The sequence below is a fragment of the Dermochelys coriacea genome, chromosome 2 (genome assembly GCF_009764565.3).
Source record: "Dermochelys coriacea isolate rDerCor1 chromosome 2, rDerCor1.pri.v4, whole genome shotgun sequence".
NCBI lineage: Eukaryota > Metazoa > Chordata > Testudines > Dermochelyidae > Dermochelys > Dermochelys coriacea.
Genome location: NC_050069.1, coordinates 230,219,086 through 230,440,890, shown reverse-complemented (window position 1 = coordinate 230,440,890; position 221,805 = coordinate 230,219,086). Strand labels below are relative to the sequence as shown.

Below are 221,805 nucleotides of genomic sequence, written 5' to 3'. Positions count from 1 at the left end.
AAATACTCCGAACTAATGGGAAAGTTTCTTGCCACGCGGCTCTGGAACAGCTGTTTAGAAGTTTACTCAAACCGATGGCTGTGCGGCGAGCACCAAGCGACACAGGAGACGCAGCTTGCCACGGGGCTCCAGCCAGGCAGCAGGCCTCAGAGCCTACTTTGCCCCTTCCCATTGCCCCCGACGCCCCATTGCTGCGCTGGGGGCGGATGCCGAGCGGGCTCTGGGCAAAGGGGCAGGGCGCAGCCTTGCAGCAGCCGCCTCCGCTACACATCCCCCCGCCCCAAGCGCGGAGCTCGCGCCGAACAGGCTGGGAAACTCCCTTCCCGCGGCTACCCAGCACACCGCCTTCCGCGCGCACCCCGGGCCCGGCCATTGGCTGGCTGGCGGGATGCGCGGCCCTGATTGGCCAGCCGGGAGCTGCGCATTCCAAGGGCGGGTAGAGCCAGTCCCCGGAGCGATTCGCCTTATATGGGGCTGGGAGCGTTCTACGGCCCGGGCCGGCCGGGGCCTAATGCGCATGCGCGCACGGAGCGTGCGCTGGGGAGTGGGCGGTATCTTAACAGGGTGTGTCCCGGCCAGTGAGTGTCCCTGCGGGCCCCGCGTTGTCCTGCACGGCCCCGCCCGCAGCACCCACCGGTGAGTGGTCTCGGGGGTCCCGGAGCGGCTCCGGGGAGGGCGTACCTCAGGGCGCAGGTGTCCCGCTCCCCTGCCGCGCCGGGCCGCCCTGGGCAGGGTCCCCCCGCTGCCCCGGGCACTGGCAGCTTTGGCGGCCGGTCAACCCCTCGCCCCGCACACGCTGCCTTGGCTGAAGCCAGGTCCGCGGCCGGGGCGCCCTCATCGTCGCATCTCGGCGGGTCTCTGCGCCCCCCACCCCCTCCGACCCCCTCGACGGTGGGTGTGTGGGCGCAGCCCCGTCACGTGCGGCTGTTTGTGTTTTGACCCAGGCCATGTCCAAGTCCCTGAAGAAGATCGTGGAGGAGAGTAGGGAGAAGAGCCAGCCGGAGGTGGACATGTGTGACCGGGGCATCTCTAACATGCTGGACGTCTCTGGCTTGTGTAGGTATCTCGAGGGTTTCCGCCAAGACCCCCCTGTCGCCCTCCCAGCCACCTGCAGCCTCTGAAATCTGTGATAGAAGCAGGAGGCTGGCTTTTAACGAGGCCCTTTCAGTAGGAGGAACAGTCAAACAACTTCCTTATCTGTCTCTGTTAGGATGAACTTGGCCTTTTGCTGTTCAGACTTTACCTTTCAGCTTGAAGAAAAGGAGTACTTGTGGCACCTTAGAGACTAACAAATTTATTAGAGCATAAGCTTTCGTGAGCTACAGCTTCACAGAATCTCATGCACCCACTCCTGCGAAAAACCTCACCTATGTCTGAGCTACTGAAGTCCTCAAATCGTGGTTTAAAGACTTCAAGGTGCAGAGAATCCTCCAGCAAGTGACCCGTGCCGCATGCTACAGAGGAAGGCGAAAAACCTCCAGGGCTTCTTCCAATCTGCCCTGGAGCAAAATTCCTTCCCGACCCCAAATATGGCAATCAGCTAAACCCTGAGCATATGGGCAAGTTTCACCAGCCACATACCCAAAAAAGAATTCTCTGTAGTAACTCAGATCCCACCCCATCAAAGGCCATTGGGCCTACTTACTATGAATATTTAAAGATCAATTAATTGCCAAAATCATGTTATCCCATCATACCCTCTCCTCCATAAACTTATCGAGTTTAATCTTCAAGCCAGATAGGTCTTTTGCCCCCACTGCTTCCCTTGAAAGACTATTCCAGAACTTCACTCCTCTGATGATTCCAAACCTTCCTCTAATTTCATGTCTAAATATATCCTAAAAATAGCTAATAAGATCAAAATGGCTGTTGCATCATGTCGTATGTGTATTTGGCAAAAAACAGATCAAAATTATTTACATGAAGGGCAAATCCTTTAAAATTATTCCTTCCCCAAAAGTAAATGGACATTTCTGAGTGGCTCTTCAATCAGTTTGATTAAAAGCTAGAAAGTATTGTGCGGAAATTTGGTGCTGGTCCGTCCCTAAACACATCTTCCCTCACTTGTTTCATCCTTCTCTTATTTTAAAGTCGGACGTAAATAAACCAAATACTCCGAACTAATGGGAAAGTTTCTTGCCACGCGGCTCTGGAACAGCTGTTTAGAAGTTTACTCAAACCGATGGCTGTGCGGCGAGCACCAAGCGACACAGGAGACGCAGCTTGCCACGGGGCTCCAGCCAGGCAGCAGGCCTCAGAGCCTACTTTGCCCCTTCCCATTGCCCCCGACGCCCCATTGCTGCGCTGGGGGCGGATGCCGAGCGGGCTCTGGGCAAAGGGGCAGGGCGCAGCCTTGCAGCAGCCGCCTCCGCTACACATCCCCCCGCCCCAAGCGCGGAGCTCGCGCCGAACAGGCTGGGAAACTCCCTTCCCGCGGCTACCCAGCACACCGCCTTCCGCGCGCACCCCGGGCCCGGCCATTGGCTGGCTGGCGGGATGCGCGGCCCTGATTGGCCAGCCGGGAGCTGCGCATTCCAAGGGCGGGTAGAGCCAGTCCCCGGAGCGATTCGCCTTATATGGGGCTGGGAGCGTTCTACGGCCCGGGCCGGCCGGGGCCTAATGCGCATGCGCGCACGGAGCGTGCGCTGGGGAGTGGGCGGTATCTTAACAGGGTGTGTCCCGGCCAGTGAGTGTCCCTGCGGGCCCCGCGTTGTCCTGCACGGCCCCGCCCGCAGCACCCACCGGTGAGTGGTCTCGGGGGTCCCGGAGCGGCTCCGGGGAGGGCGTACCTCAGGGCGCAGGTGTCCCGCTCCCCTGCCGCGCCGGGCCGCCCTGGGCAGGGTCCCCCCGCTGCCCCGGGCACTGGCAGCTTTGGCGGCCGGTCAACCCCTCGCCCCGCACACGCTGCCTTGGCTGAAGCCAGGTCCGCGGCCGGGGCGCCCTCATCGTCGCATCTCGGTGGGTCTCTGCGCCCCCCACCCCCTCCGACCCCCTCGACGGTGGGTGTGTGGGCGCAGCCCCGTCACGTGCGGCTGTTTGTGTTTTGACCCAGGCCATGTCCAAGTCCCTGAAGAAGATCGTGGAGGAGAGTAGGGAGAAGAGCCAGCCGGAGGTGGACATGTGTGACCGGGGCATCTCTAACATGCTGGACGTCTCTGGCTTGTGTAGGTATCTCGAGGGTTTCCGCCAAGACCCCCCTGTCGCCCTCCCAGCCACCTGCAGCCTCTGAAATCTGTGATAGAAGCAGGAGGCTGGCTTTTAACGAGGCCCTTTCAGTAGGAGGAACAGTCAAACAACTTCCTTATCTGTCTCTGTTAGGATGAACTTGGCCTTTTGCTGTTCAGACTTTACCTTTCAGCTTGAAGAAAAGGAGTACTTGTGGCACCTTCGAGACTAACAAATTTATTAGAGCATTTCAGCTTGGACACTGAAAATCAGTTATCAGTTTCACTGTAGCTCTCAGTCTGTTTGTTTGTTTCATTTTCTCAGCATTGTGCTAATTGGGTTCCAAACCAATAAATATATATAAATATATCTGACTACTTTTGTATGATAATACCACAGTACATCAACTGACTGGGGCTTCATTGTGACTGCTGTAAAGCTTCTGGTGAAGATGCTCTAAGCCAAATGGGAGCGCGCGCTCTCATCTTTCGTCCATATAGATCGTGGCTGTGGCAGCGGGAGATCTCCCACCAACATAGTGCTGTCATAAGAACGGCCATACTGGGTCAGACCAAAGGTCCATCTAGCCCAATATCCTGTCCTTTCATAGTGGCCAAAACCAGGTGCCCCACAGGGAATGGTAAATTTTCAGAATGGAGTAACTAGTGGTGTTCCCCAAGGGTCAGTCCTAAGATCAGTCCTATTCAACTTAATCATAAATGATCCGGAGAAAGGGGTAATCAGTGAGGTGGCAAAGTTTGCAGATGTAAACTGCTCAAGATTGTTAAGACCAAAGCAGACTGTGAAGAACTTCAAAAAGATCTCACAAAACTAAGTGATTGGGCAACAAAATGGCAAATGAAATTTAATGTGGATAAATAACCCCAACTATACATACAATATGATGCAGGCTAATTTAGCTACAACTAATCAGGAAAGAGATCTTGGAGTCATTGTGGATAGTTCTCTGAAGACGTCCACACCATGTTCAGTGGCAGTCAAAAAAGCAAACAGGATGTTGGGAATCTTTGCGGGGGGAGGGAGAGAATAAAACAGAATATTTTATTGCCCTTATATCCATGGTATGCCCACATCTTGAATACTGCATACAGATGTGGTCCCGTCATCTCAGAGAATATATACTATCATTAGAAAAGGTTCAGAGAAGGGCAACTAAAATGATTAGGAGCTTGGAATGGGTTCCATATGAGGAGAGATTAGAGGTTAGGACTTTTCACCTTGGAAAAGAGGAGACTAAGGGGGGATATGACATGAGTGGTGTGGAGAAAGTGAATAAGGAAAAGTTATTTATTTGTTCCCATAATATAAGAACTAGGGGCCACCAAATGAAATTAATGGGCAGCAGGTTTAAAACAAAAAAAAGTTCTTTACACAGCGCACAGTCAACCTGTGGAACTTCTTGCCTGAGGAGGTTGTGAAGGCTAGGACTATAACAGGGTTTAAAGGAGAACTAGATACTTATGTGGAGGTTCGCAAAAAGAAAAGGAGTACTTGTGGCACCTTAGAGACTAACAAATTTGTTAGTCTCTAAGGTGCCACAAGTACTCCTTTTCTTTTTGCGAATACAGACTAACACGGCTGCTACTCTGAAATATGTGGCGGTTAAGTCTATTAATGGCTATTACCCAGGATGGGTAAGGAATGGTGTCCCTAGCCTCTGTTTGTCAGAGCATGGAGATGGATGGCAGGAGAGAAATCACTTGATCGTTACCTGTTAGGTTCACTCCCTCTGGGGCACCTGACATTGGCCACTGTAGGCAGACAGGATACTGGGGTGGCTGGACCTTTGGTCTGACCCAGTATGGCCATTTTTATGTTCTTATGAATGAATAGGTAATCATCAAGTGATCCATTCCCTGTCACTTATTCTCAGTTTCTGGCAAACAGAGGCTAGGGACACCATCCCTGCCCATCCTGGCTAATAGCCATAGATGGACCTATCCTCCAAGAATTTATCTAGTTCTTTTTTTAACCCTGTTATAGTCTTGGCCTTCACAACATCAGAGTTTCCACAGGTTGACTGTGTGCACTTATTTACAGGAGCCACTTTCTGCTCATGTGAGACCATTGATTTCAGGGGGCTAGTTGAGTTGCGGCCTGATTGTGCATCTTATAAATTTATAAACTCATCAGTAGGTTAAACTGCAATGTAAAAACGACCATGCATTTTCTGTGTTACTTAAAACTACTGCTATTATAAAAAGTGAATTGTTCATGATTTGTCACTACTATGTTCTGTAAAGTCACTTTTTCTGCATATGAATTTTTCTGATTGGTCTAATTAAAGGGGTATTTCTGAGCTTTGTTAATGGACTACCATATAAATGAAAAATAACAACCTGTAACACTACCAGTGTTAACAAAATATCAGTAGTAGCAAACAAAGCTGGGATTCTGCAAATGGATTTGCATAGATAAATCCCAGTTGACTGCAGGGAGGGCTCCATGGAGGGATTTCCCCACCTATCTTTTGGTTGTAGGACTACTGCTTGGAAATCAAACACTTCTAGTGAACATTGTAATATTAATCTTAAAAATAATGAGTTGTAGTTTGCCCTAGCTGCTTGGGTAAATGCTCCTATGAATGGCTCTATGGCTCTTCTGTGATTGCTGGTGATCAGCACTTTGGCTTTACATTTAATCTAAAATGCATATTAAATTCTAGCATGAAAATTTATTGAATTGATCTTGTTTATGCCAGGGCTGAGTTTGGTCTGGCATCTCCAACAACGTACTACTCACTATTGCTGTGGTCTGTTAAATACTCAGAAATTTACTGAATTGTCAGCAGTGCTTCCTGTAACATCTACTATAGGTAATGGTAGGGTTGAGAATTAAGATCTGGGAAGTAAGAAATTCAGTGGTTTCTAAAGTATTAATAACTGCCAACCTGTCAACTGGAGTTTTATCATTGAAATCAGTGGGAGCAGAGTGAAGCATATGTGTGCTAGAAACACTGCAGCTGTACTAATGTAATGTAGAGGCTTATTACAGTGATGGAAGGAGTTCTTTCATTGCTGTAGTAAATGTGTTCAAGAGGCAGAAGCTAGGTTGATGGAAGAATTCTTTCATAGACTTGGCACTGGCTTAGGTTGGCCTAACTCTTGTCTCACAGGGTGAAACTTTTCACTGCCCTGAGCGATGTTAAGCCATCCTAAATTTGTAGATTAGACTAGCTTTACATGTTTTTAAAATCCTCAGATACTTGAATTATGCTGGAGGCTGTGTGAACAATAATGTATGATTACTTGATCTACACAAATGTGTGTATGAAATCATACAGAAAATAAGATGAAACAAAAGGGTGTCAAACAAGAGGAAAAAGGAGAGGTTCTATTCCAAATGATGCATATAATACATAATTCTCCAGAATTGAGAGGCACTGTCTGGTCTAGATCTGTGTAAATAAATTATAAAATAGCTTCTCTTTTATATGCTGACATATACCATTTTGGGCTAAAGAGCTGGAAACTTGGAATTTTCATATCTGAAAGTCGTACAATAAATTTAATATTTCAGTACTAATTAAATCTGATTATCCATTGGGATAAAATATTCCCTTTAACTTCAGTTCTTCCAAAAAATATTAAACCAGTGTGGAACTTTGGAAAGCGATTTTAAGAATTTAACACAAACTGTACCATGGATAGACTTTGGCTCCTAAGTTTTTGGCTACGCTACGTGTGTGACTTACTGCAGTTTTATGTGTCTCATACTCGCCTATATAGAAGGTCAGTTACATTCTTTCTCTTACATGTGTTCTGGCTCAGACTCATGTTTGGACAAAACAAGAAGAAACAGTTCTGTCTAGGAGGCAAATCTTAATCCCATGGACTACAGACAAATGTGAAATCTGTGTGCAATTCCATGTGGTAGCTATCCATGGCAGCATGTTGTGCCAATGGGCAGGCATATGGGGCTTCAATCAAATTATTCTGTAGATAACTTTGTACATTAACTGTATGCTCTTGATAAGGTGGTGTGGTTTTTTTGTTTGTTTTGCTTTCTTGGGCTGGGAAATCTAAGCGCATTTCTTAATCTAGAATAAAATCTTTCTTTATACATTTACACTGAAAATGCATGATGCCTTACAAGTCTTGTGGATGAGACCAAAACACACACCTAAAATGCAACTGTTGTCATTTATTAAATTAGACCTTTTAATAAAGCTTCCATTTGTACTTGGGAACAGGAACAATTATCTTCCCCAAGAAAGAAATACCAGGATTTTGATTTTTCTCATGGCAACAGGAAAACTAAGGATTAGAGAAGTGAGAAAAGATTGTGATCCACTGAGACCTTTTCTTAATTTTCTCTTAAAATGTTTTTTCAGAATTAAACATAAATTAGTAATTGTTTCAGCAAAGGAATCTGAAGCAAGTAAAGAAGAAGACGAACTAAAGTTCTATTGAGGGTTCAAGATCAGTACTGTGAGGCAAATTGAGGACCTGAATGTTAATTATCTCCTACAGTAGAACCTCAGAGTTAACATCTTTGGAATGGAGGTTGTTCATAACCTGATTTGTTTGTAATTCTGAACAAAACATTATGGCTGTACTTTCAAAAGTTTACAACTGAACATTGACTTAATACAACTTTGAAACTTTACTATGCAGAAGAAAAATGCTGCTTTCCCTTTATTTTATTTTTTTAGTAGTTTACATTTAACACAGTTCTGTACTGGATTAGCATTCCCTCCCCTCCCCTCGCTGCTGCATGATTGTGTACTTCCGGTTGCAAATGAGGTTTGATCAGTTTGTAATTCTGGCGTTCGTAACTCTGAAGTTGTAGTGTAATTAATTCAAATATAATGGAACAGGAACTCTCTTTTTTCACAATGTGATATTATGCAGAGATTGCTCTCTTCTGAGATCTCTTTAGATAATGTAATGGTTCATGCAATCAAAACCATCATTACTTAATAATATTAAGGAAATTTAAGTTATTTATTGGTTTATACTTAGGCAGATTACTAGTCAGCTGTCATGTTTCAGCACCCATTGTGTCATCTGTTTAGTTATAGTATTTTCTATTTATGAAAAACTGTTTTCTGAAAAAATTAACTTCGAAGTCTATCTTTATTGTTGTAAGAAAATAATTACCACGTATTAATTAAAAATCCTGAGTTGTAATATGTTAAACTATTTTTGCCAAAAGCAATTATTCTTCGGTTGCTACATATCTATGGTTTGAAGTAAATAGCATATATTTCAACTTATAAAACGTTTTCGCAGGTGTTGTCATGTGGTGAAGACAGTGTTGCATGTTTTTTCTTAGAATGCAAGCAAATGTTAAGTCTTGGGAAGACGTGCAGTGGTGTTTTGTTTTGTGAGTTTCTGTATAGATGTGTTGTAGCAGGAGACTTTGGTCTTTAAGTAGCATCAATTTTTGAAGCAGTTGTCTCTGAAAACTGGCCAGTGTTGTTGGGCAGTCTCCTCAATCAAGGGATTTCTTGTGTGCTGTCTGAACTCCTTTGTTGCAGTACTGCATTAGATGTGTAAATAAAATAAGTTATACTTCACATATACCTATGTCAGAAGAAAGGGCAACAATGTTGATAGTACAGTAAAAGTTCTATCTGGCATGTTGGAGGAATGTGGGGTGCCAGGTAGTGAAAAATGCAGATTAACTAAGAGGGAGGGAGCTTGGGAGTGGGGTTGGGGCACAGAATTGGGTACAGGGCGTGGGCTGTGGGAGGGAGTTTGGATGCAGGAGGGGGCTCGGGGCAGCGGGTTGGGGCATGGGAGGGGGGTTGGGTGCCGGATCCCGGGGGGCACTCACCTCAGGTGGCTCCCCACAAGTGGCAGCCTCTCCTGGCCACTCCTAGGCAGAGGTGCAGCAGGCGGCTCCATGCTCTGCCCTCACTCCAAGCGCTAGCTCTGCAGCTCCCATTGGCTGGGAACTGCAGCCAATGGGACCTGAGGGGGTGGTACCTATGGGAGGAGGCAGCATGCAGAGCTGCCTGCTGCACCTCTGCCTCGGAGCAGCCAGGATAGGCCACCGCATGTGGGGAGCCACCTGAGGTGAGCGCCCCACAGATTTGGCACCCTGCACCCCCTTCTGTGCCCTAACCCCCTGCCAGCCCCACGTCAACCAGACTATAAACCGGAATTTCAATGAAGATCAGAAATGCTGGGTTATAGAACTTTCTTGTTGGTGAAGTGCCAGATAAAACAGCTTTACTGTAATTTGTTTTACTCTTAAATGTTAATTTTTGCTAGGTAGCACGCAGGTATTAAGGTTCTCTTGTTTTGTTCATGTTACATCCTTCACAGGGAGTTCACATAGTAACTTTGGCATAGTTGTCCTGTCTAGTGTAAGTATAGACAGATAAAATTGAATGGCCTTGCGGTATTACAACAATATGGTGTCTTCCAAGAGTTGCTGAGAATCTTTGGCCCTGTAGTGGCATTGTTATTATGCCCACTATGTCTTCCTTAGTTATTTCCTTCATGTTGGTATTCGGACCAGCAGTATTTTATCTTGGCTCCACACATCTGTGTGGAGCTTGCCTGTTTTCCTTTTTTAAAGGAAAATCACTTTTTCTTCAGAGTTAGCTGTTGTGTTATACTAAGAATGAAGGGGAAAGCAAGGCTGGAGGGATGGAATAAAAAATTGACTTTCCAGGATATTGGGAACTGAGGCATAATGGGCACAGCTTCAGTATGCTCTCCCTGCCCCCCAGGGGAGGGGGAGGGTTTGTTTTTTGAGTGTGGAGAGGAGGTGAGACTACTTGTAGGGCAGAGTAGTAGTTCTTGCAAGTGCTAGTGCTGTGACCCTCCCAAGCCTGCAGTTTGAATTGAAAGGAGCCCGATTTAGCCTCTAGCATAGGTATTATGCGAACCTGGCAGATTTCCATTATAACAAATATTTTATCCACAGTTATTGCAAGTCAACAAGTCTTTTAAATCTGTGTCTCTGAAAGACTTGTTTCTAGATGGTGCTTGTGTCAAGGATAACCCATCTGTTCATTGGGGTGGGACTCCTTCCATATGACCTTCAGCAATGACTCTGCCTTTGATTTAAGGTCCTACTTTATGATTTAAGGTCCTACTTTTCACCTCTGCTTGTGGCCTTAAGATCCTAGAACAATATAAATGTTAACATTTACTAGAGCTCCATAGCAGAGTGTTCTCTCTCCTCCTTTGCATTAGCCCCCTCTCCATTGTATGGCTGTAACTTAAAAGAGAGGTTTCATTATGTTTAGCTGCTGAAACTTAGCTCTTCCCCTTGGATGCTTGCAATTACAGTAGGCTCTTCAGTGGCAGAAATAACTGCAGTTTTATAAATCACTAAAGGTGCACATCTGAGGTAACAGCAAAGCTTAAAGAGATTTTAAAAGTACAAAATTCAGTCCTGTGGATCTGGCCTATGGCATCTGAACATTTAAATAATTAGTAACAGGGTAACCATCAGAGCCCCCCAAATCCCTTCTGCTATAGGTGTCAAACTTCAACAAGTAAAAGAAGAACCATGGCTCTCATCAGCAATCTAGTGAAGTACAACCTAGATGGAGCATTTTAAGTGGCTGTGGTTGAGTGTATAGGGAGTTATTGAAGGGAAATAAAATTGAAAGAGTGAATTTTGTATTTAGTTCTGAATTCTGTGAGGTCCATGGCTGCTTGAAGTGAGTCCAGTGATGCAGCTCAGCTACTGTGACAAATCTGTGTCTCCAACTTGTCTGTTGGTTGATGGTTTGATAGTTCCAGTGGAACATAGCTGCCAAGGGAGGCTATAGTCATGGAAGAAGCAGTGATCTCTCAGGTTGATTGGGACAATCACATGAGCTTAGAATCATAGAAGTGTAGGACTGGAAGGGACCTTGTGAGGTTGTCTTCTCCAGTCCCCTGCACTCGGGCAGGACGAAGTATTCTGTAAACTGTACTTGATGGGTGTTTTTTTTTTTTTTTTTTAACTTGCTCTTTAAAAACCTCCAGTGAGGAAGATTTTACAGCCTCCCTAGGCAATTCATTCCAGTGTTTTAACTACCTTGACAGGAAGTTTTTCCTAATGTCCAACTTAAATATCTCTTGCTGCAGTTTAACCCCATGACTGCTTGCTCTATCCTCAGAGGTTAACAATTTTTTTTCACCCTCCTCTATGATGAGCAGAAAAATGGCTGCTCATCATATAGCCTCTTGGAAGCAGGATAAGAGAACTTGGTGATAATTATATAAAGAGGGCCGGGAGGGTGAGCGTGGGTGTAGTTCTTGTGTCTATGGACTGGAGAAGACCATCCGCCGGAGCAATGAAGGCTGCATCTGCACCTTGTCCTGGTCTTTGAACCTGACTAATCTAGACTACTGTAAAATGAAAGGTAGCATTGGGGTTATTTGCTAGCTTGCCAGAAAAGAGGATGGATACTAAGTGACCAATTTATAAGAAGAGCAATATGGGAAAACAGCTTCTTTCTGATGTCATTGTATTTCCTGAATGCTGTTATGCTGTCTAGTGTTGTGGCTGCATATCAAAAGACCTTAGTTGGAGAAATGAACACACACAATTTGACAGGGTTGTGGTGTTAGAACTCTTCTTTCTCAATTTCCTGACTCTTGTGTAATTAAAATCTCAATCTTAGTACAGAAATAAGAGCTTTTTGGTATTTCTTTTCCTTGGCCTAAAAGGAAAAGACAAATGTTCCTCAAAGAATAGGCATTGGTTAATACAGTGCTTGAACCTCAAACAGCAAATAGAAAGATTTCTCTTCACCTCTGGGATGAAAACAAGAAATTTCAACCCAAAAGATACTTTAAGAATACAGGTTTCAGAGTAGCAGCCGTGTTAGTCTGTATTCCTTAAAAAGAAAAAGGAGTACTTGTGGCACCTTAGAGACTAACAAATTTATTCGAGCATAAGCTTTCGTGAGCTACAGCTCACTTCATCGGATGCATTTGGTGGAAAAAGCAGAGGAGAGATTGTTTTTCTGTTTTTTTTCCACCAAATGCATCCAATGAAGTGAGCTGTAGCTCACGAAAGCTTATGCTCAAATAAATTTCTTAGTCTCTAAGGTGCCACAAGGAAAGAAGTGGTAATGCTGAGCACTGAGGATGGGGTGGAGATGAAAGATAATCTAGTTGTGATCTAACACCTAAATGAATACTGGTAATAGCTCATCTTAAGTGATCACTCTCCTTATAGTGTGTATGATAACACCCATTGTTTCATGTTCTGTGTATATAAATCTCCCTCTGTATTTTCAACTGAATGCATCCGATGAAGTGAGCTGTAGCTCACGAAAGCTTATGCTCAAATAAATTTGTTAGTCTCTAAGGTGCCACAAGTACTCCGTCTCTTTTTGCGAATACAGACTAACATGCCTGCTACTCTGAAACCTAAATGAATACTTGCCTCTTCTTAAAAACTTAGGCAATAAAGAGTTATGGCAATGGCAGGGTGGCTAATGGAACAAGGATATGGAAGTAGAAATTACCACATCTGAAGTAGAAGCCAAACTCAGACAGTGTAATTAAATTGGGGGTGGAGGGCTGGATAATCTCCCTCAAGAATATTGAAGGAACTATTGTATGAAATTGCAAGCCCAATAGCCTTTTTAATAATCTGTAAACTCAGAGGTTGTACCTATATTTTAAAAAAGGGGTGGGGAAAAATGTGATTTGGGAAACAGACCCATTAGTTCGACCTCATTTGTATGCAAGGTTCTAGAACAAATTTTGAAAGAGTGGTTAATGAGATACAGTAGAACTTCAGAGTTACGAATACCAGAGTTACGAACTGACCAGTCAACCACACATCTCATTTGGAACCAAAAGTATGCAATCAGGTAGCAGCAGAGACCAAAAGAAAAAAGCAAGTACAGTACTGTGGTAAACATAAACTATTAAAAAAAAAAATGGGAAGCAGGATTTTTTTTGTGTGTAGTAAACTTTCAAAGCTGTATTAAGTCATTGTTCAGTTGTAAACTTTTGAAAGAACAACCATAACATTTTGTTCAGGGTTACAAACATTTCAGAGTTGTGAACAACCTCCGTTCCCGAGGTTTTCATAACCGATCACCATGTGTGGGGTCAGGAAGGAATTTTCCCTGAGGTCATATTGATGTAGACCCTGGGTTGTGTTTGGTTTTGTTTTTGTTTTTTTGCATTCCTCTGCACTGTGGGGCATGCATCGCTTGCTGGTTTGAGCTAGAGTAAATAGTGGATTTCTCTGTAACTTGAATTCTTTAACCCATCATTTTGAGGACTTCAGTAACTCAGCCAGAGGTAATGGGCCTATTACAGGAGTGGGTGGGTGAGGTTCTGTGACTTATGCCATACAAGAGGTCAAACAAGATGATCATGATGGTCCCTTCTGACTTCGAAGTCTGAGATTAAAGCTAGTTTCGGTATGTCTTCATGTGCTGCAGTCAGACCTCTGGCTGCAGTGTAGACATGCCACGAGTTCAGCATTTCCCAAACTGTAGGTTGCAACCCCAGATGGGGTCATGTCATCAGCAGATAAGGTTGCGGCGATTTCAAGTGTGTGAAGGATGCCATTTTGCTTTACGCAGCATGATCTTGGATGTACAGTGCATGGAAGGTCACACTGCATGGCGGAAGCCATTTTGCTCTACAAAATGGCATCCTCCACATAGCGTGACCTTGCACGCACCATACATACGATGTCGCGCTGTGCAGAGGATACCATTTCGCTCTTCCAAATGGCATCCTCAATGCTATCTGGGAGGAAATAATTAAAATGGGGTAGTGCCAGCAAAAAGTTTAAGAACCCCTACCTTTGTCCCTTATCTACATTTACTTTCCAAGTGTGTACTTAAGCATGCTTCATTTATCACAACAAGTAAAATTTAAGCATATGGATATGTTTTCAGGATTGGGGCCTTAGTTCTCTGTGCCTCAGTTTCTATTTGTGAAATGGGGGAAATACCAAATGTCTGTGATTATGAAGCCCTCAGGGCAGGGACCATCTCTCACAATGTTTGTGCATTAACTAGTGCAGTGGGTCCTCTAGGTGCCACTGGCATACAAATAATTATTAAAATATATTTTAGTTGCTGATTTCTTGTAGACCTCACAGTAAGCTTTTGGGTATTGTATTAGTTCTTTTCTGTGTATTAAATGACCTTCTTGAGTAAGCCAAAATATATCAGAACATTATTTCATTCTGTTTGTCACTCTGAAACATGTCTACTTTTTAAATCCGTGCCTATAATTTATTCCAGCATCTGGACAAGAAAGATCTGCTTCCATGACCGCTCTTACGCTGGCTTTTAAGTTAATAAGTCATAGGCGCCAACTCCATGCGTGGTCTGGGGCTGGAGCACCCACGGGGAAATACCACAGCCCTCCAGTGCCTCCCACCCACTGGCAGGCCCTGCAGATCAGCGCGCCCCCTCACCCTCCTTCCCCACACCTGCCTCCTGCTCGCCACAATCAGCTGTTTTGTGGCATGCAGGAGGCCGTGGGGGAGGGTGGAGAAGCAAGGATGCAATACACTGGGAGGAGGGGGCAGAACTGGGCAGGAAGAGGCGGAGTAGGGGTGGAAAGAGATGGGGTGGGGCCTTGGAGGAAGGGGCAGAGCTGGTGGTCAAGCACCTGCTGGCACTTTGAAAAAAGTCAGTGCTTGTGATACCAGTGTCCTGTGTGCAGCGTTAGTAGTAACAAAATGATTGTTTATATACTCTACTCTTGTGATTCATAGTCAGAAAATAGCATTGCAAAAGACCTGTTGGGTCATCTAGTCCATCCCCTTTCCTGTATAGGATTGTTCCCTAGGATGTATTTTTCCAGTGCTTTGTCTAGCCTACTTTTCAAATGATTCATGATGGAGCATGTTGTTTTTTCCATACATCGACAGCCAATATTAATTTAATACAATGTGACTTGACATTTATTCAAAACAGACAGCAGTTGAGTAAACTGCTTGTGGACTATATTTATGAACCGCTGGTGTAAAGATACTAGAACTGTATGCAAAAGTAGCTAGGCACAATGGAAGCAGAGGCCAGGCATAATCTAATTAGGCAGCATTAACTTAAGCCTTCCATTTTAATTTACCCATTTTGATGGAGTTAATATAAAGAAAAATAAGAATAGTACAAGAACCCTGTTACAATCAAGAGATTAATGGTTTGTCTTCTGGTAAGTGCACTTGTAAGGTACATGTTTTGTAACTTTGCTAAAGCAGATGTAAAGAACCTCACTCACTATTAACACAAGAACAAAAAATACTGCCATTAATGGGGTATTTGCAATTCCACTCTGAATTTGAGAGTAGTGATAACTGCTCCATAGGTTTCAGAGTAGCAGCCATGTTAGTTTGTATTCGCAAAAAAGAAAAGGAGTACTTGTGGCATCTTAGAGACTAACGAATTTATTTGAGCATAAGCTTTCGTGAGCTACAGCTCACTTCATCGGATGCTCCATAGTTAAGATAGCCATTAACTCACCTTTGTAAACCCAACTTTTTATCCTTCCCCATCCCTCATTTTCTCCACCAAAGAAACCCGTTTCCCTGAAATTTCCTGAACCACATCTCATCCCTAGGTAGACTTTTTCTGAGGCTTGACCAACCTTTCTATTGTCTTGACAATTCTATTGTCTCTCTCTTGCTAGGGCATGTCAAGTATGTTTGGGGGTTTAACTGTGTGCATGTGTGTGCTATATACTGTATATACATCTATTTTATATACACATTCCTTGTAAATAACTTTATACTAAGATTAGCAGGAAAGTGCTATCTAGGGACTCATTAGAGGGGACTGTAAAAAGTAGGCCTAGGAATGCTGGGGGGAAGGGACTTGGAAAGAGCAAGGTGTTTTGTTTTTTTTTCTTCTTTTTCCAAATACATATATACCAAATTGTGTATTATGCTTAAAGTAAATAAACTGGCTTATATAAATGGAGGGGAGGGGAAGTGACTTATCTATCTTCAGGGGCTACATGACCTCTTAAAAAGTCAGCCCAAATTGCTTTGAATGTTTTGGGCATTCCCTTTGTGTGGAATGTCAGTCGTTCGTTAGCTGCAAAATCAGCCATATCACTGAGCCAGGCATCAATATTTGGTGGGAATCAACTTTTCCATTTTAGCAGGATTCATTTCTTTAGCAACCAAAGCTCTGTGTTGGAACCACGCTGCCTTATTACCAGGTAATCTTCAGGGATCAGGAGGAATAGATCCCAGAATGAAACTTAAGGGGGCAGGACTCCAACTTAGCATAGAGTGTCAGATTGGTCCTTTGACCCACCTCATACCAGCAATTTTTGATACAGGGGTCTCCCAAAATATATGAGGTAAGGTGGCACTAAGGGTTTTAGATTTCCAATAGCAGGCAGCATTTGAGGCCCATCACTGTTAGCCTGTATGGGGAAGAACAAGCGTGCTATGTCTTATCCAGCCTGGTAGCAGGGTTAGGAAGCTCACAGGTCCAGACCAGAAAGCAAAGGTTTGTTGGAAAACCAAGTTTGTAGCCCTCATAGTTGCAGAGAAAAGCTTGAAAATGTGAATCCTAGAGATTCTAAAACCAGAAGGCAAACTTTAAAAAAATCAAAAAAACCCAAAATACATTGTTTAGCTTAAATTCTGTGAAATCTTCAGATTCATGCATGGGAATGCATGAAAGGCAATTATGGCTGGGTCTGGGAAGGTCTGAGATAAGTGAAGGCGGATTTTTTTTTTTATCCACACCAAAAACTTAAATGTATCACACTTTCTAGGTGTTAAATGTTAAGGTCAAGATAGCAGTCTAACAGTTTCCTGGTTTTCACTAACGCCAAATTTAGGCTTCTAAATAAGTGGCCTGATTTTTCAAAGATGCTGGGTTCCTGTATAGGCTCCTCACCTGCAGTCCTCTGCTCTGATTATCTTAAGGCCCACTGAAAGCAGGGCTCTCCTCCATGGGGAGGGAGTGGCTTGATGGGCTATAGAAGTGAAAGACACTATAGGTTAGTGGTTTGAATCCAGGCTAAGATTAAAGTAACTGAAAGCTACCATCTTTTGACCTCTGGTCATTGTTCTATATGTAGAGCCCTACCAAATTCACAGTTCATTTTGGTCAATTTCATGGTCATAGGATTTTAAATTTCAAGATTTCAGCTATTTAAATCACAAATTTCATCGTGTTTTAACTGTAGGGGGGTCCTGATGCAAAAAGGAGTTGTAGGGGGGCTGCAGTACTGCTACCCTTATTTCTGTGCTGCTGTTGGAGAGTGGCGGCTGCTGGTTGGGATCCCAGCTCTGAAGGCAGAGCTGTCGCCAGCAACAGCGCAGAAGTAAGGGTGTCAATACCATACCATGCCATCCTTATTTCTGCGCTGCCTTCAGAGCTGGGCAGCCAAAGAGTGGCAGCTGTTGGCCGGGCATCCAGCTCTGAAGGCAGTGCAAAAGTAAGGGTGGCAATACTGTAACACCCCCCCCCCCCCCGAAATAACCTCGTGACCCCCTTGCAACTCCTTTTGTGGTCAGGATCCCCAATTTGAGAACCGCTGATCTCCCCAATGAAATCTGTATAGTAGAGGGTAAAAGCACACAAGACCAGATTTCACGGAAGGAGACCAGATTTCACAGTTCAGGGCGCATTTTTTTCATGGCCTTGAATTTTGTAAGGCCCTGTCTATATGGAATGACTTTCTAATGGACAAGTATACGCACTGCAGAACCACAGTCACTGCAATATAGATCCTTGCTGGTAGACTGAGCTTGGAAAGTGGACTGCTCCTGGTGGTAGAGCTGATTGCCATTGGTCAGGGTTGAGTCATTGGTGGGGGAGTATTGGTGGAGAAGCTGATGGCGGGAGTATACCTGCTTTGTGAATATAGGACTTCAGTCTCCCTTTGTGGCTTCTTAATCAGGCACCTTTCAAGTGGTGAGCTGACTAAACTATATATCAAACATGAAGACTTTTCCTTTTCAGCACACCTGATATCTTGGATTAGAATGATAAAAGTTAAGAAATTAGGAATGAGGTATGCATAAGTAACCTCTATAAACAGGTATTGATTTAATTCTGGGATGTCTCAACCCAGGAGTGCGTTCACTAGATTTTAGTGAAATAGCCATTTTGGTTTTAAAATAAAAAGAAGCGAAAGTTGAAATACTGTGATTTTTATTTTTATATGAAACGCTTTCCATTCTAAAATTTGAAAATATTTGTCATGTTCAGAACAAAATGCTTTTTGTTCAAAAATGGTTGTTCCCTTCCATGAAAATAGTACTTACAAAACAAGATCCTTTTTTGAAAAACTAATAAAAATGCTAAATTTTTAGTGTTCTGTGTTTCTCTACTTAGTTTTTATTGTATTGTACAGCTGCTTTGAAAATACAGTTTAAGTGACGTCAATGTGTTGTCTGGCTTTAGAATACTTCAAAAATGAAGCTAGAATGCCATCTTGTGGCTCTAGCTTGATGTTCCTAGAATAGTTACAAAGGCGTTGACTGCTTCAGAAGGTATGTGAAGGACACAGCAGAGGGCGTTTTTGTGGCAGTATGAAGTTTTTTCTGTCCTTTTATTTTCAGATTTCTTAATATATTTGCAGCCTGATACAATATTATCTGAATTGGTCAGGGCCTTGGTCTATAGTTTATTAAAGATAATTTCAGGCAGCGGTTGAATAGATGCACAAAGTACGTGGTTAGCTTTCCTTATATTAGTAGAGAGGGTGAATGAAATGGCATCATTTGCCCCTTCTCTCTGTGGCAGCTCATTACAGGGACTGCTGCAGCAAATGTTTCTGCTACTGTGTTGCAGAGGAAATCCTTAGAACCAGGTTGTCCCAGATTTTAAAGCAGGGTGCTCTGGAATGATCCTCTTCCTCATGTGATAGGAAAAAACTGCATCTTATAATTGTAATTCATGTTAGTTTTAAAATGCTTGTCATAATATTAAGTTAAGTATTAGCCATTCTGTACAGTAAGGCTGTGTATGATGGTTAATGTTCTTGTCTGCCCTTTTTTTTCCTCACCAGTTATCTGATCCTAATATTCATAGCAATTGCCTTTGCAGAACCTTTCTTTGTTCTCCTATTCTTGGTGAATTACTGAAGAGAGATCTTTGTTTTAAGGGTCTCTGAGAATAATTTAGGGTGAGTGTCCTGTGTTTCCTTCCTGCTCCTCTTCCTCCCAAGCCCATTAAATGGTTGAGTGAACTATTGCATGTCCAGGTCTTAGAAATGAAATTTTCATGATGCTTCTTTTAGGCACCCATTTCTCTGGTTGGTTCCTGGGTTTGAAAATTCAACTTGGCAGAAATAAGCTTTCACGGGTTAGGGCAGTCTTATACAAAATCACGTTCTCATAAGTGGTGACCACCCCTCCCCTCCCCTCCCTTCCCCCCTCCCCACCACCACATTTATAGCCTTTATACTTAAGATAATTTTCCAGACATGAACATATGTAAATCTATGCAGTGCTGTGCTTCTAAAGATATATGTACACAAAACTGGAGGTATAAATTCCAGCTTGAGGAGACATACCCACATTAGCTATGAGGGCAAGTCTGCACTACAGCACTAAATCGGTGTAGCTGCACTGCTGTAGCTCATCAGGTGAAGACAAGTTGTGCCAAGGGAAGAGCATCTCCCACCAACATAGCACTGGTGTGGACAGTGCTTAGGTTGCTGTAACTTGCGTTGCTCCGGGGGGGGTGTCTTTTTCACACCCCTGAGCGATGCAAGTTGCATCAGTTTAAGTGATAGTGTAGACCAACTCTGAGTGAGCTAGCACACTAAGACATCAGTGTAGCTTTCGTGATGGGAGGAGCCACTTCTACCAGTGGTTCTCAACCAGGGTATGCGTACTCCTTGGGGTACACAGAGATCTTCTGGAGTTATGTCCACTCATTTAGATACAGTATTTGCATGGTTTTACAACAGGCTACAGGAATAGACTCAATGTGGAGAAAAACATAATTGTTGCTGTTGCTTCACTGCCTCCCAGAATGACCAGCCTCAACTGAAAAAACAGGCTCAAGAATTACACTGAAATGCAAGTACAATATTTATATTCCAATTGATTTATTTTAGAACTGTATAGTAAAAAAAGGAGAAAGTAAGTAATTTTTTCAGTAATAGGACTGATACTTTTTTGGCTTTTTTTTTTTTTTTTTTTTTGGTTTGATTTTTGTAAGCAATCACTTTTTAAGTGAAGTGGAAGTTGGAGTATGCAAGAAAATCAGATTCCTGAAAGCAGTACCATAGTCTGGAAAGGTAGAGAACTACTGACTGACAGCATAAGCATGTACTCAGGTTGGCTAGCCCTTCCTGCCACTTGTGCTGGTACAGATGCGCTTGATGAGAAGTAGCACAGGTGTATCTTCTTGAACAGGAATTTATTTCCCATTGTAGTGTAAACATACCCTTAATCTGCAGACAGCTCCAGTGCTGCTGCTCAAAGCTTTCCCAAGCTGCAGCATTCTGAAAACTGTCCAGTACTGTAAGTTTTCATTGCTGCTCCTCATAACTCTCTAGGTGAGGTTTTGGGACAGTAGAAGAACAGACAGAAATCGGGCTAATTTCATAGCTTTCTCAAGCAACAGCACTCTGAGCAGCAGCAGGCACTGGAGCTATCCACTATGAAGAAGATTGCGTGACTGGGGTCGATGTATAGCAGACAGTTGTTCTGCTGCCTCGTGGTTAAGGGAGGAACAGAGTATTGGAGATTCATCCTCATAGTAACGAGGAGGCTCTTGGATGGGAAGAGGGAATGGTCCTTTTTTTCTAGCAGCCAGAATAGCAATGGGTGGGAATGAGCACTGTTCAAATTTACTGGAAACCTATTAACCAGAACCTAATACAAAAGACAGGAGCAGTACTTAAGATTTTAGCAGCCTTTCTTTTCTCGTTGGCTAAGGAGAAGGGATGTGTCAGTAGCCTTTTTCAAACTGTACTTTGGTGAGGAGGATAATTCTTAAACAGTTGGGTTTCTGGTAAATTTCTTTTAAATCTTGCAAGTGGATTGGTGTGAAGAATGTGTATATAGAGTGGGAATGGGGTTAATAATGGGGGTTGGAGGGAAAGATTTCTGGTGATAAACTAGAAAAAAGTACAGTATGGAGGAAGATGGGGTGAGGAAAGACAAAGTATGGGGAAGTCGGTAGATAAAACATAGATAAAGAAATAGAGGTTAGAAAAGGGGAAAAGAAGACTGAAAATAATTGAGGCCTGGTCTACGCTACAAAGTGAGATCAATGTAAGTTGTTGCGTCAACTTATTTGTGTTTGTGCCTGCAGTCAGATGTCTTCTAATGAGGTAAAAGTCCCATTATGGTGACACAGTAATGCCACTTCCCCAAACGACATTGAGCCATGTGGTTGACGCAGTGCAAATGTAAACACTGTGTGACCTATGTTGACCTTAACAGTCCTCCAGCAGCTGTCCCACAATGCCCAACAGCGACTGCTCTTGTCTCAGTTATGAACTCCATTACCAGAGGGCACAGAGCCCAGAAGCCAGCCACCCTGCCCAATGCCCCTGAATATTTTTGAATTGCCCTTTCCCGATTGCCCAGTTTGGTGAGCATACCCAGCAGCGCTCGCTTGTGTGCAACTGCCCAACTGACCATGCCAGCTAGACACGTACCTGCCTGGAGTAGACTGGAGATACTGGATCTCTTGGGCCTGTGAGGAGGAGAGGCTGTGCAGGTGCAGCTATGGACTAGTCATAGAAATAGGGACATCTGCGAAAAGATTGCACAGAGGATGCAGGCAAGGGGTGCAACAGGAATTGGCAGCAGTGCTGTGTGAAGGCAAAGGAACTGCAGGAGGCATGCCACAAGGCCAGGGAGGCCAACACTTGATCTCGTGTCAAGATCACGCTTACAATGAGCTTCATTCCATACTTGGCAGAGACCCAACCAGCACCTCACTGTGGGTGCCTCAGTGGAACCCAGGACAGACCTCCGCTGTGAACAGCGAGGAGGAGAAACACCTGCGGGTGGCTAGCTATGCCACAAGCCAGGATCTGTTTGAGACTCCATCACATCTAGTCAGTCCTGCCAACTGAGCATGGAAGAGCCAGAAGAAAGGAAAGAAACCTCAGGTAAGTGTGTGCACGCATTCTTCCTTAAAAGGGGCACGTTTCAAGATGACGCCCAACCCAACATCAAGTTAGCAGGAAACGGGTGTCTATATTGTTTCTCTCCTATGAGAAAGGGTAGAGGTACATCAGAGATAGCTATCTGCTTTTCATTATCCTGTGGGATTAGGTGAGGGGAAGGCATGTGGAGCAGTTTATGTACATAGGGATGTCGTTTGTGTCCTCCAGAGAGATCTTGATGAAACTTCCATGGAGGTCCTCTGCAATACTCTCTCTGAGGTTTCTAGGGATGGTTTGTCTTTGTTTTTCCTTTGCGGTAGGACACTTTGCCATCCATTCTGTGATAACTTTGGCAATCACCATTTCAGGAAACAGGCTGGTGGCATATGGGATTGGGGCTTTGGGATGCTAGCAGCAGCTGTGCTTTCTGTACCTTTGTGACCCTTGAGTGAGACACCAGCTAAAATCACCACCGCCTAAGGAAAAATGTCAGCACTCAGTGCCACTGTTTTGGTCCTGTAACCATGGAAACAGGGCCAAAAATTTATTTTATGTGACCAAACAATTCCCTCCTCATTTTGTCACCTTGCTCCCTGGTGAGCCATACTCACCATGGCTGCAGTATGAGAGCTGTGCTGTGCAGAGGCACTCCAAAGCTGAAGTGTCAGTAAGCATGTCTTATTTAAATTCCTATGGGAATAAGGGAAGAGTTCTAAAACTGAATTTCAGTTTCCATTGTGACTGTAAATACAATGATACATTTGTCTGGTTTATCAGTAGCTTCTGCCATTGCAGCTTTGAGAGGTCCCCACTCTGGAACATCTGACCCTGATGAAGAGAGAGAAGCTGACTAGAGAGCGCATATTCAAGATCCTGCAAGCCAGGGATGCGTCGCTGTCAAGGGCTGGGGAAGGGGTTTGTAAATATAGGAGGCAGCCTGGAAAAAAGTCCCAGCAGGAAAACAAGGTCATGAACCAGGACATAATGGGGCTTCTGAGGCAGCAAACACAAGTGCTGCAGATCCGTGTTGACCAAGACGTCCGGTAGTCACATGCTTGCCTTTCTTTGCAGTCAATGGAGAACTTCATTGCAGCAGCTCCCTTTACCCTCCAACATTTCACAGAGCCTCTTGGGCTACATCCCTACCACCAGATGCAGTTCTTCTAGGCCACCGCTGAGCCTAGTTAGCAGGCATTCATTGACAATGTGTATCATCGTCTGCGTTGTGCCGCAGTTGCACAAAGGGCTGTCACAAAGGCCCCAGCAATACTGGTTGGCTGCATAGAGACCTTGCATGGTCTGGAACCTGTTCAACAGAGACAATTGGCAATGGGGCAGGTCAAAACCAGGCAGGCAAATTGTGGGGTCAGTGACAAGGGATTGGTTGGGGATTATAACAGATATCCAGTCCTCTCACCAGAGTGTTTCCGCCCTAACATCCTGGCATGGTGGATGAGACCATAATGGACTACGTGATGGCAAACATGCAGATGGTGGTTTAAAAAGGTCATTGTGCAGTGGCAGGCTTGAGTTGGCGCGTACTTTCTCCAGTAACATGCCAGTGGCAACCTGAGGAAATGAGGAGGAGCAATATTGCTCAGAACTGGAAGCCATGGGAATGGAGAGTCATGCAGGGTGCCAGAGATGATGAGCATGGTGGCATGTAAGTGCATATCCACCAGTTTGGTGTGTGACGATCGACTCCAAACTGGTAGGTAGTACTCTGCCACTGAATGTGAGGTGGCAAGAGCTGATGTCCACAAAGTTGGAGCATGAGCACCCCATGACGAATCTGCCAGTTTGCTAAATTGTTGCGCATCTTAACTTAAGCTCCTGTCTTCTTCAGGTGGGCATCTGTGTGCGATCTAAGGTCACACCTGGATAGACGGGTTCTACTTCATGCTTCACCTTCTGACCATTCACATATGGCTTAATGAGCCATAGGGACAGGCTGGGTCTCCCTGGATAGCTGTTGACATTTCAGCATTGCAAGTGTTAATTTTGCTAGTCGGAGGGAAAACATGAAGCTTCCTGTACAGTCCTGTGTCCTTAAAGATGCGAGTGTCGCACTCTTTCCTTGACCAGCCGATGTTTGTCAGTGAAGCATCGCCTGTGATCCACCAACCCTTGCATAATCATAGAAAAGTATGTCCTTTCTGTTGATGTACTCTGCGTGGTAGGATATGGGTGCCATCAATTGCCTCAACACACTTTGGGATCCCCATAGCTGCAAATCCATTCAGTGTCCATTCAGTGACATTGCTACTGGTCAGTGGGAAATGATTTTGGAGTTGAAATATTAACAGTGGGGGCTGCTGTCATAGACGTGTACAGGGACATTAATTGTATCCTGCTATGCAGGACTGTGACTCTAGGCAATCTGTTGCTGCAAGCTTCTCTAGTGTGATTGCCTCTTGCTTCTTAGCTGTCAATGTAGCTGTCATTCTGGTGTGCCTGCTCTGGAGGGCTGTCTTGAGCTCAGCACACAGATCTGGAAATTATGACCTTTTGCATGTGAAAGTTCTGCAGGTACTGTTCATCCCAAACCTGTGTTATGATGCAATCTTGCCAGTCGGTTTAGTTTCTTGGGCCCAGAAGCAGTGCTATACCACCTGCAGCTTCTTTGTGCAAACTGACAACAACCTTGAATTGCTTTTTGCCGTGTCCCTTAATGGTCTGTCCTTAAAGAAATTGTCATGTTCCCCCATTGTTCCAGTACTTCCTGCAACTCTGCAAATATCAAATGACTGTCTGCAGTGTTTGACAATAGCGCAGAGCTGTGTGGGCTTCATGCTTTTGTAAGAAAAGGCAGAAAGCGACAAGTGCCATATGGATTTGTGGGATTTTAAAAACAGGCATGAAAATTATGGTATGTGCATGGTATTATGTGATAAGTTTGCATAATGGGAAATTGACTCCTTGCTCCCAGCTTTCTTGCACGACTTGTGTGTGCTCCCGAACAGATTGCCTTTTGGGGAATTTTCACATTGCGCTGGAGGGTTGGATGTGGCCCTCTGGGATACCAACCCATAGTTAAGGCTACAATTTTGGCACAAGTATTTTTTTTAAGTCATGGACAGGACATGCGCATAAACAATAAATCATGAATTTGCTGAAGCCCAAGCCCCGCTGGCTGGGGCTGAATTACTAGAATTTTCATAAAGTTAGATCTCATAAAATCATGGAATCGGTGACCTCTATGACAGATTAGTAGCCTTACTCATAGTACACGGCACCTTGTGTGGACACAAGCACTCCTGGTGAGTATGTGCAGCACCGAAGTGAGCACCAAGTATGTGCATATGGATGGGTAATATACTAACCATGGCAACTTGTGTTGACCAAAGTTTATAGTCTAGATATGGCCTCAGTAAAATATATGCCATGATGTCTTATAGGACAAAGAGGAAAGAAATCCAAAAGGGGGGGGGAAAGTAATAATGAGAGCTGTAGAAAGATCAGTAAAGATGTTTTCAAAAATTTGACAAGTTGCATTCTGCTAGCCAGCAAGCAATAACTGTTTTTAGTCCCTTGGAATTGTGGGTGTGTAAAGGTATAAACACCTCTTGGATTTTCTCATGAGGGATTTAAAGTGCAGTGGGTTGGAATTTAAAGTGCAGGTAGAACAGGAGTGGGCTAACTTTTTGGCCTGAGGGCCACGTCAGGGAATAGAAATTGTATGGCGGGTTATGAATGCTCACAAAATTGGGGTTGGGGTGTGGGCTCTGGGGTGGGGCTGGGGATGAGGAGTTTGGGGTGCAGGAGGGTGCTCTGGGTTGGGAACGAGGGGTTCAGAGGGCAGGAGGAGGATCAGGGTTGGGGCATGGGGAGAGGCTCAGAGCTACACGTTGCCTCAAGCGGCTCCTGGAAGCAGTGGCATGTCCCTTCTCCAGTTCCTATGCGGAGGCGAGGCCAGGCGGCTCTGCTCACTGCTCCATCTGCAGGCACCAACCCTGGACACCGGCCGGGGTGGGGCCGAGCGATGTGGTGTGGCCCCCGGCCAGAGCGCCAGAATGGGGCCAAGCCACTGGTGTGGCTCCCGGGCCAGCGTCCCAGATGGAGCAGGGCCGAGCTGCTGGTGCGGCTTGCAGGCTAGCTTAAAATGTCTAATGTGCTGGATCCGGCCCATGGGCCGTAGTTTGCCCACCTCTGATGCAGAACAACACGGGATTCCTGTGTAAAGTGTACTACACTTACTGTGGCCATTCTCCTCTGCCAGTTGCCTCTACTGGGTAAAGAATAATCTTGTTGAAGAATAAGGTTCTGCTCGCCTTTGGTATGTAGCACAATACTAATAACTGACTGAACAAAAAGGCAACAGATGAATTTCTTATAGACTCCTTGGTATGTAAAGTTTACCTGTGGAATTAGGTTCCACGTTATTGTCCTCTTGGCACAAAGTAAAAGAAGAATCTGCTATATTAGTGTGTGTGTGGGGGGGGAAGTTTTTCAAAGTTAGCTCTTTAGAGATGTTGCAGAGACAGTCTACTCTTTTTTTTTTTTTTTTTAAATAGTATTGTCTTTTTTATATTGTCGGAGCTTTTGACTTCGACAGGTTATAAAATGGTGGTGTTGCATAATTCTATTGGAGTTTCTGTGAAGCGAGCTGAATTTGGAAAAATATACAAGGTGTAAGTCACTTATTTACCTGTTTGTACTTTTTTGTTTCTTTATGAAAATCTGTAAAAATTTTCTCAAAACATTGAGAACATGTCCTGCATTGTTCGTTCTTCAAATTATCTATCTTTTTTTAGTGAAATGGTAGTTATATGAAGGCAGATCCATACTGCAATGTGCAGGGGGTGAGAGAGATGTTTTGGTATCTTAGTAATTGTAATTGGGTTAGTATGGGAACCATACGGGTTCAGATCTATCAAAGCATGGAGGAATTGGCTTGTGTTGCTCAGTTTAATCTCTGCCAGTGTATGGTTTTTTGTTTTTGTTTTTTTTTTTTTGGCTGGCTGAAATTGAACTTGCATTTGAGTTGTTAGTTCATTCACTTACGGTCTTTCTTCTGCTCTCTTACAGTCACTCTGTCCCACATCACACAGCTGGTTCTCAGCCACAACAAGCTCACAAGTAAGTACACTTCTTGGTGGCTAACACTATATTTTTCTAGTTGATAGAAGCCTCATTGCTACCACTTGAACAACAGTCAAACTTGCCATTGGTGGTGTTCCATTTTATTTAGCATCAATTAGGCTATGCTGCTTAGAGATGGTGGCAAGGCCTTTGTCCTAAATAGATCATTTAAATAGTTGCATTACAGGAAATGGATGGGAAATGTAATTTAGCAGTGATGTTCAGCAGGTCTCCTTAGTTTTGTATTTCATCCTCCATTTGTGAGGATAAGATCCTTAACTGTGATCTTATTTCCAATCCATCCATTTAAAATTTCTTCCTGTTCGTTCTGCCCTGTCTGTAAGCTTCCTACATCTCCAGAAATCTTTTTTTTAAAGTATATTTGCTTTGTTTGATTAAATGTGAAATACTACAGTGACCATGCATGTGCAGTGTTAAATATGTTTAACTTCTGTAGATTTTGTGTGGGCTTTAAAACAAGAAATGAACTAAGTCTAACTTTGTCAATGTATAAAAGACCTGTCGTGTTGTAAACTTTTGAGGGAAGGGACCGCATCTTTGTCTGTACAGCACCTAGCACAATCGGTCCTTGATCCTTGGGATGTTTCAGTCAAATAGTAAATCGGTACTGCAGTAGGGGTCAAATGACATAGAAAAATCATGATAGTAACTTAGCCTTCTTAAACACGTATTTTCCTGTCGTGGGCGGGGAATGCCAGACTATTTCAGGGGTCATTGTAGGGTAGAGGAAAGCGTTGTGTGTAGAAGAAAAGCTGTGGGACCCCAGACTCATGCCGACCTCGCACTCCATAAATGTTCTGCCTTATCTGCCATTAAAATTAGGTGGCTGCTTGGAAGTCACCCTAATTCCATACTGTTGTGACCCCGATGTAACTTTCTCTGGGAGCAGCTCACATGTACAGGAGTGCAGGTTCAGATGTCCTCTTGTCAATCCAGTGAAGTTTTCTTTACTCCTTTGGTACTCAGCTGGGCATTTGAAGGCACTATTGTGCATCCCTTCCGCTCCCAGGTAAATGCACTCCATGGAGTGTGGAAATGAGGCATTCAAAGCTACTATGTGATGGAGGAAGGTGGAGTCCCTGCAAATAGGGTGGACGGGAAAACACAATTGCCAGGGAAGGAGGACAAGAGAAACTGGATGGGGGGGAAGGGAAGATAGTTACTGTGCCCACACTTGGATGGGGGGTGAAGTGGTGTGTTAGTCCATTGCAAGGGGATGCTCTAGCATAGTGGTTCTCAACCAGGGATACGCGTAGTCTTCCAGGGGGTACATCAACTCATCTAGATATTTGCCTGTTTTTACAACAGGCTATATAAAAAGCACTAGCAAGTCAGTACAAACTAAAATTTTGTACAGACAAAATGAGAAAGTAAACAATTTTTCAGTAATAGTGCACTGTGACACTCTCTTCTGATTTTGTAAGCAAGTAGTTTTTAAGTGAAGTGAATCTTGGCGTATGGAAGACAGATCAGACTCCTGAAAGGGGTACAGGAGTCTGGAAAGGTTGAGAGCCACTGCTCTAGCAAAAAGAGGCTGGAAATCACTGTCACAAACCCTTTAAATTGTCTAGCTCTTGAATTTCAGGAAAGTATAAATTCTTCAAAATCTCTTAAGAGTTTTATATTTTTAATACCTAGGACTTGCCTAAAGGAAAGTTCTTTTTCAGATGAAAAGGGGATTATGAGTTAAGGGCTGTGAGGATGATGTAATCAGTTGTGTGTTATCCTAGCATGTAGAGGATAAATATATTTTGAATGAGAGAACAATTATATTGTATTTTTTAAGATGTGGCATTAAGGGCTGTAAAAGAATAGCTGTGAATATGCGTGCCAATAGGCAAGTGTATAGTTGCTATAAATTTTTAGTAGGCCATTTTCCTCATAGCTAGTATATTAGGAGAATCACGGAAACTTGAGTCTTGGTTGTATCTTCTCCTCCATATCTGCCTGCTGCTTTTGTCCCTCTTCTCTCCTTTCCCACCTGGATCCTAAGGAGACTTCAATATCCTTATATAACCTTGACCAGAGTTTTCATGCCCACTGACATGTGAAGACAACAAAGGACCTTTCCTCAGATCCCTGTTTCAAGAAAGGTACCGTGCCTCATGGTCGAATTTGCCCCTTATGCCATAGATAGCTGATGAGTAAGGCTGCGAGTTATAACGGAGGTCATGGAAGTCACGGATTTCATGACTTTTGCAGCGACTGGTGCACCTCGCTCAGGGGCAACTCGAGCAGCCCCAGGTGCACCAGCCGCTGCTAGGGCAGTCTCAGGACCCTGCAGCACGCAAACCCCTTCCTCCACATTCAGCAGCAGGGTTTGGGTCTGGGAGGGGGCACCAGGTGGGATGAGGCAGGCTCTGGGTGGTGCTTCCCTGGGGGCCTCCCTGGGAGTGGTAACATCCCCCTTGCTCAGCTACTAGGCGGCGGCATAGCCAGGCAGGTCTGTGGGCTGCCTCCGCCCAGAGCACTGGCTTCGTAGCTCCCATTGACTGGAAGATACCAATAAAATGGGGTAGAAAGAGTAGATTGTCTTCTACCAACTCTGACCTTTTAAATCAAAAGATTGTATGAATATTAAGGGGTGAGTGTTCATTCTTCCATTTAAAGGATGCTGTTGACCTGTCAGACCCTAAAATGTTGCTTAGAGGAAGATAAAGGCCAAGAATCTTCCCCAGTGGGGTATAACTAATATTCTCCAACGTTGGAAGTTACCGCTGTTCTTTTTTTTTTAAAGAAAAATAAATGTTGAGTTGAAATAGTCTTTCCCTTTAAAAAAAGGCCAAATTTCAAATTCATATTTTTTTATCTGACACTCTTGACCTAATCCTTTAAGCAATTATAATTAATTGTCTTAGTAAATTGTTCTTAAAATGACTTGGGAAAACAGTGGCAATGACACTTGATATGTTCCACTAAGGTCATATTAGCATCTTTTACTAGTTTTCTGTCATATAAATGAATGTGCTTGCTTCTGTTTTCTACTGCCTGTAGTAAATATGTCCGTTTGATAGAGGTAAATACATATAAAAGGTAAGTGGATGTGCATATCCTTCTGCAACCACTATCTTATTTTGCCAGTCAACACTACTAAAATTAAGCCAAGCTTCATTAAGGTAAATAACGCCATTAAATCCCATTATGCTTATTACACTGCTCTGAATATTTTTACTCCCAGCATGTTGTCCTTTTGCAGTTAACTTTAGTGTGCCATTCACATTGCTATTAAGTTTGCACTTATTTTCCTGTAAATCATTCTTTATCAAAGGTACGCAAATCTGCATTCCATTGATTGAATAGAGTTGGTTGGTTGAATCATTTAGGGTTTGTCTGCATGGCCAGTTAATGTGTAATAAGCCAGGGTGTGAATGCACAGCGCACTAGCGTGCTGGGCACTAACTGGTTGGACCCTGCTACTGCACGCTAAAAGTTCAAATAACCAGTAGAGATCTATGTGGCCATTGAGTGCATGGCAGGCTAGTGCGCTGTTCATTCACACCCTGGGTTACCGTGTACTAACTGGCTGTGTAGATGTTCCTCAGTAAGTGTACACAGATTTGGGACAATTGCCATTCCAGTTTCAACTTGCACTGCCACAAACTTTAGTAGAAGGGGAGAAAAAGGAGGTATCTGGCCCTCCTCTCACTGTATATCTGTTGGGCCAAATGCCTTTCAGGTGTAACTCATGCCTTCATTGGTGTTACACTAGCGATTCATTTAGCTAACTGTTGTAACATCTGAAAACACTGAAGTAAAACCCATCTTGTTTCTGCTGTATTGTCCTTTTTTTTTTTCTAGTCATAAACCTTGTCCCTTACTGTACAACATTCACTTTAATTGGGTCTCTAGTCCACTAATCCTATACAACTTGACTTATCCAGACTTCTGCTTGAAGCTGTTCTAAAGCTGTCTGTAAATGTTCACTAATAGGTCAAATTGAGAAGCAGGTTTAACATGGGCATGACTCTCTAGGTATAGGATTAAAGGGAAATAACCTAAGCTACTTAGCCCTGGTTTACACTATGAGTTTAGGTTGGATTTAGCAGAGTTGGATCAATTTAATCCTGCATCTGTCCACACGACAGTCGTTTGTCGACTTAAAGGGCTCTTAAAATCGATTTCTGTACTCCTCCCCGAGGGGATTAGTGCTGAAATGGACATCGCCGGGTTGAATTTGGGGTAGTGTAGATGCAATTTGACGGTATTGCACTCCAGGAGTTAGCCCAGAGTGCTCCATTGTGACTGCTCTGGACAGCACTCTCAACTCGGGTGCACTAGCCAGGTACATAGGAAAAGCACCGGGAACTTTCGAATTTCATTTCCTGTTTAGCCAGCGTGGCGTGACAATGCAGAGCTCATCAGCAGAATCGCAAAAGAGCTCCAGCATGGACTGAACAGGAGGTACTGGATCTGTCACTGTATGGGGAGACTAATCCATGCTATCAGAACTCTATTCCAAAAGATAAAATGCCAAAATATTTGTAAAAATCTCCAAGTACATGAAGGACAGAGGCTATAATGGGGGCCCTGCAGCAGTGCTGCATGAAAATTAAGGAGCTCAGGCAAGGTTACCAAACGGCCACTCTGGGTTAGAACCCCAGGCGTGCCACTTCTATGATAAGCTGGAGGCAATTCTAGGTGGTGCCCCTATCACTACCCCACCCCTGTACGTGGACTCCTGCAAGGGGGGAGTCTCACAAAACGGGGATGAGGAGGAGGATGAAACCGTTCTGCCTGACAGCCAGGAACTGTTTATCACCCTGGAGCCAATACCCTCCCAAGGCAGGCTTCTGGACCATGAAGGCGGAGAAGGCACCTCTGGTGAGTGTACATTTGTAAATATAATACATGATTTAAAAGCAAGTGTGTTTAATGATTAATTTGCCCTGAAGATTTGGGATGCTACTGGAAAAGTCTGTTAACTTGTCTGGGAATGGAATGGAAATCCTCCAGGAACATCTCAATGAAGCTCTCCTGGATGTGCTCCCAAAGCCTTTGCAAAAGGTTTCTGGGGAAGGCAGCCTTATTCCGTCCTCCATGGTAGGACACTTTACCCCACCAGGCCAGTAGCATGTAGTCTGGAATCATTGCATAAGAAAGCATGGTAGCGTATGGTCCCGGTGTTTGCTGGCATTCAGGCAACATCTGTTCTTTATCTCTGTGTTATCCTCAGGAAAGTGATATCATTCATGGTAACCTGGTTGAAATAGGGGAATTTTATTAAGGGGACATTCAGAGGTGGCCGTTCCTGCTGGGCTGTTTGCTGTAGCTGAAAAGAAATCATCCCCACTTTTAGCCATGCGGTGGGAGTGGGCCCATTCATGCTGAGCTGTTCGAATTTGGCTGGCCGGGATCTTCCCTGATACTAGTCATGCGGTGGGAGGAGGGGTGAAGTGATCATCCCAGAGAATTGGTTGGGAGCGGTTTAGTTGGGTTTGTGCTGCATATTAACCCGAAAACCACAGCTCCTCCTTTTAAATGGCCAACCCAACGGGTGCTTGGTATGGGAAAGGAGGGCACTGCTGTTTGAAACCATTCACTGTGAAAGAGTTTACCCATTGTTCTCTAAAATGTCTTTTTAAATATTACTCTCCCTTTTTGCTTCCCGCAGCTGCAAATGGTTCAACACTTCCCCTATCATCTCCATCCCAGAGGCTAGCACAGATAAGAAGGCAAAAAAAAAACGCACTCACGATGAAATGTTCTGAGCTCATGCAGTCCTCCTGCACTAAAAGAGCTCAGCAGAGTGCAGACAGTGGATGTGGAGGCAGACAGTTGCGGAGTCCAGGAAACAAGAAAATGAACGCAAGGAGAGGTGATGAGGAGGCAATACTGAGGCTACTGGAGGATCAAACTGATATGCTCTGGCATACGGTTGAGCTGCAGGAAAGGCAGCATGAGCTGTGACCGCCGCTGTGTAACCGCCTGCCCTCCTCCCCAGGTTCCATAGCCTCCTCACCCAGACACCCAAGAACACGGGGGGGCCTTCCAGGCACCCAGCCACTCCACCCCAGAGAACTGTCCAAGCAACAGAAGGCTGGCATTCAATAAGTTTTGAAGTTCAGTGTGGCCTTGTCCTTCCCTTCTCCCTCTCCCCTCCTGGGCTACCTTGGCAGTTAGCCCCCTATTTGTGTGATGAATTAATAAAGAATGCATGAATTTGAAACAATGACTTTATTGCCTCTGCAAGTGGTGGTCGAAGGGGATAGGGCAGTTGGCTTACAGGGAAGTAGAGTGAACCAAGGGGGTGGGTTTTCATCAAGGACAAACAAATAGAACAGTCACACAGTCTGGCCAGTCACAAAACTGGTTTTCAAAGCTTCTCTGATGCTCAGCATGCCCTGCTGTGCTCTTCTAACCACCCTGATGTCTGGCTGCACATAATCAGTGGCCAGGCGATTTGCCTCAACCTCCCACTCTGCCTTAAGTCTCCCCCTTACTCTCACAGATATTGTGGAGCACACAGCAAGCAGTAATAACGGTGGGATTATTGGTTTTGCTGAGGTCTAAGCAAGTCAGTAAACTGTGCCAGCACGCTTTTAAACATCCAAATGCACATTCTACCACTATTCTGCACTTGCTCAGCCTATAGTTGAACAGCTCCTGACTACTGTCCAGGGTGCCTGTGTATGGCTTCATGAGCCATGGCATTAAGGGGTAGGCTGGGTCCCCAAGGATAACTATAGGCTTTTCAACATCCCCCCAATGGTTATTTTCTGGTCTGGAAAGGAAGTCCCTTCCTGCAGCTGTTCAAACAGACCAGAGTTCTGAAGATGCAAGCATCATGTACCTTTCACAGCCATCCCACGCTGATGTTGGTGAAACATCCCTTGTGATACACCAGTGGTTGCAGCACCATTGAAAAGTACCCCTTTCGGTTTATGTCCTGGCTGCCTTGGTTGTCCGGTCCCAAGATAGGGATATGCGTTCCGTCTATGGCCCCACCACAGTTCGGGAATCCCATTGCAGAAAAGCTATCCACTATGACCTGCACATTTTCCAGAGTCACTACCCTTGATAGCAGCAGCTCAGTGATTGCGTTGGCTACTTGGATCACAGCCGCCCCCACAGTAGATTTTCCTACTACAAATTGATTCCCAACTGACCGGTAGCTGTTCGGCATTGCAAGCTTCCAGAGGGCTATCGCCACGAGCTTTTGAACTGGGAGTGCTGCTCTCATCTTGGTGGTATTGCGCTTCAGGGCAGGGGAAGGCAAGTCACAAAGTTCCATGAAAGTGCCCTTATGCATGCGAAAGTTTCACAGCCACTGGGAATCATCCCAAACCCACAACACTATGCGGTCCCACCAGTCTGTGCTTGTTTCTCGGGCCCAGAATTGCCATTCCAGTACATGAGCCTGCCCCATTGCCACAAGGATGTCCAAATTGCCGAGGCCCATACTTAGAGAGAAGTCTGTGTCCATGTCCTCATTGATCTAGTCCACTGCACTACCATCTCCTCGCCTGCTTTTGCAGGTTCTGGTTCTGCATATACTACAGGATAATGCATGAGGGTTTACAATGCTCATAACTGCCACGGTGATTTGAACGGGCTCCAGGCTTGCCATGGTATGGTGTCTGCAGGAGAGCAGTGTTGCAGCAGAAGTGGTGGATGACTATGGTTAGCAGACCTACTGCACTGTCTGCTGCCAGCAGCACCAGGACACAACAGCGGCTGTGTCAGTGAGCTGAGCGGGTTGCACGCTTGCCATGGTATGGTATCTGTAGGAAAGTAGAGTTGAAGCAGGAGCCCATGACAGCCAACATGGAGAAATTGGCTATCGAGACAAGCAGAGTTGCAGTGGAAGCGGTGGTTTGATGATGACGGTTAGCAGTCCTACTGCACCATCTGCTGAAAGCAATATGGTGCCTGCATGGGGAAAAAAAGTGCAAAACGATTGTCTGCCCTTGCTTTCACGGAGGGAGGGGCAACTGACAACATGTACCCAAAACTACTTGCGACAGTATTTTTGCCCCATCAAGCTTTGGGAGCTTAACCCAGAATTCCAATGGGTGGCGGGAACTGTGGGATAGCTCCGTGAGTGGATGCTAGCTGCGGTACTGTGGACACATTCCACTGACTTAATGTGCTTAGTGGGGGGACACACAATCGACTGTATAAAATCGCTTCCTAAAAAATGGACTTCTATAAATTCGACCTAATTTCATAGTGCAGACATACCCTTAGTTAAATGTTTCTTCTATCTAGTAATGTGTAAATGAGGAGAGTCAAAACTTGAGTAACTCTGTAAAGATTGCAAGTGTCGTCGTAGTATCTCTAAAACCTACTTGGAAGAGACCAGTGTTAGCAGCAGTTCAGTCAGTGCTCTCCCACCTAAATTGATCATGCAGGGTGGATGTACCACATCCGTGCTCCGTGTATCACATGCGTGCTCCATGCTTGGGATGCAGTCTACCCCATTAAGTGCCCAGCAGCCTAGAACAACCTGAAGCTTCTGCAGGGCAGTGGAGGTCAGTTCCAAAGGAAAGCTTGAATATTTGCCTCTAGGAGTTTGGAAATTAACCTAAATTCACACCTCCACAGCAGCTTTGAGACAGCATGGTCGTGACCTGGGGAAGAATGAATGAAATTTGGGATATCCAGGAGGTAAATTTGGGTGGAGAGAGGAAATGCTGTGGGCTGATAGACTTTTAAATGCTAGGCTTCAGCAGGAAATGGGAAAAGAAGGGGCCATCATCAGAGGTGATTTACAGGGAGGACACGGGTTAGGTAGCTCTAATAAATTTATTTCATTTGGGTTACTAGTTTTATTTCTGAGGGAAGAGCTTCAAAAGACGGGGGCCTAAAACAGCTGCATCATGGTAGACTGGAGAACGGGGTACCTTTTCTGGGCCTCAACTGTAGTCAGTGGGTCAGATAAAAAGATGTATTGGCCCCTTTATGCCATTTGGACATCATAAAGGGGCTGCTAATCTAGTGGAACCTAGCACCTGCGGAATACTTCTGGCATAAAGTTGTTCTTTGAGTGGCACAGAGCTGGCAGAATGGCTCTGTGCCATCTCCTTTCATAGCCCGTGTTGGTTGTATGTCAGAAAGGTGAGGGCGTGGTTAGTGCCCGGTGCTCTGTTTTGCAGTGGAGAATAACCAGGTTCTGGGGACTATTGCCACCAAGTGTAAGGGAGTGCAGCCCTGGAGCTCCAGTCTTTGGAGGGAGAGGGTCAATCAGAATCTGGTCATTGATAGGTAAAGGAAATAGATAGATAGATAAACCACTGGTTTTCAAAATGTGGGTCTCAACCGAGTATTGGGTCGCGAAATATAAGGCAGTGGGTCGCGTCCGCTCTTGTCAGCACTGCTGACAGGCCCGTTAAAAGTCCCAGCGGCGGTGCTGTCTGGCTAGTCCTACCTGTTTTGACACTGTGCTGCGCCCCAGAAGTAGCCAACAGCAGGTCTGGTTCCTAGGTTTGGGGGGGCAATGGGGCTCTCTGCGCTGCCCCTGCTCCTAATACTGGCTCCCCTCCTGGCCAATGGGAACTGTGGGGGGTGGTGCCTGCGGGTGAGAGCTGCGCGGAGCCGCTTGCATACCTCCGTCTAGGAGCCAGACCTGCTGCTGGCTGCTTCTGGGGCGCAGCAAAGTCTGCAGTGCTAAGAAAACATGCCTTAGCACCCTCACTGCGCCACTGACCGGGAGCCACCCCAGCCCTGAGCCCCCCAGAACCCCTTCCTGCACTCCAAGCACCCATCCCTGATCCTACCCCAGAGCCTGCACCCTTAGCTCTGAGCCCTCTCCTGTCCCCTAACCTCCTGCCCCAGCCCAGAGCCTGCATCCCTAGCCCAGAGCCCTCTGATCCCTAGCCCACAATCTGAACCCCTCATTCCTGGCCCCACCCACAGCCTGCACCCCAACCCTCTGCCTCAGCCCAGAGCTCCCTCCCACACCTTGAACTCCTCATTTCCAACCCCACCCCACAGCCCTTATGCCTGCACCCCAACCCTCTGCCCCAGCCCCTCCCACAGCCCAAATCCCTCATCTGCAGCTCCGTTGGGTCGCGGGCATCAGCAATTTTCTTTAACTGGGTCACCAGGAAAAAAGTTTGAAAACCCCTGGCCTATACAGAATTCTTTATTAACATCCTAATATAGACATTCATTGTTAACATTCATTTTTCTTAAGGCATAAGTGATTTTAGTGAATCAAAAACACTTCATCAGTGCAGTTGGAGGGAAAGTATGGTGAAAGGTTTCCAGAGCCCTGTAATCATTAATTAACCCCAAACCTCAAAGTTCCATAATTGGGGTAAAATCCACCTTTAAAACAGGTTTGAGTGTTAAGTGTCTTCTCAGTTAGTAGTAATGAAGTTAAAAAACATGACATGGACAGTATCTCTTCAATACGTGCAAGCTGTCTATAATGAACATATGTTTTTCACATGAGGAAGATCTTCTATTTTAGGGATATAGGGTAGGTAGCAGTTAAGTTACCTGCATGCTAACAGATGTATTAGTTATCACCTTATTGTAAGTAGCTATTTTATATCAAATTTGGGTCAAATTTTGGACCCAGTCTACTTGAAGTTTCTGCCTTAGACACACAGGCTCTTCTAGAGCCTGTTTAAAGGTAAATCCAGTTGGTACCTCAATAATACTGCAACTGTCTTGGTTTGCTTTTCTATTTTGTGCTATTTCTGTTTTCTTTTGGAATCTCTGAATCTTTCTTCCCTTTAAATAGAAGTGCTGCTTTAAATAGATGTCTGATTTGCCATTAGAGGTCACTGTTGAGATACCTATTTCTTCAGTTTTCTCTTGAAAGAGAAGCAAACTGTGTGGACAGTAGGAATGTTACAGAATATTTGCTTGTGGATCCTCAGACAAATGGAGGTGCTGATTCCTTGGAAATCTTAGACATAGTCTGTAGACCACAGCTTGAAAACCACTGCTGTACATGAGTGACAGCCTCACCTTATCCCCTGGTGACCTCACCTTGGATTCCCAAATAAAATCCACAAGGGATTTTTCTAGTCCAATCACAACAGCCCTCCTTGGGGTCTGTCTTATTCGCTTTAAGTTCAAAACTAAACCCAGAAGCCTTCCCTTCCCTCCCCCTTGAGGTGGGTACAGCCCAAACTTCCCTCCTCTGGACAGAGTCCTTCCTGCCTTAGCAGGCTGCTCCTAGCCCTTCCTAGTTGGAGCAATTCCCCTGCGCTCATGGTCTTCTTTGCAGGAGCCTCTCTGCAGCCCTGTAGTTTCACAACACACTCCTAAGCTTCCCCCACCTCTACCCCATTACAGCCACCTTCTGGTCTTTATAGGAAACTTCTTGTTTCCCCTCATGTGGGGCTCAGGATTGGCTTGGCCCTGGGCGCTCCAGCCCAGAGGGCAAGCCACCTTGTTGCAATTAACCTGTTGCATCGTGACCTGCTCCTGCACTTGAATTTTCAGTGACTAGTCATCTGAAACTTCTCTGTTGCCTTCTTTCCTTTTTATCTGTTCTCCGACTTTCTTGCTGAGTCCCTCCACTACGGTCTTTCTGCATTTCTTGTCTTATAATCCCCTCCTCTTCCCTTGTCACCATTGAAAAGTCTTCTGTCTTGTATGCTGTCTGTAATCCCTCCACCTGTCTCCTTGATTCCACTCCCTCCTGAATACTAAGATCCCTTAATCACTTTCATCTTCTTCCTAGTCCTCCTCAATCTCTCTCTCTCTCACCTCTGGTTCCTTCCTTTCATAGTACAAGCAAGCTCTCTGGCCTCGATACTAGGGCCATCCCTTGACCCCACTTGCCTTTCCTGTTGCTGCCCACTTCTGAACTAATAAAATGTGCCATTCACAACTACTTTCTTGAGATGCACTCAAATTTAATCTTGGCTCCCTTCTGCCTGCTCTACTCCTTTGAGACGGCTCTTGTCAAGCTCTCTCTCATTCCTGTTGTGTTTGACGCGATCATTCCTGCCTTCTCAGTATTTTGTTGTGCTAGTCTTCTGTGACATTCTTCTCCCCAAGCTTAACCTCTGTGGACATTTCTTTGTCGTCTTCAAGTGAATCTTTCCATGAAGTTTCACTGATGATAATTTCCTGTCCTTGCCTAATGGTACTAGGGGTTGGCTCCAGTGCTGCTACACTGATGGCAGAAATTGAGGCCAATTCTAAAAGTAGGCAAGGACTTTGCCAGCATGTACCAAGCACTGTGGGACGTCTGTCCAGTTTGGTCCTTTGGGGTGGCACCACAATATAATTTATAAACATTGGTGAATGCAGTTGTATTTGTGACACAAGGCTCCATCAAAAGGAACTGTGTTTTTATGAATGCAGTGGGATGCTTTGTGGGGGTAGCGACTAAATTCATATGCTAAACTTTAAGTGTGTGATGTCTCAGTTTTCTTGAAAATTGCAGGTTAAATACCATATTGGCTTTTGTGTTCATTGCACTAAAAGAAAAACTTGACCCTGTGATGTGGTACAGATGGCAGAACTTTCACTTTTATTTATTTATTTTGACATGAAGCAGGAGCTTGTAGAAAGAAACAGATGAATGGCATACATGTGAAAGAGTATTGAGTTCCAAGGACATAAAATTACCCAAATTTTTACGTGTATAAATTAGACACAAAATACAATATGTCAGTAAATTTTCATGCACATGGTATTGAACCTCAGCTGATTCTACATCACTGGGAAAAAGGTGTATGATGATATTTCCTATGTATTTACTATTATACTTCGACTTTTCAGAAAAATTTAGTTTGATATTCTTGTTGCAGGTACCCTTTCTAAAAATCAAAACTTCAGACACATTAGTTCAATCCTTCTTTTTGTAAGTCAGTATAAAATCTAAATATTTTCCTGATTCTGTATTCAAGTACACCTAAAGATGAATAGCTATAGTTTCACAGGCAGCTTTTTAGAATCGGCGTATAGTATGATAAATACATTAACGATAAAAAAGAGCTTTCTCTCCATCTCCATGTGTTTGTCCAGGTTATAGAAAAAGTAAACCATTGAAAATCCTAATATTGTCAAGTACAGACTACTTTTGAGTTTTCCCACTTCAAAATTAGTGGGAGTTCTGTATGAGTAATGTGTTCCAGGATTGAGCCTTTTAAAATTAATTTCATGTAAATAATTGTAGAGGTACATGAGAATCCTACTCACAACCTGTTTAAAAAAATATTAACTATGGGCTGGATCAGTGCCTTGACTTTTCTACAAAAGGAGGAGCTGAATTGCAGAGATAGCGTATGTGTGGAGAAATATACCGACTTGTGCTATTTTCTCCGTTCACTCTTCATTTCCTATGGTTACCCCTTTGAGAGCACACTGCAATAGTTAGGCTCTGTGAGGGTGGATAACAGGAAAGGCCATATCAGATTAGTTCCATTGGTCCATTTTGTCTGTATTGTGTCTCCAACAATGTCCTTTCTTAGTACTGGAAGCTCAGATACCCTATAAAGTATAATTACACAATAACCTGTCTCTTCCTAACCACAGGTAGTGAGTGAGGGATTGTGGGAGGATCACTCTCCATAGCATGGTTTCCCATGCCCATGTAGAATATTTACCTAATGTAGTGAAAACCCTTCTCCACCCTCTAAACAGGGGTGGTGTCAGTAGTATGCTGGGAGCCATTGACAGTATGTCTTATGAAAAACTGTACTGCCATGGAGGTAAGGAGAAGTAGTTTGAGGCACAGGCCATACTTGAAGAGCCTGTGATATGTGGGGTTGGAAGCTTAATTCCCTTTGTGTGTGGGTGCTGAGGGGACATTCGGGCTCTATGTTCTGTAACCATGGCAAACTATGTCAAATTGTGCTAAATAGAAAAGATGTGAGCTGTTTTTTTTACAGCGTACAGGTAAACCAAACTGTAGTGCAAAGCAAGTATAACAACAGAGATTCTTCACAAAGGTTATAGCCCTGATCATAAGTAATGAAAAATTACAAGAAATGTATGCAGAAAAACAGACTAAATATTATGAACCATGTATTCTGGTGTCTCATAGTTTTGCTTTCTTCATATTCCAAGGTTCAAAATTTTACAGTGACCAAATTCTGTATGAAAGCATAACAACTATGTAGCTTCCTTTTTAGATGTGGATGTAGTAGCTGAAATGCAAACAACCTTGACTTGCAAGGAATGACCTTCGCCATTTACTCGGGCCCTGGCACTCCTGAGTTTCTAGTTATTCCCTCTTCTGTGGACTATTTGTCATTCCTTGTGCTAAAGGTTTTGTATATGGCATATAGAAAATTAAAATATGGGGGAAATATGCTAAATAAGTAGTGGCATGAAACATTGGAATTCAGTGTAAATGTATTTATAACAAGGAGGGTTGATTTATAGCTTTTTTTTCAAGACCATTTGTCAGTTTACTGTGCAGTCACATGAAACATTGTCTCCTAAAAGGTCATATTTAAACTATTTTTGAGATCTGACAGATATCAGTTAAACAATATGTAGTCTGATGGTACTAGTGGTTAGTGATGTGAGCTAAATTAGTTGCTTCTGGTGGAGTCTTAATAATAAATCCCAATTTAACAGGATTCCATGATTCCTTAAATAACATGACTCCTGTGGGACCTTCCCCACACACTTAGTCCCATCCCATGCTCCTGAAATGTAAAGGCACAGTGCTGATTGGAATGAGAAGACTTTTTTGTGTGTGGTACATTTGTAATGTAGGTTTCCTTGTTACGTATAAGTAAGCTGGTAAATTGCTTCAGTTGAAATGAGTAATTTTCACAAAACATTTAATGCATTTTCTAGCATAAAGGTGGAAATATTTCTATCCTATACTATAGAAGCGGTTGGGGAATAGAGCAGAAACACCTTTTATTTCTCCACTAACTTAAATGTTAGTTTTCAGAATAATATAGAATAGAATAAAACAGCAATCCCCCCCCCCCCCCAAGTTGTATAATCTTGTCAACAAAAACACACAGCTGCCACAAACCACTTGCTGTTAGGTAATGTACTTTTCACACTAATTTCTTTTTGCAGTGTCCCTAGTACACAGTTATTCTCTTCAAACTCCTAACAACTTTTTAAGCATTCTTTTCAGAGCCCAGTATGTTTTTGTCCTTTCTTCTGCCCTTCACTAGATGGCACGTTATCCCCAGGCTCTTACATGCCTTTCCTATGTTCTCAGCACTTCTCAGACCCCAGCTGCTAAATTAAAACTTACTGATCTATTGCTTTGTTAACACAGTAGCACATCATTGAACTATAGGATAATTTAGAAAATGTTCCTAAAAGCATTCTGGAAACTGCAGTGTTTCTGTGGAAAATTGCATAAACAGTTCAGCTGGTTTCTGTAAAGAGCTGAAGATTAGGGAATCAGGAAGTACTTTGTTTTAATTTGTTCAATACAATTCATCTTTTTTGGGGAGTATAAATTACATAGTGGAATCTGCATTTGTATTTCATGTTAGTTAGCAAACTTCTTGGGACAGGGACTCTTTCTTCCTCTCTTCTGTAATGCACCAAGCATGTTGTCAGTGCTCAATGAATATTTTAAGAATAAAACTGCATTCTCCCTTTGCTAACTCCCCTCTCATTTCTGTGAAGTAGATTTTCTCTCTCAGTAACTGAGAAGTAACCTTGTTCAATGAAGCAAACAAAATTCCAGCTCTTTAAATGCTGTTCTTTGGGGTGCACAGAATTAATTATCAATTGTTTAGAACTTGAGATTTCAAAGTGGTGAAGTGGGGTAAGGTGGTATTGAGGAGCTAGGAGACGGAACTCTTCAGGTCCGATGCTGTGAATCTTTACTCACATGAGTAGTTCCACTGAAGCTAAGGGACTGGCAATGGTTTTGCAGGATCAAGCCCCCTTAATTGTGTGACCCAGGAGTTTAATTACTGTAGAAGAGATGGGAATAATAAGTGGTTTCAAAAGTCTCATATTGAGCTATCTTTTAAATTGTATGTAGCAATGTATAAGTAAAGCAATTTAATGAGAAACTGACGTATAACCTTATAAATCTTAGTGCTATTTGTTTTCAAAAAATAATCCTCATAGCTCTTATGGAAAAATATTCTCAATCTTAAAAGGTTTGGAGTATTACTGAACTTCAAGTTCTTAAGTACCACATAATTAGTTAGTTAACTAATTATCCATGTTCTCAAACAAAACTGAGTCACTGTGAAAAAACTGATGACCCTTCTTTGCATGTAAAGATTCTAAAAACTATGAATGTGGCAGTGAAAAGACTAATCTTAGTTTTATATACTTAAAATTCTTAATTCACTTATGGCCTGATTCAAAGTTCTTTGAAGCCAATGGGAAGAATTTGAATCAGTTCCATATGTGTCGACACCTAAATAATCATCTTATTCATGCACTGTGTTATGAATAGATGGATGTTATATATAGTACTTTTCATGCAGCAAAAGGGCAATATTTTGTATTTTAACCTGGAATAAATAATTTTTTATCTGGAATGTTTGTCTTGTTCTTAGTTTACATAACAAGAGAAGGGTTTTTCTTGTTGAGAGGTTTATATATTTACTAAATCCCTTCAACTGTACAGACTGCCTTAAAGATGGGTATTGATTTTAGTCTAAGCTCTCTGAAAAAAATCCGTATTTTTAGTTTAACAAATGTAAGATGTTTTGACATGGGTATTGTACTAAGATCAGCTTTCATCCTTAGTGAGTATAAAAAAAGATTTGTTTGAAACTTCTGTAACTTGTATAAACATTTAAAATATTTTATATATGTAGAAGAATGAGACTTGTCAATGTGAGAACCTAATTAAAGCCCCAATCTTGCAAACACTTGGTCAAGCTTCATTTTAAACATGTGAGGACAAATTGGAAGATTGGGCCAAAAGAAATCTAATGAGGTTCAATAAGGATAAGTGCAGGGTCCTGCACTTAGGATGGAAGAATCCAATGCACCGCTACAGACTAGGGACCGAATGGCTCGGCAGCAGTTCTGCGGAAAAGGACCTAGGGGTGACAGTGGACGAGAAGCTGGATATGAGTCAGCAGTGTGCCCTTGTTGCCAAGAAGGCCAATGGCATTTTGGGATGTATAAGTAGGGGACATAGCGAGCAGATCGAGGGACGTGATCGTTCCCCTCTATTCGACACTGGTGAGGCCTCATCTGGAGTACTGTGTCCAGTTTTGGGCCCCACACTACAAGAAGGATGTGGATAAATTGGAAAGAGTACAGCGAAGGGCAACAAAAATGATTAGGGGTCTAGAGCACATGACTTATGAGGAGAGGCTGAGGGAGCTGGGATTGTTTAGTCTGCAGAAGAGAAGAATGAGGGGGGATTTGATAGCTGCTTTCAACTACCTGAAAGGGGGTTTCAAAGAGGATGGCTCTAGACTGTTCTCAATGGTAGCAGATGACAGAAAGAGGAGTAATGGTCTCAAGTTGCAATGGGGGAGGTTTAGATTGGATATTAGGAAAAACTTTTTCACTAAGAGGGTGGTGAAACACTGGAATGCGTTACCTAGGGAGGTGGTAGAATCTCCTTCCTTAGAGGTTTTTAAGGTCAGGCTTGACAAAGCCCTGGCTAGGATGATTTAACTGGGACTTGGTCCTGCTTTGAGCAGGGGGTTGGACTAGATGACCTTCTGGGGTCCCTTCCAACCCTGATATTCTATGATTCTATGATTCTAAGTCCTCTATAGTTCGTTTGGATTCCTCAAAAGTTTAAGTGAAGCACTTGAGTAAATGTCAGCAGGAATAGATACATGATATACAAAGATCATATGGATTTTTTTTCACTCCTGTAAGTCATCAAGTGCTGCAGTACTGCCACGATCACCATATAAAACAATAGATATCCATTGAAGCGAGCCCACAATCAGAGTTGGGATTATTGAAAAATAAAGGAATCTGAGAATATTGTTCACCTCAATCTCTGCACATGCTATCCAGACACATGTTCTCTTGTTCCCCATTTTTCTACTTCTCTCTCTCTCTCTCCTGGGCAGTCCTTACCTGCCTGGGGTTCTGATCTCAGTGGCATCTCCTGACTCCTCTCCTGTTAGTGGCTCTTGCAGCTACCACCTTAGCCTACAGCCTTAGCCTACATCTTAAGTCGTAGTGATGCTGGCTCTTGATCTCTAAGACAGAGGTTTCATTTATTTCCCTTCAGTAGTAGTTTCCTAATAGAGGCACTTATATTGGTTCCTTCTGTGGTCTCTTCCTCATTGTATATTGGAGGTTGAACACCTCCAGAAGCAGCTGGAAATGAGCAGCTAGTCCCATGTGACAGGTGATCTCTGTGCAGGCCACAGTTTGAGAGCCAATAGGCTATATCATTTCATTAGAAGAGATTATGCAATGTCTATGTGGAGAAGCCATATCAGAACCCTAGAAAAATCACTTTCCCAAATAAACTCATAAGTTTAGCAATTGTTTGCAAACCCCAAAAATACATCTTAAATCTTGGAAGACTGACTGTTCTATGATACTAAAATACGCTATGCTTGAAAATATGCCAAAGCATGCTCCTGTAAAGTTGTCATTGACTATAGTGGGAACAGGAGCAAGCCCATTGGGTCTTACTTTCTTTCAGTGGCCTTTGTTGAACTTCAAAGCCAACGTTATTAGCTGGACAAAGTGTCTTTGAAGGTCTGTGCAACATCTTAAGTCTTGGCTAGAAGGAGGGATTTAGCTCATGTTATAAAGAACCTCTTATGGCTCGCTTGTGCGGACAATTCCTTATTTCACCATTTTTTTTTTTTTCAGAGGATGGTAATTTATTTTGTAGTGCCCACAAATGTGTGTGGCCTTTACAGAAACATAGAAGGTAGATTCCTCCTGTTCCAGAATGGTGGACTTGTCAGTACAATCTGACCAGCCACCTCTCTTCAGGCTGCTCTTGATCCAGGGACCATAGCTTGTAAATCCCTGTTCTAGGCCACTTCTGCTCTCCTGGAGTGAGGCCAGTTTGGGTATTGACAAGTTAAAACCATGTGGCTACTTGCATGTCTGCCAAAGGGGATATGCCTTCATATTTTTTGGAAGTCTTTGGGAGCAGTCGAAGCTGCGTAATGCTGGTCATTGTGGGAGAGTTTTCTCTCTCCAAATTAGGCTAGGCATGGGCTTAACCCCCAAAGCCTTTTGAGCTGTTGAGCCAGCTGCCATAGAAATAGCATGTCAGCTGAATCAGTTGGTAGGATATATTTCCTTTTTTCCCCATGTACTTATCCATACAAGCTTTCAGAATGGCAGGTGAGGAAAGTAAAATGCTGGAAAATAAAAATGATCTCAATGTGAAATCAGTAGGCGGTAGATATCCTAATATCTCAGAAGCTCAGCTTATGTCTACGCTGCAATAAAAAAAAACAAACCCTGTGGCTGATCTGTGCTAGCTGAGTTGGGCAGGGACTGTAAAATTGCAGGGGAGACGTTTGGACTTGTGTGGGCCTTGTGTGACCCTTCCCCCTTGCAGAGTCCCAGAGCCCAGGCTTGAGCCCAAATATCTACATTACCATTTTATAACCCCACAGTCTGAGCCCCACAAGCCTGAGACAAGGCCAGCTGTGAGTTTGTGGTTTATTTTATTTTCTTTCTACTCTTTGGAATAAAGATTTTAACTGTATTGAATTGTGAAATTCTTCAGCTGGTGCTCTTAAATGGTCTCGGTAAAATCATTGCTTCTAGACTTTAAGTCATTTGGGCAAAAGTTTTGCAAGGAAGAGATCCATTTGCACCTTCAGCAATGGTACATATGTGTATGAATTGGTGGCTTAAGCAAACTGCATGTCGTCTTGCTCAAGGAATAAATCCTAATGCTCTTTTCCAAAATAGCATCAGCATCTTATTTCCTTGTGTGCTTGCTCTTTGGAGTCTGACAGGCCTCTGTGAAGGGTGTCTATACCATCCTTCAGTGGGATGTATAGAGCTGCATAGGGGCTGGAAAGGGAGCTTTTCTTTAGAATTTCCCTGTTCCTCAGAGGCACCCTGTGACCCTGCTGAGAGGTCTGGCTGGAGAGGTTGTGAGTGAGTTGGGAAGATGGTGCTCCCTTGTGCCGCTCCATAATGATAGACTGGCTTATATAGTGATTCATTAAATACATTTCATGTGATTGTGCTGTGAGCTATGTTGTTGGGTATTGTCTGTTTGTCCATTATGCCATTTACAGGAGACTGTAAGAAATACTCTGCACACGATAATACAAATGGTCAGCAACAAACTTACTAACTCAGGAGGCTAAGATATATGCACAGTTAGTTCTTCTTCGAGTGATTGGACATTTCCATTCCACAATAGATGCGTATGTGCCATGTGCAGTTCTTGGAGATTTTTCCCTCCGCAGCACCTGTCAGGGCAGTGTGAGCCTTGTGCTACTGCATGCAGGTATAAATGGCTGTGCTGTTCCTGATCCCTCTTCCCAGTTTTTCTACTGCCAACGATGGTTGTTGGAGCTCTGATCTTTGTGTCGGCAAGTCTTCCCTCTTGTAGTGTGTATATAGTACCTGTAGAGTGTTGGGGACTGGGATGTAAGTGGTCTGGTGTAGTAGTCAGAGCAGGAATCCGGTCTTGTGAGCGGAGCAGGCCTCCAGGTTTGGGAACAAAGCCCAGGGTCAGCGCCACAGTCAACTGCCAGTTACCAGAGCCAAGGGGCAAGCCAGACTCAGAACCAGGAATCGAAGTTGAGGTCAGAACGGAGGTCAGCTGCCAGAGCCAAGGGTCAAACCTGAGTCAGGGTCAGAAGTCGGAGGCCGGGGTTGGAGCCAGGACTGGTCACTGAGGATTGGAGGCGAGTCAAGGATCGAGCACTGAGCGGGAGGATGGTGGAAACAGGAGTGAAGGCAGAGGTGAGACAGGAGCTGAGCAGGAATCGGGAACGGGGCTGGGTGCAGGCATAAGCGGGGTGCAATGCAGCCACAGCAGGAAACCAGCTTGTTGCTCGGACAAATTTCCTGTGCTGCCTCCTGGCTTAAATAGCATGGTTGGACCAATTATGGAGCCAGGCAACCCTCCAGTCAGAGCTCCTGTGGGTGGTGCCTTGGCTAGGGCTATAGTCCTAACAGCTTCTCAGCCCGCTGGGTGGAGACCAGTATGCGTCTGCTGTCTGGAGGATTCCTCAGTTCAGGTCATCATATCAAGCTGGAGTTTAGCAGTGTGTTTGTACATATGTAGATATAGGATTAAATTTAGGATAATTTTATAGATTAGGGGTCTCAGGTGGATACCAGGTATGGTACCAGACTAATGCCTTATTCTCCTGGCTTCAAGGCTTGTTGCTCACGTAACAAAACTATGCCAGTGAGTGACTCTTACTGCAGCTGCCTTAAGTATCCAGGAGAGGCACATATGAGTGGTAAATGCCACATTTGTAGAGGTTTCAAACCCAGATTGAAAAAGGACAAGGCTGCCTGACTCAAGTACTTGCTCATGGAGTCTGCACTTTGCCTGTCATCAGAACCTTCCCTCTAAGAATGGATATTGGCACATGTGAGTTGGTTTGGAGTGCTCCCACTGTTCTGACAGAATCCAGAGGCAGATTCTCATCACGGTACGTAGGAAGAGACAACATAAGTCTCCCCAAGACACGGTACTGCAGCCTTTGAAAACTACCGTGAAGGTACCGAGCAGAGACGAGAGCACTCAAAAAGAGGCAGATGCAGTCCGGAAACCAGGAAGGATTGCTGATTTCAGATCCCTGGAAAGTCTGACACCAATCCCTGAGTGATTGGTGCACCTTTTGGTACTACAGACTCAGGAGTCCTTTCCAGTGCTGTTTATACCCAAAGTTTTCAAGGCAGCCAGAGTGTTGCTTAACCTGTTGGTGCTGGCTTCCTCTAGTGTTCAGGAATCTCTCCTGGTACTGGGACTGGAAGTGCATGCTTCTATGGTTCCAGCTCCAGCCCCAGAGCAGTGTTTGCTACTGGTGGCTTCTAAATTTGCAGCTCCTCTCCATAGATTTCTATCTAAGGAGAACCCAGTAGTGATCTTGCTGGTAACCCCATCTCCAGACTCTGAGTCAGATCTCCCATTGCCGACGGGGTCAGTTCCACCGTGGTGTGAGGAAGTGGACTCTTCAGTAGACTCCAAGGTTGGATCATATGCGTCTTGACCCGAGCATGCCGCAGTGGGGTGCCGCCCTCGCTGGTACCAGCCACAGCCTCCACACTCTGACCAATGGTCTATATGTATCTGGGTCCTGCCTCCATGTCAATGGCCATTTTGGATGCCTTGGGGCTTTCCTCCACATTTTAGAGCCTCTCCTATTCTTTCCTGCCCTTCTACATTGGCTAGCTGCTGGAAGCATCTGCAGCAAGGTCAGTCTTCTCTCCAGTGGGACCAGTACCGTGCAGGGGAACCGCGTGCTTGGGACTCTCCTGTAGAGGATCTGGCTGCAGGGACTCTGCAGGACCCTCTAGGGTAGCTCTCCCTATTAATGAGGCTCTCCTGAAACCTGTCAGGTTTTTATGGCAAACCCCATCTTCCCTGCTCTCCACTCCTTTATCAGTGGGAGGAAAATATGTCCCTTCACAGGGATTTGAGTACTTCTATAACAACCCTCCTCCAGGCTCCCTGGTAGTCTTTGCTGCTGATAGAAAAGAGAAAGGGACACCAGGCCTCTAGACTGAAAGGAAAAGAAGCAAAAAAGCTAAACCTTTCTGTAGAAAGCTTCATTCCACAGGAGGTTTATATCTTATGAAGCAGCAGTGTTTGCTGGGTCTTTACAATTTCACCCTGTGGGGTAATATCCTGAAGTTCAAAGACAAGCTCCCTGATGAGACAAAGCAGGAGTCACTGCTATGGTGGAGGAGAGCAAATTAGTTGCCAAAATAGCATTGCAAACAAGCATGGATGCGGCAGACACTCCAGCTTGAATTATGGCTTCCGCCATCATTATGCAGCATTCGTCTTGGCTGCAGGTGTCATGTCTCCCCCTGTGGTGCAACAAACCATTCAAGACCTCCTAGTTGAAGAACCCTTGCTCTTTTCTATTAAAACAGATGAGAGGCTTCATACCTTGAAAGATTCAAGAGTGACCCTTAAGGGGATTTATACACTGGTGACAAAAAGAAAACCAATCTGCCCACATCTATCCCAGTGGTTTCAGCCCTTCTTGCCGCATACCCAGGACCTGTCCAAAAAGAGAAGCAGAAGTTACAAGAGGCATCCTTCTCAGTCTTCTGCTGCTCCCAGTTCCTCCAGGCAAACTGGATTCTTTGAACAGTCATTTTGATCTAGAGCGGTCTACCAGAGTGCTATCTATCCCCACCCCAGTTTTTGCCAACTGCCTATCCCACTTCCTAATTGCTTGGACCTGCATCACCACAGATCTGTTGGTTTTAAGCACAGTGGGGTCATTCCCTTCAATTTATGTAGCATGTGTTATCCGTTCCTTAGATCCCAGGGACCGCTATGCTGCTCTCAACTTAAAGGACACTTATTTTCATGTGGCAATTCATCAGAATCACAAAAAGTTTCTCAGCTTCTCAGTCAATACCAATTTGCAGTACTGCTTTTCGGCCTGTCAGCACCTTCTCTCATATTCACAAAATGCGTGGCTGTGGTAGCAGCATTCTTGTAAAGTTGGAAGTCTCACGTGTTCCCCCCACTTGGACAACTGGCTGGTCCAGGTCTCAAATGCTATCCAGCGTAGCAACTATTCATCTTAGATCAATAGAAGTCATCTTTGCATAGGCATCAGCATAAAATAGAATTCATTGATGCAGCTCTGGACTCGACAAAAGCCAAACAATGCAGGTCATTCCTCTAAATCTAACCGCAAACCCTGTCACTATGGTTCAGAATTGCCTCAGCCTTCTAGGACACATGGTGGCATGCACCTACGTGGTGCAGCATGCCAGGCTACACCTCAACCAACTCCAGGGTTGGTTGTAATTACTGCCCAATCATCCTATGGGCATAGTGATTCAAGTAACTGCTCTGGTCTTGTCCTTCCTGAACTGGCGAGTAGAACTGCAAATCTTTGCAAGGGAGTTCTTTTTCCCCTCCACAACTCCAATCAGATGCACATCTAGGTTGGGGAGCTCACTTAAGTCCCCTTCAGACTTGGACCTTTTGTCTCCATATTGTAGCTCTTGGGGCTAGCTTAGTCTTTTTATTTTACTCAGCAGTAACAAGAAACCTGCAGGCCAGTATCTTGTAAGACGGGTGGCCAACATGTGGCTCTGGAGCCACATGCGGCTCTTCAGAAGTCAATATGCGGCTCCTTGTATAGGCACCGACTCCAGGGCTGGACCTACAGGCACCAACTTTCCAGTGTGCCAGGGGGTGCTCACTGCTCAACCCCTGGCTCTGCCACAGGCCCTGCCCCCACTCCACCCCTTCCCACCCCCTCTCCTGAGCCTGCAGTGCCCTCACTCCTCCCCCCTTCCGAGCCTCCTGCACTCCATGAAACACCTGATCAGGAGGTGTGGGGAGGGAGAGGGAGGTGCTGATCGGCAGGGCTGGGAGGTGCTGGGAGCGGGATGGAAGAGCTGATGGTGGGGATGCTGATTTATTACTGTGGCTCTTTGGCAATGTACATTGGTAAATTCTGGCTCCTTCTCAGGCTCAGGTTGGCCACCTCTGCTGTAAGACATTAGCTGAAGCAAGTTTGCATAAGTATGGTAGGCCTGTGATTCTTCGCATAGATAAAATGGCCCAACAGTTACCCCAAATTCGGGGGAATTGGGAATAGCTTGCTCAGTAAAGGGAGTTGAACATAATGGTACCAGGCAACCACAGGAACACTGAACTGATATTTTAGGATAGAGTCGTTGGCAGATGTCTAACCCAAACTTGCTTGAGCAATAGGTGATATATGATATTTTAATGCCATTTAATTCATTGTTAACCTACAGGATAAGTGCTCCCCAATATTCTGAGGGTGAGGACGTTCGATTTGGACACTGAAGGCTGGGCAGCAGAATGAATATTCATGATAGTGCCAAGCCCTATAATAGGCTAAGCCACTATGTAGTGGGGGCTAGCTTTCCATTGTTGACCTTTCAGCTCTTCATTGTGATCTACCACCAATCTTTGGGCATTGGGGAACCTGGACCATTGGACTCACTTGGCATGCCCGAGACTCCTCTCTCACCAGCAGGTCCTCAAGGAAGGATGTGAGTATATAAGGATATGAGCATATGCAGGGGATGACGCCAAAGATATCGCTAATACTGCATTACTGCGATCTGGTTATGAGGTTTGAAGCTTTCCTGTCTTTACTGATCGTTTTAATAAAAATAGCCAAGGCTTTGCTTTGCCCTCAATGTGAGTGTCTTTGCCATTCATCCCGCGGTTCCCTACAAGATATTGAACTTGTCAGTTTTAATTCTGTGGAGCCTGATTCTGGGATGAAAACCCTATTATCCCTAGCTCATTAATTAATATCAGTTGGTAATCCGTATAATTATTATTAAGCATTAAAAGGATCAGGCTACAATATAAATATCAGGGAGCTTTGGGCTATCCATTTAGCTTGTGTGGTATTCCTTCCATATCAAGCTTCCATATCAAGTGGCGGAATTTGTTGGTGCCATCTCTCATCTATTTAGAGACAATGCCAGATTTAGATGGATGGTCCTACAATTTGTTGGTGCTCACAGACAACACAGCCACAGTGTTCTATGTGAACAAATAAGGGGGGAGCATTTGACAGGTATTGCCACGAGGTAATGCTCCTTTGGAATTTCTGCATGACCAGTTCTATCAACCTGAGAGCTGCTTGCCTTCTGGGAGTTCAAAACGCTCTGGCAGGCCACCTGAGTAGGTTGTTTGCAGGTCTCTCTGCTTTGATGTGTCCAGGTCTGTTTTATTTAGCAGTGTGATAACATCCTAAGTGGACCTGTTTGAAATAAGAGCAAACAAAAAATGTCATCTTTTTGTTCCCGAGCGGATCACAGCCCAGGTTGACTGACAGATGCTTTCTTCCTACCCTGGTCCAAAGGCCTGCTGTCTGCCTTCCCTCCTCCTCCACTCCAGCTCAGTCTTGTCCAAAGTCAAGCAAGATTCTGCTCACCTTGCTCTAATAACCCCAGTGTGGCCCCATCAGCGTTAGGTTTTGACTGTACTAGCCCTATCTGTCAGACCTCCGATGCCAGTCTTGAGGGATGTGGATGTGATCTCACTGACTACCGCAGCTTGCTTCATCACAACTTTCAACCCTTCCATCTGACAGTGTGGATGCTTCATGGCTGACAACTTCGGAAGGAGTTTGCTCTAAGGGGGTACAGGAAGTTCTGCTAAATAGTAGGAAGCCTTCAGCTAAGTCTACGTACCTTGTTAAATAGGAGAGATTCTCCGTTTGGTCAGTACAAAGAGACATGCCCCCAGCTCAAGTTCTGATTTTCTTTATCTTGGACTTTCTTTTGTTTCTGAAACAAAAAGTTTAGCTGATATTCCATACGAGTCCATCTGGCAGTTATTTTCGCTTTGCACCTTCCTGTGGATAATCGATCAGTTTTTTCAAACCCTGTGTCCATCAGATTTCTAAAAGGTTTGCTCGGATTATAACAGGGTCACAGCTTGGCTCCACATTGGAGTTTAAATTTTAGTTCTAGCAAAATTGATGGGTCTCCTGCCCTTCATCTCCCCCTTTGAGATGCTAGTGATCTATTTTCTGTTGTACCTGTGTGTGAAGGTGGTTTTCTTGGTTGCTGTAACCTTGCTCAAGAGAGCTAGGGAACTGCGAGTTTTAGTATTAGAGACTTCCTATACAATTTTCTTTAGGGACAGGGTTTTCTTTCACTCTCGCCCAAAATCCTATCTAAAGTGGTTTCTGATTCTCATATTAATCAAGTAATATATTTACTGACTTTCTTTCAAAAACCTCATGTTAGCAGAGCTTTGACTCATTACCTGGATTGGACTAGGTCTTTCAGGTCTTCGTCTTGGCTCCTTATTGTGGTTTCAGACGGAGTAGAGGGCCACCCAGTATCCACCCAGAGGATCTCTTCCTGGATTTCCATCTGTGTTTGTTTATGCAACCAACTTGGCTGATATTGCCCCTCCAAAAAAAGTTGTCAGGTCGCAGCCAACTTCCGCTACCTTTCTGGCTCGTCTACCTGTACTGAATGGTTGCTAGACAGCAACCTGGTCATCAGTCCATACGTTTGCCTCTCTCTATGCTTTCTCTGATCAATCTAGAGACAATGCCAGATTTGGGCGGGTGGTCCTACAATCCCTGTTCAAGTAGACTCCGAGCCTACTTCCAGTTCACACTGCTTGTGAGTCACCTGCTGTGGAATGGACATGTGTAATCACTCGAAGAAAAGACAGTTACAGAAAGTTTGGTAAACTCTTGGGTTTGGACATGTGCAACACATGTCCATTGCGCAACCCCTCTTCCTTTCCTTCCATATTGGAGCCTTTCCAATATAAAGGGACTGAGGGTGGCTGGGAGCAGTGTGGCCCTGTGTACCTGCGTGCAGTGGTGTGAGGTGTCAGAGTTGCTCACGCTGGCCCGATGGGTACGGCTGAGGGAAAAATCTCCAACTATGCACAAAGTGCATGCGCACCTTTTGTGGAATGGATGTATGGAACACATCTCCAAGAACAACAGTTACAGAAAGATAAGTAATTGGTATTTAAAAAACAAACAAAAAAAAACCCCACGCTTTAGGGAATCTGTAGAGTGATCTGGAAAATAGTTTCTTTGGGAGCATTGGGTGGTTACATCAGTGATACCTTTTCAGTGTTAACTAGTTTGTAGTATAGAATTGATGTCATACAGCTCCACCGGCTGTTAGAAGTTTAGTATCCTGTGTGGCATTACTGTTTCTGTGTCCATATAACCTAGCCCTATATCACATTTTAGCATAATTTGTGGTGTTAAATTGAACTGATTTATGTAGGAGAGTGAAGTAATCTCTTATCCTGTCAAAAAGGTCAGTACTTTCAGACCAAGATTTAATTGCATCAGCAGTGCAGGGGGTTGCATTCTGTCTGCATTATTCTTGGTTTGTGGCTAAATTGGGAAGCAGAAAATAATGGTTTCAATCTGTAAGCATTAATACCGCTGGTTACAAAAAGCAATGTGCTTGCCAACCTATCATAACTTAGTACATGTAATAGTAAGAAATCTGTGATAGCAAGAGATATTAACTGTAATAATGCCTATGATGCAATATTCTGAGGCTTAAAACACCTGTATTATAAAATACCTAAAAATTTAAGTAATCTGTTATGTGGAAAATTGTCATATGCTTTCAAAGTATAGACAGGCAAATACCTGTTGTACTTAAACACACGCATAATTCCCATTGATTTCAACAGCTGGGGTAAGTGGTGTGTGTGTGTGTGTGTGTGTGTGTGTGTGTGTGTGTGTGCACGTGTATGCACGCTATTCCTGAGGATATTCTGTGCCAAAACATTTAAAAATTCTGCACACATTTTAAAATTCTTCAAATTTTAATTGTTAAATAAATGTGGAGGCTCCACCATGGCATTGGGGAGCACAGGCTACTGGCTGCAGAGAGGTGGGAGAACACTTTGCAGCTCTTCCTCTCTTCCCATCCCCCCTACCCCCCTGGGACAGACTCAGTGGTGAGGCTGAACCCAACCTTGACACAGTACAAGGACCGGGCCAGCCCCTCGGTGCCAGCTGCACCAGGTATGGGCAGACAGGCTCAACAAGGCAGGGTCCAAGGGTGGAGGGGTTTAGTGTGGGGGGGATCCAGGTGTGAGTTGAGATGGGTCTGTCTGGGGCAATCTGAGTCCGGGAAGCTCAGCAGGGGATCTGGGTGCAGAGGGAGATCTGGATGCACAGGGGCTGGGGGGGGGGTTCTGGGTGCAACAGTAATGGGACTCTGAAGAAAAGGAGTACTTGTGGCACCTTAGAGACTAACAAATTTATTAGAGCATAAGCTTTCGTGAGCTACAGCTCACTTCATCGGATGCATTTGGTGGAAAAAAGTTTTTCCCACCAAATGCTTCCGATAAAGTGAGCTGTAGCTCACGAAAGCTTATGCTCTAATAAATTTGTTAGTCTCTAAGGTGCCACAAGTACTCCTTTTCTTTTTGCGAATACAGACTAACACGGCTGCTACTCCGGGACTCTGAAGGGGGGTCCAGATGGTTGGGGCTCAGGGGGTGAGGTTCTGGGTGTGGTGGGGCACAGAATTCGGCAGGAAGGTCTGGTTGTGGGGGACTTAGTGGGGTGGGGATCCAGGTGCAGCTGGTTGGGGCTCAGTGGGGTGGGGATCTGGGTCCGGGTGGCTCATCAGGGTGGTCCAGGTGAAGGGGGAATGGGGCTCATTGGGAGGAGGTTCTGAGTCAGGGGCGGGGGTGAGGCTCGGCAGGAGGGTGTGGGTATGCGGGGGGGGGATCTGAAAGTACAGGGCTTGGACAGATGGGGAAACCCTCCCCTTGAAGCTGAGGAGTGACGGGCGCACGAAGCGGGGAGAGGGGGTGGAGGGAGAAGTTTGCAGAGCTTCCTGCAGCTGGGGGAGAAAACTGGGGATGGGTCTGACCCAACCCCAGATGCCATGCAGGGGAAGAGGCAGTCCCGTCCTCCCCAGCCCAGCCAGAACAACAGCTGAGCCCAGTGCAAGGATAGGAGCCACCAGCCGGGTTTTCCCCAGTCCTGTCCCCTGCCCCACTGTGATTTACCTCTCTGCCGGCTGCCCTGGGCACCCAAAACATATTGCTGGGAAGGGTCATATGACGGCTCTTGTGGCTTCCCTTTCTGACAGGGAAGCGAAGTTATTTTTCTGCAGGGAAGCAAAGAAATCTGTGGGGGACATAAATTGTGCACATGCACGGTAGCGCAGAATTCCCCCAGGAGTCGTGTGCACGCAGCTATTGTAGAACATATGACAATGTGAGATTTTTTTTTAATATTCAGATTTGTCGTAATTTCTTCTATTCAGTTTGCTAAATGTATCCTCCCATGAACACAGCCATGAGCAGTGAGTAATATTTATGCAGAGCAATTAGGATATTTGTTAGAGATTACATTGTTGTGAACAATGTAACTATGTTTAAAGTCTAGTAAATGACCTACTGTAATGTTCTACTGTGTAAATATTGTGGGCTTGTTTTTAAGGCAGGGGTGTATTGCCTCATTCCATCAAATTCACGAGGCCATGATTTTCTTTTAAGCTCATAAGTACTTAAACCTTCCATCTACTTTTCCTGCTGTTGTCAAAGTTAACATTATGCACCAAGGTGAATAGTGTGGGTACAGTTGCAAGCTTCAGTGCAAATGATTTGTCATTTTTTCCCCAGCTCTAATGTAAACTTTAACTGCATGCTTAAGTTTCTCATTGTCTTTAAGTTTCTCTTTGTCTGTGGGAAAAGAGATTTAAATCTGTACATCTTTTTAACCTTTTATCTGCAAAGGCGTATTCATATCGTGCTGCTGGGTTGGTTTTTCATATTTCTAGATAACCATGCATTGATCTGTTGCTAATCTGATGTAACCTTTTTTTGTATGTATTGATCATAGTGCTTTACTCATGGGAGGCAAATCAAAAACTGTCTTGGCTGAACAGTTCATCATTTAAGGCTGAACTTAAATTGTTGTGATTTTAGTTGAATGTTAAATGGACACCTACTCAGGTATTAGATTATTAAAACAGCAGGCTGAAATGGACCATCACTCAGAATGGATTTTTGTTTCAATTTTACTAGAGAAGACTTTAAATAAAACTGTCATTTAGGTCTGGATGGCTGAACCATCTATTTTTCTGATGTATATTAATGTAACCATCCAAAAGTTTAGATTATGTTTGTGAGCCTTGTTTGTGTGCTTGGTGCTGTGCAAACTGAATGGAAGGCATGGTTCCTTATTATTCTGCTTACAGAACAGTATGTACATGGTGTTTTTGCCCCCACCGTAATAATGGCGTTGTTTCAGTATTTTAAAATGCTAATGGCATTTTTTAAGAGGACAGAGTGCTGCCAGCAATGGCTTTGAAAATGGACACCAGATAGAGCCCTACTGGCCATCAACGTTTCTTGTGGGGTAGAAATTATTTCATTTGTATTGTGGTAGCACCTAGGATCCCCCAGTCCTGGACTAGGACTATTTTGTGCTAGCTGCAGACAAACAGAACAAAAAGATGGTTCCTTCCCTAAGGGTTTACAATCCAAGTAAGCTGTTGCTCTGAGAATCTTTCATTTTGCAATGCATTTTTTTCCTTACAGCTGTGCCACCAAACATTGCAGATCTGAAGAATTTAGAAGTGCTTAACTTTTTCAACAACCAGATTGAGGAGCTGCCTACGCAGATTAGCAGCCTTCAGAAGCTCAAACACCTGAACCTTGGGTGCGTAGCAAAAATGACAAAAAAAAAAAAAATTGCAAAAACTGTTTGTGGTTAACAGTAATTGAATCTTGCACTTAAAGCTTTCATGTTTTGTAAATAAGATCAATTTTTATGGCACTTGGGATAGCTCTGAAGTTATGGTTTCATTATAGTTGAACTAAAAATTAAGCGTCTTAGAAAAACACCAGTTGTGTGTGTATTTAATTTGAAACAGTTTGAGGAAGAGATACTTGTGTATGGTCTCTTTCGCATTACATTGATCTCTCGTTTGTGTCAGTAGCTATCCATAATGATCCACTTATTAAATTCAGTTTTAAATCTGTTACATACTATTTCATGCATGTGCAAAATTGTTCCCTTAACTGCTATCTTTATTAAATCTGAGAGTTCTGTGGTCACTATATGATAAAAGATCCAAGATCTGCTTCATGCTTTACTTATTTAGCATAGATTGTCTTCTGAAAGATTGAGTTTCATTTAGGATTTCCATCTGGGTCGTTGGAAACTGGGATTTGTATCCATTGAGTAATGGAGGAATTGTGGCTCCGGTTAAGAGTGGCTTAATACAACAAGGATTTCTGTTGAAAGCCTAAAAGGATAAGCATTGATAGAATGGAAGCATCCTTTAGTGGTCACCCCCTTTAACAGTTCTCAAACATATTTCTATTTAATACAGTTGGTGGTTCCTTTCTGCTTAACCATCATTACCACTACTGGTTTTTTTTAATGGAGTTTCTGCAAGAAATATGATTATAAAACTAAACTTACAGTAGGGGGATGGACCTTTTTCTGAAACCATACTGTAGTTGTATTTGGTATGTTTTCTATTTTGTGGGTGCAATTTTATATTGTTTACAGCTTTCTCCCTGTACGAATGAATTTTTATATTACAAACTCAGACCATTAAACAATTTAAGTCAGAGGGAAAGGATGTGTACGCGCTGTTACTTAAACCCAAATAGACTTCAGCTAACTAGGCTCCATATTCTCTAATGAGTTAGATAACTCTGTAAGAGATTGATAATTGAACTGCGTTGTTGGCTGCAGTGATATAAATTTTTTGGTATTGTCTCCTCGATAAAGACACTTTTGGTTCTTATTTTGTCTCTGGTTGTCTAGCACAGTGGAATATGCTTTGATTCTTGGCAGCCTCTATTGGCTTGGATTTAACAATGAGACTGGATAATTAATATGTTTACGTGGGAAAGTAACACTCCAACATTCCATGCGCGTGCGTGCACACACACACACTAGGATACACCTCAAGGTGTAATGCTTCATCATTAGTGGGGGAAATAGTTGAATGCTTTCTGCATCTGATGAAACCAGTAACAAGTTGATTGTGCTTAATTGTAACCAATATACTACTTCCCTGCATTTCTTCCATTAGTACTGTTTTTAGGGGTAGGAGTGAAGGAGTGTTGTGAATTGGCATTCTTGCTGAGGAGTATCCTTAGTCTTGCAAATGGTAAACCAAAGGCTCCCTTCTATGTTAACTTTGTTGTGTAACTTTCTACTTCTAGTATACATCTTAAGGGAGTCCACTGCCATGTCATCTGGGTGCCTCACATATTTTAAATATTACAACATAACTAACGTCCCCTTAAAACTGGTAAATTCCTTCAAGGTCCATTTCCCATTAAAGCCACTGGAAAGGTTTTGATCTCAGGAGTTGGATCAGGCCATTAATGGCTGCTGCTGAGAGAGATTTAAAAAAAACACATCAAAAGAAGACCCCACCTTGGGAATGTGATTTATTCCTTTATAGCTAAACTTTTTTGTAGCAGCCCACAGGGCAGCTGAACAATTCATACTCTACACTTCTCCAGAAAATACTCGGATCACTTTGGGTAAAGTACTCCAGCTTCCCAGGTCAACTTTCATTCTTCTGAGATCTTCTGTATATTTTCCCACCTGCTTTTCTTTGCCAAGTGGTTTTTAAAAAAAAAAATCTGAACCCAATGACACAACATCCTAGTGGTCCTTGTGTTGCTATTTTCTCTTGGGGATGGGTTTTTTGTGATCTTCAAAGCCTGGCCATGTCAGGTCAACTGTCACTCGTGGGCCACACCCACAGTCAAAAATATTCACTCACACAGGAATAAAATTGGCAAATTAACTTTGTATATCCACTGCCTCTGCTTGCTGTTTGTTTACAAATATTTGGCTGCACAAGGCTATATTCATTGCATGAAAAATATCAGCCACTGGCCACTTTTCAACATCTATGTGGAATGGCAGTGGAGGTAGAGAACAAACATAAGAATGGCCTTACTGGGTCAGACCAAAGGTCCATCTAGTCCAGTATCCTGTCTTCTGACAGTTGCCAGTGCCACGTGCCCCAGGGGGAATGAACAGAACAGGTAATCATCAAGTGATCCATCCCGTGTCGCTCATTCCCAGCTTCTGGCAAACAGAGGCTACGGACACCATTCCTGCCCATCCTGGCTAATAGCCATTGATGGACCTATCCTCCATGAATTTATCTAGTTCTTTTTTTAACCCTGTTATGATCTTGGTCTTCACAACATCCTCTGGCAAGGAGTTGCACAGGTTGACTGTGCATTGTGTGAAGAAATACTTTTATTTGTTTTAAACCTGCTGCCTATTAATTTCATTTGGTGACCCCTAGTTTTTGTGTTATGAGAAGTAGTAAACAACATTTCCTTATCCACTTTCTCTACACCAGTCATGATTTTATAGACCTCAATCATATCTCCCCTCAGCTGTCTCTTTTCCAAGCTGGAAAGTCCCAGTATTATTCATCTCTCCTCCTGTGGAAGCCGTTCCATATCCCTAATCATTATTGTTGCTCTTTTCTGAACCTTTTTCAATTCCAATACATCTTTTTTTGAGCTGGGGCAACCACATCTTCACACAGTATTCAAGATGTTGGCATACAGTATTCAAGATGTGGGTGTCAGAGGAAGTCTTGATCAGGAAGAAACTATTTTTTGGGGAAGAAAGGGGGCAAGAGGGGTAAGAATGAGTAACTGCTGGGCTAGAGTGGTAAGTTTACCCGTCCTCCCCCTATATAATTTGGAACAATGCGGCCCAGGCGTGCACCTGGAATCCAGCCTGGTACCTGGATTTGTGCTGGATAAAAGCGTGTCTAAGAAGATAATCACCACCTGAGATCACCAGCCCAAAGCATGTGTTCCAGTGTGCCTGGATGGACCCCCTCCTGCAGAGGACAGAGGGCATCTGGAACCCTCAGGCTTGTGGAGGCAGGGAGCAACAGTACTTGTTTGAGGGAGAGGCTGCCATCAGTGGTGCTAGTGAGGTGGGAAGGGCACAGCAGCGGGCAATAGTGGTTGTGAAGGAACTGTAATGCTCCCTCAGCACTGGGCGGGTTATTTGATGTGCTAGTGATTTCTATAACTTTTTAGATCAAGAACAGAAATAGCAGTGTTCGTGGTGCTACAGAGGCTCCATTACCCAAACAATCCAGGAGCGTTAAACCTGTATTACAGCAACCTCCCACAGCTACAGCGAAGAATACTCCTTCTCTGCTCCTAACTAGTAGAATTACAGTAGCATCTAGAGGGCCTTCTCTTAGCTCAGTGACCCATTGTACTATGTGGTGTCACTACTTACAGTTAACACTATGATTTAATCATGGGTATTTTTAGTAAAAGTCATGGACAGGTCATGGGCAAGAAACAAAAAATCACAGCCCGTGACCTGTCCATGACTTATACCACAAATACCCCTGATGGAATCTTAGGGTGGATAGGAAGGCCCAGGGCCAGCTGCTGCCCCCGGGACTGCTGCTCGGGCGGTCCCTGGGGCCAGCCGAGTTGGCTGCTGCTCGGGCGGTCCCTGGGGCCAGCCGAGTTGGCTGCTGCTCGGGCGGTCCCTGGGGCCAGCCGAGTTGGCTGCTGCTCGGGCGGTCCGTGGGGCCAGCCACAGTGGCCACTGGAGAAGTCAGAGGTCACAGGAAGTCACAGACTCTATGACTTCTGCAATCTCCATGACAGAATAGAACCCTACTTATAGTACACCACTATCTCTGTTGCAAAGAACTTAGTTGAAGTAAACAAGACAAAGGGTGGGAGAGGAAGTATTCTCATTTCATAGATGGGGAAGTGAGGCACAGTGAGATCAAGGCCTTGATTCTGGAGAGAGTTCTACTGGAGCGTAACTTTAAGCACTTGCGTAGTGCCAGTGGGTCAGCCTGTTCTTGTGTTTAAAATTAAGCATGTAAATCTTTGTAGAATTGAGACATAAGTGATTTGCCCGTGGTCACACAGGAATTCTGGTGCTACAGCAGCACTATCTCACACATAATGTGAGTGAACTATAATACTGAAATAAAGAGAACTGTAAACTACATTTTAAGCAACTCTTGCTGCTGCTGCTAGCTAATCCTGTGTACTGGATTCATAGCTGCCTGTGTCCTTGAATAGCATTCCACATGGGGCCTACTCTGCTAAATTACACAAACATGGTGTATTCTCCCCCACCCCCACTGCTTTATTCAAGGGAATAAAACAGAACTCTGATCAATTCATACATGCATCGGAACAAATATGTAAATAACTTGGGCATAGAGCTGCTTCTTTATCCATGTGCACATTAATACAGCTGTGCAACTGGATGCCAACAAAAGAGAAAAGACTTTTCAAAAAGAGGGAAATACAAACTTCTCTGGCATGTTGACTGGTGTCCCTGCTAGGTTGAATGCTATGTGTTTCCAAGTACCAACTCCAAGGCTGATATGCCTACTCTTGTTCTCTGTGGCCCTTGATCATGAACTGAAATAATCTCCAGGAAAAAAAAAAGTGCTCCAACAATTACTGGCAGCTTTTCAGCTAGCTATAAAATGAGATGACGATGCTTACCTACCTAACAGGAGTGCTCTAAGAAAAAACACTCATTGAGGTTTGAATAACTTGATTGCTGGTGATGCGGCGGGGGACGGTCTTGAAGCAAGTCTAGTTGTGACTTCTTCCAGGGATCTTGACAGGATTACTCAGTCTTAGTATATCATGTGTCACTGTACACTTTACAGGTGTATTGGGTGTCACTTATGCGGAGGGGGACTCACTTTGCATGCACTGCAAGGCAGCTTTTGATAGGTCTGCTGCTCATCAGAAGATTTCACCACTTTATTCAATGGAACATCTAAAAGTTCAGTCCTAATTCTTAGAAAGTCTCCTACAAATAACTGTAGCTTGAGCTACATCGTTTAATACAGTTTTTTGTATAATTGAGTCAAATAGGCCTCCAGACATGCCTTTTTACAAAAACTCACTCTGACCCTGAGGATTTGAGTAGCCCCAATTTGATACCACATGATCCGATCTCTACTCTATTTCAGGTTGCTTTGTTTCATTTTGATGTGAGAGCAGCTTTAGCTCCTTCTGTAATGAACTCTATGAATACTCTCAAACCCTAACCTCATACTTTGGAGTTTTCTCCTTGATCTGTTGCATTAAACAGTCCTCCCCCCCCCCTTTTTTTTTAATAATATTATTCCAGACCCTCCTTGTTTTGGTTCTTTTGGTTAGCTGTCCAGCATGGATGCTTTCTTTCTTTTTTTTTTTTTTTTTTTTTAAAGGCAGGACAATTAGCACTGTTATTCATAAGGTTGTGTGATACTTCCTATTACAAGACCCTGTTTTCAGTTCTTTAACTTTGCCATACTTTATGACATTTTCAGGGTGGGTGTTGGCCAAAACAGTCCAGTCACTTCTGAGAATAAGGTTAAGGAAAAATACATTTTTGCCAATGTTAAAATCTGGCAGTCCTTTCTTTTGAAAAGCTCTAATGATCTGATGCTGGAAGTTGAAATTAGGCAGGGACTGGCCTTTGTGTCAAATGTGCTTTTGTCTTTTCCTGTGAAAATCCACCCACATTTGGCCAAGTTAAAAATGTTTTGAAAAATCTGACTTTTTACATGTTCCATAGTTACTTCATAGAGCTTAGCTGCTACAAGGTTCCATGCACATCGGGTATGCTGCAGCCCTACAGCTCCTGGATGTGACCAGACTGTGGATAAGCCATCTCTACACATTCTCCAGAACGGAGAGCCCAGAAACCTCTCTCTCCTGTGCTCTGTGACACACTGCTAATGCACAGGCAGCATGGAGGAGGAAGCAGAGTGACTCAGATGCAGAGAGGACGAGAGTTGGACCAGGGAGAAGGAGAAGGAAATAGATGGGGATTGAGAGCAGGGGAGAATGACACTGGTACTGTTAGATCAAATGTGAGAGGTCTGTGTGGTAGCTCTAAAGGTTCTAACCCAGCTAATGACCCGTGTGAATGTCAATGTGATGCCACATACTGGAATTTTTTTTTCCAGTTTGCTTTTTGTGTGTGTTTTTAATAAAGAACATTTATTAAGGTTGCAAAGTCAAGCATTTAAAAAAAATTAGGAAATGCAAGACTTAAAGTTGCTTGTGCAACCTTAATTCAGCACCCTCATGTGTATGCGTTAGGATAGTCTTTAATTTTATGATCATACTATTTTTTTCCGCAGGACCTCCCCTCCCTCATACAGGGGTGGATCTTCTTTGGGGATGAATCAGGGTTCTCTAGTGAAGGAGGTTGTTGTAGAAGTCGGAATGTGTATTGTGAATGAGGTAGGGTTTTGCAGGAAGAGAAAGGATAGTCTGATGGTTAAGGAAGTAGAATGCTATTCTGAAAAATTCGATTTTGTTCCTTTCTGTACCACAGAGTTCCTATGTGATGCTTAGCAAGTCACTTCATCAAACTTTTCTCAGCATCTGTTCCTCATTTTTGGGTGTCAAACTTAAGCCCCTGGGGTCTGATTACAGCTGTGAGTGCTCAGTATTTCTGACAGTTAAACTCCATGGGAGCTGTGCTTTGAACATATTAAGTGCTATATAATGCTAAGTACTTTGAAAACTTAGATGCTAGTTGTCTCAACTTGAGCATCCGAATTAACGCACACCTTTGATCTTATTCTCTCTGTGCTTCAGCTCCCTTTCCATAGAATGGGGTAATACCCACTCCTCTCCCAGGGGTGTTATGAAAATAATTTCATTAATGTTTGTGAAGCACTCAGGTATTATAATGATGAGCTTTGTAGAAAAGGAAATGAATAATTCTGTCTTCAGAGCAGTGTTTGAATAGCATGCAGTAAATAAAGCCTGGGGCCACACATTGACCAATGAGGAGAAAACAAAGTATTGACTCGCTGATTACTAACTGGGCACTGTCTATTCTGGGCACTGAATAAGGAACAGGTGGAAAAAGTAGTATGTGATCATGTGGAAAAAGTAGAATGTAATTAAGTGATCATGTAATTAAAGACTATTGCACAGATTACTTTAATTCTGGCATTTCCTAGCTTTTGAGTGGTTGAATTTTTAACCTTGATGATGATGTAATGTATTTTTGTGTGTGTGAGAGAGAGAGAGACATTAAATACATTGTCATTTTCCACTACTGTAATGAGAGCTGATTGGAAGATCTTGTTGACTGAAGATTCAGTGTCTCTCCCGCATCCCCCCCCTTTATGACTTCTCTGCCACACCACCCCCATTTTCTCCATTGTTTAACCAGTTCTGTTTGAAATTCTCATCCATAAGTAACCCTTCTCAACCCCCTGTTCATGGTCATTCCTTGCTGTATTGTGTTGAATGTATTCACTCCATCCCGCCACCCCCAAGCTTTACTGAAGAGTGGTAAAATCTGCTTGTTCCTCCTTCCTCAGTGGCTCTATGGCTATCTTAGATCAATAGGTCTTGGGTCTGCTGTGCTCCTTGGATTAACTGTAGGTCTCTGCCTTTAGTTTACTGATCTTGCCGGACTGTACAGCTTAAGGTATGGTGCCTTGACCTGGTAATTAGATAACTCAATGAATATGCAACCCTTGTGACCCGAATAATTATACCTTAATGCAATAAAAAATTAATTGATTGTGAGAAGAAACTAACTTTATTAAGGAAAATGATAGGATGAAATTAAGGGATAGGTAGGGTAGGAGATAGAAACGAAAAGTCATGGGAATTTGGGAAATAATGGTCTGTGGGCCTCAATCCTATGACGTGCTGAGCACCCTCAGCTCCCATCCCATTAACCAGTGGGAGTTGAGGGCTTTGGCACTATGCCTTAAAAGGATTGACCCAGAAGTTATTGTGGCCGCCTCTTTTTTGGAAAGCTTAATGCCTTCATTCTTTTTGCTCATGATTAGCTGGTGAAATGAATATAAATATATGTTCTGTGTGTCTTGTTTTTCCACCATCAACAGCATGAACAGGTTAAATACCTTGCCTAGAGGATTTGGATCTTTACCAGCTCTGGAGGTTCTTGACTTGACTTATAACAACTTAAATGAAAATTCCCTGTCTGGAAACTTTTTCTATCTGAGTAAGAAACATTTTTTAAAAAAATCTATAAATCTTCCTAACATGGTGGTTTGCTTTTTGCTGGTGAAATTTATTTGATAGAGACCAAACTCCAATAGAATTTTTTAGATGTATGTTTTTCTTCCTGGGGCCCTCTTGAATATTTCTACATAGCTCAGCTCAGCAATACGTAGCATTGATATACCGTCACCTGACGCTATTGGGCATGCAAGGACTTGGTTAGTAATGGCATATTTAGCTTTCTTGAGGGTAATATTTTCTTGAGCCACATACTTACTAAAACTTAATAGAAGCTAATAAGCCTCATGGGACAATAAAGAATGTCACCTTGAGGCATGTTGACGATCTGAAAGTAACCACAACCAAGTTTCCAGAAGTGTATGTGTGTATAGTTTGTATATATGTTAAAAGCATGTTAAGGTTACAAAGTCAAACACTCAAAAGTTATGAAATCTCAGAATTCCGATTGCTTTTGCAGCTTTAATTGAGCCGCCTTGTGCATATCCATTGTGCTAGTATTTAATTATGTTATCACATACTGTTTTTTCCATATGATTCCAGCCTTTTAAGTGAATTCAATATTACTTTTTATTCTCATTCAGTGTGTGGCCCCAGGCCTTATTTACTGCACACCCCAAACTGCATTGAATACAGTACTGTTGATTTCCTCCACAGCATTTCTTTGGTGCTCTCATCATACTCTGAGTGCTTAATCAAACATTTAATGAATTTAGCTTAGAATATTCTTCTGAGATAGGGACGTGGTGTTATCCCCATTTTATAGCTGTGGATCTGAGGCACTGAGAAACTAAGGCAAAAACAGTCCCAAGTGTCTACTGATTTTTGGGTGTCTGACTTGAGATATCTAAGGCCTGATTTTTTCAGAGTCCCTAGCATTTTTACAGCACCTTATATGTTCAAAACACAGTGCCCCTCCCACCCCCCCCCCTTGACGTCAGTTACAGTTGTGAACACATGGCCTTTTTCAAATCTGGCCCTAAGTATCTGTAGTAGGGCTCCCAGAAAATGCGGAACACAGAATTAATTAGTGGCCAACTGTGAACACTTTGGTTTATGTGACTTGCCCAGCTACAGATAGGAACTCTATGGTGGAGGCAGGGATAGAATCTAGTTCCCCAGGGCAGCATTCAACTTTTTTCTCTTTTTGCAATCCCTTACCTCATTCACTAGACACCTTCCAACTTCTGCAACAAATGAGGCCAGGGTCCTACAGACAGCAGCTTCTTTCACTACATAACCCTGATTCGTTCCTAGAGTTCCATCCTTTGTGTGCACTGAATGAGGCAAGGTAGAAGCAATAGTATGTGATCATGTAATTAAAGACTGAATCATTAATGCATGCACAGAAAGAGGCTCAATTACGGTTACCCAGGCAATCTTTATTCTGGCGTTCCTAACTTTTGAGTGTTTGACTTTGCAACCTTAATTTTCTTTTTAACATATTTTTTATTGGAAGCGTGATCAGAGCCTTAAGCAGAAAAAGCGGCAAAGAGGTTAGAGGAGGCCATGCTGCTTGCTGAGAAGGACCTGCTGATTATGATCCAATAGAAGGAAAATTTTAAATTATCAAAAAGTTAAAAATGATGACTACAATGCAACTAACAAGAAACCTGCAAAACAGACATGCAACCTGCTCTCGGAGGGGGTGAGAGGTCATAGTCCTCCTCCCAGCATTCATTGTTATCTTCCTTTGGTTTAATTTTCCTGAAAAGTACCATGCACAGCCACAGTGCTGTATAAATAGTAATAAGCTAAATGGATGGATTGGGTTTTTCGTTTTTGAATTTTATCATTCTGTCCTCTGCTGCAGAGAGAGAGAGACTACCTATGAAAATATAAATGATTTGATTTGAACTCAGTTGTGTTTGTGTTCTACTATCCTGTTTTAAGATCTTTCCACAGAGCTGCATGTAGTTAAATATAGGTATAAATTCATTCCAAACACAGCTTTTTTTATGTACATTAAGCAATAACTAGGAATCAGACGTAATAAAGAGTAATTGCTCCTTCTGACAGCTGAGCATTGAAACTATGTGCCAGAACCTGCCAGAGTCTATTGTAGAAATTGTTAATTGTGTCAGTCCTTTTGGAAATAGATGTTTTCCTGAACACACCAACAATACAATAAGGCAGTAAATCTAAGTTTGACCTGCTTGTTATTATTGTGAGCCCTGAGTATGTCAAAGGCTTTTCACCAAGTCAGGGTTATTAATCAAACCTGACTCTCTTATTGATCTGACCTCAAATGGTTGGGCTATACGCCACCCTGTTTATATATTGCTGTTTAATTTGCAGCCACCCTGCGTGCACTCTATCTAAGTGACAACGATTTTGAAATCCTGCCGCCAGATATTGGGAAGCTCACAAAGTTGCAGATAGTAAGTAATTTATCTAAATTCTTGGAAAATCAATTCACTTTCGCAGCCCTTGTAGCAGTAGAATCTAGTCAATTTGAGAAGTAGTAAGGTTTGTTTTTCAGGAATAACCACTACACCTGGTACTGTTTCTTGTTTATCTTGTAAATAAATTGGAAGAATTGAGTGTTGGGGGGCAAGGGGTGGGCAGAGAGTAAGTGTTCTCTTTTAGGCTGCTTTATTTTAACTGAACATTGTTCTGACAACTTTATATTTTCTTTTAGCTGAGCCTTAGGGACAATGACCTGATATCACTGCCTAAAGAAATTGGTGAACTCACTCAGCTTAAGGAACTTCATATCCAGGGAAACCGTCTTACTGTGCTGCCCCCAGAACTAGGTAAGATTGTAGATGGTTCTTTGTTGTTTTGAGTAATAATGATTATGACACAATGTGCTTCCTGTTGATAACCTAAACCATCCGTTGATCTCCAGGAAATAGTCTTTGGTGAGGTTATCATTGCTGCTGTTATCTGTTTGTTCCCCCAGATACACACACTCACTTTCTCTCTTGTTGGGATTGTGTGTGTGTGTGTGTGTGTGTGTGTGTTTGGGAGAGGAAGGGCTCGTGTTTGTCATGTTGCACATTTGGCTGCATTACTTGTTCCCATATTATATATGACCTGTGTATTAGTCAGATTGCAAAATTTGCATGCCGCATTCTGCTTCCATAATTTCTTTTAAAGACGTATTTTAATTGTCTGGAGCTGGTTGTGTTGAAATCATTGCTATAGTCAGCAAAAAAGAAATTTTGACTTTTCAATGCTCATATAGAAGTGGCTTTCTTGAGCCTGTTTCTGTAGAAATGGAAGTTTGATCAGCAAAAGTAAGATAAGGCTAAGTTAGTTGGTTTTTTTGTTTGTCTATATTTTGATGTAGTTGTCTTATTTTTTTGCTGATCTGACAACTTCTCTCTAAACAATTGAACCAGCAGATGAAATATGGATTTGTGATTTCTGCCATTATCACTAGTAACTTAATTTTCTTTAACCAAAAGGTAATGGTCTTCGTTAGAAACTAAAAACTCTGGGTGTGGGTGGCACATTTGCATTGCACTAGTGCATTTTGTGTTCTGGGCATTGACTTCAGTAGAGTTGTGCCTGTTTTCGCAAAATCTCCATTTGGGTTAATGTGTTTTATGACACCCTTTAAAAATGTCTTTTGGTATAAATATGCAGCTGGATCAGTTATCGTTTGCTCTTCTTCTGAATTTTGTGTCCTTGTCTCTACCAACTCCTATCCAACTAATTGCTGTTGATACACACGCGTGCGCACAAACACTCTCGTGTGTATACACATTCTCTCACTCCACACGTGTGTGTGTGTGTGTGTGTGTGTGTGTATATCTACATAATAGATGTATTAAAAAAATATGGTATTCTAATCTAAATCCACATTTCTTAGTTTATACATGTCACTAAGCTTTGTCTTAAAGCCATAGGAAAAGTGTCTGGTCGTCATCTTTGAGTGCTTGCTCATGTAGATTCCATTCTAGGTGTGCATGCACCCACATACACAGTTCTCAGAGACTTTTGACTTAGCGGTTTCTGGAAGGCACCCCCTTGAGTTCCGCACTAATGCGTAGTTATATCGGGCACCGCCGGCCCTGTACCCTCTCAGTTCCTTCTTACTGCCCATGGTGGTTGGTCAGAGCACCTCTCTCCCTTACTTTGCAAGTGGTGAGCATTTTCTTTACTCTTCGAACTTTGGTGATTCAGCTGTAAATAGTTTGTTTTTATTGCAGATTAGTTAGCAAGTAGCTGTTAAGTACTGTAGTTAGTCAGTTAGTGTCCCAACAGGGACTTTGCCCAGGCAGAGCATGCCCTGGTCTCCTAGCTGACTGTAATGGGCCTTTGCCTGTTAGCGGGACCCGCATGGTAGCTATCTGAAGTGCCTGGGGGAATCCCACATTAAAGAAAATGTCTTTGTCTTTGTCAGCAGCATCTGTAAGACCTTTGGTCCCAGGACACAGAAAGAACATGACATTAATTTGAGGGCCCTCCTCCTGGAGGACGCTCTTCACACAGCCGGACACAACACCCAGCACTTCGGCCTCAGTGCATAGTGCACCCCCGGCACTGGATTCTACCCGGCACCGATCCCCTTTGCTGGTGCCCAAGATGAGGGACCCAGCACTGAGCAAGTCAGACCAAGGGGCATAGGGTAAAGAACTCGGCTCAGGCTGCCTGCCCACGCCAGAGCTGCAAGGGGGAATGTCCCCAAGGGGACCTCCTACCCCCCTAAGGGATCCTCCACCGACTCTAGGGAGCAGTAGGGACCCAGACTAATGGCACAGTTAACACCATCTCAGCTCCCAGTGCCCAGAGAGCAAAGGACTCTCCCACTGCAGCCGGCACCGCATGCAGCGATGGACCCGCCGAAGCCTCCCGATGAGGGCAAGCTAGCTATGAGGGCCTCCTAGAAGGCAAGTGAGCACCACCGGTCTATGGAGCTGAAGCAGAGTCCTTTCTTGCCATGCCCCTGGTCTCTGCATCAGTTCAGGTCACCGGTTCAGCCACCACAGATCACTAGTAATGCACTCCCAGTCTCCGCCCTCGTGCTGAGTCTCACCCAGAGGGAAGTGCAGGTTGCCATACACTCGGCACTGGTCATATTTGCTCCAACAAGCACCGTCACAGAGACTTCAGGGATGCTCCCCAACACGGCACTGTTCCCCCTACTCCCAGCACTGGTCTGACTATTCAAGGCACTGGTCACCCACAGCGACAGTAAGCTACAGGAGTCAGGTGTCGACGGTCCCACTCTGGTCACCAGAGGAGGATTTCTTCAGCACGGAGAGGGAGTTCAGCCTTTTGCTGAGACAGCACAGTTGCGACTGGGCTCCTGAGGTTGCATCCACCTCAGCGATGCCAGTCTGGCAGCAGGGCCAGTGGCCAGTGCAATGGCCTTACTGGAATGCTGGGAACATGCTGGTTATACTGATGCCCGCATCTCACCAATTGTCAGTCGCCACATCAGACAAGTTCCAATCGGCACTGGCAGCACTGGGCTTGGCGCATGAAGCCTTGGTGGGCGCTGAGATGGAGGAACAGGTGCCCACCTCGAGGCCCCCTTCCCCTGCCGGGGATGATGCCTTGGGTCATTCTCCTCCTCTCCAGAGAAGGCAGTGGCGGAGCCCTCCCATGCTAGCCCACCAGACGACTTTAAGGAGCACCAAGCCCTGCTCCAAAGGGTGGAGACTAACTTAGGCCAAGAGGCAGAAGAGACGGCGGAGCAATCAGATACTTCATTCAATGTGCTCTCTGCATCCACCCCAGCACGTGTTGCGCTCCTGGTGCATGAAGGGATCCTGAACATTGCCAAAGCCATGTGGCAAACCCCATCCTCCATCCCATCCATTTCCAAGAAGGCCGAGGAAAAAGTGTGTGTGTGTGTATTTATTTGTCCCTGCCACGGCGTTTGAATACTTATACACCCACCCACCCCCCAGGGTTGTTGGTTTTGTCAGCAGCCAATGAAAAGTACAAGCAAGGGCATGCTAGTTCCACCCTCAAAAATAAGGAAGCCAAGAGACTGGACCTTTTTCAGGAGCAAAATTTATTCCACAGCCAGTCTCCCAATTTCGAGTCATGAACTATCAGGCTCCACAAGTTTAAGGACTCCATGCCCAAAGAGTTCAGGACCCTTGTTGAGGAGGGTACTGCAGCGGCTCGGTGCTCCCTCCAGATGGCCTGGGATAAGGCTGATTCTGCGGCCAGGGTGGTCATGAGGCACAGTTCCTGGCTTCAGACCTCAGTCCTATCCCAGGAGATGATATTCTTCTTAATACAAGAGCTCCCGTTTGGTGAAGTTGGGCTGTTTTTGGAACAGACAGACATGAGGCTGCACAGTCTGAAGGACACTCGGACCACCCTCTCCTCTCCTGAGGATGCATACTCCTCAGTCAGCAAGGAAGCAATTCCGGCTGCCCCCACTGCCAAGGCCGTGGCAGGGCTCTACGAGAAGGATTTTAGTTGCCACCACCCTTCCTCCTCTTGTTCACCTGCACAACTTGGCCCGGTGAAACACCACTGGGCAAGAAGCAGGTGTTTTGGGTTCACACTCGAGCGGCACCCCAGTCACCTCCTTGGATCCGCCCCATCTTTTCCTCAATTGTCTCCATCCCTACCCTTTGGCTGGTCGAGAGTCACCTCGGACCACTGGGAGCTAGAGATTGTCCTGGGGACACGCCCTTCAGTTCTTCCCCTCCCCTCTCCTCCCTGTCCCTCTTTAGGGACCCTTCTCACAAGCGACTCCTCGTTCAGGAGGTAGACAGTCTCCTACAACTGTGGGAGGTGGAGGAGGCCCCTTAGGAAATGAGGGGGAAAAGTTTCTGCTCCCTCTATTTCCTGATTCCAAAAGTAAAAGAGAGCCTAAGACCCATTCTGGACCTGAACGACTCAAGAAGTACCTCAAGAAGTTGAAGTTTCGCATGGTTTCACTGGCCTCTATCATCCCCTCCTTCGATCCGGGAAACTGGTACGTCTACTTGAAAGAGGCTCATTTCCATATCTCTATTTTACAAGGACACAGACGGTTCCTCCATTTTATGGTGGGCCAGCACCATTTCCAGTTCACTGCGCTTTCCTTTGGCCTCTCCCCAGCCCCGCGGTATGTACAAAATGTATGGCCCCAGTAGCCACTTACCTGAGGCATCAGGGAGTCCAGGTCTATCCTTATCATGACGATTGGCTCATCAAAGGCAGATTGCGGAATCAAGTCCAAAGCAGCCTCAGTCTGGTGCGTTCTACATGTCCTGACCTGGGCCTGTTAGTGAATGAAAAGGAAATCTACCCTCATACCAGTGGAATGGAAAAGTTCATCGGGGTGAGCCTTGATTCCTCATGGGCCAGGGCATTCCTTCTGGAGGCTTGTTTCCAAGCCACGGTGGGCGTAATGTCCCATGTAAGGGGCCACCGCCTGCACTTGCCGAAGGTAGCTAGGTCACATGGCTGCCTGTATTTACATGGTCCATCACCTCTGGCCGCTGCAGGCATGATTGGAATCTGTCTACATCCCCAACAAGTAGGACCTGGACCTGGTAGTCAGGATACTAGACCACATCCAGTCATAACTGGTGTGGTGGTTGGACCCCACATTGGTGTTGCAGGGAGTCCCCTTCTTGCCCCCATCCCTATCACTAACTCTGGTGTCAGAAGCTTCAGACCTGGTCTGGGGACCCCACCTGGGCAAGCTCAGTACACAAGGGTGCTGGTCGGGGTTAACCGCTCCCTCCACATAAATGTCAGGAGCTCAGGTTGGTTTGTCTGGCCTGTCAGAGTTTTCAGTCCCAAGTGGTTCAAGTCCTGATGGACATCACCACAATGTTTCATATCAGGAATTCTTGACCTTTTTCTTTGAGTCCTCCCACCCCCCAATATGCTATAAAAACTCCACAGCCCACCTGTACCGCAACTGTTTTTTTCACATATAAAAGCCAGGGCCAGCATTAGGTGGTAGCAAGCAGGCAATTGCCCGGGGCCCTACACCACTGAGGGCTCAGTGTAGCTAAGTTGCTAAGTACCACCCTGAAAACTCTGGGCCTGTATGTCCCAGGCCTGTCATGTAAGCAGTTCAAACCGCAGCAGCCTCAGGGACAAGGGAGTCAGCCGCGGCATGACCCACCTCACAAGAAGGGCAAGGGCTACAAGTGCCGCCTAAGTCATCCTCCTCCTCCTCCACCCCCTTCTCAGTCAGGTTCTACCTGGAATAAGTAAGGGCCAAGTGACAGTTTTGAGGGTGCACCCGAAGGCGACCTACCAGACTATTCCCCAGATCCATCTTCCCTGTTTTTTTTCCAGCTACCTTTCTTTTTTTTTTTCCCTGCATGGACCACAATAACCTCGGACCGCTGGGTCCTGAGCACAGTGGTGCAGGGCTATATCCTCCAGTTTTTCTCTTGCCCCCCTCCCCCATTCCCCACTTCCCTTCCCTGCCCCTCTTCAGGGACCCTTTTTACAAGAGTCTCCTCGTGCAGGAGGTTCACACTGGGAGCGGTGGAGGAAGTTCCTTTAGAGTACAGGAACAAGGGGTTTTATTCCCGATACTTTTTAATCCCAAAGGCAGTCTACGTCCCATTTTAGACCTGTGAGACCTCAAGAAGTACCTAAAGAAGCTGAAGTTCCGCATGGTCTCCCTGGCCTCTATCATCCCCTCCCTGGATCCGGAAGACTGGTGTGCCTTCCTCGACCTAAAGGACGAATACTTCCGCATAGTGATCTTCCAAGAGCACAGACGTTTTCTCTGATTCACGGTGGAACCTGGCCACTACCTATTTACGATCCTCCTGTTTGGCCTGGCGACAGTGTTTACTGTTTAATGGCGAGGGTGCTTACCAAGTGTATGTTGGTGGTGCCGGGATATCCAGATCTACTCATACCTCGACGACTGGTCAAGGGCAGCTCCAGGTCTCAGGTCCAAAAGGATGTTGTGGTACTGCAAGCCATGTGCCGCTCCCTGGGCCTACCGGTGAATGACAAAAAGTCTGTTAGTTCCAATGCAAAAGATAGAATTCATTGGAGCAGTGCTCAACTAGACCTGCGCAAGAGCGTTCCTGCCGCTAGAAAGGGTTTGGACATAGATGGACCTTCTCACAGAGCTGTCCGCGTTCCCCCTGACTACAGCCAGGTTCTGCCTGCGTCTGCTGGGCCACCTGGCAGCTTGCACATACCTTGTCCACCATGTCAGGCTCCGGATGCAGTCCCTGCAACAAAGTCTGACGATGGTCTATTCCTAGTCCAGGGATCACCTGGAAAAGATCATTACTATCCCCCCAGCAATACTCACCTCACTGCAATGGTGGACCGATCGCAAGAAGGTCCTAAAGGGAGTTCCATTCGACAACCCCCATCACTCCATTGATTTGGTGTTGGATGCCTTGGACCTTGGAAATCCCCAGACCCAAGGTATGTGGTTCCCGGAGAAGATGGCACTCCATAGAAATGTCAAAGAACTCAGAGCGGTCTGATTGGCATATAGCATCTTCCTACTTCATCTGTCGGGCAAAGTGGTGAGAGTCGGACAACACAGCCGCGATGTTCTACCTCAACAGGCAAGGGGAGCGTGCTCATCGGCTCTCTGCCAAGAGGCAGTCCATCTCTGGAGCTTCTGCATTGACCAGGAGATCCACCTGGAAGCTGGTCGCCTCCCTGGCATCAAAAACACGCTAGCGGATCACCTCAGCAGGGCCTTCTCCTCTCACCACGAGTGGTCACTCCACATGGTCTTCCAGAGGTCTTCCAGAGGTGGGGAACTCCCTAAGTGAACCTGTTCACCACCAGGCAGAACATGTCATCGGATTTGTTCTCGGCAAGGACTCCCTCTCTGATGCTGTCATAAATATAAAGGGAAGGGTAACCACCTTTCTGTATACAGTGCTATAAAATCTCTCCTTGCCAGAGGCAAAACCCTTTCACCCGTAAAGGGTTAAGAAGCTAAGGTAACCTCGCTGGCACCTGACCCAAAATGACCATTGAGGGGACAAGATACTTTCAAATCTGAAGGAGGGTGGAACAAAGGGTTCTGTCTGTCTGTCTGTGTGATGCTTTTGCCGGGAACAGATCAGAAATGCAAGCCTTCCAACTCCTGTTAAGTTAGTAAGTAATCTAGCTAGAAAATGCGTTAGATTTTCTTTTATTTAATGGCTTGTAAAATAAGCGCTGCTGGAGGGAATGTATATTCCTGGTTTTGTGTCTTTTTGTAACTTAAGGTTTTGCCTAGAGGGATTCTCTGTTTTGAATCTGATTACCCTGTAAGGTATTTACCATCCTGATTTTACAGAGGTGATTCTTTTACCTTTTCTTTAATTAAAATTCTTCTTTTAAGAACCTGATTGATTTTTCATTGTTCTTAAGATCCAAGGGTTTGGGTCTGTATTCACCTGTACCAATTGGTGAGGATTATTATCAAGCCTTTCCCAGGAAAGGGGGTGTAGGGCTTGGGGGGATATTTGGGGGGAAGACGTCTCCAAGTGGTCTCTTTCCCTGTTCTTTGTTTAAAGCTCTTGGTGGTGGTAGCATACTGTTCAAGGCCAAGGCAAAGTTTGTACTTTGGGGAAGTTTTTAACCTAAGCTGGTAAGAATAAGCTTAGGGGGTCTTTCATGCAGGTCCCCACATCTGTACCCTAGAGTTCAGAGTGGGGAAGGAACCTTGACAGATGCCTTCCTCCTGTCATGGTTGGGGAGGCATTCCCTCCAATCCCACTCATCCTGCAAAGATCGAGAGACAGGGCGCAGGTTATCATGATTGTCCCAGTGTGGCCTCACTAGCACTGGTTCGGCACAATCATGAACTTGTTAGCAGCCCTTCCTTGGCCCCTGCCCAATCAACCAAACATTCTGTCACAGGACCCTGGTCGGCTGTTGCACTCCAACCTTGCCTCCCTTCACTTCTCTGCATGGATACTGTGTGGCTGAACCTGGAGGAGCGGACCTGTTCGGAGGAGGTCCAACAGGTCCTCCTGGAAAGTAGGACACCCTCAACTAGACTGATTTACCTGGCCAAGTGGACAAGGTTTTCCCCGCTGGGTGTCCGAGCATAGTATATCTCCCTCGTGCTCTTTCATACAGGATGTCCTGGACTACTTGCTCCATTTGAGGAACCAGGGCCTGGCACGCTCTTCCATTAGAGTGCATCTTGTGGCCATCTCCACTTTTCATCTGCCGATCCTAGGACAGGCTGTGTTCTTCCATGACATGACTGTCAGATTCTTGAGAGGGCTCGAGAGACTCTTCCCACAGGTATGGGCTCCTGTCTCACAGTGGGATCTTAACTTGGTCCTCTCTAGGCTCATAGGCCTTCCCTTTGAGCCACTGGGCTCCTGCTCCCTTTTCTACAAATACAAAGTAAATCAACTCAGCTCCTCGTCGCTGCAGCGGATACGATGAAGGGCCTCCGATGTCCTTGCAGAGAATTTCCAATTGGATCACTTTGTGCATAAAGACCTGTTGCGAACTGGCGGGAGTTTCACTGCCGTCAATTGTCAGAGCCCACTCAACTAGAGCTCAGTCGTCTTCGGCAGCCTTCCTGCCATACATCCCTATCCAGGACATCTGTAGAGCCACAACGTGGTCCTCTGTCCACATGTTCATGGCTCATTATGCCATCACTCAGCAGGCCAGGGATGACGCTGGATTTGGCAGAGCTGTGTTGCAATTTACACATCCGTGAACTCCTACCCACCTCCAAGGGTACTGCTTTGGAGTCACGTAATATGGAATGGACATGAGCAAGCACTCGAAGAAGAAAAGACAGTCACCTTTTTCCATAACTGGTGTTCTTCGAGATGTGTTGCTCACATACATTCAGTGACCACCTTCCTTCTCCACTGTCAGAGTTTCTGGCAAAAAGGAACTGAGGGTGGGGGGAGCCGGCAGTGCCCCTTTACTGTGCCATGAGAGTGCCACTCCAGAGGGCACCAGAACCGGTCCCCTACAGATACTGTTGAGGGGAAATCTTCCGGCATTGATGCATGTGGCGACCACACACACCTAATACGGAATGGACATGAGTAACACATTTCGAAGAACAACAGTTATGAAAGGTAGGTAATCATTTTTTCTTTTGGTGTGGAGGGACAGGGTTTGTTTGGATTTTGTTTAGTCACCATGTCTCTGTCTTCATCAATGTAGCAACTGTAGTATGCTGACAACTCTTTTTGTCTCACCACTGATGGATGAAAGCTGTTCTTCTGCTTCCTTAATTTTAGGTGTTTGTTTTAAAATATCATGACACTGGTATACTTTAGCCTTTTTTCAAAGCTATGTTCAATCTCATTCATTTAAAAGACGCTATTTGTATAAATGTAATGTTTTATAGCTTTCTTATTTTAGAGTCCTGGAATTCTCCAGAAAGTGGAAGATGTGTCTTGTAATGAGTCTATCTAGTTTCTGTGGCTAACTAAGGGTTCTAAACATACTGTTGCCACAGACGTGTAATTGCAAATTAATATTAAGTAATTTTACCATAAATATGTACATCAAGGGAAATACGGGTACAAAATTCTTCTTGAAATTTATCCAGGGATGACCTGCCAAATACACAATATCTGACTGAAACATTTGTTTAAAACCTGGTTTTGGTTCCTGTTTGTCTGCATTATAAAATATGGACATAGCTTGGTGTAAAAGAGGTGGTGCTGCTGATCACGTCAGAACTACTGCTTATTAGACAACCTTTTTCTTTAATACATGCATTACAAGGTATAACTTATGAATCTTCCAGTATTTCATGTTATGTTCTTATATTGGATTCTCGCTTATGATGTAATGAAATAGCCCATTTCTGTTAGATTCTGTGCCATGCATAATGTCAGAAATATATTAAATATTTAAAGAATGTCAGACTTTTGGGTTAATTTCTGAAAAGTCACATCTCGGAATCTAGATTTGTAATTTAGGCTTTCTGTAACCACATTTACTATGAGAAAAGGATTATGCTTTCTGTATATATTCACTGGTTAAAATAATGAAGCATGGTGGTAGCCCTGTAATATATTAGCATCTTTTGTCCTCCTTTTTCCTGTTTTTCCTTCCACACTGCCTCTTTACTCTCACTGATTGCATAATGTCTCAAATTAGATTAGTTTCAGAGTAGCAGCCGTGTTAGTCTGTATTTGCAAAAAGAAAAGGAGTACTTGTGGCACCTTAGAGACTAACAAATTTATTTGAGCATAAGCTTTCGTGAGCTACAGCTCACTTCATCGGATGCATTCCAAAAGCTTATGCTCAAAAAAAACCTCACGAAAGCTTATGCTCAAATAAATTTGTTAGTCTCTAAGGTGCCACAAGTACTCCTTCCAATTAGATTGTAAACTTCTCATTGCAGAGGCCAGTCTTATTTGTTCTGGTCAGTACTTTTAGTGCTGTGTTCAATCTAGTGGATAGAGCACTAGAGGGAGACTCAGGAAATCTAGGCTCTGTTTCTGGCTCTGCCACTGGCTTGCTGGGTAACCTGGGGCAAGTCACTCTACCTCCCTGTGCCTCTGTTTCTTCTTCTGTAAAGTGGGAATGATAATAATGACCACCTTGGTAAGGTGTTATATAAGAGGTAGGTATTATGAAATACTTCACCATTTATTGTAATAACTTACTTAGCATCTTTCAGCCAACTTCTGGCTTCTTAAACTCATAAACAAAATCGTAAAGTAAAGAAGAGAACTGTTCAAACCACTTTGTGCAGTATGTATTGAACAAATGGCTTTTTAACTAGCAGATGTTGTTTGCATGAAATGGCAGTAGGGCTGTTTGATAAAAATAAATAATCTTCACACACACTCTCTTTCTCTGAATTTCAGGTGGAGAAGGCATTTGATTTATGAGGATTAGTGGTCTGGGGCCTTGCAGAAAAAATGAGTCTTTAGATACTCAGATATTAATAGATGGGCACAGTATAAATACTAGAAGAGGACAGAATCTATTTAAATGATGAGAGGGAGAGGGGGCTTGGTGAATTGGGGTAAGGTGCTCATTCAAACAGGAAGTGTGGAAGAAGGCATGCACAAATGAGTGGGAGAAGGAAAGGACGGCAATAGGATAGGAATCACTGGTGAAGTGAAGGGAGTAAAATGTTGACTTGGAAGAGAGACAATTGTTAACAAATTCAACTTTTCAGAATATCAATAAAGATTCCATCCGGCATTGTTGAGTATGGCATTATTCAATGTGTTAGTCAGTGAAGAGTAGAACCAGCCTGTGTTTGTATTTAGCAGGGACTACCTGTCATTAATGTAAGAAAGAAACAAGGAATGAACAAATGTATTCTTGTCCAAGAGGGAACAAAAACGCACCTAATACCGCGCATTGGTTCTCTTGATTAGGAGGCTTGTCTGTAAATACAGTATGTGTGACTGATGAATGCAGGAAATGGCTGGGGGTGGATGGGTGGAATTCACAGCTTGTTTTTATCATTTGTCTCTTCAAACCCAGCTCATGAGGAATGGTGGTGGGCAGTCATATATAAACTTTAAAGAGGTGTTGGCATTTTTTCCTAGCATTTAAAAGGTTATGTGCGGCAGTGTGAGACAAATAAATCATGATTCACTGCAACAACAGAGTTGCAGTCAGTTATATAAATTGCCAAGGAAGCACTAAATCTGTCACTTTGTGTATTCTGACCATTTAACAATTGGAATGATGCTTGGAAAGAAAGCTGAATAGAAACAAGGAACCAAAGCAAAGTGGCAGATGAAATTAGTAAGATCAATGGTTGGTGTTTTGAAGTTCGTTGTTTGGTCATCTCAGTGGACCACTATAAGTGTGATGCTATCTAAAAGATTACAGTAATGGGGGAGAAGGATACCAAGCAAAAGACTAGTGTGTAGCACAAAATCATTGATAAAGCTGCAGTCATTTGTGACTGAAGAATGAGAATACGTGGTTTGACCAGTTCCACAACTTCACTGAAAATGTAACCTGTCATTTTAGTTTCACTTGTTTCAGATCTAGCAAATATAATTTAAAAAAAAATAAAAATCTTATCCTAATGATATCCTCTTGTTAGTCTGAAGCCTCCACAATTGGCTTGCTTACAAGCATGGGAGAAACAATGGATTTTCTACAGGAGCACATTTAATTACGTTATCAACTTTTTCTAATCTGGTTATCAAAAACAGTTAGATTTTAGAAATGGCATTGAGTGTTATATTAACCTATCAAATCATTTCCCCATACTAAGGAAAATACTAAGCTTGTGACTATGAACTTTAATTCATATTTGCAAATCTGGGCATTTCTTTTCCAATTAAAGTCTTTTCAACAGCTCTGTTTGTGAAGCTGGCCCTTTTTTTTTTAATCTTTATTGGGATGTAGCGTTCATGTAACTAAATATGCTATCCTCTAATAACTATCTTTTTCCCTTACAGTGGAGGAAAACTGAAAAATCTTCAAAGTAATGCTCCCATCACTTCTAAATTTTAAATAGCTAAATTATTTCCTTTGAGTAAAGGATCAAAGTTCAGGGATTTAGCACAAGGAATCTTATTGAAAATCATCTATTACCGTGTGTATCTGCCATATGAAAGAACTTTAAAGAGCCCCTGGTCTGAAATCTGTAATTTAAAATTGTGTGCAAAATAGTGTAGTTACTACAGTTCTGTATGCACATGGGGCTTTTCACATGCAAACAGAGATTCATTAAGCAAATGCCCATGCACATATAAGTGCTCAGTGTTTCAGACACACCTTTGGCTTCATTCCTTTCAGAATTTACCCCCTAAAGTCAATAATTTTAGACAATTCCTAGAACTAAGCTTTCTCTCATAGAATCATAGAATATCAGGGTTGGAAGGGACCTCACGAGGTCTTCTAGTCCAACCCCCCTGCTCAAAGCGGGACCAATCCCCAACTAAATCATGCATACATTGCTACAGTCTTGCTTCACATACATTGTGTGATCACTTGGTGGTTAAGTTAGAATATATCCACAGTTGAGCGTAAAGCATAATATACCTAGAGCTCTATATGTACTTGCATTCAGGTCTCATACATCATAATGTCAGATAGTGAATTTCCTTTAGATTTCACAAAATAAGCGTAGGTAGGTTTGGTTAATACTTGGATAGGAGGTCTCCAGGGGAAACCAGTGTGCTCCAGTGGTGATTCAGAAGAAAATATTTATCCCTGTGAATACACACTGTGCTAATGCCTCAGCATGGTGTCGAATTTTTTTATCCAAACAAAATGAAGGCAAAAATTGTATAGATCTCTAAATGGGGACAGGAGTGGTATGGAGAGTTAAACTGTAGAATGTCAGGAGCTATTCCATATCAGTCATGTGGCCACTATCTCACACTCTTGTTTATCCACAAGAGTGTCATCAGTGGATGAGTGGGAGTTGGGAGAAAAGAAAAGTGGGCATTCTACCAAGGTTGAAGCCCAGAGAAGGGATTGTTGCAGAAATCTTTCAGTCCTTAGTTTATACATCTTGGTAGAGCTGGCCAAAAAGTTACGTGAGAAATGTTATGATTTAAAACAAATAGAAAGCAAAAAAAAAATTCCTTTAAATTTTGAAATTTAAAAAACTTTGGTCAGCTCTATGCATTAGTTTAAATACTGCTATTTTTTTCTCTTCAGAAAAGCAAACTAAACAAAACAAGTTTCCCTTTTTAAAAAAGTGTGTGTGAAACAGAACTCAAACTCCTCAGCTATCTGTATAAAAGCACCACTATATCCCCATCAGCATCACAGCACTGTTCTGCTCGGTACTACACTTATGCCAACGCAGTTACTTGGTAATAGTGAGAAGCCCGGGTATCCTGGGAACATTGGGATACCAGCTTCTAAGTCATTACTTTGGAGTGGCTGTTTGGTAACCTAATATTTAAAAAGTCACCCTAGAGATGTGCCCTGGATTTGGAGTTAAGGTGTAGATGGGAGTACAGCACGAAAAGCTTCACTGAATTTCATAATGATGTCCCTGACTTGTGGATGAATGACAGAATTTATCTTCCGAGGCCCTCAACCTGATACTTATTAGTTAAAATATAATAGAAAAATTGGATTTAATGGTTTGGACTGGAATTAGTGTTAATTTTGAGAAAACATTTTTAGATATGTTTGAGTAATACAGTTGTGTTGCTTGATAAGAAATGTTGGCATGTTTTTCATTTCGAGGCAAGTGTAGTAGCTGAGACAACTTTGAACACCTATTTTGAAATTGATTAGCTTTCAGGCTGATAGCATTCTCCCATTGAAGGGACACTGTGCAGGAGTCTCGGGTAATTGGGAATCCTGTAGGGTAGTGGTTTTAGATGTTGGTAAAATATGTAAGCCATTTCAAGGTAAATTGGGTTGCTGATCCTGTAAGTCCATAATACTGGATGTTTTGTTAAAACTTCTTGATATTAAACTCCTTTGACATTTCATTAATTCATTTTCTTCAAAGAAAAGATGGTCACCACAATGGGCCTGTGATACAACATTCTTCTTTGATTCTTGCTGATGTCATGGATGCATTTTGCAAGGCCATCAGTTTACTAGATGGGATCCCAATAAGCCACTAAACTTGTGAAAATGTCAATCTGTACTGAATAAGATATTGAAATGCACAACAAAATGTTACTAAGACAGTTAAAATCTTCCAGCATAGTATTTGACCATTCAGAGAGATCACTGAAACTATTTTGTACATCTGCATTTGATAAAAAATCTGTTTCACTTGCACCGTGAATGGCAGATAACAGAATTTACCAAGACTTCAGTTTTCTTTAGATCGCTTTAAAAAGAAAAAAAAAATTCAGATTAATCTCTTGGATTCTTGTCAGAATGCTGTTTCTTCTCCAGTTCCCCTTATCTACCCACACAGTGGCATCAGCATGGTTGCCTTGGTACCTGCTCCTGAAGGATGTGTGCGGTGGAGTTTGGCTGTTTAAATAGCATGATTTGTCATCTAAAAGTACAAGTGATTAGCACGATGTTTGTCTAGTGCTACCTTGTGTACTACATTGAAGTTCTCATTTCATGGCTTTTATCTATGAATGCTAATAAGTTTACTGATTCTCTAATCATTCCTCTAAGGTCGGATTTGTTGTATATATCTGGTGGTAGAAATTGACTAGGGTTCTCCCCTTTATCTTAAGCATAACAGAAATGAGTCACCAATTTTCCAGTGACTTGAAGTACAGAACCCTGAGTTTGTCTAATTGGCTCAGTTACATTTTTCTCCTGTGCTTATTGCCTAAAATTTTGTATACTGGAGAAGTTCAGCTCATTTTATGCATTCTGTTTTTTCTAAGGCTCATATTCAAACTTGACACATTTTTCAGTCAAGTCCCCTAATGCCTGACTTTCCATTATGCTTTGGTATAATTTCAGCTGACCTTTATTATGATGTTTGAATTTCATATAAATATTTGAAAGAGGATTAAATTCACTGTGTTTTTAACACCTATGAAAAATTCAGGTGGAACAGTGCTGGAGACTCAAGTCTTCTATCCACAGAACTGAAACAACACTAGCAAGAGTACCAGTTTGCTGCACATCACTTCAGGATACAAAGGTTGAAATTGCAGTCTATTGACATGCATATTCCTTCCTTGGTCTTTTTGGCTGAGTTTTTCCACAGACAATAGGTGTTACAAGTGCAGATAGAATAGTTAAATAGGCTAGATTTAAGCAGAATAAACTTAGAGCTCAGTCTGTTTAGCTTATGAAAAAGAAGATTGAGAAGTGACTTGATCACAGTATATAAGTAAAAAGAAAAGGAGTACTTGTGGCACCTTAGAGACTAACTAACAAATTTATTTGAGCATAAGCTTTCGTGAGCTACAGCTCACTTCATCGGATGTATTCCACTGAATGCATCCGATGAAGTGAGCTGTAGCTCACGAAAGCTTATGCTCAAATAAATGTTTTAGTCTCTAAGGTGCCACAAGTACTCCTTTTCTTTTTGCGAATACAGACTAACACGGCTGCTACTCTGAAACCTGTCATTATGCAAGGCAGTATATAAGTACTTTCACGGGGAGAAAATGCCAGGTAGTAAAGGTCTCTTTAATTTAACAGAGAGGCCAGAACAAAAAACATTGTTTGGAAGCTAAAACCAGACAAATTCAAATTAGAAATTAGGCACATATTTTTAACAGGGAGGGAAATGGTGGATGTCTTCAGATCCAGACTGGATTATTTTTCTGTTAGATATGCTTCATTCAAGACAAGTTATTGTGCTCAATACAGCGGTAGCTGGGTGAAATTGAATGGCTTGTGATATACAGGGTGACAAACTAGATGATCTTCTGTAGTTAATCTATGAACCTGTTAGTTTCAGGTTCTCAAACTGTGGGTCAGGATTCCAAAGTGGGTTGCAACCCCATTTTAATGGAGTTACCAAGGCTGGTGTTGGCTCTGGGCCCCAGCAAGTCTCAAGCTCAAGCCCAAGCCCATTGCCCAGGGTAGAAGCCCTTGGGCTTCAGCTTTTTTCCCCCCCAACCCCCGTGTGGGCAACGGGCCTCAGGCAAGCTCAGTCTTCAGTCTTGGAGTTGTCGTAATTTTTGTTGTCAGAACGGAGTCACAATGCAATGAAGTTTGAGAACCGCTGAATTAGTTCATTGAAACGGTTCTCTCATTTAAGCCTGGAAAGTTGTCAGAATGCCTATACAATTTCGTAAACTTTTTGCTTGTGTTGCTCTAGTTGGTGGTAACTGGAAAATGCAGTTTAGTTTCAGGTTTTAGAATCTGAATATCAATAGATCATTTAGACTTCTCTTTCCCAAGGATGTCTTCCAGTCTTGCTGTCCTGAATAGGGCCTCAAGAACCTGCCCTCCATAATCAACTCCTCTGCTAACTGTCCTGCCTCTTTGCAGGAGAAGAGGCAGATAGGTATGCTTTATCTCTTCCCTTTTTCCAACAGCTAGCAATGTGAAGTGTTTGGTTTGTCAGGGATGTGATTTCTGTTTTTTGTGTGTGTTTTTTTGTTTTGTTTTGTTTTTTTTTTTTTTTTAAGTTTGAACCATTTTCCATAAACATATTTATTTTTTCCTTATTTCAGGTCAGTTTGAGGAAATTTCAGGGTAAGCAAAAATTATGCCCACTACTACTCCAAAATGTTGGTGAATCCAAATGATAGTTACTTCTGCAGTAAAAGATCTTTGGAGCAAAATAACAAAAGCATAACAATACTATGTAGTCTCGCCACATCTGCGTTTTTGGGGGTGCTTCAGTCTAACTCCATTTTTAGTAGGTGGTATTTTCTTTTAATAAATAGAAGTTCATTAACGAGCAATGTAAATTTTAGATACGTCATGGAGTTATAGGTTTTTTATCGTATTGAATATTTTGATTGTTTTTAATCTAATGCCAGAAAAGACCAAGTCACACACAGTTTATGTAGAATGAATCTTTCCATGGTGCTGTCTTATTACTTCTTTATAATAACCTTTCTCCATCTCTTCTGTTACTAGCCCTTCAAAACGGGAGAGCTTCAAATCAGAGATGCTCTTACCTTTCATAGAGCATCATGTAAATTACTAATCCACAGCCTGCAAATGTTCAGGCTTGCTTAAAAATTAGTCTTGCTTGATAAAACTTTCTGAAATACAAACTAGTTGTTACATTCCATTTAAACAAACATCATAATCATATTATTCATGGTTAATTATCTTAGTACCTATTTTATGACATAGTATTCATGATACTTCTTCCACCCCGCACTTATGCCAGTTCCTCTCTTGCTATTGAAAGAAAAGAACATGGCACTGAAGTAATAAAAATTATAAAGCCTAGAGTGTAAAGCAAAGCTAAAACAAACCAAGATAGATACATTTTTACATATATCCGAAGTTTAGGTTTTGTGTAGTAGGTTGATCCCTTACTTAGCCTTTAATAAAATTGGATTCAGGGGTATTTATATCTAAATAAAAAAATAAAATTAATTTCTTTCCTCACATTTGTGTGTGTGTGTCTCTCCTCAGAGTTGTAATGGAAAAGAACATTTAAATTTCAGTCTCAATGCCACCTGTAAGAAAAATTTGCATGATAACACATAAGGACTAATTTTGAGGACAGTAGAGTAGCATATTGCAGAAAAGGGGGGAAAGAGTGGTGAGGGGAAGGAGCAAACAGAAAAAAGTTAGGGAGATTATGCTATAGAGCCAAAAATTATCCCTGGTATAACTCCGTTATTCTTAATGGTGCTTCACTAGGGATAATTTTAGCCCATTAAGCAGAATTGTTGTGCTGGCATTTCAGTCAGGATATATTTCTAGGCTGAATGCCAGCTTTCATTTCTAAAATGTCACAATTGTTTAATTATTTTAATACAGCTATTATTTTTAAAGTAGTACAAATGCGCCTTAGAGTTTGTGGAGTAGGAAGTGCGTGCTGCTCTTGTTCTTCATCTTGTTTGTATTGAGAGTGCCTGGAAGTCCCAATCATGACTTGGGGCTCCACTGTACTAGTCACTGTACAAACACAGAACTGAAAGAGTTCTTGCCCTGAGGAGTTTAAGGTAAAAGACAACTGCTGGATATAACCAACAGAAGGAGCAGAAGAAAGCAATGAGACAATACTGATCAGCATGATAGTTAGCAATCACATTGTCTTCTGCTTTATTTTCTGAAATCAAGATTTGATTGTGTAGTAATCCATTCTCTGTTTTGGTGAGATTTTGCAGATACTTGAGCAGTCTGTGAATGTTCACCCAATGTCAATTTATGCCATCAGAATTAAGGAAAAAGAAAAATATTGCCTAATACTTTTAAGGGTGGTTAACGGTATGAATGTGAATGTTGAAAAATAATCAGTTGAGTCATTGCAGTGTTTTGTTTTGTCGCAAAATAAACTTTGAATATTTAAACAAGTCCATTTACTATTGCTTCAGATGGCACTTAGTAAGCCAGAGGATTGTATAGCTCCGTGGGGTATGTTCAGGGTAGCGGAATATGCTAGGCATAGCAGTAAGCTATTTTGGAGTTTTGCTGAGGGTTAAAGCTCAAGCCCCCTGCTCAAGCCAAACTTTGTGGCTCCAGTTCATATTTAGGTACCATAAATGTCCTCTACCCTACTGAGGGTTCAAGGCGTGACCTGATCAATTTAGGCACCTCCACCCTTTTCCTTCCAAGGGCTTGGGACATACGGCACATACTCTTACCCACAGGGCTCAGGGCTGTACGGGTCTGCGGAACCTTTTCCCAATGAAAGAACACAGCTGTGTTCTAAACATCTATTTATTAGCACACACACAGAATACATATGCCAAGCAAATCTATTATGTTCACCACTCCCAATATACAGGCAAACTTTACCCAGTGGCCAGTCAAGATCCACTGATCTGGGGTTTCCTGGCGATGCCTCTGCACGTCACGGTCCTGCAGAGGGATAAGAGTTATAGCAGCTTGATGTTGAACTGCAGTCTGGAGACGGTTCCCAGGGAGCATTGTTTTTCATTTACATTATAGAAATAAAACTAGTTACCTCCTTTAACTCTTCAAAACCTATCACATTATCCAATACCCCCAAGTAACAAAATTTAACCAATCATGCGCTGGTACCCATGTTTCCTCCTCCCTGCTCAAGTTGTCTTTACATTTTATCTCTAATGCCCAAATTGTAACTTATTTATGACCTCCTTTGTACAGATAGTCAGCATGAATTCCATGATCAAAGCTTATCTTGTCTATATTACCATTTGTTGGGTCTTTCTGTATCCTTCTTAAAACTTTCCAGTGCCCAGGGTGTCTCTACTTTACAACCCTTGGTATTATAACTCTTTTTAGGGGCATTCCTAAGGTGGAGATGCCTTAGCAGCAGAGCATTTTTGTTAATTTCAGTGGTGAAATCCCTGAGTTTCACCCAAGGCTGGTCAAGACACTAGTTTAGCATGGGGGTAAATTAAGTCCCAGACCTACAAAAAGGCCACTTATTGTAAATTATGCCACAAAGTGTATTCTTCTTAGCAAGGAAGTTTCCTTTTGCTGATCCTGCATGCAGTCTAATAAAGCAGCTGCCTATTTCACCTTCAGCTCCACTCCTTGACTTTGCTGAGCCTGAATTTTCACCCTCCCTCCTCCTGTCATCCTCGTGGATTTGAACCCCATAGCCCTGAAACACTGACTCTGAGGTCGCCAGCCCTAAAAAATGGTGGAGGAGGAGGAGCAGAAGCGGAGGAAGGGGACCCTTCTCCTTCCCACAGAGTTCAGGGATGGCATCTGGAGCTCTGTCTATTGGCACTCTCATGCTGCTTAGATTTGTGCTGGCCTGATAGCCAAGCATCAGTGGTAATTCATTGATCCTTTAAAATAATTGAAGTTACTTTTGATTTACACCATTGTAAGCAAGATCAGAATCAGAGACCTGATTCTCCTCAAATTTTGTGTAGTATTTTACACCTCTGTAAAGGGACGTCAAATGTCATTGTCCTAATTTGATAGCATTTTACATCCACTTTGCACTTGTTTTAAAAAGCTGTAAATGGCAAATGGAGAATCAGGCCTCATGCCTTTCCTGGTTGGCAGCAAAGTGAATTGGGCTGTAAAATGGGGTAGTTAAGTATAGTTTAGCAAAAAAAAATTTTCAAGTGTTCAGATGTCATAATTTGAAAAGCATTTGAGGGGGAGGTCCAACAGTTGCATTATTGTATTTTAAAAATAGATTTGACCTCATTGTCCTCTCAGACTAGATGTACTTGAGGGTGTCTATACTTAAAACACTGCAACTGTGACACTGTGTCACTTCAGTGTAGACCCTACCTACGCCGAAGGGACGGCTTCTCCCATCAGTGTAGGTAATCCACCTCGCCAAGAGGCGGTAGCTAGGTCGACGGAAGAATACTTCCATTGACCAAGTGCCGGACTACACTGGTTATATAGATATCTCTCAGGAGTATGGATTTTTCATACACCTTGGAGACATAGCTATATTGAAGTAAATTGCTAGTGTAGACTAGGCCCAAGCGTGACATCATTGACTAGTTACTTCTGATTTGCACTCATAACTGAGAAGAGAATCACAGGCCTATTGTATTACACCATAATACCAGTGTATTAGAAATACTAAATTTTCTCTGATAAAGTATAGGTATTTTTAAATGGATTGAGGTAGTTGGAAAGAACAAAACAAAAATAAGTGCAATCTCCAACACACTTACATTTTATGATTCATTCTTCAGCACTGGATTTTTACCAGAAGCAATTTTGTGTTTAACTTGCTAAAAATATCAGAGGGATTTGGTGTAATCTTCTTAGTATAGCAGTATCAAAACTTCCTAAAATCTTTGGGATAGTATGTACAGTACGGTTTGAAAATGCACATAGAACTGCCATGACCCTTTTCCCCTGCCTGTGCCCCCTGTCCGGGGGGGCGAAGGGGGTGGCATAAGAGCTGCTGAGTCAACACTAACACTTGAGGAATCCTCCTTTAGGTAGGGGGAATGTTCAGGGGACCAAATCTCCCAGCTTTCCAGCTGCTTTGTGCTGCTAGAGCAGGGCCCAGAGTCAGGGCCATTCTTTCTAGTCATTTTCAGTGTCACTTTTGAACTCCACTTGGTACATACCCTTGCCCTGGGAAGTAAGATGTCACAATGAATATTGTAGCTGTGAACATAACTTGTATAAAAACATTTATGGCTGCAACATTGTCCATGTGCATATTTGTAGGCTGGGCAGAATTTGATTTTTGTGTTTTATACTTTTGACAGATACTGATCCTTTTTAAGTATATTTTAGATCTTCTATCTATATTTTAAATTTTCACTGTTGTGGGAAATTGTGCAGGGGAGGTGGTGTCAGACATTTATTTAAGAACAATAGACACTGAGATTCAAAAAGTAAAGCTTTATAAATCATTAAAACACAAATTGTCAACAGTCCATGTCAAAATATACAAAGTAAATATCCTTAAATTGACAAATAGTACATGTTTTTACTATTCATTCGCTAGTCCATTTGTAACCAACCTAATTCAGAAGTCTAAATCACTGGAATGCCTTACTTTGGAATGCCTTATTTTGCCTGTCTATAAATTTCAATTGCTGTCTTTGGAAATACTGTTTTGGTCAGTTTGTGTGTGTCTGTGGTGAAATAGACGTTTTCCAAATGTACTGATAAAAAAATCTAATCATTCCAAGGCTACCTATATGATACGTTTGTAAGAGTGACTTTTGTAGTGCTACCAGAAGTCCAATTTTGCATCTGTAAAACTGCTTCTTCCTTGCTAACTTGTATGCCCTTTTTGGTGAAAGTGTTCTCTGCATTGCCTTCATTCCTTCTACCTCCATTTCAGAAAGGGAGGAGGGACTGGGATGGATCTAGTCAAACCCCCTGTGTCTGCTTGTGGTGCTTTATGTGCTAGCTGTGGCTCCCCTCCTTGTCTGGTGGCTGTATTGTTTTGGGGTAGGGATTTTAAAGTTCAGTGCCCCATCCTTTCTCCTCCACTCACAGACAGACAGACCTTGACTCACTCACTGTTTTTCAAAACACCTGGTCTCTTGCTGTTCAATGCCCTGAGCATGGGAGGGTTACTAGTTCCCATTCGACAGCAGCATAGTTGGTTCCTGGATCCTTTTCGTAGAAAATCTGTGACGTTTGAACTCCCACTGCCCCTGCCCAGCAGTAGCTGCCCTGTTTCTGCCAGGAGCGAACCCAAGGGAAATGCCTCCTCAACTATCATACTAAGGGGTGGAATTTATTCCTGGTTTGGAGCTATAGACTTGTGAGTTTACTAAATCTCCCAAATAAGTTTGTGCCCAACCTCCATAACGTGAAATAACTAGATGTGGCTTATCCTTTTTTCTTCCCCCCCCCCCATCTCCCCCAAGTGAGAGGAAGAAGAAAATTGAGTGATGCCCTTTTTCACATATGCATCAAAAGTTAATTTTGTTTAGGAAACCTCCTTTTTCTATAAGACCTCTTTGGTTTCAGGAGAATGTCATTCCTTTGAATTGTTTACATGTAAATTATCTGTATGGTATTAAGAATCTACAGCGGGAACACAACAGTGAGGAGGTGAGAGTTTCAGGCAGAATTCCCCTGGTTATTTAGTATGGACAGTAATTTACTGAACCAACTCGGGATTGGAGTGCTCAGCTAAGGACCTTTCTGGTGAGATTTTTGGAAAAGTATAGTCCATTTCCATAAGCAAAATCGCATTTGCCCTATAATGGAGCCAAATTTATCTTTCTGAATTTAACTGTTTATAGAAGTTGTACACAGATTGATCATTTTATTTTGATGTACTGCTTACAGAATTATAATTGTAAGTGAGCACTTACTGTGTTGATGGCTTTGGAGACAAATGTATGTGGTTCTTTTGCAGGTAATAAAATGGGAAAATCCAATTTGCAATTGCAGAATAAGCCTCTGAGTGATGTATGATCTTCATAGTAGCATTGGTCAGAGGGTTACTGGTAATCACAGTGCTGGCTTCCTTCCCTAGTGGCCTATGCCTTAAACTGAATAGTGAACAGTGTGAATCTGTGTCTTTGAGCCAGCCAGCATAGATTCTATCTTATTAGATCCTCTTTGTCACAGTGCTTAATCCTGCTGCCTCATCCTTGTTAGAACACAAATGCTGCCGAGTCCTCTAATAAAGGAGATGGGTGTGAGGCTCCTCACTAGAAGCACTGAAGCATAAGGCAGTTAGGGCAATTGCTGTCTGACTGACAGAGGGGTGAAATGCTTCCTGCATGTTGTTACTTAAAAACAGAACAGACCTCAGACAACCTGACAGATGATTTTTGCTGAGGTAATGGTAACTTGTTGATAGGCCAATATGAGACAAGTGTCATCTTTTCGCACAGTATAATGGTCTAGCTATACTCTAATTATGATAACCCTTTTTCACAGAGAGAGCTGTATTAAGGCTTAAATATAATGCAGAGAATGGTGAGGTTTTAACTGAGCCAGCCAAGAGACCGCTTGCAGATGCTATTATATCCATACGAACGCATTCACTCTATATGTACGAATGGCATTAATTTGAAAAATAAGCACATATTTACTCCATATAGAGGTAACAGCTTGGTTAGGCTTGCCTTCCAGACTTGATGCTTTAATTTTAAGCTACATAGTTTGATTATGTGAAAAATGCTATTTTTATTTTCCCACTTCATCTACAACAGTTTTTTACTTTCTCACAGCTGTTGTTATATTCCCTGATCATGACATCCATAATGTTACAAAATGTTACAATTTTAAATATATGTGTGAACAGTTAATTTAGAGAATGCAGATAATTATTTGTATAGCTAGGACAATGACTCTGTATAAAACTGGAGTATAGCATAATGTCTCCTTATGAGGAATTTCAGTTGGGAATGTACTTCTCTACCTTTCTGGAGGGAGAATTTAGGAAAAGAAAAATCAATGACACTTCAAATAAATCTCTCAAGTCTTGTTGAAATAATAGCTATATTGGCAGGTTATAGGTATACATTTCTGTATTCTGGACTGATAGCTATAACCAACATAAGCTGTAGGCTGTTGCACAAGCTAAACATTTGGTACTGGAAAAACACCAGCTGGGGATTTTTCATTAGACTTGGGCTTGTGGTAGTGATATTGGAAATAAACTGCAACATTGGGCTGTACCTATGGAAAAAAGTGTTGCCATTGTTCATTCCTGCTAAGCAATGTGACCAAGAATACTACTGTGGAGTTGTCCTTCAAGGTCAAGGTTATTTTTAATGGTATAAATTAGCATAAACCTTTTATGCCCCCAAATAGCTAGTGTCATCTAAAAAAAATAAGTACTAAATTGGGAATCAGGAAACCTCAAGTTCTAAACTCACATCTGTTGTAGTAGTAGTAGTGCTAAATGATTGAAATGTATCTCGTGTGCAGAAGGCCAGCTCGGAGCCTATGCATCAAGTCCCATTTTTAAGACTTATTTTGATGAATAAATGTGAAGAAATATAGTAGGATTACATTTAAAATTCATTGGGCCTAATTCATCCTGGCTGTGAGTACTGCAACACCAATGAAGTAAATAGGGTGAAGTTTGGCTCTACATCCATATTATATAGCATGGAAGGAGCTAATATGCCCACCTCTTCCTCATATTAAGCCTGAAAATATTGGCATTTGCTTTGAATGGGTACTCAGACTCTTTCAAACAATGAAAATAATTGTATACAGTGATTAATTTGTTTAGGATAAGAGATTTCCTTTTCACATGCCCTTTTGTTTAATCCCTTTTAGGTAATTTGGATTTGACTGGACAAAAGCAAGTCTTCAAAGCAGAGAATAATCCCTGGGTTACCCCTATAGCAGATCAGTTCCAGCTGGGAGTGTCTCATGTTTTTGAATATATTCGTTCAGAAACGTATAAGTAGTAAGTATAGATCTTTATTGTATTATGTTATAGCTTTTTCTGTGGAGCATTTAACAAAGTCCTTGCAGCTTGATAGTGCACTAAGCATGAAAACCAAGAAAACAGAAAACTTTTGCAATGTTACTTACTAAATAATCTCCTGTTAAGGTAAGTGCATGGAATAAATGTGTATAACCAATAATGGTTTTTAGCACAGTTTCACAACCTACACAATAGCTTGATTTTAAATAAAAATATGCAACTTTGTACACATTTTACTGTAAATTGCTGAATTTTTATTCAGAAAATTGATCCACAAGAAAGCAAACAGGTGTGGCTTAGCCATATTAGGAAAATACAATACCCATATGACACTGTCCCTGCTTTTGGTGTTCAATTTATAAACTTCACTGAGGAAGCATGGGAGGCTTACAAGATCAGAGCTTGGCAAGTCATGTTAGGAGTAATACTTTTAGGGATGTGCAGGAGCCGTTTACAAATTGAAACAGGTATTTGGTTGCAATAAAGGGAGAATTCAGAGAAACAATGATATTAGAAGTGTGTAGACATGAAACTGCTCCTGCACTGATATGAAACCCTTCTTAATGTAACCAAAATACATAACAGCAAAATGTATGCACATGCAAATAAACAGAAAAAATGTTTCTTTAAACTTTGAGTGTATAAATGATTGATTTTTGGACCATGTGTTGAAAATATTGGCTATACTTTTGTTCAACATCTGCAATAATGAGACTGTGCCCCGGACTCATGGGGCAGGTGGGGGGGAGAGAGAGAGATTGTGATTGATTCTGGTTTACCCTCACCCCCACCCCCGCCAACCTGTTTCCTTTAGATTTGACCTGCTGCGGACATATTTTTCCACTTGCATTTGATTTTGTGTGGTGTAATTTGTAAGAGGTGGCACAGTCAGGTTAACAGGTCGTGACATTTTATATCCTAAAGCAAACTAACTATGAATGTAAAAGATGTCAGAACTAATCTCCGCCTGATGAGATTTTCATCTTTTCTGTCTAATCGTAGGCTTTTGCTTCTCCTCCTCCAACCCTTTTTTCCTTTCACAGCATATTTCAAGGTATTGTATCTTTTTTCTCATTAAGGAAATCACTAGGCTGAGAAGTGGGTGTAGTAGTTTCCTCCGTAAGATGTCTGTAACCTTATGCAAAATTGAACTCTGATTCCACTGGATCATTCAACCAAGAGAAAACTTTAAAAATTACCTTACAGTATTTGATAGACCCATACAGTTTAACTTTTACGCTGATACAAAGTATCATTGTTAAATGGGTGATTGGTACAAAAGTAGTTATTCTGTTTAGATAATGTCACTCATAAGTTTGAGGAAGGAGAAGAAATTGTGTGTATTAACAGCCTGAAATCTGTATTAGATTGGGGATCTGGCATTTTCTGGCCCTGGTTCTGTCTGAGTCTGTTGTGGGGGACACATCACGGCAAGATGGCTGGGTCCCTCACAATATAGATAACGCGTAAAGCTCAGGGTTGATGCTTCTCTGAGTCAGAGAGGTGCGGGTGAATCTGGTCGGCCTGCATGAGCTCTGATGCCAAGGAAGACCAATGTGCATGGGGTGTCAAAGGCCTGGGGGGAGTGGCAGCTTCTGGAAATTTGAGGTACGCTCAGGGCGCCGCTCTGAAAGGTGATCCAGGATTTAGATGCACAGTTCAATCCGGCTGTCCAAACTAGATGGAAGCTCCACCCAGGAAAGCTCCTTCTTCATCTGATTTAACCCTAGGTGGAAATGGTGGTGCTGTGCCACATCATTCCACCTCGTGTGAGAAACCTAACAATGAAATTCACCTGTGTACTTGGCTACAGGCCGGCCCCCTGCCGTAATGCCTAAAGGGTTATTTTGTTGGTCCACACCCACTTGGGGTCACCAAAGATGATGGACATAGCTTGAATGAATTCCTCTAAGTTTTGCAAGAGGGGGTTGGACTTCTTCCAGGAGTGGGGAAGACCAGGCCAAGGCTCCCCCAGTCAACAAATTTAAGATGAGCCCCACACAGGCCTGGTCTGAGGTGAATGATTGGGGGCATAGGAGGAACAGGAGCTGACATTAGTGCAGAAATCCCCAAAACTTGTCCCAATCTCCATTAAATTTGTTGGGCAGTGGAATCTTCAGCTCTGGGAGAGGTGGAGCAGGAGAAGCCAGCAGAGCAATCTGTGCCTAAAGGGCCGCAGTCTGCGATTACAGGATGGTTACTTGCAACTGCAGGTTCCAGATAGCATCCGCCAGTTCCGCTGGGGCCTTAGTAGGGTCAGTGCTAACGCTGAGAGCCGCTGGCCCCAATTCGAGGGCTTCTCAATGTGTCAGCTGACCAGAATGAGGGCAGTCTAGCCTAGTGACCTGAAGCGGACAGAAGGCCTAGTGGTCAGAGTCGGTCAGTCATTGGGAGCCAAAGCCAAGGGTCAAACCAGAAGGCAAAAACTGGATACTGGAACCAGGTATGGACAGGACGGAGGCAAGGCTGGGTGCAAGGCTGGTGCAGCAGGAACAAGGTAATGCAGGAGCAGGCACAGTGGCTTGTATGAGCTATGAGAAGGCAGTGAGCTGCTGCTGGCTTAAGAGCGGGCCTCTGCAGCCAGTCAGGTTGCATGGCTAATGAGGCAGCCTGCTGCAGGCCCTTTGTGTTGATGAGTCTTCCTGGAGACTAGTCTGCTGCAGACCCTGATTCCTTACGGCTACCAGCCATTTTAAAGCAAACTTTTTTTAAAGTTAGTTCCATTTTTCATCCTTTCCATAGTGTTCCTGCCCTAGTTACTACCTGATGCGTAAGGCTAATACTTCTGAAGAATGTATGTGCCTATGGTAAAAATGTCTATCCACATACCTACCTATATGCACATTTTTAATACTTACAGTAACTCTTCACTTAAAGTCATCCCAGTTAATGTTGTTTCGTTGTTACGTTGCTGATCAATTAGGGAGCATGCTTGTTTAAAGTTGTGCAATGCTCCCTTATAATGTTGTTTGGCAGTTGCCTGCTTTGTCCACTGCTTGCAGGAAGAGCAGCCCGTTGCAGCCAGCTGGTGTGGGCTTGGAACCAGGATGGACCAGCAGCCCCCCATCAGCTCCCCGCTCCCCTAAGTTCCCTGTGTGGCAGCTTCCCAGCAGGCTATCAATTGCTGGCAGTTCAGCTGACCCTCCCCTCACTGTCTTGTGCTGCTCCTGCCCTCTGCCTTGGAGCTGCTCCCAGGAGCTTCCTGCTTGCTGTGCGGGGTGGGAGGGGGAGAAGGGAAAGGGGTGACTTAAGTCAGGGTGTCCCACTGCTCCTGCGCCCTGCTTACCCCATCTCCATAGAGCAGTGGGGCACACGACAGGGCTCAGGACGGAGGGAGCTTGTAGGCAGCAGCTGCTGTCTCAACTTCCTGATCTACTTAAAAGGCAATAAGAAAAGGAGTACTTGTGGCTAACAAATTTATTTGAGCATAAGCTTTCGTGAGCTATAGCTCACTTCATCGGATGCATTTGGTGGAAAATACAGAGGGGAGATTTATATACACACACAGAGAACATGAAACAATGGGTTTTATCATACACACTGTAAGGAGAGCGATCACTTAAGATGACAAGTTTCAGAGTAGCAGCCGTGTTAGTCTGTATTCGCAAAAAGAAAAGGAGTAATTGTGGCACCTTAGAGACTAACAAATTTATTTGAGCATAAGCTTTCGTGAGCTACAGCTCACTTCATCGGATGCATCCGATGAAGTGAGCTGTAGCTCACGAAAGCTTATGCTCAAATAAATTTGTTAGTCTCTAAGGTGCCACAAGTACTCCTTTTCAAATAAATTTGTTAGTCTCTAAGGTGTCACTTAAGATGAGCCATCACCAGCAACAGGGGGATGGGGGGGAAGGAGGAAAACCTTTCATGGTGACAAGCAAGGTAGGCTATTTCCAGCAGTTAACAAGAACATCTGAGGAACAGTGGGGGGGTGGGGTGGGGGGAGAAATAACATGGTTGAAATAGTTTTACTTTGTGTAATGACTCATCCATTCCCAGTCTCTATTCAAGCCTAAGTTAATTGTATCTGGTTTGCAAATTAATTCCAATTCAGCAGTCTCTCCTTGGAGTCTGTTTTTTGAAGTTTTTTTGTTGAAGGATAGCCACCCTCAGGTCTGTAATCGAGTGACTGGAGAGATTGAAGCGTTCTCCGACTGGTTTTAGAATGTTATAATTCTTGACGTCTGATTTGTGTCCATTTATTCTTTTACGTAGAGACTGCCCAGTTTGACCAGTGTACATGGCAGAGGGGCATTGCTGGCACATGATGGCATATATCACATGCGTAGATGCGCAGGTGAACGAGCCTCTGATAGTGTGGCTGATGTGATTAGGCCTTATGATGGTGTCCCCTGAATAGATATGTGGACAGAGTTGGCAACGGGCTTTGTTGCAAGGATAGGTTCCTGGGTTAGTGGTTCTGTTGTGTGGTGTGTGGTTGCTGGTGAGTGTTTGCTTCAAATTGGGGGGCTGTCTGTAAGCAAGGACTGGTCTGTCTCCCAAGATCTGTGAGAGTGATGGGTCGTCCTTCAGGATAGGTTGTAGATCCTTGATGATGCATTGGAGAGGTTTTAGTTGGGGACTGAAGGTGATGGCTAGTGGCGTTCTGTTATTTTCTTTGTTGGACCTTGTCCTGTAGTAGGTGACTTCTGGGTACTCTTGTGGCTCTGTCAATCTGTTTCTTCACTTCAGCAGGTGGGTATTGTAGTTGTAAGAATGCATGATAGAGATCTTGTAGGTGTTTGTCTCTGTCTGAGGGGTTGGAGCAAATGCAGTTATATCGTAGAGCTTGGCTGTAGACAATGGATCGTGTGGTGTGATCTGGATGAAAGCTAGAGGCATGTAGGTAGGAATAGCCGTCATAGGTTTCCGATATAGGGTGGTGTTTATGTGACCATCGCGTATTAGCACTGTAATGTCCAGGAAGTGGATCTCTTTGTGTACTGGTCCAGGCTGAGGTTGATGGTGGGATGGAAATTGTTGAAATCCTGGTGGGAATTCCTCAAGGGCTTCTTTTCCATGGGTCCAGATGATGATGATGTCATCAATGTAGCGCAAGTAGAGTAGGGGCATAAGGGGACGAGAGCTGAGGAAGCGTTGTTCTAAGTCAGCCATAAAAATGTTGGCATACTGTGGGGCCATGCGGGTACCCATCGCAGTGCCGCTGATTTGAAGGTATACATTGTCCCCAAATGTGAAATAGTTATGAGTGAGGACAAAGTCACAAAGTTCAGCCACCAGGTTAGCTGTGACATTATCGGGGATACTGTTCCTGATGGCTTGTAGTCCATCTTTGTGTGGAATGTTGGTGTAGAGGGCTTCTACATCCATAGTGACTAGGATGGTGTTTTTAGGAAGATCACCAATGGATTGTAGTTTCCTCAGGAAGTCAGTGGTGTCTCGAAGATAGCTGGGAGTGCTGGTAATGTAGGGCCTGAGGAGGGAGTCTACATAGCCAGACAATCCTGCTGTCAGCCAATGCCTGAGATGATGGGGCGTCCAGGATTTCCAGGTTTATGGATCTTGGGTAGCAGATAGAATACCCCAGGTCGGGGTTCTAGGGGTTATTTCTCCCCCCCACCCCACCCCCCACTGTTCCTCAGATGTTCTTGTTAACTGCTGGAAATAGCCTACCTTGCTTGTCACCAGGAAAGGTTTTTCTCCTCCTCCCCCCCCCCCTCCCCCCCGCTGCTGGTGATGGCTCATCTTAAGTGATCGCTCTCCTTACAGTGTGTATGATAAAACCCATTGTTTCATGTTCTCTGTGTGTGTGTATATAAATCTCCCCTCTGTATTTTCCACCCAATGCATCCGATGAAGTGAGCTATAGCTCACGAAAGCTTATGCTCAAATAAATTTGTTAGTCTCTAAGGTGCCACAAGTACTCAGTCTCTTTTTGCGAATACAGACTAAGACAGCTGCTACTCTGAAACCTGTTAAAAAGCAATGTACTTAGAGTGGGGTCAGCGTACTGAAAGGGGCAATGCGCATATCTCTCTCTGTCTGCCATGCTGGCTCCCCTCCCTCCATTTGTGCTGCCTTGGAGAGTATGAGGCTACATTAACAACAATGTGTTAACCCTTGAGGGCTCAGCTCAGTGCTGGTTCATCATTTAGCAGTAAAGCATTCCCTGGGAAATACCCCACCCTCTTCCACCCTCTGATTTCACCATCTCAACCAAGCTTCACAATCATCATTGCTGTGTACAGTATTAAATTGTTTAAACTTACACGGTGTATACATATATATATATATATATATATATATATATATATATATATATATATATATATATATATAGTCCTTGTTGGGTGAAAAAAATTTCCCTGGAACCTAACCTAACCTCCCCTATTTACATTAATTCTTATGGGGAAATTGGATTAGCTGAACATCGTTTCGCTTAGTCACATTTTTCAGGAACATAACTACAATGCTAAGTGAGGAGTTACTGTACTTCAAGATGGCATCTAGGCACCAAATACAAAATTAAGAATCGTATTATTCATGTCCAAATATGACCCTGTTAGCCACCACGACTCAACTCAGCTGCTGTTTTTAGTAGCGTCTTTCATCTCCTTTAATTTTTTCTTGCCCTTCATGAGAAATGATACCAGGTAATTCTTCAGCCCTCATTATTGAGGGAAGACTTGTGCTAACAGGTGGGTAGTATGTCATGATCTGGTCATCTATCATATGCAGTGGGCCCATTGAGCACAGATCTCTTTGTAGGTCACAGATGGAAATATGGTCACTAAGCCAAGCCGACAGCCTTGTAAGGGCTATAAAGAATATGGACCAGGCAAAAGATCGTTTTTGAAAGTATGGGTAATGGCTGAATTTGGGCACTGATTCTGTTTGTCCTGTGCTTGCAATTAAACTACCACGTGTGGTCTCCTGTGAGTACCTGAGAAGTAGCTGAAAAACTTTCTAAGCTCTAATGGGTAATGGCAGCCTTGTGGCTTTGAAGGATTTAACTAAATGTTTTATTTTTTTATTCATGTCTCTAGTCAACGTTCAAAGTGACCTTTGTGTTGTAAGCATATTCTCACAGGATTTTATGTCTAGAATAGTGACAAAGACATGATGTATTTTATGATTTAGTAGTTATAATATACTCGGGCAAGTACAGACGGTCATAAATGTTTGAAACAAAACAGTGAATGAAACTCTTATGAAGAATTAAAAGCCTCTGATGCAAGTCAGTAGTAGATTAAAATAATTAGTGACTTGATGAAGAAGTGGTAAAGTCCAAATAAGCAAAAGATGGAGGCTTGGGGATGGGTTTAGATGCTAGCATTCTTCATGTAGTTTCTTCCGGAGGTTGTTCTTTGAGTACATTTTGGGCATTAAACATGATCACTTGATCGCTTCATATATGGAAATTGCTCTTTGTTCATTTATACTTGCTTCAGAAAGGGGAATGATTTTCCTTATGTCATTGTGGCGTCTATTACAGTCATTGCCTGATGGCATAATCTCAGTTAAAGCTAAATAATTTGCTAGAGCTGACTGCTTAGAGTAGCATTCAGGAGTAGTTCCAGCATTTTTCAAGCTGTTGTTGAGCCAAACAGTTACCTTTTAACACTTGCTCTAATGGTGATTTTTGCCTTGTTTGACCTCTTTAGTTTAGAGAAGCAGAATTGTGATAGAACTGACACTTTTTGTTAAGTTTCTAGAAGGTAGGTAGGTTTTCCCTATGGGCCAGTCAACTTAGAGTCAAGTACTTCGACAAGACACTTTGTGAAGGAGAGCAAGTCATACTCCTTGCATTCCCATCAAGAAAGGTGGTTGGAGAGCAAGCCATTTTAAAAGTGGATTTAGTAACTCTTAACAGAGAAAGAGGCTTGACAAATGTCATGCTGAGACTATATCACTTAGAGGCATTTGGAACATGCCATCCCCATGCAGACTGCGTCTTGCTCAGTCTTATGTTCTAAGACCTCATTTCTAATAGCAATAACAAAATGATCCACATTAAAACAGTTCAGCACCTAAAGAAAAGCGCCTTTCTAGATGCTTTTAGAATGAACCACTCCCCAGATCGCCCAGCTGTTTTGTGACTGAAGCAAATCCAAGCTGCCTTTGGTTCGGTGGACATAGTTCATTAAATATTATTTTTATTGCTTGTATTAGACAATAATATTTCACTAATTTATTTTCAGCAGCTAGAAAGAAGCTGTCAAGATGTTCAAAGTAATGCACTAAATAAAAACATCATTGAATTATCCTTAATCAGAGTCTGTTGTTGTTCTGTTGTAAATTTGTTTAATGCTAACACAGACTCTGCCTCAAAGAGTTTATGGTGTAAAACTCTTGTATGCTTGGAAATCCAGATGAGGATAAGAATTTAACGATATTAATGGAGTTTAATAGGAATTACACTTGTAAAATTAGGGGAGAAGAAACTCTATAGTAAGTTAAATAAAGTAGGTGTCAGAATAGCAGCCGTGTTAGTCTGTATTCGCAAAAAGAAAAGCATTACTTGTGGAACCTTAGAGACTAACAAATTTATTAGAGCATAAGCTTTCGTGAGCTACAGCTCAATGAAGTGAGCTGTAGCTCATGAAAGCTTATGCTCTAATAAATTTGTTAGTCTCTAAGGTGCCACAAGTACTGCTTTTCTTTTTAAATAAAGTAAAAACTCAATTTGCATACTCATAGTTGTAATAGATTTTGTACAATAGTTAACTACTATGGCCTTTCATGAGAAATTTGGCTTAGATACAAATGGTTACTGGGTTGTATGTTTCTTGGGAAACAGTAATACTTATTGAATATAATTGATCTCCAAATTATTCTTCACAATATTCCTTAAATCTGTTTATGTTGAAAATGTGAAAAGAATGAATGCTACTACGACAAGGTTAGAATATTTGGTTGGTGGTCTTGCCTGCAAAAATTAAGTATTTTTGTCAGTTGAATGTCTGACGTAGCAATAACAGAGCAAAATCAATTTTTACACCAATATGATATGAGAAATAGTTGCTGATGGTGAGGTCATATCCTAGCAGCTAATAACCATCTGGAGGAGTTGAGAGCCCAATTGGTTTTGTATTGCTAGAAAAAGCTCAGCATAATGGGTTGGTTTGTTTTTTGTTTCTGAAGTAACTAGAGCTCTATTTTAGGGCTGTCAAGCACTTAAAAAATTAATCTTGATTAATCATGCTCTTAATAATAGAATACCATTTAATTAAATAATTTTGGATGTTTTCTACGTTTTCAAATATATTTATTTCAATTGAAATGCAGAATAAAAAATGTACAGTGCCCACTTTATATTATTTTTTTATTACAAATATTTGCACTGTAAAAAAGAAAAGAGATAGTATTTTTCAGTTCACCTAATACAAGTAGTGGAGTGCAGTCTCTTTATCATGAAAGTTGAACATACAAATGTAGCATTATTTAAAAAAAAAAACCTGCATTCAAAAATAAAATAATGTAAAACTCTAGAGCCTACAAGTCCACTCAGTCCTATTTCTTCTTCAGCCAATTGCTCAGACAAACAAGTTTCTTTACCTTTATGGGAGATAATGCTGCCTGCTTCTTATTCACAATGTCACCTGAAAGTGAGAACAAGCATTCGCATGGCACTGTTCTAGCCGGCATCGCAAGATATTTACATGTCAGATGCGCTAAAGATTCATATGTCCCTTCGTGCTTCAACCACCATTCCAGAGGACATGCATCCATGCTGATGATAGGTTCTTTTCAATGACAATCCAAAGCAATGCAGACCAATGCATATTCATTTTCATTCTCTGAGTCAGATGCCACCAGCAGCAGGTTGGTTTTCTTTTTTGGTGGTTCGGGTTCTGTAGTTTCTGCATTGGAGTGTTGCTCTTTTAAGACTTCTGAAAGCATGCTGCACACCTTGTCCCTCACAAATTTTGGAAGGCACTTCAGATTCTTAAACCTTGGGTCGAGTGTTGTAGCTATCTTTAGAAATCTCACTTTGGTACCTTCTTTGCTTTTTGTCAGATCTGCAGCGAAAGTGTTCTTAAAATGAACAACGTGCTGAATCGTCATCCAAGACTACTATAAGATGAAATATGTGGCAGAATGCGGGTAAAATAGAACAGGGGACATGTAATTCTCCCCCAAGGAGTTCAGTCACAAATGTATTTAATGCATTATTTTTTTAAATGAGCGTCATCAGCATGGAAGCATGTCCTCTGGAATGGTGGCCGAAGCATGAAGGGGCATATGAATGTTTAGCATATCTGGCACATAAATACCTTGCAGTGCCGGCTACAGAAGTTCCATGCGAACGCCTGTTCTTACTTTCTGGTGACATTGTGAATAAGAAGTGGGCAGCATTATCTCCCATAAATGTAAAGAAACTTGTTTGTCTTAGCGATTGGCTGAACAAGAAGTAGGACTGAGTGGACTTGTAGGCTCTAAAGTTTTGCATTGTTTTACTTTTGAGTGCAGTTATGTAACAAAAAATGACATTTGTAAGTTCAACTTTCATAATAGAGATTGCACTACAATACTTATGAGGTGAATTGAAAAATACTATTTCTTTTGTTTTTTTACAATGCAAATATTTGTAATCAGAAATAAATATAAAGTGAGCACTGTACGCTTTGTAGTCTGTGTTGTAATAGAAATCAATATATTTGAAAATGTAGAAAAATATCCAAAATATTTATTAAATTGCAATTGGTATTCTGTTTAACGGTGTGATTTTAAAACTGCAATTAATCACGATTAATTTTTTAATTTCAATTTTTGAGTTAATCGCATGAGATAACTGCAATTAATCGACAGCCCTACTCTATTTGCTAACACTGACCTTTTTTTGGTAGATTATTAAAAAGGGTTCATGTAACATATAGGCACGTATTTAACTTTAGGAATGCAATTAGTTTCATTGTCTTTAGTGGATCTGCTCATATGGATAAAATTAAGCACGTGTCTACCACCTGATCATGCTCCCCCTCTAAAACAATTGCAAAACTTTACTAACTTCAGTTGTGTATGTTGGACCCTCAGTGACTTATGTAGGGCCAGATTCTCTGAAGTGCTGCAATTCCTGCAAGCTGAAATCAATGCAGGTTAAAGTTGCTCAACATGTGCAGGGTCAAGGCACTTTATACAAGCAGGACTTTATTCTTAAGGAGTTTGTTTTGTACATTTCGGTCCTACCAGTAAAGATCTTAAAGTAAGCAACAAACTGTTCTTTTTTAACGTATGCAGTAAGCAGCTTGAGATGGAGGGAATCACTTTCATTCTCTAAAAATGTCATTCTCTCATATTCTGCTGTATCAAAAGCACAGCACTGTATATTTTATTTGAATACATTGCATCATATTTTGATTGTTTTTATTCATTGGCTATATTTTCAAAATTTATAAATATTAGTACATTATTTCCAGCAGAGACAATAGATGATTCAGACTCCTGACATCTTGAGACAACATTTACATGCTAATGTGTAACTCTCCCCTGACACAGCTTGGAACCCATTCTAAAAGATAAACAGGAAGTATGTGTGTGTATATTTGAATTTATACACAAAGATCTATACCTAATAAAAATTGAGCTATCATTGATATAGATGACAGATATAGATATTACACATATAAATATTGGTCATGTTATTGATGCTGCCATTATCTTTTTTATGAAATATAAATTCATTTTGAAACTGAGAATATTATGCAATACTACAGATTGACTAGGACATAATCAGAGCTGAATTAGGTCAACCCAGAGACCTAGACGTGGTACAAATGTGTGTCTCCTACCTGCAAAGCAGACTCTTTAGTCCCCTAGTTAGTAGTCCTGTCTGTTTTCCAGTCCACCTATATCTGTTCCTCAAGCAAGGGTCTCAAAGGTCAGTTTAGACAGACAAAATGTAAATGAAAATTGGGAGCTCGTAAGGAAAGTTTATTAGATGGTCTGAAAGCCACAGTTCCACAGTCAAGAGGACAACTTTGCCACTAAACCAGAATAGTCTTTTAGGCAAAATGAAGAGAGCGATTAGAAATAAAAAGGTAATATATAACAAATGTGAGGGGGAAAAGGGGGAACAGATAGCAATCAATATAATTTAGACATTATGAAGTGTAGCAAATTGATAAGGGAGGCTAAAGACCTCAGGGGAAAGTCCATGGCTGGCAGGGCAAAGAAAAATGAGTATTTTATGTGTATTAGGAACAAAAGAAATCCTAGCAATGGTATAGGCACATTTTTAGATGCAGATGATAAAATCTGTATAAGATTTCAGGATTGTCACTCTAGTCTGTGTGTCACTCTAAAGCCTAGAATGTGTGTTGTCAGTGTGAAGCAATGGAAACAGCTACAAACATGGTTGAGAACTACTTATCTGTGATATTACCAGGTTCAGTCATCAGTGGGATTCATGGTCTATAACTGTCCAGTTTTTAAATTCTCAGCCATTTACCTTTACGAATTATACCTATGCAGTGTACACTTACAGTTAAAGCAGGTATCTTGTGTGCCATGCAAGAAATTAGACCATTGTGATATAGGAAGTAACTCAACCAATCGCTACCTTTACTATACTAGCTAATTTGCATGCAACAGTTGCAGTAGTTATATGAGGTAGACTGCACAGATGGATTATTTGGCCCAACTGTCACACCCGTGCAATAGCATGGGTTTTCAGCTAATAGTTACTAATGCTGTGGAAAAGGTAGGCTTGTTCAATAATAAATATTTGTTCTGTATTTGGAAAGTAGTAGGATGATGTATTCAGATCTTATGAAGATGATTTATAGATTGCAAGGTCGGAAGGAACCATTGTAATCATCTAGACTGACCTCTTGTATAACACAGCCGTAGAACTTCCTCTCCACCCCTTCCGCCCCCCCCAAAAAAAATTCCTATAATCAATGTTTTAGAAAAACATTGAACTGGTTGGAGAATCCACCATGAACCTTGGTCAATTGTTCCAATGGTTAATTACCCTCACTGTTTTTTTTGTTTGTTTTTTAAACAAAGAGCCTTATTTCTACTCTGAATTTGTCTAGCTTCAACTTCCAGCCTTTGGATTGTTATACCTCTCTGCTAGATTGAAGACCCTATTATTAAATATTTGTTCTCCAAATAGATACTTAGACTATAATCAACTTGCCCCTTAACCTTTGCTTCATTAAGCTAAATAAATTAAACTCTTCGAGTCTATTGCTGTATGACATGTTTTCTAATTCTTTAATCATTCTTGTGGCTCTTCTTTGAACCCTTTCTGTTACCCAGGGTTCTTTCAACCCAAAGCTCTTGGTAACTTTTACTCTGTGTGAGATTGTGTCAGGAAATAAATCGGGGAGACACGGCCGTCCAACCGATAGATGGCTGGCACAAACAGGACAACACAAGAGTGCTTTCACTTAAAGCTAAACTTTACTTAGTTTCAAGCACTTACACACATCCGCAACAGGTTAGTAAAACACCCCCAACCCCTGATAATTACCAAAGCTGAGTGTGGCTCTCAAGTGACCAGTGGGGAACATAAGATGCATCCAGAGCGGGAGTCCAGTCCCGAAGAGTCCCACTACCTCAAACTTTTCCCCCTTCTATATACATTAGTAATAGAATGACATGTCCCTTAAAGAAAACTTGTTAAGCAAGCAGTTCCAATGGGAAAGCAAGAGGCTCCTTCTGATTATTGATTAACAAGGGTTTTTCCAGAGTTTGCAGCCTTGAGGCCCCAATATACATTCCTGGGGCACATCCTGCTCTTCTAAAACGCATGTATCAGCAACTTCAACACAATTCTTATCAGAAAGGATGCGGAGTCAAGCTGCCCTTTCTGTGGCACCCAAAACCCTCTCCCCTCCTTCCTTGGATAAGCTAAGCCTGCTGACTTGGCTGCTTTTAGCAATAAGCCATCATGGTTTCAGGCCCTTTACTGGTTTGCTGACATCTCCCTGTACATTTCCAACATCCTTCTTGAACTGTGGGCACCAGAACCAGGTACAACATTGCAGCAGTGGTCACAGCAGTGCCAAATATAGAGATAAAATAACCTCACTGCTCCTACTTGAGATTCCCCTATTAGTGCATTCCAGAATCTTCTGGTCACAGCAGTCACACTGGGAGAAGCTTAGGTGGGAATGATCTCAGTGTAATTTGTTGGTCTCACTTCCAGTTCAACCTTTGATTCCACTTACAAAAAGTCCTAATTTTTTATTTTAGCCAATATCTCGGAAGTCAGTTTTATGTTATTTACAGTCCTTTATAATATCAAAGGCACAATGCTGAAAATGGCTGTGACCAGAAACATTATACTACAATTTAAATTTTATGGTATATATTTGATAATCTTACAAAGATTCAGTTTTTCAAGAAAAAAAGTTTAACTTCACAAGATGCTACCATATAAGACACGTTTCCTTCTCCACCACCCACTCACATTCTTACTGCTTCCTCCAGCTAAACAATAAACATCTTACCGTTCAGAACTGGTATAGTTCCTGGTCAGTCAAATCCTTTTGAGTCTAGCCATGAAATACCATTTTTTCCCCCTTGATGCTTTGTCACATGGATATTTTAACCCTGCAGGTCTCGTGTACTGAAAGCCAATTAATTTCAAACAACCCTGGAAGAAAATATCCAACAGTTCTCCTCTTTGTTACATTTGGTTGATTATTTGACTAGGGAAATTATAGTCTGAGTAGACTTATTTAGTAGTAGAAGTAGAATTATTTAGAGCACTGACCATTTCAGTTGCTTCAAATATACCAAAACAATAATACATGGAAAAATATTAGTCATCTTAAAACTGCTGGCAAAAAACATGAAGTTTAACTTCAGTGTTAGATGTGAACAGCAACATACTTTGCACTGAACTGGGAACAGTGATGTCATGAATTCTTTTATTGTCTATAAACTCAGTACATGAATGGATAGGTAGATACACATTTCTAGGATTGAAAATCTATCTCTGGACGAAACTCTGTAACACAGTATGCTGTAAGGAAGGCACAGGAAAATAAGAATTGATAAACCTATGCAAAAGTAATGGGAGCAAATACTACCTTCGCCTCATGGCACTACTGGTGCAGTTTCACTTTGTAGACGGAGGATTTCCAGAACCCATTCCCTTACACCCAAATCTATATTCCTTGCATGCCATTAAGCATAGTTCTGCAGGGCTTGCTACAACCAAACACAGAGGGAGAGGGTAAGGCCAATGAATCTATAACTGCATGGTGCCCCAGCCAGTCTCGACCCCCCCCCACCCCCCGGCCATGTGTTTGGTGACAGGTCACATGCAAGGGCTAACAGATGCAAATTGTCTTCAGAGAGGGGGATTGGATGTGGTATAGGATTAGGATTGTAGTACACAAGATTGGTTTTAAATATGAAAACTGAAATGCTGCAAAGGCAATTTTCTTAATCTCCTGAAGTGAACTTGATTTCCAAACTAAATTCTGAATGTGAGCTTTAATTATTGCATTTAATATTTTTTCTTCTCTTCACTCACTGTGTGTCCCAAATCAAGATTTACTCTGTTGATTTTAAAAAGGAAAGATATGCAAAGGGTTGACAGTGATGATTCTGAATATAAATTATATCAAGTAAATTTGATGCAAGATTAAATTACCAAATCAACCTTTTATATTCTGTATTTTATGGAATATCTAATATATGTTGGCAGTAATTTACTCTTCCACATGAATTCCTGACAGTTTCGATTCTTCAGACTTATTAATCAATGTATGTTAGCACCAGAGCCATTTTAGGAGACTTACTAGTCATCAAATATTTATTATCAGATAAATCAAAGAAACAACTAGCATCTTAATAGCATGAACAAAGTGGCATGCAAAGGATCATTCAAGACTACATGCTTTTGTCTTGTAGCTAATGCTACTATCGGGCTTTGTAACTCCATGAAAATAGTCGTCATATTGACAAAACTATTTCCTTTGTACAGGGTCTTGTTTTTAATCTTTTCTTTTTTGGGAACTGGATATCGTCGTTTGTGTGTGTGTATATTTCATGTCATCTTAATTCTGTAAATCCTGTAAAATCTGATGTAGAATTTTAACAATTTAATCTGACTTTCAGAGTTAGCTGCAATAGATATTCTGCACTTCAGTAATGTGAAAGGGAGAAAGGTGTATTGTGACAGAAATCATCATGTTATTAATATGTTTCATTCTGTGCTCTGACGACCTGAGAAATAGCAATGTCCATTGCTACACTGCTTGGAGTATCTTATTACAGTAACAGTAAGTGTTCTTTACTAAACTACATTCTGTGTGAGATTTTCAAAAGTGCTCAGCCTGGGCCTAACTCTGCTCCCATTGAAGTTAATTATAGACTTCAGTGCAAGCAGAGTTAAACTTAAGATTGAGTGCTGTGGTTAGATGTTTGGCTGTGTGTGTGTGTTTTTCCTGCGTGCTGCCCCAGTTCTGTGCAGACAGCCGGCACTGCAGACTTTGAGTGAACCATCCAATGACTACAAACTTCATTGAGGGACAGACACCAGGCCAGGTTTATTGTCGACAAAGCATGGTAATAGCACCTGGCAAACTCTACAAGGATACTAAGACATGGTGGGACTTTCCATTCCCCTGTCAGCTGGACAAAGATACTTCTTTTGAGATACATCTTTATACCCTGATACAAACAAGTTTGGTACTGCCTCTGACGTAGTTAGTTAGTGCCTTCTGACATGGCTAGTTATTACCCATCACCTTGTATATGTTGGTTTGATTAAAACATCTTTATTGCGTACTGTTATCCTAACCTTATCTCTTAGGAGGGGTCAGTGTGTTCTTGTTATTCTTGGGGAATGTTTTTGTACCATCCTTGATATTGGGATGGTCTGGTACCACTTGATATCAAAATGTTTGTGTAAGTACTTTTTGCTTAGCACTTCTTAAAAATGTGTATTTTTGCAATATCAGCCCTGTTTTTGCCAAATTCTGTGAGCAAGTCCTGCCTCATATCAGACCTCTAATGCAAGGGCTTATGTCTCAGGCGCTTTCCCTACTACAAGTGCTTTTGAAAATCCCATCCTTTGACTTTTTATTAACACAATATAAATTAAAATAATTTACTATTCCTATTAGGTTTAGTACAAGAATATTTGTATATGTATTGGTTGGGTCTTGCTCACTCTCTGCTTATGTGCAATACTTTACAGATACAGCACAGTATTATTTCACATACTTAATAGTTGGGAGTTTCTTTGAGAATGTCTCAAACTTTCCTGATCCCCAGTTCCTGGATTTGTGATTCCAAGCATTTCATTCTTCATTCTTGTACATTGTCTCCTAATCCTTGGAATACATTCTGTTTGGTAATTTCTTGATTCCTTTGGCTGTTGTGTATTATACATCGTTCTTGTGGATATTTATCTTTGGCTTTGGTAACCTGTAAAATGTAGACAACGGTTTTAGCTTTGTTTTTAAATGTCCTACTAATTTGTTGTATGATTTGTCTTAACAATTGATCTACTGCCTCGATGTTAATTAACTGATGCAGAGGAAATAAGAGGAAGTACAATGTGTGCTTGTATGTACACATGTATTTATATAAAATGCTTTACACTCACTTTGAAAAGAAGAAAGTTTAAAAATAAAAAGAGGAAACTGTATAGCTCAGGTATGCATTTAACTAGACTTTAATATAGTGTTATGGTTGTACATATGTATCAGTTAGTTCAGGTGGGCTTTTTTTAATGGAACATTGTATTTATAAACACACCAACTACGAAAAACTTACAGGAAGTCATAGTTTATGTTCCACCAACGTCTGCTCCATCTATCCTTCAAAAACCTATTTACCCCACTTCATCTTTACCCCACTTACCATCACTTCAGTTCCTTCCTATACCTCTTACATATATGGACCATGGACAGTCATGTCTCATATTGTAAATATAGACCTACAAATTGCCTCCACTGTGGGCCTTAGCCAGAGACATTAAACTTTCCTACTTCAACTCTCTAAAGTACATAAAGTAAAATTGCAAAAAGTGCCCAGATCCCATTTTCAAAAGAGACATAGGGTATGTCAACACTGCAGGGTTGTTTTCACCAGTCTGCATCGGGTATGTTAAAACATTCGTGACTGGCCTGTGTCAGTTGATCTAAAGTCTACTGAAGTCAATGGCAGTCTTTAAATGGGCTTCTAAGGACTTTGGCTCAGGCCCATAAATATTTGAGATTAGAAATGGGTCATGTGTGTCCATAACAGTTTAAAGATCCCAACTGTACTGTACATTCACATTGTAATGCGTGGTGAGTAACTGACATAAATCCATGACAATCAAGGTGAGCGCACACCCTTCAGTTTTTTCCAGCATCAGAAAGGTTAATGAATAAACATTTCTATCCACCTTACGTTGTTCCAAATGAAGATTAGAAGGTGGGAATTGCTTTTTACATTACTTCAGTGTTTTGTTTGGGTCGGGGGGAGGATTTTTCCATAGATTTTTATATAGCTCTTTCCTAAAAATTTATGAAAGATTATACTTCAAATCTATATCTAGTAATCTGAATTATTTGCTAATAGCACATTTGGATGTGGTGATCTCCCCTCCCCCCCAAAAAAGAGGTACCAAATGGTGGTCTGTAAGAGCAGATTCAACTAGATAGATATATAAAACTGATTTCTCCCACTCCCCACCCTCTCCACACACACACCCCAAAGTATACTGATCCAAAATGAATGAAGGCTTAAAGTGAAAGCAAAATTGTCATCCTTTTAAAATTCAATCTGGTAAAACCTGTAGTCTTACAAACTCAGGCATAGATGAGAATATGACTCATGTATTTTAATAAAGATTGTACCAAAGTTTGTGGAATATTTTTCTTCCTACAAATCCAGAAAAACTCCTTAATCCAGACATAAAAGATGATAAACTGATTGTACTGGAGCCTGACAAATATTGGTTCTATTGCTTATAGTATTTATTTCTACAAAGAATTCTAAATTGCTAGTATGTCCTATACCTTTATTATTGACATTTATTATAAAATTAAAAATAGAAAGCAAATATTTAGTTTTTAACTTTTTCTACAATTTATGGGCTCTAGATTATGAAGACAGCCTTATTTATTGACCTGATACTTAACATTTTGTTTTTATCCACAGAACATAAAAGTATAGGCACTGGTAATACAACCTACTACACTGTACCTCATGAGATCCTGTAGGGATCGCTGCCAAGGGGTACTTGTCTAGGTTAATTCAGTCTTCACTACCATTCAAAGCTTGGTCCTCTGTTGAGGATGCGAGCAAGGATGATAATGAAGGCCTATATTCTTCTGGCTGCTCTTTGCAGGCACACCCCTCTAACAATGCAAAGTAGGTTTCAGGATTAGGGTCTATGATCCTAAACATGATTTTTAAACATAAAAAAGAAGCTTACAAGAAGTGGAAGGTTGGACATATGACCAGGGAAGAGTATAAAAATATTGCTCGGGCATGTAGGAAAGATATCAGGAGGGCCAAATCGCACCTGGAGCTGCAGCTAGCAAGAGATGTCAAGAGTAACAAGAAGGGTTTCTTCAGGTATGTTGGCAACAAGAAGAAAGCCAAGGAAAGTGTGGGCCCCTTACTGAATGAGGGAGGCAAGCTAGTGACAGAGGATGTGGAAAAAGCTAATGTACTCAATGCTTTTTTTGCCTCTGTTTTCACTAACAAGGTCAGCTCCCAGACTGCTGTGCTGGGCAACACAAAATGGGGAAGAGATGGCCAGCCCTCTGTAGAGATAGAGGTGGTTAGGGACTATTTAGAAAAGCTGGACGTGCACAAGTCCATGGGGCCGGACGAATTGCATCCGAGAGTGCTGAAGGAATTGGCGGCTGTGATTGCAGAGCCCTTGGCCATTATCTTTGAAAACTCGTGGCGAACGGGGGAAGTCCCGGATGACTGGAAAAAGGCTAATGTAGTGCCCATCTTTAAAAAAGGGAAGAAGGAGGATCCTGGGAACTACAGACCGGTCAGCCTCACCTCAGTCCCTGGAAAAATCATGGAGCAGGTCCTCAAAGAATCAATCCTGAAGCACTTAGAGGAGAGGAAAGTGATCAGGAACAGTCAGCATGGATTCACCAAGGGAAGGTCATGCCTGACTAATCTAATCGCCTTTTATGATGAGATTACTGGTTCTGTGGATGAAGGGAAAGCAGTGGATGTATTGTTTCTTGACTTTAGCAAAGCTTTTGACACGGTCTCCCACAGCATTCTTGTCAGCAAGTTAAGGAAGTATGGGCTGGATGAATGCACTATAAGGTGGGTAGAAAGCTGGCTAGATTGTCGGGCTCAACGGGTAGTGATCAATGGCTCCATGTCTAGTTGGCAGCCGGTGTCAAGTGGAGTGCCCCAGGGGTCGGTCCTGGGGCCCGTTTTGTTCAATATCTTCATAAATGATCTGGAGGATGGTGTGGATTGCACTCTCAGCAAATTTGCAGATGATACTAAACTGGGAGGAGTGGTAGATACGCTGGAGGGGAGGGATAGGATACAGAAGGACCTAGACAAATTGGAGGATTGGGCCAAAAGAAATCTAATGAGGTTCAATAAGGATAAGTGCAGGGTCCTGCACTTAGGATGGAAGAATCCAATGCACCGCTACAGACTAGGGACCGAATGGCTCGGCAGCAGTTCTGCGGAAAAGGACCTAGGGGTGACAGTGGACGAGAAGCTGGATATGAGTCAGCAGTGTGCCCTTGTTGCCAAGAAGGCCAATGGCATTTTGGGATGTATAAGTAGGGGCATAGCGAGCAGATCGAGGGACGTGATCGTTCCCCTCTATTCGACACTGGTGAGGCCTCATCTGGAGTACTGTGTCCAGTTTTGGGCCCCACACTACAGGAAGGATGTGGATAAATTGGAAAGAGTACAACGAAGGGCAACAAAAATGATTAGGGGTCTAGAGCACATGACTTATGAGGAGAGGCTGAGGGAGCTGGGATTGTTTAGTCTGCAGAAGAGAAGAATGAGGGGGGATTTGATAGCTGCTTTCAACTACCTGAAAGGGGGTTTCAAAGAGGATGGCTCTAGACTGTTCTCAATGGTAGCAGATGACAGAACGAGGAGTAATGGTCTCAAGTTGCAATGGGGGAGGTTTAGATTGGATATTAGGAAAAACTTTTTCACTAAGAGGGTGGTGAAACACTGGAATGCGTTACATAGGGAGGTGGTAGAATCTCCTTCCTTAGAGGTTTTTAAGGTCAGGCTTGACAAAGCCCTGGCTGGGATGATTTAACTGGGACTTGGTCCTGCTTTGAGCAGGGGGTTGGACTAGATGACCTTCTGGGGTCCCTTCCAACCCTGATATTCTATGATTCTATGATTCTATGATCATGTTTTTGTGAAGGAAACTAAAAAATTAGTAACCGTTTCAAAAGGTTCTCATATCCAGGTCAAAGTCATTTTATATAAACTACTGAGTGAGCAACCAGTGATTTTCAGCCAAAACTGACTTGGAGTTGGAGTCAGATGAGGGAATTAAGTGTAAAACACTTCATGTCCCAACCATCTTCCCCTGAGCCATTAATTCCTCAGGCACTTTCGTTGACTATTGTATTTAAGGCAATAACAGTATATACAGGGTAAAGCCATTCTGAACATCAAATGCAACATTTTCCCATGTATGCAATACATTGGAAGGAAGTGTGAACAATGGTGTTTCTTTTTTATAATATTTTATACTTCTGAAGTGCATCAATGTTGTGCCATCACTCACCATCCAAGAAATACTATTTCTTTGTATGTAACAACACCAATCCAAAATCAGGTTCCACTTTTCTCTCGATGCAGACTGGTGAAAACATGTAATTAGTTTTGCTGCCAGAACTCTGCTAATAAGATAGCTTATACCTTTATCAATGCTTAACTGACTGATATGAAATAGAGAATACATCTTTTTTTTTAATATGCCTAACCAAACAGCTTCTGACACTTTCTATTAGTCTGTAAATGTTGATATAAAGCCAATGCTTATTTGTAAATTATTTAATAAATATAAAATATTCCCATAAAATGCCACTAACAGAGACTGGATTCATTGTTAATAGATGCTTGTTTAAATACATTCAAAGCTGATCTTCTACCTTCTACTCTAAGTTAGTGGTTTCTGCTATTCTGATCAAGTGACATCTTCAAGTAAAGGAAGTACAGAATTAGTTTCCACAGTGTAATACATCTCCTGTATTAATGTTTAAAACCCATTCCCCCACCTTTCCATCACTACCACCTTTTACATTAATTAGTGCCGCAAAATTCAACATAGTTAAGATGTAAAAGATACACCAATAGTGTACAGTTTGTTTTAGCAAATACCCTGCAGAAAAACTGATTTATAATAGCTAACTAACAAACAAAAATTCAGAATTTCACAACCAGTTTAAAAAGGTGGGAATTACATATTTTAACTTGAAAGTTACAGGAACTCTACACTAAATAACATTACAAAGACAACAGCCAGTAAATCTGACAGGTTTAATTAATTTTTGGTTTCATATTCATTTATGCATCTAGAGACTTTTCATTGCTGGGGCAGACCATCTGGCCTCACTTGCCAGTTTGTACTAAATGCTCTTTTGTCATGCCAAAGCGGAGAGTTGGATCAGCAGGTCATTATGGGATTAACAGCTACCCTTCCTCTACTCATTCTGTCCCTCTTCTGCCTCTCCTCCACACTCCTTTTTAGATCTAAACACTTTTCAAGAACTATCAGGTGACATTCAAATTGTGATTCTACTCCCCCTCCCCACACTTTTAAAGCATATCCATGATACACCCAAGCCCCCTTTCATGCCAGCATCTTGAAGTCAGCCCTGTACTTATTACTTACATAAATGGTAGAATGAACTCTCTTCCATTTCAAAAAAAAGATAGGTTTAAGTACCTACAGAGCAAGGCCCGGTTTGAATTAAGGAGAATGCAGGATGAGTGGTGGGAGAGGAAAGCTGCAGAAATCCAGCATTACGCAGATACAAACAATGCAAGGATGTTCTTTGACTCTTTCAAAGCAGTCTAAGGACCATCTAAATCTGGCACAGCCACGTTGAAGTCGGCAGATGGCACAGCCCTCATCAAAGACAGAGGGATTCATACAGACATGGGCTGAACACTTCAGTAATCTACTCAATAGACCATCCATTGTTGAGCGGCATGTCCTTGACGATTTACCTGAGAAACCTATTAAAGAGGATCTCAATGTTATAAAAGACATCAAACAACTGAACTCTGGCAAAGCATCTGGAAAGAATGGTATCCCAGCAGAATTGTATAAAGGAGCAGGCCCAAAGTTTATTGAGGTGTTTCATGACATCCTGAGTAGCATTTGCGAGGAAGAAGAAATGCCACAAGATTTCAAAGATGCTATTATTGCATCACTGTTCAAAAACAAAGGCAGCAAAGCTGACTGCAGAAATTACAGAGGCATTGCTGTCCTCTGTACAGCAAGCAAATACTAGCTTGCATTTTACTGAACAGACTCACTGCAAACATAGCTGAGGAGAATCTACCAGAAGCGCAGTGTGGTTTTAGACCAGGTCGTAGCACTAGGGACATGATCTTTGTTGTAAAGCCAGGTCCAGGTAAAATGTTAAGAGTAGAACATGAACCTATATGCAGTTTTCATGATCTGACCAAAGCTTTTGATATGATCAACAGAGAGGTTCTGTGGGCTATTCTTCATAAACTGGGCTGCCCAAGAAAATTCATACAAATCATCCGTCTGTTTCATGACCGCATGACAGTGCAAGTACTCACCAGTGGTGACTTTTCAGATGCGTTTGAAATCTCTAATGGAGTGAAGCAAGGCTGCGTACTTGCTCCAGTGTTGTTCAACTTGTCCTTTGCTTTTGTTCTCAACCATGCAACAAAGTATTTGGATCAGGGGATATACATCCCACTACCCACTCGATGGCTCCCTTTTCGATCTTCGAAGACTCAGTGCTAAGACCAAGACACTGAAAAGGCTTCTCGTCGAGGCACTTTTTGCAGATGACTGCGCTTTGATGGCTCACAGACAAGATGACCTTCAGGTCATCGTTGATGGATTTTCTGAAGCATCCCAGCTCTTTGGCCTCACCATCTGTCTCAGGAAGACAGAGGCCTTGTTCCAACCACCACCTCATTCCAATGCCCCAGCGCCAGCCATCTTCATCCAATGGACACAGTTGAAAAATGTGGATCAGTTCAAGTATCTGGGCAGCACCATCTCAAGTGACTGTTCCATTGATGAGGAAATTTCCTCCAGAATTAATAAAACCAGCCAGGCCCTTGGCCGACTTCTAACAAGAGTTCTTAACCAACACGACATCCAAATTGAAGATCTACAGTGCAGTGGTTCTAACATCTCTCCTGTATGGATCTGAGATGGGGACTCTTTATAGCTGTCACATTAAACTGCTTGAGCAATTTCACATGCGATCCCTCTGCTCAATAATGAGCATTCGCTGGTAGGACAGAGTGACCAATATTAAGATCCTTGAGAGAGAAAACGCAACCACCATTGAGGAAATGTTATTAAGAGCACAACTTAGGTGGATATCATGGGCATATCATGAGCATGGAAGACAACCATCTCCCAAAACAGATCTTGCATGGGGAGCTGAGTCAGGGCAAAAGAAAGAAGTGTCGTCTGTATAAACACTTCAAAGATAATCTGAAGAGCAGTCTCCAGTGGGCTAGCATCAGTCCCAAAGAACTTGAGCAAATGGCTCAGAACAGGACTTACTGGTGGTCTCTGAGAAGATCAGTATGTGATAAATTTGAGCAGGATTGACTAAATTATCTCCAGCTGCCCATGAAAGGTGCCACAGAGCTGCATCATCAAACATCATAGATACAGACTTCCCATGCTCTCAGTGCAGCCGACTTTGTGCATCAATGATTCGGACTGCGGAGTCATACGTGTAGCCATATATGAGAATTGCGACAATATTGTTGTGACGGGTTTGGTCACAGATACCCCCTTGGGACTGCCACCTGATGTGCTGAAATTACCTCTGAGCCCATTTTCTCTGATGGCTTGTGTCATAAATATAAAGGGAAGGGTAACAACCTTTATGTATGTAGTAAAATAAAATCCCTCTTGGCCAGAGGTACAGAATCCCCTTACCTGTAAGGGGTTAATCAGTTCAATTAACCTGGTTGGCACCTGACCAGAAAGACTAATAGGAAAAGAAGATATTTTCAAATCTGGCGGGGGAGGCTTTGTTTTTGTGCTCTGTGTGTGTTCTCGCCAAGACAGAGAGAGACCAAGCAAGTAATCCAGCTCCTACTGAAATGATGCATCAAATACTACAGAAATAGTAAGTAATAGCTAGGAATGCATTAGATTATCTTTTGTTTTAACTTGTAAATTTTCCCTGTGCTAAGAGGGAGGTTTATCTCTGTTTTTTGTAACTTTTTGAAGTTTTGCCTAGGGGGAAATCCTCTGTGTGTTAAGTTTTATTACCCTGTAAAATTACCTTCCATCCTGATTTTACAGAGGTGCTTCTTTTATTTTACTTTTTTCTTTATAATAAAGTTCTGTTTTTTAAGAAGCTGATTGGGTTTTAGTGTCCTAAAAACCCAAGGGCCTGGTCTGTGCTCACCTTGTTTACCTCTCTGGTTGGTAGATTATTCTCAAGCCTCCCCAAGAAAGGGGGTGAAGGGGCTTGGAGGAATATTTTGGGGGAAACGGGAACTCCAAGTGGTCCTTTTCCTGAATCTTTATCTAACTCACTTGGTGGTGGCAGCAGTACTCATCCAAGGACAATGAAGGATTTGTGCCTTGGAAGTTTTTAACCTAAGGTGGTAGAAATAAGCTTAGGGGGTCTTTCATACTGGTCCCCACAATTGTACCCTAGAGTTCAGAGTGGGGAGGGAATCCTGACAGCTTGGGACTCCCGAACCCTGCCTTGTTGAGCCAGACACGCTAGTCTTCTGCAACATAGACTCCGGTCTGAACCACCCCCCCAAAGCTGTAGGCTTTAACTGAAAACCACTCAGCAGGTTACTTATCTCCAGCACCCAGACACCCAGTTCCCAATGGGATCCAAACCCCAAATAAATCAGTTTCACGCTGTATAAAGCTTATACAAGGTAAACTCATGAATTGGCCGCCCTCTATAACAGATAGAGACATATGCACAGCTGTTTGCTCCCCCGGTTATTAATCACTTACTCTGGGTTTGTTAAAAAACAAAAGTGATTTTATTAAGTATAAAAAGTAGGATTCAAGTGATTTACTTTGGTCAGTCTGTTAACTTAAAGTTACCAAGCAAAATAAAACACACCACGCAAGTCTAAGCCTAATACATTTAAGAAACTGAATACAGGTAAATCTCACCCTCAGAGATGTTCCAATAAGCTTCTTTCACAGACTAGATTCCTTCTTTGTCTGTGCCCAATCCTTTCCCCTGGTACAGTCCTTTTTCCAGTTCAGGTCGTAACTAGGGGATTTCTCATGAATGGCAGCCCCCTTTGTTTTGTTCCACCCCTTTTTATAGCTTTGGCACAAGGTGGGAATCTTTGGTCTCTTTGGGTCCCCACCCCTCCTCCTAAATGGAAAAGCACCAGGTTTAAGATGGATTCCGGTACCGGGTGACATGATTACATATCCTGTGAGACCCCAAACCACCATTCTTTCTGGCCTGACTCACATGAACACAAGAAGACTTACAAGTAAACAGAGCCATTTACAACCAATTGTCCTTCCAAAAACATGAAAACCTTACTTAATACTTCATATTTTTAGAAGGAAAAAAACCTCTTGTTTGACAGTCTCTTAGATGGTGTTAAAGATGGCTATTACTGTCCTTACTGGGGAAATGAGAAAACATAGGTTTTGATGGGCTGGAGCTGCTGCTGCTGCTGTTCAAGTCCCATTCTGTTTCCTGGAAAATAAGACAAACACAGAAAAGAGGAAAGAAAAGAACAGCAAAGATAGAAAATGCAGCTTCTCTTGCTGGTGTTGACTTTCACTTGCAATCTAACTGCTGAAAAAAACAGACACGGCACATGGTACTGTCAGCCACTCCAAAACCTGGCAACAGTGTCAGGCTGTTTAGGGCATTGCTTTTAGCTGCCTCTCAGATCACAGGTGCACAAGGTTCTAAACTCTAAGCGAGAGTTCTAATCCCAATCTTCTGATTTAGTGTATGGCTTTAATAATTTGCACTTTTAGGTAGTCCCCTATATCCCAAGAATTTCAGAGCTCTGAATAACTATAATTTGAGCTTCACAACAGCCTTGTGATGTGGGAATACTGTCTTATCCCCTCTTTTCAGATTGGGATGTTGTGGTTCATGGATGCCAAGTAGCATGTCCAAGATCACACAGCAAGTTGTTTTCAGTTCCGTGTTAGATCGCAAGTCTTCTGACTTCCAGTTTGTCTAAACCATGAAAATACACAGACTCTCAGACCAATCACTCCATCCCTACCTGGGAAAGAACTGAGCACAGATGCTTTCCAAACCAGATGAGTTTCTGCATGATCAAACTGCCATTAATAGCATTTCATAATTTATAGATTACTTTTTAGCTTTTTGCTCCTCTTTTGAGAGCATATTGCAGATAAATACGAAAGGTCAGATTTTAATCTCCCATGTCACCATGTGCCACCATGTCCCCCACGTAAATCCACTACTGTGCATGTGGCTGCAAACACAGGACTAGATATTCCTAGAAATATGGAGATGAGATTCTGTAAGTAGAAGCGGGCTCTTGATGTATGTGTGACAAATTATTTATCATGTGGGTTCTCAACCTGGGGTTTGCTAACAGGTGTCCAGGAGGTCCTGATCATTTGGCATTTCCCATATTGCTAAATGGGAAGGAGATTGTGGAGGAGTGGTTCCCAGTATGGACCTGGTTAGAACCACGGTTCTCTTTTATGAGGTCTGGTGAGATTAACTATGACACTTTTTATAGTTTCCAAAAGTGATGCTCTTCCTTTGCATGTGTTCTGTGAGTAGGCACATGTTGGGTTTCGGTTTGGTTTTAGCAGTGTTGATGTTTAACCCTCAAATTGTGGTTTTATTCTGAGGATTTCATAAGGTGCCTTTATGTATTATACTGTTTTATTGCGATGAAGTTTGTGAGTGTCACTTGAACTCCGATTATGTTAACAAGTGGTGTACAGATAGGGTTCTTAATACATTGTAGTATTGAGTGGTGGTTATAATTGTTCGTTGTCTCTTCTTTTTTTAACTGGTGCATCCAATTTAATGTAATCTACATAGCTATGCTTAACCATTGATGAGGTATTTAATTGTAGTCCTCCAAAGTCATATCCTCTCCAGAGTCACCTTTACTCATTTCCCCCTGATGACATGGGATGAGTCCCTTTCATTAACTTACTTATCTGAAGATGTCATAACCTTTTCTGTGTAAAAGAACAAGACCTCAGGAACAAAACTCCAAGGTTAGTCATTTCTCTCTCTGTATAAAAGATTCATGTGTGTTCTTAAAATAACAATAGGAGGAATTGGTTCATGAGAAATATTTTTTTTAACAGCTCATTTTCACTTTATGGACAACATGGTTTGATATGAGAAAGGGCACTTTTACTCAGTCATTAGCACACAGACTATATGGGAATATATAATAAAAATATGGAAAGATGAACATTTCTGGGATAATGTAGCCTAACATCTACTAGGTGTGGTTCTCCCACAAATAGATAGATGGCCTTTTAACAGGTGGTGGGTTTATACTTCAGAATGTCATCTGTCTGTGCACACACACCTATTCATAAACTTTCTCCCATACATACACATGTATATTTGTTTTGTTTGGTGCTTAGATAATGTATGTATTGTTCAGTTCCATTTTATTCTCTCCTGGGACTAAGGACAAATTTAGAAAACAATAGGCAATATGTTCTAGCATTATAGAATTCTGTTGCTATGAAATAGACACAAATAATGTTACAAAATAAATGTGTAAAAAAACAAAATAACAAAAGTCATGGATTAAAATATTGAGATGAATTTTGATCATAGTGCAGATTCAAAATTGTTATAATCATAAGGATGGTAATTATTTATTTAATTCTAGAGATTAGATGTATAGCAAAAAATGTATAGCAAGTTTACAACTGACTAGCCATTTTATGTGGCAGAATATCATCTTTGCATATTTATTAAAATTACTCATAACTGGTTGCTGCCTCGATGAACTGCTCAGTTCTTGTGTTTTGAGCCAATATATGTTGTCTTGGCCATTTTATCATGGTATTGTAATGGAAATTTTAGAATGATCCATGGAATGTCTTCCAAAAGCAGCATCTCTTAAAAATAGATATTCTTACTATTTTCATTTAAAATATTATTTGGAAGAGTTTAGTAGTAATATATGTGCTCTACATATATTAATCAGATCTGGGTTTTTAAGAAAAGGTTTATTAATGATGAAGAGAGATATTTGGATATTAAAAAAGGTATAGAATGTATGATATTCTTCTGCCATTTTCTGTTCCCAAACTTACTGACTGTAAATTTGTATCTGTTAAGTAAGTGAAATCGTAGGACAGTGTAATATGTACCATAAGTCATTTTATCAGACTTGCGCACTGGACTCCCAGCGAAATTATAAAAGGCTGTTATGTAACAGTGGTGGGAAAATATCTGGTGCAACTAGGTGTCTTGGTTCTCCTGAACTTGTCAAGGGAGCACTGCTCCTACACTGGACGTTGGAAGGCTTTCTGCAAACCTGATGTGTGGTTACAGTGACTAGGACATAGTCACTATTGTGTGGGCATCTGTATTTGGATGTGGTGGCTACTTGGAGGTCCATTGCCTAATCTGGGTGCACAGTAGATGCATGCCTACATATTTAGTAGAGCTTAAATAAAGACGTCTGACTGAGCAGGCATACAGAGACTACCAGTGAATTATGTGGGTTTTTTTTCCATACAAGTAATATTCAGTCCAAAGGGAAAAAAGTTCTTAACTTTCTCTTTTTTTAAACTAAAAAAAATCTAATATTTTTATTTAACTTGGCACCTTTCTGAGTATGTCAGGATGCCTTTCCAAATATTATTTAGCAGTATTTATGTGGCCATTTTACATATGAATAAATGGAGGCACAGAATTGACATTATTTGTTCAGGATCACTCGGTGAGTAATTCACCATCACTCTCACACAGATTATCCTATCTAAAAGGAAAAGGCATCATTTTAACTTAAGAAATTTACAGCATTACAAGATGAATGGGACTTGCTGTATAAATGTTAGGGAATCTAATACTGTGGACTATGTTGTGCTTTATGACAAATAGCCTAGAAATGGGCTGCTGTAGTATCATTTGCATGGTAATGCAGCATTATTTCAAAAAGTTGTCAAAAACAATTAGAGGCTAATAAAATTTTATGCAAACCACCAGATGGTCACTATCTTTTTGATTAAATACATTTTGTGGGGGAGAAAGGGACAAATACTTTTATTTATTGCAAATTGGAATTCAGGTAAACGCTAACTGGAGAAGAAATGAGAAGATAACAGAAAACAACCTGAGAGAAAAACACTTTTATATCCAAGATTAGCCCCAATTGGTCTACAGGAGGAAACACATTGTATTGTTGCTACTGCTGCTGTTATGATTACGATTTGTTTAGGCGGTGGCGAAATCGTGCTTAGTGCTTTACAGACAAAAGGTGTAGCCTCAGCCATGCAAACCTCCCGAAATAAAGACCTTTCTCGCATGCCAAGGAATCCCACTGAAGTTGATGGGACACTAGGTGGGAGGTCTGCACAAGGGGATCCCAATGCAAGATCAAGAACTACAATTGGGCCTAACGCAACAAGTAAAATAATAGATGGAAGGGGACAGCAAGGGAGAAAGAAGCTTTAAAAAATAAGAAAGGGTGCCTGTCTTTAATTGGCTGGAGATACTTAAAGTAGTAGCTGGAGTTACAGGAGAGAGAGGAAGGGGAATTTAGGCTGAAAGGACAGTTGATCAGGTCATGATGTTCATGGGAGAAAACTGAAGCATCCTGCCTTATTTTAAGTAAGCTACTTGCGTGCTCTCTGATTCAGTGTGCCCATCTGTATATTGAGAATAAAAACATCTCTCAGTAGTCGTGTATGACATTCTAGAGTGCAGTCCAGACCAGCGAGGGGCTGTGTCACCCCTGCAACCTTGGGTTGCCTCACAATGTTTTGCTGCTGTAGCTCCCTCCTGGGCTGCTCCCAAACAGCCTTCCAGCCTGCAAGTGATATCCTGAATGTTTGTACAGCTGCAACCTGCCAGCCACACACTGGTCAAAGATTGATTTCCACTTGCAGGGTGATCCCAACGTGTGTGAGATTTCACCCAAAATGCATATGCTGCATTGTCCAGCCCTCTCCTGGATAGTTCTGATATTTTAGATCCGTTGTCCTTGTTAGGGGGTCAGTATCCAACAGTTGGCTACTTTAAATGGAGATACCCAAACAATTCACAACACTGGATTAGTTTTGATTAAAGAATAAAACAAGTTTATTTAGCTACAAAGAGAGAGATTTTAAGCAGGGGGATTTGATATAAATCATGATTTTAAATCACTAGTCAGGAAGACTCAATTTAATCATGGATTTTTACATAAAAGTGCATTCTTGTTGGTTGTTATAACCTTAATACATATTCACAACTCAGAGAGAGATGTAGTTTTCATTTTTAGAAGCGACACACTATACATTTTTAAAGTGATTTATTTTGAAAATTTTTCAGATTAGTTTTACAGGTATATCAGAAAACGAATGCTTAGTTATTTCATTTACCAAAGGTAATTGAAGCAGATATTTATGAAGTCACTGGGAGGTAAACAATCTCCAATTCAACAAGTTAATCATTAATATTTGGGGGATTTTCTTGCCATGCTGTAATAGGAGGAGAACATCACCAGACAGACATTTAAATTGTTTTATTTAACTAAAACAACAATGTTTTGTATTCTGGATTTTTTTATTCAACAGCAAACATATAATATTTTAACAAGCATATGAATTTTTGAATTTAGTTAAACATTCAAGTTTTTTAAAATCAGGTTTGTTTTTTTTAAAATTGTTTAACTAAAATAGTTAAATGAAATTAAAAAAAAATGAAATCAACTATGTCAGCCAGGTCAACATGAGAAACTTAAAATATTGGCTTCTTCAGCTAACTCAGTTGTCTTCACCTTCATTTTTCTGTTTGTTCATAATCTGGAAAAGAAAAGCAAGCTTTCCTGCTTTTTCAGGTCCCAAATGATTTCTCAATTTGGAATGAATTAGTCCAAAGGAAGAAAATATTCTTTCTATAGTGGCAGAAGAAGCTACTGCTGTTAAGTGAGATTATCACTTCAACAGTCTCTGAATCCAAGTGCTTAAATGGCTTCCACCAGTTCACTGATGTGACTTTCTTTAAAACATCATCAGCAAACGTATATTTCTTGAATGGTTCTTATTCCCAAACTGGGTCTCTCTTATAGCCTGCTGCCATTATAAGTTTTCCCTTCTAGTGAGAGAATGGTATGGTAGATCTCAAATCAATGAAGGCAACACTCAGAAAGACCTCAAGACTCCTGGAATATGCTGCTCAAACAGTTTCACTTCTGTTTCTACTGCCTGTCCCTCCCTTCTCAAATTTATCTCCAGACTACTTCTCCTTGTCCAGATCTATTCCGCCCCCAACAATCTTCTATTCATTGATCTTTCTGAAACTTTGCACTTTTAGAGAGGGGTAAGGGATTGACTCTGTGTACACAAATTTGCAAAGGGCCAATAGGGTTGAGGTCTGTTACTTCTCACTTCTATATATTATTTATTTTAAAACAACATGCTTGTTAACAGCAAAAATATCTCTGGAGACACAAATCGACAATTTGAGAACTGCAAAACTAAGCATCTCTGATGGTATCTTCTAGACTGAGCACTGAGTTCCATTGAGTAGATAGAAAGATTAACCTAAATAATCGATACAGAAGCCCCTGGAATCCCATAAAATTGGGTCCCTAATCCATGAACTATTGGAACTCCATTTACAAAACTTTTCTTAAACATTACATGAATATATTCTCATACTATAGAATTAGAATTTATAATCCATATTCCATGATGAGATATCTTTGAGCTATAATGCATCTTTATCTTTAGATAAAATGCTTTTTGAGGAAAAAGTCTATAAAAAAAAATCCAATTTTTTTAAAATCATTGATTTTTATCCACCCTGATTTTTTAAGTGAGTATAAAAGACATTAAAGTCATAAATAGTTACAAGACAAATAGATACGTTTTATTACTAAAAGTGGCAAAGAGTCCTATGACACCTCATAGACTAACAGACGTATTGGAGCATAAGCTTTCATGGGTGAATACCCACTTCTTCAGATGCATGTAGTGGAAATTTCCAGAGGCAGGTATAAATGAACAAGCAAGAATCAGGCTAGGAAGTGTTTTAACAAACTTGACTTGACCCTAAAATTCGTACCACCTGTTCCCGGCAACATGGCTGACCAAATTGCAGGTCAGGATATTGCTCAAAATCAAATGGCTTCTTCTTTTGTCATCTTAGATGGAAAAGAAAGAGATAGGTAGGGCGAGATCTTGCTCCTCACTTTATAGTCCAGTGCCCCTTTTAAAATGCGTTTTCCTGTAGGCTGCCCCTAGATAAAGTTAATTCCAGCTGTGAGGTTGGAGTCATAGTCTCTTGGTGAAGGAAGTTTTATGCTCTTGTTTGGTAAGATGCAGATCTGTTTGTTCCTGCCCTCCCCTCCTCCCCCCAAGAATGGCCACTTGGTAGGTGATTGCCCATTAACTTTGATGAGACCTACCTAGAAGTGTCAGCTTGCCCTTTGTCTTTGAGAAACAGGTTTATCCCCTCCCCAGACTTGTCTGGTAAACACACTTCAGTCTTGATTTCAGTTTGTTCCTAACTTTACATATAATGTTGCTAGACCTACTTTATCATAAGATTGACCAGTTAGTTACTTGAAGTGAGCTGTAGCTCACGGAAGCTTATGCGCTAATAAATTTGTTAGTCTCTAAGGTGCCACAAGTACTCCTTTTTTTTTTTTGTGAATACAGATTAACACGGCTGCTACTCTGAAACCTAGTTTTCAAATGATACCTTACAGGGCATATTTTATACAAAGATTATTACAGTAGTGTGTACTGTGTGAATACAGGGGTGCATTCCGTCACATGGTGTTAGCTCAGTTGTTTTCAGTACTTCAAACTCTTACATTGATGGAGCTCCAAGTGTGTTTTATAGAGAACAGAGGGGTTGCATGTAATTCAATATGAAAACATACATCGTAAGCAAGAGTAAAATGCGTTTACTTAATATTTCTTTATTTTGAAAATCCCATAAAGACCCCAAGGATGTTTTTCTACATTTTCAAATATATTGATTTCAATTACAACACAGAATACCAAGTATAGGGTGCTCACTTTATATTATTTTTGATTACAAATATTTGCATTGTAAAAATGATAAAAGAAATAGTATTTTTCAGTTCACCTTGAACAAGTACTGTAGTGCAATCTCTTTATCGTGAAAGTGCAACTTACAAATAGATTTTTTTCGGTTATGTAAATGCACTCAAAAACAGAACAATCTAAAACTTTAGAGTCTACAGCTCCACTCAGTCCTACTTTTTGTTCAGCCAGTCGCTCAGACAAACAAGTTTGTTTACATTTACGGATGATAATGCTGCCCGCTTCTTATTTACAATGTCACCGGAAAGTGAGAACGGGTGTTCACGTGGCACTTTTGTAGCCAGCATTGCAAGGTATTTACAGGCCAGATATGCTGAACATTCATATGTCCCTTCATGCTTTGGCCACCATTCCAGAGGACATGCTTCCATGTTGATGATGCTTGTTAAAAAAAAAAAAAAAAGTGTTCATTAAATTTGTGACTGTACTCCTTGCGGGAGTATTGTATGTCTCCTGCTCTGTTTTAGCCGCATTTTGCCATATATTTCATGTTATAGCAATCTTGGATGATGGCCCAGCATATGTTGTTTGTTTTAAGAACACTTTCATTGATGATTTGACAAAATGCAAAGAAGGTACCGATGTGAGATTTCTAAAGATAGCTACACCCTCGACCCAAGGTTTAAGAATCTGAAGTGCCTTCCAAAATCTGAGCAGGACGAGGTGCGGAGCATGCTTTCAGAAATCTTAGAAGAGCAGTAAATGGCCTCTTGTGCCTAATTTTTTTTTCTTTTTACCTAATATGGCCAGCAAAAATGACCTCACATTTTTCCTTTAATAAAAATGAGACTTAGTGAATTAGTGAGTGAAAATCACTGTATGGTCCGCTAATTGCTGTTTAGGCAACTGTTCCACTAAACTCTATCAGAGAGGCTTTTAAACAACCATTTGGTTATTTTGATGTAAATGACCTTTCGTGGTCAAGTACATCAGTTTACCAGGTTAAAACCCTCACAATCACCCATTCATTTGTGGTTGGTCATGGCTGCAGTTGGGCAGCTCCAAGCCCCCGTTTTCCAGGAGCCATGGTGGAGCTGGGATTTGAAGCAGCGCAAAATGCAACCAGGGCTACCGTATGCAAAGCTGAGGTGGGTGTCAAGCCACATAGGCTAATTGGTCAAAGGATACTGTCAACGTCAAAAATCACACTTCTATGTGAAAACATTCTGTCTTTTGTTCTTACCAGGGTGGATAAAAATCAATGATTTTTTTTAAATTAAAAAATTGGATTATTTTATTTAAATATATTTTTTCTAAAATTATGACATCCAATGTTAAGCCTTAACTTTAAGGCTTAAACCTACTGACCGCTATTCCTACCTACATGCCTCTAGCTTTCATCCAGATCACACCACACGATCCATTGTCTACAGCCAAGCTCTCCGATATAACCACATTTGCTCCAACCCCTCAGACAGAGACAAACACCTACAAGATCTCTATCATGCATTCCTACAACTACAATACCCACCTGCTGAAGTGAAGAAACAGATTGACAAAGCCAGAAGAGTATCCAGAAGTCACCTACTACAAGACAGGCCCAACAAAGAAAATAACAGAACGCCACTAGCCATCACCTTCAGCCCCCAACTAAAACCTCTCCAATGCATCATCAAGGATCTACAACGTATCCTGAAGGACGACCCATCACTCTCACAGATCTTGGGAGACAGGCCAGTCCTTGCTTACAGACAGCCCCCCTACCTGAAGCAAATACTCACCAGCAACCACACACCAGAACCACTAACCCAGGAAACTATCCTTGCAACAAAGCCCGTTGCCAACTCTGTCCACATATCTATTCAGGGGACACCATCATAAGGCCTAATCACATCAGCCACACTATCAGAGGCTCCTTCACCTGCGCATCTACACATGTGATATATGCCATCATGTGCCAGCAATGCCCCTCTGCCATGTACACTGGTCAAACTGGACAGTCTCTACGTAAAAGAATAAATGGACACAAATCAGACGTCAAGAATTATAACATTCAAAAACCAGTCGGAGAACGCTTCAATCTCTCCGGTCACTCGATTACAGACCTGAGAGTGGCTATCCTTCAACAAAAAAAACTTCAAAAACAGACTCCAAGGAGAGACTGCTGAATTGGAATTAATTTGCAAACTGGATACAATTAACTTAAGCTTGAATAGAGACTGGGAATGGATGAGTCATTACACAAAGTAAAACTATTTCCCCATGTTATTTCTCCCCCCCCACCCCACCCCCCACTGTTCCTCAGATGTTCTTGTTAACTGCTGGAAATAGCCTACCTTGCTTGTCACCATGAAAGGTTTTCCTCCTTCTCCCCTCCCTCCCTTGCCCCCCCGCTGCTGGTGATGGCTCATCTTAAGTGATCATTCTCCTTACAGTGTGTATGATAAAACCCATTGTTTCATGTTCTCTGTGTGTGTATATAAATCTCCCCACTGTATTTTCCACCAAATGCATCCAATGAAATGAGCTGTAGCTCATGAAAGCTTATGCTAAAATAAATTTGTTAGTCTCTAAGGTGCCACAAGTACTCCTTTTCTTAACTTTACTATAATCTGTTAAAATAATTTAAATTACATTTTAAAATAATTAGGTAATACATGTTTGCTGCCAACATTTGAAAGAAAATTAAGCCACTGAACTAGTGGAAGTCTCTGGGTACGCACCAAAGTTTGTGCGAAGTGCTTAACCAGCTTTTGTCAGCAGCAGCCTTTTCTGCAGGTATTGTGAAAATATTGTTTCAGTTTATACTTCTAGTTCAGTTCAATTACTAGTTCATTTGTTGAAAAAAGAAAAGGAGGACTTGTGGCACCTTAGAGACTAACAAATTTATTTGAGCATAAGCTTTCGTGAGCTACAGCTCACTTCATCGGATGCATTCTCAACTCATTGTTGAGAAACCAATTGAAAGTTGAAAAAGCTGGAAAGCTAGTTTTCCTCTTCCAATCTATGAATGAAAATGAGGTGTGAGAAGTCTTCTAGTTCTGAAATGTTGAAGGAAGTGTTGATTAGATACAAGCAGTTAAACTCAATAACTACTTATTAAATAAATCAGTTTTAAATGAAAAACATGTTTTGATAAACTTTTCTTGTATATACAGCACATGTAGTGGAGTTTTAATAAAAACAATTAAAATGCTGTCCCTGTGCATTTTTAATTAAATTCCAGTTTCTATCCAAGTACAGCTTGATGCTAATCACAATCAAAAAAATTAATCCTCATCTAATAAATAAGAAATACATCATTCACCATTTTCTAACATAAAGTTAAAATTAAGAATCTGAATAAATGTATGTTAAAGCTATATGATTATTTAAATAGATATAGCTTTATCCGCCTGCTTAGCAAAAAGTACCAAATTTAGTTGCAACTCTACGTGTTTTAATTTATACCAACCAACAAGAATCGATCTTTCATCAGGAACATAGCTCAAAAGTACAAATGCAAAACAAGATTAACATTGATTATTTAAATCAAGGTTTCCTGCTTCCCAATTTAAATAATGATTAAAATCACTTTGGTTTAAATCACTCCACCCAGATTGCTACCAGTAACTGGAACAGAATAGAAGTGATTATTGGTGTGTTTTCTTTATTCATTTGGCAGCACTTCATGTAGAGTCGGTCAGAAAGTCTCTTCTGTTCTTTGTGTTGGTCTTTCTCACAGTAACAGGAGAGAGAAAAACCACAAAATCTGGCAGAAAGACCCAGTCAGCCATAGTACTTAAAACTATTTTTAATTAAATTTATCATTGAAATTGGCTAATTTCAATTTGATGGTGTCCCTGTAACGGTAAGAAGGATAGCAAAAGTGAACAGAGACATCTGAATAATGAATACTGATGCATAAAAGCCAGAATTTGTTGTTTAAGCAAGACTGACAAATGGCAGTTTAAGTTAATTTAAAAACAATAAAATCTGAGCCAACATATTGTCATTGGCATCATTTCTAAGTCCTTGGTCTTCAGTTATGTGTTCACAAACCAAGTGTTAGTCAGAAGACTGTCAAACCTTATCGAAAGTAGCACAGAATTTTAATAAAGTTAGTGGTTTAAGTGAAAAAGTCTAGGTGTCCTTATAAGAAAAAGGCAAATACTAAAGGTTGCCATTTTGGAAGAAAACCCTCCAGCATAGATTTTGAACACTGATTATCAATCCACTTGCAGTAGACTAAATCAAAATCAATATTTCTGCCTGGAACTCTCACATCCTCTTAGAGAGAAGAGATTAATATGGTTACTGTTGGATCCTGTGTTCTCAATCAGCTAAGTCTGTGCACTTGTCATTCATATTTTGTTTTTAGCTTGTTATACTGACACAAAAATCTGAGGAATGAAAGGGGAGCCAGTTTGGAGAATGCAGCTATGTAACATTTACATATTTTCACACTGTGAGGGAGGTAGGTTTTTAGACTTTGAATATTATTTATTCATTTGATGCTATTTGTTACAGACCTCTGAAATTTGTTACTGACAGAAACTAAACCATCCGTCTCGCTTTTTGGTTTCTACTGATTGCTAATTTTGTTGACTAAATTCAGAAGGTGTTATTCCTAAAAAGACAGTTTTATTATTTTATTTTTTTTAAAAACCCTGCTCTTTCAGTGCATTGAAAGATACTTATTTCTGACATTGGCATATTAGTTTAAAAAGCCATGATGTAGGCCTTAAAAATCAGATTATAATACGTCATGCAGATCATTTTAGTTTGTGCTTTTGTGTTCTAAGATCATGCAAATGAGCCGTATCACATGGTTCTTTACTCAGTCAGTAGAAATATAACCATAATTTTAAAAGGGGGTGAACCAACCAACTCTAAAAGCAATTACTGGCTACATTGATTTTTCCATTAATTGACTGAACCTTTTGGAATGTGAAATCTTTAAAGATGATAATGCCTGAAGTACGTTGTTGTTTTTATTCCTGTTTTTGATTATTTATTATTTAGATTGTGGTAATATCTATAATTTGCTAGGCAGTCTCCAAATCTAAAATAAAGTTCTTGTTCCTAAGAAGTCAGTCTGAATGACAAAAATGGCAAAGAGGAGAAACTCTTCCCAACTGTCTTTCTACTTCGTTATTATTATCTGGTTAGCTTCATATAAGCTTTGCATAATAAGTGCATTTTGAAGAAGGATTTAAATGATCGGAGGATAATAGCCTAGCATACTAGCTGAGGAAAGGGCCATCTATATACTGGCCAGTGTGGAAATAAATACAGAGACTGTTCTATAGGCAACAGATAAATGGAACAATAGAGCTGGTGCCACTGATGGAATGGAAGGAAAAGGGCACTGTGAAGAGAGAGAAGGTTGGGTAAATAGGCAGGGGTAAAACTTTACAGGCTGTGGAACGAGATTACTAGAAACTTGATCTTAAAACAGTGGAGGAGGAAGAGCTGATGGAGGTGACCTAATTAGATCCAGGGGCAAGGAATATGATCTTGGCAGCTGCATTTTGGGAGTGATGTGTTTGTCAAAGAGGAGTTGGTGTAATCAAGGCAGGAGATAAGGGCCAGATGAGGGGTTTTGCTGTCTGGACAGAGAAAAGGTCAGATCTTAGAAATGTTGTGGAGGAAGAAGTGGCAAGATTTGGACGCTATTTGTTCCTGTTTGTTTCCAGATGAGAGAATGTACTTACCCCAGACTTTGTACCAAGTTTAACACCTCCCCTCCATTCATGTTAACCAATCTGTGATTAGCCTTTTAAATACCTAGACTATAAGCTGTCTGGGGGAGCATTTGTCAATACTGTGCCTAGTGCAATAGGCCCTGGTTCTCAATTCAGGATGCTATTGTGATATGAATAATTAATAATAACCCAGGCTCCTCCATTGACAAGCGGCTACATTTTCTGAATATTAGTTTTACATTTTTGTTAGGATAGAGCAAAGACATTCATGTGTTTCAAACCTTGTCTTCACTATGGCCAGTGGATGTTTGAGAATCCTTCCAAGACTTCTGTCTCTCATTGGATCAGGGTTTGTGTAAAGAAAACTACATCAGGACCGGACAAAGGCTGGCCTCACCAGAATATTTTATGACATTCTGTTTGAGTATGTCTGTTGTAGGGAGTCTGAAACCTTAATTGAAGATCTCTGTAATGCAGTTACCTGGCAGTCTCATCATACTCCCCTCTCATGTTACAAGTTGAATTTCCTTTCCCTTGCTCATGCTCCTTTGGCAGATGTGTGCTTTAAAGGTCTGTCTACTCTGTGATTAAAAAACCTGCAGCACTCAGTCTCAGAGCCCGGGGTCAGCACATTCAGGTTCACAGGACTCGTGCTGTTGGGCTAAAAATAGTAGTGTTGACGTTCAGACTCCAGCTGGAGTCTGGATGTCTACATTGCAATTTTATAGTCCTCCAGCCCAAAGTCAGCTGACCTGGGCCAGCCATGGTCAATGTAGACATACCTTAAGTGATTCTGCAGAGGTGAGCCCACCTCCTTGGCACGCTTGGCAACGTGTATAATGTAACTTGTTGCTGGATGAAGAGGAATTGGGAAGGAGGAGTGATGTGCGGAGGGGACAAGCTATGTCAGTAATTCAGTTTGTGGTGGTCTGTTTTTCTTGCCCCTGTCCAATTTATCTTTCTTCTCTCCTGCTGTCCTGTTTTTTAAATAGGATGGTTACATTGCTGAATATGGCAGAGGAAATGTTAAACTGATGGGGAAGGTCTGAAGTTGATCCTTGTATATCCCATAATAACAGACAAATCTTTTTAATTCCTGTTTTCTTCTATAGGTGAGATGGCATAGTGTTAGGGAGGAGGTAGAAAAGAGATTAACAGGCAGACTGGCCATAAAAATATTTCCATGTTGATGTCAGAATCCACTTTTCTGGGGGTAGTACTACTTGCCTGTCACAGATCAGGTGCACTTTCTGTTAGGAGAACTTTCTCTGCCTTTTTTCCTGTGACTCTGTCTTTCTGTTTTGTGTTCTACACCTTTGCTGCCAGTCATGTCTGACCTCTTGTTTTTCTTTACCATCCATTCCACCCACTTGCCTCTCTTTAACTTAACGCTAGTGTGACAAGCTCCGGGGTACAACCTGGACTGTGGAATTGCTGTGCTCCCTTAACTCTCTAGCCCAGGATACCTCTCTCACTGCTCTGCTAGTGACAAGCAGCCCCTTCAGGCTTTGCACTCACGCAGCCATTAGCATGTGAAGGCATACCCAAAGTTACATGATGGCTCTCACAGCCACTCATGAACTGTATACAGGGAAGTTCATTCCACACAAAGATGGACTACAAGCCGTTAGGAACAGTATCCCCGATACCGTCACGGCTAACCTGGTGGCTGAACTTTGTGACTTTGTCCTCACCCATAACTATTTCACATTTGGTGACAATGTATACCTTCAAATCAGCAGCACTGCGATGGGTACCCGCATGGCCCCACAGTATGCCAACATTTTTATGGCTGACTTAGAACAACGCTTCCTCAGCTCTCGTCCCCTAATGCCCCTACTCTACTTGCGCTACATTGATGACATCTTCATCATCTGGACCCATGGAAAAGAAGCTCTTGAGGAATTCCACCATGATTTCAACAATTTCCATCCCACCATCAACCTCAGCCTGGACCAGTCCACACAAGAGATCCACTTCCTGGACACTACGGTGCTAATAAGCGATGGTCACATAAACACCACCCTATATCGGAAACCTACTGACCGCTATTCCTACCTACATGCCTCTAGCTTTCATCCAGATCATACCACTCGATCCATTGTCTACAGCCAAGCGCTACGATATAACCGCATTTGCTCCAACCCCTCAGACAGAGACAAACACCTACAAGATCTCTATCATGCATTCCTACAACTACAATACCCACCTGCTGAAGTGAAGAAACAGATTAACAGAGCCAGAAGAGTACCCAGAAGTCACCTACTACAGGACAGGCCCAACAAAGAAAACAACAGAACGCCACTAGCCATCACCTTCAGCCCCCAACTAAAACCTCTCCAACGCATCATCAAGTATCTACAACCTATCCTGAAAGACGACCCATCACTCTCACAGATCTTGGGAGACAGGCCAGTCCTTGCTTACAGACAGCCCCCCAATCTGAAGCAAATACTCACCAGCAACCACACACCACACAACAGAACCACTAACCCAGGAACCTATCCTTGCAACAAAGCCCGTTGCCAACTCTGTCCACATATCTATTCAGGGGATACCATCATAGGGCCTAATCACATCAGCCATACTATCAGAGGCTTGTTCACCTGCGCATCTACCAATGTGATATATGCCATCATGTGCCAGCAATGCCCCTCTGCCATGTACATTGGCCAAACTGGACAGTCTCTACGTAAAAGAATGAATGGACACAAATCAGACGTCAAGAATTATAACATTCAAAAACCAGTTGGAGAACACTTCAATCTCTCTGGTCACTCTATCACAGACCTAAGAGTGGCTATCCTTCAACAAAAAAGCTTCAAAAACAGACTCCAACGAGAGACTGCAGAATTGGAATTAATTTGCAAACTGGATACAATTAACTTAAGCTTGAATAGAGACTGGGAATGGATGAGTCATTACACAAAGTAAAACTATTTCCCCATGGTATTTCTCCCCCCCACCCCACCCCTCACTGTTCCTCTGATATTCTTGTTAACTGCTGGAATTAGCCTACCTTGCTTGTCACCATGAAAGGTTTTCCTCCTTTCCCCCCCCCTGCTGCTGGTGATGGCTTATCTTAAGTGATCACTCTCCTTACAGTGTGTATGATAAACCCATTGTTTCATGTTCTCTGTGTGTATATAAATCTCTCCTCTGTTTTTTCCACCAAATGCATCCGATGAAGTGAGCTGTAGCTCACGAAAGCTTATGCTCTAATAAATTTGTTAGTCTCTAAGGTGCCGCAAGTACTCCTTTTCTTTTTGTGTATACAGGGAGACACCCGCAAATTCCCCCAGCTTTGCGCCCCAGAAATGTGCATCTTGCACTGCTCGAAACCCTCTTGATCAGAGTAAGCTCACTAATTAGTTCATCATATCAACAAAGCATATGCATATGAATATGCACCAGACTTTGTAACCTGAGTAGATTCCCAAACTTCAATCAAAAACACACTGGCTTAGATAAAACATTACAATAAGTTTATTAACTAAAGAAAGATAGGTTTTAAGTGATTGTAAATAGTATAATCATAAATCAGAGTTGGTTACGAAAAGAAATAAAAGATAAAATCTCAGTTTAATTCCTAAATGTTGTTAGGCGAAGTCAGATTTGAAATAATCAGGTTTCTCGTACTCAAAAACCTACAGCCATCTGTGCTAACTGGAAAGCTTTTCCACTCCCCCGAATTTAAATGTTTCTCTGTCTTCCAAATAATCTTGTTGCCTTCGTTGTATGTGGGGAAGGAGATGTGAAATGGTGATGTCTTTGTTTCTTCTTTTATACTCTCCTCCAGGTGCTAGAAAGATCCTTGCTGTGTTATGGGTGTTAAACAGCCCCACGATGTAAATGCTCAAGCAACTGTCTTTCATGTGAATTGTAAATCTCTTGTTTACAACTCGCTGGTGGTGAATGTCCAGTGATGATCACTTAACAGCTGGGTGGGTGTTGGCCACCCCTTTGTTGCCACTGTTGAGCTAGTCTGTGAGTGTTTCCCAGACTCGTACATGTTTCAGTAACAAATGTATAGCAGAATCTCATAACTCCATATACAGTGATGATAGATGCATTTCAACAGGACGGCAATGGTCAACAGATTATGACTTTTCCAATGATACCTCACAAGACATACTTTGCACAAGATTTATCATAATTTTGTAAAAGTGGTGATCATAAAAGAGTAGACTGTCCAAACCAGTAACTGAACCCAGATGCTGCATTCAAAACTAACAATTAGACATCTAATAACAGAAATGGGTTCTTTTGCACTTAACATTGGTACCGTTAGCAGTCCCAAAACAGAGAGTACCATGTTGGCCTAGGCCAGTAATCAGAGGGTCAGCTCATGTCTGCACAAACAGGTCCTGAAACGAATCTTGCACTTTGCAGAAAAGTGATTTAAAATAAAATTATTTGGTATGATGATTGCGAAGATTAATTTCAACCTTTTTTGTTGAATAACTTCAATAATCATTGCTGCATTTATTTTCATCTCTGTATTGGCGGACGCATAATATTTATAATGACTAAAGAATACAGTGAGTGAGACGGTAGAAGCAAATAAATCATATTCCATTATAAAGCAACACTACTGGTTGAATGAAATAAGTATTGGTGGTCTGCTGCAGAGCCAAACATTTTAAGAGCTACATCAAACTACATGTCGATTTTTATCTCTAGTACAAATATCTTGTATCCTTTTTGTGTTTCCATTCACTTAGGTTTATGGTAGCTGTTGGAGTGTGTGGTTTTTTTTTTTTGTTTTTTTGTGTGTGTTTTTATATAAACTATATTTTAACAGATCTGTGATAAGAATAAGCCATTATGTTGTTGGATACACATGAGAGAGAGTGTTACTCTTTATCAACATTACTCAGCAGAATGGCTCAAAGAACTATCGAAGTGTTTTGCTGCCACCTTTCCTATGTATTTACACTTCCTAGAGTTTAGTTTATGAACAGCAAAAGCAAACTGTCACTATTTGCTGTAAATTGAAGCTTTTAATAACTGTCTGTTCTACAACATTTGTCAGCTTTGAATATTCTGTCAGTAGAAAATAAAAATATCAGGAAAACTCAGCAATAGTGACACTGAGAATTTATCTGCTTATGCTCAAGTAAGGTATAAAATACAGGCTTGAAGAATGAGTATTTGGAGTTGTACATTTAAATACAGTAAATTTGCACTTGCTATTGCTAAGAATAATCTCTAGATGCAAAGTTTCCAAAATAAATAAATGGAGGTATTAAGTTATAATGTATTTTTGTAAAAAAAAAAAAAAATAATACTATTAAACTATTAAGCAATAAGAGTTGATGAGCTCTGTATTGTTTCCCACTGTGTCAGAGTTAGGTGGTTTGCTAGACTTGAAGCTGAAGATCAAGTTCTTGTAAATGCATTTAGGAATATATTTTTGTTCAATATCTCAGATGTGGAATTATTTTACAATTTGTAGGATGTGGGTTATCTTTCAGGGATTTTTGTAGTAAGAAAATGATTTTTCAGATGTAAAAATTTAAATATATAATTTATGAAAAAAATCTTCAGTAAAGTTGGCTAAAATGTATAAAAATCAAATAAAAATTCACACTTTACATTTTATTTTTATAGTAAAATGTACACTGCTGTAAAATGCTATTGTGGCCTGTAAAATCACATGGTTCTTCCAATTTTTAGATGTAGCTGAGTGCAGTAGCTTTTTGATAGTCACTTCATTTCATTGATTTCCAGATTTTTCTTTTAACCTAAATCTCTTATCATTGCCTTGATTAGCCATTTTCTATTTATCAGTACTTTCTTTTCCTTCGCTCTAGTTATGTACTGGTTAGGTCAAGCATATTTAAAGATGCAGTACAAACTTAAAGTACAAAATATTTTATTCTGCACTGGTTCTCTGGGCCAGGAAAGGAATATTCATGGCTATTCCTGTCCATTTTCTATCAGATCTTAAATTAATTGTCTTGTTTTCTCAATAGGACTAATTCACCACTTTGTGAAGGGAAAAAATTCACAAGTTTTGCTCACCAACTGAATATCCATCAGCATGGACTAACATACAGTAGTTTGCCAGGTTCTTCTTCTTCCTGGGTGGGGAGAGGAGGGTTCTTTACCTTCCCAGTGACAGTAAAAACAGCCAGAGAAGTATACAAAGACCAACATATAATCAAACCATTAGCCCTTTATGGACTAAGGTGAAAGGTTGGCTGTCCAAAGGTGCAAAGGATCCTTCTACATATAGTAAACCTGACATGGTGGATTTCCATGGTTGTTCTGCATCTCAAGTGCTTGAAGTTTCTCAAATGGAGCATTGGTAAGTGTTCACTTCTTGGGTTTAATCACTTGCAGTTTCTGGCTAAAACATTATTCCTCTTTCCTTGTAAATAGCCCCATAGGGAATACTTTTATAAGGTCTGAGCAAGAGCTTAGCTACATAAAAATTGCATAGTGATTGGATTAGTGGTCTTTCTGACCCAGTGCCCTGTCTCTGACAGTGGCGAGTACCAGCTGCTTCAAAGGAAGAACTAGGTTATAGGAAATCCTGCCCCCCCGGGGAAAGTTTCATTCTAACCCCTGATAGCTAAACATTGACTTATGTGCCCCAAACCTTGAGAGTTTATAATCCTTCCAAAGCTCTTTGTGTGTGTATGTGTTTTAATATTTACTATTATAACTCTCTAAATGTTGCTTTTATATTTATATGGATAACTTTCATGGATTCAGGTCTCCGCTCTTGTCTTGTGCGATGCAACCTATGCTCTTTGGCTGCAGCGTTTGGGCACCTCCCTGCTCCTATTTCCTGCTCCTTTGATGCTCATGATCTACTCATGTGATGTTTCCAGCCTTCATTAAAGTTTTATTTTAATCAGCCTCTGTAATATATCTCTCAATTTTTCTAATTTTCTAGATCTTCTTTCTCATGTTTGTTTTTTTTTTTTTTGCTTCAGAGGGAAGGTTCAGCAAGCTGAGATTCTCTAATTTTATTTCCAGATGCTTTTTTCATGTCAAGAGATAAAATGATTTGCAGATTACACCTACATTGCATACAACTTAAAAAACTGATCTCTGCCTCCAGCGGTTTTCCTTTTAAGTTTTGTTGTTATAAACTTTTTAACTACTTAGAAATACATTTTTGAGCCCGGCAAGTGATAAGGACAATAGGTTTTGTCTAAACCATTCTGATCAGAAGAGAATATTTTCTTTGGCAGTCATGAATCAAATGATTCTATTTTCCAGATCAAGGAATCTCTTTCAAAATTTTAGGGCTCATTCTGCCAGAGAAATGCACTGAATTAGGTAAAGAAACACCATCCCTCATAGGAGGAAATCTGCAAGCCTTTATCTGCTCGGCAAGAAGATCATTTCTAAGGGTATGTCTGGATTGACGGGCAGAGATTGATCCAGTGGGGATCGATTTATTGTGTCTAATCTAAATCGACCCCCGAGCGCTCTCCCGTCGACTCCTGTACTCCAGCGCTGCGAGAGGCGCAGGCAGAGTTGCAGGAGTGGGAGCAGTCAACTCACCGCATTGAAGACACCATGGTAAATTGATCTAAATACGTTGATTTCAGTTACTTTATTCACGTAGCTGAAGTTGGGTAACTTAGATCGATCCCCGCCCGTGTAGATCAGGACTAATTGTTATGCAAATTGAGTTGCTGATCTCCTCAGATGCAATTTTCATTTGACAGATCTTTCTGTTTGCTCTCATTGTCTTTCACAGATTCCAAGGCCAGTAGGAACCATTTGATTATGTACTGTGACCTCCTATGTAACACAGCTATAGAACTTCTCCAAAATAATTCCTATACAACATCTTTTGGAATAACAATCTTGATTAAAAAATTGTCAGTGATCAAGAATCCACCACGATTCTTGGTAAATTGTTCCAGTGGTTAATTATTCTCGCTGTTATAAATTTAGGCGAATAAATAAATCCTGTCTGAATTTGTCTTGCTTGCAGACATTTGATCTTCTTATACCTTTCTCTGCTCAACTGGAGAGCCCATTATTAAATATTTGTTCCACATGTAGATACTTATAAACTATAATCAAGTCACCCCCAACCTTTGCTTTGTTAAGCTAAATAGATTGAGCTCTTTGAGTCTATCACTATAGAGCATATATTTTAATCCTCTAATCATTCTTGTGCTTCTTCTCTGGACCCTCTCCAATTCATCAACCTCATGTTTGCATTGTTGGCACCAGAACTGGACACAGTATTCCAGCAGTAGTTACAGTGGTGCCAAATAGAGAAGTGAAATAACATGTCTATTCCTACTGAGGATGTTTATACGTTCCAAGATTGTATTAGCTCTTTTGGCCGCTGAGTCACACTGGAAGCTCATGTTCAACTGATTATCCACCACATCTGCAAACATCTTTTTCAGTCACTGCTTCCAAGGAGAGAGTCCCCATTCTTTAACTATGGCCTACATTCTTTGTTCCTAGAAGTATACATATTGTTTCCTTGCTCCCAGTTTACCAAGTGATCTAAATCGCTCTGAATCAGTAACCTGTCCTTTTCATTATTCACCACTCTCCCAATCTGTGTCATATGCAGACTTTATCAGGGATTGTTTTATGTTTTCTTTGAGGTCATTAATAAAAAGGTTAAATAGCACAGGGCCAAAAACCAATCACTGCAAGTCTGCATTGATGATTTCCCACTTAGCTACATTAGGCAGCAGTTCTGCAGAAAAGGATCTAGCAGTTACAGTGGACAAGAAGCTGGATAAGAGTCAACAGTGCACCCTTGTTGCCAAGAAGGCTAACAGCATTTTGGGCGGTATAAGTAGGAGCATTGCCAGCAGATCACGGGACGTGATCATTTCCCTCTATTCAACATTGGTGAGGCCTCATCTGGAGTACTGTGTCCAGTTTTGGGCCCCACACTACAAGAAGGATGTGAAAAAATTGGAAAGCGTCCAGCGGAGGGCAACAAAAATGATTAGGGGGCTGGAGCACATGATTTATGAGGAGAGGCTGAGGGAACTGGGAATATTTAGTCTGTGGAAGAGAAGAATGAGGGGGGATTTGATAGCTGCTTTCAACTACCTGAAAGGGGGTTCCAAAGAGGATGGCTCTAGACTGTTCTCAGTGGTAGCAGATGACAGAACAAGGAGTAATGGTCTCAAGTTGCAGTGGGGGAGGTTTAGGTTGGATATTAGGAAACACTTTTTCACTAGGAGGGTGGTAAAGCACTGGAATGAGTTACCTAGGGAGGTGATGGAATCTCTTTCTTTAGAGGTTTTTAAGGTCAGGCTTGACGAAGTCTTGGCTGGGATGATTTAGTTGGGGATTGGTCCTGCTTTGAGATGACCTACTGAAGTCCCTTCCAACTCTGATATTCTATGATTTTGAGACCTATCAGTTAGCCAGTTTTTAATCCATTTAATGTGTGCCATTTAATTTTATATTATTTTATTTTTTTAATCAAAATATTATGTTGTTCCAAGTTAAACACCTTAATAATCTATATTATGTCAACGGTATTATTACCTTTATCAACCAAACTTGTAATCTCGTTTAAAAGAAGATATCATATTAATTTGACAGGATCTATTTTCCATAAAGCTATGTTGATTTTCATTAATCTCACTGTTTCACTAATTCTTTATTAATTGAGTTCAGTATCACCCACCCCATTATTGTGCCTAGGGTCAGTGTCCAGCTGACAGGCCTATAATTACCCAGGTCATTCCATTTACACTTTTAAAATACTGGCACAACATTAACTTTCTTCCTGTCTTCTGGAACTTTCCCAGTCCAAGACTTACTGAAAATTAACAACGGTCCAGTGAGCTCATCAGCCAGCTCTTTTAAATCTCTTGGATGCAATTTATCTGGACCTGCCTGCTGGCCTTAAAATGTCTTTAGTAGCTCAGATACTTGTGGAATTGAAAGGGTATTATGACCATATGATGAGTCTGTCATTTGGGGTTTTTTCCCCTGAATACAGAACAGAAATATTTATTGAACACTTCTGAAGTTTCTGCTTTATTATTGATAATTCTACCATTTCCATGTAGAAAAGAACAAATATCGTTGTCAGGATTCCTTTTGTTCCTAATATATTTAAAAAAACCTCTTCTTATTGTCCATAAGTTTACTGGTGATAGATTTCTCCCTGTGTCCCTTTCTTTGCCTTATCAATTTTCTACAATTCCTGACTTCTGATTTATATTCATTACTGTCAATATCCCCATTATCTGTCGGGACATTGACCCACAACCATTCAAGATCATTTTTTTCTGAGTTATCAGTGACTCTGAAAGAGGAAATGGGTTGGTTTTTTTGACATAGTGCCACTAGCTCTCCCCTTTTGCCCACTCAGTCCTTTCCCAAATGGTTTATAACCACTGATTTTAACATTCTAGTTGTGCAAATCATCCCACCAGGTTTCAGTAATACCAGCTAGATTGAATTTGTACTCCTAAACGACCAATACTTATTTGTTACCAAGGCTTCTAGGATTATACTATATAGACAGTTAAGAATTTCTTCTCTTTGTATCCTTTGGTTCGTTGATTAATTTTGTTCTCAATATCTTGATTTTTGTGCCGAGTTCTCATACCTTCCCTTCTTTACCCTCCCCTTTTGATCTTAGTTTAATGCCTTCCTGATTAAGTAAGTAAGTAAGATATGTATTAACAGGGGAAGAAGTCATATCTAGAAAGTGATGTGGGGAGTAACGTTTTATTTCAAAACAAAGGACTAGATCTATTCTCAAGTAAAGGGTAGAGTGTTGAGCAGTCCAGTGGGGGAGATTGTGACTTGGAAAGCTTTTGGTTTCACCAAAAATATAAGAGGCAATTCTCCTTCATTCAGCTGAATTGGGGTTGTACAGAAAAATTCCATGAATTACAATTTCAATTCATGGATCCATTCTAGGAGAGACGAAATTGCAAGTTAGAAAACTAGTTTTGCCATAAAAGGGGTCACACTGGTAGAGATTGTAGAGAGTTAAGATTGGTTGTTAAGGTTGGTCATATTTGTAGAGTCCACTGTAGTTGTTATCCCATAATTTTTCAAAACCTTTATCATTAAGGCTAAAAATGTCCATATTTGGATTGAGTGGTGTATGCTCAAAATTTGAAGAAAGTCTGTTCAGTTTTCTTTACAATATGGAGGAGGAGAACAATAAATACTTTTTTCCCTCCATTGTTTAAAAACAGAAAGGATATCATACCTATAGAAAAATGGTTGAGGTTTATAATTTATCATAGACTCTCATCTTATGGATTGTGTCATAGATCCCAGTTAAGCACCCCTCCTCAGCCATTCATTAGACTGCTGTGAGGAAACCCAGTCACTGGTTGCATCAAGCTTCTGGAGGTTGAACAGAGCTCAGTTACTGTCCCAGTCTTTGGGGTGCTTAGGCACACTCTCAATGCCTCTCTTGGGCACTCTCTCCTGAGAGCTGGAACCCACTGTCCAACTGCCTAGCTCTTTGGCTTGGTGGTGACCCTTCAGACTCCACCATTACTTAAACACACCTTTCCATATTGTTTAAACACAGCCTTTGGGTTACCATTTGCCTCTCTCAGGAGTCATGTGCTATTGTAAAGCATATAACACACGCACAACCCAGATTCTAACACCATTTCTGTTTTACTTTAAAAATAAAACACAAGCGATTATAGAACAATTAGAAAGCAACCAACATCCCACATGCAATGCCCCTCGCTGGACTATGGAGAGTCCGGGGCGGGAACATCTACTGTCTCTGTTCAGAAAGGTAGGCTGGGTTTTGTGCCTCATCTGGCTTCTACACGCTGGGTTGCTTCTCCCTTCTCTTGAGCTGGGTCAGCAATGGTCCCCAATAGATTAACTTCTCCTTTTTATAACCTTTCAGTGTCCTCTGTAAAACGATTCCCTTGTTATCTCCAACAGGTGACCAGAGACCTCTACTAGATGACTTCATTACTAGGCGACCTTCCCTGCTAAACCAGTTTCCCTGGTTGGGAGCCAACCTATTGTCTAGAAGACCAGTTACATTTCAGTGGTCAACCAATTAAGTTAAACGACCCTCTAGTGTTAGGCCTTTGCTCCTGCCCTTTTGGGATTTCATTGCAATGTGGAGTTGAAAGGACAACAAAAACTACTAGCCCCACATTCAAGATGAGTTTCCAGCTTGGAACAAATTTGTTCAGAGTTCATAGTCTCTCACAAAATTCATAAATTGCATAGATTTCCCAAGTCATCAAAGATGGCAAGAACTTTTCTTAATTGGGAAGGTGAAGGCTTTTCAGTTAAAGAAGATATAACTATTGGAAAATTGCATATAGAACATGCACAGAGGAAAACTTTAGGGGAGGAAGTGAGTGTTTGTGTGTTGCACAGCTTGTTAAATGCTCTGCTCCTTAAGGGTGGAATTTACTTGTGCATGAAGAATTTTTGCAGCATTCTTTGTTTGTCTTAAGTCCCATGGTAAGGAAATAGGCGTGTGGAGAGGGATAGTGTCAGGGATAGTGATGGGTTACTATATTAAGTAGATCCAATGGCACAGAAATCCTGCATGCAAATTGCAATAGTGGCCATTGATACTTTACACCAATGACTTGGATTAGGGACTGGGAGTGGCTGCATTGTAGCCCCACAGACTGATTGTTTGTTATGGGGAGGGATCCCCTGCACAAAGCTTGAGTATTCATATTTTGTGTGGAATGGAATGAATTACACCCTGAGGCAAATGTAGTCCTATCCTCCATGCATGCAGAAGTTCCCTAGGCAGAGGAAATGCTGTGGTTCTGCTGTGTGGGGTTAGTGGGGGTCTGGATAAGGAGATGTTGTGCCTGGAATATGTACCCTTGGGTGACAGAGGAAGAGAGGATGAAGCATCTGTTGCATGGGACTGGTGCTAGGTCTTTAGACTGAGAATCCTCCGTTGTATAGATTTTTCTTTTTCCCTGTGTTGGGGCCACATAATTCCCCTTGGATGATATTTGTCACATAATGCCTTGAATGATACTTCAGCCTTTGATCTGGAATTGTTTACATGCAACCACTCATGGGTCTGAGAGTAAAAGATTCCTCCAGTGGCCAGCCCAGTTATTCAGGCTGGGTGCTGTGTTCAGAATTTGGGCCTTTAAAGCCCAGCTAATATGAGTTTGTCCCTGCATACCAACCTTCTGCATTGACACTAATTTGACCCATATTCTACATTTAATCTTAGTGTCTCTTCTTTATCTTTCATGTTTAAATGTGTTCAGTACATTGTTTTGTTCAAGAAGTTTGAAGCACCTAGAACTTAAGGAAAGAAATAGCTTTCCTGCATCCATAAAACCACTCTTCTCCATTCTGACAGTTACAGAAGTTCAGATAACTGTATAAAGATATAAAAGTTTACTTTAACAACACGTAGTGGCCCTACTGCTTATTTATGTTTCCTACATTTGTAATTTCAACATAATATTTTAAAAAGTCAAATAAAATGCTTATATCCACTGGTTATATTTTTTGATGGTTTGGGAGACGTATAGTTTTTAAGTTGGAAAATGCCATGCTATTTTAGGACCTGCTGAAAAAGTGTGAGAAGAAGAGCTATCACAAAGCAAGGCTTTGGGAGATCATGGGTATTCAAAATTAAGAGGCAGTTTTTCAAACTGAGTTTCCTATAAATATAATTAGATCTGAAGTTAGTGAACAAAGAACGATGGACTGTTAGAGATATCAGTAATTATAAAAGCCTCAATCCTGCAAATATTTATGCACATGCTAACTTTATGTGGGACTACTTAGTGTATAAAGTTAATCATGTGCATAAATATTTGCAGGATTGGTGCTTAATTTGGTATACTGAGTCCTGCACTGGTTTTTGCTTATGTGTTTCTTTAGAATATTCTCGCCTAATGTGTTGAACTTGATGGAACATTCCTGCTTTGATCATTTCTATGCTTTTTAGGGAGCCTCTTGTCTTCCCTTCACCCTTCATGCCGCCTTCCCTTTCCAACATATATAAACTAACACTTAGAGTAAATACTATTTTCCTTCTTCCTAACTTCATCTTGGCTGCTGATGACTCAAAACAGCTCCGCTATATGAAACCTAACTTCAGTTCAGTGACAAATATATCTCCAAGTTGTTTCCCTCAGATCTGTAGAGAAACATTTTGATGTGATTTGTGGATCTTGACTTTAAAAACAAGAACGCTGAATGTAAGTGTTGAATTTTATCCAGACTTGTGTGACAATGGTTTCTTACTTTCCTGGTTCATATATTATTCTGTGTGTCTCTGTAGAAAGTATATTATAGAACCCAAACCATTTATAAAACATGTTCATGCTTCTTAGGGAAGGAGCAGAGTAGTGAGGCAAAAGGACAGGAGACCATTGATGAATATACTGTTCGGAATTCTAATGTCAGAGAGTTTAAAAAAAATGTTTTGGATAACTGGATTTTTATTTTAAAAGACGACAAATAGAAGTGTTTTCTTACCTTTGCCTGGGTCAAGTGATATAGTGAAATGCCTTTGATATAGTATTTGAGCTGCATCTGAAAGCTGTAAATATTTTTCATACTTATCTCAGATATTCATATGTCTAGCAGAAATTCTCACTCTACCTGAAGCATATCCATCACCCTTAAGGGTATCCATCATCACGCTTCCCTATTCAATAAGAGATGATATCTTCTTATCCTCTCAGTGAGTCACCATATTTATGTGTTTAGCTGACATTGTCCAGATGTATCTTCTTTGATTCAGACTGCTGGGGATTGTGGGATTAGTTCCCAGTACTCCACGTACCTCAGATTGCAGCTCTGTGTAGTTATGCCATACGGGAGACCATTTTTATCTGTGAGTGCTATCTTGCAATAACAATTGAGTTTTTGACAGAGCACAGTTTATACATTTCAGTTTTATTAAAATGATGAAGTCTTCATTTAGTCTAGTGATTGTACATTAATTAATAAAAGATCTAATCTGAATTTGCTAGTTAATTAAGGGGGGGTTGTTTTTTCAACAAACAAGCATATAATAAATATAGGCTTATCCTTATCTCATTATAATTATTCTTTGGTATTTCACTATTGAACAGTTGTTTAAGAAATAGATACAAATATATAGATTCTGTATAGGGTGGAATATTGGCATAAAGCAAATTCAGATTTAAACTTTTACTAGAAATGTTTAATTGTAATTGTAGGAGGACTGTCTATCATAGTTACTGAGGTTTTCAGTTAATGAAGTATTCTCTGGACAAAAAATGCATCTTCATATTCTCTTGCATTGTATAAAATCAAAGATTTCTTCACCCATTTTTATTAATTATGAAATATTGGTTGGGAGTTATTTTCATTTCTTTTGTGTTTTTAAATATTGTAAAGTGCCTTTGTTACAGTCTTTTGTAAGAAACAATAAAGAACACATGACCAAATGTTTGCTAAATATGATATAAAATACATATTCCACAAGGCTCGAGGTCAGAAACATCTTTTCCTAATATTGTATTTTTATTAAATTTGCTGATGTAAAAGAATATGGTTTTGTAAATATATATATATAAAATAATGTGCAGAAAAAGCTACCTTTATTATAAGCATCTGTGTATCAAAAAAAAAATCGGCCCTTTCCACTTTCTCCCTTGATCTGAGAGACGCTTTTGCAAATCTGGCCCCTTCACATACAATTTAATGACATTTTCCTCGGGCAGGAAGAATGTCTTCCTTTCAGATGAATTGTTCAAATGTTATGGCATACCATGAGGGCAGAAGCTGAAGATTCAGAGCAGAGTTACAGAAATGATCAGAAGGGCTAGAATAATTGGTTTGCTGGGGAAATATTTTAGAAATCTAAATATGTATAGGTTGGCTGAGTAATAACAAAGGGGGTCATAACAGTCTACGGGTATTTGAAGGGTGTGAACTCCATTAAGACAGAGGAATTACTTAGCCTCCTACAAGTAGATATGTTAGCAAGGGACAGTTTAAGTCCAGTATATCAGGACAAACTTCTGACAGGAAAATATTAGACTATGGAATAGCTTTCCAAAGGAAGTGATTGGATGTACCATAACTTGGAATACTTAAAACAAAATGTAGTAATGTACAATAGAGAAGACTTATACTGGTAGGGAGATGGACTAGATTTCATAATCGGTCTTCGCAGTCTCTGGCTGCTGTGAGGCTTGAAGTAGTCCTTGTGGGACCAAATCAGTTACAGCAATCTATAACCTCTTTGGAGGAGGAAACTGAAACCATCTCCAGAAAGATGAATGAGATGGACCTGAGGGAAGACATTTCACAGAACAGACTTCTGATTAAAATTGTTTCATTCTTAAGTGCCAACTGGGAATTTTGGAGAACCAGATAAGAACCTGAAATACAAGAATTCTATGATCTCCTGCAGGGTAAAAAAGGTCCCATACAGGTTAGGTTTGGCTTGAAAATGTTGGATTTTAGAGCAGTCCTCTGGGTGGAGAAAAGCTAGAGAATTCCCCTAAAAGGAAGGGAATTTGCAGGACAATGACTGGTTTCTGTTGCAGACATTCATGACAGTGGCAACCAGGCCTAAGAAGGAGTTATTCCTGGAAGTGGGAAAGATGCTTATTTTCAAACACTGTGTTCAAAACAAAACACCAGAGGTGTAAATGCAAGTTTTAAACATTTTTATTAATCATTTAATGTGATTCCAAACATGTAACAAATTAAAGGAGGTGAGAAGGATTTAAAAAGAGAACTGATGAAAAGGGTAGAAGATAAAATCCTTGTCAGACAAACTCCAAGTACATTATAGGAACAGCAAATAGGGAGAAAACATGCATATTTGTTAGCCACAAAGGCATACAGGAGAAAGTGCAAAATGTAGCATGTGTAGGCCAAAATCCTCAACAAAGCATTCAGCCTGAATAGCTTGGCCAGGCACTAGACGGACGCATTGTTAGGAAGGAATCCTCATCCCATTGTGTGTGGCTGTTGGTCCACAGAGGCTACTTAAACCTGTTGGCTGCATTGGTCTTCCACGTGCTTTAGTCACTCATACTGCATAGCACAGGTCCCAGAGCAGCAACAAATCATCTTGCCCTGGTCTGGCCTATCCCTACATCCCCACTTGCCCTCTTCAGACAGGTGAGTGAGTTCTTCTGTTCTGGGAGGGCAAAGCCAATAAAAACTTGTTACCCAATTGAATCACAATGTGTTAGTGATGTCTACAATATCCAAAGTCAGCCTTGTCCATTAGGGCCAGCACTCATTTTTACCAGTAACACTCCGAACTCCTAAAAAAAAGTAGCTAATCCCTCTTTAGTACAGTTAGGTAAAACTGAATTTAGTCATTCATTCATATTTTCCTAGATTTACCCAAGCCTCTTCTAACTCTGCTTTCTGCAAAAATGTAATAGCTTCTGTGTTTTGAAAAGTGAATCCCTTCCTGTTCTTGATCCCATCAAGTTGGAAGATAGTCAGCTTTTCCACTTTAGAGAATAGTGATTTTGTTTGTTTGTTACCTGTAATATTTCCCCAGCAGATACTTCTGTGATGATTCTGCCCTTTTAGCTGTTAATATTTGCTAAATTACTTTGCACTGCTTGTCTGCTGTGTCACTGTCCCTACTCCTGAAATATATCGTCCATCCAGACTAACAGTTTTCTATGTACTCTGAATTTGTCTTTGTGCTTTTAGATGCTTCTTGCTTGTTCACTAGTTTGAATCGGAGAGGGAAGGCTTTTTCTTTTGTTCACCTCTCTATTCCTGCCAGAAGCCCATCCCCTCCTGGCCTGTAAAGGGTGTTAATGCTATGGCACTCATAATTTGGATGTTGCCAAGAGGCTTCAATTCACCTAGGTTGGCACGCCCAAAATTCTGCAGTTCTATTTGATTGGTTGTGCCTCTTCTAGAACAATGTAAGTTCACGTTAGAGACTGGTCTTACCCATGGGAGAAATATCGCTTACAGGTAAGAAACATTGTCTGTCCCTTCAGAGGGAGGAGTAAAAGGGAATTGGAAAAAGTTATGAATGCTATTTTTGTCTCTAAGGTGTTCATTGTTTCTTTAGTTTTGTGTGGTAGGAGAAAGGATGGAGGGGCTGTTTTGGGGGTTTTTTTTCCTTTTTTAAAAATTGATATTCCATTTCCAGTGCTTCATGTTTAGGGCCTGCACCTAGTTTTCAAATGCTGGTCTACATGAGTGCTGCCTGGCAAGTTTAATATATTTTAATGATTTTACATCTCATTGCAGACATTCCATAATACTGTAGTTTAATCTAATTTTCTGATGTCTTTCCCTACTGTATATTATCAATGTAATTTGTGCTTCAGCTAACTATCTGAATCATCAAGAAATTGTGAGCTTCCCTGTTTTTTCTGTGCCATTTACTGTATGAGGTGAATACTTGCGGATTCTCCAGTTCGTTGATATCAGGGGCTGTATCTTCTACTCTCCCCTCCCCCCAATTTATTAGATTATAAGAATTTTGATGCTGTAGATTCACTAACCTTTAACAGCATCTGGTCCTTTCTGTCTCTCAGGGTAAGATCTTCAGCTGGTATAAATTGTCATAGCTCCACTGTACTATGACAGTTTGCACCAGTTAAGCATATTCCCAGGAGTCTGTGTAGAGAACAATTGAGACTTAGAACCTGATTCTCCTTTCACGCCAGCATGACCTCAATGGAGTTATTCCTGTTCTATGCAAGATTTATTGAGAGGAGAATCAGCCTTGTAATCTTGGAAAGAATTGCTTTAAATTTGATCTCATGAATAAGTACTGAGTTCTAATTTCATACTATTTCTGGTGTTCAGCTGGAAATCACAATATATCAAGCATTAAATAACAGGTTTGAAGTAGGATTGAAAATACATGTGCAGTCATCTAAGTATAATCTTTAATTCCATTAATGCTCCCAGTGCTGCTGCTGTGATGGGGGTGTTGCACTAATTATGCTTGTTAATTTCTTTTGGATTTTCATCATTGTTGTCATCTGCAGCTGTGGAGCTCCTATGTCTAATAATTTTTCTTTTCTTTTAAAATGCATCTTAATGCTAGACTAGTTATTAAAAAAAGAGACTATATAATGAATGATAATTATTAAATTGTTTTAAAGGATTATTTGGTGAATAATCCAAATAAATTGATGATTTCTATCCTTTTCACTTTAAAAACATTTTAGATGAAAAACATATTGGCACCTAGTATGTGTGCCCTAAGGTTAATTACCTACGGTCCAGTTAAAGTCTTCAGGCTGGCCCTGTTCTGAAGAGCTGTGGTACAATTTAATAAAGTGGAAGAATATTAGCATAATTCTCTAAAACAGTATCTTCCCTCTTCAGAGTCTGTATAGGCTGGTCCAAAGAAGCAGTATCATGACCGTTATTTAAGCTGTATTCTGGAACACAAAAACACGTGGTGTTAATGTGTTTTCTTTGACTTTTTTAAACAAAAGATATTTTGACTTTAACTATTCTAGGCTATTAATAAAGATGAAAATTCTTTAAGATAGCTTTCAACTTTCATAGTATGTTGCAGTATTTCCACTTGATTTATAAGTTTTTTTTTTAAAAAAATCAAAGAATTATTTATATGTGGGTAAGTTAGCTGTAAGTAATTATATGTTGTCTTTTGGAATAATAGTAGTGAGGGTAATGAAATTGACGATGGTGGCTGCTGCTGCTGTTTAGACTGAGTGGACTGGAACTTCTAGGGTTGAACCTAAACTGGAAAGCCAACCCACTTATTACTGAAATTCTGTTTTGGTGGCTTCCATTATAACTGTTAAATTTAATGATTAAGCTGAGAAGGTTGGTAGAGACTCGTGAAATTTCCACACCTGTCTTCAGTACACAAGAGCAGGAAAATCAGCTAACTGAAGATATAAGAAGGTATAGTGGAACATCACAAGCTAGAAAACTGGAAGAGGTCTGAGGGAAGCAACTCCTTGTACATGAAAGCAAGGAGTCTGGGCAATAAAGTGGAGGAACTGGAAAAAACTGTGCAGGAAGTCAAACCACATATTGTAGCTATTACAGAAACATGGTGGAATAGCACTCATGACTGGAAAACAGTCATTGAAGGGTATAAAGGAGTAAAGGTAATAGTGTTGGTGTAATGTACATCAACGAAGCAGTAACCTGTAAGGAAAATATGAAGTGATAGTATGGACAAAACAGAATCTGTTTGGGTCAAAATCACTTTAGGACATTTTTGTCAAAGAAATTATACTAGGCTAGTCTTCGGGGTCTGCTGTAGATCCCAGGTCAGACTTGGGATAGGCATAGTGATCTCTTGAATATTATTAGAGAGAGAAGTACTTTTGAGAACTGTCATAATGGGAGCTTTCAACTTCCTGGATATAGACTGGAGAATAAATACCACTAATGTGTGTGGGGCCCACTTATCCTGGATGTGACAGATGACAGTTTTCTACATCAAATGGTCACTGAGCAAACAAGAAGTGATGCAGTTTTGGACATAGTTTTAGAAAGTACTCAGGCCATGATAGAAGAGCTGGTCATATAAAATAACCTTGGATTGAGTAATCACAAATTAATTTAGTTTAAATTATATTGAAAGATAGTTTTGATTATGTCATCAACTATTATTTTTTTATTTTAAAAGGCCAGACTTTGGGAAATCAAGGGAATTAGTTCAGCTGCACTAAAGAGCTCAAGGACTTAAATGTAGAGGAGGCTTGGAATTTCTTCAAATCAGCTATCAAAAAACTGCCTGACATTTGCATCCCAAGAAAGGGGAAAAAACTGAAAGGGAAAAGGCCTTCTGGATGAATAACCACCCACCTGGATGAATACCACCTCAAAAAAGGCTATTGAGAATAAGGGGACTGGAAAAGGAGGTTAACGAACAAAGAAAGCTACATCATGAAAATTGTAGGAATGAAGTGAGAATCACTAAAAGTCAAGCTGAAATTTCTTGCCAAGGAAAATAAAATAAATAAGAAGAGGGTTTTCAGTCATATAAATAAAAAGAGAATAGGGAATTCTGAGGGTGGGCTGCTATGCAGTGTGGTTGGGAAGGAGACTAAAGATAATTTAGGTATGCCCAAAAACTAAATGAATATTTTTTTCTCTGGTTTTCAGTAAGGATGATAATATGGAACATGTAAGTAAAGGCAGTACAGCTGATGGAAATAAGAGTCTGGAAATGGAAATCACCACATCTGAGGTGAAAGAAAAACTTGGAAAGAGCTTAATGCACTTTATCCGGTCCCCCAGATTTATTTCCATCCCAAAATACTGAAACTGGCTCATGAGATTGCTAGTCAGGTAGCAAGGATTTTTAATCTATCCATTCAGAAGTATGACTGGAGAATAGCTAATGTTCAACCGATTTTTTAAGGAAGTGGGGTGGGGGAAGTGATCTGGACAATTTCAGGGCTTTTAGTCTGACCTCAATAGTATGCAAGGATTTAGAACAAATAGTGAAAGAGACAGTATTAAGTTTATAGAGGTAAATGGTAAAGGGGGTGTAATGCAACATGGGTTTACCAAAAGTGCATCATGCCAGACTAACCTGATTTCCTTCTTTGAAAAAGTAACTTTCCTTTTTTGGTAAAGAAATTACAGTAGATCGAACATACTTGGACTTCAGTGAAGCATTTGACACAGTACAACATGGGAAATTATTAGTTAAATTCAGGAAGCTGGGGATCAGTGCAAGCATTGTCAGGTGGATAAGAAACTGGCTAAAGAGGGGGGAAGGCAATGGGTGGTGCTGAAAGGTGAGTTAGCAGATTGGATTGAGGTTACTAATGGAGCTCCTCAAGCATTGGTCTTGGGACCAATCTTCAATATTTTTATTAATCACCTTGATAGAATAAGTAGGAATGTGGTAATGAAATTTGCTGCTGTTACAAAGTTGGAAGGCATCATCAGAGCAGAGGAGGACTGGACTATTATACAGGAAGACCTGGATGACCTTGAAGAGTGGAGTAACAGAAATAGGATGAAATTCAATAGGACAAAGTGCAAGGTCAGGTACTTAAGGTCAAATCATAATTTCTGCTACAAACTGAGGGATTATCACCTGGAATTGACAGCGAGGAGAGACTTGTATGTGTAGGTCAATCACAGGATGATTGTGTGCCACCAGTGTGATGCGGCTCTGAAAAAGCAAATGCAATCCTAGGATGTATTAGGCAAGGTATTTCCAGTAGAGATGGAGAAGTATTAATGCTATTGTACAATGCACTGGTAAGACCTCATTTGGAATACTGTGTACAATTCTGGTTGCCCATGTTTAAAAGGATGAATTTAAACTGAAACTGGTGGAGAGAAGAGCAACTAGGATGATCACAGGAATGGAGGGCCTATCTTATGACAGGGGACTGGAAGAGCTTGGCTCACTTAATGTAGCGGAAAGAAGGCTGAAAAATACATTAGGGAGTAAATACAAGGAAGAGTAAAGAATTTTTAAGCTAAAAGACAGTGTTGGTGCAAGAACATCTGAATATAAACTGGCCATGAACAAACTCAAGCTTCAAATTAGACAGTAGTTTCTAACCATCAGAGGTGTGAGGTTCTGGAATAGCCTCCCAATAAGAGTCGTAGGGGAAAACAATTTAATTTAGTTTTGAGAGAGAGCACGACAAATTTGAGCACATTTGTATGGCAGGGTTACTTGTGATATGGGACAGGGCGCAACAGTCCTGGGGCTCACTTCCAGTTTGTGTTTTATGTTCATAAAGCTCATAGTTCATGGTCTTAGTAAGCTGCTGGCCAGTGTCAGAATTGGAAGGGATTTTTCCTCCAAGTGTATTCTGGGAGAGTTTATCAGGAATGGAGGAGAGACACTGAGTGGGATAGGCCAGGACTCTCAGTTGGCACCAAGCGTTCTCTCTCTCTCTCTCTCTGAGGTACATGTCTGGCTGTTCTTGCTCACATGCTTAGGGTCTAACTGATCACCTTATGTGGGATCAGGACCTTGGGCGTTTTCAGCTTTCCTTTGCAACATGCGGGTACTGGTCACTTGCCAGGATTATCTGGCTATAACTCATTTAGTCATTTCCCAGCCATTTCGGAGGCCTGCAGCTCTGGTGCACCTCAGTTCCTACTATTCTCTGCCTGTCATAGAATAGTCTAGTATTCTGTGGGACTGTAATACTTTGATCCCACTTTGGTTGTTGGGTTTAGTGTGTGGGTGCTGGGTAGTATTATTGGCCTCTGATATACAAGAGGTCAGACTAAATAATATAATGGTCCCTTCTGGCCTTAAACTCTGACTCTTATCTGGTTGGGTTTTTTAATCTTTTTTTTTTTTTTAAGGTTAGCATGTCCCAAGCAAAGAAATTACTAAATGATTTTTTGTGTTCTGTAGATGTGCAGTTACCTACTGGCATTAATAGTAGAGCTAACTTAGGGGTTTTCGTACCAGTTTTCACTGATGATCACTCATAGTTGTGGTATATGTAGAGCAAACAGAGACAGTGGATGTTCGTGAGAAATTTTCTTTCTTTTGTAGTCTGTTAATATGTTAAGTGCAGCAGCTCAGCTACCTCTATCCCATGTCTGGCTGAGTGACAAGGAAACAGGTGGGGCGAGGCTTAAATCAAAAATTCCACCACAGTGACGGGAATGGATTCACAACACATCAGGGTCATTCCTCAGGCACTATACATACTAGGAACAGGCATTATGCCATAGTGTGGTCTGAAAAGGGTCAGCACACTGGAAAGCAAAACTTTGCAGATAACCTGGTTGCCTCAAACCACAGGGATTCCTGGTGGAGCTAGCCTGTTTTGGACACTCCGTGGTCTGCAAAGTGATATTCCCACATGCCATTCCCCCAATATTCCAGTAAGTGGGCCCTGGAGGCAGCAGAGTTGAAAGATTATTAGTGCTAAGCAAGCCAAGGCATTGTACACTTGTCATCCCAACACAGTAGCTACTATCTCAAACTGTATTCATACATTTTGGTGGAAGAGAAAAATAAAGTCATAATCCAACTGTGAGACCTGAGGGCCACTGAAGCTGGCCACGTGCCATATACCTTCTGGGGTGTGAAGAACATTGCAATGCTTGCAACGGGAGAAAATGAGAATATGGTAACAAAGTGGGGATCAACAAAACCAAAGACCATAAAGGACAGATCCAGGAAAAGTGATTAGCAGACTGTCGTAACACTACATACTAGAGCAACAAAGCAGCACAAGGCTGGAAATCCCTTACACAGGAGCACAACAGGGGAATCAGGAAAAGTCTATTCCATCTACAGCCCTCTACCTGTCATCACTAAAATGTAATAGGCAGAAAAGCAGTGGCAGCACTACTCAGCTGGGTACTATTGCAGTGTCAAGAAGTACTGACCTACATCACAGTTCATACCACTGTTATAATACTAGATTAAATATAGCAGATGTTCTTTGAGAGTAAACAACATAACCCAGTCCGGGCCCCTAGTAGTCTTTATCTATTTCAGAGTTTTCTATAACACCAATCACAGTAGTTTCTAAATGCTGCTCTACAAAATTACATCTGTATGGAAAAATCCATAGTGGACTTGATGGAATTAACTGCTTTTTTTCCCTTTGTCAGGTTCTAGGGATCTCTGTTTGGAGTATATCTACGGTATCACTTCTTTTTTCATTCTTCTATTTATGTTGGAGTAGCTTTTTCTGAAAGACACTCTCTGAAACTGTAGGTTTCAGAGTAGCAGATGCGTCCGATGAAGTGAGCTATAGCTCACAAAAGCTTATATTTTAAATTTATACTTGTATTTAAAAGCTGTAATAAATTTGTTAGTCTCTAAGGTGCCACAAGTACTCCTTTTCTTTTTTCTGAAACTGTAGTAAGTCTTGAATGGGCATTTGGGTATGTTGGTGCTCAAAACTGCATTCAAACAAACTTTAAAAATAAACATTTAAAAAAATAATTTTAGTTGTACTTGGCAGTTCAGCTGGACTGCTGAAAACAACGCTACATTTTTTGCATGCAAAATTTTCTGCACCTTAGTGTCCAACTGCTTAAAATGTTAATCTGACTACTGAGTTTTGGAGGAGAATTTGTGTCTTAATTTATGCTTAGGTTTAATCAGCCAGATTCCATCCTCCAAACTTAATGTTCAGGCAGCACAAAGGAGCTAGAATCTGTCCATAGCAGGCTAGCTGACAGTTCTCCAGGGAAGGATAGACGCTCTCAGCTGATGTAAGAACTGGATCCTGCACTAGCCACTCCATGATTACCATAGAGCTAGGAGAATGTCAAAGACAGATCAGAGCACAGCTCTTTTCTGACAGCCGTCGTATCTGCATATCTCTTCTCCCAGTCAGTCCCTGTGCTGTTCTAACTCTCCAGTACTGAAGCCAGCACAGTGTGGCCAGTAACAGACTCCTGGATGCCCACCCCCCATTCTCATTTGCTGAGCAGGTATCTGCGCAAGAAAGAATCTGGCCCAGAATTATTATTATTATTTATTTCATTAATTTATTATTCAGGTTAAAAAAATCAGTTGAAAATAATAGCAATTAGAGGGTTTAGATTAAAAATCTTGGGCCAAATCTTTGTCTGCACTCCCATAGAAAACTGTGGGAGATTTGTCTGAGTAAGGATTCTCTTCAGGATTTGGCATGAGATTTTGACTTTTAGAATTAGAGGGAGAAATTTTGGGAAGGGTTTCCTGTAAAATTTGACAGTATTATGTAGATGTTAATTTTTTCCAATGAGCTAAAATATTTAGATATACACCTATACCCCGATATAATGTGACCCGATATAACACTAATTCAGATACAATGCGCTAAAGTAGCGCTCCGGATGGGTGAGGCTGCACACTCTGGTGGAGCAAAGCAAGTTCGATATAACGTAGTTTCATCTATCATGCGGTAAGATTTTTTGTCTCCCGAGGACAGCATTATATCAGGATAGAGATGTATTTCTAACTCAGACAAGTAGATGAGTGCCATTGTTGCATCTTCAGGGCATGTTCTAGTGTGTTACTTTGTTCAGAGACTACATTCAGTTTTCTAAGCAAAAATATTTACATATTGCACAGGAGTGTGGGTGAGAAGACTGGCAACAGGAGGGGCTTGAGGGAATTCTGTGCTGTTGACAATGGTGGCAGTGGATGCACAGTGGCAAGCTGATGCAGACCTTTTTATTTGCAAGCTGACTGGCAGCTAGCATTAGGCATTAGATCCTCTGTCTTTAAATTGGCCAGTGGAGCAATGCAATTGGTGAATGGCCAAGGTAAAATAGTGATGGTACCTAGAGAAGCTTTTTTTTGAAAATGGATCTTTCAGTTTTAACCCCACCTTTGAAATTTGCATTCTGTGTTACAAATGGTGCTTGGAGGATTTAACCCTAAAACTACAGGGAGGTATTCTAATCCTATTGAATTCAGTGGGAATTGAGTTTTGCCATTGACTTCCGTGAGTCCAAGATTTCACCAAATATGTTGAATATGCACTTGCACCTGTAAAAAGATGTCAGCATCCCTCAGGCCTGCCAACTAGTCTTTGATGTCTTGTTAGAACATGCCTTAGGCACACAAAACCTAAGTGTTACCAAATCAGAATGGAATTGTATGTGCAGTTGTATAAGCACTTACCTATTTTATGTGCATATCTTCATATTTTGGATATTCAAATTTGTCCCATTATGTAGAGCTTAGCTTCACTTTTGACAACATGCAGTGCATATTGCTACTGCTGGGGGAATTTTGTTTAAAGAATTGTTGGTCGCCTTTAAGAGCCAATACCACTGCAGTAAAAATCAGGAAAATTAATACCGAAAATAATTAGAAGATTTAAGGCAATCAGCAGGACTAAAATTTATCAATAATTCCAAGAGCAACGAAAGGATAGCAGACTCTGTCATTAACCCATTTGTACCTCAGTGGAAACTCAAATTGTTCCCTAGCTGTCAGTGTTAACATACAGAAAGGGTTGTATGTAGTCTTTTCTAAGACCCAGCCATCCCTCTCTCCTAGCCAGGACCAAATGCTAATACCAAGATGGAGCTCTTGTAAGCAAGTAGCAGTTTGTAGCCTTGCAGCTGCTCAAATATCCGATCAGTTGCTGTTAGGAAGCACGGGGGATTGGTATTAAACTCTGCCAACAATATATTGTATCATTTATATAAAATATATAACTTGTGAGCATTTATTTTTAACTTACTGTTGCAATACAACATGAACTATTTCAGTTATTCATGGGTGTTAAGATGGACATCTGCATGAATTGCAGTTCTACTGTAAATATTTCTGAGCATAGACAGGTAGATGCAATAGAAAAAAACAGAAAAATCTTAAATTGCCGATATTGTCAGAGTTGCCATGCAGAATGAAGTTGTTTGACAAAGTGTTTCCCTAGTGATTTGGCTGCGGATGAAAATGTCTTCAGCAATAAAATTTCATGCTTGGGTCTCAGCTCTGTGTACTCATCAATCAGTAAATGGCATATCAAGGATCTTTTTGCTGGATTAGTTAATCTGGTGGCAGAAATATGTGAAACATTGATATTCCTTGGAATTTTTTTTACTCTTAAACACATTCAGTTTAAGAAAATATATTTTGTCATCTACAACTTACTTTACTAATCAACAGTGTAGCATTATGACAGGTATAAAACTTTTTTATGTACAAAGATTTTCATAGTTACCAATAGTAAAACACTGCAAGTAGTTTTCAGTCAAGAGAAAAAGACATTGGTGCTTTCAGTGACAACGCGTGTAAGAATCATAATAATGGGGTACATCGTTTTCAGGGCTTTACAATATTCTCTAACGAACAAATATCTTCTATAATTTTAGTCACTACTTTTTGTTTTAACCACAATTTATTAGAATTAATCATGTTCCATAACTGCTGATACTTAAAATATCATTAATAGGTTTAGAAATTTCAATTACATGGTAGCAAAGGAATAAATCACCTGTTCCTTTAATTACCTCTGGTACACCATATGAGCAAAGAAGATCTTCAGGGAAACTGCCTTCTGTGTTACTGAATGACTGTCAGTGAAGAAGTTGCTTTCCTTAAAGGATGCTCTATTAAAGACATTTCACACTCTTTTATGCAACATCTGTTGCTGCCAGTACCACGTCTTACACAGTAATTTCAAATATGACAGATGCTAGTAATAACTGTAATTTCATACCTACTTATTAAGCTCAGGTTAGATTTTATTGGGAGCCATATAAAGATTTTGTATAAAATACAGAAATCAGTATATATTTGAAAAATATCCCTGCGTTTTATTTCAGGCAACTGCAGTGAAATACACTAAAACATATTATACCAAAACCCTTCTGTTTGGAGTACCACGTCCATCTGGTGGCAAATATTCCAGGAGAACAGTTATTCTTGCAGCATTTTCCAATTGCATCTGGTTCAAAAGGAGTTGTTCCTGTAATATTCTCAAGACCAACCACTGGGGGGTGGGAGGGAAGCAGGAGGAATCATTGGGAAAGAGAAGGATCTGAAAGGAGAGAGACTAAGGGCTAGTCTACACTGGCAACGCTAAAGAGGCAGCGCTTTAACGTGCCTTGTGTGGTCGCGGTGCAGTGTTGGGAGAGAGCTCTCCCAGCGCTCTAAAAAAACCACCTCAATGAGGAGCATGGCTCCCAGGGCTGGAGCACTGTTTACACTGATGCTTTACAGCGCTGCAACTTGCTGCACTTGGAGGGTATTTTTTCACACCCCGAGCTAGAAAGTTGCAATGCTGTTAATTGCCAGTGTAGACAAGCCCTAAGAAAGAGGGTGGTGAATTTATAAGAGAAACAGGAAAAGGATGACGGAAGAGATAAGTGTGGGGGTGAGGGGAGACCAGGAAGTTGAGGGAAACAGGGAGAGGGAGGAAGGCAAGAAAAATGGGAAGAGCTAGTGAAAATACATGAAGACAACCAGCTGATTAGGCAAGGGGGAGCGTGAAGAAATAACAGAAGAACAGAGAAAGTTATGTAAAAGTAGAAATCTAGGATACAGAATAAGCAGGGAATAGAGGGCACAAACTTCACTGATAAGGGACATTGTCTGCAAGAGACAAAAATGGGGAGAAAGGGAGACAAAAAGGAGACAGCCACAAGCACAACAAAATTTCTTTTAAAAAGCATGAGTGGGTGTTCCTTTTGAACAGCAAAGAAAATTGTAATGTACTTATTGCTGCCATATTGGCAATAGAATCATTTGGGACAAATTGAGATCATAGTTTTAACTCAAGGCCTGGAAATAAGTCAGAGCAGTTTTAGGTTGTCTCCCTTCCTGATGGTGATAGGGAGCAACCAATTTCTTGATGTTTGTAATGTGCCAATTTTGTGCCTTTTTTTTCCCCCAGCCCAAACCAGCAAACCCTTAATTGTGACTACTCAAACAAATAAGGGCTGCAGGATTGGGCCTATAGTATGTCAGACGTGGGGGATAAACACACAACTGCTTCATTCTGTTAAATTAAATTGTGGCTTAGACTTACCCACTTGTGCAAGGGAGTAAAAAAATCTTCAGAGTCTACACAGACCTGGGATCCAGGAGCAAGCAGGGCTAAACTCAGAACGACTGTGCAAGGGTGGTGGGGAATGGTCAGAGCATTGACCCCATCCCTTTATTTGCTGGCCAGCACAGTTGAGACACTATGGGAGGGGGACAGGACATAATTTTTGGCTGGCATAAGCAGTAAATTACTGTCTTATGAAAATGGGTGAGGGGGCGGGAGAAATGTGGCTACAGGAGAGGGAGTGCTGCCTCTTACTATAGGCTCTGTTCTTGTGACAAAGATTAGCTCATTATTATCACTTCACAGGATAATTGACAGTCAATAAGTTATTAACTAATAGGTCTTTCCCATCTCTAACTTTTAGTATTTTATGGAAATAAGAGTAAAATTCCACTCAAGAATTTTGTAAAAGAAAAATAGTGGTGGGTTTTTTCTTAGTTAATGATGTGGGAGTCGGGCAGCATTTAATGTATTGAAGGCAGTGAGAAAAAAATTGAGCATAAGGTACAGAGACATGTAGGTTGGCTTTGGATGACCACATTTGTGTGTGAAAATTGCATATCATCTCCAAGAAAATGACTTTTTTCCCCTGTGTACTGAAAGGTGTTGTAAAGTTCTAATTGCAGCATGTGCACTTCTTTATTCTCACACACACACACCAAATTGCAGTAATTCTAAACTAATTATTTAATGGTTTTTTTCTTCCCTTACTAAAAATTATATATATTTTTAAACTTAATTTTTATGCAGAAGAACTACATGAAAATCTGCTGTAAAACTGTTCCTGCCTGGAAATAAGATGGAGTTAAGAACCAAGTTAAATGAGACCATGTGCCCCATTCCAGTATTGGAGTAATGTAGATTCAGTGTAGGTACAATGTGAGCTGTAATAACAAATAGTCATGGCCCAACGAGAGTGGAAAAGCAAATAGGGGTTTAGGTAGTAAATCTTCCCTAGAAAAGCCTAAAAATAAGTAAATTAGGATTACTTTGTCTTTTAGCTTGTTTAAATTATTTCCTCCTTCTGTAGCCATAGTAAGTCCAAAGAGGAAAAGTGAAGACTACTCGTATGTTGCAGGATCAGATCCCAAGTCTGTGCACAGTAAAGAGAGAACAGGTGAGCATTTAAAAATAAACTAAGGTGGTATTTTCTAAACTTTTTTTTCCTCCCTGATTCCTCACTGGCGTAAATTAGTGTAGCTCCATTGTCTTGAGTGGAGCGACACTGATTTTACAGCAGTGGGGAATACAGAGTATTATTGTTTTTAATGGGTACTACAGTGGTACCTAGGGCATGCAGTCAGGAATCATGGCCCCATTGTGCCTTTCTGATATTGTCCCTACATGCTCGTGCTATTCTTTTTGCACTAATCCTTAGCAATTTTCCATGTTTCCACCTTTTATAGGATTCTTTTTTTATTTTCAGGTCATTAAAGAGCTCTTGATAGAGACGTATTGGCCTCTTGCTATTCTTCCCATCTCTCTTTGTATCAGGATAGTTTGCTGTTATGATTTTCACATTGTCTTCTTGAAAAACTGCCAGCTCTCCTGAACTCATTTTTCCCTTAGCTTTTCTTCCCATGGGACCTTACCTACCAGTTTTCTGAATTTGTTGGGGTATGTCTCTGCTGCAGCTGGAAGCAAGCCTCCTAGGCCAGGTAGACAGACTTGTGGTAGCAAAGCTTGAGCCATCACACTAAAAATAGCTGTATGGACGTTGCAGCGCTGGCAGAGGCTGGGACTTGCCACCTGAGTCAGACCCAGGGGATAGGGTAAGCTTGAGCTCAAATGGCTAGCCCAGCCTTCTCTGGTGCCGCAACATTCAGACAGATATTTTTAGCGTGCTAGCGCAAGCCCGACTAGAACAAATCTTGGAGACTCGCTCCCAGCTGCAGTGTAGACAACCTTAATGTCTGTTTTTAAAAAATCTGTTCTCATTATTCTGCTGCTCTCACTCCTTCACTTGTGTAGAATTAAGAAATCTACCTTTTCATGATCACTTTCACCCAAATTGCTTTCAACTTTTAGATTTCCAACCAATTCCTCCTTGTTAATCAGAATCAGGTCTAAAATTGCTGTCCCTCTGGTTACTTCATCCACCTTCTGAAACAAGAAGTTGTCCCCAATACAGTCGAAGAACTTATTGGACACTTTGTGTTTTGCTGTATTGCTTTTCCAACAGATTTCTGGGTAGTTAAAGTCCCCCGTTACTATCAGGTCTTGTGTTTTGGAAATTTCTGTTGTTTGTTCTAGAAATGTCTCATCCTCCTGATAAGGTGGTCTACGGTAGACCATGCCATGATGTATAACCTGAGTTTTCCCAGGTTATCTTTACTCAGAGACTTTCCTTTGGTCTGGCTCTCACTTCTTTCTGGAACTCAGAGCAAGTGAATACATTCTTGATGTACAATGCAAGAGCTCCTCCTTTTTTCCCTGCCTGTTTTTCCTGAACTAGCTGTTCCCCTCTATACCAGTATTCCAGTCATGAGATTTATCCCACCAAGTCTCTGTGATCCTGAGCAAGTCATAATTAAGGTTAAGATTTTGTCATGATTATTTCTAGAAAAGTCATGGATAGGTTGCTGGCAATAAACAAAGATCCATAGGAGCCTGTGACCTGTCTGTGACTTTACTAAAAACCCCACCACCATGGGGGAGTGCACAGTCCTGGCCCTAGCTTCAGCCTCTGACAGCTGAAGCAGTCACAGAGGTCCAGTAAAGTCACGGAATTCATGACCACCATGACTAAATTGTATCCTTAGTGATAATTTAGCTTGTGTATTGATACCTCTAGTTCTTCCTGTTTTCCCCCCATACTCCTCCACTTGTGTACAGACATCTAAAATGTTGAGCACTCCAGAATCCCTCACTGTTTTCCCTTTTGTTGCTCCTATGACCCTATTGTAATTAGCTATTCCGCTCCCCCAACATTTAGCACTCTGAGATCACCTTTTTTTATACCTATTGGCAGGTTTTTGTCACCTTCTCCCTTCAAACCTAGTTTGAAACCCTACTCACCTAGGGTTACCAATCCTCCTGGTTTTGCCAGGAGTCTCCCGGAATCGGGCTGTCTTCCAGAGGCTACTTCAGCCAAACCGAGAGATTTTAGGTGCGAACAGTCTGCGGCACAGCAGGGCTAAGGCAGGCTCCGTACCTGCCCTGGCTCCATACTGCTCCCAGAAGTAGCCGGCACATCCCTGCGGCCTCTAGGGGTGGGCAGGAGGTCTCCCCCGCCCCGAGCACTGACTCCAAAGTTCTCATTGGCCAGGAAACACGACCAGTGGGAGATGTGGGGGCGGTGCCTGCGTTTAGGGACAGCATGTGGAGACCCCCCTGCATTCCCCAGAGGCCGCTGCCAGAAAGATGTGCTGGTCGCTTCCAGGAGCTACCAGAAGTAAGCGCCTCACCCCCTCCCGCATCCCAACCTCCAGCCCAGAGCCTGCACCCAAACTGCCTCCCAGAGCCCAATCCCTTACCCCCTTCCGCACCCAAACTCCCTTCCAAAGACCACACTCCCTCCCAGAGCCCGCACCTCCTCCTGCATCCCAAACGCCTGCCCAGCCTGTTGAAAGTGAGTGAGGATGGGGGAGAGCGAGCAATGGAGGGAGGGGGGATGGAGTGAGCATGGGATGGGGCCTTGGAAAAGGAGTGGAGCAGGGGTGGAGCCTCAGGGCAAGGGTGTTTGGATTTGTGCAATCAGATGACAATCCTATCCTCACTGTTGCTACCACAGGTTAGTTATCTCACTGTAAAAAAAAAAAACAAAAAAAAAACGAAACAAAAAAAAAACAACCACACACACACCTCACCTTGTTGGGAGTGAAGACCTATCCAAAGAGATGAATAATACCTATTCTCGGAGCCATATTTTATATTTATAGTTAAGACCTAACACACAAATGCCAGAACATCAAGAATCCAAGCACAATCCGTACAAAAGGGGCAGGATTTCCACCCTGCACTGGAGCAGTTGTTTTGGGTCCTGAACCTTATGGAACAGCACCTTATGAGATCCCTTCTCTTCTAGCCGTTTTCTGATTCAGGTGGCACCCAGTGGACCAGCTGCTCAGATACTATTCATAAGCCTATATTTTCCAGATGATAGAGCTCAGCTGGGACTGCATCTCCTCATTCCCCGATGTGGACATGTGCTCTGACATCTTCCTTGGGCCAGCTTGAGACATATGAGCATGTTAGTACTGAAATACCTAGCCAATCAAATCTGTAAAAGAACTGTGATCTTGCAGAAGTGGGTGCTGGTGAAAAGGGTCTGCAATGAGATCTAGATCTGGTTCACCCCGATTTGTAAAGGTGAGCAGCTTCCAGAAAAGCTAACCCCAGGACAATATAGTAAAATAAACTAGAGAGTCCACTTTTAAAGTGACTGGTTCAGTATGGGATGGTCATGGAAGTACTATTTGTACTAATGCAGCTGTGTGGTAGTGCTGGTTGTCTACCCGAAGACTGGACTGCACAGATAGATAGTATGGTAGATTGTTTTGCTCAGACTAGAAGCTGGATTTTCTCATCAGATCCAACTCCAGGCACGAAGGGGCTGTAAGTGGCCAGCAGAGAATACACCCTCAGAAAGAAGGAAACTCCCTGCTGGTTATGTATGCCACCTCTGGGCCTTGCATCTGCCAGCACTCCCAGACTTAGTGTAGGCTGCAGGAACAGAGTGAGGCTGACCACTGATTTGCTGCACCTATTCTCTACTGGTATTGGGTCCATTAAAGACTGTGTCAGTGGCCCAAGTTAGAGCTGTCTGGGAGCAGCTTCCATTAGTCCTTCCCAGTGGTACCCAAAACCTAATGTAAGAGAATCTGGTATGGTGAAGTTACGGGAATTGCTGTTATCATCTGATTAGAGCAACTGGTCAGTTTTTGGCGCTTTTAAATCACCAAAAACTTTGAGTGGTAGGTCTGAAAAGTTTGTTAGAAATGAGAGCAAACTGGGGTTTAGTAGGACCATTAAGTCTCTACGGAACTAATGGCCATGTGAGTCTGCATGCTAATTGCATAGAAAGAACTTTATATAGAACTGAATCAATTGCCAGTGAGTTGTCAATAAATTATCTCCTGAGCCCCATGCTACCGACAGACTAAGGAAGTATCTTCTGAGACACAGAGCCATTGGCAAATCTTTCTCTAGTTTCCTTGTCTCCCTCGCAGCTGCTAGGACTTCTTTTTAACACTAGCTTTATGTTGCAAGTGCTGGGGCAGGGGCTGCTTCAGCTGCTAGTGGTAACCAGCTGTTTGCCACCCAATGTGCATAGCGTGGACCATAGCAAACAGATCAGAGTGCTCTTGTATGTTTCAGGATGCCAGTCTCGCATGCTGAAAGTTAACAAACATTTTAGAGGAAACACTAGATTCAGAGGCCCACATATTTCACCTCTGCAACATGTTCAATAAATCCATGCAACTGGAGTCTTGCAGTTCTTCACCTGGGACTGCAGCAATGCAGCTGGATCTCCATTATTAGTCTTCCTACCTTCATAGTTAGATGATACAATGTAAGCTATTGTTTCAAATCTATGTTCCCTTTCCGCTCCCCCAAGATCAAAAAGCAACATTAGATCATTTTGTATTAATCTTTGAAACTTTCAGAATACACAGAGGAGTGTTATGATTGAAAAAGCTAGTTCCTATCTTCTACATTCCACATCTTCCCCTATTACCCGAGTGTGCATAGGTACCAACAATGTAGGATGTGAACGCTGCTTCCTTTAATGGAAACGATGCTCAGCAAGAGCAGACTGCATTGATACACATTAGCTGACCTTGTAACAGCAACTACTTTGGTTAATGAATACAGTGAGTTTACTGGTGTATCACTGTTTCTGGTAATGGCTATAAAAAGGGGATGCAGTCTATTTGTAACCCCCAAGAAAATTTACATAGATTTCTGGGACCCTGTCTGCTGGCAGCTCAGGGAGAGGCATGCTGTCCCTGGTAAGGAGGAGGAGCCAAGGCAGACTCAGAGTCTGCCCAGCAACCAATAGGGAATGAGAGGCCCTCCCAGGGAGTTGAGAAAAGGGGATAAGCCATTTTGGAGTCAAACTGGAGTCAGCCAGGAAAAGAGCAGGACTGGGTGTGTGCGGAGCTGGTGAGTCCCTGGCCTGCATGCAGGGTTCCCCCTGAGAAGAAGCCTCTAGGGACCTGACAGCAGATCTCTCAGCTTCCCCACTGATGATTCCCAATTTGTAGAGTTTTCTGGGAAACTTCCCCAGCCAGTCTGAGTTCACCCTCCAGCTCCCTTGGTGAGACCAGTCACCACATGGTCAGCTCTGCTGGCTGCTAGTCCAGGAAAGCTGCCTGCGGAGCGTGTGTCTGGAGGCTGGGCTAGGAGGCTACACTTTGGATGTTAGCATAGTTGTGTAACCTACACCTTGAGCCCTGCACCCCATTGTGGTGAGGGGAAATCCTGGGACTGACGCAGCCTGATTCCTGCCTGAAGAGGACCCCTGCCAGCAGAGGGCAGCCCCTCTGCAGTGACTGTGGAGTCCAGAGTCGTTTTCAAACCTGAGGATCATTCATGGAGTTTGTGAGTGCACCATGTTTTAGTTAGGTAATTTGTTTTGGGGATCCCCTATTCCCTGAACTATGTCTTCAAGTCAGGGAATAAGGGTTTGAGGATTTTATAACCTGTTGCATACTATACCTGTGCAGGGATTTACCACCTTCTCCCACTTGTGAGTCCTTTGGGCTGTACTGAACCCAGTCAGCCACACTGCTAAACCACTGCAAAGAAGAATTCTGTGGTTATAGGTCATCAAGGGCCCCAGCAAAGTATGCGTTCCAACGGGATACTAATCTTATATTTGCTACATCAAGTCATGGGTATTTTCAGTGTTGGTACCTGTGACCCTAAAAATAGTGTTTTAACCTGTTATGTTGTATTTGTCTCCTGTTTAATATAATTATTATGTTGAATATATTGTATGTGTTTGTGTTATTTCTTGGAAGTCTCCAACTATCTGGCAAGTAAGTGGGGATTACCCTGTAGTTAGAATTTTCCCCCCAAGCTGCTCTGGTGACCCTGCCAGGAAGGAGCGAGGTGGGTGGAGGCATTGCCAAATAATGTCATAGGAAAAAAGAAAGAAGATACATCCTGCTGAGTGGGTGGCGGGCTCCAAAAGAACCCAGACTTGTAAGTGGATTGGCATTTAAAGGAGGTAACTAAGTGGAGAGGGGGCGCTACATATCCATGTTTCAAATTTGCATTCCACAGCACATTTAACTAAACCCTGGCTACATGTCAGTATCCTACAATATTTTTTTTAATGTTTTGTGGACTTTTATAGCCAATATACCTATTTTTCTGCATGGAAACTGCATATCAGTGACTTTGCCTAGACAATTTAAATAATGATGAGCGTGGTACTTGGTTGGTATCATAAAGAGGTGCTTGTTTTTCTAGTTTTCAAAAAATGCCTGAGTTGCTAATACTAATTACAAAACAGTTTATTATGAAATATGTATGTTGTTAACTAGAACAATCTAGAAAATACTATCTTTGCACTTCCTGGGCCATTTTATTCAGTAGTTAAGTGAAATACAAATTCTCAGTGATTTTCAGGAAAATTATACTGAGATACTATCTCTGTTAAATGTTTTCCTTTTATATAATGTGCAGCCTGCATTTTCTTCCTTCAAGTATAGTGTTGCTCTTCCATTATATGCCAAGTCCTGAACTCTCTGAAGTCAATGGCAGAACTTCTATTGATTTTATTGGAAGCAGAGTCAAGCCTTTAGTTCACCATCACTGCATCTAAATGAAAGCTTGGTAAGGAGAGCCGCCCATTGAGAATATTAATACAGTCTCTGTCGCAGGCCTTGAAACCAGGGTGATAGAGACCCAAGAAGTCAGAAGTATCAGATGGTGCCAGAGTTTTGTTCCACTGTAGCCTTCTCCATAGCCATCCACAAAGCGTGAAGGTTTTAAAATTGAGCAAGGTCTTTAATGTTAAATGAGCAAAGGTTTAACCAGTGCTTGTTAGAGGGTAGTCAGCATCTTGTTCTTATGGAGTGGGACATATTTAACAATTCACATCAGAATTGGACCAAAGTCTTCTCGGCTGGCTTTCACCAGCTGTAAGGGTTATGGGCTCATCTTGCCAGGTCATGCTCTTCACCTCCTCAAATTCATCTAGGACTGTTGAAAATGAAATCAGGTGAAATGCTGCCAGCAAAGCCTCTTACTAATTATTTGTTACGATTTGTAGCTCAAAGGGAGCACAGTCCTTTTCTCAAAATGCTGACTATCTATAAATATTGTATGTCTGTCTCCTCGTGCTCTGATACTGTTCCCATTTGTGGCCAAGTTTGTTTTGAGAATCGTGCTGTAAAGAAAGGATGATGTAAACAGGAAAAGGTAAATATCAGAACAGTGTGTTGTGCTATCTCAATAACTGGTGCAGTTTGCTGATTGCTCAATTACATTTTAACAATATGATATCAGTAATGAAGAGCTGACTAGTAAGTATAGTTCAGTATAATTCCCCAAGTACTCTTGAAATATAACACAGCAAGAAAGAGTATAATGAAAAATTATGGAGAGGTAGCTGGGGGCTTACCTTATGATCTGTGTTCATTACAATAAATGACATTTTCACTGCAGTGTTACCATAAAGATTATTGGCTGCTGTGTAACGTGGGTCTCTCCTGAATAGAACAGCTTTGTCTGCATAGTGTTAGCCATGAAAAAAACACTAAAGATCTGCTTAATTTATTAATTATTTTCCATATATTAATGGTGTACTGCTCTGGTCAAAATTGACAGGAAAACGGAGATGCACTTCCCTTATAGCCAGTTGTTTCATGATACAGTGGTAATCGCTATGTGTGTCACGATCTCTGATGCCCCATAACTCCAAATATGCATCTCGAAGGTCCATAGACTAGTAATTAGCTCTCCATGAACAAGGAGTCACTGACCTCTGTCTTGCAGGACTGTAGGGTTTTCGATTTGAGGAAATGTGTGCAGATTTTACTTTGAGATGAGAATTACCAAGGGACTAAATCCTAAATCTAACTATACTTATTTTTATTTCAGTATATTTAAAAAAAAAAAAGCCTATTCCGCTATCTAGGTACTATGCCATCAGTTAAGAATACATTTAAAAAACAGCAGTAAATTCCATGCAGCACCCAGTTAGTAAACACCTCTCACCAATCCTCTGTCCCCACATAGCCCATAAACCTTAAAAGCAAACAAACAAAATCCTCACCATGAGGTGGATGAGGCTTTCTTCCGGCAACTCACGGAAGCTACTAGATCGCATGCCCTGATTCTCATGGGTGACTTTAATTTTCCTGATATCTGCTGGGAGAGCAATACAGCGGTGCATAGACAATCCAGGAAGTTTTTGGAAAGCGTAGGGGACAATTTCCTGGTGCAAGTGCTAGGGGAGCCAACTAGGGGGAGCGCTTTTCTTGACCTGCTGCTCACAAACCGGGTAGAATTAGTGGGGGAAGCAAAAGTGGATGGGAATCTGGGAGGCAGTGACCATGAGTTGGTTGAGTTCAGGATCCTGACGCAGGGAAGAAAGGTAAGCAGCAGGATACGGACCCTGGACTTCAGGAAAGCAGACTTTGACTCCCTCAGGGAACAGATGGCCAGGATCCCCTGGGGGACTAACATGAAAGGGAAGGGAGTCCAGGAGAGCTGGCTGTATTTCAAGGAATCCCTGTTGAGGTTACAGGGACAAACCATCCCGATGAGTCGAAAGAATAGTAAATATGGCAGGCGACCAGCTTGGCTTAATGGTGAAATCCTAGCGGATCTTAAACATAAAAAAGAAGCTTACAAGAAGTGGAAGCTTGGACATATGACCAGGGAAGAGTATAAAAATATTGCTCGGGCATGTAGGAAAGATATCAGGAGGGCCAAATCGCACCTGGAGCTGCAGCTAGCAAGAGATGTCAAGAGTAACAAGAAGGGTTTCTTCAGGTATGTTGGCAACAAGAAGAAAGCCAAGGAAAGTGTGGGCCCCTTACTGAATGAGGGAGGCAAGCTAGTGACAGAGGATGTGGAAAAAGCTAATGTACTCAATGCTTTTTTTGCCTCTGTTTTCACTAACAAGGTCAGCTCCCAGACTGCTGTGCTGGGCAACACAAAATGGGGAAGAGATGGCCAGCCCTCTGTAGAGATAGAGGTGGTTAGGGACTATTTAGAAAAGCTGGACGTGCACAGTCCATGGGGCCGGACGAATTGCATCCGAGAGTGCTGAAGGAATTGGCGGCTGTGATTGCAGAGCCCTTGGCCATTATCTTTGAAAACTCGTGGCGAACGGGGGAAGTCCCGGATGACTGGAAAAAGGCTAATGTAGTGCCCATCTTTAAAAAAGGGAAGAAGGAGGATCCTGGGAACTACAGGCCGGTCAGCCTAACCTCAGTCCCTGGAAAAATCATGGAGCAGGTCCTCAAAGAATCAATCCTGAAGCACTTAGAGGAGAGGAAAGTGATCAGGAACAGTCAGCATGGATTCACCAAGGGAAGGTCATGCCTGACTAATCTAATCGCCTTTTATGATGAGATTACTGGTTCTGTGGATGAAGGGAAAGCAGTGGATGTATTGTTTCTTGACTTTAGCAAAGCTTTTGACACGGTCTCCCACAGCATTCTTGTCAGCAAGTTAAGGAAGTATGGGCTGGATGAATGCACTATAAGGTGGGTAGAAAGCTGGCTAGATTGTCTGGCTCAACGGGTAGTGATCAATGGCTCCATGTCTAGTTGGCAGCCGGTGTCAAGTGGAGTGCCCCAGGGGTCGGTCCTGGGGCCCGTTTTGTTCAATATCTTCATAAATGATCTGGAGGATGGTGTGGATTGCACTCTCAGCAAATTTGCGGATGATACTAAACTGGGAGGAGTGGTAGATACGCTGGAGGGGAGGGATAGGATACAGAAGGACCTAGACAAATTGGAGGATTGGGCCAAAAGAAATCTAATGAGGTTCAATAAGGATAAGTGCAGGGTCCTGCACTTAGGATGGAAGAATCCAATGCACCGCTACAGACTAGGGACCGAATGGCTCGGCAGCAGTTCTGCGGAAAAGGACCTAGGGGTGACAGTGGACGAGAAGCTGGATATGAGTCAGCAGTGTGCCCTTGTTGCCAAGACGGCCAATGGCATTTTGGGTTGTATAAGTAGGGGCATAGCGAGCAGATCGAGGGACGTGATCGTTCCCCTCTATTCGACACTGGTGAGGCCTCATCTGGAGTACTGTGTCCAGTTTTGGGCCCCACACTACAGGAAGGATGTGGATAAATTGGAAAGAGTACAACGAAGGGCAACGAAAATGATTAGGGGTCTAGAGCACATGACTTATGAGGAGAGGCTGAGGGAGCTGGGATTGTTTAGTCTGCAGAAGAGAAGAATGAGGGGGGATTTGATAGCTGCTTTCAACTACCTGAAAGGGGGTTTCAAAGAGGATGGCTCTAGACTGTTCTCAATGGTAGCAGATGACAGAACGAGGAGTAATGGTCTCAAGTTGCAATGGGGGAGGTTTAGATTGGATATTAGGAAAAACTTTTTCACTAAGAGGGTGGTGAAACACTGGAATGCGTTACCTAGGGAGGTGGTAGAATCTCCTTCCTTAGAGGTTTTTAAGGTCAGGCTTGACAAAGCCCTAGCTGGGATGATTTAACTGGGACTTGGTCCTGCTTTGAGCAGGGGGTTGGACTAGATGACCTTCTGGGGTCCCTTCCAACCCTGATATTCTATGATTCTATGATTCTATGATTCTCACACTGATCCGCCTCACTCTCCCCAAGCTCCGCTTCACAAAGATGGGTTTCGCCATCTGTCCCGGAGGTCAACGCAGTTGAGCTGTTTTGGACCAATGGCATGGAGTTAATATAGTTGAAAGGGTCACTGCTGGGAACCTGAAGAAGGATTTCATATGAGATACAACAAAGTCCATTTTTGCATTGCTAAAGCAGACTGGTTGCAAAAAAAACAGGAAAAAAAGGAAAACTCTCCAATTTCCCCATTCTTCCTTCTCCCATGAAATTGGAGGAGGAAGTGTGGCGGTGAGAAATTGGTTGCCTTTCTGAAAGATGAGCTTTAGCTAGACACAAGTTGTTGGGCTAAATCGGGCAACTGTGTGAAATGTAATGTCCTGTGACATACCTGGGATCAGCGTAGATGATCTCTTAGTCCCTTCTAGCCTTAAACTCTATGAATCTGTGAACCCTTCACCTCTGCCAGCAAGGTCACAGGGAAGTGTGATCCCTAATTCCACCCACTAACATGAAACCCCTTAACTGTGATTAGATGGTCCTGACAGAAGACTTACAGTGTTTGCCCCACATTCCCCTGGGGGAAGGAGTTTGAGGCAGCTCGGCAGAGGAGGGGCTCATGGACAGTAAAACCAGTATGTCTTCTAGGAAGCCTATATAAACCTGCACAACCCTGGCCTTTGCCACAGTCATTCATTCCCAACATGTGCATCAGTGGGGCCACTACCTTCTGCATAAGAATGGGCATACTGGGTCCAAAGGTTCATCCAGCCCAGTATCCTGTCTTCCGACAGTGGCCAATGCCAGGTGCCCCAAAGGGAATGAACAGAACAGGTTATCATCAAGTGATCCATCCCCTGTCATCCATTCTCAGCTTCTGGCAAACAGAGGCTAGGGACACCATCCCTGCCCATCCTGGCCAATAGCCATTGAGGGATCTATCCTCCATGAACTTATCTAGTTATGTTTTGAACCCTGTTATAGTCTTGGCCTACCAGCATGGCTTCATTCTTCCATAGATTTGTGGGCTTTCTGCTTCATTTTATTCCCTTGCATACTCCTTAGTGAAGAAAAGGAGCTAGGGATCACTCAGGAGTAGTAGAAAACAAACCATGCCCCCTGCACTGGTGGCCAGAAGAGAGATTGCATAGGAGCAACTATGACAACTTTATGCTATTCAAAGTTTCTTTTCCTCCAGTAGCGTAGCTGTCCCAACACCCAGAGGATTGTGAGTTTTCCCTCTTCTACAAGCAACGAGATCCACCAATCCCAACATAATGGATCGCTGCCACAGGTTAATTCCAGGAGACTTTATTTTTTGTAAAAAATCACGTTCATTTATTAGAATATCCCTGGAGTTTCTGTTGTCTTTTTTTAATCGGTAAACTAATTGTAGTTAGAGGGAAAGAAATGCATAACTGCTATCTATAGAATAACGTAAAGAAAACCACTCAGTTAGTACTTAGCCATTTTTACCAAAAACTATATGAAGAACCTTGAAATCAGTTCCTGTAACATTTAAGAAAAAAAACCCCATAAGTATTGGTTTTAAATTGAAAGGGCTTAACGTGAACAGCAGCATTAATGTAAGGGGGGGATTAAAGAAGACTTTTTTTTTTTTTACTAGGACAGGGAAGGTCTGAACATGTTTTATGCATTTTTGCTCAGTGTTCGTCCAGCGTTAGTTTGAGAGCAGGCAGGTGTTTCTGATCTCAAGTCAGTGTCCTAGACTATAGTCCCAATCAAATAAATCAGTGTAACAGTGCAGTGTGCAGATTTATATACTGCATGCTCATACAGTAAGGCACACACAAGATACGGGTGTGATGATACAGATCATTTTGAGTAAACAAATCGCACACACACTAGAGTGGTCACCAGCACCGTTTCCTGTAAATGCATTTTGCTCCACAGCCTGCACTGTCTCTTGCTAGAGTGGCTGACCCTGCTGGCTCCGCTCATCCTCATTCATCAGATTGGAGGATGCCACTTGTCCAAAAGGACATCTCGGCCCCTTTGGGTCTGTAGAGTTGGGGGGGATACCGGTGCCTAAAGCCTTCTCCTGCTCAAACATGTCAATGGAAAAATACATTTTAAGCTGTGAAGGGGGGCGGGAAGCATCTTTTAAGATTCCCACTGACGTCAATGGATATTCTCAGGAGTAAAGGCTTAGAGAAAAACCTAATTGAGTTTCTCCATTATTTGAATATTCTAAAATGCATGCAAGCATTCTACTAAGGAAGAGAGCAGGAAATGGAAGGGATGGAGGACACTTATAATCTACCTGAAAATGAATGTACCCAAAGTAAGATATTCACAGATTGGGAGACTATCACTTGCCCCATGCAGAGACATAATGAGATGTAAAGTGTTCCCTTATTCCACTGCATAGGCAACCTGCTTCGCCATCTTATACATGGACAGCGGAGCAGGCTTCACTGGGCCTCTTCTCCCTGTGCAGAGCGGGATGGTGGCTGGCCAGCAGATGTGAACTGTCACAGATTGAGAAGTACCCTGGTGTTGGCCAGTAGCAGATTGCTTCCCTCATGAAGCATGGGCGAGTGAGTGAGTTGTCATTCTGAATGTCACAATTCTTTTCTTGGGCTACTGCAGCTACCTCTCCTCACTTGGAGATAGGCGCTGTCTAGCCCATTGTTGCATATGTCTAAAGGATCTAAGCAAAATTTCCTATAAAAATATTCCATGCTTTGAGAAAGATCTAAGATCCCGGGTCCAGTAATCAGGATTGTATAAGCAGCCCCTTGTGCCAGAATGGGATACTCAGTGGGACTCGGTATGAGCAATGAGGTCCACCATTGTGGATCCACTTGCAAACCTAGGGTCTAAATGAGTAATATTTTCTAGTTATGATTCTTGCTTGTTCAAAATTGAGCTAGTTTGGGTCAGGCTACCTTACGTGGAGAAAGATGACTCTCTGCCCACAATCCCTTGTGGCATCCTTTTGACTATTCTGGATTTGTTTGGGGACATCTTGTCAGTGTCACAGACTTTCTAAATGAAATCTTAATTTAGGTTTCTGTTCACAGAACAAGAAGAGGAGCATTTTTAAAGTTATAAGTGAATTCTGCTTCTTCATTTGATTGTTTTATAAAGATCCCCTTCATGGCTTCTGTTTTGCTGTACACACTGTCCAAGATTTTCAAGTGACTGAATTTTTGGGTGCCCAACCCATTACATCTTAAAGATGCCTGATTTTTTAAAGGATGGGTGCTCAGCAGTTTCAGAAAATTTCAGGGTTTGCTGAGCACCCATCTGCTGCAAATCAGGCCTCTTTAATGTGTATTGAGTGGGACACACAAAATATCTACTCATTTTTGCAACTGTTGGTCTGTTTCTTTTTCTTTAAAGGGATTTTTTATAAGCTTCCAACAGTGCTCCTCTATCAAGGTGCCTATCTAAGGTACAAAATTCAAAAAGATGTTATGCTCAGAGGGTATTAAAAGATGGGTTTTTTTATTATAAAAGAATTGCAAAGTATCCTCTTGGAATTCTTTAACAAAAACGTTTAACATTCATTAACACAGAAAGATCAACTTGAGGAACTGTGGATAAAATCAGTCTTTCTCGAAGCTTCTGTTTCTAATTTACTTAAAATCACAGTCAGATTAAACGTCACAAGCCAGTAAAAGTTTCCTTACCTACTTTACTAATGACGCCTTATTAACTTACCAATGGTTATGGTGGATTCTCCATCACTGGAAAATTTTAGATCCAGTTTGGCTCATTTCTAAAATATATTGTGATGGGGCAAGGCCAGATGGCTATGGTAAAGTAGTGAGGAACAGGTATGTTAGCCCCAGACTAAACAAATCCCTGGTACCAGGGTAACCAAATGGCAGTTGCTCCAGGTTAATCAAGACACCTGGGGCCAATTAAGATCCTTCTAGAAAGCAGTGGAGATAGGTTGATTGAGACACCTGAAACCAATCAAGGGCTGGCTGGAACTAGTTAAAAGTCTCCCAGTTAGTCAATGAGGTGCGTGTGTCAGGAGCTGTAAGAGGAAGCCGTGCTGTTGGAGGAACTAAGCAGTATAAATCCATATCAGCGCAAGGAAGCAGGCCCCGAGGTAAGGGTGAAGGAGATACTGAGTGAGGGCTGCTGTGGGGAAGTGGCCCAGGGAATTGTACACGTCCTATTTCTAAAAAGTTAGCTACCATAGCTGCTACTATTAGGGTCCTTGGGCTGGAGCCCGGAGTAGAGGGCGGGCCCAGGCTCTCCCCTCCCTTCCCCGATTCCCTGAGACTGGGAGACAACAGAGACTGTGCGAGGGAGGGTTGCTTCTCCTCACCTCGCTTGCTGGTTTATGATGAAAATGTCTCAGTAAGATGTGACCGTTTCCTCTAGAGAGAGAAGGGCTACGTGGAGGGTCTCAGTGAGCTCCTGAGGCTAGCGAAATCTGCCAGGAAACGCGGGACCCACAGAGACAAGGACAGAGCTTTGTCACAATATGCTGTAGTTCAACCACAGCTATTGAATTTAAAGCAGAAATTAATTCATGAAAGTCCAATGTTCTGAGTTACCAGAAAGCTCAAACTAGAGGATCACAATAGTCTCTCCTGGCCTTAAAGTATATTATTAAAAATTAACATTTTAGAAACCTTGTTTACTTTTTTTTTATTTACTTTATGCCTTTTGGTTTAGCTTGGAGTGTGTAAATAGGCTAGTCAATTTCACTTTTGTTTGTAGTTTTCAGTCAGCGGAAACTTGTCTACCTCAAAACCTAAATGAGACCCATCATTTTGTAGAACCCGTAATCAGCATGTGCGTAATGTGCCCAGCCATTTGATGACCTCGTCATCAGCCAGGTGGAGAGCTGGTAGCTCGCCGTCGAAATAAGCCAGTGGGCACTCATCAAGGATGTGCAACGTAGACTGAAGTTGACCTCAGCTGCTTCGCAGGTCATTAGAAAAGCCTCATTTAAAGAGAGTGACTGCACAGTTGTCCTATCCTGTTCGAAACCAGTATAGGGATGACCACAGGTGACTTGCAAATCAAATCCTGGTAGACAAATGGTTGAGTTAGTGACGAGAGTGATTAATGACTATAGTCGCTGACCACTTATTGCACCAAGCAGATTCCACTGTCATGTCCTGTGGGGGCATAAATGACCATAAAGGGCATCTAGAAGAAAGGTAACCTGGCAGGTGCTTGAAGGGGCCTGTGTACAAAAGCAGGTCGCTGTTCTCATTAATCTTAGCCAGCAGCATGACAGAGGCCTTCTCTCAGCGAATACGGGGTCATGCTAAGTTACTAAGTAGTGGTAGCCATGGCAACACAGTTTCCTGTAAAGCCCTAGTAGCAATACTCCTAGCTTTGTTAAGCTCTACAGCAACCAGCCTCATGTGAGATGAGCGACAACAGACAAGAGCACAGTACTCTGCTGTTGAATAGACAGGTTCTAAGGATAGATGTTCTAAGGATGCGGGCGCTCCACCCCAGGTCGAACCAGTCAATTTTCTGAGCACGTTTGTTCAAGTGCTGACTTTGGCTGCCATCTTCTCTCAAGTGGTTGCAGTTTATTAATGACCTATCCAATATCACATTGCGGTAAAGTGGGTTTAGATCATGCTGCAAGCGTTGGCCGTTGAGGAAAATTTTAAACTCGTGGCTTGCATTAGCAGATTAAATGCACTAAAAACAGTCTTGGAAAAGCTTGGCTGTGGGTGCCATCAACTACAGTAGTCTTCCATGAGCTTCATATCATCACTCAAGACCATGTCAATTTCTGAGAAGGACTGAGCTAGGTAGCTGCAGCAGATGTCAGCATAGATTAAACTTGTGTGAGAATGTAGCTAGCAGATCAGTGATGTGCACATTGAACAGTATCAGTGAAAGAACTGAGCCTTGAGGAAGGCCGTTGATCTGACACTTTGAAGAGCTACAACAGTTGCCCATGTGTACTCTAAACCGCATATAGAACCATGGTTTGACAGCTCCCCACTATAGGCGATCTACCTGTTCCTTACTTGACAACCAAGCCGCTGCCAGAAGGTGCAGGACAAGGCATCTGCTACTACCAGTTGAGGTTGCAGGATACCTTCCTGCCATCACTAGTGCTTCAGTGAAGTACAGCTGCTAGGAGAAGGAGCCACATGGAGCAGCTACCATCAGGTGTTGGGAAATGGGAAAGAGTGATGGAGTGGAAAGTCTGATGGATTTGGAGAAGGGAAGAGTATGGAATTGATGGACGCATTTTGGTGGGGAAATTATTTTACCCAGGAAACATCATGTGTATCTGACTGAGATGAAACGTTTTTGTGGAAGCCCTTTGTTACAATGTTGGCAGCACTTCATTGTTGCTTAGTGATATTAGCCAACCAATATGAAAGCAGAAACACTACCACAAGACTTGTTTAACCAGCACAGCCTGAGCTTTGAATATGCGCAGTGAACTGTTCTTTAACAAGCTGCATACCAAGAATTATTTGCTGAAGAAATTCACAAATAATTTCAAATAATGAATACATCTGACAATTCTGCCATCTGTTCTCCAAGCATTTGCAAACATGGGGGTGAAGCTAAATTAATTGAATAAGTGAATCATTTTTAATTATTTGAAGTGCCCTACTTAGAACACAGGAAATGCAGTTCACTTTGGAATGTGTGAGGAAACCAGATTTTCATATTACTTGTTTGTTTTATTGTTAATTTAGCAATTAATAACTAATGATTAATTAATGAACATACATTATTGGTAAATTAACAAATTTTAAGATTTTTTCAAAGTAGTTAAAAATCCCATCCTTCACACACTGCAAAGGTGAACTGCATTCCCTGGATTTGTCTCCTTCCCAGTACAAGAGCTACCTTGAGGAAGCATTGGCAATGTAGCAGCTCCCACAGAGGGGAACACCAGCCCCATTTGCAGCATGGAGATACTGAAACAGTGACAGGCAGGGCAAAAACCTGCTTGGGGGCTGGGGGAGATAAACTGTGTGTGTGTGTGTGTGTGTGTGTGTGTGTTCTTTTGAAGTAAATATTTAGCTATAATATCTAAGGTATTAATTATAATAATCAGGGCATACAAACTACAGTAGCTAGCAGTGTATTTACAGCAAGCAGCAGCATTTTGAATCTTTCATGTTTTTCTCACCTTTTATGGTACCTTACCAGATGATGGAATTTCATCCAGGATTGTGTCTAACTGTGCATGTATATAGCACTCTACATAAAAACCCCTATAGTTATGCCTTAGCCAGACAGTGACAAAGCAATGCATTTTCCCATGGCTGTATTTTGAAATCTCTTTGAAAATGCTCAGGGCCCCAAATCTTTTTACCTTAAGGTGCTGTCCTCTAATGCCACATTTTTAGCCTTGAAAAAAACAATCTGCAACGAACACCGATCTACACACATTGTTTTGGGGGATCCAAGTCAGAATCTGATCCTTACTCTGAAATCAGCTGAGACTGGTATCAAACTATTTAGATATTTCCTCTGCATGTTTAATACATTTTTGCTATGACTGTACTTGTTCATTGTTCCTCTCTCTGCCTTTAGATGTAGCTTTTAGTATTGAGTGAAGTAACGTAGACTAGAAAGGGCATGCGGGAAATTATTTTGATGTTGATTTTTTAAAAAATATTTTACAGTATATTCTAACTTTAATTTTAAACAGTAATTCTTTTTTAAAGTTACAGATGTTAATAAGATTCAGTGTTTTCACATTACATGCCTGTTAGTTCCTTTCAATTCATGCCTGTTAACACTGTAAATTGCAACATTTAGCAATTTGTAGTTTAATTTAGAAGGATCACCTACTTTCTTAAACGCTTAAGTAATGTAGCAAGCTGCAGTTATTGATTCTCTCTGAATTTATTACAAGAAAGCTGTATTCAGTATTTCCTCTTGGGAATGCACCTCCTCAACTGCATGCTTGCTAGTGACAGCTTAGACCCCTGATACATAACCAAAGACCTCGCCTAATATCCTTGCAACTGCTTAAGGAATTTTTATTAAGTAAAGGCATCATTAAAGAGGACAGAATGATGAAGTTTAATGAGCATCTTTCTCACATGATATTTTTAGTTTTGCTGTAGTAGCTACAGTGTTCTTATTTATTACTTCCAGTCACACAAATAGAAAATGCAGTGGGGTTTTGTGATATTTGTATACGTGCAAACAGTTGTGTTCACCAGAGATTTTTTTTAAAAATATTATAGTTGCTGTATGGGATAATTACAGATGTCTGAAGTGTGTATTTGCAATCCAGATTTCATGCTTTAGTTTTTGCTTGATAAAGATTTAGACGTAGATTTCCTCATAGAAATATAACATCCATGTAAACATATGATATTACAGATTACCAGATGTAAAGCTGTGTGCCATGCCTTTGGCATCTGCACCTAGATTACTGATCAATTCCCATAGATAGTGGGCACCATTAAATTAAACATTCCAAACTCCAGGTGCTCACAGTATCTTTATAATAGGTACCACAAATCACTGCATGGGTTGATTAAATGGAGCCCAGATCCATTCTAACCAAATGGAGTTTAATTTTCTTTTAATTCATATAGGTAGGCCCTCTGAATAGCCCAGTTCAGTAGCTTTGAGTGGGAAGCCAGGAGTGACTTCTGGTAGTATTACTTAAACCCACTAAAATTAAGAACATTTGGGGCCCAGTTCTACCTTCACTGACTTCAGTGGAGTTTCCCTAGTATAAGAGAAGGCAAAATTGTGTCCCAATTGTATTGTTAGGTTGAGGCGTACCCATTATTCTTCTTGCATGTTATTGTTACACCAGGGATACGGGCCTCCTTGTATTGGGTATTGTACAAACACAGAAGAGAGACGGTCCCTGCCCTGGAGAGTTGATACAATCTGAAGATGTCTGATCCTGATTCTCCCTTTGCATAGCGGACTAGTTAGTTTGATAGATTTCAAGGTGTATATCTTGAACTGAGATAGCAATGCACAACTGAAACTTACTTAAAACTTCTCCAAGGAACCCAACAACTGAGTAATTTAACTCTGCGAAGGAAACTTTAGGTTCACACAAGAAAGGGCACAAGGAATGTCCGATGAAAGGGAAAACTTACAAGTTAAGCCAAGGTCCTACTACTAATTTAATATTCCCACACATGGTGGAAGGGAGAAGAAATGTTAGAACCCTAAATACATTGCTTACCATTTATACACAATTCTTTTTTAAGAAAAAACTGTACCACTGTTGCTGTTTTTTTTAAAGTACAACTGAATGGGTTTTTTTGTTTAACATTTTTGTGACAAGTGATCAAAAAGAGTGTTGCCCAATTAGACCTTTGAGAAAATTCCATTGTTTATACTAACACTGTCAGAATCCAGCTTCTCCATAGCAGAAACATGCATGAAACAGGCAAAACACACACATACACACCCTCAGGGGAACCCCCACTAATCCCCACATTATGCCAATCTGCAATCTTCAAAATTTGTGCCAAAAAGGCAATCTTTCCCCACTTTTCAGCAACTAGTTTATAGCCAACAAGCTGTACTACAGGACATTACATAGTGTTATGAGATATTGTCAGTTCTCAAAAGAGAGAAAATACATGTTGTGATAAACAATAAAAAAATATGACTAATATATGTTCATTTACTTCTGTTGCCAAATGCATAATTTGCAGTGTCTCCCCCAGTCATTAGTGAGTTTCTTCTGTGCAACGTGCCAGAACTCAGTTCAGATACTTAGGAATCTGTATACACTTTTTGTTAACGCTACAGCCTTACCACCGTACAAGAAAAAGGAAAAAAGTGAAATAACTCCAGCAGTGCCATTCAGAAAAGAAAAATACACATCATACATTCCCAAAGTACAGAAAATGTGGATTCCAATATCCACCCCCACAAAAATCCACATGCAACACTTGAAAATACCACACTGACTTCCCCTCCAGAAACCCCATCTGGGAAACGAATGGAAAACTTACTTCAGCAGTCTCCCAACTTTCCTCTCCCTTCTCCAAGCCCTAAGAGTCCTCCTTCCTCCTCTTCTGATCCCACAGCTCTAAAGCCCTTCCTCCACCCAACCTTGAGCCAATGTCAGTTGATGGGAAGAAGCTGTGAGGGCAGGATAGGGTGAAGAGAAAGCTGTGCAGTGATGCTCCTAGACCCCTGTATCTCCTTCTGCTTCTTAGTGCCTATTGTGAGAAAAGCACTTTATGGTTGTTTTGGGGCTCAGATCCAGGGATTCTGTTTAAATTCAACCTGCGAGGGCCCAGTGTTGAGTTTCTCCATATTCAGATTATATGCTCTTTGGGTTTGTACAGCACCTAGCGCAGTCGGACCCCTTTCTTGGTTAGTCCTTAGGCACTACTATAGTAAACAGGATTAATAGTAATGTATGAAAAATGTTCATATTTCACTCTAAGCTCATGTTAAAGTTTCTTTAGCGTCAGAAATCAATCTTAAATAGTAAAACATAGTATATGTTTGCAGATTTGAGCATGTATTTCCATTTGTCAGCTAGTAACTTTTAAACATCATAAAATTTTTATTAATGATGCTTCAAATGATTAGTTGCATGTAGCCACAAAAGAATCAGCTCTTTCATTTTTATCTTGAAGTGTCTTTTGACAAGAGTTTTCTCCTTCCATTCAAACTTGAATTCAAACACAGCACTGGATAGGTTTAGATTAAAAGTAAAACAAGTTTCTTAACAAAAGGAGAGAGTATTTTAAGTGAGTTCAAGTATGAGGGATAAAATTAGAAATGGTTACAAGCAAATAAAAATGAAAATTGCTTTCTAGAGACCAAGACTTAACAAAACTACAGCCTTGCTTCAAGGTAAGATTTTTACCTACTACCTTCCAGCAAGAAGCTGGCCACCCTCTGGTCAGGAGCTCCCACAAAGTCCAGCGTGCTCAGTTCCTTTGTCATCTTAGATGAAAGACAACTTGGGATTCTTTGCCCTTCTCTTTTATGGTCAGTGAACCTTTGAAATGGATTCATCTGAAGGCAAGCCCCAGAGTAAAGTTAATTCAAGCTGTGAGGAAGTAAAACATGGAGACTGCTGGTAAAAGAAATTCCATGTTGCTTTATTTCCCCCAGTGCTGCTTGCTGAAATGCAAATGAACTGCTGTGACATATGATTGCTAATTGACTCTGATGACACCTGGCTGGAGGTGTCAGCCTGTCCTTTGACTGGGAGAAACCGGTTTACCTACTCTCTGGACTAGTGTAGTAAACACAGTTCAGTTCTACATTTTCTTCATATTTTTATGATCCCTTGGCCATTTACCATGCATACACCCACAAGAATATTAATGATCAGTGTGTTTTTAGTTTTCCTGTGATACCTTCTATGACACGTATCCGATACAGTGTAGGACATGAATGAATTGGGGGTGTATTGAACTGGTCAGGCCAGCTGAAACCAGTGAACATCTTGCATTATGATGCTCTTAGCTTCATTCTGGGAATACGTGACCCTATCACTTAATATAATGCCATTCATTCTGTTCGTGGGAAATGTCACTGAAGGTAACTGAGTTAAGGAGCACATGTTAATTTCAAAAAGTGTCAAACTTGGTTGGCAATCTGATAACATGGGATAGCCACTGAGACAGCAGAATGATACTGAGGTATTATGAGAGGACACCTTTCAGAGGGATTTCAGTAGTGTCATTCTTCCATGTGTTTGTACAACTAAAACTATAATCTTATTTACTGTGTCTATACTACAATCTTAATTACTGTGGTGGCTGAGGAGGCTGATGTGCATGCTATCCTCTTTCTGTCGGTGGTGCACATCCTCACAAGGAGCACTTCCACCAACTGAAAAGGGGCAGTGTGGGGGGGCTGAGCGCCAGGGCTCAGCCCCCCATAGTTGGAAGTCCAGCTGCCCCCCTGGACTTCTCACCTTCCCACTCCCACAAAGTCTGGTCAGCTGCTGTGCTCCAGGCAGGGAGCGGGGTCTGGGGGGAAGGGGTAGCAGGGCTCCGAGCAGGGAGTCGGTGGCAGCCCAGCTTTGAGCAGAGACCCAGCAGCAGCCCAGGTGGGGAGTCAGGAGCTGGCTTTCTTGTCAATTTCACGGCTCCAGTGGAGACTTAAAATTGACAAGAATGACAGCCAACAGCCGATGTAAGGAACGCGGTTTCTACACAGAGGTTGCGTGTCCCTAACTACACCAACAGAAGCCCTATGCCTCTTGTGGAGGTGGAGTTATGTCAGTGTAGTAGGGCACTTACATTGGCAGGAGCAAGGCTGCAGTGTAGATACTGACATATTTAGGTCAATATAAGCTGCCTTATGTCAACCTAACTCTGTAGGGTAGACCAAGCCTTAAAGAAAGCAAAGCTCAGGATCCTTTCTCCTCTAGACACATTGACATCCCCTCAGAAAATGTCTCTAAAAAGCAGTTTGTGTCAATAAGGGAAATTAAATTTGAGCTGTATATATTTTGAGTAGGCTTTCAATGTAGTTTAATCAGGATTATTCATTAATTTTCTGATGTTTCGTTAAATCTTCTCAGCCATATAGTCTATTTAGCTTTGCTGTGAATGCTAGCCATCTTAATTGTTGGATACTTTGTCAACATTTAATCAGTGGTACTTATTAATGTGGCATTGATGTGTTGGTATCTATCCCACTACTATCAATCATGTGTGAACAGACAGAGAAGACTCTGACACCATTGCTCTCTGTCACATTATCAAGCCCTTGGGTTTTCTGGTTAGGCATGATGCTCACTGTGCTGTAAATGGGTTTAACCCAGTTTTTGTCATTGTTGACTTAAATACACATACTCTGAGCCTTTATTCCATAACAGTGCTGAATAAAGGTTGCCAGTTTCTGAAGGCAAAACTGATTTCCTCCTTTACGGTTTTTAAATCCCGTTTTTCCTAGTGTTAACCTCCTTATGAGTCAAAGAAAACTAATACTATGTACTTCTACTTAAAGTCTAATATGAATTTCAAGCATATACAGATAAAATAAACTAATGACCCTCTGCTTTCTTGAGATTCAGTAACTAAATGCATTGCATAATGTGCAGTTGGTTGAAAGCCCATATGTTAGTGTTGGTATCACAAATGTTTTTGTCTCATTTCTTTGCAGTCTCTATGGTAGACATATGCAGGCAAATCCCGAACCTCCAAAGAAGAACAATGACAAGTCAAAGAAGATCAGTCGTAAACCTCTGGCAGCGAAGAACAAATAAGGCACTGGCATGTGCCAGCGTTTTTAAGGCTTTTTTTCTTCTTTTTTTCCTGCATGTGCCTCAAATATTTCTAAATGTTTACTGAAGAAATGCTGTTACTTGTTTTATAAAAAAGCATAGACTCTCTTCAATCAACAGCAATCTGCCAAATGCACTGCTTTTAAGACCTTGCTTAAGGAATACAATATTATACATTCTGCTAATTACTACTAAGACCATGTAGCCAGTTAGTATATCACTGTCAGACACCATTTTTAACTTTTATATTTATATGTATATGAAAAACAATATGAAATATTTTCTGTTCACATATATCACATGTCCTGTTATGCTTTATAATTTTTCTGACACAAGTACATAAATTAAATATAAATCATATAATATTACATGTGATTTTAATAAAATCTTTATTTGTATTGTGTTGCATTCTTCAATAGAATTTGAAAAAATAAGGTAATGTTCTTGGTGAATATACATAGCCTAGTTTCCTGTTACTTATTTTCATTTTTAGTTGTACTATGGCATTTTGTCTGTGATACAAGTTAGTTAAAATATAATACCTTCTGTCTAAGAAGTGATATATTTTCATCAGTTTCATGTTTTTCTCATATCGGTGTGTCACACTTTTTTCCCTTGAAGATTGTTTTAAAATTGGGGAGAGGGGAGACAAAAAAAACGTCTGTGAAGGGCTGCCAAACACTATATTTGGAAGAAAACGTTCTCATTTGAAGAAATTGTTGTTTCTCCAGTGGTTAGTTTAAATACATTTTTTTTGGAGTTTTCAGTGTAAAAAAATTTTTTTTTAAATCTCTGCATTGAAATTGCTTAGATTGAAGGACTGTTGTAAATAGCTTTTGAATATGTCATAGGAATTATATTTATCTGTACAAAACCTGCATCACACACAAGGCCAGAAGCTGCAGTTGTGCAGTGATTAAGCAACCCATTGTTTAACATCAGGAGTAGTGTGAGAACTCATGGGGGGCGGGGGAGGAACCTTACACACACTGATTTCAAAATAACTTATAGCAGGGCAAAAGCTAAATGGAAGGTGAATGGGGAGGAACGTATCTTCATAACAGGTTTACTGGTGTCAGGACCTTCCTTACCCCTAGGTTTCCTCTCTCCTGAATTTCAGACCTAAGCAACCAATTGCAGCCTTTGTCATGTCATCCAGACAGCAAGCAGAAAATCATGCCCAGACTCCTGAGATGTGGGATTTGCATTAAATAAGAAAAATAAACGGTTCAAATGTCTTACATTATAAATTATTTACTATATAAAAGTCTATATCTGATCACTGCATATCAACACCACTGTACTAAAGGCCTGTTCTTGGGCCTTTTGGGGAATAAATTTGGCATATTTTATCTCCTAAAATCTATTCTTAACTGGTAAGTTTTGGGGGGGTGTATATACAGAACTTTTACATTTTTGTCCCTTTCTCCCATAGACAGTTGTTAAAAAGTTTAGGCTCAAATTTTCATAGATTACAAGGCCAGAACCCCATAGATGACAGGGAGCATTGTGGTCATCTAATCAGACGACCTGGATAACACAGGCAATAGGACTTCCCAAAATTAAATCCTATTTGAACTAGACAATATATTTTAGAAATATCCAATCTTGATTTAAAAATTGCCCATGATGGAAAATCCACCACCCGCTGTGGTAAATTGTTCCAATGGTTAGTTAACCTCTCTGTTAAAAAATGCCTTATCCCATGTGAATTTTCTAGCTTCAGCTTTCAGCCATTAGCTCTGGTTAAACCTTTGTCTGCTAGACTGAGGAGACCACTTATCACATTTCTCTTTTCCTGTCAGTACTTAGAGAGTGTGGTTGTCACCCAATCACATTTCTCTTTGGTAAGGTAAGCAGATTGAGCTCCATTGAGTCTTCAATGTGGAGTCTTACAAATGTGGATGCCAAAGTTCAGCACCTAAATCCTCACTCAGGTGTCTACAAAGGTGGCCTGATTTTTCAGGAACCTGAAAAATTTAGTGGGGCAGAAGGAGGATGAGGAGAAACAGAGATTTTGGTGAGGAAAAGGGGGAGTGAAGGGTCCAGGGATCAAGTCTTGTACAGACCAATTTCTGCATCAGTGTTGTCTAGGCCGGAGATCAGGACTGGAGAGGGCAGCTCAACACTTAATAGAGCCCAGAATGCTGTCTCCCAAGTAGCACCTAAGAGAGTTTCAGACAAGTGCTGTCAGCAGGAACATTGACACTGCTGCCAAATTTATTGGTGCTGGCCCTGCCACAGTAGGAGTGGCTGGTTCTGGTGCTGGTATTGGAACCGTCTTTAGGAGTCTAATCATTGGTTTATGCCAGAAATCCTTCTCTGAAGCAGCAGCTGTTTTCATATGCTATCCTGGGATTAGCCCTGTCTGAAGCTATGGGTCTCTTTTGTCTGAGTGTTGCTTTTTCTTTCTTTGCATGTTTCGTTTTATTTGTTTAGCAAACAGACCAAAGCAGATTACTATCTTTAACTATTTAAAATCTGCCTTTTGTAGTTAATAAAATTTGTTTTGTTTATTATTCAACCTAGTTTATGTAATTTCTAACTGGGGGGGCAAGAAGTCATGCATATCTCTCTTCGCCATGAAGATGATGACATTTTGAGTTTGTGCTGTGCAGATTTTTCTGTGCAGGCCAAAACAATATACTTTGGGGTTTAATCTCTCAAAAAGGGTGGGCATGGGAGTGCTGGGTAAGCCTTTATACACACACACACACACACACCCTGATTTCTGTGTGTGTGTGTGTGCGCGCTGCAAGAAACCAGAGAGCCTAATTCAGAGAATCCAGGTGGGTGGAGCAGGAGAGGCTCAGTTAAACCCCAGTACATCAGGTGGCATCCTGGACAGGGGGCTCCAGCCAGTCACACCCAGAACTGGACACACTGCTCCAGCTGAGGTCTTATCATTAAGGCTACATTTATTCATGGCTATTTTTAGTAAAAATCAAGGGCAGAAAACAAAATTTCACGGCCCGTGAGCTGTCCATGACTTTTACTAAGAAGTAGTGAATAATACTGGGGGGGGCTGCCCAGGGGTGCTGATGGAGGGTGACCCTCAGCTGCTAAGCAGAGGCATAGCCAGGCAGCTCTGCGCGTTGCCTCCTCCCAGAGCGCTGGCTTCACAGCTCTCATTGGCCGGGAACCCTGGCCGATGGGAGCTGCGGGGGGTGGTGCCTGCAGGCTGCTGTAGAGGTCACGGAATCCGTGACTTCTGTGACCAACCCGCAGCCTTACTTATCATTGCTGAGTAGCGTGAAAGAATTACTTCTCGTATCTTGCTTCTAACAGTCCTGCTAATATATCCCAGAACAATGTTTGCTTTTTTATTTATTTTTAATTTTGCAACAGTATCGCATTGTTGACTTCTCTTTAGTTTGTGATCTACTGCAGCCCCCAGATTCTTTTCTGCAGTACTCCTTCCCAAGCAGTCATTTCCCATTTTGCCTGTGTGCAGTTGGTTTTTGTGCACTTGTTGCTGTTGTCAGTCCTCTCTTCAAATGTATGCTCTTGTTTTTTATATCAGTATTTTGTGACCCTATAAAAGTGTCCCAGTTTTTTTGATTTTGAACATATGGTTGCCCTTACACTTATTGGATGCACATGAGTCTTTATTTTGGTTTTTCCCAGATCTTGCATATTAAGGAAATGTAGCTGTAGCATCTGTTCCTCAATTAGCTGCCAGTCTTGCAGCTGGCAAGTTGTACCAACAACACAAGCATCTTGCTCAAACTGCAAATTAGTCAGTGGCTTACATAGTGAGGTAGTTGAAGGTTAACAGAATTTACCCACTTCTCATGTGGGGAATACAGAGTTTAGTTTAGGTAAGTTTGCCCATTTCTTTTCTTTTTTTTTAACCACTACAACACTGGGCTTAAACAAAGGCACTGCTGGTCCGACCCCTCTTGGAACATTAGAGGCAATATTACATTGTACACCCTCCACGTGCACCTTCTTCAAGCCCCCTGACACAATGTACCCCATAAGGTGAAGGAGAAAGAGACTAAGACCCTCCGGATCCCTGCTGCTCCCTTGCAAGGAACAGAGTGGCTGGACAGCTGGAAGGGCAAGCGCTGCGACCTACAGGAGTTTTCAGGGAGCAGCAGCGTAAGGAGGCTGGGCCTCTCTATTGTTCTCCCTGGGGAGGAGAGCCCCCCCCTTCATTTATCACAGCCATACAGTCAGGATTTGTGCTATGTATTCACTTTTTTACTGAGGTTGGCAGATACTCTGAGACGAAACTATTATAATATCCCAAAATTGGATTTTTTTCCCCCATTTCAGATTTTGTTACTCTGGATCCGAAGGAGAGTTGACTGTTGAGCAAAATGATTTATAAATACCTTTGGTGCCTGTCAAATGCTATAGATGAAAACGCTAACTTTCAAAATGCTGAACACCTGCCTCTTTCCTTCTACATGCCTGTTTCTGTCGGATCTGCTCCAACTACATAGTTCCCTTGTATCAGGAACTAAATTACAGAGAGGAACAATTCCCCTGGTATCAGGAAAAATCCAGGGCTCTCAGTATTTATATTTTAAAATTGACGCTCAAAAACATTTTTTACCATATTTTTAGATCAAGAGATACAAAGATCACAAGAATGCACGTATCTGCCCAGCTGACAGTCACCCATGTGCTTTAATAGTCACATTCTGAGCCATTTTAGCAGCCGAATACAGGAGATCTGCAGGGGAAGCCCCTGGGAGGGCAGCTCACCCTCGTCTCCTGAAAGCAAAGGCAGAGCTCCCACTCTCACCAGCCTTATTATTACCCAAGAGATCCCCCTCCTTACTGCCCCTCCCACCCCAGCCAGTAGTCTCTCCTAGTAGCTTGCATCACTGTGAAGAAGTGCAAGACTCCCACTCAGGGCTGAGCGCCTACTCCTTCTTCTACATGCTGAAGAAGCAGAGGTGGGAGTGCTCAGGATCCCTGTCTCCCATTTCCCTGTTACTTCAGAGTGTTTTTTCTCCTGTGCCTTGATCAGAGCTAAGTGCACAGTTTGTGCTCAACAGATCCTGCCAATCTGTGCTTAGTTCAAGACTTTCTGCCACCCCATCAATCCAGGCCAATGATAAAAATGATTCTATTTGTCACCCATGCCAGAGAGGTGACATGGATGCAGCTGCTTCTGGTAGACCAAAGGCTGAGCTACCTGTGCTGGTGGGGAGACAGTCCTGGGAACTGTGTAAAAACAAAGGCTCTGCATGTGTCAGGCTAAGATCTTCAGGGTTTGGGCAACTCATGTCCATGGCTGGCCTCACATGTTTTGGATGGCATGTGCCCTATAGCTTTAGTGCTCTGGCACGTTAGGTCAGCTAAGCAGCCGTGATTGGATGCTCTTTCAAGGAGTCTCAGCCTGCAGTTTCCCACTCCCATCTGCATGATTTGGGGGTTTCCTATTTTTGTTTCCCTTTTATTTTGCTGATCTGACAATTGCAGGCTCTTTGGTAGCAAAGTGTTCTGCTGGTTAGAGCAGTTCCCTAACTGGATTGCTAGCATCCATGGGGTTTCAAGAGCTGGGTCCAACTTCCTGCCTCCAGTTTGTCCACTGAAGCAGATTTGCCCAGTCACTTGCCCCCAGGTGTCCTCGGAGGCCAGAACCACCCAAACACCATTGTGCCAGTTCCTACAGCCCCTCCTTCAGTGCAACGCCACAGGAACAGAAGAGGTGAGAGAAAGGATTTATGAGGCATCTACAAAGAAGCATTTGTGTGTGAACAAAGTGGTGTCATGGTACAAAAAAAGGCTGAGAAATCTCCCTGCATTAGAAGGTTGCGGGTGGGGTGGCGGGTTGACCAAGGACAAGAACACATTATGTAAACATGTAGGAGACCTGTGCCCAGAGCAGCAATCAGATAGACTGATAAGGACCAAATATATTACCAATATTGTGCACCTTTGACCTGATTCAAAGCCCCTTGAAGTGAAGTCAAGGGAAGTCTTCTGTTTAACCTCAATGGACTTTGTATTAGGCCCTTTGTGGGGTGTCCCAGGAACCCACAACTCTCATGTTTGCCTGCAAACAAAAATAGGATCTAACGATGCGTATTTATTCACTGTACAGATTATAAAACAAGCAGCATCACATGGAGTACCCCAGCCAACCCATATTCTCTTCTGATCTCCTGCAGCACACATTCAAAACCTACAGTTTGCAAATGTCTCTAGAAAGTCAGCAACATTGAGCCCCATGAGTCTCCAGCAGGTAAATCACAGTTTAACACCTGCACTTACACACAGCAGCACCAAACTCTGGGCAAAAAGTGGTTCATTACCAAATAGCAGCTAAAAAGATGAATGGGAACAAAATGAATATTCTCTTAACTACTTCTCATTCTAATAACATCCTACATCCGCGGCACATTTAAACAAATGCATGCACTGTGAAGTGTTTGATCCATGCTGTAATGAGGATGGGTAGTAGAGTACAGGGGAGAATGACTTTTTAAAACTATAAATGCTACATTCATAGCTAAATGAATAGGGTGATTGCTCCTTTAGTCCTATCCCTTAGATTCTGAAGCTGTACCTGTAGTCCAGAGTATTGTCTATCAAGCATGAGTTTGTAATGATCAGGGCATTTGAATGAAAAAACAAACCACTTGTTCATACAACACATACACTATGCTGCATAGGTAACACCAGTGTGAAATTGTAAAAATAACACCCCTTAAGAATAATACTTAGCACTTTTCCCCTCCATAAAGAGTGTTTTGAAAAAGTCAGAGTGTTATTTTCCCTACATTATAGATGAGGAAAGTGAGATTCCTCAGAAAGGTTAAGGCCAAAATGTTCAAACTTGGTTGCCTAAACTTAGGCATCTAAATCCATATTTAGGCACCCGTGTAAAGATGGGCTAGTTTTGGTCTGAGTCCCACAGCTTCCACTGCCTTGTTTATATATTAATTCAGATGCCTCACGGTCAGTAACAAATTTGAACGTTTCTGACTCGAGTGACTTGGCCAAGATCGCACAGCAAGTCAGCACAAGCATTGGGAATAAAATGTAGGTCTCCTGACTCCTAGGTGCCTATGCACAGACAACTAGAATTTGTAAAGGTCTGTCAAAAAGTGGGTGCAGCAGTACACTGAGAGGTGATACAACTTATTTCTGTCTTTACTCTTCCCATGCCTGGCCATCTTAAGCTGTACCTACGTTCCTGCTTCATTTCTGGTATCTAACGGCTTATTATGTAGCCTACAGATAAGGAATTCACTACTACTCGGTTCTGAGACAAGACACACAAATCGAAATTTTGACAACTGAGCTTTCATCCTATACATTATTTGTAAAGTGCCTGAATTTAAATCAGAGGGTCTAAATATTCTGTAAAAGCGGCAGAGTCCTGTGGCACCTTATAGACTAACGGATGTATTGGAGCACTGTTAGTCTATAAGGTGCCACGGGACTCTTTGCCATTCTAATTGTACCTACTGGCAGGGGCTGAATACTGTCTTTTAACATCTCTGATTGCTCTTTCCAATGACACAGAATATTTACGCTTCAGAGGGGTAGCCGTGTTAGTCTGGATCTGTAAAAGCAGCAAAGAAAAGAAATACCGCAGGTGTTAAGACCTGAAATTCTTTTAATTCCAATTAATTTAGTGGTGGCACAAAAGTGCTTGGAGACAGAGTTCACATGGAGCAAGCCTGTCACCCAAAGACTTGACAAGTATGTCCTCAGGGTTTCTGGGGGATTGCCTCTCCCCTCGCCTTGCTTGCACACGAATTCCTCCAGTTAAAACGCCATATAATTCAGAGGCAGCCATGCAGCACCAATTGTTGTAGGAAGTTCTAAAAATAGTATATGAAACCCTTTGCAAACCAGAGCTCAGCTTCCACAATGAGCAGAGGCTCTGTTCTGCTGTATGTACTGTAAGATCTCAGTGTTCCAGTTCACTCCTCCTGGGACACATGCACAAAACTAGCTGACTGTGCCATCGTCTACCTGCCTGTTTCATTGATTTAGCTTATGAGTGAACAGCTCCTTTGCATGGAGACAGGTTGAATGTCAGCAGGGAAGGACTCATGGACACTGGAACAGAGGCTGGGAATTGCTGGGGAGGAAGTGGAGGGTGGTGAATTGTGAAGGGAGGAAATTTAGAAATGGGCAGTTTAAACATCAACACCAAGCCCCTGTGATAATAAGACGCGTGCCGACTGTCTCTGCTCCCTTCCCTTTGTCATTTTTAGATGGTCAGACACTTCAGAACAGGAACTGTCTTTTGCTATATTTTTGTACAGCTTCCAGTGGGACTCCAGTCCTGACTGGGGCCTCTAAGCCTAATGTTATACAAATATATAATAATAGTCCTTGAGGGTTTGTGGCGGTGACTAGCCGGGGTGGATAGAGTTACTTTTATGGCACTCTGCTCATTCCTTTCTGGATGATCATAAAGTGGGGTATGGGGGAGGAAGGCAATTACTCTTCTGCCCCCCCAAGGTTCTCCTACATGGGTTAGTGCAAGCATTGATTTGCCCACCCCTTTTGTACAGTGTGGATATGAAGCCCCCAGCGGAGTTAGTGAGGAAGCATGGGGGGAGTGTATGCTGCTAATTTCCAACTCTGAATTTGCATCACACCTAACCCAGCAGATACAGCCAAATGAATAACCCTTGCTCAGTTTCTCTTGGAAGCTGGAGAATGGATGTAGTTGAGCTGGCTACAGCTTAATCCAGATGAGCCCCCTGTAATGTTGTGCAATCAGATGCATTGACTAGAGTGTTCTCTGCATCCAGGCCAAGTCTGCCATGCATGACTCAGGTTCACAATATTAAAGAGTCATGAGCCATAGGCCTACTTCTGGAGGATCGAATGACAACTGTAGCGAAAGTGTTATTTTGTCAGTTTCATCTGGCTAAAAGAAAGTGGCCCTTTTCTTTCCATTTAGACCTTCTTACCAGCATCTGTAATAATAATAAATAGGACTGAAGCACATGCTTCTGTGCTTTGATGAACTGCAGCCTTTAAGGCGGTTCAAGTTTTACAGGTGGAAGGGCTGGAGATTTCAGGTGGAGTCTTACAATAGAGTTGATATGGTTGGAGAGTTTTTGTTGTTGGAGTCTGTTTGTAATTAAACGTTTGATAAATAAAGTTCTACTGTTAAATTTTAACTTTTCTAATCATGTCTTTCCAATTTTGAGAGAGTCTTAGAACTCGGAATGGGTACCTGAGAAATCAGAATAAATAAAATTAAATCTATGTACACTTTGTGAGATTTAAAAGCCTTCTGTTTTGCTCTTTAGTGTAGCTATTTTTAGCTTAGTTTTCTCATGCAGCTCTGACTTGAAAGTCAGTGTGATTTGTTTACAGATAGTGGACTACACACAATAACATACAATCTTAGCGCATTGGCACTGGGAACAGTAGTCTAGACTTAGTGGCATCAAAACCTGTACTGGTCAGATGCCACCAGTATCCAACTAATCTTTTCAGCAAGAAGCATTGCTCAAGAGTCTTTTGCAGAGCTGTGTGAGCAGAAAGCAGAGGATTTGTATACAGCACCCCAGAAACTAAACTTTCATTTTCAGTTACAAATAATGAAAACAGATCTTCAAGAAAACTTTTACCAGCACTGTCTCACTTGGTTGATTAAAGCAGGGTGAACTCTTAACAGGGGCTACAGTCCAAAATTAAGGGTAAGCTAAAGATTATTATTAAAAATAACATTCCACTGTTGTAGCATGGCATGCTAGAGCCAGATCTGCCCTTGCCTACTTCTTAGATAATTTACACATATGCCTTTTATTACCCACTCAGACAAAGGAAATTCAGTAGCTGCAAAACCTAAATCTGTGGAGTCCTTCGTTGAATATTTGAGACAGTGAGGTGCAAAGTACACCAGACCTCTGAAATAGCCAATAAACTAAAGGCTGTGTGAAAACTAAGTTTTTGTGTTACATTAATCTATTATTAATTTTTATTATTATAATTTTTATTATTATTATTATTATAAAATCTATTATTTAGGATTTTAAAAACAATAAAGCTCATAAAAAGTGGCTTGCTCTGAACCAGACAAACTCATGTGTATCGCTGTTCAACTCGTATGTATTCTGTCCCATTATTTTGTGTTATCCAATTGCTGCTATGCCCATCCGTATCTGACACAAACATTAGATGGGTGCTATCTGCGACTGGTGTTTTAGTTTTAAATATGCATTTTAAAACCACTACGTAATAATTCCATATGAGGCTAAAAGATGTAGTAGAAAGAGTATGGATTTGCTAAACAAGCTTTTGCAACTTTCCTGCCTTTATTTAGATTTGAGCTCACTCCATAAAAGAGGCTATTTGATGTGGGCATGAGTCTCTCTAACATTTCTCACTTGCCCAGCTTTTATTTTTACTACATCCAGCTTCTAGAAAGTGGAGGAAAATTCATGAATCTGCACAGTGAGCTTAAATATAGTGTTATGAAAGTGCTAAGCAGCATCCCCTCAAGCTTTCCTGCTGACCCATTATCCTCCAGGGTGGGAGAGCAGATCCAGCCCCTGCTCCTGGCCAAGACAGAGAGAAGGGGAAAGCTCTTTGAAAAGGCAGGACCCAGGTAGTGACCTCCCTCTCGGGGAAAGCAGCAGTTGAGCAGGATGGTCTGTGGAGCCACATGGCAAGCAAGATGCTGAGCAGGGAAGCAGGTACTGGAGGCATGTCTTCACTGCAGAGGGAGCTTGGGCTCTTACCCAGGTGTTGCCCCTAACTCCCATCCACACACAAAACTCTCTCATCTGAGTTTGGGCCTTTCAACACAGGCTTGCTGGCCCAACAGGGGGCATAGGCGAGTTGCCTCTCCTAGAGGAATGGACTGGAGAGGGCCCCCTTGGTGCTAGGCCTGGAGAGCCTTAGCCAGCTGTTGGACTGCCCCCAGAGCCCAAGCTAGGAATCACTATGTTTTACCTTGAAATATAATGGCTAAGCCACAGTACCTACAGTGTTTCCATCAGCCCTGTCACTTTAGCCAAGTAGATGAGTGCTTGTTGGGACCCACCAGAGCTAGAGACTATTAAGTTTTCAGTGCTGGCCTCTCAGTCATGGTGCACCTTACCAGGTTTGGTGTATCACGGCACGGAGCAGCTGTATTGATTACAATATGCACCTAATTGATCATAAACATATTGAATTCCATGCATACTGATTAGTTGCATACCTTTTTCTTTTCCTCTCCTTGTACCTATTTAACCAGTGAGAAAAGCACAGTTAAACTTAGCTTCTGGTCTTTTTCAGAATGGCCAATTGCTGATGTATGGGCTCCCAACGACACACAAAAAACAATCTCTCTAGGGTCCCTGGAAAGGAAAGCAAGGGTACAAAGGACTTTCAGGCCAACACAGGACTCTCACTGGACAAAGAGGGCAGGGATAAGGAAAGCCCAGTGGTCTAATATGGCTTGCAAATTGTACATGCTTCTGGAATTGTGGGGTGTGGACACTGGTCAATAATGCAGGGTGCCAATAGGAATGGAACTTCTCTGTTTCAGCAAACCAAATGAAATTAATCATTATGTTTACCTGTTCTGTAAAAAAATCAAGCTGTTCTGTAAAAAATCAAGATGTTCTAGTGCTGCAAAACAATCAAAATACGACAAAGCAGTTAAATGTTGCCAAATCAAGCCAATCAATTATATCATTTTAGAAAACAGATATTTTTATGCAGGTACTTTACTCCTCAAGGCTCACAACATAAGCTTGATCTAAGCTCATTGATTTTTATGTTATGATTGCCAGTTGAAAGAGATTAGAGATCATTGGCTTTATAAGGCAAAGCGCATATTGTATTTAACTTACCGGTATTATTTATAAGTATCCCTAGTTTCTGTCATTGTGGCCTGTATGCATTTATAAACCTGATTCATGAATTCACACTTCTCTGATGGTCAGCAGATGTTCCTTTATGTTGTTATACTCATCATTCATCTGGTTTCTCCAACATTTCCAGTGCTTTAGGAAACAGTCAGATGGGTTCCCTGCCTCGCATTCAGACTGGGATTTCCAAAGTCGCACGAGGCAGTTATGCAATGAACACACATTGTTTCAATTGGATTTGGGTGCCTAACTCCCTTAGGTTCCTTTGAAAACCGCAGTCTTGCCATCTAAGGGCCTGATCCAACTCCTGTTGAAGTCAGTGGAAAACTTAATGAGAGGTGGATTTTTGGCAATAAGAAAGACCTAAACTGAGCCAAAGCATGGGACAACAAAGAGTTTGGGGAGCAGGGGGAGCAGAAGGGCAGACAGTGTTAACAGGATGAATTGAAAGGAGGGACTAGGGTGCTTGTCAGACAGCCTGCTTGGATTTTCCTACAGCTTGCAAGCAAATGATAGCAAAAAGTCTAAGCAAAAAGCAGCTGAGGGAAAGCAGGCTGAAAAGCCCTGGCCTGCGCAACATGTTTGTATTAAAAACAAGTGTGAGGGAGGTAGTAAAACCAGGCTGCTGACATGGCAGCAGCGAACTCTGACTTATCTCCTCCACTTGGCTGCGAGTTTCAGAGAATGCACGCTCTGTTCTATTTATGATGTCGCGAGGAACAGGCCATGTAAAACCGGTGCCGTTTGATTACTTGGGTGGCCTCCAGGTGACTAGGCCAGCAGCTGTATTATTAACATGCTACAATCAATTAACATGGGAGTGCAACAGTTAAATGAAGTCTGTAATTTTGCACCAACAAGCCACGTGCCCAGACCAGGCCTTGGCTTATGGCAATGTGTTCAGCTATGAAAGCTGTCAGCACTAGAGATGTTATATATTAATCATGACCTCCTGCATAGCCAGTTTGCCCTGAGCTGAAAAGTCAAGTGTTAAATGTGCCTGGGAGATGAAAAAAACCCAAGAGCCAAGACTTGGCACCAATGCAGTTAATTTAAACAGAATTAGGTGCAAGTCAGAACGGAACATTGGAAATTTGGTTGTGGATAAAGCGGATGTTAGGTAGTGAGTGGTATTGTTATTTCTCAGTAGATAGCTCTTCATAGACTCGCATGCTGCCCAAGCAATCCAAGAGTACTGTTTATTTTTTCAAGAAAGGTTTCAGAGCAGCAGCCGTGTTAGTCTGCATTCGCAAAAAGAAAAGGAGTACTTGTGGCACCTTAGAGACTAATAAATTTATTTGAGCATAAGCTTTCGTGCGCTACAGCTCACTTCATCGGATGCAGTCCACTGAATGCATCTGATGAAGTGAGCTGTAGCTCATGAAAGCTTATGCTCAAATAAATGTGTTAGTCTCTAAGGTGCCACAAGTACTCCTTTTCTTTTTTCAAGAAAGGTCAGCTTTCTACAAGACATTAAAGAATCCCTGGTCCCCGCCTCAAACAGTTTACAAACTAGATATACAGGCACTGGTAGACTCTGAAGGTGATGCTGTTTTAGAGAGAATTTATATTTTTAGTTATGTTCGTGGGGGTTAGAGTCAATGTGTTAGGCACTGACAGCATTTTAACCAGCAAGAGAGAGTATTTGTGGGCCTTTAATAAATGAAGATGGGATCATTGAAGTGAAACATTCAGAATTTCCTTTTCACTTAACCCACTATAAAATATACCCCAGGGGACACCTGAGAGACAGTGCTGAAAAGCTAGCATGTAATATACAAGTAGCACTTGTTAAAATTGCCCAGGGAGAAGAGAGGCCATAATTAAACTATGTCGGTGCAAGTCACTTTTTACACCAGTGCATCATGTCTGTACATGGGGTTTATATGGCTATAGCTGTATAGGCAGATGCTAAAAAACCCAGTATAGACAAGCTCTTATACTCTTAACAGTGAAGTATCACCAAACAAGAAAATATCTAAAAATCTGAATCCCTTCATTTGGGGAAAAGAAAGCTGCAGTTCAGGAAAGTGCTTCATGTAATATCACTATTCAGGTCCTCCAAGGATCTTGAGAGGGTCCTCTTGGAAAAATACAGAAGTGAGGACCCAAAATTTCAAATGTACAGAACAAGCAGGGGAAAAAAAGTAGTTTTTGGTTTGGTTTGGTTTGGTTTGGTTTGGTTTAAGTACGAATCTGTCTTTGTACATCACAAAGGAGCAGCAAAGGACACAAAAAAAGATTGTACTTGTTTTGCAATTCACCTTTAGAATTGTAATAGTGAGCTTTGCACTTATGTGGTACTTTGCACTCAAAGATCGCAAAGCACTTTACAAAGATGAGTAATCTTCATTTACAGTTATAGTAATTGAGACATGGGGCTTACAAATACATGCTCAAAGTTATACATAAAATCAGTAGAAGCATAAAGAATAAAAATCAAATCTCCTGACTCCCAGACTTATGCTAACTAGACCACAACTCCTCCTGTCCTGTTAGGGCGCTGGAGTAAATCTGATGCTCCATGTTTGGAGCTGACAATGCACCAGTGCTAAATCCGGGCTGTGGAGAGAAGCCTCTGTAAAGTTTAATTGTCTGTCAGAACAGCCATGTTAGCTAAAGCATATTTGCTCGACCTTTATTCCACAGAAAGGAGAACATAAATATAGTGAAAAAAGAAAAGCAGTACTTGTGGCACTCTAAGGTGCCACAAGTACTGCTTTTCTTTTTGCGAATACAGACTAACACGGCTGCTACTCTGAAACCTGTCATAAATATAGTGGTAGCACCTTACTATGGTAGCCATTTGCAGCATGTTGCAACACAAAAGAGATGGCCCACCCCTGCAGGTTTGAATCAAAAGCAGCAAAACAGATTAGAAGGATTACATAGGAAAGATGGTTTCAGTTCTTGAGCTGCTCCTTCCTCCTTTTTCAGCATGTTAGAACACTGGGAGGAGATATAACAGTGTGGATAACTGGCTGAATCTCAAGAAAAAAATGTGACAGTCTTAAAATCAGTCAGGTTAATAAGAAGTCATCAAATCAATAAAGGTGGGGGGAGGCAGCAGTAACAAGAAAGCAAGAAAGGGAATCAGAACGCACCAGAGGGAGGCCAGCCAGAATCAAGAGGAAATGAAATAGAATCAACAGCTTTCTACAAATATTGAGGCTTGCCTGGAGCAGAGGAATTCATTTCTAAGTAAAATTAAGTGTGAGCACACATAATAGAGACTTACATTCTGGCAGCTGGTCTCTCTAGGCCAATTTATGAATGATGAGCCTGCTTTTCTTCAGAAGACACTCAAACCATCTCATTCAGGCCTCACGGTCTGCAAATGTGAGAGTAAATGCAGCAAAAGGAACTGGTGAGATAAAAGGTGATAATTAGGCCAAGGGTAATAGGATTGTGAAACAGAAGTGATATCTAGTGCACAACAGCTGTGGCTGAGAAGCAAGAAAACATCTGGATCAAAGGGAATAGATTCAGATCAAAAGTGACTTTCCTTCCTTTGCTCTGCTGCAGGGATGCTTTCAAAGTCTTACCTCCAGGGGAGGTTAGCCACAGAGATGACCCAGTCCCTTCCCAGGCACTCCTTTGCCTCAGAGGTTCTTGGCCTTCCCATCACTGGATTATGTGGGTGAGGAGAACACATCCTTCCCAAACAAGTCCTTGAAAATGCTGAGAGGTTCACCACGCTGTTTTCTGATTTCTCTTCTCCAGTACATTTTTACAAGACAGGCAGTGATCTGGGACCTAGAAAGCATGGCTAGCCATAGAAATTGGAGGAAGCCAGATATATTACCTACCTGCAAATGTTTAGCTTCTTCCTTGCCCTCTCCTCCTGCAGTCACGTGACTTTCTTTTGTTCATTCTTTTGGAGAGAGGCTCTTAAACTATGGGGGAGATTTTCAAAGGCACTCAATTCCTATTGAAAGGCAACGGGAATGGGATGTCTTTGTGCCTGTGAAAATCCTTTGCCAAATCAACCCGTATTAACCACAGTTTCAATGGGAGTTGGCTCAGGCCATAACTACAGCACTCAGTCATCAGTAACTTGCAGTGTGTTCTCTCTAAGGGGGGCGGGGTGTGGTGAATAAACCCAGGGAAAGCAACCACACTTTTGCCCAGCCGCTGAACCCTGAACCCCTGTGGAAAGTCATCTGTGGAGTAAGGGAGAATGCGGCAATAATGCTTGCACTCCTTCCATCCACAATTTGCCAGCTTTTCTTGCTCGCAACTGCTATTAGTGGAGAGAATGATTTAGCCCATGCTTTTTAATTACCAGCAATTTGACCAGGCCCTCAGCTGGCGTAAAATGGTGTAGTGCCACTGGAGCTCTACACCAACTGACACCATGTGAGGATCTAGCCTATTACTTTTAGACACTAACTAATGGGGACACAATTAACCTGTTTCACAGGAACCTGAAGGAAGCCACGAAAACACCAGCTTCTACAGTGGAAAGTCCAGATCATAGACTGGTTTGCAGATTCTAACCAGTATCAGGCCATGTTCCAAGCAGACATAACTCCATGTGGATTAACACCCCACCACGACTTGGGAAAGGGCCATGGGGTCTCAGGTAACTGTAGTCCACATTATTATGCTGCAACCACCACTCATCTAGCTAAACAATTCTTGTTCCTGCAGAGCGACTGTAGCTTATATTTGTCATGAAAACACAATGGCAAGAAATTCCATACAAGAGTGAGTGATAGTAATTGGAAGTAATTTCAGCAGTGCAGACATACAAAAAAAGGTAGACTTTAGTAATTCACTGCTTTTTATAATATAAATAATTTCCTGTAAAACAATGATTATAATTGCAGCCCAGTGATTTTTTTTAATGTTGCCTTAAATCAGTTGTAAACTGAGATAATCAGTTTCTATGGGATTATAATGAAAATTACATTTCTATTATCCCTTTAGAATCAGATTTTTTTCAACCTTCTCTTCCACAAAAGTCTCTTTTTTAACAAAAGTCCTGGGTTATTAAGTACAGGCTAAATTCTGCTTGCCTTAATTGCCCACTGGGATGGGGCATAGGAGGAAGGCAAAGAGAATTTCGCCCAAGTTCTAAAACCAACGGCACAAATATTATGACTAGTATCTTTTAGGTGGTACAAGATTTTGATTTGTCTGAGGCATTAAAAAGAGATTAGCAGATGCGAGATGCCAGTGCAGGAGCTTGATGTGTTCCCAGGGCTTGCCTAGCATTTTTGACATTGTATAGATTGAGGAATGATTGATAACAACAGTAAAAAGTGTGACCATGTAAAAGTTACTTTAAAGGGACATTGCCAAGTGGTTTAGCTGAGATTTTGCGCCTCCCTCACAATTGTTACAATATGGCTGCTGGAGAATACTTTCCAAATTCAAAGGGACCTACCTATTTATCTCGGTACTTACACGGCCCCCTCCATGACCGCATGACCTGAATGCCTGATTGTGGTCTGTGTGGGAAATTCCCATGGAAGTAACTGGAATTATGCAGACACAACGTATCTTGGGCCCTAATTTACCAACCTCTCCTCCTCTCTGATTCCCACATTGCCCTCTCCCCTTCTCCAGAATCTCCCAAATGGAGCCGCCAAAGTCTTTTCCTTACCCAGCAATCTGAGCGCATTGCCCCCACTCCTGGCATCCCTTTGATAGATGCTGTATTAATTTTAAATGCCTCATCTTCACGACTCTCCACACCTTGGCCACAGCCAGCAGCACCTCCTGTTTTACCTCCTCTCTCTGCTCTGTAAAAGCACCAGCCTCAACACTCCATTCATCTCTTTCTCCTGTTCCTATCTCTAGGTATTTTGCCATGATGTGCCTACGTATATGCAAAAAGAATAGGAGTACTTGTGGGACCTTAGAGACTAACAAATTTATTAAAGCATAAGCTTTCGTGGGCTACAGCCCACTTCATCGGATGTATATGGTGACTTACAACCCCAGTTTGTCAAACTACCACTGTCTCGTTTAAATCCCTCCGCAAAACCTATTTCTTCCATGCCCATAAAAAGTGTTTATGGATGGAAAAACCCCATCATAAGCCAAAGTCTCCCCTGTCTTTATGTTGCATGCAGCTTCTCCATTTACATCTTCTAGATTGTAAGGTCTTCCAGGCAGAGGATGTGTCTGTGTATATTTTATAGTACCAGTGCTCAAACAATCTCTGAAAATTCACATCTGACTGCGATCTGAGTGTGTGTGCAGGTGCATGAGTTATTTATTGTTCATACCATCCTACCATCTTACCCTACCATCTTGTTATGTTTCGCTTGCAGTTTGGCCAGCCAGTCAGCAGAAGGAGCACAAGTTAACGTCAAAACCTTATTCATAGAGCTATACTGGCTTCATTAATGCCTTTTGTCCATGATACTTTTTTATGGCAGCACATACATAAACAAGGGCAATACTTGTTGCCTTGTGTGTCTAAGAATCAAAGTAAACAACAATATTTTCACAAGAGATAAGAAAATGCGCAGGGGGGGGCATAGGGACATTTTTGGAGGGAGGTGAAGCTTTTGAAGGGAATAAAAGAGAAAACCCCAGAGAAGGAAAAATAAAAAGCTTTAAAACTACAAAAGACAATGCAGTATCCCATAAAGATTTGAACGTACATGTGGCTAGTATGCATTCTTCTCTCAATCACTTCATGTGTCCTCTTACTCATGTTACCAGGATAATGCCTGATAATGTGAGTTTGCCTGAAATCTGCCAGGTTTACTCTAAATAAAATTTGCCAAACTGGTTTTGTGCTATAGTTTGTGAATGACCTCCCTTTTTTTGGACATTTTGACAGGGCTAACATTTCTTTATTTGCCTCTATCTCAAAAATTGTAGCCTTTAGACTTTGTGTAGGCAGATCTCCAGCCACACTCATACATTGGTTATAGTAAATAAAAGTAGGTTGCAATTAAGCAAACGTGTTAACAATTGTTGTATCTAATTGTACTGGTTGTAGTGTGTGTGTGGCTAAAGCTTCCAGAGACCATAAAGAAAAGGAGTACTTGTGGCACCTTAGAGACTAACAAATTTATTAGAGCATAAGCTTTCGTGAGCTACAGCTCACTTCATCGGATGCTGTAGCTCACGAAAGCTTATGCTCTAATAAATTTGTTAGTCTCTAAGGTGCCACAAGTACTCCTTTTCTTTTTGCGAATACAGACTAACACGGCTGCTACTCTGAAACCTGTCATTATGCAAGAGACCATAAGGGCATGCTTGAGAGTGGAACTGTAGCAAAGGTTTCCCTTAGCTGACATGCTAGCAGACTGTTTGGAAGCAGCAAGACTAGGGCTTAAGTCCCAGAAGTGCAGTATTGTGTTTTGTTCGTAGTAATGAATTTATTTTGATTGACACCCAACTGGGTTTTTCCCCAAAATGTTTGAAGAAAATTGATCAAACTTGGTTTGAGTTATAGTTTAACAAAAATTACCCTGAACATGAAACCATTCTTCAATAGCACCCTTGTTAAGGTGCTAACCAGGTTTTGTTTCATAAGAGAACATTAGAACTCAGCAAAAGGACTCCAGTGAGAAAAGGTCCATGTGTCTCTTGCTCCTGTTTTTCCCCTAGGTGTGAGCAAAAAATAAAAAAAAAATCAGAAACTTTTGAATTTTTCAGAACTGCTCACCTTGGGGGTGGTGTCTTATCTCAAGATCCTCTTGTTCAAAAGACTTTCAATTTTCCCTACAAAGTCCACCCTGGCCCCTAACCTGTCCTAACAATTGTCAATGCCAGTAGGCAAAGACAGATACCTTGGAATGCAGAGAGTATATCAATTTTGACTTTCACAATAGAGAGGCAGCAGCTTCTCCATAATACCAGGAACAAAAACTTCTCAATATACAATTGAATAAAATGTGTAACTAGCACACTGTAATGGCTTTTTCATCCATCATGCTGCAAACATCTGTCAGACAGTAGTTTACTCATCATACAGTCTTTCTATAGTGATTCCAAATCCTTTTAATTACCCACTGAGGAATGGCCTGTCTTCTATTACAGAAATTCTCTCAACTGAACGAGAACCTCTAGAAATGCTTGCTTGAATGCTTATAAAAAATCCCACCAATGGCCAACAGATTTACTGCATCTGTGGAAACCTCCAAATACAGCCTAGGTATTCTGAACTGTATGCATCAGAGTGATTTTCTTATGGCCGTTCAAAATCTTTCCTGGAAATGCAGCTTGCTTGGGAGGGGTCCCATCTTATCACTGTCACAGCCTCTGCATCCATGCAATAATTCTGCAGACTGGTCTCTGCAAAAATAATATATAAATCGTGTTTCACTAGCAAGCTGTCAAAAGCAACTTCTTTAACTTACTATGGCAGGCAAGGAACTGAATCAGCTTTATTCCCTTGCAACATTTTTGATATTCTGTTGGCGTGTCTAAGATTTCTTATGTCTCACCACAATGAAGTTTCCATCTTAACTGTGAAATCACACCCACAGATTTTTACAAAAGGCAAAAATGTGCCCTCTTCTGCTGTCTGTGGTTCAGTTGAATATTTTAATCCTCTGTTCCTGGAATATTTCATCTTTCGGTTGCATCTGAAGAGAGCTTCACTATATACTTGCCACATTTGTGATAAAGAGCATTTGAGATGCTTTGTAACAAGAATGTAAAAGAACAACAGTGCAACCATGAGGGAAAGACAATAGAAAAAGTAAAACAAACCGAGCAGCATTACCTCAGAGAAACAATGCGACAAGTATGAATAAGACAAACTAAACCGGTTACTACAATGACAGTAGGCAAAGAATAAAACACTGATAACATTTTCAGGAGGTAGGAAAAATCAAACACGAAGGAAAAATTGGCAGAAACTGGGCTAAAATTGCTATTAAAGCAGCTTATATATTTTTTAAAGAAAGCTGCTGAACTGAGTAATTCTTATGGAAAAGCACAGTAAAGAACTGAGGAAAAATGGAAACAAATCAGAATGCATTTGGCTAAGTCGCCTAGCTTCAAAAATTAGAGAATACAAACATTGTGAATATTCTAATCCGGACAAAATACCTAGGGGTAAAACCTCATCTGTTATAAATGGGGACTAAGCAGATTTACACCAACTAGAAGGGGGTCCATAGCGGATAATCTAGTGCTGGCAGGAGGATGGACTAATTGATCATTTCCATCTCTGTGATTCAGGACGAACGACAATTAGAGCTGTATAACCTGTCAGCTTTCACTGCTAAATTATTTGAAATCAACCTTTGTTCACATTCTTTTCAGGCTACTGGTCACGATGTACTACGTATCTGGATGTGGTTCTACGGTTAAGTCAAAGGTATTTTTTTCTGTGTGGCTGGCAGAGCCTATCCTTTGTAGCAAGAGGGTAAATTCAGTTCAGCAGCAGCCACATTTGGCTCTTTTCAAAGAGAGGCTGCATTGTAAGTGTGGGATTTCCTTTTCTAACTAGAAAAAACTGTGGAAAAACACCTTAACACGGTCTTGGGCCTTTACCTGTCTGACTCTGGCAGAGTGTCTCTTACAGAAAAGAGTAAGTGTAACTTCTCTGGGACTTATTTGGCTTGATGTATGTGTCTTCTAGCTTTACAAGGGGAAATTTATCTCTCCTGTATATTATCTAGTATATTATTATTATTTATTGTATTATATTATCCAGTGTAATATTTTTGAAAGAGCCCTACACCTGCATGCCCTTTTAAATCCTGCAGTTAGTGGGAAGTTGTGTTGCCTAAACACAGAAGTTGCACAGAATTAACCAATTAGAAACCAGTTTAGTAAATTGGTGCATCCCCCTTGTGTAGACACTTAAATCAGTGAGTGCCTCAGCTCAATTTAGCTGAAGTTACAAAGGAATCTAGACTGATTTCGTTAGATCAGTGCAATGTTTGTATGCAAGGTGAAGCCTTGGTGTTAAACATTTTGCTTGACATAATTGTCTCCTAGTTTTATAAAGGGAGTTTTAGCTGAGTTTCTTTGTGTCACTAGACTAATGCACCTATAATTTCTGATCAGGGGCTATAGAGAGAAGCTTTAGGGAACAGCATGTTTCACCAGCTACAGGGTCCATTACTACACCTGTTGCATCCTCTCATGATTTATATTTGTATTTAGGTGAACAATAGCCATATTTGGCTGTTCCTTTATATATAACAATCACCTTTGCATTGACCAGTGCAACTGTCCCCATATTCCATGCTAGTTTCTATTAAATTCCATTTACATATTTGCTGTTGCTGAAGCTTCTATGGTCTCTTGCTTTGGAGAAAGGCAATTTTGCTTCTGCAGTCCCTGCCTATTGTTTTTCTAAAATCTTGATTTGCTCATCTATGGTCCTGAGGTTGTTTATGTGGCATGCACTGGTCACGTTCAGAAATGCTCTGGCTACATGTTATCTACCTCCAACCTATTTGCCTGCCTACCAAGATGGTCCCATCACCACAGAATCTGCGTGTCTCACAAACAATAATGCATTTATCTTCAGAGCAAGTCTGAAAGGTAGGAGGGCATTCCAGTGGAATCTGACAAACTCACACACATTTAGAGGCAATATCTCTGAGGTTTGTAATAAACCATGCTGGCAAGCATGGGATTTTGTGCTCTCACTGATAGATATGTGTGTGACTCTGCATTGGCATCATTCCTGAATGTAGAGCCAGATCCTCAGCTGGTACAAATTTGGATTCCCAGTTAGTGAATCTATGTCAGTTTATACCAGGTGAGGATCTGGCCTGTGCAATTTGCAAATCATGTGTGAACTGGACTGATGGGAAAGTTTGCACAATGCTTTACCAACTGGAAGGGTCTAGTAAAAATTTGATGGGGAACGCTTTGGGTTTTCCTGGCATCACCAGAGAGTGAATACTGTTACAGATGCAGCTGGCATTTCCCCCCCCTAAACCAAGCATAGTATTTCTTTAATGTGCCCAGTCTGCAAGAGCACAAGATATGCCACATACTCTTGGCTGTGGGTGGTATGTTAGAGCAGTGCGGCTTCCTCGCACCAGTGGGGAGGCCCATCCTACACATGTCTGTAAGCTTTGAGAGCCTGCAAAAAAGCACTAGCTCTAAAGCATAGCAGTAGAGAAGAGATATACTAATTACCTTGGGTAAAGAAGCTCTAGGTCTTTGCCAGTTTTTATCAAAGCATAAAAAAGCAATTATTAAAATTAATTCAATTTACCATGAGTTATACTTCTAGCAACACTATTTTTGGCTACGTTTGCCATCTGTCCCATTCAAAGAGCTCAGCCCCAGACTTTTGCTCTCTGTTCCACCTCCTACAGTTCCTATGTGTACTTCAGAAACTATATTCCTGTTTAAAAGAACACTCAAGTAGTTTGGGCACAAAAGCTAACTTACCAGAAAATTGCTATAATCTGGTGAGGAATGGCTTCTGGATTCCAAATATCTATTAGAAAAAAATCCAGGACTGCCCCAAGAGACTTATAAAAACCTCAGAACGAAAACACCTAACCAGAGCCTCAGTAAATTAAACCTTGCAATCCTTTTGCATTGTGGAGAGGAAGCCATCCAGCCAATAGAGGGAGCACAAGTTAACTAATACATCGTATTCAGAGAAATGTGATGACACCTTCAGGGAGGCCTGACAAAACTGCAAAGTTGAGATTTTGTGCCATGCCTCAAAGAGGAGGTGACTTTAAGGTGGCTTCCTGATCCTAGGTTGCTCCCATGGGCTGGAGTGGCCCTGGTGTAACTTAAACAGCGCTGGGGGCCCAGGCTGAGTTATGGAGCCTTCTTGGAGTGCTCTATAGGCCCCAGTGCTGCCCAGCATCTCACCAGTACTGCACTGTAGGCTCAGCCCTGATACCCCTCTTCTGCCCTTAGCCCTACCCGCTGCCCGTACCCTGGTGTGTGAGAAGGTCCCTGAAAGACAGCCTTACCTTGTTTTCCTCAATTTCTGTGCCAGGGAAAGCATCTCCCAGCCAGATCCAGGGCTTTATGCCGCTCTGGCTCTTTTGTGCAGTGTAAAGGGGCCAAAGCCTGGATAAGAAACTCACCTGAAGTGTTTTTAAACTATCAGTCTAGAATTCCAGGTAGATCCTACACATTTTTGTGTATGAAAGAATCCAAGCAAATCTGTATTTTACACTCTCTTCCAAATCGCCTGCCTCAGAGCAGGTGGAACAAAGAGTATTTATTTACCTTGTTGACTTGACTGGGGTCATGCCAATGGGAAAGAGCAGAATTTTCTTGCAGCATTTAGGGCCTGACACATTCAAGATAGGGTAATGTTTGTGGGCCCCTTGGAAAAAGTAAGTCTTTAGGAGGCATTCTAATGAGGAGAGGGTGGAAAGCCGGGGTGGAAGGAGATAAACAAGATATTGATGTTGACACTGGGGTGGGTGATTCTTATGCTCTAATAAATTTGTTAGGCTCCAAGGTGCCACAAGCACTACCGTTCTTTTTGCAGATACAGACTAACATGGCTGCTACTCTGAAACCTGTCACTACAAGAGAAGGTAGTAGCTATTTAAGATGACCACAAGCTGTTATGATTCAGGCAAAAACTTTGACTGTGACTTAAAGCCATTGTATGAAGGGAAAATTCCAGTTGAGTATTTCCTGCATGAAGAGCATAATATAGAACCCTCATTGGCCAATCAGATGCCTCTTTTCATCCAGCTCATTTTAAAAGAGTAGGTTAGATGTACAGTATGTGCTATAGTTTAATGGCATATCTGCCAATCTTAGGTTATATCAAAGCACTTATTTTGGGATGTCTGAGATGGATTGTTTTATGTGATATGTTCAATGTACTTTGTTATATATTTATGTATTGGAATAAAAAGTCACAGTGCCAGCCGCATGGTTAGTCAACATCATTTACCATCTTATGAGGAGAACGCATGTGACATTTTTGCTAATGTAGAACTTGAAATTTCCACAGGGCACCAAAGGAAAGTCCCTTTAATAATCAGAATACCGTATGTCTCGACCTTTGAATGAAATAGGACTGTTTCAAGAATAAGATGATCCAAAGCATTTTTATATATTACTTTTGCCAACTAGATAAAAATTATGCGACTGAACAGTTGTAAATGTACAGGTAGGTTAAGAATGTATATTGTTTATCATAAAATCACGATGATGTTATCCCATAGTCTAACTCCTTCTGCCCTTTTTCTCTTTTTTGCTGCTTGTCTGAATGTAAATCAAAATACAGTTTAAAAAACAAAGAAAGAAGCAGAAGAAACCATCCACTCTCCGGTAGTCTATTAATGTGATTCCAGAAAAATATAATGATGAGAAACTGACACAATGATATTGTTTTGTGACTCGGTGCTCGCTGGTGAAAAGTGAGGTCCTGAAAACATCTTAGTTAAATGAATATGGGATCAGTCCCTTTCAAGGGCAGAAGGAGTTTCTCAGCTGTGTTTTGTCTATGCATACAATACTGAATCCCCCTCTGTACTTCACATTTGTCTAAATTCCATGTAAGGATTTCTGGTCCTGATTCTAATCTCATTTGCACTGATGTAACTGCACTGAGTTCAGCAGAGCTACTCCTGATTTACTATCAGTTAGTCCCTATGAATCCATATTGTAATGCAGAAAGACAAGGCCTGATCCTGCAGAGCGTTGATCATGCTCGACTCTCATTGGACTCAGATGCTGAGCACCTTGAAGACTTGGGCCAAATGGCCATTGTACGGATGAGCTGCACATCTTTATTTTCAAGGGGCTGTTTAGTTCAAATACTGCCTGCTTGAATTTTTAAAAATATTAGACAAACAAGTAGTTAGAAATAATTGCAATTTACGGAATAAATTATACCATTAGTGACTCTGAAATTAATAATCAAGGAACAAAGGGAAGAATATATTGAGTAGGTGACAGAAAAAAAATAAACCTCTTGGGCAACTTGCCACTCTTAGGATTTTAATTTTGAGCTTCCACTCCCAGCTATCCATTCTTATTGCCCATCCATCAAACTCCTGATGAATATAAAGGATCATAGTGTGCAGTATATCATTCCACAAGATTGCTAGGCTGTGATAACAATGGAAAGAGAGTCTTGCAGGGCTTTGAGGAGATAGAAGGAAACAGCAGATGACAGTACAGAGAAGCTTCTTTCTCTTTTTGCTTTTCCTTTTCCTCTGTTTAATTGTGCTGGCCTTCTCATCACCGTTGCAAAACTACCCAAATTCTTACTCGTGATCAAATCATCTGAAAATCTCCCCCAACTGGCTTTAACAACTGATGTAACTTTCAATAGAAGTACAGCATGATTTATACCTCTGCTTATTCGTACGATTTTAGGGTTTTGGTTTAATTTTAGCACCACAGAAGCATTTATCTTCTACTTACTATTTACAGTGTTATAAAAAATGTTGCAGTTGTTACTTTCACTGCTAGCAATATGGTACCCCTTGAATTAATGCTGGCTGGGGAGAACTGGGAAATATTGATATTGTTTTTGTATTAATATTGTGCCTGTCTCTGTGTGTTTGTTTATTGGGTTATTGATGTGGCGTTTGATCAAAAGGGGGCTGTTAGAGAAGGCTACACAATAGTCCAGATAAGGGGTCTCTGAAACACAATAGTCAGGTTAATAGCTGTGAAGAGGTCACCTTCTCCACCCCAAACCTGGGGACACAGCTGTATTGCCAAGGCTGAGAACCTGGAGAGCAAAAGACACCAATCAGTTAAAAGATCTGCCCTGCAGAAAGGGAGGAGGGAAGATGTCAGCAGCTGCAGGCAGACACAGACTGCTTGAGAGTCAGAAGTTGCCGCAAGAAGGCTGTACCTTGGTCACCAAGAGAATGGGGGACAGCGCCAAAGCTAAGTCATGTCTATCTAGGGTCCCACCCCAAAGAGAAGTGGGGACACAGGTCTGTCACTTGAAGGGGTTCACGTGGAGGACTAGAAAAGGGTCTCAGCAGGGGCAGCCAACCCAGGAACTGTGACACTGGCCTTAGGCAAAGAATACAACCATTGCAGTTACAACAGTCTGAGTGTTGCAGGATCAATCATGCTATACAGAAATGATTTAATAATTGGATGCATACTTGGAAGTGCCTGTTACTGTTTTTAAAAAGTATTTAATATGTCACTGGTTTAAAAAATATTCCAGTAGCTCACTGTAATATTCATGTGCATCACGTCAACATTTTATTGTACACATTAGAGAGTTATGGGTGGGAATTAAGAGGAGAATATAGCTTGTTGACTTCCATTTTAGAGTAAAAGCAGAGATTAAACATGTAGGAAAATTATAAGTACAAATTAAAGTGGGGAGGGGAGATCTACAAGAACTGACTTTTATGTTTGCAATTAGCAGTTTAATTTTTGCAATACATGAGCACAGATGTGGTAATGAATGTTTGTATATGGTTAGTTACTGATCTTTATGTGTGCCATTATTGAGTTATATGTGATCATTTAATATCTTAAAACTTGACCAGTTAAATGTTTACTCTTTAACTTCTTATTAGATTGACTGATTTTATATCTGCAATAAGTCATCAGTCAAAATACTATATACATGACTTGAATATAGATCTTTCAGTTTAAAAATTCTTCCCCCTCATGAGTAACTAGTCATATTTTACTGATCTTTTCAGATTAAAAGCTAAAAAGGAAGAGATATGTTGAATTTATTTGCAGTTTCCCCTCACTGAGCCCTATCACTTGAGTGACAGCCCTCTTTGATTTTGATTCGAAAATTGGTTGTAATCCTTTCAAGATTAAACTTAATTTTTTGCAGATTATTCTGATATATACATTCTTCTGGTACCAAGCCCACCCCGATCGATGTGTCAAAGGACATTTTTCATTGTGGTAAGATTTAATCTGAAGGATTCTTGACCATAAAAAGGTGGCTCAAATTTTAGAAACTATCCTTCCAACACAAATGCTAAATTAAAAAGTTTGGGGAAAATGATGAGCAGAGCAGTAGGGTTTCTAAACACAGAAGCTGAGTATCTTTGGTACACAGGGAATCTAGTATGGTTAAAAAATCCAGTCCATGACTTATATCACTACAAATACATTTTCCACTCAGATGGGCTGATTACTGAGTTTTCACCAACATTCAGCTAAACAGTTCTTTATCCACCAGATGATGCTATGGGCCTTCCACACTCAGCATACCACAAATCTGCCAGTGCTGAGATTTTACAGAAATGGGTGAAGCATAGAATGTAGCGAGAATAGAATAGCCCAGGAAGCAGAACCCAGGTGCCACATGTGATCGTTTGCAGTGGTACCTCTAGGCCAGCCATTCAGATGTGCTCCTTTCCCCTGTTCATATTGTATTTCAAAGTACATATTTTGAACCCGATTCATTGTTAGTGTAAGTGGGTATAACTCTTTGGGACACCCCAACACTGACTTTGGCTCCTAATTTTAAGATTGAAATGTATCGCACTAAACCAGCAATTGAAAGATACAAACCAACAAGTCCAAGTTCAGGCACCAGCAGCAGTATCCTTGTGTGAACAGTAGGCATCTTATACTGAAACAGAGAGATAGGGGGAAGTGGTTAAAACACACACAGACTAAAGGTCAGAACAAGGTCACAGGAGGTTTTAAAAAAAACCTGGACAAAGAAATGTCACCCTGATCACTATTGCAAGACTAGCAACATCTAATGTAGGTGTAATGGGATACATTAAAAATGGACTGTCAACCCAGACTTTTCGTCTAAACCTTGGAAGAGGGGCTAATAAAGTGCTACTCAAGCCTTAACTACAGCATATCAAGGCTCAAAAGTGCCATGACAGGAAAACAAACACCCAGTTCTTTTAGCCAAAGGATAAGTGAGCAAAACACATCTGTCTTTTCACAGGGCCTTGACTTTGTTCTCGTCTCAGATTGTTGGATCCTTTGGTGTAATGTTTGGCCCCTCTGGCTCAATCTTACCTTTCTTATATGTGGGCATTTTTCTATTACTAAGGAAGTCTGGTCTTGTGGTTAAGGTATTGGATGAGGGCTTGGGCTCAAGAAATCTGGGTTGAATGCCCAGCTCTGCACAGTTTCTTTGTGCTCTTGGACAAGATTTCTCTGTGTTGCAGCTGAAAAATAGAGGTTAATAACACTTTTAGCTCACAGACGTTCTGAGCACAAACTCCCTTCTAATAGTTTGGAAATAGTTAGATACAGTGATGAGGTGGGCTCTATGAACACATTATTTGCCATGCTCAGTGTTTTGTCTTGTTCGGGTTTTATTCATTTCCCCGCCTAATATGAAAAACTGCCATTTGTCAACTGTTGTAGTTTGAAACAGGCCTGTTGCCTGACTCTTGAGTGCCTCTTCCCACCAAGCCCGAACTCTTCTCTCTATGACTTTGATATCCCTTCTTTGGGTGAACTGTTGCTGTGCAAAGTGGACCAGAAAGAGGGCTTCAAAAACACTAGGAAAGACTACAGGAATCTGAGAGCTGAATCAGTATCAGAAAGTCTTGATTAGCAGGAAGGATGAGTAAACCTTTTCCATTTGTATAATCTTTCATCCCAACGGCTGGGAAGAAGCACTGATGGGTGTATGGACAATATTAAATGGGGGTGGTCAGTACAGACAAGGACAAAGAGGAGCAGCGAGGCAGTAGAAGAGAGAGGGCGGCTAGTGACAAAGGAGCATCATTAAGAGCTCTGACTTTAGAACCAAAATGGCATTCAGTACGAATTACTATTAGCTTAATTACTGCATCTGAGTGAGACTGTGTAACCTAACAATAGATCAGGAGGATCTGGATGACCTTGTAAACTGGAGTAATAGTAATAGGATGAAATTTAATAGTGAGGAGTGTAAGGTTATGCATTTAGAGATTAATAACAAGAATTTTAGTTATAAGTTGGGGACGCATTAATTAGAAGTAACGGAAGAGGAGAAGGACCTTGGAGTATTGGTTGATCAAAGGATGACTATGAGCTGCCAATGTGATATGGCTGTGAAAAAAGCTAATGCGGTTTTGGGATGCATCGGGAGAGGCATTTCCAGTAGGGATAAGGAGGTTTTAGTGCTATTATACAAGGCACTGATGAGACCTCACCTAGAATACTGTGTGCAGTTCTGGTCTCCCATGTTTAAAAAGGATGAATTCAAACTGGAGCAGGTACAGAGAAGGGCTACTAGGATGATCCGAGGAATGGAAAACTTGTCTTATGAAAGGAGACTTAAGGAGCTTGCCTTGTTTAGCCTAACTAAAAGAAGGTTGAGGGGAGATATGATTGCTCTCTATAAATATATCAGAGGGATAAATAAAGGAGAGGGAGAGGAATTATTTAAGCTCAGCACCAATGTGGACAGAAGAACAAATGGGTATAAACTGGCCACCAGGAAGTTTAGACTTGAAATTAGACAAAGGTTTCTAACCATCAGAGGAGTGAAGTTTTGGAATAGCCTTCCAAGGGAAGCAGTGGGGGCAAAAGATCTATCTGGCTTTAAGATTCTACTTGATAAGTTTATGGAGGAGATGGTATGATGGGATAATGTGATTTTGGTAATTGATCTTTAAATATTCAGGGTAAATAGGCCTAAACCCCTGAGATGGGATATTAGATGGATGGGATCTGAGTTACCCAGGAAAGAATTTTCTGTAATATCTGGCTGGTGAATCTTGCCCATATGCTCAGGGTTTAGCTGATCGCCATATTTGGGGTCGGGAAGGAATTTTCCTCCAGGGCAGATTGGAGAGGCCCTGGAGGTTTTTCGCCTTCCTCTGTAGCATGGGGCACGGGTCACTTGAGGGAGGATTCTCTACTCCTTGAAGTCTTTAAACGACGATTTGAGGACTTCAATAGCTCAGACATAGGTGAGGTTTTTCGTAGGAGTGGGTGGGTGAGATTCTGTGGCCTGCGTTGTGCAGGAGGTTGGACTAGATGATCAGAATGGTCCCTTCTGACCTTAGTATCTATGAATCTAATAATAATGAAGAGATTTGAAACATTTCATTACTTGATAAACAGAGGACTAAATTCTGTCCTCAGCTACAACTGTACAACTGTGCCTCCAGAGGCAAGTAACGTATCAAACACACACAACCCTTAAACGTGTTGTGGAAGCGCTGAGCTATGAGTAACTTTCAGGATTGAACGACTGGGGCCTCTGTATATCCAGGGCTGTTCTAATCCAGAGGAAGGTGATCATTGTTAGGAGCAATACTTTTTTTATATATATACCTGCCAAGATCACTGAATGGTCCCTGATGAACCACACATAGGCAGGATGAGCATTTTATTTTACTGATTTATTTATTTATTTTGCAGCCTGATGCACTTGAAGTGGGGCTTTACAAGCAGCCCTGATCACGATGCTACTGGGGCTGGGGACGAATGACATTGAGGATGCAGGGCCTGGAATAGTTTTGCACTGACTTATAGCCCCTACCAGAACTTTTCCTTGCAAAGAAGAAAAAGCAGACTTGTATGGCTTGTCCTTTGGGAGGAGGAGAATGATGTGGTCTAAACAAGTGGGTTCAAGCCATCTTCCAAAGGGCTGGGTGGAAGCTTATAGCTAAGGGAACTGACTAGCTTGTGTCCCTGCCAGATAAAGATTTTTTTTTTTTAAAAAAGGTAGAACAGTAACAAAAAAACAGAAAAGGGGGAAATATTTACAAGGGTGGGAAGTGGATGCTTTATCAGCAGCCTGCTGGGGAGATAAGCAGCTAGGCTGGCCCAGCTCTGTACCGCTTGGACTCACTCCTTGCCTTCCAGTCTCCCAGGAAAGAGCAAAAGGAGCTGCTGACATTTCTGCTTAAAAGGAAGAATCGATTAATCTTTGTTTCCCACCGCCTGCCTGTTTGACCTTATTGTGTTGCGGAGTAGAAAAGAAAGAAAAGGGAAGGGGCAGGGGGAGGCGATTTGTGCTAACAAAATCCCAGACAAGATCGCAGCCCCTCTGATCGTCGCTGGAGATGTTATTTGGTTGTTGTCTTATTTGCTGCTGGGGCTCATTTCGGATTCTCGCCCCGCTGTAATAAGTCACACGCTTTCCAGCTATCATCCCCGTATTGACAGGCAAATGTCAGCCACCTTTGATTGACGTCCATTGCTCCTGCATGCAGAAGTATGATTTAGGAATCAATTCTGCTTATTTATTTAAAGAGCGCTTTGTGCAGCTTGTAGCTTTGGTAGCTGGGTAACTTGCTTAACAGCCTCTGTGGGGAGTTGGTCCCAATGTGACATTCAGGCCGGTCTTTCACCTACCCACTTGGCCGCAGAGCTGCCCACCAGCCCCCGGTGGGAAGAGGCAGGGAGGAAGAGACCCTGCCATCAAAGCTTACTTCCTCTGGCCCTATCTATACCTGGGACAGCCCCTTGCCTTGAGTCCTGGGCCAGACTGATTTGCATGAGTGGGAGCCCTTTTCATTGGCCTGGTTTCCTAAACTTGACCACAAGGCCATATTCTGAACAAAGCGGGAGCATAGGAAGCAGCCTTGGACAAGTCACCAGCAGCTCGTTTCATTTTAATCCCAAGAGGGAGCCATTTGCCACGAGCTCTTTGTAGGGGTGCCACCAGGATCAGGGCTGTGGGAGCAGCTAATCTCCTGAACGTGGGGGGGGGGGGGGGTGGTTCCAACTAACTCGCACTGGGACAATCAGGTGAAGCGGGGAGCCTGGTCCTTAGACGAAAAGTGCCATTCCCAATCCCGTGCCAATGCAGCGGGGGAGAGCCCGGGGACCCGTTAACCGGGGGGGTAGGGGGGGGGGACCTTTCCGTCTAGCTCGCTGACCTGCCAGGTAGCCAA

The 221,805-nt window shown here is 41.7% G+C and overlaps 1 protein-coding gene and 1 long non-coding RNA gene across 4 annotated transcripts; both read left to right on the top strand.

Annotated features, from left to right (window-relative positions):
- The first annotated feature begins 2,587 nt into the window (after positions 1-2,587).
- On the top strand, positions 2,588-189,709 carry RSU1 (Ras suppressor protein 1). 3 transcript variants are annotated; one of them, XR_005291112.2, is made up of 10 exons: positions 2,588-2,744; positions 3,053-3,164; positions 27,201-27,251; positions 58,318-58,438; positions 66,660-66,778; positions 69,094-69,176; positions 69,437-69,551; positions 94,837-94,969; positions 165,419-165,505; positions 189,191-189,375. XR_005291112.2 is itself a non-coding variant. In XM_038390226.2 (9 exons), exons 2-9 carry the CDS (start codon positions 3,056-3,058, stop codon positions 189,291-189,293), a joined length of 834 nt encoding a protein of 277 aa, XP_038246154.1. In that variant the 5' UTR covers positions 2,588-2,744; positions 3,053-3,055; the 3' UTR covers positions 189,294-189,709. The 3 variants fall into 3 exon arrangements, 1 of the variants encoding a protein (XP_038246154.1); XR_006279425.1 differs by lacking the exon at positions 165,419-165,505 and adding an exon at positions 111,037-111,198; XM_038390226.2 differs by lacking the exon at positions 165,419-165,505 and having other exon boundaries at positions 189,191-189,709.
- Positions 153,932-160,909, top strand: LOC122459015. Its single transcript, XR_006279426.1, has 2 exons — positions 153,932-159,602; positions 159,751-160,909. It is a non-coding gene; the product is annotated as an uncharacterized LOC122459015 (long non-coding RNA).
- Positions 189,710-221,805: the final 32,096 nt, after the last annotated feature.

Coding starts and splice junctions, on each gene's coding strand:
- RSU1 (XM_038390226.2), top strand. CDS start 3,056: ATGTCCAAGTCCCTGAAGAAGATCGTGGAGGAGAGTAGGGAGAAGAGC. Junction 66,779..69,093: donor TGGAAACTTTTTCTATCTGA/GTAAGAAACATT, acceptor TTTAATTTGCAG/CCACCCTGCGTGCACTCTAT. Junction 94,970..189,190: donor CGTTCAGAAACGTATAAGTA/GTAAGTATAGAT, acceptor ATTTCTTTGCAG/TCTCTATGGTAGACATATGC.